The sequence below is a fragment of the Equus caballus genome, chromosome 8 (assembly GCF_041296265.1).
Source record: "Equus caballus isolate H_3958 breed thoroughbred chromosome 8, TB-T2T, whole genome shotgun sequence".
NCBI lineage: Eukaryota > Metazoa > Chordata > Mammalia > Perissodactyla > Equidae > Equus > Equus caballus.
Window position 1 is genome coordinate 40,159,683 of NC_091691.1, and position 223,069 is coordinate 40,382,751.

At 40.7% G+C, this 223,069-nt stretch overlaps 1 protein-coding gene and 1 long non-coding RNA gene across 7 annotated transcripts; one reads left to right on the plus strand and one right to left on the minus strand.

Annotated features, from left to right (window-relative positions):
- Positions 1-17,432: 17,432 nt before the first annotated feature.
- Positions 17,433-27,331, minus strand: LOC138915240 (uncharacterized). The gene is made up of 7 exons (XR_011420917.1): positions 25,854-27,331; positions 24,859-25,030; positions 22,296-22,419; positions 20,361-20,546; positions 19,457-19,595; positions 18,879-18,944; positions 17,433-17,655 (listed from the first exon to the last, which is right to left on the minus strand). It is a non-coding gene; the product is annotated as an uncharacterized lncRNA (long non-coding RNA).
- A 2,661-nt stretch (positions 27,332-29,992) lies between these two features.
- Positions 29,993-218,442, plus strand: ARHGAP28 (Rho GTPase activating protein 28). Of its 6 annotated transcripts, none has more exons than XM_005612712.4 (18): positions 29,993-30,453; positions 131,536-131,738; positions 142,763-142,980; positions 153,041-153,133; positions 159,802-159,891; positions 167,790-167,874; positions 169,897-170,039; positions 174,459-174,624; positions 174,729-174,820; positions 177,159-177,236; positions 183,084-183,246; positions 187,907-187,989; positions 190,873-191,070; positions 191,400-191,513; positions 201,755-201,811; positions 203,901-204,025; positions 212,606-212,670; positions 214,785-218,442. In XM_005612712.4, exons 1-18 carry the CDS (start codon positions 30,281-30,283, stop codon positions 214,877-214,879), a joined length of 2,241 nt encoding a protein of 746 aa, XP_005612769.3. In that variant the 5' UTR covers positions 29,993-30,280; the 3' UTR covers positions 214,880-218,442. The 6 variants fall into 6 exon arrangements, with proteins under 6 accessions (XP_005612769.3, XP_023503190.2, XP_070076661.1 ...); XM_070220559.1 differs by lacking the exon at positions 29,993-30,453 and adding an exon at positions 58,096-58,285; XM_023647422.2 differs by lacking the exon at positions 203,901-204,025 and having other exon boundaries at positions 30,156-30,453.
- The last annotated feature ends 4,627 nt before the right edge of the window (positions 218,443-223,069 follow it).

A 223,069-nucleotide genomic window follows, 5' to 3' on the forward strand; every position in this document is an offset into this window, starting at 1 on the left:
TGCTTTATGTACTTTTGTGCTCCTGTGTTGGGTGCATATATATTTACAAGTGTTATGTCTTCTTGGTGGACTGTCCCTTTTATCATCATATACTACCCCTCTTGTCTCTCTTTACCTGTTTTGTCTTGAAGTCTACTTTGTCTGATATAAGTATGGCAACACCTGCTTTCTTTTGTTTGCTATTAGCTTGGAGTATCTCCCGTCCCTTCTTCCATCCCTTCACTCTGAGAATGGGTTTGTCTTTGGGGCTGAGGTGTGTTTCCTGGAGGCAGCATATTGTTGGGTCTTGTTTTTAATCCATCTCATCACTCTGTGTCCTTTATTGGAGAATTCAACCCATTTACATTTAGAGTGATTATTGAAGTGTGGGGGCCTAATGCTGCCATTTTATTTCTTGTTTCCCGGTTCTCCTGCATTTCCTTTGTTTCTCATCCCATGTATTTTGTACTACCAATACACTTAGGTAGTTTTCTATGCTGGCTTTCTTAGTTTTCTTCTTATTTGTAATTTGTGCCTCTGTTGTAATTATTTTTTAGTGGTTACCATGTGATTTGTATAAAACGTCTCATAGATGAGACAGTCTGTATTCTGATGGCCTCTTATTTCCTTAGACTACGCCGGTTTCATCCCTCTCCTCTTCCCCTTCTAAGTTGTTATTGTCACATCTTTTCTCTTCTTGTGTTGTGAGTTTGTACTCACAACGAGTGTTAAAATGACTCTATTATATTTATTCTTGGTGTTTCCCTTCCCTTTATCTTTGATGTTAAACTTAAGCATTTGCTTACCTGTTCTGATCAAGAGCTGCAATTTTTTGATTTTTTCTTTCTGCTTATCTTCTTGCTCAGGGTTTTGTAACCCCTTTTCTTTTCTTTTTTTTTTTTTTCCAGGTATGAAGGCCTTCTTGATCATATCTTGTAGGGGGATCTTGTGGTGATGAACTCCCTTGACTTTTGTTTACCTAGGAAAGTTTTTATTTCTCCATCACATCTGAAGGATATTTTCACTGGATATAGTATTCTTGGCTGAAAGTTTTTGTCTTTCAGAATTTTAATATATCATTCCACTCTCTCGCATAGCCTGTAAAGTTTCTGCTGAAAAATCTGCTTACAGCCTGATAGGGGTTCCTTTGTAGGTTATTTTCTTCTGCCTTGCTGCCCTTAATGTTTTTTGTTTGTCATTGACTTTTGCCAGCTTTACTACTATATGCCTTGGAGTTAGTCTTTTCACGTTGATAAGCTTTGGAGATCTATTGGCTTCTGTCACATGGATTTCCATCTCTCTCCCCAGGTTTGGAAAGTTCTCAGCTATTATTTCTTTGAACAAGCTCTCTGCTTCTTTCTCCCTCCCTTCTCCCTCTGGAATACCTATTATCGTTTTGTTACGTTTCCTAATTGAGTCGGATATTTCTCAGAGTTTCTTCCTTTCTTTTTAGTCTTAGTTCTCTCTCCTCCTCTATCTGAAGCATTTCTATATTCCTATCCTCCAGACTGCTAATTCTGTCCTCCATGTTCTCAGCCCTACCATTCAGGGAGTCCAGATTTTTCTTAATCTCCTCCATTGTGTTTTTCATCTCCAACATTTCTGATTGGTTCTTCTTTATAGTTTCAAGCTCTTTTGTGATGTAGCTCCTGAACTCCTTGAGTTGTGTATCTGTATTCTCTTTTAACTTGTTGGATTTTTTAATGATAGCTATCTTGAATTATTTGTCATTTAGGTCATAGATTTCTGTGTCTTCAGGATTGTTTTCTGGGTACTTGTCATTTTCCTTCTGTTCTGGAGATTTAATATATTTTTTCATACTGCTTGGTGTGTGTATTTGTGCCTCCACATAGACATAGAGTTTGGTTACTGCTTCCACTTGCTGCTATTGGGGGTAGGGGAGAAGAGCTGTGTAATCTGCACCCACCAGGATCCCCATCAGCTGTTCCTGACCAAGCCTGGGCCACTCCTTGTGATCACAGTGTCCCTGAAGGTTCTCCTATCAACTGTGGGAACAATCACAAGGGGTCTTCATGTTGCTTCCCCCTGCTCCCACAGACCCACCTAGACACACTCCCCCTTTAGGGACTGCAGTGGTGTTATGGGCTTTCAAGGCAGCCAGGAGTTTATTTGCCCAGACTTGCAGCTCTGCCACCATCTGGTCCCACTGGATCTCAGTTGCTCCCTCAGGGCTGCAGCAGAGCTGTGGGTATTTAAGGCAGCTGGCAGTTTGCTCACCCAGCTGCCCCGCATCTGCTTCTAGGTCACACCAGCCCTTGTGCTTGGTGGGCAGAGTGTCTCCCCTATGGCTGACCTGAGACTATCCCTGGGGCCACTGAGGGACTGTGGATTTTCCCACTGGATCGAGGAGTGATCATACTGGGACTCCAGATTGTCACCACCCACTCCCACAGTCCCTCTGGATCTCACTTGCCCCTCAGGGCCACAGCAGAGCTATGTGTGTTTAAGGCAGCCAGTGGTTTGCTCACCCAGCTGTACTGTGTCTGCTTCTAGGTCACACCAGCCTTTGTGCTTGGTGGGCGGGGCCTCCCTACTGAGTCTGAGCCTACGTCACTCCCTGGGGCCACAGTGGGACTGTGGACTTTCCCACTGGCCCAAAGAGCAATTACAGGGGGCTTAGGGCTGTAGTCATGGTTTCCACAGTTGCACCAATGTGCACGCCCACTCTCAGGGCTGCGGTAGTGCTGTGAGCGCTTCAGCTGGGAGAGAGTCGCTTGAGGGCACTGGGCTGTCTAGGGCCCAGAGAGTTCTCACCTATCTCCACCTCCTCTCTGGGGGTAGTCCATCCACCTTCCAAGGTATAGCAGTGTGGGTCTCTCAGGCATCCTGAGCTGCTCTGTGAGTATCCTCCATTGATCAGTGAATGTCCATTTAGTTGTAATTCGAAGCAGGAGAGACAAAGAAAACTGCTCACTCTGCCATGTTGCTGATGTCCCAACTTTCCTCTTTTTTCCCCTCCCCACAGCCCCAGTGCATGGTCGTATATCCTGGGTGTAAGTCCTTCTGGTTCTTCTATGTGAGCTGCCACCACAACATTGCAACTGACAGATGGGTGGTGTAGTTCCGCACCTGGGAGATGAACCCAGGCCACCAAAGCAGTAAGAGAGATGAATTGTAACACTAGGCCATCAGGGCTACCTCTGAATTGCACTTAAAAAGGAACATTCTGTTTGCCACATGGAATTTGATTTAAAGAGGGAAAGAGTGGCAGCACGGAGACTAGTTAGGGAATATGTGAATTTGTCTGCACTTGGTTAGTTGGATTAGGGTGACAGCAATAAAGGGGGAGAGAAGTGGATGATTATAGGATGCATTTTGGAGATAGAAACTTACAAAAATGTTTATATGGAGGTAAAGGGAAGAAAAGAATGAGGGCTGAGTCCCTCATTTACTAACATGGAGAGAGTGAGACGATCAGCAGATTTGAGGGGAGGGGAATTACTGCTATCTCTATGTTAATGTTGTGTTCAAGCGGAGACCAAGAAGGCAGTTATATGTAAGAGTCTGAATCTCAGTGGAACTAGAGGTACATATTTGAGAGTCACAACACAAGTGGGATTAAGGCCATGGGACCTGGTGACATCTCTTAAAGATACAGATACAGAAAAATAAAGGGCCTAGGATCAAACCCTAGGGCTCCATTGTTAAGAAGTCAAGCAAAAGAAGAGAAGGCAGCAAAGAAGACTGAGAAGGTGAGCCAAGACGTGTTTCAAGCTTTTTCAAGAGGGAGAGGGATTTATTAGCAGTTTGAATGCAGTGAGAGATTGAATGAGAAGACAGAGAAGTGCCTGTGGGATTTACAATATGGTGGTTGCTGCTGACCTTAAGAACAGTTTGAGTGGAGTGGTGGAGATGCAAACCTGGCTGAAGAGTGTTAAAAGAGAGAAACAGGTGGGAAAGTTGAGGTGGCTGTTATAGACTATTCTTCCGTGTTCTGGGATGTGCTGTACTCCATCCCAATTTGAGGCCATTGCACACTCTAATTCCTCTGCGTGGCATCTCTTTCCTCTTTACTCTGCCCTCCCACCACACCATTGGTCCTTGTTAACTCATCCACATGCTTTGAATCTCAGCTCTTACGTTGCTTCCTTAGAAAGAGCTTTCCTGATTATCCCAGTCTACCTATATGGAAGAGGTTTTCCTGTCACAATTTTATTTCATAGTATACTTCAGATTTTATAATTATATAGTTATGGGACCCCTCACACACACACATACACACACACACCAGACAGTAAGCTTCATTAAGATGGGATGGTTTCACTTTGAGTCATTACTGTATCCTCAGTATGTAGCCCAATGTCTAGCACATACTAGTTGCTCAACATTCAACTCATTCATTGGATCAGTGAATAAATTAATGCTATCTTTTAATGTCTTGGATGAATGATATGGTCTTGTAGTGTTTTATTTTTTCCATAGTTCATTGTTTACATGCGATGTTTGGCAGCCATTCATGAAATAATACAAAACTCTATCAGGAACACTTTCATTAAGAGCTAATAAACATTTTTGCCTGAAAAACCATTCAGCATCTTTTGCAACAACTTCTTGGTGAAGAAATTCCTAAGTCAATTCAGTTTTGACACTGAGGAGCTACACGCTCTTCCCACGGCCAGCATCCCGAAGGCTAACAGAAAGCTGTGTTAAAGGTCTGCAATACATTCTTTGTGTTTCTCGTGTATTAGCTGGGTCACACTGGAGACTACTCAAACTCTCTGGGCCTCCATGTCTGTATCTGGATGATGGAGGTCATTGCCCTTATTTTGCCCACCAAACCCGGTTGTTATAGTCAAATGAAAAAAATATGTGAGAATGGTTTGAAAATTCTAAAACACTAAGAAAATCTAAAGTATTATTACCGTTATGATTCCTTTTCTATACAACTCCTGTTACCAAAATGGAAGGATGAAAATATCTTCATTTGCTTTTCTCCCCTTTAAACCCGGTATTCTCTTAATGGTGCTCACAGTAAGAGGAGATGGCATTAAACCTTTTATCACCTGTTCAGGAGCCAAGCTTGCTAATGTTTTTATTTGGATTCTATTTGTACTATAATATGTTATCTGTTCCTTTTGTTCGTTTACCTCTCTTGGGAAGAAAACAAGTCATTTGCGGTCTTGGAATCTGTAAGCATGAAATGTGCCCTTCTTGTCTATTCATAAACAGAAAATCTAAAAACATGAAACTTGAGGTGTTTCTTCAAGATGCTGTGGGATTTGAGGTGAAGAATTTGAGAAAGACCAATATTTCACCTAACAAAAATCTGTAAATATGAAAATGGCTTTGACTGTGCTACAAGAAATCCTTCTAATTTATCTGCATAATATTTACAGTGAATATAGAGTGATTTTCACGAACCCTACCGAAGAACGCGTTTCGTTACTTTACAGCTGTCCGTTTGTAAACGTGTATCTACTACGTTAACCCCACACTTAGTGCAGTGATGAGAGCGCAGAGTGTGGAGGTACAAGGACCTTGGTGTGAGTGTCAGCTTTGCTGCCTGCAAACGTGTGGCTATGGGCAAGTTATTACTCTCTCTAAATCTCAATTTCCTCGCCTTTGAATGGGAATTTTCTCATAGGATGGTGTGAGGAATAAGTGAAATAAGATGGGAAAAATAATTTAGTTCATGGTAAGTGGTGAATAAAGATTCATGTTATCATCATACCTATATTATATGTTTAATTATAACATACTTATAATATAGTTAGTATTAATATAATTATATTAGTCATATATAATTATATCAATTAATATAATACATATTGTATTTTAGTGTTAATTAATAGTATAATTAATAGTCACATATTATTATATATTTTTAGTATCTTCCCATTATGGGTTGAATCGTGTTCTCTCTTCCCAGTTCTTAACACTCAGTTGCTCAGGATGTGACATTATTTGGAGATACGGTCTTTACAGAGGCAATCAAGTTAAAAGGAGGTCATTAGGGCTCCAATCCACCATGACTGGTGTCTCTATAAAAAGGAGAAATTTGAAGAATGACATGCACACAGGGAGAAAGCCGTGTGAAGATGAAGGTAGAGATCAGGGTGGTGATTCTGGAAGCCAAGGAATGACAAGATTTCTAGCAAACCACCAGAAACTAGGAGAGGGCATGAACAGATTCTCCCTCACAGCCTTCAGAAGGAACTAGCCCTGCCAGGAGCCTTGGTCTGGGACTTCTGGCCTCCAGAACTGTGAGACAGTAGGTTTCTGTTGTTTAAGCGGCTCAGTGTGTGGCACTGTGTAGGACAGCCCTAGCAAACTACCGCACTTCCCCACTGGACAATGAGGGAGAGGAGTCAGGGAGATTTTAGGGGGCAACACCTAAGCAGAGGCACCGAGAGCGATGTCCTGTACTGTCTCTCGGTGTCCGCTACTGAAATCCTGCTTCTCGTTCCGTTTGCACCACAAAGACTTGCCCAGTTTTGGTCAGAAGCTGTGGCTTCCCCTTTTGTGTTCACACCAGAGAGAGGCAAGCATAATTCCCCAGTTCCTCCTTCCCTCTACAATTCATTCCGCCAGTGAAGCTGGATTATACTTAAGAATCACCTGGTAGCCCAGTTATTTTTCACCCCGGCCCGTACCCATTCCATTCTAAGGGTATTGAGAGCAAGGCATGTCTCACTCATTTGGGGTGTGTCAGTCAATCCCCATCAGTGAGTGCAGAGTACGATGCTTGCCTGGAACACATAGTGGACACTCAGCAAATATTTGAGAGATTGAACTGATTTTCCCATCAGCCTTTCCTCATCTTAACTGCACTGTGAAGGAACCTTTCAGAAAGGGAAGAACTAGAGTTGGTTGGACAACCAAAGGTAAGTACCTAAAATATGGCTTTTGCTGAGGTTTGTGGAAAGGGAACTTGTGGCCGAAAAGCAGCCAGGGCATACTGGGGAGTTCAGGGCACAGAGCCGAGCAAACTGATTTTGTCTAGTTGAGGTAGGGGGTGAGCTTGGCTGTCCAGGCTTGAGAGCAGTTCAGGACTGGAAGTCTGGAGGTCGGGCAGGTGGGAAATCTTGGCTGTCACAGCGAGAAGGAAGGTAAGGTTCCGATGCCCAAACAGGGTAGGGCTGGAGGTTGGTCAGGTGGGGGGGGAGGGTAAGAGGGAAACCAAAGGGTTGTTTCTGCCCAGCTCCTGATCAGGAGGGAGGAGCCGGGACAGTAACAGGGGTGAGACTGGGGCCTGGGTACAAGTAGGTTTGATGGCAACATTTTCCAAACCAAAAATCAGAACATGCGATAAATACAAATGAGTGTATCTGGACAATAATACCAACTATTTGAAATGGGAATGATTCAAGAAAATGTACCATATGTGGTCACTATTGTTACAGAAATGATAGCTGGAGTTGGCCTAAAGTGATAGTCTTTTCTTTCTCTTAGTTTCTGTCATCTTTTCCTCTTGCTTATCCTGAATACTGAATTGCAATACATTTTTATTACGTTTTTTGTCTTTAGAGCAGGTGAATTGATCTTCTTGAAATGCTGATTAAATTATTGGTTGTCAATAGCCCTTGATGGATTTTTTTTTTTACTACTGCTTAAAATTTCCCCCCTTGCTCTAAGATCTCCTTACAAGACAGTTTAAATTCCCTTTTATTATTTCCCAAGATGAAGAGAATTTCTGCTTTGCATGGGGATTCCTCAACGGCTTAAGGAATTTTTCTCACTTCTTCCGTTATTCTTATAACGTCTAAACGAACAGGACTCGCAAAGACGTTGTCTTCATTGAATCCTTCCACCTAGCAGAAGAATACCCATGTTACCAGTCCCTTGAGTTTCCCTGTCCGTTTTTATTTTCAGGGAGTGCTGGCTGTCAGGGGTAGGGCACACAGTTGAGAGGAGGTGGAATGTGGGTCAGCCACAAAGAAGTATACTTACTTTACTATATATCTTATAAGGTACTGTCCCTGTCATTGTGCCGTTTTCTCAAACCTATTGTAAAATGGGCTACCCATAAGTGTGAATTATATAGCAGTATACCATTGTCTCTGACATAATCTGCCTTCAAATGTATAGACAACAGTAGTGTTACATTTTACAAAATTTTTGCTGCGGCGCACTCGCTGGCTTTCACACGTGTCTCCCACGGGCACACGCAGGAAGGGGGCTTCTGCTTCCACTCACGCACTTCCCACATTCTGTGTGCGAGCAGCGCTCTTCCAGGAGCCAGCTTATGTGCTGTCCTGAGGACAGGTCAGCTTCGGGCAAATAAAATGGTACACAGTTACCTTAGTGAAAGAAAAAAGCCAATAAACCTCCAACTTTCTTTTAGCTAATGAGTTTTTACCACTATAATGTGTAATATTTCTCCCTTTTCCCCCTATTTTTTTTAGTAAACAAACAGGGACCCATCTGTGAGCCATTGGAAGGAGCTGTGTATTTAGCTCAATGTGCTTATTATTCTTAATTCCCCTCGGCCATGCTCTGAAGCCTGCCTTCTTTTACGTGAATTTTAAAAACATGTTCAAAGATATTTTAAAAACTGCCATATGCTTATATCGATTGACATGTTTAAAACGTGGCATCTGGCTGTAGAGAACAAGGGAGCTGGCGTCGTGAGCCGTAGCACAGCTGAAGTGGTGGAGGAGTTCCATAGAGACGCGTCAGAGCTTAGTAGTCGAATAGCTGAAGCTTGGGTTCAAATCTCAGCTCTGCCAATTACTGGCTGTGCGACCTTGGGCAAATTATTTAATCTCTCTGTGCCTCAGTTTCTTCTTTAATGAAACTGTGGTAATAGGAGCTACCTTATTGGTTTATGAAGTTAAATTAGTTAATATTTATAAAGTAATGAGAACAGTGCCTAGTTCACAGGAGGTATAAAATAAATGTTAAGTAAAATTCTTCCTATAAGTAGCAATAAAAATATTTTTGGTGGAATTTCAGCTGTGCATTTCTTTGGATAAGTATTAATTAACTACATTATCATGTGGATCCTTATTATGAAAAACTCTGGATCTTATTTTTGGACCTGGTCAATCAGAGTGGTGAAAATAACTAAACCCATTTGGGCAGAAAAGCCCCGCATATTCGCCAGGTCAGGTCTCAGACAGGGCCTGAGTGCTGCAGACCCTCGTTGCCTGAGGTTTCTGAGAGTTCCTGGGAGAACTCTGAATGAGCGGCAGCGGGACGAGAACGTTTCATTTCTGCTTTTGTGACTCAAAGCGAATCGAGGCATCAAGCTGTACTTCCCCGGACGTTACGTGCTGTTGTTGGCACGTGTGTACACGGGGTGGGGAGGTGGATACAAGAAAAACTATTTCTGAAGAATAGCAGAGACGTACCATGTGCGCTTTTCTCAGCTCTGCTGTTTTCAGTTAGCAGTACATGCTGGAGCTCTCTCCATGGTAGCATGTAGAGGTGTTCCTCCTTCCTTCTTGTAGCCACATGGCCCTCCGTTGTGGTCTCAATTGGTCTGCTACTGATGGACACTTGGGCTGTTCCTGTCTGTTGCTATTACAAATAGTGATGTAAATAATAGTCTTCTGCATTTATCTTTTCATTCCTTTGCCAGTGTATCTTTGGTTAGATTGTTAGACGTCAAGTTGCTGGGTTAGAAGATAAATGCATATGTAGTTTTGCTAGAAATTGCCAAACTCTCCTCCATAAGGGTGGTACCATTTTGAATTCTCACCAGCAATATCTGAATGCTTGTTCCCCCAAGGTCTTGTCAACACGTTTCAGGGTTTTTTATTGTTGTCAGCCTATTAGGTGAGAAATATCTGACCACAGTTTAATTTGCATTTCTCTTATTATGAGTGAGGTCGAGCCTCTTTTTATATTGTTAAAAACTATTTGCATTTCTTTCTGTGATTTATCTGTTAATATCTTTAGCTCATTTTTCAATAAGGTGTTGTCTTATTTCTTCTCTGTGTTTAGAAACTCTTTTTATATTTAGAATATTGTCTTTTTTTCTGTGATAGAAATGGCAAATATTTTTCTTTCCATTTGTCATTTGCCCTTTCACTTCACCCATGGTACCTTTCCTGTGTAAAAGTTTTTATTTTTAAGGTTTTTTGTAATCAGATTTATCAATTTTCTTCTCTTATTCTTTCTGAATTTTGAATTCTAATTAGGAAAGTTTTTAACACTACCAAGTTATAAAGAAATTCACCCCTGTTTTTTTCAAGTACTTGTGTGGTTTAATTCTTTACATTTAATCTCTCATCCTTTTGGAATTTATCCTAAACTGTAAGCCAGGCTCTGTGCTTTGGGCTGGCTTTTGGGGAGTGGCAAGGGTGGATTGAGGTGGGGATTTGGGGGCAATGAAATACAAAGTTGTGTAAGATAACATCTCTGCATCAAAGTGCTATTACCAGAAGCAGAATCAAAACAACTCTTAAGAAGCCTTGAATAAATGGATACTGTGAGTCTGTATGGTAAGATAATGAAGAATTCACTTCTCTCCAAATGGATTTATTGATTTCCTTGAGGACACGAAGATATTCTTAAAACAGAATGAGCTAAATTCTGACAAATACATTTGTAGAATAAGATGATGCAAAAGAGTTTTATTTCATGGGATAGTCAAGAAAAGAATCTCCAGTTAAATGACACTAGAGCTGAGTTTTAAAGGATGAGTAAGAATTCAACAGAGTGAAGGTAAAGAAGGAGGGTATTCTTAGCAAAGGGAGCATTTGCATGGCATGGAAACACTTGCCACGTTCTTGAAAAAGTGGAAGAGTTCCCTTGAGTGGGTCACCCACCATCTATGTGTTGTGAGGAAGAAGAGATGGTAGAGAGGGCTCAGTGATCCTGCTAGACCAAAGGTCAGGAAATGTTTTCTTAAAGGGCCAGATTGTAGTACTTTAGGCTTGCAGACCATATGATCTCTGTCACAATTACTCAGTTCTCCTGTTGTAGCATAAAAGCAGCCATAGACAATATGTAAACAAATGAGTGCAGCTGTGTTCCAATAGAATTTTATTAACAAAACCAGGTGGCAGTTTGGATTTAGACCATGTGCCATGGTTTTCCTTTCCCTGGATTAAAAATTTGGGATCAGACGGGGCTGGCCCCGTGGCCGAGTGGTTAAGTTCGCGTGCTCTGCTGCAGGTGGCCCAGTGTTTCGGTGGTTTGGATCCTGGGCATAGACATGGCACTGCTCATCGAACCACCCTGGGGCGGTGTGCCACATGCCACGGCTAGAAGGACCCACAACGAAGAATATACAACTATGTACTGGGGGCTTTGGGGAGAAAAAGGAAAAAAATACAATCTTTAAAAACAAAATTGGGATAACAGAGCAAAAGTGGGGATCTGGGGTGTTGGAAACACAGCAAGGCCTAGGAAGTATAGGAAAGAAAGTCAAAGCAACATCATTGTCTCCTTATTTTAGCATCCTCAAAGAGCTAAGACATAGTGTGGCTGCTATCACTATGTAATTTTACAGAAATGGTATGTAAATTTTAGACTGGAATCCTCTTGACCTTCTGTGGTGAAAAACATGAGTTGTGGGAAGCAGAAAAGAACGATGATCTCATTTTGCCTTGCCCAACTGGGAGCAGTAAAAGCTGTCTTCCAGAAACTTGGGCAATCTTAATCCAGTTACAAGCAAGTACCACCCTGTGCCAGAAGTCTCTCAAAGTGAGGAATTTTGATGTTGGAAATCAGCCTCAGTGTGGTAATTAGCCTGGGGTATCATTTTGATGTTAAACTTACAGAAAGCTTAAAGGCTATTCAACCATTATATAAAAGTGTGATGAATTAGATCTGAGAGTAAAAGGGAAAACCTCTTGCTGAATTGAATGGAATGTCTAAATTGGGTCTGAAGGTGGATTAGATGGGCTCTAAATATTCCTCAGACTGACAGATTCCACAAATATAGGCAGCCTAATAACAGAGCCTATCAGAATGTTTGTTTTTGACCAGCTGTCAAATAATGGAGAAGTTCAATTGTGTAAACACATCTTGATTTTGGTAACAGTACAAATAACGATTCATTGTCTATTTCAAATAATCTATCAGTCTGAGTACAAATCTTATTAAGTCACAGGGTGATGACTATTCAAAAATTCTTATAATCTTAAAGATGAAAAAAATTTGACTGTACACTTCTGAAGGAAAAATCTAAGAATTATTAAAGTGAAAATGGCAACTTTCAACAAGGAGCCAGTGATATTTCCATAATTATTGGTTTACATAAGTGTTTAAGTCAGTCATTATATAATTACTTTCTGATTTTTAGAATTCACTAGAGAGACTGAAGATAGTTATTGAGCAGGATAGTTATTGAGAATGTTAGCTGGAAGCAAATTACCTTTCAACAGAGTTTCATGTTAATATGTAGTGAAATTCTCCAGTGTATCTCCACACATTATGATATGTGCTTTTTCTTTTTTAAAGATTTTATTTTTTCCTTTTTCTCCCCAAAGCCCCCCAGTACATAGTTGTATATTCTTCGTTGTGGGTCCTTCTAGTTGTGGCATGTGGGACGCTGCCTCAGCGTGGTCTGATGAGCAGTGCCATGTCCGCGCCCAGGATTCGAACCACGGAAACACTGGGCCGCCTGCAGCGGAGCGTGCAAACTTAACCACTCGGCCACGGGGCCAGCCCCAGGATATGTGCTTTTTGAAATACAGAGATAAGTAACTTAGTCATTCACATCATTTCTTTTTCCTTGTTTGTTTAATGTGTCAGGAAAGAAGCAGGCATGAAACATGTTTTCCCTTTTTCCCATTTATTGCTTACTTTGCCTCCTGGGCTCTAGTGTCTTTTTCTCTCTTCACTATACTCAACAAATAAGGGTTTTCCGTGAGATAAGATAGATTTAGGCTCCTCAGTGATCAGTGGTCTGTGACCTAGATAAAGGCCTTGACAGTGATCTCTTGCTTCAACGATCTGTTATTTTTGAAAGTCTGGATTTCACTTCCTGGGTTTCCACCTAAAGATTTGTGGTAATGGGAGGTAGGGCTGGTGGAGCTCAGATCCAAGCAAAGGGACAGAAAGCGATTATGAGTTAAACATGGACTACGTCCTTGGCACTATGTTAAACTCTTTTCATGTATGATTTCATTTAAGGAGGTCACAGTCTTGAAGAAATCAGAGGAATCATATTAAGATGTGTCTGATAAAGCCATAAAGATTGTTTTCTCCTCTTGTAAAATGTTGACTCTGTATCTTGTTTCATTCCAAAAAATTACTAAGGAGTTTATAAATATAATAAATGATCATTTCATACCTCTGCGCAGGGCTTCAGCTACATTCTCCTCCTCTCCCGATGCCCCCACCATAAGCTAACAACCTAACAAAATGTGCATACTTAAGAATTTCTTTATATTACTTCAAAAGATAGCATGTGAAAGGAGATGAGATGAGGCAGGACACATAAGCAGTGTCCAAGCCATGTGGGAGGGGAGATGCATGCGCTATGCCAGTGAACTTTAGGACCAATGGAAGGGTCTTTCTCAGGAGAGTGGCATGTTCTGATTTGTCTTTTAGATGTGTGTTATTCTGGGAGCAATGCGGGGCATGGATTTTGGGAGCCAGGGCTGGTGGCCAGGTAAAGTGGTGTGAAGACTCCTGCAATGTCCACATAAGGAATGGTGAGAACTGCACTGGTCGAAAGGATGGAGCCAGAGGGATAGATCTGAGAATGATTCAGCCATTATTGTGTGTGAGGTACAGGAAGAGGGAAGAGCCAAAATATCCCTTAGGTTTCTGGCTTGGATGACTAAGCGGATGATAGTGCCCTTAACTGAAACAAAGAACATTCCTGATTTACGGAACAAAGCAGCATTTTCAGCTTTCAAAGTTGGACATGAAGATTAATCTTATACAGAGCAGCACTGTCCAATATAAACATAATGCAAGTCCCAAATCTGATCCACATATGTAATTTTCAGTTTTCTGGAAACCACATTAAGTAAAAAGAAACAAGTGAAATTAATTTTAATAACATTTTATTTAACCCAATATATTCAAGGTATAATGATTTAAACTTGTAACCAATAAAAATTATTAACGAGCATTTTACATTTTATTTTCATACGAAGTCTTCAAAATCTGGTGTGTGTTTTGTGCTTACAGAACATCCCAGGCTACCCTCGTCACAAGTCACATTCTCAGCAGCCACAGGTAGCTGGTGGCTACCACAGTGGCCAAGGCACCTGTAGAGCATCCTGATATACTTAGATCAAAACGTTCTTTTTGATAAAAGAATTATATAGCTCCTGGAAATTGACTAATCAAATAGTCAAGAGAAATACGCAAGGACGGCTCAGAAAGGAGCCGTTCAGCTTAACAAGAGAATAGCGTATGAGGAGATGTGACTTCTACTTTGGGTTTTAATACTGAAAGTTGTGTGATCTTTGGTAAGGGAATTTTTCTGCACCGGGGTGATCCAAGGTCAGGACTCTTTGTGCACTTTACTTTTACTGTCCGTAAGTCAGTGAACCGACTACTTCGCGCAGCGGCCGCGGTTCTAATAGCAGCAGTGGTAGTGACGACGGCAAACCTGCTGCTGCGTGCCAGGCACCATTTTAAAGGCTTGACACGTATTAGCTAATCTAATTATCACAACAGGCCTGTGCAGTAGATTCTATCATCATATTCATTTCACAGATGGGAAACTGAAGTACAGAGAGGTCATCTAAACAGATAATAAAGCAGATCGCTTGCAGATTTGGGTTTAAAATACAGGTGATCTGGTTCTCAGGACCATGCCTTTAACCACTGCTTTCTTAAAAAGTAGAAAAAAATAAAGCAAAATTAAGGCTGTTAATATCTTTCAAACATCGCAAACTTAAATCTTTTTCAAACTCATAAAAATAATTTCAAAGCCAATTAGCCAAAATAGTGAATACATTTTGAGTCGGCTTCATCAGCACAGATAATGCAGTGTGTCCATACTTGTCCTTGAAAGCCACTTTTAATTGTGAGGAAAACAGAAAGGTAATCACTGCCCTGTCTTTCCTTGTAGCAGCCCCTAAGATAGGCTCCTTTCGACACTATCGAAAACAACAAAGGGCCAATAAGCAGAAAGCTGAAATTGGATATTTCTCACTAAAAAGAGATAACTATCTTCTCTAAGAGTAAAACCAAAACTAACAATGAAATGAAAACTGGAGGGAATCCCCCAGTGCCCTATGTGAGAGTGAGGCTCAAGCAGGCGTGGGCTGACAAATGTTTACAACTGTCTCTCTGGAAACAAATGTCTGTGTTCTCTATATAAGCTTATTATAAATTTTATATATAGGATGTGTACTACACAATTTACAAATAATAATAAATATATCTTTTACTCTCAACTCCGTACAGCAACCTGATTCTCATAAAATACTTTTGGTGGTTTTTTTGCTGAACCCTTGCCTCTGTTGGTTACCTCTGGTGGCAATTGATGAATGAGTGGAGTTCAGACATGAGTGTTGTTGATATTTGTGTGTATGTTAACCAGGGAGACAACAGTGAAACAATCAAGACATGTGTCAGAATGTCTCTCTCTCGCAGCGACATGAGTCACTTCTTTGCTGAATCAGAACATAGTTTTTGAATAATGGAAGAATATTTCCTCATTTATTTGTGTCATTTGCAGTGCAAATGCTACAGACACAACAATACTTTCTCCTTCACTTTTTAAAGTCTAGACAGCCAACAAAACAACCCAGCCCTCATTTGTCGTAGTTTGCTGATCTCCTTGGTGTAAATACTCCCATCAAGGCCAGTTTTAGGCTCCTGACACCATGTCACTGGACGCAGAGTTGGGAAGAGATCCACAACAGTACATTGTTATATTGTATTTTCACTCTACAGGAACAACACATGTAAATAGCCTCAAAGGCATAAAAAATAGTACAATGCAGTAAAATAATTAGAAAGTGTTTCTTACCTTCGTCTTAGATGATTTATTTAATTGTAAGTTTATATAATTTAATTTTAGTAACAGCTGTGTCTAACAACTACCTTACAAAAATTTCTAAAAATTTAATAACTGGCTCTTATGAGCCAGTACAAATCACTCCAGCACGTGACTGGCGAGAGCGGTGACTTACGTGTCATATGTTGACTTAGAAGAAGTGCACAGAGGAAATCACACCCCCCAGCCTAGATACACAGGAGATTCAAAGCCACCATGAGAATGTACGACTTGGAAAGATGATAGGGAACAGGAGCTGCAGAAGCACAAATAAGTATAGCTCATTTAGCATACTTATTAAAAAAAAAGTCTGTGCCACTCTTCACCAGAATCTTGACTTTAATAACCAGTCAGGATCCATGCAGAGGGGGATATTTAACTTAGATTTTTATGGAAACATCAAAAGCATTTGTCGAGAATGACTAAACCCACACTCTGTAATAAGATCTCTATGATTTAGAACTTGTAAAGGTAACTATAGAGGCAGCGGTGTGTTTTTATACAGGTGTCTGGTTCTTCTTGGCTGAGGAATTGATGACAGTGCGCTATCTATTGTGATTGAATGGCCTCACTGGCCCCAGCCACCTCTTCGGCTACATGCCCCAAACTGCTGCTATAAATCAGAATCTCCTCTGTGCTGAGATGTCTGCTTCTGGCTTCAAAGTCTTGGGTACAAAGTCAAGGCACTTCTTAAACATTTACCAAAATCCTCTCTGAGCTGTGAGCCTTGTCTTGTCTGTCTTATGGGTGGACCCACAGGTCTACAAGTCATTGAGCCTTTCCTGAGGGCGCTCTGTGTGAACATCTCTGTGCTGGGGATCTCACTGGGGAGTGAGCATTCTTTGACATCGCATCTGGGTTTGCCCAGTGTCTGGTGTTAAAGTCTTTTGGAGGAAAAAATCCCTTCTTACCTGACGTCTGTTCTAAAGACAGAGCCTCCATCGTTGGGACCTTCCCTGGGCCACCTCCCTGGCACGTAAAATATAAATACCGAGTAGCATGTTAGTTGTGATGTCATGTGCGTTTTTACTGCAGTCAAACAAGTTTGCCACAGTGAATCAGACCTCAGAGTCATCCAACTCATTTTTAATTTTTTTGGAGCGTCACTGGGTGATAGCTTATGATGATTTTACTATTTTTTAAAAAACGGAAAGCCTTCAGTTTGTTCCCTGTCAACATTTGCATTTCTTGACTAGTGTATGATCTTAGTATATCTCTTCAGAAAGCATCTTCCTCACTTGGTGATTATTTAGATTGTCCTTTACTGGGCTTTCATCCAGCTCTATTATGTTTTTCTCAGTTGGCATCATATTTCTGCAGTAGAATATTAGCTCTTCTGGCCCTTGTCTTTATCTAGTCTCACTTTAGCCCCCATAAGCCCAATTTATAAGCATAAAATGTTTCTATTCATAAAACGTCAAGACCAGTCAGCCGCAAAATTATACGGCAGAAAACTCCTGGCTTCAGTGCCTCACCTTATAACACCCTAGATTAGAAACTTCTTCAGGCAGGAATTACATCTTACCCATCTTCACACACTGGGTTTACAACAACAGTCAGAAGTCAGATGTACAAAAAGAGTACCTTTATTCATCTATGCTTGGACTCAAGCTAGCTGTAGTCTGCCACTTCAAAGGCACTCAGAGTCTTCTGATTTCAAGAAGTCTTTTCCAGGAAATCACCAAATTCAGGATTTAAGCTCAGTCACTCAAAGCTCCAACTCCCCATCATTCTTGTTTTCTGTGGTGGGTTTTTATCTTCTGCTTGAAGAAGATAAATATCCTGGTATTTGTCTGGGCACAAGAGACATTATGTAACATTGTGAGGCTGGTGCTGCCCTCCAGACTTTGCTCACCTGCTCTAGTCTTTGGTGCGGGGTGGCTGTCCACGTCGTCCCCACTGCTGGTGGAGCCCCTTATTTACTCTGTCGGCACGGGCGGTGCTCTTCAGGAGCTCCGATTCTTCCCCCTGCTTGTTTGGACGCTACTCAGATCTCACTGGCCCTGAGGACCTCCTATGGCCTGGCTAGACCTACTACTCTTTGACTCCCCAGCTTGGGCTGTCAACTCTGAGCCTCTCCGCCACAAGGTCATTTCATCTCAGCTACAGGGATCCCTCTGAGAGCTTGCCAGTTGGTTCTCTCTGGGAACATGGGAAATTGTTGATCCCGTGCTTGCCTTCCATGAAGGTTTCTGGGAGACGTAGGTCATTTTAGGTTCTCTGCAGGACTGTGTCATCCCAGAGTTTCAGCTGGGAATGCACATAAGCTTCTCTGTCCTCCAGTACTCAAGTCCACCACCCATGCTTCCTTGCATCCCAGAGATTTAACCAGGAGGTGGCAGACTTGATAGCCCCTCTTTCCCTCAGAGAGACCCACTCGAGGATAATTCTCGTCTCCTTTGCTGTCTCTCCCAAGCTCTGAGAGTTTTCAAGTCCCCTCTGTGTAGAAGTAATGCTGCCCTTCTCTTTACTTTACTGTCTGCAGCCTTACTTGTCATAGTTTAAAAATCTCCACACTCAGTCTTCCAAATTTTGGTTTTGATATTAATGGGAAGTTTTTAGAACTGAGGAAACTCAACTGCCAAGCTCTAGTCATGGAAAGCCTAGTTTTCTTAACTAATATATCTGGAATGTCCTTCAAGAGCCAATCTCGAAAGTGAAAATCTGAACTTTAAAGCTTTGGCCGTTTCTCCATTCCAGCTATAACAACATCTGAGTTTTTACATCTGCAAATGTACAATGTGACTACAGGGCTGTTACCATCTGCGACTTCCTCTAAAAAGAGGAAGGACTTGAAAGTCACAGGAGAGGGATGCCAATGGGCCTCGAAACTACAGTATAGGATGCCATGTACATGCTACCCCTGGAGCTGTGTCTGCATGCAGCCCTGTCGGAATGGCTTTGAGGACAGGAGTGTAAGGCGAAATTAAACAATAGCTGTAATAATAAAACTTGTGTTGGAGGGAGAGGACAGTCCTGATCTCTGCTCTGTCACCTGCTGGCCACGAGACCTTACCTCACTTCTGTCTGTTCACGATCCCTTCCTCTGGAGAATCCACACGAAAGCAGCTGTAATATCTGGCTGAATAGGAAGAATATCACAATGAGAAACACAAAAAAGAAAGCATATGAATAAATTTCATAATGTTGTTTCACTACAATTGTATTCTCAGAACCCAGAATGGTGTCTGGCATATGTGCTTTCAAGAAATGTATAACACATTTCTTGTTATCAACATCACAAACTTATGTTTAAAAAGTGAATCAAGGAGCAAATAGATACATGAATGAACAGAACACCTCACCAACCCCTGATACTGTAGTTTATAGTTAGGGAGCTAGTTGGGGTGCTTTTTCCATTTAGCACAGTCAAGCGACTCCCCCAGGGACAGCCTCAGCACTGAGCACGTTCTCGTCCCCAGGGGGACCCGGAGGAGCAAACTAGCCAAAAGGAGGGAAGTGGCTCATTTGTCCTGTGTCTGCAGAGAACAGATCCAAGTAAGAGTGGGGAAGCTGCAGGGGAAAAAATCATAAAAAAAGCAGACTCTAAATGACAGCAGTTCCCCGAAGGTAAATTGCTACTAATCAAATTACCTTTAGAATTATGTTTCATTTCGATCCAATCTGTGATTTGTAGATAACAGGAATTCATCCAATTTAGGAAATGTTCTCCTTTCCCACCATTAGTAGTGGAAATGAACTCAGAACAAAGGGATTCCAAATCCTTTGAAGCCTGTGGTTAAGGGATAATAATTCTTTCTCAAGTATCTCATCATCTTAGGCCTCTTTTCAGTCACTTTGAGACGATTTTTTAAGAACAGCCAAGCCTCAAGTGACCGATTATTCCTACATGTGCTGGCAACAGGGACAGACACAATCAAGTCATCAGGTCTAAACTGGTTCATTCTTTCTCCGGAGAAGGAACAAAACTGTTCCACGTCTTTAGGGAACAGCCATCATGATTCTTAGAACCAGCTTCCATCCCAGATCCTCAAAGCTGTCTGCAAACGTAAACTCGTTTGTCCAGGCACCACGCGCCGCTCCGAACGAGGAAAATGGGATAAAGCTGGGAAATAATTACACACATGGCAATCAGCACCATTCGCTGCGAGCTTACTCTGATGGTGTATATTTACTCCTCACCCTGGAGGTTCAGAGGTGTTGAGTTACTCGCCCAGGTTCACAGTATTAGTCTGGGAGATTAAGAGGCAGCCTGGTGTAGTTGCTAAGATCCTGGACCCTGGTGCCAGATTACCCATGTTAAATCCCACCTACACTCCTTTCTAGGTCTGTGGCCTAGGATGAGTTAACCTCTCTGGCCTCCCATTTCCCCTCTGCAATGTGGAAAGAATGATAATAATGCTACCCACCTCATGGGGTTGTTGTGAGAATTAAGTGAGTCAAGTGCTTAGAACAACATGTGACACCTGGTAAATGCCATGTGATTGCTGGCTATTGTTATTATTCTGCAGTTGCAAATAACAAGAACCCAACTCACACTAGCTGAAGCAGCAAAAGAAGCAGCGGTAGTCCTTGCTTCAGACACGCCTAGAGAGAGATTCAAATGATGCTTTCAGCAGGCTCCCCAGCATCTCAGCTTGCTTCGCTTTGGCTTCAAGATGCATCATGCAAGCTTCATGGTAGCAAGATGGCTGCTTGCAGCTTCAGGGCTCCACTACCCTTACTGAGAAAGACAAGTTTTTGTGATGAAGATATGGCAGAGGTCCCAGTGAAGTGGCCCGGCTTTGGTCAAATACTCATTCCTGCACCCAGACCCGAGTCATGTGACAAGCACTGAGGCAGGAGGCTGGGTGTGGCCAATCCAAACCACATGGCCTAAGGAGGGTTCCTGTGCAAAGGCACTCAGTGGAGGCCCCAGAGGAAGGGAGCAGGAGAAAGTATAAATAAATGTTATATACGTATATAGTCTCATGGCCAGCAGGTGACCTACAGAGATCAGGACTGTCCTCTCCCTCTAGCTCGTCTTATTACTACAGCTATTGTTTAATTTCGCCTTACACTCCCGTCCTCAAAGCCATTCCGACAGGGCTGCATGCACAGCCCCAGGGGCATAATTGACTCAGTGTCCTGTTCTCTAGTTCTGAGGCCCATGGGCATCCCTCTCCCATGACGTTCAAGTCCTCCTACTTTTTTTGAGAAAGCACCCTGTAGTTTCATTTTACACTTGCAGATGTAGAAACTGAGACCTGAGCAGAAGAGGGACTGAGAAGGAGTGGACTCCTTATTCATGAACTCATCGTTTAAGCCTACTTTGTATAGATGCTATGTGAGTGTGCTAACAGTGCCGTGCGTAAGCCTTCCTCCGCAGGGCCTGCCAATATTCCGGCCCGTTGACGCCAAGGCATTCAGGGTTACTGAAACTTTTTTGAGCTGGATAATTATCAGTAATAACTAGACACATCACTGATTAATGTTTCAACTGACAAGCATTGATTTCCTGCTATCTACCTACGCCCGCTCAGTTTCAAAGCGTAGCTCTGTTAACACAATCGTGATCCTTTTTGTAGAAATATTTATAGTCTTTGGAGTGTACTGAAATATCTTTCTTAGCTAACTAATAATGGTTGAGTTTATTGAATTCCCTTGGAACTTCAAATAGGTATTGTTAACAAAGTAGAAGGTAAAATAACGATTTCTTGAACACATAGCATAATAAAAGGAACACATGTTTGTCGAGCGTTCTGTACACAGCGTTTTACAATTATCCTTTTTAAATCCTGGCCAACAACTCTGTATGGTAGATAATATCATCTTACTTTATAGATGAAAAAAATCAGATGCCAGAGAGATGAAGTAAAGGCTCATAGTCCTACGGCACTAAATGGAAGAGACTGACTTTACTCCTGCGTCTGTCCTGCAAACCCTTCCTTCCTCCTACCACACCACTTTAGCCAGCCATTGCATAAACTTGCTTTAAAAGTATGCTTTCAATTATACATCGCCAGCCCCGGCTGACTCAGTTCAGGTCGTGTAAGTCTTATTGAATGGTGAGTCTGAGCATGTTGAAGGGCTGATTAGCTGATATGGATTTGAACCTCCTAGTCTCATCACAAAAGCACAGATCCATTTGATTTGTAAACTTCAGGAAACAAGACCCTCCTTATTCAGGGCACATCCAAAACTACAAGGCGGGCAAGCGTATTCTTTCTCTGGGTATCTGTTCTTCATCTCACTCTCTGAGAGACGCCTGCCCTTCTCAGCTCTTGGATATCTTTGCCACCCTTGACCCCAGTGTGCTTCTTGGTCAGTGCTTTCAGGCCAGCTCTGCCTCCCTGAGCCTTCACCAAATCTTGCTCTAGTGAACACTGATCATTTGTTGCATCTCAGCAACCACTCCTGCTACCTAAAAGCACCCAGATGTTAATTTAGGGACTTTCCCCCTTATGGTGCCTGATTTGGGGGCCAGCCTTACCATTACAGAAGGCAAGGGGTCCCTGAAAGCCATGTCGGCTAGATCATCTCTTTTAACACCCAGGGACTGCCCAGTGGAAAACAAGCATACGTGAATCTGATGCAATCTTCTGGCATTCTGTATCCTAGGAAGAATGAAGCAAGGATGGGAGAAAAGTTAAAATTGGTTAATTTTATAAGAAGCACCCTGGCGAGACTATTCTGGCAAGTTGTGTTCTCATTCCTCCTCTAAGCCTTGTTCCTCAGCTTTGACCTTCCAGCCTCTGATATGCCCACCATCTTTCTGAAACATTCTTCCTTGTTTCAGAATCAGAAATATTTCTGTGGTTTGCAACCGGAGACCCCTCACAATAAATCTTCCCTCCTCGCTGGTAGCCCTGCATGCCACATCTCTCCCCAACGTCTCACTGTTGTGTGTTCCCCTCATCACCTCAGCGGGAACCTACTGTGCTCATTGCCTCACGTTCCAGGTCAGGCGGTCTGGACTGCCCAGGCTGACTGTTAACGATCCAGGTAACTGATCTGTAATAATGAGCTGGTGACAGAGAGAGGGGATTCATGGCGTCCTTTTATCAGCTTCCCCTCAGAGGCACTTAGGTAATTCATTAAGCTAAACTTCTTCTCAACAGCTGTTTAAAATCCATCTCGGGGCTGCCCAGTGGCACAGTGGTTAAGTTCGAGCTTGAGAATTTGACTCCTGGGTGCGGACCTACATACCGCTCACTGGCTGTGGTGGCATCCCACAAACAAAAATAGAGGAAGATTGGCATGGGTGTTAGCTCAGGGACAGTCTTCCTCAAGCAAAAAAAGGAAGATTGGCAACAGATGTTAGCTCAGGGCTACTCTCCCTCAAGCAAAAAGAGGAAGATGGGCAACAGGTGTTAGCTCAGGGCCAATCTTCCTCACCAAAAAAATGTTTTAAAAGTTAAAATCCATCTTGGACTTTGTCTTAGGATTCTATTTGGGGCTTAGCATCTGGCCATTTATAATTGGCTTTCTCCTTTCCTGGACTCCAGTGTCCCCTCCTCTGCAGAGGACGCTGGGGAGCACAGGAGAAGGAGGTGAGCAGAGTTGAGTGAAGACTAGGTTGTGCAGAGCCCGGGGGACCATCTGAAAGCACAGGTAGATTCTGGTGCTTGCCTGTTTGACACCTACAGTGGATTTCCCACCTGAATTAAACTCCTCACCTACCGTTCAGACCCCCCACTGCCTCTGTCTCCAGCTTCACCTCCAGCATTCCCTTCTTTCCACCTTATTCTCCAGCAAAGCTGACGTGAAGCTGCCTCCCTGTACGTGCTGCGTTGTTTCTTTTCTCTAGGCCCTTTTCTGCAGTCTATTATCTCTCTCTGGAATGCCCTTCTTCTCATCCCCCAACCGCTGCCCACCCCCAGGCCCAAGCTGGCCAATCGTTATTCATCTTTTAAGCCCCACCTCTAGCATTCCCTCCTCTGGGACGTGCTCTTCCACGACCTCCTACGCCCACCCCCTACCTCTACCCCTCGCAGAGACTGTGCTTTTAAGCCCTTATTCATTTCTATGTTCCTGGAGCTTAGCGTTGTGGGTACTCATGGCCAGGTTCTGGGGATGGATGGCTGGATGGGTGGATGGAGGAGTAAACAAAGCCTTTGTCTAACTGCAAATCCCGGCACTACAGAAAGTATTCTGAAATGCTGGGCTTCACATCCGTGGCTGGTCTGTCCATTTCCCCACGCGTCTGGAGCCTGTTAGCAGTGATTCATTTCCAGTCAGTAATGATTCAATTTATTTGTAGAAGTCACTCAGCTAAGTCGTTCGAGTGACTCAATTACGTCCATCACATGAATAACATGTCTTGACCTGCCTGACAGGCCCTCGTGGTGACATGGTCTGCTTAACCTGATTACCGAATTGACCACAGCGCACAGAACAGTGACTGGAGACAAACAGGCCCTGGTATCTCTTTAAAAATGGATGCTGAGAAAGAAATAGGAAAATCAGAGTAATCTAAAAATTCTGTGTCATCATGAAAGTGCTCAGAAAATAAATGTATAAAATTTAATTAGTGCCAATAAGTTTTGAAAAATATTCAGGGTAGCAATTCAAGATCTATCAGCTGACCCAATGCTGAAGGATTTATACATTACCTTTTAAAGTACTTGTCTCATTAAAGTATTTCCTCTTTAAGATGCAGTTTTGCACTAATCCCCTCTAATTTTACCCAATCTTTCTAGAGGGTTTTGGGGGAAGTGGTAAATATATGTAAAGAGGAGTTTTGACAGAATTAACATATTCCTCTTGGTAGGTAAGAACCGTGCCTTCATTTCCTGCAAGACAGGGCCAGTGACCATGTAACTTCAAACCCTCTCACTGAGAGAAGAGCGTCAGCGGCTGCAAAGGCTCCTGCAGCTGCAGCTGTCCCCGTTCAGTATTAAACAATTACCCTGGCAGCGGCTCTGCCATATAAGCAGCCAAGGCCACAAGAGGCACTTTGGTCCATGTAGAGGTTTTGCACAAATGCTCTGTTTTCTTGCCTTTGCTGGTGGGGTTGAATACGTTGAACTATCTCCACACTTCCTGATACTTACTGCGGGTCACTTACACTCAGGGGCCAGAGTTTGTGAGACTTTCCCGGGTAAGTTTCATTTTGTGAATTGAGTCTGACTCATCTCTCAGTAAAGGTTATCAAATGCCTTTGGAATTCCTAAGGTCCGGTTGTTTGCTCTTGAAGGTTGAACTCAAATGATGCTTCTAGAGAGGCTGAGGTAGAGGACAGGTGTCAGGGGATAGTAAAAACGAGAGAAGGAAACCAACATCTTTTGAGTGTCTTCAATATGCCTAGCACTGTGATTGGTGTTTTAAGATGCTATCTCATTTTATCTTCCCATCAACTCTTTGAGGAAATTCCCCACTTTTCAAATTAGGAAACTGAAACGGAGAGAGATTAATGTAACACAGAGAGTAAGCAGCACGTTCCTAATTCAAATTCACACTCAGCTCTGCCTGACTGTCTGGCCTCTGGCTCCGCCTCCTCTGTCTGTGGGGTCCTCGTGCACCCATGCTTCACTCACGTCACTGCTTTCTGAGACCTTCTTTACGTGTGGCCGCTGACAACTGTACAAGGCGGAACGAAATACTAATCAACCTTCAACGTGTTCTAAGAGCAATTAATGAACTGCTCTTATATATAATATACATGATCATATATATTATTATATAAATAATAAATATATATATAAATTTTGAACTACCTTAGTATTGTGCACTTAGAATACATGTAACTCCTTCATTTATTACTGTTTTCTTCATCGGTATTATCTGCTAATGATATCTATCTTCCAATAGGCTAAACAGGTTTACAGGAGGCTGCGACAAAGAAACGTAATTCCTACCCATTTCATTACATTGTAAAGGTGGAATATATGTTTAATCTCAGCAAACCTTTTATGAAGGAGAAATATAATATTTATAGGGCCAGGGTTTGAATCCCAGCTTTGCCACACCCTAGCGTGGGTGGCCTTGGGCAAGTTGCTACAGCCAATTTCTCCCACTGTCAGATGAAGATGCTAACAGTAATGCTTACCTCAGAAGGCCACTGTGAGCATTTCATGAGTTGAGGTTCTGACGCCTGGAACAGGACCAGGCACGTGGTAAGTTGTCAACAAATGCAGACTGTCTCAGTTCTTTCACGGGTGAAGAAGCAGGTTTGCAGTGCAGTCACTTGTTTGGCCCCGTGTTCTGTTGGTGGCAGAGTTGGTGCTGACAGCCAGGCCTCCCGTTCTCAGTCCTGTGCTCGGCGCTGCAGTGACATCAGAGCAGTACAGAGCAGGAAACCAGAATTTTCCCTCCACCGTTGCTCCTACTCTAAATAAACTGAAAATGCTATTTCTGTGCCCTGAATATCCACTGTCCACCATAGGGGCAATTTATCAACCCAGTTTCCAGATGGAGGCTCTTTCCCAGGGTCCCCAGTTACTCTGCTGCCCAGCTAGCTGTCACCGTCTTGTGCTGTCACCCCCTGCCTGGTGGTTCCCAGCATGCCAAAAAAGTTAGCAGACTCTATCAGGTCCACAGTCCCATATCTATACTTCCAAAGTCCAAAAAGCTCTCAGAGCTCAAGGACTTTTCAGAACTCATTTGACTGCAAAACTTGTTCAGATCTGAACCTATTTGGTGACAAAACGCCTGAACTGCCACGAAGCCCTTTATTGTGAGCATTCCTCCCTCGTGTTGTGCATGTTTGTACCGTTCACTGAAGTCCACCAGCGTGTTTATTTACAGAACCCTGCCCAGGCCTCAGGGGGGTCCGCCTCAGTCAGGGGCTCGGCAGGAGAGCTGGGCACTCAGCGCAGGTGAACGAGGAGAGTTGACTAAAGGGACCGTCTGCAAGGTGTGGACGGGCTGAGGGGCCGGCAGGCGCGGTGCAGGAGGGCCAAAGAAGGGTTACTTGATGAACAGAAGCTGCCACTACCCCCAGGTCTGAAGGGCCTGGCAGAGGTCGAGATTCTGGAACCCAGAGAGAGCAGCAAGGGAGACGGCTGCAGTCAGGAGCGGTGGCTTTAGGTAGAAGGAACCAGCCAGCAGCAAACAGCAGAGAAGACGCCTGGGAAATAACACCCAACCTGCCCCCCTGCCCTCTGGCTCCTGCTGGCACCTCTCTTTGGTCACCTCTTACCTGAGCCCAGAGACAAGGGAGCTCACAGATGCAGATCAGAAGGTGAGCCACTGGGCACCAAGCAGGGCAGTGGGGGTGACAAGTGGATCTGGAGGGCAAGAGGCAAACACCCTCCCCGCACATCATATTCTATTATATCCAATATATGCACTCTACCATCTTTCTGAAACCTGAAAACTCAAGAATGCTTAAAGAGTTATATTTTGCTAAGTCAACAGCATTAACACACACGTGAAAAATATTAATACATATATGTGAAACATTTTTTGTAGTTTGCAGTGTCACATAGACTCATGAAACATTTATCATAATTCCTTGGCTCCCCGAAAGGTTGGAACTACTGCACTGACAAGTGCTGGCTCACTCATTGATTCATTTGTTCCTTCATTCAACAAATATTCCTTATTGATTGGCTACGTTGCAAAACTCTACAGGCTCTGGGATATGAAGACAAAACCATGACACCAGCCTTTCTAGTAGCTTAAAATTTAGGAGAAGACGCTAACTTGTTGGAAAATAGTAATACAATCCTGGGTTAGGAAATAGTTTTCTCTGAAAGTTATCTTGCTCCTGGGGGTTGTGCTTTGAGAAGGATTTTGTGGCCACATCTGGGCTCAGTGGAAATAACCCCTATGATCTATTCTGTGTGTGACGTGGGCACGGGAGCGGAGTGCGAGCACGGCGCACAGTTCTGGCTGACTGAGCTTTAACTACACAGCCCAATGAGATTGTTTCTATAACACAGGGAAGAGTAATGTCCACAGCAGGGCAGCAGGTGGTGTTACTCTGAATTAGGAACACCTGAGAAGTCTTTGTGGGGTAGGTACAGGGTTTCTAAGGATTTCCGGATGGAAAATGACAGCCAGGAGCAAAGGCAAAGTCCGAGTGGACAGGCTGGTCAGAGCAGCACAGGGTGGGGAGAGAGAAAGTATTCAGTGATCAAGATAGACGAATGAGAAGCTCTTCCAAGGAGTTTGCACATAATTTTCCAGCAAGTGGGTCACAGCGGAGGCCCTGGAGAAGGCGGAGCCCCACGTTCCAGGAAAATCCCGCTACCAGCACTTGGAAGTGGACGAGGGTTTAAGAGGAAGGTGCTTGAAAGTCATCTAAGTCAAGGGAGGAGCGCCATCACCCAGGCCGGAGAAGGTGATGCGGAACAGAGGCAGCAGCAGTGACACGGAAGGGAGACATTTTGAGAAGGAAACGACAGATTTGAGAATCGACTGGAGGCAGGAGTCACCGTGACTCCAGGGTGTCTAAACTGCGAACACACACACACACACACACAAGAGAAAGAGGAGAGCGGCCATGAGGGGCCACTCTGCAGTGCTGGACGTCTGGAGGCCAAAGTACTTTCAAGGACGTACCCTGCAGGTGTTTAAAATTGTGAGTCTGTAGTTGAGAAAAAGAGAAACGCCACGGAACGATTCCAGGCCCAGAAAAAGTTGCGCCACCTCGGTTCCTTATGGTAACCCCCAAATTCAAAACTGCGAAAATGACACACCTTTAAAAAGCTTGCTGCCAAAACTTATTTGGTGACAAACCTGACCTGAATAAATGTGAGGCTATTAATAGACTCTATTTGTCCCATTAGGGTCAGTTCTTTTTGCTGAGTGAATAATACGTGTGATTACAGGGTGCTGTCCCAACCTGCACCGCATGGAGAGTGCTCCATGTGAAATGGTACAGGCTCCAAATCGCCTTTAACACTAAACAATACTTATAAGTTCTGAAATCTATCTAGACCCAAGGTTTTAGATGAGGCATTGTCGACATGTATCATCAACACTTATACTATTTCTTTATTTCACATTTTAAGAAAGTATCTTAGTTTTAATGTATTTGGCATTAAACAGTAGGTAAACAGATGCCTCTTTGTATCTGAAATTTTTGGAGAATGAAACATTCTTTGTATGAATAAATAATATGTTTGAATTCCATACACTGATGTTTGATAAGTTCATTCATAAAATTGGGATAATAATATTGCCTAGCTCATAAGAGTTGTTTAAAGAGCTAATGTACAGGATCCAACACATACTGAGTATTTTAGTAAATGTTAGTCATTATTATCCTACCCCTTTAATCAACAAAAAGTTTTCTAAACAGCATTTTGGACGAAAATATTTTTGTTTTCCCAAACCCTGAAAGTGCAGTGACAGCAAATGTCCCCTTCTTGCCGGAGGTGAGGCAGCAGCAGAGAGAGCCCGCGTTTCTTGAGATCTGGCCTGTACCTGGTGCTTTTGCCCCCAGGAGCAGATACTAGTTTCCCCGTTTCACAGAGGCAGACAAGATTCCCAGATGTTAAGTTAGCAGTGAGGGGTGAACTAACTTTTCTTTCCACCGCACCTACCTCCCAAGGGAGTGTGAGAGACAGCAGGTGAACCAGCTCATCCGGGTGTGGGAGACAGTCATTGGGGGCCTCTGCCTAGCACACTTCCGCTTCCCTGTGTAATCGGTTAAAAGAATGTGCTCTTTCCATTTGTGCTACAGGAAAAGACGGCTTCGGACTCCAAATTTCTGGCCACGCCCCCTTTTATCTGCCTCCCTGACCCACCTCCGCCCACCTCTGGAAGTAACATGCATTCAGCCCATAATAATCGTCGAATTCTCAGACAAGCTGAAAGCGGTATCTGTTAATTTGATCAGGCCTGGGAGGAGGAAAGGGATGTGGGAGTGAGGTCAGAGTCTGGTTGTTGTGGCACTGAGAGCGGGGAGGGAAGTGATCCGCTTGCTGTAAGACGGAATTACCTGCTCGAAAGGAAATCAAGTTTATTGTAATTTGACTAAGTAAACAGCAACGTGATCCGGTCCTTCAATTTTTGATGCGGATGCTCAAGTGGGAGAGTGTCACACCGTCTTCCTCACTTCCCCGGGCCACACGTTTAGACCTGCCCCTCCCCTTCCCGGCCCGGGCTCCCAAGGCAGGGTTTCTCTCTCTCCCTTCTGGCTGCCAGGCAGGAAACGCTCCTGGCTACGGGATAAGCCTCCTGTTTGATGGGGGGTGGGGGTGGGGGTGGGGGTGGGAGGGATAGGGGCGAGAAAAGGAAAAGGAAAAGAAACAAAGCAAGACAAACTTCGCTAGAGCAGCCAGCCCGCGCGCCAGGATCCCGGCCGGTTTCCAGTTTCCTAGAAACAGCGATCCCACCGGACCCGGTCCTCCCCGCCCCCAGCGGGGCCCGTGGGCGTGTTTTTCAATCGATGCTCCTCCGGCTGCCCCGCAGGCGGGCGGGCGGGGCCGGCATCCCCGCGCCCCTGACAGCCGCGGGAGGGGGCCCCCAGGAGCAGGCCGCGCCGCGCCTCGCCGCCGCCGGCCGGTCCCGGGGCGCCGGTCCATGCCGGTCCCCGCCTTTGTTCTTGGGCCGGAGCGGAGACATGCGCCGCTGACGATGGAGGTGGAGGACTCGGGCGGCGTGGTGCTGACCGCCTACCACTCGCACGCGCGCCCCCAGCCGCCCAGCGCCGAGCCGCGCCGCGCGCCCCGGGCCGCCGGCCACCCGGGCAGCAGGTACCCGAGGCGCGCCGGAGGGAGCAGAGGGCTCCGGGGCTTGGGGGTTTCGTCTTGCAGCCGGGGTTTCCGCCAGAGCGGACGACCACCTTCACTTGCTTCTTGTTCGCGTCCGGGGGGACGGGAGGAGAGAGCCTGCTGTCCTTTGCGTTGTCCCGATTGGAAGCGGGAAGCGCGCGGAGGCTCAGCCCGCGGAGGCTGGAGTCCTTGGCTGGCGGCGGTCAGCGGCGGAGTCGTGCTCTTGATACTGCTCGGCGATCACAGGCACATGCCTCACTTCTGCCAAACTCACCTACTGAAGTTTTGGAGAATTTTTAAAAAACATTTAAAATGAAACACAAACAGTAAATGAAAAAAATTAGAATATATTATCCTAAATCCTCCAATACTATCGAGAGCTTCTTTAATAACTGCGTGCCGCCTGAGCTAAGGCACCGGTGGAGAGATTCTCCAAAAAGAGATCTCAGTAGACTTTTAAAAACAATTTTACTTCTGGATTTGAAAAACCTTTCAGTTGTATACATTGGTATCGTTTTATTATTGCTAATGTTGACTCTATGCTGTAAATGCAATTATAATTTATTTGCCTTGGGTCAAAAGAGGTCTATGACCATCTCACTATTTGCATTTTAGATTTAATAAATCAGGGATCAGTGTTCAGTTACTGTCAGTGTTCCTCTGTTTGATGCAAGATCAAGGCCAATGAGACTTCCATACCTAAACCAAAAATGTTAGGCTCTCAGAAAGTTTCCTTAGGTAGACAAAATGACGCTAATAAGTGAGATGTTTGATATCTGACATATTGAGGGGAGGTTTTATTTGTTTAAATGTGGCTGTTTATCTGCTAGGGCTCCATTGAGGAATGGTTTTTCTTTAAAGGGGAGAGTTTGAATGATGTGCTTTTTTACATGTTTATTTTTTCTCATACTTTTATCGTTAGTTTTGTGATAATGATTACTTGTTTCCTAATTTAATTGATTTGCGAGGCTTTCAGCAAATTGTGACGTTAGTTCCAGGAATATCCTTTTGGCTAGTACCCACGAGAAGAACAGACTGCATTGGCGTGACATCTATGTTGGGCTTGGCTAACAAAGAAAATATTGTTTCTTCCCAAAAGAGCAAGTTGAAGGGAATCTACTTCTTTTTGTATAAAAACAATGGGAAAATAACACTATAGGAGCTTTAGCAGCTGTGCACTGTTGTATTTCAAAGGCTACTTGAAGATACAAACTTGCATTTATCTTTAGGGTGTTTTCTGAGCATAATCATTGGCTGTAATTACTCAGATTATAAGTAACTAGATAGATAGAAGTAGTTTGATGAGAAGCAGGGGCCAGGTTTGTGCATTTTTAGCTGATCCTGGTTTAGCTGTCCTGTCTGAAACTCCCAGCAGCTGTCTAGCAGCGATAGCCAGATTGTGCCATTTGGGCTATCCGAAACTACATCCGTTTCCAAAGCAAACTGGAGGAGTTCCATTAACTCAGCATGTGGTCTTGTGGAATGATGATACAAGAGAGCCAAAGAGGTGCGTGTCAGAGCTAGTGTTTTACTGTAGGGTTGCCAATGAGATTGATGTCGCCCCAAGTTTGCATTTCAGTTTGCATTCTGCCCAGCACCCTCTCCATAGAGCCTTTGTGCTGCCCACCCTCTGATGCCGGAGATAGACGACCCCCACCCTCTACAGCTAACTCGGGAGAGAATAGCTTAATTCCTTGGTTCCCAGTAACGGCAATCAAAAAGGTTCCTGTATTTACCAGGAGCTGGAGGACACCATCAATCATGAGTCTGATAACAGAGATAATCAGGCCCGAGTTATTAACCTTTGACTCACTAACTCCTGATCAATACTTCCTTTCAAGCCAAGGAGCAAGATCGTATTGTTCTACTTAGGAGAAAAGCACTCTCTCTTTCAGGAATACCCTTTCCTTTAAATTGCTTGCATATGTGTAACATATTTGTGGAGCAGTGACCAGTATGGCACTAGGAATCATGGGCTATTGCATCTGACTTTTTAAGGAGCTTGCTTCTTTAGCTCTGGGTAGCATAGGTTCAATTCAAAGCAAATCATCTTATTTTCCAAGCCTCCACTCCGTCTGATTTTATGCGCTTTTGTTTGTTTTTTTTTTGGCCTGTTTCTCCCACTAAAATATAAACTCTCTCTCTTCACTCTTCTCTTCGCTGTTGTGTCCCAAGGGCCTAGGGCAGTGTCTGGCACATTGTAGTCGCTCAGTGAATATTTGTTGAATAAATTAATGGATTCCAACCAAGATTAGAAACTGGCCTGATAAAAGGGCAGGGTGGTTCACAGCTGAAGGCAGACTGTTTGCACCTACTGTGTGCCAGCAACCTAGTAGGCATCAGGGACACAAATGGAATGAGATGAGTGACACGGTGTCCCTGCCTTGAGAATAGGGCCCTTTCCTTTTCAGACCAATGGGATTTTTAGAAAAAGCTTGAAATAAGTGGCAGCGTTTCAAAATCAAGAGGCTTCAGATATGAATCTGGACTTCTAGCTTCCCATAAAAAAAAAATCAAAGGCTCCAACAGCTCAGGCTTTCACTGCTGCCTCCCAGGACTGGCTGAAGTGAATACTGGCTACTCTCTCACACGCCTCTCTTTCTGTTCCTCTTCACTGGAGCTGGCTGTCCATCGCAATTTCTTCTGGGGCCTCCCCATTTTATTTTGTTAAAGTAAGTAGCCAGTATAAAGTGTGCTAGCCAGTTACTCAGGCTTGGGGTCAGACTCCAGACTTCACATGTCACCTCCATTTACTACCATGTGGCCTTGGGCATCTTGCGTCAGCTGCTTACGATAGTGTACGACACCAAGGAAGCATTTAATAATTGTAAGCTGTATCATTACTGTTATTACTTTTCATCACAGTTGTTGATGTAAAAAGGAGAGTAAAATGTTTTTGGTATCTATCCCCAAAACTTATTCATGCAGGAAAGAGACTCAAGAGTATAAGTATTTGTTGGGAAGAGGGAACCTGATTCCTTATTTCACAGATATTCTGTTTGCATTCTATTGTGAAGGATACACGAGAATGAAGGATTATCAATTCTCAGTTCTGTTAAAACAAATGGCTGGAATTGTCTTTAGAATCGTGTGATTTTTAGAGAGACTAAGCTTCTAGATGCTTTTTGAGAATCCAGGGTGAAAATGTTGACATACACACAGAATAATTTGACCTGGAAAATGAAAGGTAGCTGAAGATAAAGCTGCTTATCTTGTTTTTCAAAGATTTTGTAAGTGATATACAAGTAATGTATACAACCTTTTTTGGTGAAGATGTGGTATGAAATAGCCATGAATGTTTCTGATGTTTATCTCATTATACCATAAACTTCCTGAGAGAGGACACAAATAGAAGAGGAAAAGAATCAACTTTTCCTCAGAAACAAATATAGAAGCTAACCAAGGTTATGCGAGGAATGCTGATTCTGCAGCAGTGGTCAGGCTTCTGTAAAGGGGATGCTGTTTCCTAATGTCGTAACTCTTCATTATAATGGGGATGATTTGATTAAAATGGAATTGATGATGATTGCAAAGTAAATATTTTATTTGGTGGAAAAGATGAAATTTAGCAACTTTTAGCGACTTTATTGGTAACTCCAGGATTGAAATTAATTAGTTAAAAAGGCACTTATTTCAACGTGCCAATTCTTGTTCAATTAAGCATTGATGTAGGTCTGTGTGAGTTATGGATGTATCCACAGATACCCCAAATTCCGGGGCGTAGTATCGTACTTTTAATAGAGGATTCAGAAGTAGTAATGGAAATAGGATTCTTACAAGAGAATAAGGTATTTATGGGTCCTTCTTTATGTTCTGGTTGAACCCACGTTGGCCTCTGGTTTCCTTTTACAGTAGGGTCCCTGCTGGGTGTAGGTGCCTTCATGTGTGGAGCTGTTGGAAAACATCTGGCACATTTCCTTTGATCGAGTCCTTTGGCTAAACATTTGGCCAGTTGCTGTGTCCATTTATAACTGGCTCACTTCTCCCTGATCATTAATCCTTAATGTATCCACAAAAATGCAAGGAACTCGGAATGGTGTAGAATCACGTTCATGTGAAGATAGCTTTCCCTTAACTTTTTATTTTGATGGAATTTTAGACTTATAGGAAACTTGCAAAAGTAGAACAGTGCGTTCCCGTGTAACCTTCCCCCAGCTTCCCTGATGGTAACATCTTGCATAACCATAGTTCCATTATCAAAACTGAAAAATTAGCACTAGTACAATTCTGTTAACTAAATTATAGACTTTATTCTGATTTCACTAGTTTTCCCACTAGAACTGGGATTTTTCTGTTGTAGAATTGAATCCGGGATCCCACACTGAAGTTAGTCGTGCTTCCCAAATCTCCTCCAATCTGTGGCAGGCTGTCCTTGTCTTCTACGACTGCGGCACTCTCACAGTACCGGTTGCTGGTTTTGTAGGAAGTCCCTCAACCTGATCTGACGTCTTCTCAAGATTAGATTGAAGTTATGCTTTTGGGTGAGGATTCCGCAGAATGATGTCAGCCCCTTCTCAGAGCATGACGTCAGGGGTACACGATGTAGGTATTTCTCATTAAATTGATGTTAGCTTTGATCACCTGATTAAGGTGTTGTCTGCCAAGTTTCCCTACTGTAAAGTTGCTACTTTCCCCTATGTTAGTTAATAGAATTATCATTAATTATAATAAATTTATATATTATTAATTAATATCTTGGGGAGATACTTTGCAACTATGCAAATATCCTGTTTCTCTTCAGACTTTCCCCTACTGGTTGTAGCATCCATCTTTGGATCTTGCTAGGAACATTTATTGCCGTGATGTTCTAGTGGTGATTTTCTGTTTTTCTCTTTCCTTCTACATTTGACTTCTTTTACATACTATAAAATCCACATTCAGTCTTCTCTCTGATTTTATCGTTTTTACCTCTTTCACTTTTAAAAAGTCAACCAAAATATAAATAGACATCAATAGTCATTTCACCTACTGTTCTTTTCACAGTTTTGCCACAAAGTACAGTAAAATGGTTTAATTTTATCTGATCTGAGTTCATGAAACCTATGAAGATAATAAATTCCCTAATTTTCAAAGTTGCATGATTTTTTGGAAGCAAAACTTCATTGTAGGCTTAAGAGAAAAATAATCAGAAAGTTGCTTAATTAAATGTTGCTGTGTTAAGAGAGGATAGTTGTTAAACCCCACTTTGCCTGGAGTGTGGCGCTGAGGCTGTCTTTCTGTCTTCTTAAAACTCCGTATCTAGTGGAAAACCTTTTTCCCTTATCGGTGTCCCTGAGATGTTACTTGAGCATTTGCAAATGTATCATAACTGGAGTAAATATTCTAATTTGCATAAAATAAAAATTTCTTCTCATTCCATCCTTAAACCAAACTATTGCATTTCTGAAGTAATTCCCATTCTCTGTTTTCTCAATCTATGGTCTCTAGATATCAGTTCCAGCAAAGAATAAAAGTAAAATGTTATGTAGCAAAGCAGAGGAAGGGAATAAAATGTTTCTCAGAAGAAAATTTGGGAAATAAAGTTTATCCCTTTAAACAGTAGAGCTTGTTCTGTTTTTTAAACCTCTTTGGATGAAAATATGAAGTCAAGCATACCCCTAAATAGTGCAGAAAAAATCTTTTTCTTAATGACTCTCATCGTTAAGACAGTCTGATTTATAGTGCTGTAAGGCACCTCCTGAGATGCGCAAGTTTGCTCACCTTAATAGTAAATAGCTTCTAGTGGTACATTGTTTTATTTCTTATATAATTTAAATATTACTTATCGTCGTCGTTATTTTCCCCCTTATTTTCAGGCAGCCTTGAAAGCCTTTAGCAGTCTGTTTTTCCTAATATTGTTATCTTTAACATGCTTTGTAATTCATTTTCAATTAGATAATCCAGCTTGTTAGAACTGTGTAAAGAAAATACTGTTCACAGGACTGAAATGTATAATCTAACAAAAGATTTTGATAGCATTTATTTCAGTTTCTTTGAGAGTGTTTTGGCTTGTTTGCTTTCAATTTCTTGCTGTGTTCTGGTTACTTGAGTTAGTCAGTTTTGTATAATATATCATTCTTGATCACATGAAGTTTCATGTGTCCATTTCTTTGTGATTACTAGAGAATGCACATCAGAACAAAGTAATAATGCTGTGTCCAAAAGCCTCCAGTTGCGTCCTTCTCTAAAGTGGGAACAAAAGAAGGCAGGAGATGTTCTACTACGCATTCATCTTCTTAAATATCTGGGGTTTAGGACACATTCTCTGAGTATCAAATGTGTTACGTCACTCTTCAGTAAATGAATGTTATAGATAAAACTATCCATTTGACAGGCATTAGTTGCAAAGTAATTCCAAGGTGGGAGAACACACACCACTGTCACTTACAGAACCAGCTGCTAGGTTTCATGTTACCCTTCAAAGGAATTAACCCTTTGCGTTCCACTTCTCATCCCAGAGATGAATAGAGGAGGGCGGGACGGAGAAACTGGAAACCAGTGACAGAGTAGTATGTAGTATTTTTTAAATTGTCAAACTTTTGATATTTATTGGTACTATTTTGGTAATTCTAAGTTGTGGTGCTGATTATCTTTTATGTATAAGAGATAAATCTTCCAATCTTTATCTCTTGTACATCTGTAATGTGTAGGGAAAAGAATTCCTTTTGAAGTTTCCTGTTCAGTATTCATTTATGAAAATCAATTTAGAAATCAGGGGCCAATGCATAAGCCTTTACACGACGGTCCATCAATGGCTTTATATTTTTAAAGATCTGTAAAGAAGGCTGCCAGGTGCTCAGAAAAAAATGTTAAACATACTAAAATGACATTATAACTAATAATATGATATTTGATCTCTTTCTTCCCTGCTTTTCCCTACCTTCATTACCACAGTGAAAAATTCACACAGTGGCCGAAGTTAACGTGTCGGTGGTGGGACTAAACCCATATTTAAATGGCAGGAGATGAAGAGCAAAACAAAAAAGAATTAACATGGTCAAAGAAATAAGGACTGAACTTCTTTTCTGAAGATTGCCTTGATGATAGCAGCCAGAAGTTTTCACCTGCCATAACAATGACAATCATTGGTAATTAATCACGCACCATCCTGTGATATCAATTCTTCAAAAAAAGTCCTAGTTTTATCGATGGCTTTCTGAGCTTTACATGAGCCTTACATTATCTCATTCAATCCTTACAGCAGTCCTAGGCCCTAGGAAGAAACTGAGGCACAGAGGAGTAGCCCCAGGTCACACAGGGAGGTAAGGATAGCGGCAGGACTCCCACCCAGTCCTTCCCAAACTGGTGCTTTTAAGCTGTTTCTAAAATCTTGAAACATTAATATCTTCTGGCTGTAGTGTTTTTCTGCCTCGGTTAGGTTATAGGTTTACTGAGAGCAGGAACAGTATCATTGCATTGCCCTGTGCAACGAGCAGTAGCAACTTGTAGATGCCGTGAAGACTCAATTTTGATTTAGTCTTTCCTTTTGCAGTCATTTCTATTCTGTTTTAATGGAATAAGCATGGAGTGGGTTAAATATGAATGGATATAAATAGTTTGAGAAATTTTGTTATCACTTGAAGAAAGTGCAATAATAGAATTTTTTTTTTTTTTATTTAAAAGCTATATTCTTGCTCTTCATGCAGCCTTACTTAGGTAACAATATTTTTTATTTTGTTTTTTTAGGTAACAATATTTTTTACTTTATTTTTTTAAGGTAACAATATTTTTAAATAGACAAAATGTGCTAGAGAAGTAATTCAGTTTGACCAAGAAAGTGAGATCCAAGCAATCAGTAACAAGACATCTTCCTGTGGCTTTTTGGGGGCAGAAAGGTGGGGAGGGCAATTTTTAATCCTTTAATCCTTGGGTTCATGTTCTTAGTAACTAGCTCTTAGAATTTTTCATTGTCGTTTTATTTTTATTTTGAGGAAGGTTAGCCCTGAGCTAACTGCTGCCAATCCTCCTCTTTTCACTGAGGAAGCCTGGCCCTGAGCTAACATCCATGCCCATCTTCCTCTACTTTATATGTGGGACACCTACCACAGCATGGCATTTGCCAAGCGGTGCCATGTCTGCACCCGGGATCCGAACTGGCAAACCCCGGGCCACCAAGAATCGGAACATGTGAACTTAACCCCTGCGCCACTGGGCCGGCCCCGATTTCCGTTTTATTAATTGTTTTCTTTAGTAAGATAGACTTCTATAGTGAAAAACATTTTTCACTTCATTCTTTGCAATATGACTTATAAGAATTCTTAATGCGAGTTGAGAAACAATGCTCCCTCTCTTCTCTCCCAATATTCAGTCAGGTTTTCACCTTATCCTGAATGGAAGCTAACCAAGGGACCAAGCTAGGTCCTAATCTATGCCTTTATGAAGGTCAGTTCTGTTCCAAGTCTTGCTCAGAAATTTAGGATAAGATAAGATGGGTGTGGCAGTCCCCACCCCGAGCCATCCCTAGTCTCTCATAAACCTAAGCACAGCCCTCATCCATCACTGACCTTGGAGCCATGGATAATGCTGACCTAAACTGGGCTTCAGGGATTTCCCTTTGGAAAACTAATTGTGGGCCCATCGTAGTCTGGACTTGAACCCTCCGGCGAGGTCAGAATTAGAATGGCCTCCAGGCTCTGGGTGCTTTGCATGGTGTTCATTTTGGTCAACTGTTGGTTCTCAGGACACTGGAGCTGCAGAGATTGGATAGTCGTTTTAGTTGTATGTAAACAGTGTGGCTGGGCTTCTATGCTACCTGCTGTGTCTTTAGAAGACTTCCCTAACTATTCTTACCCAGCCAGGTTGTTCACAGTGTGTGACTAACAGGAACTAAGCCTCATGAAGACCAGTCATGAGTGAGGATGGCAAGGATCAATCTGCGGGACAACTGGGAAGCAAAGTATGGAACAGTGTCTCGCCAAGGGCCTCGTAAGGAGTAACCACCTTGTTGAGCCAGGCTCTGAATCCATTCTGCTGACCCCCGGTCACTCACTCAGGCCCACAACATGGTCCAGTGTGTTCGGGGAAGAGTCAGGCCAACAGCAAGGAAATCCTGGAGGAGGGGAAAAACTCCCTGCCTGGGCAACGTAAGGTATAGAACTAGAGAAAAGGTGGTGACCATTATGAGAATGGCATTTCCTTAGCTTCCTTTCAAACACGCTTACAACTCCCCATGCATGTTATCTCACTAAGTGGAACTTGGAGAGTCTCGAAAACACATTTGCTGCGACTTTTCATTGGCATCTTAAAGAAAAACATTTGCTGACCTCAATAGAGCAAGCAATTAAATGGGAAAAGAGCTGACTGTAAGTTTCCGCAGATTCTGTTTTGAAAAACAGAGGATGCTGGCCTGTGCGAGTTTTACATACCACAACTTGCCTCCTCTCCCTCCTCGTTTGTGAAGCTCGCTGATCACCAGGTCGACTTGGCAGCTGTTTTGGTAAAGTCTGAATTGTGCTTAGTTGCACGAAGCTCCACTCTGGAGGCCGACCCCTACCTCTTTCAGTTGCTGGAAGCATGCAACTGGAAAAAAGCAGGCCGAACTCTGCCTGTTGAGAGCTGTGTCATCCTTTGTGGGGCAATGAGTCAACATCAGCTAAAACAACATTAGTCATTGCTTAGAAGAAGCCCGAGTGAAGCTGATTTCGATTATACCAAGCCTAAACAAACATGATACTCCTCTTATCCAGACTCCAACAGGGTTCCTATTGTGAGAGTTAAAACAGTTAGCACCAATTCTCTTTAGAGTTCATGGAAGTACCTTGCTATTCAGAGGACTTTTGTATGTGTCTCAAGAAGGAGCTCTCTTCACTTAACCAAATTTACCCTGCTGTAGTCTCTCTTCCGTCTGTTTTACTCCCCCTGCCCCGCCCTGCCCATACCCGCTTCAGATCTTTACTATTTTAAATTGGTTTCAGAGCTATTGGATTAAAATCCATAAAATCAAAATTGTAATCTTGTAACTCTTTGTTTATTCTGTTCCAGGATCCCCCAACTGTTCATTTCTCTGCAGTATAAAAGATGGTTTTAAGGAAGACCATGACTGGGGGTAGAGAAGTACTTTAGAAAGCTAATGTTGGTGTTCAAGTCAACAGGACAAGGGCCTAGCTGAGCGTGGCGGGAATGCTGATGAAAGGGAGCGACGGATTCTGTGGGGAAAACAAGCGGTGAAGTCGGTATGATTTGGTGATTAAATGCATCGTGGGGACCAGGCTGTATTTGCCTGGCTGATAGTTGGCCGTACGCGTTGGAAGCGTGGGAGGAAGATCCAGGCTGAAAGTTCTCAGCTGTTCCTTCCTGGGAGTCTTGAGCTTTTGGGACATAGTTAAAACTGGGGCCGATGAGATCTGGCGGGAGAGAATAGCGTGTCGGTGGAGACAGCAGTAGAATAAGCAGGGAGGCCCGAGGAGCAGGGCCAAAGAGGGCAGGGCAGGGCATCGGGGGCCTCTGATGGAGACCAAAGGACAGGAGCCTCTGGCAGCCAAGGCCTTAGATTCAGAATGAGCGGACAGCCATGTCAAAAGCAGCTAAATGACCAGTAAAGTCAAACGGAAAGCTGTCCACTGCATTTGTAGTGTGGATAGCAAGGAAGATCTTTGCTAGAGTGGGTATAATGAATCAGAGAGGTGGAAGCCGGTTTGCTGCAGGTTGGAGAGTGAGTGTGAGGTAAGAAAGCAGAGGCAGCAGGTAGAACTTACTATAAAAGCTTAGCTTATGGGAAGGTGAAGAGAGAGAAAAGGCAGACTGAGGGGGGAGCTTTTAAAACTTACCAAAACGAGCCGAAACTCTGGTAAAAGTCCGGAAAAGAAACCTAGCGATTCTAAAATGCAAGACTTAAACACATTTTGTCTGCTACTTAAAATCCTTTGTTAATAACATTGTTGCATATAGGATGAAACTTTATCCCTAGCCCCACAATAATGTGTGAGTACTGTTAGGACAGGAACATTCTATTTTCTTCATTGCTGAATCTTTAACTACCTTCCCTCCCCTCCCCCTCCAAAGGGCCTGGCCCTCAGCAGAGTCTTAGCAAATGGTCGCTGCGTGAACGCAGCACAGCTGAAATGTGGACATGTGACTTGTCCTTGTGTTGGGAGACCATCAGGAAAGTCTTCCAAACTCTGAGCACTGTATTAAAATTTCTTCCAAACTCTGAGCACTGTATTAAAGATTAAATTTTGCTTAAGGGTCATTTCATTCATTAAAACAAGAAAAATTTAAACCGATTCTCACAAGTGAAATTGAAGAAGCATCTGTTGAGCCTCTGTATGCCACATACTATTCAGGTTCTGGGCTACAAAGGTGGTTAATGGTCAGTGCTTCAGTGAGAAGAGATGGACTCATTAACAGGCAATCTTAGCTGCATCCAAACTGTAGCTCTTTGAGGGCAGAAAGGACCTCTCTCTCTATATCCCTCACTTTAGTCCACTGACCCAGAGTGGACCCTCATATTTGGATGATGGAAAGAATGACTGAGCAAAAAGGCATGAGGTGCTCTGGGAGAGTGGGTGGAACTGACACTCGGGGCTCTTGTTGGTGAGAGTGAGAGAGGACTTAAGGAAATCTTCTTGGAGGAGTTGTAACTAAGTTAAGACTTAAAGAATGTGCATGTGGGGCCAGCCTGATGGCATGGTGGTTAAGTCTGTGCACTCTACTTTGGCGGCCCAGGGTTTGTGGGTTTGGATCCTGGGTGTGGACCTACACACTGCTCATCAAGCCGTGCTGTGGTGGCATCCCACTTAGAAAACAGAGGAAGATTGGCACAGATGTTAGCTCAGGGCCAATCTTCCTCAAGCAAAAAAGCAAAAACAGAAACAAAAAACAAACATGAGTTAGGAGGAGGAATGAAAGTGGAAAGAGTGTTTTTTGGCCGAAGAACCAGGCTGAGGTAAAAGGACAGCAGCATGCAGACACAGTGGCTGGCATCGCCAGCGCTGGGTAACGCGAGGGAGGGTAGAGACCTCTTACTGTGCAGCTGGGTAGGATGGTTAGGGTCCACTGAACGCGGTTGCATGCCTAGTTTCTTCATTTGGATCATGAAGGGGTTCCATTAGTTGACCTCTGGGGTCTCTTCTGACTCTTAAGTTCTACTTTTCTCTATTATTAAGTTGGGCATGAAGCTAATTAGATAATCCTAGATTTTTAACCAAAACATGGTTTCAGACCTGTACTTATTTTATAATAACACCTTTCCCCTTCTCATTTAACTTTGCTTTTTTAATTGATTTCTTGAGTACTTATGTTGTTTAATTTTTAGTACCTTCAATTACTCTAAGTAGAGTTTGTTTTATTTCGACCAAGCTACCCAAGTCAAGATAATATAGCTGTAAGATATTTGTCTTTCAGCTTTTCTTTGAAAAATATAGCTTGTCCAACAAGCAGAAGTGATTTTTGTTTTTCAGATGATTTTAAATTGGTAGCCAAATTAATAGGAATGTTGGATACTGTTTAAGAATGCCATGACTAATTATTTTTTGTGCAGGTTTAAAAGAGAGCATTCATTAATAACTTACTTTTTTTTTTTTTTTAAAGATTTTATTTTTTCCTTTTTTTTCCCAAAGCCCCCTGGTACATAGTTGCATATTTGTAGTTGTGGGTCCGTCTAGTTGTGGCATGTGGGATGCTGCCTCAGCATGGCCTGGTGAGCGGTGCCATGTCCACGCCCAGGATCTGAACAGGCAAAACCCTGGGCTGCCAAAGCAGAGTGCGTGAACCCAACCACTTGGCCGTGGGGCCGGCCCCCATAACTTACTTTTTTGAAAGAAGAATTTTATTAATATCATATGTGCTAATTTAATGCCTCTATTTATATTGATACAAAATTAGAATAAATTTAATACAATTTAAACAAAGCAGAGCCTTCCAGGAAACATGTGAGAATGTTGTTGAATATTTTCTCTGTTTTTTGAGTCCAAGAAAACACATGCACACACACAATTTAAGGGGAAACACCTCTTTCACTTGTTTCCTCGTTTTCTGCTTTTGAGTTTCTTCTGAAAGACTAGGTCCTAAAACAGCTATCTGATGACATAACGCAGGAATGTGCCTGTGAAGGGCAGGGGCTTCGAGGCGTCCCAGGAATTGTCTCTACCAAGAAACCTCCCCTTTCTCCCTCTTCTCCTTTCTCTTTCACCTTACCCTCTCATCATACTATAGAGGGGAAATTATATAATGACCATGATCCTAAGGATCTCCAAGATTTCTGAAGACATATCCCCAAACAAATAAACAAAAATCCTTTAAGATATACTCCATATACATAAAATGCACAGTTAATTATTCAATTAGATGATTTTTTTACCCACGTAACTACCATCCAAAACAAGACATGGAACATTTCCTTTACCCCAGAAATTTCCTTCATGCCCCTTTTTCGTCACTTACCCCTCTCTGCCCATTTCTGACTTCTGTCACCACAGATTACTATTACCTATTCTTGGAAGTCATATAGACAGAATATTCCAGTATATATTATTTTGTGTCTGCCTTCCTTTACTCAAGAGTAATGGCTTTTGAGACTCGAACACGTCATTCATCAGAGCCTGAGCGTGATAAAAATGTATGTAGACCTTTTGATAGTTCTATTTTATTGTCATACCTCATTGCCACCCAGCTGTCCTACAGGTATTGTTTGTTGCGTATACGAGGGGCTAGGCAAGGGTGCAGGGTTAGGTTAAAACCCATCACAGTATCAGAACCTAGAGACTCAATTCTCCGTGGTGGACCCAGGCAAAAGTGGGATGTAAGCAGTTTTATTCTTGGTGGCTGTTCAGTTAGCTTTGGCTTCCTGGAGCCCTTCCATTTTCCTCTTGTCCCAAGGAACACAAGGCGTTTGCCTTCCCAAAGCATATATGCATTTTTAACCTCTAATGGTGAAATTCCAGGTCTCATTCAAGGAACAGAGGAGAGTACTTTTGGCAGGAAGTCACACACCTCAGTGCACATCATTTAGACCTGGGATTGGCAAAGTTTTCTGCAAAAGACCAATATTTTGGGCTTTGTTGGCCATATGGTCTCTGTTGCAACTCTGCTAGCCTTAGCACGAAAGCAGCAGTAGGTAAATCAGTGTCACTGTGTTATAATAAAACTCTATTTACAGAAACAAGCAGTGGGCTGGAAGTGGCCTATGGGCCACAGAACTCAGTCCTCTGGTGTGGACAGCTTCCTGTTCTGCTTATTTGTGAGGTATGTAGAGTAAGCGTATCATAGCAAAATACAGAGAATTTGTTTTCTAGAATACATAAAGCTGAAAGGAACCAGAGGTTGTACTAGGTACGGCTTATTTTTCAACAAGGACACTGAACCTCAGAGTAGTAACTTTTCAAGGCCGCAAAGAGTCAGTGGAGGAAGAGCCCAGATAATTCAGGACTCCCGAGTCTTTAAGTAGTGCTTTTCGCCCTGTTCAGTTTGGGGTGGAGATGAGTCATATTACCTCAAATATGCTATCGGATCAACATTGGGAAAACTACTTTAGTTCATGTATTTTAAAGGAATAAGAGAGAGAGAAAGAAACAGAAATAGGAATTCAGGTGGTAGCATCCTGCAAACTGAACCAAGGGTTGGCCAAAAAAGAATGAGAGTTATACATTTAGCAAACAGATTAATTAATGAAAAGTCCCCCAATATATTGAACACTTTTTCCAAATAATTGTTGTAACATTGTGTGTGAGAGAAATAAATAATTTTGACTGAGAAAATAGAGACCTCTAGATTGTCTGTCATTCAGTTCATTCATCCATTTATTCTTTTTTGAAAATTTTTCTTAGCAAGTATCCACTGTGTGTCTTCTTTTCAAGACATTGTGAAGGGTCACAGCTAAAGAAACGGAGCTCCTGTGGTTGAGGGGCTTGTCAGGGGGCCCAGGACAGCTGGGGGCCGTGTCTTGTCTCGCTTTGAGGCCTCTAGAGGGAACACAGGCTTTGCTTCATAGAGGATGTGGTGTTTTAGTTGGACTTATGGATGTCATGGGTGACGTGGATGTTGGTGTATGGATGGGGGTGGGGCAGAGCGGGTGTAAAGGGGCTAATAGTTCGGCGTGGGCGTGCGGAGGGATCGGATGCATGGAGGGAAGGAGTGGACATTCTATGCATGTATTTGCAGGATGGGCTTGGCTCAGTGAGTGAACTGTCAAAGCAGCCAATGAAAATAAATTAAGAAATGTACCTCACCTTGGAGGGGGTCTTCAACGTTTTGTAGATTTTTTTCAAAATTAATAAAATTAATTTGGAAAGAATCGGACTCAGGCATAAACTTAATTCTTTTAGAATTATTGAAGAGTTTATGCTGCCACAGTCAAATAACAGATACAGACTAGCTTACATGCTGGGAGTAGCTGGTTTGATAGTGATCAAAAACAGATGCTGGAATCTGGTGCAGCCAGAGTCCCAGTCTCCAGAATTCACATTTGGCAGAGACATACATAGCTCTGATCCCCAGTTAGCTTGGCTTGGGGTTGGATGACACAGCTGGGAGTTGCTGATGACAGTTTTCTTAATGTTGTGCACCAGAGGGATACAGGGCAGGCGCGGGGAGAAGACTTCAACTCAACACAAACGGAACCCTGACCCCCAAAGGCATTCTGATAATTCCGTGAGGGCAAAAACATGGCTAGGAACAGAGCAGATTTTGGAGGTCATCTCAAACTTGGTCAGCTGCAGTCGGGCCCAGGATTGTTGGGGATGGAATGCACCTCAGTTTGTTTTGGGAAAGTGGTGAAAGACATTCAGTTACAGATTTTCTGCCTTCCTGGAGTGACGCCACCCCTAGAATGGAATTCTTCACGTACCCAAGCACGACTAGACCTCAAATTCAGCAAGTATTCAATTAAGTGACCCATTTACTGCATTAATACCTATTTTAGGGAGCCATTTTATATCCAGGATATCTTTTTTTTTCCCCTAGTGTTAGGATGAACTTATTTAAAGCCAAATTACAAACTGTATTGTCAAAATTATTTGATGAACTATTGAAACATGGTAAATTTTCACAAACAGAACATGTATGGCAGATACTGTCTTTTAATGTGGAATTTACATTCATTACTCAAAGATATTCAAGTGAAAACAAAAAGTGATGTATTTTATGCTTTCTTATTACTCCTAGCTTGGGGCCCTGAGTTGTATTTTTACATACATAAATAAAAAGAATTCTTTTTTATCATGTAGTTCTTAGCTCTTTCAAGTCATAGAACTCTTTGAGAATCTAATAAAAGTTTTAGGCCCCTGTGAAAAGTACACATATATATACTGTACAAACTTGTGTGCATTTTCAGATGATTCATGGACCATAAGTTAAGAAGATGTTGGTCAAATTAGTATTTAAAATTTCCTCTCTTTTTTTTTAATGGTGAGGAAGATTGGCCCTGAGCTATCACCATGGCCAATCTTCCTCTTTTTGCTTGAAGAAGAGTGGCCCTGAGCTAACATCTGTGCCCATCTTCCTCTACTTTATACGTGGGATGCCTACCACAGCATGGCTTGCCAAGCGGTGCCATGTCCACACCCAGGATCTGAACCGGTGAACCCTGGGCCACTGAAGTGGAACATGCACACTTAACTGCTGAGCCACCAGGCTGGCCCCCTAGCCTCTTCTCAAGGAGGGCATGGGGGAAACAGAAGTCTTTCAGTATTTCACATGAGGGGTGGAAATTATATCTACTGTTGTTTAATGGGAAGACAGGGGAAATTAATCCTTTTTGATCCTCATATCCACAGTCCATGGCTGGTTTTCTGAATGGGATTCTGCTTGGTGTTTCTAGTGCTTTCCTTGGGTCCTATGCAGGTGTGTGATCTGCAGTGAGACCAACAGTCCCTAGTCTTGTGTGCCTAGACAGAGAGAAAAATGTTTGTTTATACAAATGAAGCATTTCTTTTTTTCTTTTTAAAGATTGGCACCTGAGCTAACAACTGTTGCCAATCTTTTTTTTTTCTGCTTTTTCTCCCCAAATCCCCACAGTACATAGTTCTATGTTTTAGTTGTGGGTCCTTCTAGTTGTGGCATGTGGGATGCCGCCTCAGCATGGCCTGATGAGCGGTGCCATGTCCACACCCAGGATCCGAACAGGCGAAACCCTGGGCCGCCACAGCGGAGTGCGTGAGCTCAACCACTCGGCAACGGGGCCGGCCCGAAGCATTTCTGAGATTAGGATTAAAGCTTCTAGCACATCTTTGACCAATAGAAGGCAAAAACGTTTGGGCTACTAGTCAGTCAGAGCAAGGAACTGATGTGAGGTGTTAGCACCTTATCCTTTCAGCAGGCCGGAGTGCACTGAGCCAGAGATTCAGGAAGGGTCAGCTGAAGTCATGAGTGGCAAATTAGTAGCATATCTTTATAGGAAAGTTAGAAATGCAAAAGGCAAACAAATACTACTCTCTTCTGCAACATCCCTAGTGGTGTGTCTGACACCTGTGTGGACTGGACAGAAATTTCCCCTCACCCAGGCGTGTGTGTTCTGCCTGATTCCATACTGCCTACTCATCAGTCAATTCACAGGACAGTCGAGGTCCCAAGGGTCTTTAGGAAACATCCAGCCTGATTTTTCCAACGAGGAAACTAAGACATAAGGCAACTCAAGTCTCCAATGTTCTAACATTTCTGTACCATTTTCTTATGGGAAGGACTCGTCCTCATATTTCCTCAGACTGTCGTCTTGTCATTCCTTCCCATACGGCATGTAGCATCACAATATAACATCCCTCCATCCACAGACCGTCCGGTGGCGTGCGTGTAACAGACCCAGGTTTCATGGGGATGTTTGGCATCCGTGGGTTTAGGACTGCACTCCTTCTCAGGCCTGGTTATGGAAGGCACACTGAGAGCAGTGTGATCAGTCTGCCCTTCAGAAGGCGCATTTCTGCTCTGGAAGACAGGGCCATTTGCACCAACAAGTTGTTCCCAAGTTAAAGTGTAGGTAGCTTTCAGGACGCACCGTCAGTGCACACTTACAGCTCAGTGAGGCCTCAGGAAGGAAAAAGTGGTATCTTCAAATGCCATTTTCTTTTTGTTGAGGAAGATTAGCCCTGAGCCAACATCTGCCGCCAATCCTCCTCTTTTTGCTGAGGAAGACTGGCCCTGAACTAACATCCGTGCCCATCTTCCTTTGCTTTATATGTGAGATGCCTGCCACAGCATGGCCCGACGAGCTGTGCATGGGTCCACACCTGAGATCCCCACTGGCGAGTCCCGGGCCGCTGAAGTGCAGTGGGAGCCGAACTGCTGCGCCACCAGCTGTCCCCTTCAAAATGTCATTTTTGATAACCTTCAGCTCAGTTCTCTCTTCTGGGTTCCTTCTCCTGCCTCCTGGACTTTTCCTTTGGAGAAGGGAACCTACACTCACTCTGCCCTTGGAGGTACACTGCCCTCACTTGTCCCTGGGTCTGTGCACAATAATAACGGCTAACGTTTATCGGGTGCTTCCTCGAAAGCCAGCTCGGCTGAGTGCTTGACGTGGATTACACCCAAGCGTTTACTCCTACAAGGAGGTACTGTTCTGCTTCTCATATTACAGATTTGGAGACTGAGACACAGAGAGAAAGTAATTTGCCCAAGTGAAAAATAGTGGCCTCACTCCAAGATCCATGCTGCTGCTGCTTTTTTTAAGATGTGGTAAAATGTGCATAACCTAACAGAGCCCTTCCTTCTTCACCGCCACGCTGCCCTCTTTGTACACATCCTACTTCCTGTGCCTGAAGAGCCTTCTCCCCAGCCTTCAGCTGGTTGAGTCCTATCTGCTTGGGGATTGGGCCGCTGGTTACATTGTCTGGAAAGCCTGCCCTGATACCCTTTCTCTTCTCTTCCAGTCTGGCTCCCCAGTTTATGTTCTCTGTGCTCCCTGTAAACCCTGGGCCTGTTGCAGCCCTCCGTTTATTCCCCGGGATGGTGACGCTGCTACTCTGTTGCCTCCCCCACCCCACACTGGACTGCAGCCTCCCCAGAGCCCACGGGCGGCTCATCTTCATGCCCTCAGTGCCCAGCACACGCCCTATAAATGTTCATGGGAGGAGGGAAGGCAGCAGTGGGTAAACTTTCTTTTCCAAAACTGGGAAACAAAATAATTGACTCTGGTTAAACCTTATCACACAAGACAGTTTCTTACAATAAGAAATAGAAACGGAAGCATTGAAGAAGCACAGAGAAATGCTAATCAGGGTCAGGTTCTGCCCTGTCAGTTGCTTCTATTTTCACTTTGTCAGATTTTATCTCTTCTAAAGAAAAAATCCCCGAGAGGTGAAAGAGAAAGGAAATACTTTTGTTTTTCAAACTGTAAAGCTAGAGTTTCCATGACCTCATTGTGAGGCAATCCCTCTTCTTGGAGATAGTGTGTCTCCTGTGAAAGTGCAGCTTCTAATTTAGGGCTCAGTAACTCAGGACAATTCAGAGGATATCGGAGAATGTAATTTTAAAGACTGGAAAATGATGGCGATGAGGAATGTACATGGAAGTTGAGGTCATTGGGGCTGGAGCATAGCAAGGCAAACGAGAAGAGATACGCAGCTGGTGGGCACACACACACTCTTCTTGGGTGGCTGGGGTGACTGGAGTATCTACTGGTTCTCTACTGGGGTGTTCCACCCCCAGATGGCACTGCCAGATCCAGTCAGGCCAGCAGCAGCAGCATAGATTACAAAACACTATAGTGCTCTCTCTCTATAATTGCGGGAACCCTAATATTGGTTAATTTTCCTTTCTGATTTTAGTTTGATCTTCTGTCCTTGAAATTCTCTAGGGTTATGAACTTAATTGGCAATTACTAAGATAAGAAACCAATTTTCCTATTATAAGAAATAGCCAAGTCCCTTTCGTTTTGAAGACATACCTACAAAACTTGAAAAAAATTCCAGGCATCTGGGAAATCCAGCTTCATAAAAAAGTGTTTAATTAGAAAGGAAGGAGAGCTCCATTTGTAGAACAGACCAATTTGATTATATTTTAACTATTAAATAGATTAATTCCAGGGTGGTCATTCTTTATTATATGCATTTAATTGACATTAATTATATTAAGAATTTAATTTTAGCTTCCTTCACAAATTGGCCAGTGCCCATTCACCCTTGGTAGACTAATAAGATTTCTACCCAGCCATGCTTTTTATTAATCCTCATTACTACTCTTGGAGGAAAATCATGAGTAGGGCCAGATGGAATTCCTTCCCCTACTGAGTTCAACAACCACAGCTTCTGGAACTGTTTCAAAAGAATATGAGCCTTGTTATGAATTATTGGGTCCTCAGACCCAAATTCAAACAACGGAGCAGACTAGACCTTCCTACCAATTCTGATTGCATCATTGGCATCACAAGGTAATAAAGGACTAGTGCTAAATTTTAAAATTTCCTGATGAGCTTTCTCTTGACCCTCTCTCTCTAACTCGGTCTCCCACAATCTTTTCTGTCTATATTTGAGGCCCTTTGTGTCTTTAGTTAACATAGTCCTCATGCAGTATAACAAAGGTTCCAGGCTCAACAAAACCAATTGCTAAATCCATTCCGGCCGCTGCACAAAGAGGACCATGTCTAAACAGAAAGGGCTGCTGTGCAATGGGCTCTGGAAGCTTCTCATCAGGTGTGAAGTCAATTCTTAGCCTGAGTGGCTGTGTGATGACAGCAGGCTTGGCCTCCTCTTGGCTAGAGCACAGACAGGTAACAGTGAGGTCGCTGGCTCCTCCCAGCACCTCATCGTCTCTGCTCTGTTTCAGGAGCGCAGAGGTTAGGCCCCTAAGGAATGTGGTCAGTAGCATCACACCAAGTTCTGGGTTTGTTGTTTTCCTCTTTATATGCTCGTAATGATTCTGTTTTCTTTTGTCTCTCACCTGCTGATCGATGATGATTTCTCTCTGTTGTTACTACAAACACTATGCGCAGGAGTGGACATAGGAGGTAAAAATAGAGCCCAGGCCTTTCCTGATGAATCAGTAGCTTTTGTGTCTTACAGAAATGTCGCTTAGTCAAGTGACCCTGAGTTGAGGCTATAATTTGGGCGGGGACAGAGAGATTGTAATATCTAGCTGCCCAGTTTGAAGTGGTGCCAGTGAGCTTGTTTTGTAGTTTGTTTTCTTTTAAGGAAAGAGTCCTTGAGAGAGGCTATTAAATATTTCTACTGACTTTCAGTACAATATTGCAATTCGAAAAGCTTAAAGTAAAAAAGTTTATTTGATATGAGAGCCTCTGCTTGTGTCTACTTAAAAATAAATTCCTTTAAAAATGTTTTTTAGACATTCCTATTTTACCTAACGCAAAGTGACAGTAAGAACAAGTATTGTTTTCAGTGAGACCAAACTGAGATCAACTGTATTTTTTCCTTCTTTGTCCTCTGTCTGTATTTGTGACTCATGGGGATAATGCAGTCTTATGATTTACTCTATGGCATACGATAAAGTTTCAGCTTATTCTACAAATGCAGACCACAGCTGGAAAAGCATAATGTATAAAACCTCATGTAGTATGTGGTTTGGCCTAAGACTGCTTTTTAAAAATTATTCTTAATAAAATAGATATTTTCTAAATTAAATGAAAGGCTAGTATTTGGGGAAATGGAATTGAATTAGTCGAGGCGTCTTACTTTTGTTGCTGTTTTTGAGTTCTCGTGGTCTTCCCAGAGGCCTGGCTACTGCATATTTCTGACTCTTGAGTAGAGTTTCATCTTGAAATGTTTTACCCCAAGCATACCGATTTTTGTCTTATGAAATACGGTCTCTGTCCATAAAAGACAGAGAGGATGCTGAAATTCTGACAGAAGCCTAATTGTAAAGCTGACACACAGAGCTACACTCCCTTTTCCTGGTTAAGATTTGGTCCACTTCTGGTCTACATTAGCGAACATGTGCTTGTCTTCAGTATCACATCAATAGCTTTAAAATATATGATACAATCCATTCTCTGCTTGCAATGATTTCATCTTTTTTCTTATCTCAAATAAGACCATTTTCATGAAGGAACAAGGTAACAGGTAATTAGGAAGAAATGACTGTTTAAAACGTCGTTATAGGATGGAATATATAATTTCTTTTTGGCCATGTGACTCTGAAGCTGTAATTACTTTCCTTATTTCTTTAATGAAATCCACTTCTTTCTATTAAACGTGATCTTCAGACTTTATTACGAGTTCTCCCAAAAAGGTGCCATACATCCAAGCAACTTTTATAGAGAACTCTAATGATGTGGAATTATCATAGTGAGATTAAACCTATCTTTGGATAACTGAGGCCATTTAGTGGTGCTAAAATATGGTAGGAGAAGGTATATTATAGGGAAATTAAGGCTGAATACCGTTCTGTATTGGGTATCGTAATCAAGATAAGTTTAAATACTAAGATCTGAAGAACCCATGCTGTCTAGGAAAGAGACAATATTGTCAAAACTTTGAAATCCCTAAGCAGGATACAGTGGACAGTTGTCTCTCTCATGCTAATTCACCACTGTCATGAGCGACTTTCCAGGACTAGCGATCAACTGTCCCCTCCAAGGTCTGTAATTATGTAGACTGAGCTAAGGGTGAAGTAATAAAATCCAATGCTTCAGGGCCGGTGTAAACTAACCTACAGAGAGGGCAAGAATCTCCTCCCTTCCTTCTGTAGGTCTGTTTCCCAGAGATGCTCGTCAGCAATAGGATGAATGAAGCCCAGGGGCTGGGAAGCCTAATGCGCCAGTTGAGGTTCCCAGGTAGACTCTCCTTCTGATTGGACAGATGAATTCGGTCCGAGGGCAGGGAGGGCAGGAGTTTGTGGAAGCGGACCGAAAGAAAGTAATTCTTCAGAGAATTATAAAGGGATACAGAGACAGCATAGGCCTACTAAGGCAATCGCTGAGTCAGAGGCATTTTGGGGAGCATGATCTGAGAGTGAAATTGATAGTGGCTTGTTACCAAAGAGTGACGATGGGATCTTTCAGGATAGAAATGTCATTGGGGTAGCTATTATAGACTAGAAAGTACTGGGAGAGGAGAAGCAGTGATCTGGCAAAAGGACTAGTAGGAAATGAAGTGTTTGAAGGTGGGAAGAGGCAGAAAAAAGAGAAATGGGAAAAGGCATACCTGGGCTCACGATGGTGAAAACAACTGATTTTAGGATGAGGAAATGAAAGAGTCAGAATTATCAAAACCAAATGCAGCATTTGCCAGCTTTTATGCAGATGTTGTTTCTAAGAAGATGAATAAAACATCCTTTAAAGTTCACGTGGTGATGTACCAAGTCCTGGAAAATGTTTGAGAAGACAAGGTCAGAAGAAGGCTCCCTTTTATAAGCATGTGTGATTATAAAATAGCGTTTACAGAGATAACTTTCTGTAGGTTTAGTTGCACAGAAATTTTATTATTATGTATTTTTTGAGGTGGAGGAGGAGGGTGTTTGTTTTATATTGATTGTTGTCTTTTGTAGGTTTTAGAGTTAATTATTAGTCCTAATAAATTTCATAGGTAGAAAAAAGTAAGTGAAAGATTCTTGTTAAGTAGAAAGCTTGAGGATGAGACCATATAACAAGAAAAATATGTACATAAAAATAGCAGAATACATGCTGGACAGCAAACAGCCATTGGTGGTTGTTGACATAGATCATGGCTTCTGGAGTTGCTCTAAAGAATGACCTGAAAAATAATATGATGAAGAGATCAGAGCAGAATTTAATGCAATTTGACTCGTGCATAGTTGTGCATAGGTAGGACAACTATGTACTTTATTTTAAAAAATGGGACACTTTTGAAAGTGAAAGGAAGTGCTATTAACAATCATGCCTGAACAGCAGGTAAAAACAGATTTTTCTGAACAAACCAGGGCATACGGTCATCCTGACCCCAAATCCAAAAACTATAAAATATATTCCATGTTTTCTAAAATGAACATCATCCTGGACAACATTGAGCGATTGCTTTGTATTAGCAATAAATGTCAAAAATATCGGTTAAATTAGTATGTGTCTCAACTGTTACAGTTCATATATTGATCACAAAAGAATTAGGGCATTTTTGTCATAAGTCACTGTGAATTTATTTCACTTTCAGCCTTACCAATATCGAACTAATCAACTCTGTTAACTTTGAAAGAAACAAATCGGTGGTGCAGGGCAGGATTTCTGGCCCAGACTGCCTGGGCTGGAATGCCCGCTCTCCTACCGACTGTGGGACTCTGGGCAGGTAAGTTAGCCTCCCAGCGACTTGATTTCCTCACTGGGAACCGTCATAGTGTATCTCATGCCTTACTGTGAGGCTTAAAGACATCAGGATGAGTAAGGACCTTAGAACAATGACTGCACATAGTGAGCTCTGTGTCGGAATTAACTGTTCTTCCTGTGCATCCTTCAGAAGCACCGTCAGTTTTTGCTCAGTCCTTTGAATCATCATTTCCTGCCCTCCTTGCCTTCCCCGCTCCCTGCTCCACCTCTGCCACCTTAAAGTGGTGAAAAACTAAGATGAGTAATGAAAATAATTCTCACAGAAAGACCTAGCATAATATATCCTTTCTGACTCTTTGCAGAGAGTATGGCCTGTTTAATAGTTATCACAAATGGGAAATAGCAGTACTTTTTGGAGACATGGAAACTGATTAGTAGAATAAGCTATTCTTTTCTTTTTTTTTTTTTTTGAGGAAGATCAGTCCTGAGCTAACTACTGCCAATCCTCCTCTTTTTGCTGAGGAAGACTGGCCCTGAGCTAACATCCACGCCATCTTCCTCTACTTTATACGTGGGATGCTACCACAGCATGGCTTTTTGCCAAGCGGTGCCATGTCCGCACCCGGGATCTGAAACGGCGAACCCTGGACTGCCAAGAAGCGGAATATGTGAACTTAACTGCTGTGCCACAGGGCCAGCCCCTAGAATAAGCTATTCTTGAACGTGGTGAGGTTTAGGAGACAGGAGAAGCCCTATTACGTATTTTGTAGAGATGTGTAGTGGAGAATAGGGGCAGAGCAGGACTGAAAGATAGGAAGGGAAACAGATGAAGTGAAATCTAAGGAGGTAAAATGTCTCTAGAGAGATGCAGAATTAAGCAATGACAAAGGTATATAGAATTTTCCAAAATTTTGTGATCTCTTTCTCTCTTTATGTCCTTCCCTCTATCATTCCAAAGTTAATGAGAACTGTGACACTAGAGACACAGGAACAGACATGATATCCAATGTTTTTGGCAACTTAAGTAAACTCTTTAACAACTGGTGTCAAGGATCTTTCCAGAGTCGAGTAGACTAGAGCGTTGGACGCAGAGCTGTTCACCTACATGAGCAGGACTGGATGTCAGGCTGTCACACTGGACCGCCCCAGTAGAGAACTAATGAGCTCTGCCCCTCAGATTACCTGTCAGGTCAAGAGGCTTTGAGGATGCTTCCCGGGACCCGGCCTCAGCAGGTCAATGAGCGAGCTGTAGATTTTTCACTTTGGGGACCATTTTCCAAGTGTCCTTGAGTCCTCTCTTTGTGCTGTGTTAGAGAGCTGTTTCCCAGGTTAATTACGGAAGGGGTTGAGCAAAAACTGAAGGTAGTGAACTCTTCTTTATACATGTCACTGCATGGAATTGTAGGTTTGCTAGAAATAGTATTTAGAAGATTCAAAGTAAGGACTTCCTGTGGCAAACATACTATAATTACATCAGATGAGAAATGGGGAGAAGCGGCTTAATATCCATAGAGCACAAATAAGATTGCTCTTTTCTTCATTGGTTTAGGGCTTAGATTCTCCTCTAGGGTCTGTTGCTGGCTTGCCTTTTAATATTGCACCAGAAAGCAGGCAGGGAAATGCAAATTACCCAATTTTCCTCCGAGTTGGTTGGTCTGGTTAAAGATTTGTAGGCAGCCAGACCGAAAATGAGATTTTATGGTATTTGTGAATTTTTTTTCACTCCGTATCTGTCCACCTAATATTTTAGATAAATGAGTGTTGTGGTTTTTAATCAGAGAAGATCAAAGGCAAAACAGGAAATAATGATTTATTTATTGTGTGTAAGAGTCAGGCAAAGAGATTTGTTCTAAAATAACAGGGAACTTGTGCTTTACTAAATGGGTTCTTATTAATGAGACTTTTTATCATCCTCATTTCACACAATAAAATACTAGTTAAAGTCAGTTCCGATTTGTTGCTTAGGAAGCATGGAACGGGCTTTTCCTTTCAAATGTGTACTCTTTTCTTCTCATCTTTGCTTCACCACTGGTGCCTGACATATAATTTGGAAGGAGGCAAATTCAGACATGCTGGCAGATGGGGATTTAGTTCTCAGTCTAATCCTTTTAGACATAGTTACTCAAGTATCAGGAAGTTTTATTAAAGTGTTGGTTGGCAAATTTGGAATAAATCAGATTTTTCAAAAAGAAAAGCTTAGAAATGAATAAGAAAATTCTAGTTTGCATTTAGAATATCCTAATAGTGATCAATAAAAGCCCTAGTTTGGGTGTAGTCTTTATTGTTTTATCCCTTTTCTGTACTGTATATAAAGTTGCAGTCAATGATGATCTTCAGGTCTGTGATTCTCTAATTTATTATTGAAATGTTACTAATGTTTATCCAGTTATCCTGCTTAAAGAATGGTTGGTTAATTAAACAATATATACTTAGAACTTGAGCTCTGCACCTAACAAGTTTAAGAGTTCTAAATAAGCCCGAGATGCTTATGGAACTCCAGTCTTAAATGAGTGAAGGGACTGAAATATACACGTCACTTATGACAGGAAATAAATATGGAAATGACTGGAGCAAGAGCAAAGTAAAAAGTAGCTAAAATCTGAGTACTTTTATAGATTCCTATCTGACTTTGAAAAAGAAAATTAAACATATAACAGAGAAACTCAGCTGTCACATCGGCTGCAGAGTTCCCCCGCTGAAAAATAACCTGACTTCACCTCTCCCCCGGGGTTGCTGCTTCCCACCCGCTTAGAGGCATGGCGTCCTGCAGTCAAAATTTTGGTCACAGGTGTTTGATTCTTTTCTCAAAAGTGGATTCTTTAAGATTGTAATCAGAAGCTTGTTTGGTTCAACAAGAAGGCCATTGCTAATTGTTGGCTCTTTTCTAGGAGACAGACATCAAAATATAATGAGGAATGTTAGAGATTTAAGAGGAACTTGTGATCAAAAGATTTGCAGTAGGAGTTTGCACAAAGAATTCACTATGCTGGGGCCAGCCCTGTGGCCGAGTGGTTAAGTTTGCACACTGTACTTTGGTGGCCCAGGGTTCGCCGGTTCAGATCCTGGGTGCAGACCTACATACTGCTCGTCAAGCCCTGCTGTGGTGGCATCCCACAGAGAGGAACTAGAATGACCTACAACTAGGATATACACTATGTACTGGGGCTTTGGGGAGAAAAGAAAAAAGGAGGAAGATTGGCAACAGAAGTTGGCTCAGGGTCAATCTTCCTCACCAAAAACTATTGAAAAAAAAAAAAGAATTCATTATGCTAAAAAAGGATGTGCATCTTCTCTGGAATGGAGTTATATCTTAACTATTCTAAACAAACAAATAGAACTTCCTCTTTTGGAGAACTCCAGTGAATAGATAAGTTGCCCCCCACCCTGGCCCCTTTTCAAGCATTGGGCAACTTTAAAAGTTTGATGACAGTAAATTTGCAAATATGATTGTTTTCATTTTCCAAGTAAAATATTTTTTATCGTTTTTTATGTAGTAGCCCCCCCATCATCCGCAGCTTCACTTTCTGTGCTTTCGGTTACCCGCAGGCAACCCAGGTTTGAAAATATTAAATGGAAAGTTCCAGAAATAACAAGTTTTAAATTGTGCGCCATTCTGAGTGGCATGATGAAATCTCTTGTCGTCCCACTCCATCCTCCTTGCGACACGACTCTTCCTTCTGCCCAGCGGATCCATGCTGTACACACCACCGGCCCGTTAGTCAGATCTGCCTCGGTTATCAGGTTAGTTGTCCAGGTATTGCAGTGCTTGTGTTCAGGTCACCCTTATTTTACTTAATAATGGCCCCAAAGCACCGTTAATCTCTTTCTGTGCCTAATTTATAAATTAAACTTTATCATAGGTATGTATGTATAGGAAAAAAGCATAGTATATAAACAGTGTTTGGTACTCTGCGGTTTCAAGCATCCACTGGGGGTCTGGGAGCGTATGCTGTACTGTGATTGAAAGCAACAGTGGGGTAACTCACAGGGAGACAGCCGTCAGGGCCGAAACCCTCTTATCCTAAAAATAAGACTCATCCCCACCCCACCAAGAAATTCTTAGGTCCAGGTAAGAAAAGAACTCAGAGTTACACGAGTACAAGGTAAAATTATATAGTATAATGAACATGCAGTCAAATATTGGAGTTAAATGCACAACTTCTATAAAATTGTTTTAGAAAAGAGTTTTTAAAACTAGTTAAAAAGCCTATTTCCTACTGACATTTCTATTGTTTTTACAACACATTCAAAACACTTTCTAAAGTCACTTTCAGTTCCCTAGCCCTGTGAAAGATTGCTATCTAGAAAAAGGGATTACTTTGAGAAACGATAATTAGAGTCAACGTCAAATTTATTATTATGCAAAGCTTATCTCAATTTACTTTAAGCTACTGCAATAGAACTTTCGCTTTAAAACCTCTCTCGCCATGCTATTTACATCCTAATCTATAATGCCCATGAGGAGATCTGTTACAGTCAGTCTGGGTGGGTGACTCAGTCTCTTCAAAAGGATGCAACACGAAGGTGAACCTCGTCCTTCCCTGGATGCATTTCACATGGCTGATTTTACCTGGGTGTAAGTCCGAATACAAACATGCAAGTACTATGTATCCATGTTAGGAGTCCTTAGAGTATAGGATAATGAGTTCATGAGATTATATTTATGTCTCTGTCTGCAACAGACTTTTTCCCCCCTAAACTAAATTGCAGACTTTAAAGTGCATGTAGACATACACAAAAGAGTGCATACACTGTATGATTTCATTCATATACGATTTTGATTCCTGTCAAAAATAGGCAAAACTAATCTATGGTATCAGAGGTCAGGATAGTGGTGCCCCTAGGGTTAGGAGTGGGGGCGGTTAGAGTGTGGAAGGGACATGGGGTCACAGCCAAGTTATATTATCTCATTAAGGCTTAGCTTCCACGTCTGTAGAAGGGTGTATGATAACGTCTGTAGAGTTCTCGGCACACTCTGTGATGTATAGTAAGAGTTTCATAGGCAATAAGTACTAGCAGTAACCAAGGTGTACCGGCGGTCCCGCAGGTTCCTCAAATTCAAGAGGTCCATTCTGACTTTGTCATCTTCCCTCACCATTATCTACGCATTTACTGGTAACATGGGAATCCTTTTCCTTCTTGCCCCCATCAGTCGCTTGACCAAGTCCATTGATTAGCTTTCCATTGTGTATTGGTTTCTTGCATCCTCATGGCAGGACTCAAGCCATCAGCCTTTCTCACTTGTCTTACTTCACACACCATCCAAGTGCTCACTCTGCCTCCAAAAATCTCCTTATAATGTGGACAGAGTGAATTTTCTAAAATGGAGTTCAATCTTGCTGCATGTACATCCTGCTTGAAATTCTACAATGGTTTCCCATTCCCTTAGGATAAACTCTAATTGCTTAGTATTTAGACTATCATATAAGGCCTTACCTGGCTTGATTTGCCTCTACTTCCCTCTCTGGTTTCACCTTTTGCTATTCTTCCTTTATAATCTGTACTGCAAAAGGGTTTAGTTTCATGCAATTTCTCTTCAACATGCTACACCATCCTCTTTCAATTCACACATGTTATCTCTTCTGTTAGAAAGAGTCCTCTTCTCTGTGCCCCTCCCTGCCTTCCCTGATGTTTTCGGCTGAACTGTGTCTCCCCAAAATTCGTATGTTGAAGTCCTAACACCCAGTACATCACCACAGGCCTGTGTTTGGAGATAAGGCCTTTACAGAGGTAATTGAGTTAAAATGAGGGTCATTAGGGTAGGCCCTAATCCAGTCTGACTGATCTTAGAAGAAGAAGAAGTTAGGACACAGATACACACAGAGGGAAGACCATGTGAGGACAGTGAGAAGACGGCCATCTTCAAGCCACGGAGAGAGGCCTCAGAATGAAACCAACCCTGCTGACACCTTGATCTTGGACTTCTGGCCTCCAGAACTGTGAGAAAATAAATTTCTGTGTTGAAGCGACCCAGCCTGTGGTCCATTGTTACGACAGCCGGAGCAAACGAAGATGTCCCCAGTGAATTCACTCCCGTTCAGTTGTGCAATTTCTTGTCTGTCACCACAGAGGTGTGCCCCTTCACCTCTTGTCTCCTCCCCTCCCCCCACCCGCCTTCCCCAGGTAACCACTGAACTGTTTTCTTTGTCCATGTGCTTGTTTATATTCCACATACGAGTGAAATCATCTGGTGTTTGTCTTTCTCAATCTGGCTTATTTCACTTAACATAATTCCCTCCAGGTCCTTCCGTGTTATTGCAAATGGGATGATTTTTTCTTTTTTTTATGGCTGAGCAGTATTCCATTGTGTATATATATATACCACATCTTGTTTATCCAGTCATCAGTTGATGGGCACTTGGATAGTTTCCATGTCTTGGCTATTGTGAATAGTGCTGCAATGAACATAGGGGTGCATATGTTACTTTGGATATGGTAGTTCTATTTTTAGCTTTTTGAGGAATCTCCGTACTGTTTTCCATAGTGGCTGCACCAGTTTGCATTCCCACCAGCAGGTATGAGGGTTCCCTTTTCTCCACACTCTCTCCAACATTTATTTTTAGTCTTAGTGATTATAGCCAATTTAACAGGGGTAAGGTGGTATCTTAGTGTGGTTTTGATTTGCATTTCCCTGATGATTAGTGATGTTGAACATCTTTTCATGTGTTTATTGGCCATCTGTATATCTTCTTTGGAAAAATGTCTGTTCATATCCTCTGCCCAGTTTAAAATTTTTTTATTTATTTATTTTTAGGAAGATTAGCCCTGAGCTAACATCTGCTGCCAATCCTCCTCTTTTTGCTGAGGAAAACTGGCCCTGAGCTAACATCCGTGCCCATCTTCCTCTACTTTATATGTGGGACGCCAACCACAGCATGGCTTGCCGAGTGGTGTATAGGTCCCCACCTGGGATCCAGACCCGCAAACCCCAGGCCGCCAAAGCAGAATGTGCAAACTTAAGTGCTGCGCCACCGGGCCAGCCCCTCCTCTGCCCATTTTTGATTGGGCTGTTTGTTTGTTTGTTGTTCAGTTGTGTGAGCTCCTTATATTTTATGGAGATTAATCCCTTATCAGATATATGATTTGCAAATATATTCTCCCAATTGGTGGGTTGTCTTTTTATTTTGATCCTAGTTTCTTTTGCCTTGCAGAAGCTCTTTAGTCTGATGAACTCCCACTTGTTTATTTTTTCTTTTGTTTCCCTGGCCTGAGAAGACATGGTATTTGAAAAGATCCTTTTAAGTTCGATGTCAAAGAGTGTACTACCTATATTATCTTCCAGGAGTTTTATGGTTTCAGGACTTACCTTCAAGTCTTTGATCCATTTTGAGTTTATTTTTGTGTGTGGTATGAGATAATGGTCTACTTTCATTCTTTTGCATGTGGCTGTCCAGTTTTCCCAACACCATTTATTGAAGAGAATTGCCTTTCTCCATTGTATGTTCTTGGCTCCTTTGTTGAAGATTAGCTGTCTGTATATGTGTGGTTTTATTTCTGGGCTTTCAGTTCTGTTCCATCGATCTGTGTGCCTGTTTTTGTACGAGTACCACGCTGTTTTGATCACTATGGCTTTGTAGTACATTTTGAAGCCAGGGATTGTGATGCTTCCAGCTTTGTTCTTTTTTCTCAGGATTGCTTTAGCAATTCGGGGTCTTTGGTTGCCTCATGAATTTTAGGATTCTTTGCTCTATTTCCATGAAGAATGTCGTTGGGATTCTGAGTGGGATGGCACTGAATCTGTAGATTGTTTTGGGTAGTATGGACATTTTAACTATGTTTATTCTTCCTATCCACATACATAGACTCTCTTCCCATCATTATCTATTTCTTTGAATAATGTTTTATAGTTTTCATTGTATAAGTCCTTTACCTCCTTAGTTAATTTATTCCTAAGTACTTTATTCTTTTTGTTGCGATTGTAAATGGAATTGTATTCTTGAGTTCTCTTTCTGTAAGTTCGTTATTAGAGTACAGAAATGTGACTGATTTTTGTAAGTTCATTTTGTACCCTGCAACTTTACTGCAGTTGTTAATTATTTCTAATAGTTTTCCGATGGATTCTTTAGGGTTTTCTATATGTAAGATCATGTCGTCTGCAAACAGTGAGAGTTTCACTTCTTCCCTCCCTATTTGGATTCCTTTGATCCCTTTCTCTTGCCTAATTGCTCTGGCAAAACTTCCAGTACCATGTTGAATAAAAGTGGTGATAGTGGGCATCCTTGTCTTGTTCCTGTTCTTAGAGGGATGGTGTTCAGTTTTTCCCCATTAAGTATATTGTTGGCTGTGGGTTTGTCATATATGGCCTTTATTATGTTGAGGTGATTTCCTTCTATCCCCATTTTGTTAGGAGTTTTTATCATGAATGGCTGTTGGATCTCATCAAATGCTTTCTCTGCATCTATTGAGATGATCGTGTGGTTTTTATTCCTCATTTTGTTGATGTGCTGTACCACATTGATTGATTTGTGGATATTGAACCATCCCTGTGTCCCTGGTATGAATCCCACTTGACTATGATGTATGATCTTTCTGATGTATTGCTGTATTTGGGTTGCCAATATTTTGTTGAGGATTTTTGCATCTATGTTCAACAGCGATATTGGCCTGTAGTTTTCCCTTTTTGTGTTGTGCTTGTCAGACTTTGGTATCAGAGTGATATTGGCCTCATAGAATGTGTTAGAAGTGTTCCATCTTCCCTAAGTTTTTGGAATAGCTCGCGAAGGACAGGTGTTAAATCCTCTCTGAAAGTTTGGTAGAATTCCCCAGGGAAGCCATCTGGTCCTGGGGTTTTATTCTTTGGGATGCTTTTGATTACTGTTTCAATCTCTTTACTTCTGATTGATCTATTCACATTCTCTGTTTCTTCTGGAGTCAGCTTTGGGAGGTTGTAAGAGTCTAAGAATTTATCCATGTCCTCTAGATTGTCCGTTTTGTTGGCATATAGTTTTTTGTAGTATTCTCTTATAATCTGTTGTATTTCTGTGGTGTCCATTGATATTTCTCCTCTTTCATCTCTAATTTTATTTATCTGAGCTTTCTCTCTTTTTTCTTTGTAAGTCTAGGTAGGGGGTTGTCAATTTTATTTATCTTCTCAAAGAACCAGCTCTTCGTTTCATTGATCTTTCCTACTGCCTTTTTTGTTTCAATAGCATTTATTTCTGCTCTGATTTTTATTATTTATGTCCTTCTGCTGACTTTGGGCTTTGTTTGTTCTTCTCTTTCTAATTCAATTAGGTTTAATTTGAGATTGCTTATTGGGGATTTTGCTTGTTTGTTAAGGTGAGCTTGTATTACGATGAATTTCCCTCTTAGTATGGCTTTTGTTGCATCCCTTATGAGTTGGTATGGAGTGTTTTCATTTTCATTTGTTTCCAGATATTTTTTGATTTCTCCTTTAATTTCTTCAATGATCCATTGCTTGTTCAATAGCATGTTGTTTAGTCTCCACATCTTTGTCCCTTTCTCAGCTGTTTTCTTGTAAGTAATTTCTAGCTTTATAGCATTGTGATTGGAAAAGATGCTTGTTATTATTTCAATCTTCTTAAATTTATAGAGGCTTGCTTTGTTTCCCAACATATGGTCTGTCCTTGGGAATGTTTCATGAGCACTTGAGAAGAATATGTAATCTACTATTTTTGGATGGAGTGTTCTATATATGTCTGTTAAGTCCAACTGGTCTAGCTTTTCATTTAATTCCACTGTTTCCTTGTTGATTTTCTGTCTGGATGATCTATCCATTGATTTGAGTGGAGTGTTGAGGTCCCCTACTATTGTTGTGTTGTTATTAATATCTTCTTTAGGTTTGTTAATATTTTCTGTGTACTTTGGTGCCTTTGTGTTGGGTTCATAGATATTTATAAGTGTGATTTCTTCTTGATGGAATGTCCCTTTGATCATTATATGCTTCCCCTCTTTGTCTGTCTTTACCTGTCTTATCTTGAAGCCTACTTTGTCTGATATAAGTCTTGCCACACCTGCTTTCTTTTGTTTGCCAGTAGCTTGGAGTATCGTCTTCCATCCCTTCACTCTGAGCCTGTGCTTGTCATTGGAGCTGAGATGTGTTTCCTGCAGGCAGCCAATTATTGGGTCTTGTTCTTTAATCCATCTTGCCACTCTGTGTCTTTTTATTGGAGAATTCAGTCCATTTGTGTTTTTGGTGATTATCGATATATGAGGGCTTAATGCTCCGTTTTATCACTCGTTTTCCGGTTCTCCTGCATTTCCTTAGTTTCTTGTCCTGTGTATTTTGGTCTACCAGTCAATTAATGTAGTTTTTTATTTTGTGTGTCTTTGTTTTCTCCTTATTTATTCTTTGTGTCTCTGTTCTGCTTCTTTGTTTAGTGTAGAAGATCGTCCCTTTTCTGATGGCCTCTTATTTCCTTAGACTAAACTGATCAGTCCCTTTTCTCTTCAGTCCCTTTTCTCTTCCCCTCCTAAGTTGTTTTTCTCACATCTATTCCACTTTGTTTTATGAGTTTGTGGTTAAAATGACAAGATTATCTTTGTTTTTGGTGTTTTCCTTCCCTTTGTCTTTAATCCTATACTTGAGTATTTGCTGTCCTGTCTTGATTCTGTCTACCTATTTATCTCCTTACTCTGTGCTTTGTAACCCCTTTCTCTTTTCTTTTTTTCAGGTATGAGGGCCTTCTTGAGGGTTTCCTGTAGGGAGGTGTCTCATGGCTATGAACTCCCTTAGCTTATGTTTGTGTGGGAAAGCTTTTATTTCTCCCTCATATCTGAAGGATATGTTTGCTGGATAGGGTATTCTTGGCTGAAAGTTTTTGTTCTTCAAATATTTGAATATGTCATTCCAGTCTCTCATAGCCTGTAAGGTTTCTGCAGAGAAATCTGCTGAAAGCCTGATAGGGGTTCCTTTGTGGGTTATTTTCTTCTGCCTTGCTGCCGTTGGTATTCTTTCTCTGTCATCCACTTTAGCCAGTTTCACTACTATATGCCTTGCAGTGGGTCTTTTTACATTGACAAATCTAGGAGATCTAGAAGCCTCTTGCACACAGATTTCCCTCGGTTTGGGAAGTTCTCTGCTATTCTTTCTTTGAGCATGCTTTCTGCTCCATTCTCCTTCTCTCCTCCTTCTTGAATACCTATAATTCTTATGTTGCATTTCCTCATTGAGTCAGCTATTTCTCAGAGACTTTCCTCATTTATCTTTAGTCTTAGTTCTCTCTCCTCCTCTATCTGGAGCATTTCAATATGTCTGTCTTCGATTATGCTGATACGCTCCTCTATGATGTCAGTACAGGCATTCAGGGAATCCATATTTTGTTTTATTTCTTCCATTGCGTCTTTCATCTCTAAAATTTCTGATTGATTCTTCTTTATAGTTTTAATCTCTTTTGTGAAGTAGCTCCTGAACTCATTTAATTGTTTCTCTACATTCTCTTTGAACTCATTGAGTTTTTTGATGATAGTTATTTTGAATTCTTTGTCATTTAGATTACATATTGTGTGTCCTCAGGGCTGATTTCTGGTTACTTTTCATTTTCTCTCTGATCTGGTGATCTAATATAATGTTTGATATTGCTAATGGGAATGCCTCTGTTTTTTCACATCCAGGTGTTATTTGGTTGCACTTACTGCCTATCGCCACTGGAAGACCCCATGTATTCTGAGCCCTCTGCCTTCAGCTGAGGTCCCAGGCACTGGAGCCATGCTGGGCGGTTGGCAGGAGGGGTGCTTTCTCCTGGGTGCTCTTGGGGTTTTCTTGCTCTGCTCTTGCTATCTGCTCTCCTGTTGGCTTTATAAGGTCACACCCCGCCAAAGCTTTTGCTCCAGTAGAGGGCTTCCCTCTAGATTGCAAGGGCCCTCAGGGATCCTTGATATTCCTGCCGACGAGTGTCCCCTTCCCTGTCTCTTCCCTCTCGGAGGCCACCTGCGGTCCCAGCTCAGTCTTTAGGGGAGGGAGTGAAGTTTTCTCTTACCCCATGCGATCTCCTCTGAGGGGGCCTAGAGCCTCTCCGCTCTCCATTGTATGCCTGCGTGGGTCTCTCTGACGTTTTTTGTGTTGTGTTAGTATGTCCTCTGTTGGATTATGAATGTCCCTTTCATTGTGTGCTGGAGGGGAGAAATGACCGGGAGAACTTACTCTGCCTTGATGCTGATGTCACTCCCTCACAGATGTTTTTTTTTTTTTTTAAAGATTTTATTTTTTACTTTTTCTCCCCAAAGACCCCCGGTACATAGTTGTGTATTCTTCGCTGTGGATTCTTCTAGTTGTGGCATGTGGGACGCTGCCTCAGCGTGGTCTGATGAGCAGTGCCATGTCCGCGCCCAGGATTCGAACTAACGAAGCACTGGGCCGCCTGCAGCGGAGCGCGCGAACTTAACCACTCGGCCACGGGGCCAGCCCCTCCCTCACAGATGTTGTAAGAAGCAACAAGAAAAAAACCTCAGACAATTCTTTTGACGTATTACATAAAACTTTTCTAAGTACAGGATCATCATCAAAAGTTTCTTTCAAAAAGTAGACACAACCATAATCCAAGTACACATGCTTTTTAACTCTGGAGTTCATTTTTCCTTTATACTTGGTGTGATTTCATTTTATTAACTGCATTTGTTTGGAATCTATGTTCAGAAATTCAGTTCAACATTTGCTGAACGTGGGCTTTGTGCCAGCGCTGTCCTAGGCTCTGGGCTGCAGAGGTCAGTGTCTTGCCCTCCAGTTCCTAATCTCACAGGGAGACACATATGCAGATAGGTCCTTTAGAACACAGGTGTTAACTGCCCCAGCAAGAAGAGTAGTGAAGGAAGCTGGTAAGTTTTCTTGGAGCTAGAAATGTTTGGATAGGGTTTTGAAAGCTGGAAAAGATTTGGAGTTTTTAAAAGAACGTGAAATAAAACTGGATGTTAACTTTTAAATGCAATGTGTTTGGAGGATTTTCTACGTATAATATCAAGTATGACTAATAAGTGCATGGACTGACCTACTGTACTTATGTATACTACAACATACCTGCATATTTAGACCCATTTTATGTTTATAAAGAATCTGCAAAAAAGTGTAGTTTATTAATATGGTCTATAACAACTTAATCCTTTTATATCCATATTAATAAAATCACAATCTAGGAAAGAAAAGTAAGATTTTTCCGTTTCCTGAGGGGTGGGAGTGCGTGCCGTCTCTGCTCAAGCGTTCCTGGTGACCGTTGCTGCACTGAGTTTTGGTAGCACCTGGTCAGGACACAGAAAGTTTTGTATTCCTCCTAGTAGGAATTTAGGAGTAGAAAGCCCTGATAGAGTATCATGCTTTTGCTGATTCAAAAACAAACAAGCAGGGGCTGGCCCCGTGGCCGAGTGGTTAAGTTCACGTGCTCCGCTGCAGGTGGCCCAGTGTTTCGTTGGTTCGAATCCTGGGCGCGGACATGGCACTGCTCATCAAACCACGCTGAGGCAGCGTCCCACATGCCACAACTAGAAGGACCCACAACGAAGAATATACAACTATGAACCGGGGGGCTTTGGGGAGAAAAAGGAAAAAATAAAATCTTTAAAAACAAACAAACAAACAAACCAGCAAACAAAAACACATTTAACAGGTGAAATGCAGAGTCAGCCTAAGTTTCAGGCAAACAGAAAGCTTAATAGTATCTACTTACCATGTGTGTTTGTGAAAGACTGGTCTCTTTTCGTTTCCCATTAAAACGGGGCTAACTTCCTCTGCTTTCCACGAACACGATGCAATACAGGAATTGAAATTCCAGTTTAACTTCCATACAAAGTTAGTAGCTTTGTAGAAAAGGAGCATTTATATTTTACAGGAGAACCATATTGTCTCCTCGTGCTCTATTTTTCCTGGTTCAGTTTATTATAACCATAGAGACAAGAAAAATGTCATTCCGGGAAGTAGAAGGCTTGTAAAAATGTAAATTCCTGCAATGTGAAGGCAGAGGTTGTCACTGGCACCCTGGGGAATTACTCTTTTTTTTTAAAGATTGGCTGCTGAGCTAACAACTGTTGCCAATCTTTTTTTTTTTGTTACTGCTTTTTCTCTCTAAAGGCCCCCTGGTACATAGTTGTGTATTTTTAGTTGTGGGTCCTTCTAGTTGTGGCATGTGGGATGCCGCCTCAGCATGGCTTAATGAATGGTGCCATGTCCATGCCCAGGATCCGAACCGGCGAAATCCTGGCCTGCCAAAGCGGAGCGCGCAAACTTAACCACTTGGCCACGGGGCTGGCCCCTTAAAACTTGTTTTTGAAACTTACTTGTGGGGCCGGCCCGGTGGCCCAGCGGTTAAGTTCACACGTTCCACTTCTCTTGGCCCGGGGTTCACCAGTTTGGATCCTGGATGCGGACATGGCACCGCTTGACAAAAGCCATGCTGTGGTAGGCGTCCCACGTATCAAGTAGAGGAACATGGGCATGGATGTTAGCTCAGGGCCAGTCTTCCTCAGCAAAAAGAGGAGGATTGGCAGTAGTTAGCTCAGGGCTAATCTTCCTCAAAAAAAAAAACAAGCTTACTTGTAATTAAGGCTATTAGCTAATACTAATTTTGCCCCAATTATGTAAGTTCCATTACTTTAGTAAAGTGCTCTCCCCCTTCATTTTCTCCTCCTGCTGTTGTCTGTTACTGCGAGATATCTTTTGGGCTTTTTACCTTTTCTGGCATAAGGACTTTTGAAAATAAAAATCTGTCAGCATTTTCTAGCTGAAGGAAACCAAAGATATAACACTGCTGACGCTGGTTTTCTTTTGTCCATGAATAAATTACTGCCACATGGAAAGTACGATAAAATCATCAGTCAGTATTCAAAATGTTGTTGTTAATGGAAGGACCATTACAAGAAGACAGAAAATACAGAAGCAGTAAGTTGAGCAACAGATAATATTTCCTTTGATCTCTTTGTCTCAGACATTAAACTTGAAGTTTATCTAGAAATGGTACTAGAATAATTCTTTTATTTCAGCAGAAACTGTCAAAGTTTTAAAAAGACAACCAAAATCCTCAAATTTCATCTTCCAATTGAGGCCTTAACGACCTTGTTTAATAGGGTCCCTTGCTGGCTCTCTCCCCCGCTCCCCCCGCCATTCTCATACTCCTTAACCCTACTCATCTTTTCTCATTTCCGTGACACTCATCTTCCTTAATACTGAATACCTTGCTTACTTATTATCTGTATTATCTCTTTATCACTAGAATTACACTTCACAAAGGAAAGGTCCTTGACTTTCTCTCTGATGAATCTCAAGTACCTAGAATCGTGTCTGACATACAGTAAAGTACTCAACAAATATTTGTTTGATGAATGAAAATTGTGACTAAGTTTTCTCTTTGCATCAAATCAGGTCATTTTTACTCCACGTTAAAAGGGACCGTATTGTACATATACCACCCTGGAAGACTCCATGGGAACTATTTTCATTAAGATTTCCATGTTTCCTCTTAGTATATTTTGTACAAATATAATTTTGAAGTGACACTAGTAGAATTCTGCTTACAATAACCTTTAATGGCATCCCATTGTTAGCGAGAGGACCAAAGTCTTTCACTCAGCTGCAAGGTCCAGCATCTCCTGGCCACATCCACCTCTCCAGCGCCATCTGTGTTCCTGCCCTTTTGTCAGGCTTCTCAAATGCCCACACCCCTCTTGCCCCAGTTGGCCGGCCTGCAGTATTCTTCTGGCCGCCAGCCTCACCGCCCTCTGCAGCGCGCTGAGTCCTCCTCACCTGTCCAGTCCCGGCTCAAGCAGCTCCTCCTTGGGAGGCTTCACTGGCAGCATCCGGCGCCATCTTCTACTTGGTACTATATGTTTGGTCTCCCTTTAGACAGTAATCTTGACACGGGCAGAGAATGTGTCTGTCTTTGCTCCCTATTGTGCTTCTTGTCTCTGACACCTTGTCTGCCTGGTACCAGGGAGGGTCTCAAAAACATTTGTTGAATGAAGGAATCGTTTCTTATGTGTCAGCACCAGCCTGAGTCCAAACAAAGCTTGCCATATGCTGGCAGGTGCTAGTCATGCATCCTTCTCCCTAGCCTCTCCCTCTGCCCTCTTCTATCCCTACCCCCACCACATAAAGCTTGCTGAAAAATTGCCTTAGTTATCACTTATGAAGCTATTATTACCATTTAATACAAATAAAGCAGAAAATATGGAAATCAAATAATCTGATGTTTCTGAAGAAAGACACAATAAATAAAAGACTCGTGTTTTGTGTTTACCATTTTGAGCCTTGGCCTCATGGGACAAACAAGGACACCTTCCTGATGGTGAGATGAAACCTCCCGATACGGCTGTTACCTACACAGATGAAGGCCCTCGTGGAACTTCGCCGTCCCGGAATTGCTGCTGCTACAGGAAGATCCCTCATTTGCATAAAGACATCCTGCCGATGTATCAAAATAGTTGAAATGGTGATTGGTTTTACCTTAATATTCAACAGGATCAATACATTACGTCATCTCTTTCAGCATTTTTCCTCTTAAAATACCCATTGTGTAGACATCTAAATTGGCATTTATGGACGTAATCCATTTTGGCTTTCCTGTTTGTGGGAAGTTCTATGAAATGAGGTGTTTCTTTCACTCGCAGGGTGTGTGCATCCTGCGCTCTGCGCGGACGGTGTTCAGGAGTTGACGGGGAGTCGCTTAGCTAAGGGTGACTAACTATTGGCCAGGATCTGAATTTCAGCATGTCTTTATACTTTTCTCTCCTTTCTGAGTACACAGAAACTTTCTGCATGTGAGAAGGGTAAAGGTAAAACGGAAGCAAAGTTGTTCTTAGTCGGAAAATATTTTGGATGAATGAAGAACTGTCCAGTCAAATTCCGGTTGGTTTGTATGTACGCGTTGTGAACAGGCCTACTGTGAATTTTTGTTTTTAATGAACAAAGTGATGCTTAATCGTTTCAGTAACTTTTTCATTAAGTGAAAAAAATTGAGTGAAGCTTGAAAAGACAGTTCATTCGTGATATGAGGGTAAGAAGAAGTGTAATTTGTAAGACAGCCGTCAGCCAGTAAAAACGTGTTTATATTGGCAAATTTGGGTATTCAGGTAGATCTCCAGAATATGTCTGAAGAAGAGTCTACTATGTGTACAATCACCCACTGCTTTGTCAACTGGAAAGGAAAGCAAGTAAAGCTAATACTGATTATAATTAGTCATAAAGTGAGTTTGACCCACTGCAATAGCAATGCTTACCACTGTGCTAAGGGAAAATCAAAAATAATGGCAAGACTTCAGCCATATACACAAATATAGTAAAGAAGCGGTAATCTTTGTCTTCAAACTGGTCCTGACCACCACAAGAATAGCTCAGGACAACAAACTGCATGTCGTAAGAGAGGCCTCGAGTGCTGTGAGAGTTCAGAGGGAGAGGTCTGCTCTGCCTGCCGTCGTCGAGGTGGGCCTCAGCCCAGGACTGACATCCTTGCAGCCGCCCGTCTTCAGCAGCTTAGAGGCTTCCCCTTCTGAGGCTGCAGTCTGCTCTCTGAACAGTTGGATATGAGCTATATGCTGGCCCAGGAGACAAGCAGAGACCCTTAGATTTCATTCTAAGCCTGCTTTCGAATTCAGGTCAATCATAACTCCTTATAAGCTCATTCTGCATCTATCTCATCAGTTTTTCTGTGTTATCAACAGGGCTATTTAGAGAATTCCCTTTAATAGGATCTTTATGCTTACCAATTCAAGTCTGCAAACAATTTTTTGACTCACTACATGTTATACTCTGACCTAGGTGCTAAAAAAGTGGTAACATTAGAAATTCTAGGTAGTTGCTGTGTACCAGCCGTTTTATTGCATCACTTTAGATAGTATAACAATGTGCTTAGCCAGGAAAGCTTGTGCTATTGAGTTGAAATCAAATGACCAGTCCTAATTTAAGTCTTCATCTCCAGCGGAGGACTTACGGTGACATAAGGAAAAACAGGACTCAATAGTAAATATTGCTATAGGTTTTAACAGGCTGACACAAGATGTCATCAGTTAGTACTGGATTTGATTTGCTAACATTTTGTTGAGGATTTCTGTGTTTATGTTCATGAACATTGTTGGTCTGTAGGTTTTTGTTCTTGTGATGTCTTTGTATGGTTTTTATATGAGGGTGATTCTAATTTCTTACAATGAAATGGGAGGAGTTCCCTCCACTTCACTCTTCTGTTCAGGTTTGGTGTTTTTTCATCCTTAAATGTTTGATAGCATATCAGTGAGGTCATCTGGGCCTGGAGTTTTCTTTGTGGCAAGGTTTTAAATTATGAATTCAGTTTCTTTAATAGATATGGGTAGATTCTGTTTCTTCTGCTGTCAGTTTTAGTAGTTTATATCTTTCAAGGAATTTGTCAATTTCACGTCAACTGTTCAATTTCTTGACATACGATTGTTTATCATATTCCATTATTATCCATTTGCTATCTGTAGGATTTTTAGGGACAATTTTCTTTTTCCTTCCTGATACTGGTAATTTTTGTCTTCTCTCCTCTTTTCTTGATCAAATAGTTACAAATTTATCAGTTTTATTCATCTTTTCCAAAACCCGTGTTTTAAAAAAGTCATATTCTCTATCTTTCACCTGCTTACTCTTTCTTTCATTAATTTTCATTCTTAATTATTTCTTTGCTTTGATTTATTTTGGGCTTAATCTGTTCTTCTTTTACTAGCTTTCTAAGATGGAAGCTCAGATCACTGATTATTGACCTCTCTTCTGTTGTAATAGAAGCATTTAATGCAATAAATTCCCTCTAAGGATTGCTTGAGCGGCCCCCCACAAATATTGATATGTTGTAGTTTTCTTATTATACAGTTAAAAATATTTTCTAATTTCCCTTAGGATTCCTTCTTTGATCTCTGGGTTCTTTAAAAGTGTGTTGTTTAATTTCCAATATTTGGGGATTTTCTAGATATCTTTCTTTTACTGATTTCTAAATGAGTTCCGTTGTGCTCAAAGAACATACTTTATATGAGTTAAATCCTTTAAAATTTATCGAGATTTGTTCTATGGCCAGGCATATGATTTATCTTGGTGATATTCTCTGTGAACTTAAAAAAAGTGTGTATTTTGCTGTTTTGGGTGGGAGTATTCTATAAAGATCCATTAAGGTAATTTGGTTGATGCTGTTGCGTAAGTTTTCTATATTTTCCCTGATTTTCTGTCTACTTATTCTGGCTGGTACTGAGAGAGGAGTGTTGACATTTCCATCTGTAACTGGGATTTGTTTACTTCTCCTTTCAGTTCTGAGAATTTTATTTCAACCATTTTGAAGCCTTGTTGTTAAATGCATACACATTTAGGGTTGTTAGGTTCTTTTTTATGAAATTAGCCTTTTATCATGAAGAAATATTACTCTTTGTCATTGATCATCTCTCTTGTTCTAAAGTTGTGGAAGCCATAGAGTTGTGCTATTCGACCTCCTTTCCCAAAAGTAGTATGCTTAACCCATACCCTCAGCTGCCACACATTTGGGGTCTGCCACATATTCCTGCTGTGGCTGTGCTCTCCCCAGGATGCTGCCGTCCGGTGACTGAGCACAATGTGCTGCTACAGCTGGGCCATTTCTGCCCAATGCCAGGTCTTCTAATGGAAGAAATCTGCTGGGGACTGCCGGTCAGCCTGGCTGGGACTTTCTCAGACCTGCACTGCAGTCAGAGGCTCTTCTGACCCAAATCTTCTTTCTCCTCTTCTCTTTTCACAGGTGTCAGATCTGCATTCATGTCTGAAGCCCTTGGCCTGCCCAATCCTGCTGCCTCTCACCTTGATCTTTCACAAGTGTTTCCCGCAGTAAATCTCCTGAACCTCTGATTCAGTCTTGACGTCTGCTTCCCTCGGGACCTAAACTGACACAGAAGTGTGCTCTGTCTAAATTAATATGGCCATCCAGGCATTCTTATGATCAGTGTTTGCGTGGCAAACTTAGTCCATCCTTTTTTACTCTGTGTCTTCATAATTAACTTGTGTTTCTTATAGTCAGCATATATGGTTGGGTTGAGTCTGCTGTCTTGCTGTATGTTTCCTATTTATCCCATCTGTTCTGTTCCTCTTTTCTTCCTCTTTCCTGGCCTCCTTCTGGATTACTTTAGTATGTTTTTAGTATTCCGTTTTGTCTCCACTCTTGTTTTATATCTCTTCATTCATTAGTTTTAGTGGTCACTCCAGAGTTTACAATATGCCACTTTATCTTATCACATCCCACCTTCAAATAATATTGTCACTTCATGTAAAATGTAACAATCGTCTGACTGTATGCTTCCAATTTCTCCTTTCTGCCTTTTGTGATACTGTTGTCATACATTTTATTACATATGTCAAAAACCTTATAATATATTATTTTTTGTTTTAAACAGTTTTATTTTAAACAAATAAAAAAATAAGGAAATACTTTCTTTTACAAGTGCCTACATATTTACAAATTCCCACACTTTGTATTCTTTTGTGCAGGTCCAAGTTTCCATCTGGTATTATTTTCTTTCTTCTTGGAAAACTTGCTCTACCATTTCTTGTAATGCAGATCTTCTGGCCATGAATTCTTTGTGCTTTTGTTTGTCTAAGATAGCATTTATTTATTTATTTATTTATTTATTGAGGAAGATTAGCCCTGAGCTAACTGCTGCCGTCAATCCTCCTCTTTTTGCTGAGGAAGACTGGCCTTGAGCTAACATCCATGCCCATCTTCCTCTACTTCATATGTGGGACGCCTACCACGGCATGGCTTGCCAAGCGGTGCCATGTACGCACCCAGGATCCGAACCTGTGAAGCGTGGGCCACTGAAGTAGAATGTGCGAACCTAACTGCTATGCGACCAGGCCAGCCCCTACAATAGCATTTATTTAGTCTTTGTTTTTGAAGGATATTTTCACTAAATATAGAATTCTAGGTTGACTGTTTCTTTTTTTCAGCACTTTAAAGATGTCTTTGTACTACTTTTTGCTTGTGTTGTTTCTAATGAGAAGTTTGCCATCATTCTTATTCTTGTTCTTCTGTACACAATTTGTCTGTTTTTCCACTCTGCTGCTTTTCATATTTTCTCTTCATCTCTGGTTTTCAGCCATTACATCATGATATGCCTAGCTGTGATTTTCTTTGTATTATCTTTGTTGGGGGTTCATCGAGTTTCTTGGACTTCTGGTTTGTAGTTTTCATCAAATTTGGAAAAATTTCTGCCATTATTTCTTTATATCATTTTTATCCACTGACCCCCATCCCAGGACTCTAATAACGCATATGTTAAACCACCTGATATTGTCTCTCAGGTTTTTTCAGGCTTTTTTTCCTCTGTGCGTTTCAGTTTGAATATTTTCTATATTGTCTTTGAGTTTACTGGTTTCTTCTGCAGTTAATCAGTGTCTTGATAATACTGTCTAGTATTTTTTTCATTTCTATAAAGTCTCATTGCTTTTTAATCTTCACTTTGTCTCCTCAAGTATTTTACATTCTTAAGCATATTGAGCATATTTATAATTGGCCTTGTGTGCTAATTCCTCAGCTCTGTCATTTCTGATTCTGTTTCTATGTCTCATTTTCCTGCTTCGTTGCATGTGTAGTAATTTTTATTGAATGCTAGACTTGTGATTTTTACGTTTGTTTCTGTTTCTTCGGTTCCATGCAAAGTTTTGTAGTCTTTCTCTTCAGAGGTCTATTCAGGCAGATCGAGAGTAGTCTTAGGACTGACGTCGCCATCCTACCAGTAAACTACAACAAACTGATGCTTGGAAGTATCGTACTACTAAAGAATCTTCTGGGGTCGTAACCTACACAGGTGCTCAGCAAAGGCTTTCTGTTCTGACTAATAAAAACTCAAGTGTCTCCTGCTCTTCGTGAGATCTGGGAATTGTTTAACTTGCAGATCCTCATTTGCTTTTTGCCCAGCATTATGAAATTGACCCTGCGCATGTGCAACTTAATAATCAGCAACATACTCCAGAAGAGCCCATATGGATGTCTTCAGCTCTTTGTCTGTATAGCTCCTTCCTGTCTGGTACTTTTCCTAGCAAATTCTGTCTGCCTTAGCCTCTGTGAACTCTGTTCTGTGTGCCGTGAACTCAGTGAGACCCCAGCATTCTTGGGTTTCCTCTCCCTGTACCGCCCATTGGCAATGTGCCTCCAGGCCGAGAGCTGGGATAGCTAGGACCCCCTCAGTGGTTCCCCTTCTCTCAGGGGTCACATCTCATGCTTCCTTTTGTCTAATATCTGTAAATAGTTTTTCACATATTTTATCCAGTTTTCCAGTTGTTCATGATGAGAAGGTTAATCCAGTCCCTGTTAATAATCCATCATGTCCAGAAACAGAAGTTTCAATTTTTATGATTATTCTGGATGTTTTCTCCTAGACAGTAAGGTAACCTTTGAGATTGTCTCTGGTGTTGAGAGAGAAGGAATTTGGGGGGATGGAGAGAAGAGGCTCCAAGCCCATTTGCTGTGCCCTATGTTGGTGCAGGCTGAGATTAGACATGGGACCATGGCCGGCCATCCATCTCCCAGAAAAGAAGGGAGTATGGTATCTAGAAGATGACGGATGGCTATGGCCCCTCTTCTTTCCAGATACTCTCTGCCCAGTCTTCTTTCACACTGACTTCAAACTATTGAAGAGAGCTGTTTTCTGGCTGGAAAAATCTGTATCTCTTATTTTACTTATGGATGGAATTTTCTTTCTCCTTTGAACGTCCATGTCAATTTAAGTATTTCTTTTAATTTTTTGTTATGCATCAATGAGGTTTACTGAGGACTTCCAAAAGCCAGGCCCTGTGTTAAGGGATTTGCATTCCTGCGGTCATACCTCTGAGGCAAGTACAGGTATGGTCTCTGTTTCACCTATGAGGAAAGCGACACTTAGAGAGATTAAGAAGTTTACCCAAGATCACACAGTGTGGAAGAGGCAAAGCCCGAATATGAGCCCCTGTCTTTCTCCCTTCATGCCCTGCACTCTTGCTATTAGCCTGTCCTTCTCCTCTGTTGTACACGACCCTTGTACTAGACTTACTCTCTACCCGTCTTACCAGTTCCTGAATTGACTGAGAACAGGAGCCCGTACTTACACATCTCGCGTCTTCAGAGCACCTAGCAGGGCCCGTGCCCACGGCAAGGTGAGAGAAAGAAAAGGAGGGAGAAATATTATCTCCTTTATTTCTCATTTTGGAAAAGAACAGCCCTAACTCTTAGAGTTAACTTATCAAAATACTTCCTTATTGATAAGATTAATCTTTCAATGTAACTTTGTTTTACTTATTTCCCACTAATCATAGTTACTAGAGTCAGCTGACAGGAAATCAGCTGTCCTTCTATAAAACAACAGATGGCATAAAGGAAAAATTCACTATTGTTCTGTTGTGCAGTGTACATACCTAGTAATGATAGACTCTGGGATAATGTGTGCTATGGTATTTGTTCCTTTTAATCATGCCCATAAGTTATCTTCCCTTACAAAATTGATTTTTATGTTCTCTGTAGCATCAGATAACTGTTTATTAAAATAAGATACATATATGTATCAAATAATGATAGAAATAGCACAAAGAGACCCTGTAATCAGTCACTTTAAGTTATCTTTTTTTTTTGCTAACCAAGTACTCAGTGATGTCTGAGATAAAGATATCTCAGTAACCAGGGCGATGAAGCTATTCTTCAGGAAATTGCTGGTGGGTGCATCAGCATCCCCAGTGGAGGATGGCAGAGCTTCTGGGCGGGCGCTTCCAAGAGTTCTCCTTACATCAGTTGGAGAAGCAGCTTGACTATTGGTTGGCAGTTTCCACAATTCATGCCCCTCCTCCAGGGTCAAATGTCCATGTTCCCGGAGGCATTTAAGCCACATCTGATAACCCTCGGAGCTGAGCTCACAAGCTCCTGTAGACTGCTATTTGTCAGGCCAGAGGCTACATGTAAAGTGAGAAAGCTTTGCTGCTGGAAGCTGTTAAAAATCTATTATAAAACTTCTTTAGACTCTGTAATTCCTCAGTTAAAAATGCCTCTAGCACTGGGAAGCTGTGTGAGAGGAGGAGGAGGGGTGTAGCAAACAGCATCCTCACCAGGTCTGAAACTTTGAGCTCAGAAAAACAGAGAATACATACCTGTTTGAGGCAGTACAATTTTTTTATTTGACTACCACTCTGTGTTCTTCAGGGATTCTTCTATGTTGGCCAAAAGCTATAGAACTTTCAGGTTCAATGATTATGAAATGCTTCCTCATATTTCAGAACTAAAATGACTTCGTTCAGAATGAGCAACTTTAAATCTTTATTTTCCATTTTAACATTTGTGAAAAGATCTGTAGTAGGATAGCTGTTATTCTATCCGTAAAGTGGGAGCCAAGAGAGAGGGCAGAGAGGAAAGAAGAAGAGACATGGAGAGTCCTATTTCTCAAGCAAAGCGAGAGACCCTTAGAAGTAAGAGGGAATTATGTCTCACATGATCTTTAAGATTCAGGGTCTTTCCTCTTGGTAATTTTGTAAAATGGACAAATATCCACTAAAGTCACTTTCTTTCTTTACACATAATAGATTAGTAAGCAGCCATCAAAGAAATGATTTTTGGTCTCTTGTGGCCTGAACTGGCCTGAACTGGCCTGAACTGGATTTAGGCAATTTGTGAAGGCTCAGAACTAAATCTCTTGTTTCAGATGCCTGAGACTCGCCTGTCTCCTGGCATGTTGTTATGTTATATTGAACATCAGTAGTTGGATCATAAGAACCACAAGGGACCACGCGTCTTTATCCTTCTTGTCAGAGTAATGCTCTTAAAAAATCGAAGAGTTGTTTCCAAATCCCAGTGCCACCAAACCTGGACTTGAAAGGGCAACGGAGGAAAGAGTTTCTATTTTTAACAGAAATAGGCCTGGGGAAAGATTTTAGGTACCGTCTGCACTAAGGTAAACATTTTTCAGCAAATTAATTCATATTAAATATTGTACCTAATATCCATGCTGTAAGAAGTTTGTACATTAACTATCTTAATAGCATATTTGAACAAGATTGTCACAAAACATATAGTCGTATTTATCTCAGATGTTTTTAAGAGCTCCAACTTGTCTAAATTCTGTTATATAGCATTATTCCTGGGATGTTTCTCTATAGGAAAAAGTTATGGTCCATTTATTAATTGAATAAGTATTTGTTACGGACTTACTCTGTGTAGAGCATTGTGCTCGATTTTGTCTGAAATTATGCATTATTCTCTTCATTTATTTAACAAATATTTATTGCATGTTAACATATGCTAAGAGCTGCTCTTGGTCCTGGGAATATTGTTAAATCACCCTTATCTGTGGGGTCTCCGGCCCTCCTGCAGTCTTGGTGCCAATGGGGAAGTCAGACGACACACAAGCAGACAGATGCATACCTCATATTGTTTCGGAGAGAAGAGATGAGATACGTTAGCTCTTTCCATCCAGCTACTAATGTCCGCAGCCACTGTGTAATGGCAGCTGGGGAACTGGAGAGCACAGTGTAATGACAGCAGGGTCTGACTTTTATATAGGGCAAAGTATGCGGTCTTTATAGTCATCTTATGCAATTCTCACAATAGACAGGAATATACGTGTTATTAGTCCCATTTATTCAGACAAAGAAACCGAGGCCCAGAGAGATTGGGTGAATTTCTTAACCAAGGCCCAGAGAGATTGGGTGAATTTCTTTGCTTAAAGCTAGTAAAATGGCAAAGCGTTTTTTAATCAAACCCTTGCCTTTTGACCATAAGTTGCATGTTTTTTCTCTGCATTATTACTTGATATATATTGGATTAATCATCCACAAATTCTTTTCTTTCCACATTTCAGGTTAAAAATTTTTCAGGAGTAGAAACTTTTACCAAATGAAGTCAGATACCGTTTTTGCTTTTGACTTTGAAAATGCTTTTAACAAAGCATCGTATCTGCTTAGTGGAGACAAGAAGGAGAGGGAAGACCTGTTTCTAAACATTGCCCTTGTGCACGACGTGGGTCCGTGAGTCTCAGCCTTCTTGCTGCTGATGACACTGCAGTCTGTCTTAGGAAGTGGGTGAAAGCTTGAGCTGGGACACAAACAGGAAGGCCTGGAGGCGGCATTTGTCCCACAGGCACCACCTCTTTAAATAGCAGCCTTGTAGTGGGAATGAGCTCTCCACTAAGACAGACACTCGTTCCCCTTTGCTTCTTGGCCCTGCAGCGCTGGAGGCAGTGGGTGCTGTCCTGTCCTGGAGAGGGGGCAGTCCCCAGCGGGTGTGGGCTGGTGGATGTGGGCTGGAGGATGGCCCCCCAGCCTCGGGGCCATGAGGACACGCAGGGATGTTTTGTGCTTCTCCCTTAAAAATATCGTCCGGCAGACTTTTCACCTGCTGAAAGGTGAGGTTCAGAGCCCTTCCTAAATCAATAACTTGGGGTACAGACTTCTTTCTGCAGGCTGCTTCTTTCTTTCATTTAAAAGAGGAAAGAAGAGAGCAAATAAGTTGCTGTAGCTTTTTTTAATCCACTTTTTAGTGGATGTGTAAGTGGGGCTTATAGTTTTATTAGTAGGTTTTAGGGACATATGTTAAGTGATAGTAAACTATCATTTTTTAACCTTTCAAAGCAGAGTTTTGTTATGACGTCAGTGTAAGTTTCTCAAGCTCAGACACAGAAGGGGTGCAGACAGGCCTGGTGCTGATGTGGGAGGACCTGTGACAGTGGGTCCTAATAGATGCGGCACGATGAGCAGCTTGGGGGCTTTGGATTCCGATTCTTGCTTTGGAGCAGGAGGCTTTACACTGTGTTATCCCATCTTTCCAGGCAGTTATCTAACTTTAGGCACCTCTGCTCAGGTCCACTTCCATTGCTCAGGCAAACTCTTCCACGCCTGAAAGGAAGCAATGTCTTTCTTCGGTGCAGCTGCCCAGCCTTTCCTCCTGTTTACAGTGCTGGGACAAAGGGTGCCAGATGGAGCAGCCGTGTTTGTTGCCCAGTCCTGGAGAAGAAAGGGAGTGGGAAGGGCGTTCTCACTGTGTGCCTGCCCTGCAGAAAAGTGTTCCTCTGGGCATTTCTGTGATTCTGCCTGGCCATTTCTTCTGATCTTTTCCCGGCCTCTGCCTCCTCCTCCCTTGCGTACCTTCTTTGAGATGCTGGCACCTGTGTCAGAGTGTCTTGAAGCCAACGATTAGTCTGATTAGTAACAAGCAGAGGGTCTACTTCGAGAAACACAAATGCGTGCTCTTCCAGCACAGTTTCCATGATATCAGTTAACCTGCTTTCGTGTTTAATTTCTGGAGCACTGTTATCATACAGCCGCTTTGTCGCGACTCCTTATTTGTCATTTACTTTCTTTTTATTGCTCTTCTTGTCGTTTGCATTGTCTTTCGGAGGGAAGGGGAAGTTTGAGGAAGGGTGGCTTTTTGTTTATTTGAATTTCATTTCCTTTAAATTACCTTAGAATCATTTGCTTCACAGTGTTCTTGGTTCTTTTTGGTTAAGTAGCATCATCTTTATATTTTGCAAGTGTGTTTATAGTTTCTTTATTGTTTTTAGATTGTTTTACCAGTGTATTTTGTAATATTTTGTAGTGCACTTTGGCCCCATTGAGACTTTTCTTTAGATTACAATGTGGTAAGTGTGGTAAGAAAGCCTGCTTAGGTGAAATGCTGCTTTTTTGTAGAGTGTGGGGGAGGGGTAAGGGATTTTTTTTTTTTTTTTTTAAACTTTTCCTCAGGTTTCAGAGGGTGGTAAGCAAAACCAAGGTCTGTGACAGGGTATAAATTTCTAGCATGATGTCTGTCTAGGATGTGGCAATAGCTTAATGTGGTCATTGGTTTGTGAAAATAATTTCTTTTGTGCTTTGATGGTTATTACTAAATAGGGAGATTTCTTTAAGCCTTGTAAGTGATAAGGAATTTGCATTATGTTTAGAAATTGTCTTTAAGTTTCACATTCCACAGTTTGGCTTTGATAGCCCCGCGGCTCTGCATGTGATCACTGCCGCTGGCCGCCCACTGTCTCTTCTATCCTGTTCAGAGTTTGTAAGGCCCTTGTTAAACTCTAAGTCAAGGGATTAATTGAACAGCAACTGTGCTAATCAAAGGCAAGTTTAACAAGGTAAAACGTGTGTTTAGATTTGAAATTATAAGCAAAGGACTTTATTTTTATGATCCTAAAGCTGAAAAAAAAAATCAGGTGGAAAACAGAACCACTACACTTCGCTTACCTAAGCAAGCCAAACCTTTACAGATAAAGAATTCTGCAGACAATGGGCATAATCTTAACAGGCTCTGTTAGCCAAGGTTCTGGCAGAAATATTGGGAAAAATAACGAAATTGCTTATGAGGTGAGCTAAAGGGAAATCAGTGCCCCTCTGCAATAAGCAGAATGACAACGCGAAGTCACAGATTTACTGGTAGGCTTCCTACTGACTCCAGTCGAGCTGAGTGCAGGAATGTGTTTCAAAGCCTGTTTAAAACTCCAGTGGTGTGTTTTGAATCAGTCTTGCTGACGTAAACGCAGACCCTGCCTGGAGGTTTCCCAAAAGCAGAGGAGAAAGCAGCTCCCCGGAGATGCGCAGTGTCGTCACAGTGAGGCGCGGCGTCCTGGGGCGTGGACGAGCCGCACAGCTCCCTCCGAAGGGCTGGTGCGACCTGGGGATAACCCCGCTCCCGGAGGGGAGGCTGCAGCAGGAACAATCGCCCCAAAGTGCTTATCTCAACAAAGGAAGGAGGGATGGAGAAAAAGGGAATTGTTTCTTAGTGATAGAAAAGCCTGTGGATTATTTAACGGGAGAAAACCCCGATTGAGAGGAGTGTTTGGACAACCTAAGTGCCGATCAGATGGCCATCCATTGCTAGGTGCCTTTAGTGATGAATAAATGATAGGTTCACAAAGCTCAGGTACCACACAAACTCGGGGTTTGGAAGTGAGCAGAGCAAACAGGGCTTGTCTCTGTTAGCTATGAAGATTAGTGTAAGTAATTCTCCATTTGTTAGACGGAGTTAATTAAATGAACATGAAGATTTAAATGTTTTTCCTTCTCTTATGCATATAGTGAAATCGGGGCCAGATATGTAAAAGATATTTCTGCTTAGCTGCGGATCACCCTGGTTTAGACTTTCCAGGAAACCGACCTGGTGCTTCGCAGAAATCACTATTAGCCACGTGAGAGGTCCATTATTTTGCCTTTGCCGGTCGTGCAGGCGGTAACCACACGCAGTCCTGCCTGCTGAAGGCAGGAGTTCACAGGGAAGCCTGAAGGGGGTGCCCAGGTGCCTTCGCCCTGGTGTGCGACAGCCCCAGGACCATATGCATATTCAGGACAGGGGGTTGTGGCAGTCTAATTAAAATGGGGGCCAACAGACGTTCACTCACTTCAGAAGAGTCGTTTTGTATCATAGCATATATATACTAATTGCCTTTCATTTCGTTCTTTGCCAACCTCAAATTATCTGTAGGTATGAATCTTCTAGTACATTTTCATTAAAATAGGATTTATCACTTGATCCCTCCCTGGCTGCTGCTGCTGTGTTCCTCCTCTTTCTTTTTCTAACGCATGAAACACCCCCAAAAATGGTTTCTTTTTGAATTAGGCGTGTGTGTGGCTATCCTTTACCAATAAGAGATTGCAGTCTCTTCAAAACTGCTTTCTAATCTATGAAATAGAGGAAATCACAAATCAATGTTAGATAAACCCATCTTAAATTTTTTCAAGATGTGGTGTGATTTTCATGGTATCAGAAGTGCCCGCCCGATCTTTCGAGATGCCTACCTAGACCCCTGTAGGTTTTGGAGGTAATGGTAGGAGTGGAACTAGAGAATGTGTCAGGCATTTTACAAATACTGTTTCGTTAATCTTCATAAAAACTCCATGCAGAAGTGGTTATCTGCAGTTTACCTCAGGAAACCGAGGCACAGTGAGCCTGAGCATCTTGCCTGGGTTTATGCAGCTGTTAAAAATCAGGGCAAAAATGTGAACCAAAGTCTGACTCTGAGGCCTGGGCGCATCCTCCTACACAATGCTGAGTGGACAGGATCTGTTCGCTGTCTGTGTTTTCAGTCTGGAGGCAGTAGGAGAACTCTTTTTCTTTTTGAGGAAGATTAGCCCTGAGCTAACACCTGCTGCCAATCCTCTTCTTTTTGCTGTGGAAGACTGGCCCTGAGCTAACATCCATGCCCATCTTCCTCTGCTTTATACATGGGACGCCTGCTACAGCATGGCGTGCCAAGCAGTGCCATGTCCGCTTTGCGGTTCTGGTGGAAGTCGCTGCAGGACTTTGAGCAATCCAGGGAGGCTGTTTCTCCTCGTTAACGGGGCTTCCGTGTTCTCTGTCCTCAGACCGTTTTTGCGTTCTTTTCTGGCTTACGCTGTGGAAGGAGAAGATTGAATCTATTCCTTTTCCCCAGTAGTATATAAATCTTGGTGCTTGTGCTTGTGTGTGTGTGTGTGTGTGTGTCTGTGTGTGTGTCGGAGGTACTGTTGTGAGAAAAGGGAATGGAATCACATTACCCCTTACAAACTGGAAAAGTTTGAGAAGGAATATATTGCAGAGAGTTATTATATGTTCTTAAACCCTAAGTGAATTCACTGAGTATTTTCAGTAATCTATTTACAGTTCTGTTTACTGAAGATTTGGCTTTTTTGGCTTTTTTGAACACTTTGGATTTGTAAACCAATTCATCTGTCAAAGTCCAGCTCAAATTCCACACTTCCCCCTTCTTCTTAAAGCATGTCTCCCCACTCCCGTCACACTGACCCCTTCTCCACATTCCTAAAGGCTCGGTTGTTGGCATCTTTCCTTTAATCTGTATATAGTCCCATACTCAGCAAGGTGAGTGTTCTGTTTAAGAGCATTCTCCCGTCTCTCTGGCTGCCTTGTGGGCCCCCGATGGATACTGATAGCTTCCTTCACCTGGGTGGCGTTCCTCTTCCCATAGCTGATGGAGAGCTGTCCTTTAGTGGTCCTTGATTCATTGCTTATGTTATCCTCCCGTTGGTTCTATTTTTGTGTTGTGAGTCTACACAGATTGTTCTTCCCAAGACGGTTCTTGAGATATTTGAGGACAGTCGTCACGCTTCCCTGGAGCCTTCTAAATCTCTCCAGTGCTTTCACATGTGGCGCGGCTTCTTGACAGTCCCTCTTCATCCATCTTGCTCCGAATTTAGTGCTGGTGTCAACATCCTTCCTTAACGTGATGCCCGGAGCTGAATTCCAGGTCTGCTCGTTTAGAATAACCATCTCCCCTTTCTTTCTATATGACGTAATTCTACTGCTATGCCTCTTAAGATCCAGTTAGTTTTCTTGGCGTCCATGTGACGCTGTTGGCTTGTACTGACCTTGCATTTGGCCAAAATCTCTTCATCTTTTTCACATGAACTGTACTCATGCCAGGAAGCAATCATCCTAAACATATCCAGCTGACGTTTCTGAACTTCATGCTCATTCCCATTAAGTTTCATCCTGTTAGGTTCAATCCATTAGTCTTCCCAATGGAGAAGTTCTTGATTTTTGGATTATTATCAAAAATAGTCTATTAAACTAGTAAGAAAAATGATCTTCTGAGAAAAAATATTTTTAAGCTTTTAAAAAATTCTAATAAATCTTCCCAAAGAATCTCTCTCCTCCTGTTACCTTGTTGAGAAAAGTTTAGAGCCTTTTCGTAGCCTGGTGGTTGAAGTCCTGAAATGTCTTCCTGGGGCATCTGAAGAGTCTTTACAGCTGTGCTTTCTCCTGCATCACGAGCCAAACTAGACTCCTTGTCCATCCCACCCTGTTCCCTGCACCTCCCTGGCTGTGTGGCTCTGTTCACCCCAGGCCTAGAAAGCGAGTCGTGCCCGTGCCATCTCTGCCAGTCAGAATCCTGCACATCTTTCTCCCTGAGGTCTTTGCTGAACTTTAATACGGAGTAATTTCTCCTTCCTTGCAGTTCCCAAAGCGTTGTCTAGAACTCTTAGCACTCATTGTATTCTCCTTTATGTGAGCAGTCTGGCGTGGTGGTTGAGAAGAGAGGCTCCGAGAATGGACAACTTGTGTGGAAAGCCAGGTGGTAACCCTTAGTCATGGTATAATCATGGCCACGTCTTGGCACGTCTTGTCACATCTGTAAAATGGAGGTAGTAGCACTTACCTTACAGGGTTATTGTGAGGATTGAACTAGTTAGTAAGTGTAAAGTGCTTAGAATGGTGCCTGGCACATAGTAACTGTTAATAATTGTTAGTATCTATAGGTACTCAATGTGAATTTTACTGAAAAAGCTCAGAATAACTTATGGATGATTTTTGGAATCCTGAAAACACAGCTATCAGACAAAGCATTTATGAATTTATGGAGGCGGAATATTGGAGAGGAACAACATTTTCCCAAGGAGGCTCTGTGAGGTGATCTCCAACTAGAGGCCAGACTCACAGACTTTTTCACTTGCAGTCAAATCTTAGTGAACATTTTTATAAGCACTGTGCATATTTACTGGTGTCAAGTAGTCCAGGTAATGTGGAGAAATGCGGCGTCCATGTTATGAACTGTGCTTAGCAGCATTGTAATTAAAATACTTAATCACTTAAGCCTAATTTTAACTTGTGTGCCCTTGGGCTCTTGCTGATTTGCATTTTGCTTGGTACAGAATAACAAAAGACATTCTAAAACATTTTTCCTCCTTTTATGAAGTATAATCTTTATTCCCTTGAAAAAAATCATGGTTAAGTGACATCAGAAACTCATGCATTTAACTGTTGGCATTTATCATGGGGATTAGCAATCTTTAGCCTGAGAACTCACTCTGACCTCAATATGTATTGAAAGTCTAACAAGAGTCTTGTGTTGGGCTAGGTAGTGTTGAGATGTTAAGAGGTCTAAGATGAAATTTCTATACTCAAGTTTACTTGGAGGTATAACACACAATGAATAAAATAATAATGTGAGGCATATTATATGGAAGTTCTGTCCTCAGTGAATTACTAAGTCAACGGTCTAGAAAAGTGGGTATTGTAAGAGCCTTAACAGGATAGTTCTTAATTGCTAGAAACCTTTGTCTATTTTCTTTCCAAACTATCACTTCAAGAACCTCTAGAGACTAAAGAATACAAGTCTTGAGGTCATCATCAATTAACTATAATATATTTGTACAAAGTGTTTCTTCTTTGAAAATTTGCTCTCCATTAAATAGTAAATATAGGTGTACCTGATGAGGAGGAGGATTCTAAGAGCTAACACATTATCTTAATTAGTTCTGATGATAACCTTACGTTATTATTCCATTTTTTGAAACAAGGAAATCAGGTTTCAGAGTGGACACATAGTTTATTACATCAGTAAGAGGTAAATCTGTGATTCAGTTCAACGTTATTCAGTTCAACATTGATTCAATTCAACTAATTCAACATTAGTCCAACTGAAAAGCCCCTTTTCTTCACCGTTGTAATATCTTGTCCCCATTTCCTCCTATTCAGCAGCCTAATTAAGGGATCCGTGAGTAGATCATTATGGACAAAGTTTGGTGTATATGATAGGAGTGGGGGATAGAGATGAGTTTGAAAGGTAAACTAAGGCAGTTTGTAAAGAAACTTTTATAGAACCTAATGAGTTTGGAACATCCTATCAACAAGTGGGGAAACCTCATCAACAAGAGAATGGCATTATATAATTTTTGTTTTAGCAACATAACTCTTGAAAGTGTTTGTAAAGGGTATTAAAGTAGAAGCAGATAAGATATTGGGAAACAAGTTAGGGGGTGCAATAGCCTAGATATATCATAAATTTGTACTCTGGAAATACAACAAAATCAAGAAAGGTGGATTTGAGAGATGTGTCTGAGGTGGAGTTATCCAGATGTATGGACCTGCCCAATATGGAGGGCAAAGAAAAGGGAGGAGTGAAAATGGCAGGGTGTGGAGTGATGCCATGCCTGAGGTTGGGAAAAAGGAGTGATTACAGTTAGGCAGGCGCTGAGTTTTGGACATGAGTTTCAGGTGAAGGAGAAGATACTGAAGGCAGTTTGACATCCTGAAGAGTCAGAGCTCAAGAGCAATCAGGCCAAAGATTAGTGAATCCTCAGCCTGTAAGTGAAGCCATGGCTTTGGATAAGGTCATGGGGAGAAGCTACAGGTGCCGCAAGTAGAGAGATACTGAAACAGGATGAAGGACAAAACCCAGGAACACTACCCGATATTGCAGGTATGACTGTCCTTAGCAGCGTTCCAATCTGATGTCTGCTCTAAAGACTCTATGATTGCACGTAGGTGTTTCCGAAGCCTCTGTCAACACGATTACAAGCTGTCCTTCAGGGTAGCTCTCTTAGACAGTAGCTAAGCCATTAGCTGTTGTTTTACTAGTATCGCTCTCAAGAGGATTGACTCCAAACTTGGGAAATAGTTTGCACTCTGTAAAGTGACTAAGGATTGGTATAGTCTGGAGTTATGTACGACTCACTCATAAATCGGTTATTAGATGTTCCAGTTTTTCTTTAGGAGTTTTTTTTCCATAAAATTTGCATGTCACATTTCTAGTTTTAAAATAAATTAGTGCAATGTTGGAATCCACATGAAATGATTGGCAATCCCTTAATGAGCTCCAGGTTTCTTGTGAAATGTCTTGGAAATTTTACTGGCAGCTTCCTAGGTCCTAAAAATGGATGAGTGCTTTGATTTTACTGTAGAGTGTTCTGTCAGCAATGAGCTGAAAACTTTCTCAAAATTGGCCCTATTGTCCGTTCATAGACAGCTGTTTAGCAGTGACTTCTGCATGAGAAGTAACAACAGTGCAAGTAGCCTGTGGAAAATTCTCGAGGCGCAGGGCAAAGAGTTCTGGCTGTGAGGTCCTGCTGCCTGGGTTCCAATCCTGGATCTTTGTCCTACCAGCTGTGGGTACTCAGACTGGTGACAAACTCTCTTTAAGCCTTTGTTTCCTTACGTGTAAGAAGAAATTATAAGACTGCCTATAATATTTTGCGCAGAATTGTTGAGGATGTTCAACAGGTATTTTGCCCGGTGTTGGGCACTGGGGTTGTTGTATGTCATTACTGAGTGTTAATGTACATTGACGAAAGTCAGTTTCTCTCTTTTATCTGGAAATGTTTTTATCCACCTTTCCTGAATGTAGTACAGTTCCTAGCTAGATGGTACTGTGAATAATAGGTCCTCTGAGGGATGCTGGGGGATGCTGGACTGTCACAGCAGTTCATTCTAATGGGTGCATCTTTCTAACAAACCTCTGGGAGAGATTCAACAATCCTGCGGCAAAAGTAAATCAAAGAGAATCCAAAATGTGACTGACGCGGAACCCGGGAGCCCCCAGCTTGTATAGAAGAGACCCGTATGAACTGGAATAGTTTGGAAAACTGCGGGGGAAATATGAGGCTGCAGCAAGACCTTGGCGCGGAGAGGCAAGCATAAGGGTCAGGCCCTTCCTGTGAGCAGCGGAGCTGGCAGCCGTGTTGATGGGTGTGAGCAGGGCTAGACTGCGCATTTCACCTCTCAGGTGGGACTAGGACCTGGATAGACGCAGGTGCTTCCAGGCAGGGCTGCTGCTCTGAATCAGAGCTCAGGTAAGATCAGGGTCCAGATGGCTGACCAGCGTTCACTTCTCCATCATTTGCAGAAGTCAGACCACAGGGCTGCTGCTTCTGGATAGAATTCGACTTTAACTGAATATTCACATATAATATTTAAGCAGTGGAGAATGAGAAAAATCAATCAGTCTTGTAATGCACGTGAACTGTAGAGCCACAGAATATAATTTTCTTTATTTCTGGCAACAAGATTTATATTATAACTCTAATCCCCCATTTCTGACAGATAGCAGAAAAATTTATGTAGTTACAGCCACAGCCAGTCTGCTTCATCCAATTTAGCACTAGGTTGCTTATGGTTAAGATTCAGGAATATTCAGGACCCTTCCCTCCCCGTTGTTGCTTTAAGGAGTGCCTCCATGGAGGTGGTCGGGGATCGGTGTTCTAGACTCAGCCTCCCCTCCCATGACTTCTCAGAGCCCCAAGTGACCCTGCTGACCCCAATGGAATTGGATGCAGGGCTCTTGAGATGCAAACATGGATCTGTGGGCACAGGTGTGGCTCCCACCTGGCTTCTTGTTATGAACTACCTACCCACGTGGCAGCCCCTGCCATCAGGACCCTTATCTCTAGCCAGGAGTGTCAGTTAGACTGCGACTCAGTCAGTCTGTGTTGTCTGTCTCTCTCAGTTAAAATCAGCACCCATTAGGCAGTGCAGGGAACCTCTGACCTCGTCTGCCCTAGCCCACCAAGCTCATCTCTGCCCGTTCTTCTTGCCCTTGTGACGTGGCACGTCTCTGCAGCTGCCTCCCTTAAGAATTAAGAGAAGCAGGAAGCAAGCATCCTCCTGGATCCTTCCAAACTTCTTGGGGAAACCTGTCGTGACCCCAACTCCCACCCTGACACATCAGGCCTTTATTCTAGGAGTGGGACACTGAGTGCATACCCTCTAATTGCTTATAGTGTTCTTTTTCCTCTCCAGATTTTTCCCTTCTTCCCAGTTTGGAGTCAAGGGGTAAAAAAACTTGTTCTGTCAGTTTATATCTCTTTTCAAAATTATTTTTGTCTCTCATTTGAACTAGAGCCAAGAATTTGCTGGGGGTTTTTTTCCGTCCTGACAGTCTCCCCTGGGGCAAGTGGTGAACTGGCCACCCCATATCTCCTGGAATAGGGGCTTAGGGAAGGGAGTGAAGATGGTGACGACGGCATGCATCTGTCAACGTTATATCATATCATCCTGGCAAAGGGCACCCAAATCTGACTCATCAGTCAAGATCCAGATTGGGTTCTCACCTCCTCGAGATTCCAGCCATTTGGGCTGCCCTCTACACCTGGGAAGGAGTGCTATGCTTAGAACTGTCCCCACTGTTACTGATGAGGAGCGTGGCATCTTCCTCAAGGGTGTGAGATGACGCTGTTTTTTAGGGTGAAAGACACTGATTTTTAACATGCTGAAAATCCAAATATGAGGATGTTGCTCTTTCCATTTTTTAATGCTTTCCTAAGAGCCGTGATTAGAGCTCCAGTGGGGAATCTCTCTGTATATGTACACAGTCACGTGCTGCATAGTGATGTTTCGGTCAGTGATGGACCGCATAGACAAGAAGATTAATACCATACAGGCTCGGTGTGTGGTAGGCTGTACCATCTAGGTTTGTGTAAGTGCACTCCATGATGTTCACACAACGATGAAATCGCCTAACGAAACATTTCTCACAACATGTCCCCATTGTTAAGCAACGTATGACTGGAGATAGATAGAGATATATATATTTATGTATATATGTGTGTGTGTACAGATATATATGTACATACCCACACATATATAATTAAAATCATATTTCTTTAAAAAACTTCTGGTTGGCTTTTTTAGGGGCTGGCTATTTAGTCATGGTGCTTACTGGTTCTGATTTTCCTTGGGTCTGCTTTCTTCCCCAAATCTTGGAAATCCACCAGTGATATTGCATCTAAATTCTAAAAAGGAGTTGGAGGGTTTTAGACGAAGTGCCTCTGAGACCAACGTGAGGGCTGATCTTCCTTGCCTGTCCCAGCCCCAACCTGCCAGTCCTGTTTCTCCAAAATATCCCTGGGGGCCACTCTATCTTAACTTCTTGACTGGTTTTTAATGGCTTCCCAACACTTCTTTATGCCTTTGCCTCAGTCATTCGGCTTGTTCCTCTTTTATCTTTAAAGCTGCCCCTCCTTACCAAGCCCCTTTGGGTTCGTTTCTTCCTAAAGATGGCCTACAGAAACAGTCTCTTTTTCATGTAGCCCCCTTAGACAAGTCCAGACTCTTTACGCTTGAAGAATATTTACTTTTAAACACAGGAGATAGTAAACTGCTGAACTGGTCACAAGTGCCTGTGTTGGATGGCTCCCTGTGCCCTCCAGTCCACTCTCCCTTCTTCTCGTTCTGTGCTCTGGGCCGCTCTGAGGGCTTCATCTACAAGCCTCCCATCCTTCTAGGTCCCAGTTGAGTCTGGCCAATGGGAGGCACAGGAGGGGATCCAAAGTAGGAAGGGAGTGAGCCTGGGGTCTTTATTGTCACTCCCCCTCCCTGGGAAGTGCCTGTGTTCCTCTACCCAAGAGACCAAGAACACAGCTCTTTTCATGACCCTGTCCTGCTGTTCCTGTTCCAGCCTCAAAGTCCTTTGGTTCTGATAACCTCTCCCTCCCTTTGGCCCTTTTGGCCTGGGTCTGGCGATGGCGCATCCTCCCATTGCTAGCCTTGAGGCCCTTAACTTTTTCACGTGGCATCTCTACTGCTGCTCATATCTTAGTGAAGTCTCCTCAGTTATCCTGTGCAACTTTGCTATCTGCTTCCCACCAAGGACCCCGACTGAATCCAGGCAGTCACATATCCTGACAGCACAGGGCCCGGGGCTGCCTTGCTACTCGAGCTGTCTAAACTGTGGACCAGGGACTGACCCGGTGGTTCAGCGGTTAAATGTACATGTTCCGCTTCTTGGTGGCCCGGAGTTCCGCTGGTTTGGATCCCGGGTGCGGACATGGCACCGCTTGGCATGCCATGCTGTGGCAGGCGTCCCACATATAAAGTGGAGGAAGATGGGCACGGATGTTAGCTCAGGGCCAGTCTTCCTCAGCAAAAAGAGGAGGGTTGGCAGATGTTAGCTCAGGGCTAGTCTTCCTCAAATAAATAAATTAATTAAATAAAATAAAAAAAATAAAAATAAACTGTGGGCCAGCAGTATTTGTAATCCTTCGCAGCTTTGCTAGAAACGCAGACTCAGGTTCTGCCCCGGACTTCCTGCATCAGAAGCTGTGTTGTAACAAGATTCCCAGCTGACTTCTATGCACCTTAAAGATTGAGAAGCCCTGCTCTGGAGGGCAGCTTTTTTTAGAGAGTGCGTGGCTGCAGCCCTGTTGGGTTTCAGCTTGCTACTCCGAATGTAATCCTTTTAGTTTCTGGGGAAAGCCCAACACTCCCCGTGCTTCTCCTGCCCTGCTCCAGCCTCCCCCCCTCCTTCCCCGGGGGCAAAGCTAGCATCCCTCTTACCCTCTCCATTCTAAGCTCCAGGTACTGCCATAGGTGTTAGGGGTACAAGGAAGAATGAGGCAACACATCCTTGCCCTCAGCTGCATTCAGTGAAGGAATGAGGACCCGTTCAGAGAGATGTCAAGACAGCAGGAGGTATATGCTGTAAAAGAGGCAGGAACAAAATGAGGGGGAAACAAGGGCCAAAGTTATCAAAATTAAAGTTATTTTTTTTTAAAGTTATTTTTTTTTGATGAATGTGAGGAAGTCCCTCTGTAAAATCCTGTGAAAAGCATTGTGTTCTCTAATTTTAGTCACATTTGAAAATCTTGAGTAAAGACATCTGATTGTAATTGCCTGTCCTCAGACTTCATCCTAATGTCCCATTGACAAATGGCAGTGTCTCTCCCAGGAACGGTCGTCTGTGGAGTCAGCCTGCAGTGAGGCGGCTGCTGAGAGGCAGAGGCCTGTGGGCTGCCCGAGCCCTGGAGAGATTAAGGAGCTGGTTCTTTCCAAAGGAAATTCATGGAGGGAAAAGCCAGCTGATTACCTCATAAGCTGTCTTTGGAATTAATTCCAGTGCTTGTTAAAGAATCTAAATCCACCTTTCATAAGGGTTTTCATAGGAGTTCCTAATTAGGCTCCATCTTTTGCCACCTATAAGCAACACTCTCATTCAAGTCTCCGCGTAATTTATGTAAATGAAATAACAGATTACAAATTACCCAAGCAAAATGGGGGGACACTTTTTCATACCATTATGAATTTTTTAAAAAGAAGTATTAGCTTGGGGCTATGAATATTGATTTAACCATTCATTCATTCATTCATTCAAGAGGACCAGACATGTAGCTGAAAACATCCTCTTTACCCACAGTTTTGCTCCCTCTTCCGGGCACCAGAACTGAGGGGTAGAGAAAAGGCGTCTTCATCATTGTGGCTTCTTGAGCTTCAACTCGCCCTTCTTTGGTCCAGCTGATACCTTAGATCAGCACATGTCGCTCCCTCCTCTCTACCTCCCCTGCTGGTAAGCAGCGGAACTTGGAGGGACTTCTGTCAATGCTTACAGGAGTCAATGCCCTGATTGTGACACTTATTCTTACGCCCCTGGTGTGTTGGTCCTTACTATATGGGAAATGACTGAACCAACCAGCAGATTCTGAGAATTCCAAAAAGCGGGCGGGGTTGAGAAGCTGGGAAAGGGGCATTACTGTGTCTGTGGTCTACAGGTGAGCTTCCATGTCGATGTGAGCGCTTGACTGAGATGGAAATCTGCAGGCTTTACTTGGTTTTCCAGCTACTGATACTGCCCAGTGGCAGGTTATGGAATCAACTTAGTCAGTCACTCTCAGCTTTTGAAAAAGTGGAATAGAAGAGAAAATACGTCAGAGTACCTCACACGCGATGAGACTTTCATGATATTTGTTGTATATATGATGTATGTGTGCATTGGACAGAGATATAAATTATATTTCTTTTAAAATTTTTTTATTGAGGTATAATTGCCTTATAACATTATGTTAGTTTCAGGTGTACAACATAATGATTTGATATTTGTATATATTGTGAAATGATCACCACAGTAAGTCTAGTTAACATGTCACCACACATAGTTACAAAAAGTTTTTGCCTTATGATGAGGACTTGTAAGATTTTTAGCAACTTTCAAATATATGATACAGTATTATTATAAATTATTAAAAATTGCATTTCTTGATATGGGCTAAAGTTAAAAAGTTTTTGAAAAACACTCCCCTAAGAGATATACAATGTTTGAAATAAGGAGAAGTTTTATTGGTGGGGGGCAGTATTGGGTATTGGTATTGGAAAAGGTCACTTAAACAAGACAGCATTTTGAGATCAAGTGACCAAGATCATGATTTCTAGAGTTGTTAATTTGTGCCAGCTAAACTGCATTATCTATTAGCCACTATTCGTCACAAGCTTAGGTAGTGTAAGTTCCTCATTTTTTTACCACTTCATTTTCTTTCCTCCTCCTGTCTTTAGCTTTTAGGAAACAAGTTTTTGAAAAATTATCCTGTCATATATACTTACAGAAAAATTTAAGAGAATTTTCCTAACTATGCCAGAAAGGGGGAAGGGTAGACCCAAGTCAGAAAAAATTGGCAATAATGAGGGTAAAGAACCCAAAGGAGGAAAGCAGCCTCGGGAGGTTGGAGCCCAGTGTCGCACTGTGGCATTCCCACCACATGCTCCCCAGAATGCCTTTCTGGGGTGACTGACCCCTTAGTTCTCTTCTCTTCGTTCTTCAAAACCGTTATTGCTATTGGTAGGTGAATCCCTGAAAAATGATGTAAGATTGTACCATTTAAAATTTGATTGAAAAGATCAAAACAAATTCTTCCCATAGCAAGGACTGCCATTCAAAGCTATTAGAACTTTGCTATGGGGAAAAAAATCCCTTAAATTGTCTTTTTAGAGCTCAATTTCTTGTCATAAAATTTTGTATTCTCCAAGCTTTTTCCTTTGTCCTAAAAATGCTGAAATGCTTGAATATGATCATTTATTCAGATTTGAATTTTGTATTGAAAATAGGAAAAAAATCACCTACAATGAAAATTAGCATCTTTTGAGTGAAAAAAATTCTTTAAGCTACATCAGTGTTATTTACTTTTCTTTGATACTGAGTGTATCATTTGCTGTCTCTTTTTAAGAATGAGGTTAGCAGGGAAAATAATCATGATGATACGCATTTCCTTCTAGCGATGCTGTCTGCAATTGGGGAAAACTATTGTCATGTAGATTAATGGTTCTCACCAGTGGGAGCTCTTAAAAAATACTGGCATCTGGGCCTTCAGCCCCTGAGATTCTGATTCAGCTGATCTGGAATGTGAACCAGGCTTTAAGATTTTAAAAAGTTGTGATATGTAGTCAAAAAGTGACGGTTCCTTGAATATTAATTTGGTGTCTTGGCTTCTCATGGGTGTTTTTTTTACTCCTCAAAAACACAGTTTTCAGCAAAGTTATGATTCTTTATTAAAAGTGTTAGGCACAACTCTCAAAGAATTCTGTATTTTAAATACACAGGCACAAGAGACTTTTAATGTAAAAGTTTAATTCATCTAACAATCTCCAACAGTCATCAATCACTGTTTAACTGTCATTTCCTCTTTAACTAACTTGAGTCATTCTGCTTCTCTTAACACATTCTGGTTCCTTTTGCCTTTTGTCTAGTCAGAAACTACAGCTCGGGTTTACTTTCTCCAGGCAGCTGCGTATCCGAGGTGCTTGCTGCTTTTCCTCCTACAGCTTTTGGCTACATACACTAATCTGGTGGTTCATCAAACACTTTCCCAGGGCCTGTTGTGTGCCAAACTTTGTATCAGGGTTGGGGTACAAAGATGACTAAGACACAGTATTTTCCCAGGTAGAGGAATTCCCGTGGCCGGTTCTCTCTTATACCAAGAGATGAGAGCAAAATTAGCACAACAGGGTTTGCAAGGAGAAGTAAGTGGCTCCGGACTCTGTCAGCAAGAGCTTCAGAGAGGTAATGACATTTGAATTGAGTCTTAAAGGATAACTATATTACTTGACCTGGCAGCAAAGGGGAAAAAGGACGTTCTTGTCAAAGAAAACAGCCTTGCAAAAAAGCCACAGTCCGTCGCTTGTTCAGGCAAAGGCGGGAAGGTCTGTTTGTTGGTGAGGAATTGCAGGGCGAGGCTGGGAGAACAGACTTGGACAGAGGCTGTCGGACCTTTTTTGACACGCCGACGGGTTTGCTCCTCGCCCTTTGCACCGTAGGGAACTCCATGAACACATCTACACTTGAAAAAGACTCCTCTCATAGCAGCATGGACGAAAGACTGAAGAGAGAAGATACAGGAAGCAAGGAAAGTGCATTAGGAGACTGAAATATGGTACGGGTACTGCTGGCGAGATTTGAAAATGACTTAAAATGGTCACTTACTGGAAAAGCATGAGCATTGTAGAAAATCTGGAAGATAGGAGAAATATTAAGAGGAAAATATAAATAATCTATAATCCTTTCACCAGGGATAACCACCATTTTTCCTGATATTTTATATGGTTAAGATAATTTTGGATTCTGATTTTTCATTTAACACTATGAAAAGCATTTCTTATTATAACGAAGAGACTCCATTAGCATGATTTTAATGGCTAAAAAAATCACTTTTGTATGGATGCACATTAAAAATATCAAACCATTTCATTACAACCTCCCAAAACTGAAGCAGGAAGAAATAGAGAATCTGAATAGACCAATCACAAGTAAAGAAATCGAAACAGTAATCAAAAACCTCCCCAAAAATAAAAGTCCAGAACCAGACGGCTTCTCTGGAGAATTCTACCAAACATTCAAAGAAGATTTAATACCTATCCTTCTCAAACTATTTCAGAAAATTGAGGAAGATGGAGCACTCCCTAACACATTCTATGAGGCTAAATCACCCTGCTCCCCAAACCAGACAAGGACAACACAAAGAAGGAAAACTACAGGCCAATATCACTGATGAACATAGATGCAAAAATTCTCAACAAAATTTTGGCAAACTGAATACAGCAATACATTAAAAAGATTATACACCATGATCAAGTCGGATTTATACCAGGGACACAGGGATGGTTCAACATCCGCAAGTCAATCAACGTGATACACTACATCAACAAAATGAGAAACAAAAACCACATGATCATCTTAAGAGATGCAGAGAAAGCATTCGACAAGATTCAACATCCATTTATGATAAAAACTCTCAAGAAAATGGGTATAGAAGGAAAGTACCTCAACATAATAAAGGCCATGTATGACAAACCCACAGCAAACATCTTACTCAATGGGCAAAAACTGAAAGCCATCCCTCTGAGAACAGGAACAAGACAAGGGTGCCCACCTTCACCACTCTTATTCAACATAGTACTGGAGGTTTGACCAGAGCAATTCGGCAGGAAAAAGAAATAAAAAGAATCCAAATGGGAAATGAAGAAGTGAAACTCTCACTGTTTGCAGACGACATGATCTTATATAGAGAAAACCCCAAAGAATCCATAGGAAAACTATTAGAAACAGTCAACAACTACAGCAAAGTTGCAGGGTATAAAATCAACATACATAAATCAGTAGCATTTCTATACACTAACAATGAACTAACAGAAAAAGAACTCAAGAACTCAATCCCATTCACAATCGCAACGAAAAGAATAAAATACCTTGGGGTAAATTTAACCAAAGAAGTGAAAGACCTATACAACGAAAACTACAAGACTTTCCTGAAAGAAATGGATGACGACATAAAGAGATGGAAAGACATTCCACGCACATGGATTGGAAGAATAAACATAGTTAAAACGTCCATACTACCTGAAGCAATCTACAGATTCAGTGCTATCCCAATCAGAATCCCAATGACATTCTTTACAGAAATTGAACAAAGAATCCTAAAATTTATATGGGGCAACAAAAGACCGCGAATTGCTAAAGCAATCCTGAGAAAAAAGAACAAAGCTGCAGGCATCACAATCCCTGACTTCAAAACATACTACAAAGCCATAGTGACCAAAACAGCATGGTACTGGTACAAAAACAGGTGCACGGATCAATGGAACAGAATTGAAAGCCCAGAAGTAAAACCACACATCTGTGGACAGCTAATCTTTGATGAAGGAGCTGAGGGCCTACAATGGAGAAAAGAAAGTCTCTTCAACAAATGGTGCTGGCAAAACTGGACAGCCACATGTAAAAGAGTGAAAATTGAGCATTCTTTTTAACCATTCACAAAAATAAACTCAAAATGGATCAAAGACCTAAAGATTAGACCTGAAACAATAAGTCTTCTAGAAGAAAATATAGGCAGTACACTCTTTGACATCAGTATCAAAGGGATCTTTTTGGACACCATAACTCCTCAGATGAGGGAAACAATAGAAAAAATAAACAAATGGGACTTCATCAGACTAAAGAGCTTCCTCAAGGCAAGAGAAAACAGGATTGAAACAATAAAACAACCCACTAGTTGGGAAAAAATATTTATAAGTTATTTATCTGAGAAAGGGATAATCCCCATAATATATAAAGAACTCACACAGCTCAACAACAAAAAATCAAATAACCCGATCAAAAAATGGGCAGGGGACATGAACATACATTTCTCCAAAGAAGATATACGGATGGCCAACAGACACATGAAAAGGTCATCATCACTAATCATCAGGGAAATGCAAATCAAAACTACACTAAGATATCACCTCACACCTGTTAGAATGGCAAAAATAACCAAAACAAAAAGTGACAAATGTTGGAGAGGTTGTGAAGAAAAAGGAACCCTCATACACTGTTGGTGGGAATGCAAACTGGTGTAGCCACTATGGAAAACAGTATGGAGATTTCTCAAAAAATTAAAAATAGTAATACCATATGACCCAGCCATCCTACTACTGGGTATCTATCCAAAGAACTTGAAGTCAGCAATTCCAAAAGTCCCATGTACCCCTATGTTCATCGCAGCATTATTTACAATAGCCAAGATGTGGAAGCAACCTAAGTGCCCAGCAACTGATGATTGGATAAAGAAGATATGGTGTATATACATACATATATATATATATATATATATATGTATGTATATACACACACTCACACACACACAATGGAATACTACTCAGCCATAAAAAAGGATACAGTCATCCCATTTACAGCAACATGGATGGACCTTGAGGGTATTATGTTAAGCGAAATAAGCCAGATAGAGAAAGACGAACTCTGTATGACTCCACTCATAGGTGGAAGTTAAACATAGACACAAAGAGAACTGATTGGTGGTTACCAGGGGAAAGGGGGGTAGGGGGAGGGCACAAAGGGTGAAGTGGTGCACCTACAAGAGGACTAACAATAATGTACAACTGAAATTTCATGAGGTTGTAAACTATCATAATCTTAATAAAAAGTTAAAAAAAAATCAAACCATTCTGCTAATTGGTTGTTTCCAAACTTTTATAAATAACCTTATATTTAACATTTTTGTGCATAAAGTTGCCTAAAACTATTACTTTCATAGGCTGTATAACTTAAGTAGAATTAATGAGTTAAACCACGTTTAGCATTAAGACTTTAATGCTTCTGTATTGCATTTCAGAAAAAGTGTAAAAACTTATGCTTTGGATTTTAGAAATATTCAAGATATAGCATAATTTGGGTTGGATTTGGTGAACAATGGCTTTGGGAGAGTCAAAGATGATGAATTGGTCTAAAATGCATTCCAGTTTTCTAATGGCAGACTTGATAAATTATAGCACAAGTAACCAAGAGAAACAGGAGTACCAGACGAGCGGCCTCGGCAGGGACGATGATGAGCTGTGTTTTGGACTTGCTGCTTTTGAGACACTGCACTGGGAGAAAATCCAAGTAGTAGTACACAGTGAACAAGTGAAAATGCGGTATGGACTTCAGCAAAAGATGTGGGAAACTCAAGGGCTAGATTTGAAAGAAATTTGGCAAATAAGTGTTAGTCCAAGTTGTGCAAGTAAGTGGGAGAGAGAAATCAGCAACTATAAAGGGGTAGAGGACGAAACTCTGGCATACGCTGCCACATTTAGGAACTGGATACAAAAAGCCAGTGAAATAGGCTAAGAAAGAGCATTCAGGAAACCAGGAGATAGCGTTGCCATCAAAGCCAGGAGTGCGAGATTTTCTGGAAGGGAAAGAATGGCCTGTAGCCCTGGCTGTCAACCCTATCAGACGCATTGTCTCCTTTACCATCCCCAAATGAAATTTATAGATCATATAATCTACCTATGCATATAATTTAAAAAATCAATATAATGCCCCAACTGTAATATAAAGGAAAAGATAAAAGAGTAGCATACTTTATAGAATAAGTATTTCAATATGTAGACATCGGGACTTGCCTAAAGGAGCTGACTCGAGGAAGGAGTCAGATGGGTGCTCTGATGAGCAGCATTACCATGGGTGGGGGTGCTACAGATGGAGACCGGTCCACACGAGCCGTATTGCTGTACGTGACCTGAGTTTCCAGAATGGCGAATATTGGAACAAAACAAAGTACAGTTTTCCCTCAACTTACACTATAATTGTGTTGCTGGAAAGTTCTGTATGTGAAAAATACTTTGTATTTGTCTAAAACAGAATCAACTTCTCTGTTCAGATGATCATCAACAGGTCTTTCGCCTGTGGTGAATGTCCAGGAGGGTATTTGAAAGTCATGTGTGACACAGGACAGTTCCGCTCGGTGCAGGGGTGTCCACTGCATTGTAGGACTCTTAGCTTTCTTGGCTCTGCTGATTAAGCCGGGAAGGCCCCTGGTCGTTGCAACCATCAGAAAGCTCTCCCACAGCATTCCAGAGCACTCCCTTTGGAGTGACACAGTCCAAGAGAGAAGTATGGGTTTGAAGTGTCAATGCCCTTCCTTAGGTCTTAGTCTTTTAGTGTGCTGGCTAAGCAAGAAATGGAGGGGAAATAGCATAATGGTGTAGTAATCATGACCTTTCTAGAACTCTGCGCTTCTCCCTCCCTCGTCAGATGATAGAATTTTCCCACTGTTTCTACATGGATTGCTCCTATCCTTCCTTCCTCTGTCAACTATAGGTTCTTAGGTTAATTCCTTAGACACACAAATGTTGCCGTTTCCCTTAGCAGTGGCTCTCATCTAGCCAGTTTCTAGCCCACTTACAAACGAAATCTGTTCTCTAAAGCTGCTTCCAGCTTGATACTTACGTTTGCCTGGTTCAAACTTGTATTGTAAACATTAAGCAGAACAAAATAAGGATCTTAAAAGAAATGCTTTAATTATTCTGGGTGATTTGTGTGGTGTTTATACTGATCATATTGAGTGCAAAAGCTTTCTGCATTTCTTCCCAGCAGACCGTTCTACTTTAAGTCATGTGACCTTGGACAAGTCACTTAACACCTGGAGCTTCCATTTCTTCATAATTAAAATACTTATGAGAGGTGATAAAGGTGAAACTCTAAAATGCTGTAGAGTATAACGTCCACAGTTGTTATGGACCACAATTGAATATAGAAGAGCTTGGTATGTAAGAGTAGGTTAAGGTCTTTTCATGCTCAAAATAATGACAAATGAGGAAAGCTGTTCCTCCAGTATTTCTTTGAACTGTTACTTTAAGTATGCAGACCGTGGATGCTCTTCTCACATACGTCTCTGTTTCATTTCAGCTTTAGTTTTTCCTCTTCTGTTTTCCTCTGCCTAAAGGGAATGGGCAGTTCGGGACGGATAGGAACAGTGTGGAAGAAGAGAATTAAATTTAGGGCTCTGAAGGTTGTGTGCTGAGTGGAAGAGAATCAAAGAATTGCATTTGATTTTCAGGGGTCTGTTAAATGTCTTTGCCTGCTCTCCTTTCTTCCCCCGCCTCACTTCCAAGTGAAGCCATGCTGGGAATTGTGAAACACAGTATGTGTTTCTTGGCAGCAACATTTAAAAAAAGGTAGGTCACCTTCGTTGGTAAAAGATGTATATTGGTTTCCAACATGCAGAGGGTTTGATTTAGACTTGCCGTTTGTTCAGAGGGACCCATGAAGTTTAAGGGCAATTCAAGAAGGACAGCAGAAAATATACTTCACGATGTGAGTGGAAAATTTTACGCACAAACTCATTCGTCAATATGAGAGTGTCCTGGGTTACTTGCTTGTCTCTATTAGATCATTCATGCAATGGATATGAAGGGGAAAGAGAGGTTATACTTCGTAAATTCTGTACAGTAATAAAATTAATTATATTACTTCTTTATTCATTTTCAGGCAGAAAAAAGAAAAATATTAGGGGCTGGCCCAGTGGCATAGTGGTTAATTAAGTTGGTGCACTCTGCTTTGGTGGCCCAGGGTTTCCCAGTTCTAATCCTGGGCGTGGACCCACATACCACTCAGCAAGCCATGCTGTGGTGGCGTCCCACATAGAAGAACTAGAAGGACTTACAACCAGGATATACAACTATGTACTGGGGCTTTGAGGAGAAAAAAAAGAGAAAGATTGGCAACAGATATTATCTCAGGGCCAATCTTCCTCACTACCCCTCCCTGCCCCCCAAAGCACATACCTTTAAAAATAAAAATATTAGAAAACAAACAGTGTTAAGCTGTTTTTCCACTTAAAAACCCACAATATTTCTCTAATAGAATGTGTACGGTGTGCAATTCTAGATTTAAGGTGTTGCAAAATAGGGACACAGACATTTGTGCTTAAAGTAGGTGCCCAGTTTGTTGTTTTCTGCAGGGTGTCTCCCTATACCTATGGAATACTCCTTTCCCAGCTCCTTCTGATCCTCCCCACAAATTCAGTTTCATAATAGACTAGCAAGTTCTGTTCAAGTCCATTTTTTCCTTCATAGTGCCATAAGTAAATCACAGTAGCTTTTGCTTATTGTTTTTGCCTGACTTTAAAACCACTAGAGAAATTGTCACTTTTTAAAATTGGCTCATTGACCTTCAGCGTTTAACAGGAAAAAGGCGACAGTCCCATGGTTTGCGGAGGGGTCTGGGAACTGCCCAGTCCTGCCGGGAAGGCTTAGCGCTCCGCTGACTAGTGCCATCGGGTTGCTGTTCTGTCCATCACAGGACGCAGCTGTGCTCCACTAATTTTGTCTTAGAGTGCATTGTCTTCCTTAACTTGCGACATGAGCAACTCACAGTGGTTTTCAGTTTTTCTTGTACATTCTTTAGATTCACTTCAATGTTTTAAAGGCTTTATTCCAGATCTTGCTTTTTGTTCATTTAACAGAACTTGAGCCTCTGAATTCTAAAATCACATAACCAATTTAATTTCTCAATTACGGTTTTTCCTACATGCGTGAAGGAAGATTAAACAGGGTTAAACAGGCTTTCTGGAGAAATCAACTGAAGCATTGAAATTCCATTTTCACAGATTGCCATTAGAGTATTTCCTTGCATATTTGTTTTATTAAAGGCTAATTTTCTACATCCAAGAGTGGAACTTAGAGCGCTCTTCTTTCTAGATGTGTGGCCCTTTATACAAACGTTCAGACTCGGAGTATGAAAAAAGCACAAGCAAGTTTTAACTGAGACTGCCATTCTTCCTGAGACGCAGCCCGGAGAGCCCTGTCTTGGAGTCTCCCAGCACTGCCCCAGGGCACAGCTTGTGCCCCTCGTGGAAAAACGGGGAGGGTGTTCTGTAGCCACAGTAACCTGGGAAACAGTCTGTGCTCTTCATCTGGAGAATGGAGAGGATTTCTCTCAAGGTGTCTCAGGGAGGCACACAACAGTTGCCTGTGCCCCATACCCATTCTTTTGCTCAGAGTTGGGGGGCGGTCAGCAAACTTCCCGCAAAAGGCCAGATGTAAGTATTTTCAGCTTTGTGGTCCACACGCTCTCTCTCGCAACCACTCAGCTCTGCCATGGCAGAAGGTACGCAACCATAGGCATACTTAAACCCAGGGTGCAGCTGGACATCAGGAAATCCAGCTTTTCACAGAGCCAGCAGCAGGCTGAACTTGTCCACATGCAGCTACTGCCCCTGCTCTAGGGCACGTCCTCCCTTCTCACTGGGCCAGCTGGGTGTAGCCCAACCCTTAAGGTGAGAGGAGACATTTGGGGGCCAAGTTCCCTTTCATGTGAAGGGTGACCAGCTATTTAGAGGTTGGGCTTTCCCAAGCGCTTGTGGAATCCAGGCCACCACCTGGGACATCCCAAGGAAAGTTTTAAACACAGCCAAGTGGCAGTGATATGCTTGCAGTTCATGTGTAATGTTGGAGTCTAAACTCAAACTACAGCATGGGGCACAAGTCGGACTGTCAGGTCTAAGGCCTGCAGGCTTTTCCTGCGTTTGGGGACAATCTGGTAAATGGATGGATAGACGTGCTTAACAAAATGTATAGAACATGCAAGGGTAAGGTTCCAAATACTTAATGACTCTTAGAAAGGCCCAGCTACCTACCACTAGCAGCAGGCCCCCGTGGTGGACAGCCAGCAAGGCTCTAGTGGAGGGCTGCCTGGAAGAAGTTCCCGACCAACAGTGGCAGAGTATGCAGGCGTACACACCGAGAGCTGGGTATAGGTAGAAATATACACACATGCCTACATATATACAGACATTTTTTCAGAGAATATTGAGACCACATGGGCTTTCATTTCTCCATGACAAATCTTCCTCTTTCCTCTCTTTCTTCCTGCTTGAGAAACACAGGATTTCAGCTAAGCTTGAACCGATGTGTGCCTGCCCTCTTGGCAGCCTTGCCAGTCCCTATAGGCCCCCTTAGAGATCAGTCTCTCCTTTTCTAAAAGCTTCCTGCCCCCTGCCTCCAGAGATGCTCAGATCTTCCTCATTTTGGAAATCAATAGCCACTTATTTGAATACAACATTTTCTATTTGACGTATTAGTTATTTTCTTCAGAAAAGGTAGGTAGTCACACAGGCTAGGAATTTCAGTGGTAACCAATTCACTGCACACTTTTTAAAGTGAATTTTTCTCTCTCCTTTTTTTCCCTCTGAATTCTAAGTTCAGCTTTGTTGTTGCTTCCAAAATTACATCATTACAACATCCTATATGTCTTGTAAATAATGAGATTGGCAAGTTAGCTTGTTTAACAAAGTCCCATCCAGCAGACCTTTGGTGAGCAAAAGGAGCAAAGTGCCATGCCAGTCTGAACTCCCTGTTTGTGTTTCTTTCTCCTTGTCAGGTATATGCACACACGCACTCTTCCGTGATTTGATGTCATTCAGAATTAATTTAGATTAACAAATGGAAAATGAGAAACGAACGTTAGCTGGATGCTGCTTGGTAGAGAGCTCTGGCAAGTGATGCTGACAATAAAATCAGGTTTCTCTAGGCGGACTTCAAAGCTCACCAGAGGGAAAAAAATTTATATGTCTATGTCTAATAAACACTTGTGGAAAGTGAATAGACCCTGGGGGCCTGCGTGGTCCCTGCGTGTGTGTTTGTTACCATTCAGGCGTTATGTAAGGTTACCTTTCTGTGGTAAGGTGTGTCCACTTTCAAAATCTGTCCTGCTTCTTGGAAGACAGGCTTTTTTTTCCCTTTGGCATCAGCATGCCCTACCTGAAGGAAGACATTAGAAATGGAAAAAACCTAGATCAGTTTGATGCTTTTGGAGTTTGTTCTCTGTCACTTTGAGACTGGAAGAGAAAAGATGGCTGTCAGCTCCCAGATCTCTGCCTTTGGGCGCTCTCGTACCTGAGGCAGCTGCCCTTGCTTCAGAATGTCGTCTGAGCCAGAATCGTCCTGGCACTTGCCTCTGGGACAGTACATATGACTTAAGGACCCTGGATTTCCACAAACGTTTATGTGTATTTATTCTCGCTCCCTCTCTCCAGTTTTGTGTTTCCTTTTCTCCTCCATTGTAGCATAGCTTTGTTATCTTTTTGGAGCTGGCACTGCCTGGAACCGATTTCTAGAATTTAGACGTCTCTGGCGGAAAGGAAAGTAGAGAACGATGATTAACTTCTGATAACGGTTTTTAAAAACAAGTTGTTTTTTTTTAAAATGAAACCTTGAGTTTAAAGGAAAGGTGTTAAATTTAGAAGAAGGAAGGAGACAGATTTTTATTTTGTTTAATAAACTTCAAAGTTTTTTAGAACAAATAAAAAAATTATAAAATGATTAAACCTATAAAATAATTTTATTAAAATGTTTCTTCAATACAACATTCACTTAGAAAGGATTTCCATATCTGTCTGTAATTCATCCATCTTTCTGCATTTAATGTTTAGTCGTGTGAAGCAGGCATCGGGCCAGGACCCGTGATAGACTTAGGGATGTCAAAACAAATCTAATGTAGTTTATAATTTCAAGTTGTTTAAAATCAAATAGTTGAGGTGAGTCATATCTTCAAGTCAGAGTAATACCAGACGGTGAGTGGCATACGTTGGCAGATAATTTTCATCTGGTAAGATCAGGGACAATATCTCAGAGAAGATGGTACTTACTTTAATTCTTGCTTTATATAACATCTCATTTTTCTCTCAACAATGTGTCCAGTTTTCTCCTTTGGTAAAATGTTCTTTAGCCCATTTTTAAAATTCAGTTGTTTGTTTTATTATCATTGAATTCTGAAAGTTCTTTACGTATTCTGGATACAAGTACCTTATCAGCTATGCGGTTTGCAAATGTTTTCTTGTAGTATGTGGTTTGTCTTCTCCTTCTTTTAACGCTGTCTTTGAACAGCAGATTTTAAATCCATTTTATAAATGTTTTAGTTTATGGATGATGCTTTTTGTGTTCTGTCTTTAACATCTTCACCTAACCCAAGGTCACAAAGAATTTCTCCTATGTTTTCTTCTAGAAGTTTTAAAAGGTTTCACGTTTAACGTTTAGGTCTACGATGCCTTTTGAGTTACTCTTTGTAGAAGGGATGGATGGGCGGATGGAAGTGGCTCTTTTTGCATGTGGACCTTCAGGCGCTCCGGCACTGTTTATTGAAGAGGTTGTTCTTTTTCCAGTGAATTGCCTTTGCACCTTTCTTGAAAACCAGTTGTCAACATATGTGTGAGTATATTTTTGAACTCTGTTCTGTGCCATTATCTGTGTGTCTATTTGATGGCAATACTATATTGCTTTCTACTATAGCTTTATAGTAAGTCTTGAATGTAGATAATAAAAGTGTTCTAATTTTCTTTTTTTTTCACAGCTGTTTTGGCTATTCTAAGTTCTTTGTATTTCTGTATGAACTTTAGAAAGCTGGTCAATTTCGACAAAAAAAGCCTGCTTAGGTTTCCATTGGGATTGCATTAACTCTGTAGATCAATTTGGGGAGAACTGTCGTCTTAAATTACTGAATCTTCCAATCCGTATACAAGTTATCCTGCTCCATTTATTTAGGTCCTCTTTAATTTCTCTTGGGAATCTTTGTAGCTTTCGGTGTACGGGTCTTGTGTGTCTTTTGTCAGATTTATTCTCCTAAGTAGTTCACATTTTTAATGCTGTTGTAAATGGTATTATGTTTAAATGCTGATTTCTCGCTATTAGTATATAAAAATACAACTGCTTTTTGTATATTGATCTTTATCTTGTAACCTTGCTCAACTTACTGATGAGTTTTAGTAGCTTTTTTCTGTATTCTAAGGGATTTTCTACATAGATGATTACAGTATCTGTATAGAAAGACAGTGTTCTTCTTTCTTTGCAGTCTAGATGCCTTTTCTGTTTTCCTTACCTGATTGTGCTGGTTAGACTATCTAGTACAGTCTTGAATAAAAGTGCTGAGAGCAATCATCCGGGTCTTGTCCTTGATCCTAGGGGGAAGCATTCAATCTCTCACCATTAAGTATGCTATTAGCTGTGTTTCCTGGATGCCCTTTACAAGTTGAAGTGGTTCTCCTCTATTACTAATTTGCTAAGTTTTTTTACAGGAATGGATGCTGGATTTTGTCAAATAATTTTTTCTACATCTATAACAATGATCATGTGGTTTTTATTTTTTACTCTGTTAATATGATGAATTAAATGATGACTAAATATGATGAATTAAATGAATTAATAATTGTCAAATGTTAAGTTATCCTTGCCGTCCCAGAGCAAACACCACTTGGTCATGATATTATCCTTTTTATACATTCTTGGATTTAATTTGCTAAAATTTTGTTAAGAATGCTTGTATCTCAGCTGGCCCGGTGGCTTCGTGGTTAAGTTTGTGCACTCCACTTTGGCAGCCCAGGGTTTGCAGGTTCGGATCCCGATGTGGACCTGGCAGGGCTCATCAGGCCATGCTGGGGCAGCATCCCACATAAATTAGAGAAAGGTTGACACGGATGTTAGCTCAGAGACAATTTTCCTCAAGCAAAAAGAGGAAGACTGGCATCAGATGTTAGCTCAGGGCCAATGTTCCTCAAACAAGAAAAAGAATGCTTGCATCTATGTACATGGGGGTTATTGGTCTGCGGTTTCCTTTCCTTGTGGTGTCTGTCTCGTTTTGGGATTTGGGTAGTGCTGGCCTCATAGAGCGAGTTAGTAAATGTTCCTTCCTCTTTAATTTTCTGGAAGAGTTTGTGTAGAATTGGTATTATTTCTTCTTTAAATTTTTGGTGGTATTCTCTGGTGATGCCATCTGGGCCTGGAGTTTTCTTTGTGGGAAGATGTTTAACTACAAACTCAATTTCTTTATAGGTATAGGGCAACTCAGGTTATCTGTTTCTTCTTGAGCCAGCTTTGGTAGGTTGTGTCCTAAGAAATTTGTCCTTTACCTCTGTGTTGTTGCTCTTATTAGCATAAAGTTGTTTATAATATTGTTATTTTATCCTTTTACTCTCTGGAATTTGTAGTGATGTGATGTCTTTCATTCCTGATATTGCTCGTTTATGTCTTCTCTCTTTTCTCCCTAACCTGTCTAGATGGAGATTTATTAATTTTATTGATCTTTTAGAGAATAAGCATTTGGTTTCATTGATTTGCTTTATTATTTTTCTGTTTTCTATTTCATTGTTTTTAGTTCTCATATTTGTTATTTGCTGCTTTCTGTTACTTTGGGTTTAATTTGTTCTTTTTCTGGTTTCTCAAGGTGGCAGTTGAAGTCATTGGTTGTATAGCTTTCTTCTTTTCTAATACAGGTGTTTAGTGCTATAAATTTCTCTCTAACCACTGCTTTAGCTGTATCCCACAACTTTTGTAATGCTGTGTTTTTAGTACTTTCTTGCTCTCTAATTTCATCTTGCTTTCTTTTTTGACCCATCTGTTGTCTGGAAGTATGTTACTTAGTTTCAAATTTTTCCAGGATTTTCTACATGTATTTTTATTGTAGATTTCTAATTTAATTCAATTATCATCAAAAAACATGATTCTATGACTTGAATTCTTTTAAATTTATTGACATGCTGTATGGACCTAATATCTATATTGGTAAATGTTCTGTGTACACTTAAAAAGAATATGTATTCTACTATTGGTGAATGGAGTATTCTGTAGATATCAACTAAGTTGTCTTTTATACGCTTACTGATTTATTGTCTACTTGTTTATAAATTGTTGAAAGAAGGGTTTTGAAATTGCTTACTATCATCGTGATTTTTGTCTATTTTTTCTTGGTGTTCTATCAGTTTGTGCGTTAGTGTTTTGAAGCTCTGTTAATTGGGTGCATAAAAGTTTAAGATTGTTATTTCTTCTTGATTGACCTTTTTGTTATTGTAAAATAATTTATTAATCTCTAATAATATTTTTTGCTCCATAATCAACTTTTTCTTATATTAATATAGCCAACCAGCTTTCATTAATTTTGTTAGCATGGTATTTTTTCTTTTACTTTTAACTTATTTGTGTCTTTACATTTAAAGTGGATTTCTTGTCAACAGTGGTTTTTTTTTCTTTTTGGCTTTTTAATATAATCCGACAATCTCTGCCTTTTAATTGGGAGGTTTAGACTATTTACGCTTTAATGTGATATGGTTGGGTGTTAACCTACTATTTTATATTTTTTTGTATTTGTCTTATTAATCCTCTTTTTTCCTCCTTTTTTTGGCTTCTTTTGGATAAATTGAATATTTTTACTTAATAGCTTTGTTGTGTTATTTTTGTGATTACTTTAAGCTATATATTATAATCTTTAACTTATAGACTACTTTCAATTAATATATATTATTACTTGATATTATAGATTAACATTAATATTATTAATATGAAATAATATTGTATTATTTTTGTTTTAAACAATCAATTAGCCTTTAAGGAGATTTAAGTAATAAGGTAAAAAGTTTTATATTTACCCCTGTAGTTATCATTTCTTATGCTCTTCATTCCTTTGTATAGATTCATATTTCCATCTGGTATCATTTCCTTCTGCTTGAAGGGTTTCCTTTAGCATTTCTTGTAGAAAAGTTCTGCTGCTAATGAATCTTTCTAATTTTAAGTCTAAAAAAACCTTCATTTTTTTTTATTTTTGAAAGATATTTTCACTGAGTGTTAATTCTAGGTTGGTAGTTTTTTCGTGAAGTGTTTAAAAGATGTCGCTCGACCATCTTTTGAGGTTCATTGTTTCTGACGTGAACTCTGCTAATATACTTTGCTTTGTTTCTCTGTAAATGTTTTTATGTTTTACTCTGAATGATTTTGCGACTTGTTTTCCTTATCAGTGCTTTAAACAATTTGATTATGATGCCCATGATAGAGTTTTCTATGTGGCTTTTATGCTCAGAGTTTACTGAGTTTCTTGGATCTATGGCTTTAAAGTTTTCATCAAATTTGAACTTTCTACTTGGGTCTTTTCAAAATCTTCCATGTGTTTACTTAAGATGGTACTTTTTCTTCTAGCTTCTTGAACATACGGAATCAAGTTATAAAAACTGCTTTAGTATCCTTGTTTGTTGATTCTATCGTCTGTGTCATTTCTCAGTCTCTGTATTGATTGAGTGTTCTCCTCATCACAGCCTATATTCTTTTACTTCTTTGCTTGCCTGGTAATTTTTTGTTGGAATTAATATTGTGCATTTTATCTTGTTGGATATTTTTATATTGATATAAATATTTTTGAGTGTTTTTCTGGGACTTGAACGTTGTTTTGTCCTGTTGTATCTTGCTTTTAAGATTTGTTGGGTGGGATTAGAGTAGCAGTTAGTCTTACGAAAAATTTTCCCTCCTCTAGAGGTGAAATGCTTCTGAGTACTCTCTTCAAAGTCCTGTAAATCATGAGCTTGTCCATGGTGGAAACACAAATTATCACTGGCCCTCTGTCATTACTGGGGATACTTTTTTCTAATCCTTCCGGTGCTCTCCCCCTGACCCGGGGCAGTTTCCATACATGAGTTTGCTATCAGTACTCGACGAGGATCCTCTGAGGATCTCCAGAGTTTTCTCTTTGGAGATCTCTCCTCTCCAGTACGTTGCTCTGTGAGCTCTCTAACCTCCTTGAGTTACAACTCCATCCCCAAAACACAAAGATACCAGCAGGCGGACCTGGGCTTCCAGTCCCTGCACCATGGCCGAGAAGCTCTCTCTTGGCCTTAAGCTGGGGCCATTGTGGGACTCAGCTTGTTTTTTGTCACTGAAGGATCACTGTTTTTAGATTCCTGACATTCCATATTTTGAGACTTGTTTAATACATTTTCTATGGTTTCTTTATCTCAGGTAGGAGGTAAATCTGGTTCCAGTTACTTCATCTTGGCTGGCAGGTGACACGTTTCTTAGACCCCCTGATGTCCTCCTATTGGTTCACAGGGGCTCTGTTTATTATTATTTTTTACTGTTTTTTCTTTCTGTGCTTTTCTTTGTGTTGTTTCTATAGGTATGTCTTCAAATTCACTGCTTATCTTTTTTTCTCCAGTGTCTAATCTGTTGTTAATTCCATCCAGGGAATGTTTTATTTCACATATTGTATTTTTCTATGTGTGGAAATTTTATTTTTTATATCTTTTATTTCTTTCTCTGTTATGTTCATGTTTTATTTTGGCCTTAAGTATTTTTTTATTATAATTTTTAACATTTTTTTCCTGCTAATTCCATCATCTCTGTTTCTCTCTACTAACTGATTTCTTTTGGTTGTGGCTCACCTTTTCTTCCTTTCTTCATATATCTATTAATTTTCATTGGCTACTTTACTTGTAAATTTTAGGTTGTAGATTGGTAGATTTTCTTGTTGTTATTGTTGTTTTTAACGAGGAAAATCTCAATTCATTTATTTATTTATTTTTATTGAGTTCATAATAGTTTTCATCAATGTGAGATTTCAGTTGTACATTATTTCTTGTCCATCACCACATAAGTGCTCCCCTTCACCCCCTGCACCCACCCCTCACCCCCTTCCCCTGGTGACCACTGAACTGTTCTCTTTGTCCATGTGTTTGTTTATCTTCCACATATGGGTGAAATCATCTGATGTTTGTCTTTCTCAGTCTGGCTTATTTCGCTTAGCATAATTCCCTCCAGGTCCTTCCATCTTATTGCAAATGGGATGAATGTGTCTTTTTGTATGGCTGAGTAGTATTCCATTGTATATACATACCACATCTTCTTTATCCAATCATCAGTCGATGGGCACTTGGATTGTTTCCATGTCTTGCTATTGTGAATAGTGCTGCAGTGAACATAGGGGTGCATATGTTACTTTGGATTGTTGATATCAAATTGTTTGCATAGATACCCAGTAGTGGGATAGCTGGGTCGTATGGTATTTTTATTTTTAGTTTTTTGAGGAATCTCTGTACTGTTTTCCATAGTGGCTGCACCAGTTTGCATTCCTACCAGCAGGTTGAGGGTTCCCTTCTCTTCACACCCTCTCCAACATTTGTGATTTTTAGCCTTAGTGATTATAGCCATTTTAACGGGCATAAGGTATCTTAGTGTAGTTTTGATTTGCATTTCCCTGATAATTAGTGATGTTGAACGTCTTTTCATGTGTTTATTGGCAATCTGTATATCTTCTTTGGAAAAATGTCTGTTCATATCCTCTGCCCATTTTTTGATCAGGTTGTTTGTTTTTTATTGTTCAGTTGTGTGAGTTCCTTATATGTTAATGGAGATTAACCCCTTGTCAGATATATGATTTGCAAATATTTTCTCCCAGTTAATGGGCTGTCTCTTTGTTTTGATCCTAGTTTCTTTTGCCTTGTAGAAGCTCTTTAGTTTGATGACCTCCCACTTGTTTATTTTTTCTTTTGTTTCCCTTGTCTGAGAAGACATGGTATCTGAAAAGATCCTTTTTAGTTCAACGTCAAAGAGTGTACTACCTATATTACCTTCTAGGAGTTTTACAGTTTCAGGACATGTCTTCAAGTCTTTGATCCATTTTGAGTTTATTTTTGTGTATGGTGTGAGATAGTGGTCTACCTTCATTCTTTTGCTTGTAGCTGTCCAGTTTTCCTAATACCATTTATTGAAGAGACTATCTTTTCTCCATTGTATATTCTTGGCACCTTTGTTGAAGATTAGCTGTCCGTCTATGTGTGGTTTTATTTCTGGCCTTTCGGTTCTGCTCCATTGATCTGTGTGTGTGTTTTTGTACCAGTACCATGCTGTATTGATCACTATGGCTTTGTAGTACATTTTGGAGTCAAGGATTGTGATGCTTCCAGCTTTGTTCTTTTTTCTCAGGATTGTCTTAGCAGTCTGGGGTCTTTGGTTGCCCCATATGAATTTTAGGATTCTTTGTTCTATTTCCCTGCTGAATGTCATTCAGATTCTGATTGAGATTGTGTTGAATCTGTAGATTGCTTTGGGTAGCATGGACATTTTAACTATGTTTATTCTTCCAATCCATGAGCATGGAATCTCTTTCCATCTCTTTATGTCATTATCAATTTCTTTCAGTAATGTCTTATAGTTTTTATTGTATAAGTCCTTCACCTCCTTAGTTAAATTTATTCCTAGGTACTTTATTCTTTTTGTTGAGATTGTAAATGGAATTGTATTCTTGAGTTCTCTTTCTGTAAATTTGCTATTGGAGTATAGAAATGCAACTGATTTTTGTAAGTTGATTTTGTACCCTGTAACTTTACTGTAGTTGTTAATTATTTCTAATAGTCTTCCATGGATTCTTTGGGGTTTTCTATATATAACATCGTGTCGTCTGCAAACAGTGAGAGTTTCATTTCTTCACTTCCTGTATGGATTCCGTTTATTCCTTTCTCCTCCCTCTTTGCTGTGGCAAAACCCTCTAGTACTGTGTTGAATAAGAGTGGTGATAGGGGCATCCTTGTCTTGTTCCTGTTCTCAGAGGGATGGTGTTCAGTTTCTGCCCATTGAGTATGATGTTGGCTGTGGGTTTGTCATATGTAGCCTTTATTATGTTGAGGTAATTTCCTTCTATCCCCATTTTATTAAGAGTTTTTGTCCTAACTGGCTGTTGGATCTCATCAAATGCTTTCTCTGCATCTATTGAGATGATTATGTGGTTTTTACTCCTCAATTTGTTGATGTGCTGTATCACGTTGATTGAACCATCCTTGTGTCTCTGGTATGAATTCCACTTGATCATGATGTGTAATCTTTTTGATGTATTGCTGAATTTGGGTTGCCAAAATTTTGTTGAGGATTTTTGCATCTATGTTCATCAGTGATATTGACCTGTAATTTTCCTCTTTTGTGCTCTCTTTGTCAGACTTTGGTATTAGAGTGATGTTCACTTCATAGAATGTGTTAGGAAGTGTTTCATCTTCTCTAATTTTTTTAAATAGCTTGAGAAGGATAGTTATGAAATCCTCTCTGAAGGTTTGGTAGAATTCCCCAGGAAAGCCATCTGGTCCTGGGGTTTTATTCTTTGGGATGCTTTTGATTGCTGTTTCAATCTCTTTCCTTGTGGTTGGTTTATTCAGATTGTCTATTTCTGCTTTATTCAGCTTTGGAAGGTTGTAAGAATCTAAGAATTTATCCATGTCCTCTAGATTGTCCATTTTGTTGGCATATAGTTTTTCGTAGTATTCTCTTATAATCCATTGTATATCTGTGGAATTTGTTGTTATTTCTCCTCTTTCATTTCTGATCTTGTTTATTTGAGCTTTCTCCCTTTTTTTCTTTGTAAGTCTGTTTAGGGGGTTGTCAATTTTATTTATCTTCTCAAGGACCCAGCTCTTTGTTTCATTGATCATTTCTACTACCTTTTTGTTTCAATAGCATTTATTTCTGCTCTGATTTTTATTATTTCTCTCCTGCTAACTTTGGGCTTTGTCTGTTCTTTTTCTAATTCAGTTAGGTGTAGTTTGAGATTGCTATTTAGGATTTTGCTTGTTTGTTAAGGTGTACCTGTATTGCCGTGAATTTCCCCCTTAATACGGCTGTTGCTGCATACATATGAGTTGGAATGGTATGTTATCATTTTCATTTGTCTCCAGATATTTTTTCTCTTCTCCTTTAATTTCTTCAATGATCCATTGCTTGTTCAATAGCATGTTGTTTAGTCTCCACATCTTTGTCCTTTTCTCAGCTTTTTTCTTGTAATTAATTTCTAGCTTTATAGCATTATGATCAGAAAAGATGCTTGTTATCATTTCAATTTTCTTAAATTTATTGAGGCTTGCCTTGTTTCCCAACATATGGTCTATCCTTGAGAATGTTCCACGTGCAGTTGAGAAGACTCTGTAACCTGCTGTTTTTGGATGGAGTGTTCTATATATGTCTATTAAAGTCCAACTGGTCTGGCTTTTCATTTAATTCCACTGTTTCCTTGTTAACTTTCTGTGTCGATGATCTATCCATTGATGTGAGTGGAGTGTTGAGGTCCCCTACTATTATTGTGTTATTATTAATATCTTTTTGTAGGTTTTTTAATAGTTGCTTTATGAACTTTGGTGCTCCCGTATGGGTGCATAGATATTTATATATAAGCATTATTTCTTCTTGATGGAGTATACCTTTGATCATTATATACTGCCCCCTTTGTCTCTCTTTACCTGTCTTATCTTGAAGTCTACTTTGTCTGATGTAAGTATTGCGACACCTGCTTTCTTTTGTTTGCCATTAGTTTGGAATATCTTCTTCTACCCCTTCACTCTGAGCCTGTGTTTGTCATTGGAGCTGAGATGTGTTTCCTGCAGGCAGCCAATTGTTGGGTCTTGTTCTTTAATTCACCTTGCCACTCTGTGTCTTTTTATTGGAGAATTCATTCCACTTATGTTTAGGGTGATTATTGATGTATGAGGGCTTAATGCTGTCATTTTGTCACTCATTTTCCAGTTTTCCTGCATTTCCTTTGATTCTTTTCCTGTGTGTTTTGGTCACCCATTTAATTATGCAGTTTTTTATGATGTGCTTCATATTTTTTTCCTTATTTATTCTTTGTGTCTCTGTTCTGGGTTTTTTTTTTTAGTGATTACCATGAGGTTTGTATTCAGAATCTTGTGTATAAGATGGTCCCTTTTCTAATGGGCTCTTATTTCCTTAGTCTAAACTGATTCAGTCCCTTTCCTCCTCCCTTCTGAAGTTGTTTTTCTCATATCTTATTCCAACTTGTGTTGTGAGTTTGTGGTTAAAATGACAGGCTTATCTTTGTTTTTGGTGTTTTCCTTCACTTTAGCTTAATGCTATAGTTGAATATTTGCTATCCTATTCTGATTCTGTCTACCTGTTTATCTCCTTACTCTGTGTTTTTTGACTCCTTTCTCCCCACACCCCTTTTTTTTTTCAGGTATGTGGTCCTTCTTGAGGATTTCTTGTAGACAAGGGTCACATGCCTACGAAGTCCATTAGCTTTTGTTTGTCTAAGAAAGTTTAAATTTCTCCCTCATATCTAAAGGATATTTTTCCTGGATAGAATATTCTTGGCTGAAGATTTTTGTCTTTTAAAGATTTGAATATGTCATTCCACTCTCTCCTAGCTTGTAAAGTTTCTGTAGAGAAATCCACTGATAGCCTGATAGGGGTTCCTTTGTAGGTTATTTTCTTCTTCCTTGCTGCCCTGAGTGTTCTTTCTTTGTCATTCACTTTTGCCAATTTCACTACTATCTGCCTTGCAGTAGGTCTTTTTACATTGACAAATCTAGGCGATCTGGAAGCCTCTTCCACACGGATTTCCCTCTCTTTCCCTAGGTTTGGGAAGTTCTCTGCTATTATTTCTTTGAGCACGCTTTCTGCTCCATTCTCCTTCTTAAATACCTATAATTCTTATGTTGCATTTCCTCATTGAGTCAGGTATTTCTTGGAGACTTTTTTCATTTCTTTTTAGTCTTAGTTCTCTCTCCTCCTCTGTCTGGAGCATTTTAACATGTTTCTCTTCGGTTATGCTGATATGCTCCTCTATGATATCCACTCCAGCATTCATGGAATCCGTATTTTGTTTTATCTCTTCTATTGCATTTCATCTCTAATAATTCTGATTGATTCTTATTTATAGTTTCAATCTCTTTTGTGAAGTAGCTTCTGAACTCATTGAACGTTTCTCTACGTTGTCTTTTACCTCGTTGAGTTTTTTGATGCTGGCTAATTTGAATTCATTGTCATTTAGATGACATATTTCTGTCTCTTCAGGACTGAATTCTGGGTCTTTGTTGTTTTCTCTCTGGTCTGGAGATTTGATGTCGTGTCTGATATTGCTAGAAGTAGGGTAGGTCTTACACATTCTGATATTATTTGGTGGCAGTTTCTGCCTATTGCCACTGGGTTGGGCTCGAGAGCCTTATATTCTGATCCCTCTGCCTTCCGCTGAGATCCCAGGTGGTGGAGCAGGGCAGGGTGCTTTCTCCTGCATGCTTTGGGGGCCTTCTCACTCTCGCTATTTTGTCTCCTGGGGTGTTGGCTTGATGAGGTCAACGCCCCACCCCTGTGAAAGCTTTTGCCCTATAGGAGGGCTTGCCTCTTGGCTGCAAGGGCCCTAGGGAGTCCTTGTTCCCATGAATGAGCATTCCCCTCACCCTCTCCTTCCCTCAGGGATCCTCCCTCAGTCGCAGTCTTTAGGAGAGGGAGCAAAGATCTTTCTTACCCCATTCCAGCTCCTCCAAGGGGGGTTCCAGCCTCTCCACCCTCTGTCCTGTGGCTGTGTGTCTCTCTAACATTTTTGTGTTATGTTAGGATATCCTCTCCTGGAGTATGGATGCCCCTTTTTGTTGTATATTGGAAGGGAGAGAGTCCTAGGCAAGTTCATTCCACCGTGATGCTGACATTACTCTCCTGTTGTATTTTTTTTAAAGGGTGTCCAGATTTATTTTGGCAGACACTTATTTGTGGATTTTTAGTGGAGTGAGTGCATTCTAGAGTAGCCTCATTTCTCAAATTTCCTCTCAGCTCTACGATTCTGGGATCTCCTGTTTCATTGTAAACGCTATTTATGGCTTTCCAATGCGAAATTATTTATATTGAATTTTGGAAGCAGCCATCTCAAAGTTAGCCAGTGTTGACAAATGAAATCCAAAGTGGTTGTTGCTCAAGCAGACCCTGAACAACTAAGGCCGTCATGGAGAACGTCTGAGCATGGAAACGTATATTGTGAGAGGAGAGAAATCAAGGAATGTTGATAATCCTCAAATGGCCAACTTACTCCTGCCAGAATTTAATAAGTTGGATTTACATTTCACTTGGGATTTTATACTGAAGAGTTTAAAGCTGAGCTGATGCTATTGTCCCGGGAGGAAGAAGGCCAGTGGAAAGCCTTGGCAGGATGGACCACAGAGCTTTTTAAGGCTCATCTATGTGAGAATGACCCTCTTGGACACCAGACAGAGAGACTGCCTGATAATCCCTTTGACCTTTTTGTATTCTGTCCTGCTATTATCGGATTTTTGGAGCCAAAGAGGGGCAACAGACAAAAGAAATTGAAAAACAGTACAAGGATACAATAGAATAGTTTTCATGTTTGTGGCTGAGCATTTAATGACTGTGTAATAACGAAAATAAGTAGAAAATGAGATGTGGAGGAAACAGAAGTGACACGGTTGCTTGCCAGCAAATCCTCACAGCACCCAAGAGGCGATGGGAGCTGGAAAACCGAGGTAGACCCTCAGATGGTGCCAGGATGGGGCCAGTCACGTTGAAAGTCATGCATAGCAGTACCAGCCACAGCAGGGCCCCTCAAAACCATGTGATAAAAATGTACACTGAAATTTGGTGCTAAACAATAGAGAGAATATGTCACTTACTTTTGAAATAAAAGTCAATCTTTTAAAAACTGCTTATCCAGATTACTTGGAGCAGAGTAGTTTCAGAAGCACAAAACATATAGACCACCAAGATTCTTATAATAGTGTATGTTGCTGAATGGGTAAAGGATAGAATTCTATTTAAAAGCAAGAAAAAGCTTTTTTCGCTCACATTCTGTTTTATAGATTCTTTCCTGGGTATCTCCTACTTGAATAAAAATATGAGCCTCTGAGCCATGGTTAGGTGTCACCAAACCAGTTTTCCACTCATAATTTTAGCTTATCTTTGAGGATAATGTGGTAAGAGTCACTTGTGGGATTGACTGAGCTTCACCAGAATCAATATATACATTAAGCTCAAAAACTGCATGTTAGTTTGAAAACAGACAGAACATAAAACATTCACACATGGTGACTTCCTTTGCCTGCAAAGCTGACATGTTAGCCTGTCATTTATTTAGATGATTAATTGAACAGGTAAGACCGTTTCCCACCTGTGACTCCTACCCTTTGCTCAAAGTAGCCAGTAGCCTTTCATAAAAGTATCTTTCCATCTTTCTAAACCCATGGCCCTCTTTGAAAATTTGATTCTTTTTTGCCTTTTCCTAAGTTATTTGAAATCGCAAAGTGCTTTTTTAGAAAAAGATTCTTTTCTTTCCAAACGGTTTTAGGTTCACAGCAAATTGAGAGGAAGGTCCAGAGATTTCCCGTATACCTCCTGCCCCCAGAGACTACCCCATTAGCAACATCTCCCACCGGAGTGGTATATTTGTTACTTTGATGACCCTACACTGTCACATCATAATCATCCGAAGTCTGTAATTTACATTAGAGTCCATTGTTGGTGTGGTACATTCTATGGGTTTGGACAAATGTATAATGACACATATCTATCAGTATGGTATCATACAGAATAGTTGCATTGTCCTAAAAATCCTCTGTGTTCCATGTGTTCATCCCTCCTCCTCCCCTTCCACCTACCCCCCAACCCCGGCAACCACTGATCTTTTCACTGTCTGCATAGTTTTGTCTTTTCCACAGAGTCATATAGTTGGAATCATACAGTACATAGCCTTTCAGATTGGCTTCTTCACTTAGTGATATGTGTTTAAGTCCCTCCATGTCTCTTCATGACTTGGTAGCTCATTTCTTTTAGCTCTGGATAATATTCCATTGTCTGCATGTGCCACAGTTTATCTATCCATCACCTACTGAAGGACTTCTTGGTTACTTCCAAGTTTTGCAATTATGAATAAAGCTGCTATAAATATCGATGTGCAGGTTTTTGTGTGTACGTAAGTTTTCAGCTCCTTTGGGTAAATATCAAGAAGAGTGTTTGCTGGGTTATATGATAAGTATGTTTAGTTTTATAAGAAGTCGCCAAACTGTCTTCCAAAGTGGCTGTACCGTTTTGCATTCCTACCATCAGTGAATGAGAATTCTTCTTGCTCCATATCCTCACCAGCGTTTAGTGTTGTCAAAGTGCTTTTAATTATCAAAATTAAAAAAAAAAATTGAAGGAAGCTAATTTTTTCTCATACAATTGTTTATTGAGATGTAATTCACATAACATAAAATTCACCCTTTTCAAGTGTACATTTCACTAGGTTCTAGTATATTGACAAAGTTGTGATACCATTGCCACTATCTAATTCCAGAACGTTTTCATCATTCCGAAAAGAAAGTCCGTACCCATTAGCAGTCGGTCTCCATTTCCCCCTCCTCTCAGCCAAAGGAGGGGAAATTTAAGAAACATGGTATTTTGATTTTTTCATGTGTATGTCTATATATACCTATATAATTGATGTATTTTAATTAGGTGGCAACTATACAAGCATTGATTCTGTTTAGTGGCCTTTTTTTGGTAATATAGTAGACAGGAGATAGCATTGATTATTTTCAAAGTCAAGTATATGGAGTTGCGTTTCTTTCATAGCAAGAAGTAGAGAAGAATATGCTGTCCTCCCCAACCTCAGAAAAAGACTCTGTCCTTCCCTCTTGCAAGAGAGCTTCTGGCCGCGTTTGAGCCTCCTCCTGTGGAAATCACTGGGATTCTGTGTTTAATGGCTTGAAGTTGCCCATTCCTCACGGCCACGCTTCCCATTCCTAGCACACGGCATGTACTCAGAAGTGATAGATAAGTGCAAAAGAATTTAATTGTCGGTGTGAACTTCAGTTGGTTAAAAAAAAAAAAAATCCAGTTTTCAAATGTTCCCTGCTGAGTGACTAAGATTTGCTTGCTGTTTTAAGACTCCCCCTAATCTACAAACACATTTTTCTGTATCCTTTACTGCCCAAAGAGAGGCTCAGGCAGCCCTGTTTACATTTGACAGAAGGGCTTCATCAGCTTTCTCCTTGTGCCCCTAACAGGGGTGAGGCAGGCCAGGAGCGGAATGGAGAGGACTGGGAAGGCGGGAGGGGGATGAGAGGACGCTGCAATGCTGTGGAAAGAGCCAGGGAGCCTGAGAAGGAGGGCAGGCACCTCCTCTGTGTTCTTACTTCCATTACTCTGAAACTATAGCTTCCTTTTATCACCAGTGCCTTTCAAGTGCTTTTTGCAAGACATCCAAGTTGAGCTTGTTTATAAGTGTGTTTGAATCCAAGGATTACTGAGAAACCAGAGCATAAAAACAAGGGATTTGTCATCTTGCTTTATCAGAACGGCCTCCTGAGGAAGCTAGGAGGGCAGACAGCTGCCTCTCTGGGGCTGTGCCCAGGGTCTGTCGCAGATGGGAGCGACTTCTCTCGCAAGAGCCCTGCTGCAAAGGCCCCCTGCACTCAGCGTCCCAGACCATTTCTCCAGACGGCCACGCTGTGCTGCCACGAGCTTCCCTCCAAGACAGCGCCCTGGGGTTCCACCCTTCTCTCTCAGAAGGAGAGTGGGAGAGCTTTTGTGTTGGTGTCTTCCTCGCAAAGCTCTTGGAATGTGTTGAATTTGAGAGCAATGCGAACGCATTCCCTGTACATTTACAGGGAAACCTTCAGCGGGAATGAAGTTTAACTTTGTAGTGCGCATGCTGATCCAGGCCCGACTGAGACATGGGGCTAGGCTAGTAATCTGGCAACCCTTACAACGGAAAATCATTGCGTTAGACCCCACCTTCCTTTAGGAGGCAGGATGTTGACTATCTCTTCTTACTTGAATATTCCCATTGGTGGGGTGGAGGGGGTGTCACATCTCACCCCACCTCAAGTGGCTTATTAAAGCATTCCTTCCAATTATAAGTTAGAAATAATTTGGATTGCAAGTAACAATAACAACAACAAGAACACAGATTAGAGTAGTTGTTAAAAACAGAAGTGTATTTTTCTCACATTTCTGGAAGCCCAGAGATAGGCAGCGTCTGCTGTTATTTCTGACTCTCAGAAATATCAAGGCTGAGCACTGCAGTTTTCTTGGCTTTTCTCTCATGGTTGCAGGATGGCTGCTGAAGCACCAGTCATCTTGTCTACATTCTGAGAAGAGAGAAGGAGGAAGAGAAAGGGCTAACACAAAAGATTTCACTGAAACCACGGAGAGCAATTTTTCTTATGTGTCGTTGGCCAGGTTGTGTCAGATAGTTACTTCCAGTATAAGGGAGTTAGGAAAACAAGCATCGGGAATGGAGTTGAGTCAGAGAGGAGTTCTGATAAATGCAGTTTTATTTATCTCATTACATTTCTAGTGATATTTTAGTGCCCCTGTCGTATTTTACCACCCATTATTGCCTGACCCTAGATCTAGCTGTGGGCATGCTAACAAGTTAGTTAAATTATAGTAACCGCTTAACACGTGGGCTTACCACGTGCCATGCATTTTACATATATACCTCATTTAATCCTCATAATCGCCCCAGGATGTATATATAATTACTACTCCCATTTTATAGATTAGGAAATGGAGGCACAGAGGTTCAATAGCTTGCTCAAGATCGTAGATCCAGAAAGTGTCAGAGTGCACCTTTAAACCTGGGCTGACTGACTTCAGAGTTTTTCTCTAAATCACTACATTATAGTCTTTCTGTGGTATAAAAATATACATAGCTATACACAGATGCACAAAGGCCTGAGCGGGCCTTTGAAAGTAAGGAAGATTAGTATAGGGAAAGCGTTTGGACAGGATTGAAAAGGTTTGAATTCATAGCCTGGCTCCAGTGTCGCTACTCATTCAGTCATATTTCTGAGTAGATTGGCTGGATACTGTGAAAATAAGACAGCCATGGTTCCTTTATATTCTATTGGGGAAAATCGTCCCCCAAAACTGAAGTAGGCAAATAGATGAAGTGAATATGGTTGATGAATGGGGAGAAGGAGGTGCAGAGAGCTGAGCAGCAGGTAACCGGAGGAGTGCTGCGTTAGGGGGTAGGAAAGAGTCCCTGAGGAGGTGACATTTCCGTCGGGAGCAGCATGATGAGAAGCATCTTGCCGTGGAAATAGCAAGAGAATGTTCCAGGCGGAAAAAACAAAATTTCCTGATGAAGAAAGAGCTTGACTTTTTCGAGAAACTGAGAGAAGATTAGCATGGCTCATGCTAATGCCAGGGAGAGTGATGTGTATAAGATGCAACTGGAGAAGAGGTTTGAGGACAGAATGTCCGCATTCTGGGCCATGACATTATCGAAAAGAATTTGCATCTTATTGTGCTTGCAATGGGAAGTTACAAGTCTCCACTTTCCTCCCAGTAACTGTTTCCTTCATTGTATAATGAGATGTGTAATGCTTGCTTTGGCTACTTCGGGGGGTTAATGTAAGTACCAAATGATGTAATGTGTATGATAGTAAATTGTTGTATGTGAAATTCTTCTTAATATAAGAGACAGTAAAGGCTCAAGAGTATTTCTTAGCAGGAAGAATGTCTTTTTAAAATATGCTATGGAATATACTAGAACAATTGAACTTGTGATTAGACAGAGCAAGCAGTTCATTAGCAAATACAATGTTAAAAAGTGTGATATGTTTACAGTGTTCTGTGGGAGTTCCACTTCTGGTTAGGGCAGAGACTAGGTGGTGGCCAACTGTTTTTCCTACTGTAACAACTAGCGAAAAAAGAATAAATGTAAAAATCATTGTTTTAAAAACGACAGCGGAGTGCTGCGGACACACAGAAATCTAAAGGAACTAAATTTCAGGGAGGGAAGAGCCCTTGCTAGGTGAGCAGAGCTCGGGGGTCATTTCCCTCTCTGGCTGTGGCTCTCTCCCTGAGTCTGTGCACTGCTGAGAAAAAGGGTGCCTGCTGTGCAGAGGGACGCTGCTGGGGCGGGGAGACACCACGGAGCTGTTAGTGGCTGCCTGTACGGGCACAGCAAACCGAAATCAGTTGAAGCCCCAAAAGCAGAGCAGGTTCGCTATACCTGACAGTTCTTTCCTTTGGGATTTCTGTTGAGAGCCCAGCAACACAGGAGGCTGGGGCTAGGCTCCAAGGCAGAGAGCGATTCCTGTGGTCCCATGGTGTTTATCCCAAGCCCTCCTAGAGGGAGGACCTTCAGTACAAAGCAGAGAGCGATTTGTGAGGTCCCATGCGTCTATCCCAAGCCCTCCTAGAGGCAGGACCTTCAGTACAAGGCAGAGAGCGATTTCTGTGGTCCCATGGGTCTATCCCAAGCCCTCCTAGAGGGAGGGACCTTTAATACAAATAGGACAGATCTCTCCCTCACAGCGTTTGAAACCTGCAGTAACCTAAACTTAATTAAAGTTGCTACCCAGCCCAGACCCAGCTTGACTCTTGATTGGCCTGAAGTGATGTGTGTTTCCTCCAACTACCAGAGAAAAAGTCTTGCCCTTCTGGGGGAAATTACTATTTACTCTAGTTTTCTAGAGTTCTTTTAAAAACTTGTATCTGCCACACAACCAAAAGTTATGAGATTTGTAAAAGAAAAGGAAAATGTGACCCATAAAAAATTGACTGTTTTTATCAATATTAGCAGACACACTGACAACACAGATGTTGGCAGTAAGAGACAGGAACTTTCAAATGACAGTGATAAATACGTTCAAGAAACTAGAGGAAAAGATGGACAAAATGGTTAAAGGATGAATAATGTCAACAGAGAAATAGAATCTCTATAAAGAACTAGTTGGACATTCTTGATATGAAAAAACAGTGTGAGAATTAAAGCATTCATTGGATGGACCAACGGCAAACTGGACACGTAGAAGAAAGGAAGAGTGACCCGAAGGCGGAGTGATAGCAGTTCCCTAAACTGAAGCATATAGAGTGAGGGGACAGCAAATGTGAATGACATTTGGGACAGTATGAGATGGTCCAACAGTCACGTTATTGGAGTTTGAGAAGAAGAGTAGAGAGCGAGTGGGACAAAAGGAATATTTGAAGAGAAAATTGATATCCCCAAATTGGTGAAAAAGATCAACCCACAGATTCAAGAAGCTCAGCAAACCTTGAGCAGAATAAATTCAAAGAAAGTCACAGTCCTGGTATTTCCTAAGTAAACTGATAAAAACAAAAGATAAAGAGAAAATCTATTACAAGCAGGTAGAGAAAAAAAGACATTATGTTTACAAGAATGTCAATAAGAATTATACTTGACTTCTCATCAGAATTAAAGAGCCTGGATGACAATGGAACCACATCTTTCAAAGATTTCCAAAACAACAGTAAAAACTGCCGGCCTCGAGCCAGCCCCGGTGCCCTAGTGGTTAGAGTTTCGCGCTCTCACCACTTTGGCGGCCCGGGTTTGTTTCCTGGTCACGGAACCCCCCACCCATCTGTCAGTGTCCATGCTGTGGTGGCGGCTCACGTAGAAGCCTAGAAGGACTTATGGCTGAGATACACAACCACACACTGGGGCTTGGGGAGGAAAAAAGAAGAAGATTGGCAACAGACGTTAGCTCAGGGCACATCTTCCCTGCAAGACAGACAGACAGACAGACAGACCGCTGGCCTGGAGTTCTATGCCCAGTAAACACATTTGTCAACAATGAAAGTGAGTTAAAGACATATTCATTAAAAAACCGTAGGAAATTTGTTGCCAGCAGATCCACAGTACAAGAAGTGCTGAGGAGGGGCCAGCTCAAGGCTGAGTGGTTAAAGTTCCGTGTACTCCACTCCGGTGGCCCAGGTTCTCTGGTTCACAGACATACAAAGAAGAGGAAGACAGGCACAGATGTGAGCTCAGGGCTAATCTTCCTCACATACACACACACGCAAGGAAGTGTTGAGGAAAGAGAGAGGAAACCCTAAAGGAAGTTCTCAAAGCTGGTTGGAGCTGATCTGTGACGGACACAGGGACATACATGAAGGAAAAAAAGTACCATAAAAGATAAATATAAAAGACTACTTATTTAGGGGCTGGCCCCGTGGCCGAGTGGTTAAGTTCACGTGCTCCGCTGCAGGCGGCCCAGTGTTTCATTGGTTCGAATACTGGGCGCGGACATGACACTGCTCATCAAACCACGCTGAGGCGGCGTCCCACATGCCACAACTAGAAGGACCCACAACGAAGAATATACAACTATGTACCAGGGGGGCTTTGGGGAGAAAAAGGAAAAAATAAAATCTTTAAAAAAAAAAAAAGACTATTTAATTTTTTAAAAGATCATTGACTTTTTTTAAAGCAACAACTATAATCACTATTGTGGGCTGTAAACCTGTGAAGAAGCAGCAAATGTGACGATGGGAACAGAAAGAGTGGAGGGCAAATTACACTCCTGAAAGGTGTTTACATTGTCTGAAGTTGTAAAATCGAATTCAAGGTTGACGGTAATAAATTATAGATCTCCAGTAATCACTAAAATAGAATACAAGTTATTTCTAGAAAGATAATAGAGGGAAAAAATGGAATAATAAAATCTTCTTTTAATGCCACTCCAGAATTTATGGTAATTACCATGCACTTAAAATCTAATTTTAAACCTAATGTTGTTTTCCCAACAAAAATTGCTGTGAAATACAATTGCCTTCTGCTTTTCATGTAACATTTTCCTGCTATTGTTTTGGAATAAAAAAATACAAACAGCTGACGAAGCTTAAGCCCTATTTGTCCTAATATGGAAAGGTATGAAGATGCAGGTTAAGGCTCATCGAAGTGTTGGATAAGCCTGAGGATCTCAGTTGTGTGATGCTTCGAGACTGCAAGGTCATGGTCCCTACCCCACCCTGGGTGAAGGGGGACATATTGGATCCCTAACTAAAAAAGTAAGAACTCTGCCAACTGTGCTTGTCCCAAAAATGCTGTCTGACTTCTTTGCCAAAAAACATAGTTGACCACTGCCATGAAAGGATTCTTTGGGCGGATTGTGTCTGACCAGTGTGTTAGTCAGATGCTCATGACATGTATTTCATGTCTGATCCTCCTGCCCCCAGCAGAGTTTTATGATGATCTCTTCTCTGAGATTCCATCACTGTACCCTTTGCATGAGTAAGAAATTGTGTGCTCCTACTGAAATTATCATTATTAGCCCCAAATGTTTCTGCTCCTCGTCTATCTAAGATTCACTTATTATTTCCCAAATTTCTCGCTTCTTCAAACATTTTCAGTGCTTGGGCATATCTGCATGTTTGCTTAATTTCTAAGATCAATTATGCTACTCCATGCAGCCATTGAGATGTTCCCTTTGTATTGGCATGGGAAAGATGTCTATGACATGTTTTTGAGGGGGGAAAACAGAGCAGCTTGTAGAATCATGTTGATGTGATACAGATGGCAGGACCCCTTCAGTTTTTGCTTTATACAATTGCATATTATTTAAACTTTTATACTTAGAATATGCCTGATTATAATTTTTAAAAACTTGCTTCTTGTCTGCTATGGAGACTGTAAATTTTTTACAAGTCAAGCATATTATTTTTTAAAGAAATAAACCTGAAAAAATCCAGAATTAAAGAAGTTTGGGGCATCTCTATAGCTCTTCTGAAAATGGTGCATGGAGGGCAGCAGCTGTGTGAGCAGTGGTGGTTAACCACAATTTTATAAGCAGTAGATGTTTGCGCTAGTATTGTATGAGTTTGTCAGTGGATTTTAGTATAGGTCTTGTTGCTAAAGGGAAAAGGCTTAAAAGCCTAAAACTAATAAAGAGAACAGTAACTGTCTTGATACCTTTGTTGATTTTGTATGTATTCAACCACTAGAATGTGTCTGTCTTCTCAAACTATAAAGAATTCAGTGAAAAACTCTTATCACTCAATTATCAAACAAAGCTGCCTAACATTATTTGTATCATACAGCACAGCATACAAAATAAAAATGGATATTTCATATTTTCCTGAGATTTTCTTTCATTTTTTTTTTTTTTGGCTTGAGGAAGATTGTCCCTGAGCTAATATCTGTGCCAGTCTTCCTCTGCTTTGTATGTGGGATGCCAACACAGCATAGCTTGATGAGTGGGGTGGCCCAGGATCCAAACCAGCAAAACCCCGGGCCACTGAAGTGGAGAGTGTGAACTTAACCACTACGCCACTGAACCAGTCCGCTGAAATGCTTTGAATTTTAAAAATAAATTGGCTAACTCACTGCCAGTTAATGTTCAAAACTAGAACTACGTACAGTCCGGTACCATGAAAGGATCAATGATAAAAATCCAGAAATTTCTACCAAAGGTGATTTAGAAATCTGGGATTCCTAGAGGTGTAGACAATATGAGCACATAGGATTTTTTTTCTTATTGCCCTCTCTTTTTGTACTCTCATGCATGTCGGTGCTTTACATATGCTGTGGACATGGCTCAGTTTGATAGCAGTCCAGTGGTGCACATCAAAATTTAATTGTCCTCACTGAGTCATCATGTCCACTGCTGGATGTTTCTGTGCCATCACTCTGGTTACCTCTTTCTAGCCAGGAGTCCTTGTTTTGGGTGAAACCTCTCAGACCACACATTGGTTAAGAGGTGGTCTCAGTCTTTGGGTCCAGTTCTACCTGAACCCAAAGAGAAGACAAGCGTGGAGGAGTTCTTTGAAAGGAGTTGCGTACCCACACCAAGTTGGAAAATCAAAAAGAAAAACATCATGTTAGGAACAAGAACACAAGATTTTATTACATAAAGTAACTCAGTTATTCTTCTTGATTGGAGACCAAAGTGTTCCAGTTAATCAAATATTCTGTTCCTAGGAAACGTAATATTTGTCGGTCATGTATCATGGAATTCAAATATTTAGAAAAAGTTTTTCCAGTTTTATTGAGATATAATTGACATGTAACACTGTGTAAGTTTAAGGTGTGTGCTATGATTTGATTCACATATATATTGTGAAATGATTGCCACAGTAAGGTTAGTTAACACATCCATCACTTTACATAAAAATATTTTGTTTTAGTTTTACATAAATCACCAAAATCTCAGAATTTCAGCATTTTGGCATCTATCTCTCCTACTGTGTCTGTTGTTTTTTAAACTAACATTTGTTGAATGTTCTTGTGTTCTAAATGCTCTGCATGTGCTAATCCGTTTAGTCCTTGCAGCAGCCCCACGAGGAGTGTGCCCCCTGAAGCTGCTTCATGCCTTACTCAGCTGTCTGTCTCCTAGATGGAGCAGTGATAACAGGAGCCCACACTGCCCTTCTCAACGGCGGGCTCTGTGCTCAAGGTTGATGCCCCACTTCCCCATCCTAATGTAGGGTTTTCTATATAATGTTATAGGTTATTTCTTCTCATTAGCTCAAAAGCCAATTGAAAAATTTTTTTCCGTTTAAAAAATTATGATGAAATACATATAAGATAAAATTTACCATCTTAACCATTTTTAAGTGTACAATACCGTGGTATTAAGTACATCCACGTTCTTGCACAACCATCTCCACCATCCAGCTCCAGAACTCTCTTCATCTTGTAAAACTCAAACTCTGCACCCACTCCCTCCTCCCCAGCCCCTGGCAACCACCATTCTACTGTCTGCCTCTATGAATCTGACTCCTCCAGGTGTTTAGTGTAAGTGAAATCATACAGCATTTGTCTTTTTGTGCCTGGCATTTTTCACTTAGCATAGTGTCTTCAAGGTTCAATCATGTTGGAGCGTGTGTCAGAATTTTCTTCCTTTTTAAGGATGAATAATATTCCGCTGTATGTATACACCATATTTTGTTTCTCATTCATCTGTCAGCAGACATTTGGGTTGTTTCCCTCTTGTGGCTTTTGTGAATAATGCTGCTATGAACATGGATGTGCAACTCTCTTGGCGAACCTGCTTTCAATTCTTTTGACTGTACACCTAGAAGTGAAATTTCTGGATCACATGCTAATTCCGTGTTTAATTTTTTGAGGAACCTCCATGCTATTTTCCACAATAGCTGTACCATTTTGCATTCCCACCAACAGCGTACAAGCATTTCAGTTTCTCCACATCCTCTCCAACACTTGTTTTCTGGGTTTTGATAGTAGCCATCCTGATAGGTGTGAGCAGTCGACTTTTTACGCCCCCCTCTGTCATCATCTTAGATACTTTACAGAGGCAAACTTTTACTCTATGTATTTTGACTAATACAGATAACTTCCCACATTATGAGTGTGTGAAAATTATGAAAAGTATTTTCGTGGTAATTCCTATATGGCCACAGAGTCATTATGAATTATAGAGAATAAAAAAGATGGGCTGCCACTGAATGGAGATTATTTCCTCAAACCCTTCTCTACCACACTAACTCCATTTCTCTGTTGATTTCCAACATAAATTTAATTTTACGATTTATAGCATAAAAGGGACTGATTCTCATTCACAGATATTATTCTTTCCTCAGAAAATCCATTCCTCGCTGCCAGAGAATTAGCAGGATGCTTTCCAGTGAATCCCTACGTTCGCCTGCTGTCAGCCGCTCCAACTCGCAGGCCTCCGTGGACAGTGCCTCGGTGGGAGATTTCTGGCAGGAGACAGACAGTGTCAAAGAGAACAGCATGGGGGGGCGAGAGGAGCAGGTGCCGGTGGAGGTCAAGCCTGTGGACGGTAAGGTGCTGCATTTGCTCTCCTGTGTGCTTTCTTTGTATGCCTGCCCTCTCTTGTTATGTTGGCAGGTAGGAATCATCCTACTAGTAGTTTGACAGATTAATTACTAGAATTCGGCCTATCAGCTACCTGCTCCCACTGACTTATATCTACTAGACTCATTCAGGGTGGTGTCTGTCCAAGGTGACGTGACCTGAAGGAGGGCTGTCAACAAAATCCAAACTGATCCCTCACCTGTCTCTACCTAGGGATGCTGTGCCTTCCTACTGATTTTATTTGCCATCATCTAGCAGACTGCACATTCTAATATTGGTGGCTTTTACATCAGTATACTTGACTATTAATTACCAGAAGAAAAGAGTGAGAGACGGGAAAAAAAACTGCCAGTATAATTTTGGAGAAAAAAAATTTTGACTTTGAAGTATTTACTAGTGTTAATGTATTTAGAGAATGGATTGTTTTGTATTCTACAAAATAAAACCCATAGAAAATATACTAATTTTCAGTGAAACTAAATGGAAAGTTGAGGACCAAAATAAATAAATAAAAGAGTATAATTTTCCTTAGTTTTTTTTTTTTAATATATATATTCTTATCCTGCCCCATTTTTATTTTTTTTTTTTGGTTCTTTTTCCCTTCTTCTCCCCAAAGCACCCCTCCAGTACATAGTTGTGGGTCCTTCTGGTTGTGGTATGAGGGATACCACCTCAGCGTGGCCTGATGAGTGGCACCATGTCTGCGCCCAGGATCCGAACCAGTGAAACCCTGGGCCCCCAAAGTGGAGCGCGTGAACTTAACCACTCAGCCACAGGGCCGGCCCCTGTCCTTAGTTTTAAAAAAACCAAACTTACTCATCTGGGGTTAAAAATATAGGTCATCTCCTCCAGGTCCTGCCTATAAATAAGTAAATACATAAGATATCGAAGAAAGATTGAAGGTAAGTTTAGTAACTATACACCTAAGAATGTTTTCATTAGCCAGTGATTAGCCTCAAGACAACTACCAAAATAAATGAAACCTTAAAAAACCCTTTCATTCTTTATTCCCTTTTCTACCAGTCTGTCTTTCTTAGGACTAAGAAATAATAGTTTAGATGCACCACAATTAGTATAGTTCACATACCATTAGAAAGAAAAAGTCCCAGCACACATTTAATGAGAATCCGTTCAAGGGAACCGTCCGCTGTCAGTGACGTGCATTCTTAGTCCTTTTACTTACTTCCTTACATTTTGCCATTTCAAATCCAGAGAGACGGAAAGACACGAAAAGGAAAATATCTCCTGTTTTCCACCCCTTTTCTTACTAGCTGGCTGGCTTTCCATACTAAAAACCATGAGTTCATACTGAGACCCTCTAACTCCAATCCAACAGCACAGGGTTTGCTGTCATCTCTTTCTGTATTTATAGCTCCCTCCACCCTAGTAAGAAACCCAGCTTCCATAGCCTCAGTATCTTTACTCATTTGCTGAAGCCTGGGGGACACAGACAATATTTTCAGGTTTGCTAACAAACTACTACAAAAAGCAAACCTACTAACTAGAGTTTAATATTTATTTACAGACATTTTCCCTTGGAGTATATGCACAGATCTTAAGTGTACAATTCAATGAGGGTTGACAAATGCGTGCTTTCTTGCAGTTTCACACTAATCAAGAGAGAGAACATTTCAATCGACTCAGAAAAATTTTTCGTGCTTTTCCCCTATCTCGTCACTCCCCTAGATGCGCTGTCCCTGGCCAGAGGCAACCACAGTTCTCACGTTTTTACATCATGAATTAGTTTCAGGTTTGGCTTCTGTCACTGATCATAATGTTTTGGAGATTCATCTGGTGGCCCACAAGTCCCTCCCCATTTATTATCAGGTGGTTTGTCCTGGTTTACTAGGGCTGCTGTACCAAAGCACCACAACACTAGGTGGCACGAAACGACGGGAATCTATTCTCTCACGCTTCTGGAGGCTGGAATCCCAACTCAGGGTGTCGGCAGGGCCGTGCTCTCTCTGGAGGTCCTAGGGGAGTCTGTTCCACGCTTTCTCTTAGCTTCTGGGGTTGCTGGCAATCCTTGGTGTTCCATACCTTGTAGGCGACACGACATGCCATTCTCTGCCTTTGTACTCACACGGCCCACTCCCTGTGTTTGTTTCTGTGTCTCTCTTCCTCTTGTAAAGACAGCGGTCGTCCTGGATTAAGGACCTAGCCTACTCCTTGACCGCATATCAACTTACATCTTAGTGACATCTGCAAAGACACTGTTTCCAAATAAGGTGACATTCACAGGGGCTGGTGGTTAGGGCTTCAGCATATCTTTCTAGGGGACACAATACAACCCCTAACGGCAGTAGTTCGTTTTATGAATATGCCACAATTTGTTTATCCATTGGCTTGTTAACAGACTTATGGGCTGTTTATAGCGTTGGCTGTTATGAATAAGGCTGCTGTGAACAATCTTGTAAAAGTCTTTTTTGTGGAGATATGTTTCTAATTCTCTTGGATACATAGGATTTTTCATAGAATGTGTTTAACTACGTAAGAAACTGCCAGCATTTTTCCAAAGTAGTTGTGCCATTTCATATGCCCTCCAGCAATGTATGACAAAGTGCACTTGCTTCTCATCCATGCGACATTTGGTATTATCAGACTTGTGAATGAACAATTCTACTGGATGTGTGGCAGTATCTCATTGTGGTTGTCATTACATTTCACTGATGACTAAAGATGTTGAACATTTTTTTCTGTGCTTATTGTCCACTCATATATCTTGCTTTGTGAAATCTTTGGGACTTTTTTTGGTGGGGGAAGGGAGGAAGATTTGCTCTGAGCTAACATCTGTTGCCAATCTTCCTCTTTTTTTGCTGGAGGAAGATTAGCCCCAAGCCAACATCTGTGCCAGTCTTCCTCCATTTTATATGTGGGCTGCTGCCACAGCATGGCTGATGAATGGTGTAGGTCTGTGCCTGGGGTCTGAACCTGCAAACCCGCACCACCAAAGTGGAGCGCATTGAATGCAACCACTAGGCCACCAGGCCGGTCCTTGGACTATTTTTAAAAACTGTATTTTTGTTAATGAGTTGTATGAGTTCTTTATATATTTTGGATAAAAGGCTTTTGTCAGATATGTATATTGTGAATATATTCTCACTGTCTGTGGCTTACCTATTCGTATTCTTAATGGGGTCTTTTAGTTGAGTATTTCTCTTTCTCTCTCATTCTTTCTTTCTCTCATTTTTCAATTATTTGCAGCTAGTATATAGAAATACAATTGACTTTTATACCTTGACCTTATATCCCATTACCTCCCTAAATTCCTTTTCTAGGACAGCTTTTCCAGACAGCTTCTAGATTTCTTAGGATGTCCCATGTAAACAAAGAGGTCATTTGTGAATAGAGACAGTTTTACTTTTTCTTGTCTGATTTTTATGCTTTTATTTCTTTATCTTGCCTTATGGTACTGGCTAGGGCCTCCAATATAAGTTGAATAGAAGTGGCAACAGCGCATTTTTTTTGCCATATTCCAATTTTGTAAGGAAAAGGTTCAATATTCCCTATTAAATGTGGTGGTAACTGTAAATTTTTCATAGATGCTCTTTATCAGAGGGCCATGGATTCCTAGTTTTCTGGGAATATTGTGAATAGATGTTGAATTTTGTTACATGCTTTTCTAGAATTTTGGTTCCTTGAAAAGATGAATAAGATCTGTACTTCTTTGTCTACTTTTTTTGTGTTTAATTTTCTTGCTTTTTCTGCTTTCTTAATGTGGAGACCTAAACCATTGATTTTAAATCTTTTATCTGTTCGAATATGAACGGCTCCCTGAAGCACTGCTTTTACTCTGTCCCACAAATCTTGATATATCATATTTTCATTATCATTCAGTTTTAGGTATTTTCTCGTTTTTCTTCTGCATTTTTAAATTTCCAAATATTTGGGGATTTTCTAGACGTCTCATTGTCACTGGTTTCTAAGTTAACTGTGTCATGGTTAGGTAACATAGTCTGTAAGTTTCACTCTCTGGGATTTATTTAGACTTGTTTTATGGCCAGCATATGCTCTGTCTTAGTCAAGGCTCCAGTGCACGTAAAAAGGATGTGTGCTGCCACTGTTGGCTGCTGTGCTACTCTGTAAATTCCCATCAGATTGAGGCAGTTTGTACATTTGATCACATCTATTGTGTCCTTACTAATTTTTGTCTAATTTTTCTATCAATTACTGAGAGAAGGTTGTTAAAATCTCCAAGTATGATTGTGGATTTGTCTCTTTTCCCCTTTGAATCTTTCAGTTTTTGCTTTTTGTATTTTGAAATTCTGTTATTAGGTGCACCTAAATTTATGATTGTTATTCCTCCTTATTGAATTGGCCCATTTTATTGATTTTTGTTGTTAAAAATGATGCTCCTCCATGCTTCTAGTAATACTCCTTGTTTTGAAGTTGGCTTTGTCTAAAGTTAATGTGGTTGCTCTGGCTTTCTGAAGGTTAATCTCTGCAGGGTATTTCTTCTTCCATCTCTTTACTCTCTACCTATCTGTCTCTTTTTTCGTATTTCTTTATAATTTCTCTGTTCACATGTTAGCTATACTACTTTGATTCTTTTCTTTTTAGTGACTGTTTAGGTATTATAATATTCATCCTTTATTTATCACAGTTTACTTAGAGTAACTATTATACTTCATATAAAATGTAAGAATCTTGCAGCAGTATAATTCCATTTCCTTTCCTGTCCAGCACTTTGTACTATCACCATAGGTATAACATCTACATATGTTATACATGCATCAATACAGCATTGTGTGTGTGTACTTCTTATATATTTATTTATTTGTTTTTATTTATTTGCTGAGGAAGATTTGCCCTGAGCTAACAGCTGCTGCCAATCTTTCCTCTTTTTTTGTGCTGTTAAGCCCTTCCAGCAAATTTTCATTTACTATATTTTAATTTCCAGTTCTATAATTTGCATTTTACTTCTTTTAGTTTCTTTTAGTCATACTTTTCATTTGTTTGCTGAGATTCTCTGTTCACTTATCATGAGTATCTGTTCCTGTAAGTCCTTGAGCATAGATATAATAGGTGCTTAAAGACCTTGTCATACATCAGAGTCATCTCAGAGTCATTACTGACTACCTTTTCTCTTGATAAATTAGTCCTTTGTTTGTTTTATTTTTTATTGTAACATTGATATAGTAGTATTGTAGCATTATTGATATATTCAGAGACTCTGTATTCCATTGTCTTCCTCTAAAGGGAGTTAAGTTCCGTTCTAGCAGTGAACTTGGCTGGACTCACACTCCCAACTCTGTCTTCCCTGCTCTCTGCAGCATCTGTAACTTTGGTCACTGCTGTTTTCAATGGGATACTTGGAGTCTCTCATAAAGCTTTTTAGTTCAAAGTTTATGCAAGGGTTTGGTCGGAGTTTATACGCAGCTTTCTCCTGTGTGGCTCCTCCTAACAGGAATGTGTCCCTCACTCTCCAGCTGTTCTGGCAGTCCCATACTCTGTCCTCCGACCCTTCCAATAAGTCAGACCCTGCAGGGCTTTCAGTTTGGGTTCTTGCCACCCTGTACTGTAGGGATTGGACAATGACCTCGGGTGAAAAGTTGTATAAATGTGAATCTCACCTAGTACATTTCCTTTTATCAAAATTAAATTGTTTGTCACTTCCTACCTGCACTTGGTTCCTCTCTGTTACCGTCAAAGTGGTTAGTTTCCGTACTTAGTTCAGAGTCCATAATTGTTGTACGCGGACTGTTATTTCTACACAAGCTACTTTACCTTTACTGGAAGATTTTATTCCCTTTTTGATATGTTTCCCCAACAAACTCACTAAGGTGGTAGATTTTCAGTATGGAATGGTACATATGATAGCTACTCATTTTTAAAAGTTGATGTTTTGTATTCATCATTTTATGACATAGAAATTTCTTAATTATATATTTCAACTGAAATTTAATTAGTTAATAATTAAAAAATATGCATCCCCACTCTGTGAAGGCACTGTGCAAGATGGTGGTGTTAGGGGTATAAGCAAAAACAAAAATGTTTTCTTCTCTAATGGAATTTGTAATCTAGTGGGAGAGAAAGTAATTAATCAAATAATATAACTAGATATATTATTTTGGGAAAAATTATTTGAAGGAAAAAGAAATACAACAGTATTGGGATAAGTAGCAGTAGGACCTGACCTTTCTGCGGGGTTCAGGAAAAGAAGACTTCATTGAGGAAGGAATGTATAAACTGAGAACTGAATGATTCAATGGCTGATAATTAGGGATTCAGATAGAAGGACTGGCATGTCCAAAGGCCTTGTAACAAAATAAAGCAGGAAGCTTATGAGGAACCCAAAGCAGGCTAGTATTGCTACGGAAGAGAGAGTGAAGAGAACGTGCTACAAGTTGTGGCCAGAAGGGTAAGCAGCTTCGTATCTTGTGGGCCATGTAAAGGTTTTATTCTTAATCATAAGAGCAAGGAAAAATTGTTGCATTATTTTAGAAAGGGGTAATGGGTTTATATTGCATTTTGAAAGGACTAATTTATTTACAGTCTGGGAATGGATTGGAAGGCGAGTTGGGGATGGGAAGAACTTCTGGGAGGGAACTGCAGCCGTTCAGGTGAGGGACACTGGGCCAGCGTCGCGGCAGGAGAGAGAAAGGAAGGGGGAAAGTCTTGATTGTTGTTGAAGAAGATTGGCCCTGAGCCAACATCTGTTGCCAATCTTCCTCTTTTTGCTCGAGGAAGACTGTCCCTAAGCTAATATCTGTGCCAAGTCCTCTATTTTGTATGTGGAACGCCACTGAAGCTTGGCTTGATGAGCGGTGCATAGGTCTGAGCCCAGGACCCAAACCCTCGAACCCCGGGCTGCCAAAGTGGAGCATGAACTTCACCACTATGCCACTGGGCTGGCTCCCCCAAAATCCAATTTTTAAAACTTTCATGTTAAACTTTACAGGCACGCCTCATTTTATGGTACTTTGTTTTATTGTGCTTCCAAGATACTGCATTTTTTACAAGACCCTCCCCCAGCCAAAAGATTATGACTCACTGAAGCCTCAGATGATGGTTAGCATATTTTTAGCATCTTTTAATTAAGGTATATACATTGTTATTTTAGATATAATGCGGTTGCACACTTAATATACTACAGTATAGTATAAACATAGCTTTTTTAACGTTTGATTTTACTTTATTTTTTAATGCATTTTATCTTTTTAAAAACATTTTTCATAGGGGTTTTAATTTTTTAATTCACTTTCCAGTTTTTCTTTTAAATTATTTATTACTTTCTATTTCTCATACCTTAAGTAAGTTTGCTTACTTTTTTTTTAGCATTATTTGTTTTTTTTATTGCAGTGACATTGTTTATAACATTATATAAATTTCGGGTGTACATTGTTATATTTTGATTTCTGTGTAGATTACACTAGGAACACCACCCAAAGAGTAATTACAATCCATCCACACACACGTGTGCCCTATCACCCCTTTCGCCCTCCACCTTTCCCCGCTTCCCCTCTGGTAACCACCAATCCAATCTCTGTTGCTTTGTGATTGTTTGTCATTATTTTTATCTTCTACTTATGAGTGAGATCATGTGGTATTTGACTTTCTCCCTCTGACTTATTTCACTCAGCATTATACCCTCAAGGTCCATCCATGTTGTCACAAATGGCCGGATTTCATCATTTCTTATGGCTGAATAGCATTCCATTGTGTATAAATACCACATCTTCTTTATCCATTCGTCCCTTGATGGGCACCTAGGTTGCTTCCAAGTCTTTGCTATCGTGAATAATGCTGCAATGAACATAGGGGTGCATGTATCTTTATGCCTTTGTGTTTTCAAGTTCTTTGGATAAATACCCAGCAGTGGGGTAGCTGGATCGTATGGTAGATCTATTCTTAATTTTCTGAGGATGCTCCATACTGCTTTCCATAGTGGCTGCATCAGTTTACACTCCCACCAGCAGTGTACGAGGGCTCCCTTCTCTCCACATCCTCTCCAACACTTGTTGTTTCCTGTCTTCTTGATTATAGCCATTCTGACCAGAGTGATGTGATAGCTCATTGTAGTTTTGATTTGCATTTCCCTGATAGTGATGTTGAGCATCTTTTCACGTGCCTGTTGGCCATCCGTGTATCTTCTATGGAGAAATCTCTGTTCAGATCTTTTGCCCATGTTTTAATTGGTTTGTTGGGTTTTTTGTTGTTGAGACATATGAGTGCTTTGTGTATTTTGGATTTTAACCCGTTATCGGATATATGGTTTGCAAATATCTTCTCCCAATTGTTAGGTTGTCTTTTCGTTTTGTTGACGGTTTCCTTTGCTGTGCAGAAGCTTTTTAGTTTGATGAAGTCCCATTTGTTTATTTTTTCTTTTGTTTCCCTTGCCTGGTCAGACATGGTACTTGAAAATATGCTGCTAAGACTGATGTCGAAGAGCGTGCTGCCTATGTTTTCTTCTAGAAGTTTCATGGTTTCAGGTCTTACATTCAAGTCTTTAATCCATTTTGAGTTGATTTTTGTGCATGGTGTAAGATAACGGTCTACCTCATTCTTTTGCATGTGGCTGCCCAGTTTTCCCAACACCATTTATTGAAGAGACTTTCCTTTCTCCATTGTACGTTCTTGGCTCCCTCGTTGGAAATTAGCTGTCCATACATATGTGGGTTTATTTCTGGGCTCTCGATTCTGTTCCATTGATCTGTGTGTCTCTTTTTGTGCCAGAACCATGCTGTTTTGGTTACTATAGCTTTGTAGTGTATTTTGAAATCAGGGAGTGTGATACCTCCAACTTTGTTCTTTTTTCTCAGGAATCCTTTGGCTATTTGGGGTCTTTTGTTGTTCCATATAAATTTTAGGATTCTTTGTTCCATTTCTGTGAAAAATGTTGGAACTTTGATAGGGATTGCGTTGAATCTGTAGATTGCTTTAAGAAGTATGGACATTCTGGGGCTGGCCCCGTGGCCGAGTGGTTAAGTTCGCGCGCTCTGCTGCAGGCGGCCCAGTGTTTCGTCGGTTCGAATCCTGGGCGCGGACATGGCACTGCTCGTCAGACCACGCTGAGGCAGCATCCCACATGCCACAACTAGAGGAACCCACAACGAAGAATACACAACTATGTACCGGGGGGCTTTGGGGAGAAAAAGGAAAAAATAAAATCTTTAAAAAAAAAAAAAAAAAGAAGTATGGACATTCTAACGATGTTAATTCTTCCAATCCAAGAGCATGGAATATCTTTCCATTTCTTTGTATCTTCTTCAGTTTCTTTGGACAATGTTTTATAGTTTTCTGTGTACAGATCTTTGACCTTTTGGTTAAGTTTATTCCTAGGTATTTTATTCCTTTTGTTGCAATTGTAAATGGGATCGTATTCTTGATTTCTCTTTCAGCTACTTCATTGTTAGTGTAGAGAAACACAACTGATTTTTGTATGTTGGTTTTGTATCCTGCAACTTGACCGTTTTCATTTATTATTTCTAAAAGTTTTTTAGTGGATTCTTAAGGGTTTTCTATATATAAAATCATAAATGTGGGTTTTGTGTGCACTGGGAACCAAAAAACTCACGTGACTTGCTCTATTGTGCTATTTGCTTTATTATGGTGGTCTGGAACCAAGCCCGCAATATCTTTGAGGTATGTCTGTATTTGTAAATTTTGTCTTCAGGAGTGAAAAATCTTATCTAAGACTTAAGTAAAGGAAGACTTCAAAGTCATAACTTACTAATTTAAAAGGTTTATTATTTTAGATTAGGGCTGCTAAGCTTACTTTTGCGTTTTCTGTTAAAGGGACAACTCCTAAAGCAAATGAATAATGAAAACAGATAGCAAATAAAAGTGTCACGTGGCTAAGACATTGAGCCTGTAAAGCGTCTTAGACGGCTTTGTTCCGGGACCAATGATGCAACAGTGTAGGCAAAGTCGGAGACTCCCACACTGATGTTTGACAGGCTGTTTACAAATGAGTCTAACCCGGTCTTCAAACAAACCTCATTCAGACCATGCCGTTTAGCATAGTTCCCAAGAAATGTATGTGCAGTGGATTTTCTGTTATAAGATGTTGTTATTCTTAATTCTTTGTGATTCTGCACATCTAATTTACGTTAGTGATTGATTTTCATTACAATGAATTATAAGTTTTTTAATTGCCTTCTGAAAACAGGAAAGATTACCTAATCTTCAGAATAAGGAATATCTGTTGAGCACTACTGCTCCAGATTCTTTGCTGTCTGTCACCAATACATTGATACAGCCATGCTCGTGGCCACCTCATACTTTTGTTATTACTAATTCTATTTTGCCAAGAGTACACTGCGGCCTAGAGATATCCTAAAATTTTATAAAGTTCTTCAGCTAGTAAATGGTGGCATTGGGATTTGAACTTGCTTTTGAGGGGTTTAAAAATCCTTTTGTTGTACCATTAAACCACTCTTTTTCTATTATGGTTTTAGTTTACATATTCATATTTTATAATTTTTTGAAATCGGTAGTAAAGATATGGCTTATACTTAACTCTGGCAAGGGAAACTACCTTACCAAATTTGTCAATTAACTTTACTAGAAAATACTTTAAAATTTGACTTATTTAAAAAATATAATATAGACTTTTCATTCATTCTTATAGGCCTTTCCCATAATTACTGTGGGGAAAAGGACAACCTTTTCTTAATTTTTATTGAGATTATAATAGTTTACAACCCTGTGAAATTTCAGTTGTACATTATTGTTTGTCAGTCATGTTGTAGGTGAACCCCTTCACCCTTTGTGCCCACCCCCTACCCCCCCTTTCTTCTGCTAACCACTAATCTGTTCTCTTTGTCTACGTGTTTAACTTCCACATATGAGTGGAGTCATACAGAGATTGTCCTTCTCCATCTGGCTTATTTCACTTAACATAATACCCTCAAGGAAAAAAGAACAATCTTAGTGTATTGTTTACTGATATTTCTTGTTCACTGATACGCACAGACCTACAGATACAGATGTCCCCCATTCCTGTAGAGAATGTTCTAAGCTTTTCTTGGTAATGTTATTTTACAGAAGGAGAACTTGAGGCAGAGTGGTTGCAAGATGTGGGTTTATCAACCCTGATCTCCGGTGATGAAGAGGAGGATGGGAAAGCCTTGCTCTCTACACTGACCCGAACCCAAGCAGCTGCAGTGAAAAAGAGATATAATACTTACACTCAGACCATGAGAAAAAAGAACAAGCAATCTGTCAGGGATGTCAGAGACATCTTTGGAGTCAGCGAATCTCCTGTGAGTAATGAACATGGCTCCCAAGGTTTCATTTGATTGTGGGGGAGGGGGAGGGGATGTGGCAGTAACGTCAGCAAAGGCTGGTTACCCTCTAGGTTTTAGAGAAAACTAAAGCAGACAGCTCAGTGTGCAATTTTACAAATATGACACTTAAGTGATCCTTCCTTATCTCCCATATGGCAATCTCCCTCAACACTAAATTTATTCCCTTCTTTGTTGTAGCTGGAGAATAACATCTTTGGTATTGGAGCAAGTCTTTGTGGATAGGGTCCGCAGAGCCTTTACTTAAGTGTAAGTGCTGAATGGAACTGTGGACAGGCAAAGGAGTCCCGGAGGAGTGGGCCGTAGTATTATAAGCAAGTCCGGATGGTTTGTTCTAAATGTGGTGGAGGGAGAGTGGGTAGGGTAGTCTTTATGTTCAAATAAATTAAAATGGTAAAAAGTGAGAGATCCCAGCATTAATTAAGTGGGCAAGAGAATGACTCAAAAACCATAAGAGAAGGATCACATGTTTTCTGAGAAATGGCTGGTTGAAATTCCAGCTTACCCTTCGCAGCTCCTTGACCACAATTTTGCTTCTGAGGTTATTACTCATGTTCTCCTGTTTCTGTTTGTTTAACTGCTAGCTCTGCCTTACAACTCATTCATTCGTTCATTCATTGCATCATTGCAATAATCGCATCATTGATGCAACAAATGCTTACTGGATGCATTCTCTGTGCAAGGTCCTATATTAGGCTTTACGTGGATAAGCTTCCTGGAACTTTGGGCGTCATTACTATACAGAAAAAAGGAAATGATATTCTGCTGCAGTTACGGATAAAGTTGCCTGGGACAAGTTAGTTAATCACTCTGATTTAGGTTTCTCATCTCTTTAATTGTAATGTCAACAATGACGCAAATGGAAACTTCAAGGATATTAGCTAGCAAGCATGGTTGAAGACAGTCTCCAGTTTGAGTTTCTTTCGGTTGCCTGTAAGTCATATCTTCTCTTAGACATATTAATGACATTGGGGAGTTGCTGGGGCAGCTCACATATACCAAGTTAACTTTTGTGTTTGCGCTAATAACATAAAGGTCGTGGAATAACAGTCCTTTAGAACTTTCTATGATGGTGGAAATGATTATTTCTGTGCTCTCCAATATGGTAGCCCCAGTTACAATATGGTACCCCAGTGCGGTGCTAGCACTTAAAATGTAGGTAGTGTAAGGAACTGAAAGTTAATTTTGTTTAATCTTAATCTATTTAAATCTAAATAGTCACATATGGCTTGGAGCTAATATACTGAACAGCACAGTTCTAGAATCTTCTACAGTATATAATGGTATACCTAAAGTAAGCAGATTTTGAGTTCTGAGTTGTTTGAACTTTTAACCTAGTTGAAACCTGTGTCTTTCTGGAAGGTAAGATTTTCTATAGCTGCAATTGAGTAAAGGCGACGCCCACAGCTTGAGGCAAGGGCTGCAGCCACGTGAATCCTGGCCAAGATGCCTATCAAAGAAAAGGTTTGCCCTGCTGGTTTCAGTTCCTTGGGTCATTTTTCAGTTATCTCCCAGATCATCTTGAGAGAGTCCTCAGAATTTGGCCTGCACGATTTTTCTCTTCCCTAGCAAACTACAAAGCAGGAAAGGTGTGTAGCTTCTCCTGAATCCTCCAGTTGCTCAGGAAAATGCATAACTCGCTTTCTTTAGGTTTCCTAAAACTTGGGACTTCTAGTCACATGGAAACAGAGTTCCTTCCTCTGCTTTCACTTTGACCCTGGTGGCAAACAGAAATTGGGCGCTTGCTCGGTGGGACTTTGCGTAATAAGAAATGAAGAGTCTCGTCCTTCTCCCTAGAACGCAGGCGCAATAAGCTGTCTGGTGTTTAACTCCAGCAAAGGCAGGGCGGGGGCCGTGCTTGTGGTGGGCGGGGGTTGGCTCCGGGGCTCCTCTCCTGTCCGCCTTCTCCTTCTCGCCTCCACTCTTAGAGCTGAAGCGCCAGCTCTAGAGTGAACTGAGAATGGGGGACAAGGAGAGTGGTTGTGTCACAGGTGACAGAAAGCCTGTGTGTTCTGCAGGTAGAGGTCTTGTGCTGTCCTGAGAAATGGGCCATCTGGAAGTCAGTGAGAGCCTGGCCATGTAGACACTGCTTAAAATTTAGATTGTTCTTTGTCAAAAATGTAAAAAACCGTGCAAAGCTAGCCTTGTAAAAAAAATTGTATATTTACTATGTATAAGGCCTAATAAGCATCTTCACAGATTTTTTTTCCCTAAAAAATTAGCATCTACTTCTGCCAAGTAAAGAGACTTGGGAGCTTCTTAGGAATGCACCTAAATTTTCAGTCTCCTATTTGAGTTGGGCAGCATAAAGACCAGTTCCTGCCTCCCTCGTTTTCTTGCTCCGAGTGTCTGTCTGTCCTGGTCTGTCTGTTTGAGTGTGTGTGCCCCCTCCTTCTCTCTCTCTCTGCCTCTCCGTCTCCCTCCTTTATCCTCCCCTACTTTTTATTTCTTTCTGTCATCATTTACCTACATGAATAGAACAGTTACCTGAAGTTTCCATTTCACTTTCTTAATGAAGATTTAAGGTCATTAAGTTTCATAAGATAATGTTGCATTAATCTTAGATATCTGAATCTGACCCAATATCCTTATCTAGTTAAGGTATAAATTCAATAATTTAAAAGATACATATGTAGATTATACTAGTTCTTTTCTTAAGTTTTTGCACATAGAATCCTGCGCTCAAAATCGTTTTTCTTCAGAATTTCGAAGAGATGTGTCCATCATCTTTCCTCAGGCACCGTTGCTGTGGGGAAGCACGGTGTCTAGATCAGTCTCCTTCCTTCATGTACAAATTTGGAAGCTTTTTGAATTTTATTTTTCTTGTTGGAACCTTAAGTTTGACCTTTGAAAACATTTCCTCCTGGTCACTGCTGAGTGAACTCTTGAACGTGAGAGCTGGTTCGTTCTTCAGGTTCTGCATGTTTTCTTCCGACTCTTAAAACAGGTGTTTGCTCCCTCCGGCTCTCGCTGATCTCCTTGTGGGCCTCCTGTAAGGTGACCGCTATGTTGCTGGATTGAAGCGCAGGGTCTCTTAAGTGTTCCCTTGTGTTTTCCAAGTTTTGTTAGTGTGTGCGTTTGTTCTGCGTTCTCGGATATCCCTTCACCTTCATTTTTTATATCAGTAATTTGGCCATAGCTGTATTCATACTTCTGCCTTTCATTAATTTTTAATAATTTAACAGTCACACTGTTGGTTTTTGAAAGCCTCGCCTTTCCTCAGCGCCCCTTTGTTTTGGCGACCCGTGCTGGTTTCTTGGCTGCAGTGGCCTCTCGGCGCTCTGAGGGTGTAAATTAACCCTGAAATCCCAAGGCGCTCTTCTTGGCCTTGGCCTCTCTGCTTCCTTCAGGGTCATCTGTTTATTTTTGCCTTCCTTATTTTTGACATCATTACGTTGCTGTTGTTTAATTGATTTTGATCCTTGGGTGTTGATTCATATTTGTTAATGGAGGACTAGATTGAGTGATTGATTGATTAGTATAGGTAATGGCTATATATTTCCTACGCAGTTATGTACACCTGTTTTCTCCCAAAAACTCTCTTGAATAGGAGTCTGGGCCTGTGTGAGTGGTGAAGTGTGCCAGTGTCAACTGTTACACTTCACTTTGACAAATAATATGGCATCAATGCCAAAGGAACAAGAGTCCTGAAGAATTGTAATTTATTTCCTTTTCAGGCAAATGTAACTTCCCTTTTTATACTCCTGTCCATGCCCTTTTAGAGGCCTCAGTGAAGTACAATTCAACTTTCTTTCTGTCCAGGACCGCCACACCCATCCTAGGACAGCCACTCCCACCCAAGGCAGGTGTTACTCTGCCACCAAGAGGACACTTGGGTTTTATGCTGGAATCACAGTTAGCTGCTGCCTGCTGTTCAGTATTAGAGGGAGGAAAGGTCTCCTGGCCTCTTTGTTCAGAAAAACATTCTTCAATTACTCTGGTCATTGTCTTCTTACTTGGGAGATGTCTTCCTGCTTTTTATTTTCATTCCGGTTGTGTGCTTTTTCTGGATCAGCATTTACCTTCCACACATTTTTCTCTTGTACATTTTTTCATGCTGAGGTTTTCCTCTACCTTTATCAAACCATTCTTGCTTGCTTTTTGTCTTCCAGGGACATCCAACAATTTCTGTTCTGCTAATGGAAATGTCTAGTGGTTTCTAGATCTACTCTATGAAAAAGGTATTTCTGTTGACACTTGTGTGATTTGCAGAGGCAGGAGAAGGCGTTTGTGCACTTTGCTCTCTTGATCCAGTTTCCTTGTGCTAATTGTTCAAGAGCATTTGTTCCTTTCCAAAAAGTGGGGTTTTTTTTCCTTATTATAGTAATGCAGAATGTTTTGGAAACTTAGAAAATATGGACAAGCAAGGTGGAAAATGACTATTTCTATGGGCCCAAATAAAATTTTATGATTTCATTAAATATACCATAAACTTAATTTTCAATGGAGTTCTTACCATAAAGGAATAGAATATTTAACCCTTGTTTTAGTAGAGCCATTATATGACTAAATATCAGAAACAAATCCACCTCTGGATACGTAACAAACTCTACAGTCCTGTTCCTCATGAACGGAATTCCAGTGTTTCAGTAGTCAGGAGATATGAATCAAATATTCCTTTCAGTAACGCATTTAACTGAGCAAAATAGTCAATCTAATTTATTTCCAATTTCATAATTGATAAACACTTAGTTAAAGGTGGGACTGATTTATAATTGACTGTATAAGTATAGTCATACGGTCTGTTTTAAAAAACATGATTATATCGCTTATGTGTACATTTGACTGCATGGAATAGAGAACCCAAGAAATCACGAGTTATACAAATGTAGATTTGTTTTTCTCTCTTTAAGAAGAAGTTGAAGATAGGTATTCCTTTTCCATAGCATAGATCCAGCTTCTATTTTCTCTTTCATAAGTGGCCTTCATTCCTTTGCCCAAGTTTTTTGGGCTATTCTATGCACCATATCCATGTTACTGGCAGTTCTTGAAACTTGTACCCACTGACTCTGTCCCTCTGACCTTACTTTCCTGGAAATGTTACTTGGTAGAATTCCACACTTATTGTCCAGACTGTTATATGATCCTCCTTAGCTGCAAGGAAGCTTGGGAAATTGATATTTATTTTTTTTAAGTTGGGCAAAAAAGTTCTTGAAAAACAAATCAAGATCCTGTTAAGGAAGACAAGCCCCTGAGTTTGAGGTCGGCGGTTGGCAGTGTCTTTCGCAGAGAGCAGTACTCTCATGGCGCCCAGCAAGTATTGGCTGAGAAGTGGCTCAGTGCCACGAGCAGTGCACAGGCAGTCACATCTACATATGTCTCCACAAAGACGTACGAGTGTCCTCATATCATGCACAACACATAACTGAATGCGCAATGACCTTTGGGAGAATATGCCTGAATAAAAATGCACTTTCATTTTTCTCAATAGCCAGATGATTTTTCTCGTACCCCAACTCCTCTTTTGGATGCAACCCTGGATGAAGAAGGGATGTCAGCAGTTCCCTCCAGAAATGGTCAACTGGTGAATAGAGCAAGGGGAATTGAGATTAAAGAAGTTGGAAAAAGAAATTATTTGAAGACAGTCAGGAAAACTTGGAAAAAAATGCCTAGTTACCTTGTAACAGTGAAGAAAAAGGAGACTGCTAACCTCAGGAATGAATAATTAAATAGTTACATTCACAGATAACCACATGGCCTCCCTGGACCCACAATAACAAAAACAACCACAGCTGTAGCTACAGCCCCAGCCAGAAATCAAAATGCGGGGAAGGTTGTCAGTTAAACTTTTGTTCTCTTTGCTGAGCGCGTAATGGAAAACTTTTCGTTACTATCCATGTAGCTTTCAATATTAATTTAATTCTCACCAAGGGAAATATTTTGACATTTCACTTATTTTCTAAATGTAAATATCTTGTGGGGAGAAGTGCCACAGCATCTTCGATTTGTAGCAGTAAGTGGGGGAAAGTGTACTGTCTAGCCCAGGAGGTAAACACATTGCATCAGAGTCCACCTTGCCGTTTTAGTACAGACTTTCAAAGACTGCTAATCTGAGTGCTTAAGTGCCAATGAAGCTATCTCAGTAGAAGGCTTTATTTGTGTGAGATGAACCCACGCCACGATCTGTACCATTTGGCGTGAGCCTGGGTGTGCCCTGAGCAGGAGGCGTGCAGGGTGCCGTGTGCTGACGTCCGCATGCATCCACGTGCACTCCCAGCAGCAGAACGTTCGCCAAGAGGGCTTTCCTGTTTCCCTTCAGTGTGTTTCCTTCTCTTTAGCTCTCCTTTTCCTTCCTAGTAGAGGAAGAGGGATTCTTTCCTGTTCTAAGAACAATCGCTGTGCCGTCCTGGATCTGATGGAGAAGATGATGATGTTTAGTTTCTATACAGTTTATTTTCATCTTACGTATATTTTACCTGGATCTTAGAATTGTCCTAACACAGGCCAGCCCATGATCCCTTCCAAAATTCTGCTTGAGAGTTTGGATGTGGTCAGTTTGTGTTCTGGCTGTGCCTCTGCTGCCTGAGGGTAGGTCAAGGTCTGGAGGTGGAGTGTGGTCTGCTGGGGCTGTGAGCAATGCTGTTTTGCAGATTCTCTCTCTAATTTTTTTTCTAATTTCATTATATTCTTCCTAGGAGCGCTAACTCCGCCTGGTCGGAGGTCTTGCGTTTTCTGTTGAGTTGGCCGCAGGTGTCCTCAGGGTTTAGGTTGTTCTCTCAGGCGGGGCGTCCTATGTACCTTGTGTCCAGCCAAGACGCTGGACCTGAGGGCTTCCTTCCTCACTGCCTGCGGTGTTTCCCTTCACAGCAGCTGCTACGTCGCCCCGCAGCCGGAGAAGGGGCACGTCAGTGTTTTCAAATGATGGATTTTCATGAGCCTTTTACCCCCTGACCCTACCTGACTCACCTTCTCTTCACCCTGTAGGTGAGGGGGGGATTCCCACCCCTGGGCTAAAGGGATGGCTCAGCACACGACCCCTGACACCAGACGGATAAGATTGGCAGTGATTTATTAGTCACGTATTCTCGTGGCCTGGGAGGGAGGACACCACACATCCCACAGAGCCACATCTGGGATGCACTTGGAAACACAGTGAGCAACCAGGGACTGTGGGAGGCAGGCTTTGTAGTATCAAGAGGGTGAGGGGCCAGCCCAGTGGCGCAGCGGTTAAGTTCATTAAGTTCGCACGTTCTGCTTCTCGGCGGCCCGGGGTTCGCCAGTTTGGGTCCCGGGTCGGACATGGCACTGCTTGGCACACCATGCTGTGGTACGCATCCCACATATAAAATAGAGGAAGATGGGCATGGATGTTAGCTCAGGGCCAGGCTTCCTCAGCAAAAAGAGGACGACTGGCAGCAGTTAGCTCAGGGCAAATCTTCCTCAAAAAAGAAAAAAGAGGGTGAGGTGCCCCTTGGTTGCCATGGGAGGATGTGATCGGCTTGTTTAAATAATTCCACAGGCTGGCAGGGAACCCACTACTCAGGGATAAGTGAGGACTGTCTGGTCCCGTAGATGAGGAGCATTGTCTGGCTTTGGGACCTTCACTGAGGGAGCAGAGTGGGAGAGGAACTTGTGGGGAGAGTGCTTATGGCTCTCCCCATTTTACCAGATCTCAGGGCAGCACGATAGTGCGCCTTGTTTTAGGCCTTCTGCCACACTGAGACTCCTACACCTCGCCATGGCCTCTCCTGATTGGTCTAGGCATCTTTTGTTTCTTTTCTCTTTTATCAAGATCCCTTTTATTTCAACTGTTTGAAAGTCTTATCACCTTTTAAAGGTTAATCAAGGGGCAGGTGTGGTCCCAAACCGGAGAGCAAACCTCTTACCGAGATGGAGGAGAACATGTAAGTTTCACTCCAGCCACACCCTCAACTGCTCCACAGTTCATAGAATGAGAGAGCAAGGACTGTTCTCTCACAGGAGGCGGAGGAGGGCCAGCAGAATAGAATGACTGCGGAGAATAGTAAAAGCATTAATTTGCATAATCACATATGTTGCGAAATGTTACACCTTCTTAGCAGACCGCACCCTTTATCCTTTGAGCAATTCTCGCAACAAATAGCTCTGCATACTACATTTTCATATCCAAAAAGCTTAAATCCTAAATTGGTGAGTGTCAAAATGCTAGGCCCTAAATCACTTTCTTTCAGCAATTTGTAAGTATTAATCTATGTGCTTTTTCATATAGCGTTAATTTTGAGAAGTCCGATGCCTCTCTAAATCTTATTCCTTTATTTATATCCTGCTCTCATTTTTATATCTCTGGAAGCTTTTTAGTTTTATCTTTATTGTTGGAGGCCTGAACTGTCATCAGGATATGAAATCTTTTTTTTATCATGAACCGCACTCAGCTTTTTGTTTCTGAAAAGTGTTCCTTTCCTTTCAGTTCTGAACATCGTCTTCCCATTATTTCTTTATTTCATTATCTCCATTTAACTCACATATCTCTTAACTTGTCTCGTATTTTCCATGTCTTTTTTCTGTTTGTTCTGCATGCTAGTAGATTTTTTTACATCATTTTGTAGAGCCTGATTCCAATTTTTGTCGTGAGTAGTTATAATTTAGCCCATATTGATTTTTCAGTTGAGCGGTCCTACTGTTAATTCCTCATAACCCCTGCTCTTCCACTCATCTCCCCTTTATTGTTAGAGTTAGTCTGGATTTGCTGTTGCAAGAGCCTCTCATCGAGCCATGCTATGGTGGCGTCCCGCATACGAAATAGGGGAAGATTAACACAGATGTTAGCTCAGGGCCAGCCTTCCTCTCACACACACACACAAATGCACTTTCTCTAATTCTGAGTGATTGGGAGTGGTGTGTGCTCTCAGTCCTCCATCCTAACCTGTTTTCTTGTACTACCTCTTTAGCATTGTTTCCGCTTCAAAATAGATGTGTGTGTTTTGTATTAATATAATACATACACTTGTAGGAAAAGTGCTAGGAAATATGGAAAAGGGAGATGAAAGATAGTTTCTAAGATCACATGTAAAAGTTTATTTCATTAATATCTCGTATGTTTAATTTTGCAAAAAGTTGCTTCAATCATAAAATAGAATTTTGTATCTTATTTTGGGGAATGCCATTGTATCACAAATGCTGCTAAAAGTCTTCGAACATATGCATGAGGCCTGCAGTGCAGTCCGTCATGATCAGAATAGTCTCCAAATACACTTCCTGCATCGTGAAAATCCAAGCTTTTCCACTGTTCAGTGAATGGGAATGAACTACTTGGTTCAGCCATATATGCTCATGAGATAATCAATCTATTGTATATCCAATGTTATAATTGAAAAAAACTGACTATTCTTGCTATTGATTTATAAATCATTGCAAAATACACTCATAAAGCCTTATTTTAAGTAATGTAGTTTTACCGCTCAACCACATGACTTAGACAATTTGAGCATTATTTTCCTTACAACATAAGGAGTCTGAGGCTGGTATGACTGGCATGCCTCCCATGGCTCTACTAACTTCATGTTTCCCTCCAGCTTCACTCAGCATACAGGCTAATATTTAATGCTTATAGGATGTCTGGGCATCAAAGGCATCATGTTCATATTCTAGAAGAAGTGTCGACCGGCTGATTCCATCCACTTTAACAAGAAAACATTAGCCTGTCTGGATGCTCTGCCAAATAGAATTCCGCTTGTGTCTCCTTGGATGTGACCATTACGCGATCACACTTAGTCTTTTTAGTTAGACACACAGCATATTGGAGCAAAATCATAAGTTTATTCATAAGTTAAAGAGGAAAAGAAAAGTGGGTTTTGGCAGGCATTTAGCAGTGTCTGTTTCTGAGACCAATTTCTATTATAGTGCACGCCATTTATGAGGATCAATAATATAATTGTGGACAAATTGGTGGGTCCTATGACCATTTCACAGGTAGTCATTAACTCTGTATGTCTCCACAGGACTGTACATTTATACAGATTCTAAGTAAGGCATAACTGAATCGACAATCATGCTGGGAAAGATATGCCTCCATAAAGATGACTTTCATTTCTCTCGTTAGCCAGGGGATCCCTGTGACAACTGTTCTTCTCAGTTGGATGGCACTCAGGAGGAAAAAGAGCCACCAGGAGTTACCAAAACAAGTGGTTCCTTGGTAAGTTACGGCAGGAGAACTGGGGAAGGGCTGAAAGAAAGAGCCATTTCTTCAAGACAGTCATGCACAGCATCAAAACAGTGCCACATAATTAAGATGGCTGGACAGCCACAGCTGTCAACAGATATATCTGCCTCTCATTGATTTGTAGGAAAACATTTAGCAGTAAATGAACCCAAGCTTAATAGTTAAATCCACAAATAACTGCGCGCTCTATAAAAACAGATACACACCCACAAAACCAATGATTGTAGGCATAACTTTTTGACAGATTTTAGTTCCTTTACATTTTTTCTTTTATTTAAAAAAATTCTCATAAGAGCGTTAGTTCCACGGAGTCACAGGTCTGTGCGTTGGAGCCGTAGGAGTCCTCAGGTTGTCTACAGTTTCCCCAGTGTAGGTGAACCCTGGGCAGCTTGCCTCTGAGCATCCTTTTAACCCTAGGTGTCCAGTGCCCCGCCCCTCCCATCCCCTGCCTTTCCGCAGAGCCACTGTCCCCACTCACCCAGAGGAGGGCAAAGTCTGGCGAGCCTGAGGACAGAGCTCCCAGCAACTTGCTTTATTTGTGGTTAGCCCAGAGCCTTTCTTCACATTGTTTCTGCTTGTACTCCTGTCTGAAGCCATCTTTTTCTCTCCTTTGGTGGAGCTTAGGTTAATCTATTTTCCCTTTTGTTTTTCTATCCTCATAGTCCCTCTCCTAACTTCTTCCCAGATAGAACAAAGCAAAATGGTACATTCCAATAGGTTCTCTCCCTTTTGCTGAGATGCTGTTGGGGAGAGACTTAGTTTGAAGGGGTACATATTGAACCCAGATGTGGTTACTCACACCTTCAGTCATTTTCCCTGGTACTTTGGAGGAGATAGAAGTAGTTATTTCCAAAATTTTCTCCATTTACTTTCTTCCTTGGTGCTGTTGTAATGGAGAGTGAGGTGGATTTTAGAAAAGAACCCACATTGTTCCTGGAATATCTCTGTCTGTCCACCACTTACGTGAATGCTGCTGGGATTCTTTTTTCCAAAACTTTAGTTATGTTTTGTTGACTCTACTAGGTTTTAGGAGAGAGAGGTTTGATCATGTGACTTAACTCTCCCATTTTATCCAAGAATAGAATCCCTGTTGTTTAAAATATATATATAAGGGCCTGGCTCCATGGAGTAGTGGTTAAGTTCATGCCCTCTGCTTTGTTGGCCTGGGTTCACTGGTCCGGATCCCAGGTGTGGACCTACACCACTCATCAGCCATTCTGTGGTGGCAACCCACATACAAAATAGAGGAAGATTGGCACAGATGTTACCTCAGGGCAAATCTTCCTCAGCAAAAAAATATATAAATATATATATTTATATATAAAGTAAACTCATTTTTTTGATATTAAAAATTATCTACAATATGCTCCCTGCTGGTATTTCCAACCCTTAGTTCCCTTAACTTCACACAAATCCTCTATCTTTGAAAACAAATCAACTTTCTCTTTTAAGATCATACCCTGAGTTTTCCAGTGGTAAAATTTTGTTTGGTCTTTTCTCATCTTTTAAAATGGGCTAAAGACTTGAAAAGACACTTCACCAAAGAAGATTATTGATGGCAAATAATCTCATGAAAGCTGCTCAGTATCATTAACGATCATGGAAAGGCAAATAAAGCCATAATGAGATCTCTTCCTACCCTGTAGAATGACTAAAATTAAAAAGACTGACCATATCAACTGGTGCCACGGATGTGGAGCAACTGGAACTCTCATAGAGTGCTGATGGGAATGTAAAATCATCCATCTACTTTGGAAAATAATTTGGTAGCTTCTTAAAAAGTTAAGCATATACCTACCATAGACCCAGCCATTCTACTCATAGATAATATATATTCACACAAAGACTTATCCATAAGTGTTTATAGCATAATAGCCCCAAACTGGAAGCAACTCAGTTTTATCTACAGGTAAATGGATGAACAAATTGTGGTATATTCCTACAATGAAATATTGCTCAACAATAAAAAGCAATGAATTTTCGCCATACACAACATAGATGGATCTCAGAATAATTGTGTCATGTAAAAGAAGCCAGACAAAGATTCAATTTATATGATATTATAGGAAATGTAAACTAACCTATAGGGGAGAAAAGAAGATTAGGGATTACTTGGGGACCTGGAGGTGGGCAAGGAGGGATGACAAAGTGACATGAGGACACTTTCAGGGGTGCTGGATTTGTTCATTGTCTTGACTGTGGTGATGGTTTCAAAGATCACTATGTTCGTCAAAACTCATCAGATTGTATACTTTATACTTTTTAAGTATGTGCAGTTAATTGTATGTCACTTATACCACAATAAATCTTTAAAAAAGAGTCCATATAATGTTTTATGATTTTATTAATATTCAATGTGTTTATTTTGCAATAAGCTGCTTACAATAAAGGAATAGTCTATTCGTGTATTACATGTGGTTGACCCTTGACTAAATCACTAATGCCACTAAATTCAGGCGTTTACAGAAGGCTTGCAACCCAATGTACAATCATCACAAACCTATTCTACAAATCACATCTTGTGTAGATAAGAGAGGACATTTTCCTTATGTGCGGTCAACATAAATGAATGTCATGTGAGATGTTAGTTTATTCAAGAGACAAAGCAGTTGATCTAGTTTATTTCCAGTGTCTGAAGTGAAAATCAAATAGCTACACTTGCTATTGATTCATAATTCACTGAAAAATACTATCATACCATCTGTTAAAAATTATCAGTTACATCTGTGTTTGCTTCATAGAAAAGAAAATCTAAGGAACCTTGATTTAAACAAGTAGGAGTTTGTTTTCATCACAAAACAAGTAACGAATGGTGGGTAAACGAAGACTGGTGCAGCTGTGATAGAATGCAATGCCAATCTTAGCACGGACTTCTTTCCTTTCGTGCTGCCACCCAGGCATGCAAGTTTAATCCTTATACTTACAGGATGGTTAGCAAACTCCTGATACCGTGTTGATCTTCCTCCTTGTGCCAACCTACTGTCCTTAACAGCACACCTTAGCTTTCCTGGAAAACCTGCACAGTAGAATTTTTCTTCCTATCCACTGACCGAATGTTGCACTCTTTTACGACATTATTTGTTTTTCTTTTCTTATTTTGGTTGCCTGAATCTCATTCCTTTATAAATAATCTTTTTTTGGTTATCTTCTCTGCAACTTTTGTGAATTTTTGAATTTTGAATTTAGTGCTGGAGTTCTGAACTTTCACAAGGATCTGCCCTTTATTTCACTCACCTTTGCCACTGCTTCATTTTCTGGACTTTGTCTTCTGTTGTGTCTTAAATTATTTTTTCTCCCCATCTTCTGTGTCCCCACTCTTCTAGAACATATATAGATGGTGGTTGCTTTGCTTGAACTGAATTTCAATATCCCTCCATTTTCTCTCATATTAGTCTGTTTGCTTTGATTTCTTCAACTTTGTGTCCCAGATTAGTAATCTTTTTCTTGGTCATGATTGCATTGTTTTTTAGCTTATCTCACTCTTTTTGTGAATTTCAGCATTTCCTTATTTCCCAGGAACGTTTTTCTCTCTGATTTACACATTATGTTAGCTGTACGTTCTTGATTCATAGAAGCAATAGCCCCTTAAATCACTCTGAAGATAAGAACTATTTTTAAAGAATCAAATTATTATTTGTTTTTAATGGCGGTTTAATTTAGAAACAATAAAAGTATGTATTTTAGATGTATAATTCAGTTAGTTTTAATGAATGTTTTCAGCCATATAACCATAGTCAGTCAAAATAGAGAACATTTCCATCACCGCGGAAATTTCTCTCCGGCCTTTCCAGTCAGCTGTCCTTGACTCCTGCAGAGCAAGCCTGCTGTGATTTCTCACCACTGCGGGCGGCTTTGCCTTTCCTATGAGTGGAATTACATATATAATATGCACTTTTGTATCCGTTTTTTTTTTCACTCAATAATAATTTTTAGATTCATCCACTTTTCACCAGTGTTAAAAGTTTGGTCCTTCTATTACTAATGATAATCCACTGCATATATACACTACTATTGGTAAATACATTCACCTTAATGGTGGATATTTGGATTGTTTCCAGTTTTGAGCTATTATGAATAATGCAGCCATGAACATTCATATAGTATAAATGATGTGTATGTTCACTTCTCTTGGGTAAAGATGCAACATAATTCAGATTGTTGGCAAAACACAGCCACCCACAACCCCACACTCATAGCTCTTAAACTCAGCTGGAAATAATAGGTAAATAAAAAATAACTAAATTCTATCTTTAAAAAAAAGTTTCTACAGGCAGAAACAACAACAACAAAACTTGGTTTTTTATGTGTAACCTAAGTGGAGGATATTGTAACTAAAGCTTGGTGCGTATGAGTGAGCTCATACAGTAAAATGGCAGACTATCACATAAATATTTTTTTCAATATTTTCAGCATCAACTGAGATATAAATGTTTAGTTTTGTCAGTTATGTTGCATTGCAGTTATACGTAAACATCTTGTGTGGAGAATGTAAGCTTTTGTAGTGTGTAGCAATAAGTGATGCAAACAGTGACGTGTCTGCCCGAGTGTGAGTACCATCGGGTCAGGACGTGCACACCTCCCTTTGGGTGGCAGCAAGTGTCCTTGGGCTGTAGGTTTTGCCTCCAGTGCATGGAGAACTTCTGACCAAGACTATGGATCCTGGGTGTTTTTTCCTGTCCAGCTTCCTAGTCCTCCCCCTACACCCTGTCTGTCAGAATGCTGTCACAGCAGGAGGCTGAGATGACCCACCAAAGAGTCCATCCAAGGTAACGCAGGGTGGAAAATGCTCCGGAAGGCAGAAGATATCAGCACACTTGTAGGTGGAAGTGCAGCTTTCTGGGCCCCTGAAGTTCTCTGCTGAGTCATGGTATAGGACTTTATTAGTACAGGAAATTCTGTATATTTCTTCTGTAATTGAGTAGATCGATTTTCCCCAAAGGCCAAAATTGTTGATTGTGTGTTGTGAGTGAGTGGGGTGTGCTTATCTTAAAGGTGCACAGAGGGGGCAAGTAGACTAGTAAACACTCTCTGCAAATGCAAAACCAACGAAGGAGATGAAGAACTCAAATGTATTACTTCTGGGCAAAGCTGATTTCATTTTTCAGTCTCGTGTCTTTTGTTGTGACCTCCTGAGTTCCCTCTCTCTTAGACTCCTACGTTCACACTAGGAGCCCCCACCCACCCACCCACCAAGGCAGTTAGTTCATTTTATTTAGACTGTATGTCTTGGGTTTTTCCTAGGGTTGTATTTCAGAGCTGTCTACATACGTAAGGGGGGTAGGTCTATTTTGTAAGCATTTCTTAATTATTTGCCTGTAGTTTTTCCTAGTCTTTGTACATTCTATGTTATTTGTTTTTCTATTCCCTCCCTAGACATTTCTTTTAAAATTTTCTTTTAAATTCTGCTTTTAGGTAGAGCTTTTCATTTTACCAAACCGCTTCCTTTTGCTTGTCATCTAAAGATTTCTACCAGTTGATCTGCTACAGAATTCTTCAGTGGTTTCCAATGCTGTTAAAAATCGGTTCCTTTAAAAGATAGATGTTTTCTGCCATTTTTAGTGATTTGGGCTGGGAGAGGAGGTAGGCAATTATCAGTTCACCATCTTCACTTAAATTTCTTGTACTGGTTCTTGTGTTTTATTCGTTTCTTTTAAAAAAAGTTCCTTGTTCATTTTATAAAGTAATGCACACTATCTACAGAAAATTTAGAAAATATGCTCAAGCAAGATGAATGACAGTTTTTTAAAAGATAAAACAGTGTATGTTTTCATAACTATCAACTATATTCAATTTTGTAATAAGGTTCCTTCAGTGACGGAAGGAACATTTGTTACTTAAATTTCAGAGAAACCGTTGTACACTAAAGCAAAAACTCTGAGTTCCAGCTTTATAAAGGCAAAAAGCTTGGTGCTATTGCTACTGAATTCTATTCACTGCAAAAGATAGATAGTTTTAGAGTCTGTTAAAAAAATAAGATTAGACGAGTTAAGTTTGTGTTTCGCTGTGTGAAATGGAAAAGTCGGAGTCGTTCTGCTTCACATGGAGAAGCTTAACAGACATGGGCCAAGTCTGACAGGGCTGCCACGTGATGCCCCTTAGCATGGATCCAGCCACGTTTGATCATCTGTCTCTGCCATGCTTTCCTGTGGCCACGATCATCCTGATTCGTCCGAGATGTCTGGATTGCCTAGAATTGCCAGGCGTCGTCTGTGGTGCTATCATGAGTACATATCAGCTGACCTTGTTCTTTTTGGTCAGGAAAGCCTTTGCTTTTCTGGAAGCACTCTTGATAAAATTGCCCTTACACATCCTTGGCCACACTTGTTGTATGATCACTCTTAGCTGCAAAAACCCTGGAAATCAAGTTCTTTGGTTTAACATCGAACTCCCTGAAACAAAACGAAGATATCGTTAAGGAAAATGGAGTGTGTGGCAGGCAATCGAGGCATCTGTGAGAGGACCTGGCATTTAGGTGGCTCACAGTAATGATCCCTGAGGGGCTGGATGCAATGGTCCATGCCCAGGCAGTCATAACTTTGTAGATCACCACGTGTCTCTAACTATGTACACATAGTAGAATACACCAACACGTTAGAAAGTATTTGCCTGAATAAGAATGGTGCTTTCGTTTCTCCATTTAGCCAGATGATGCTTCTCTCAACAGTACTACCCTGTCAGTTGGGTCCCAGGATGAAGAAGGGAGCTTTGCAGTTCCCAGAAGTGGCTCCATGGTAAGTCATCGCATGCCAAGACAACTGCATGTTAGGGCAAAAGTGCAAGTTGAAGGCAAGAATAAGCAATTTCTTCAAAACAGCTAGGAAAAACTTGAACTAAGATTGCAGGGAAACCACAGCTACCAATAGGCCTCCCAACCTTGTAACAATTAGGAAGAAGGAGAGGAGTGAATAGATCTCAGTTTAAAAGAGGACTCCATAAATTGATACCACTGTGGCCAGAGACCAAAGGTTGTTCTCTACGTGTATCAAGTATGAAGGAATTTGTTAACTTGGGTCCCATTGGCTGAGTTCACACAGATGAGCTGGCCTAACTCTGCTATCTTAACCCAGAGTCCTTTTACCAGCAGGATCCATGAACAACCCCTCATCATGATATTGAAGTCTTTCCACTATTGCCTGTATTTCCAGCCTCAGTTCTCACGACTCAGCCGTATGGCTTTCACTTCATCCAAATTCACTACTTGGCCTTGAGTAACAGAACCTGTACTTTTCTTTGTCAGATACTGTCGTCATTCCCTGTCTCACCGTCTCTGCTTGGAATCCTCATGGGGTGTGTCTGTGCAGGTGCCCTGGCAGGGAGGGTCGTGATGGATCAGAAGAAGCAAGAGACCCTGTTAGATGAAGCAGTGGTTCTCTGATGGCAACTTGGTGGACAGCACAAGATAGCACTTCAGGCAGACGGAGGGGACATATTCAAATGTCATTTTGGCACAGTAGTTTCTTGTCTGTTGTCAATTTTGAGACAAAGGGTAGTCGACATTCACGTGCATAACACATTCCCAGGATATCCCCATTGTTCAGGGAGATAATGCTATTAGCCCCATGTAAATGAGGTTTTCTCTTGTGTTTTTAGATTTTTGTTTATGGGGTTGTCTTGTTTTGTTTCACTGTGATCATATAAGAAACATAAAGTAATGTGAGTGACTTTTGCCAATGAGTCACTTATCAATAGCACTACAGGTTATGGCACAGATAGGCAAAGGGTTACCCACAATGCCTGACCTACTGGCTATAAGCTCAACTGTTACTTTCTCATTGAAGACCATGCATTGGACTGCAAATGAGTGGGAAAGTCTATCTTTTAGAGATTATCTCCTGTCCAACCAACTTATTGATGAAAACAAGTAAGTCATTCACAAACTCTGGTAAGTACTGGAAGTGAGGAGTCACCTGCAAAGGCCCCTCATGGTTGTGCTGTACCCTATGACCGGGGACTCCTGCTCTAAGGCCTTGCATAGGATCCTTTATTTTCCTTCTCAGCTGGTGGTACCCATGTGCCCAAGATGGGTCCCTAAATTTTAATCTTAACTCTATCTACCCTCTTCCCTCTATATGCTCGTCTCTGAGCTCTGTGGACTTTATCTTGTAAATAGTTCTAGACTATTTCTAGTTCCCTCTTTTCCTACAACTACGTCCTTAAAACAGAAACTCGTTGTCATCTTTCTGTATTGCTGAAGGAGCCCCCTAGGTGACCTCCCTAACTTTAGCTTACGCCCCTCAAACTCATCCTCCCCACAGCTGCAAACACTGATTTAGAATGCAAGTCTTGCTTACTGCCCACGGCGGTTCCCCCATACGTTGTAGTTAAGGTGAAAGCTCCTGACATGGCTGACCCCTTGTCTGCCTCTCTAGCTGATTTACCACCTAGGCATATGGTATGAGCCAACGACAAAGGACTGCGTGTGGTTTCATACACACACCAAGAAGAACTTGAAGCAGGATAGTTACACAATTGAGTTGCCAAAGAAGAGGAGGTCAGGTAGGCCTGTTTTCTAGGCTTTTCCATGGCAGTTCCAGGACCACAATTTTACTTCCAATAGACCAATGCTAGTCATGGTTTTCTATTTCTTCATTCTTTGCTGCCAGCCTCTCCACATCATTAGTTCACTGATTTGTTGATTCAGCACATCTTTACTGAGTATGTATTGTCTACAAACACAATTCTTTAAAGTTTAAGAGTGTAAGAGAAAGAAAATGATCTCATGTGGCAGTTATAGATAGAGCTTCCTGGGGTAAGTTGATCACTCCGATTTTGTTTTTGTTTTCTTTTTATTTTTCTGAAAACCGATTGAATGCTGGTAAACAACAGTTTGAGCAGGATTGAGACTAAGAAAAATCTCATTGGCACCAGTCTCCAACATGACTTACTTTGGATTGTTTGTTCCTCAGAATATCTTGACTTAAAAATGTTAAACAAATTAGTTAGTTGCTAGAGTAGCCGAGAGATGCCAACTGAACCCCTCCTGCACCTGTACTGAAATCATTCTAGACCTTCTTACCATGAGGGAGATACGTTTTAACTTCCCTGCTTCTTGGTTATAAGGAACCACAGGCATCCCAATTTGGTTCCCTAGTCTCTTCTAGATGGTGGGACTTCCAGGAATCCAGTGAAGCGGTGACAAGGGCTTCAGGAGTCCTGGCCATGGTGCCTGGAAGGGTAAATCTTGCCTGCCGGGGTACATTCTCAGGGCACTTTATGTGGTCCCTAAGACTTCAGAGGCTCCCAGCAACGTGGCTTATTGGAATTTACATTGTAGAATGGTGTAAACTAGATCATCTAACTTTATGTTTTCCAAAGGGGTAACCTTGGCTTGTCCAATACCGTTTTTTTTTTTTTTCAATCTTTCATCTTTTCTACACATTTGAAATGCACCTTTATGATAAGTGAAATCTTTATATATACGGAGTCTATCTTAATTACTGTGATGACCCTATCATTTGTGTTTTAGAATCTATTAAAGTTCACCCTCATTGTTCTGAATCAAAATTTCCTTTCCTCTTAGAAATTTTTGCATATATGTAAGGAAACTAAGTATTTTTCTTTTTCACAAAACACAGAAGTATGTTTTATACTTTACTTTCTGAAAATTCTTTTTTACTTCTAAGAATTTTTCATTTGATTTTGTATTTTGTGCAGATATCATCTGAAATACTGAAGATTTATTTACCCAATCTTTAAAATAGTTTTCATCTGTTTTTTTTTTGCATGTCGTATTAGACTGACTGCAATCACTTGTAACATTGAATAGTAATTATGAGGATCTTTGGATAAATTCTTGATTTTCTCATGAATTCTTCTAAGCTTCATCATTAAGTGGAATATTTGTTCTAGGTTTCTGAAGCTTATAGTTGCATTTATCTGGAGTGGAAGTTCAAGTATATCAAATGATTGTTCATCATCTATTAAAATGAATATATCGTTTTTCTTCTTTAAGCAATTACTTTAGGAAATTGCATTGACAGGTTTTTCCCATATTGAACTATAATTTCAATGCTTAGATAACCCCTCCTTATGTTATATTATTCTTTTATTACATTATGGAATATGATTTGCTACTATTTTAGCACTTTTAACTACTATTCTAATAACTGATGTTAGCATATATATATAATTTCTTTTTGTTGTTACCAGAGTTATGCTAATCTTGACACAAATTTGTTGAGAACTTTGAATCTTCATTGAATCTTTTTCTTAGTTTGGAGCCATTTATTAAACTTTGATGTAAATATATCTTCTATAAAATCTCATATATAAATTTTTATTGGCATTTGTTTATGAATCCTCCAAGTCCTGGCATCATTGTAGGCATAATGCTTTGGTTAATTTTTCAACGGCTATGGTTTAGGGGTTGTATTCCTTTCAATCCAAACCTGTATGAATTTTGGTAATGTGTATTTGTTCTAGCAAAACATCCGTTTCATGTACACTTTCAATATATGTTGTTATGTGTGTGTGTAGACACACACACATATATACAAATATATACACACAGTTATTTAGGTGTGTAATTTTTAGATTTTCTATGAAGGTAGCTATTATTCCTTTTTCATTCCTAAGATGTATGTTTTTTATCTCAATCAGAACTGTAAATACTTGTCTATATCGGCAGTATTTTTTAAGTCACTACCTTTAATTAATTAAGGCTAATTTTTCTATTGTATTAATTTACTTAATCTTTACTAATTTTTTTATTCATTCTGGATAATTTTTTCTAGTCTCTTAGTTTATAAACATATTTCATTTATTTTTAATCTTAAGAATTAATCTCTGAATAATACTTTGGTTATTGTGGATTTTTGGAATTCAATGCTCTCATTGTCTTTAACATTTAGTTTCTCATTTCAGGTGTGATTTAATTTTTAATCCAAGATGTCATTGGAATGCCTTTACATTCACATTTGGATAGATTTTGTAATTGTTATTATATTTTTTATTTCAAAATTGATTTTGCATTTGTCAGTGAATGTGGCTTATTGAAGTTCATCTCTGGGGAATTTGGCACAGTGATCTCAGGTGTAGAAGAAGAAAATGGGGAACGTCATTGTCTGCATTAGCTCCAGCACAGGCAGCTTTAGTTCAGAGAATTAGAACACATAGACTCACGCCATGAGAAAAGACCAAGCGGCCCGTCAGGAAGATCAGGGGCATCTTCTGAGTCAGTGAAGTTCTCCTGGAAGTAACGAACAGGGAAAAATGTTTGGTGTGGTGTTTCTTTAATGTGAAAGAAATATCAAATAGTCAAAGTCCAGTTTTAAGAGAACTCATACAGATAGTGCTAACCTTCTATAGTTTGGAACTTAAAATAATCATCCCCATCCTCCTCTCCAATCGCAGCGCAGTGTGATTTGGGCTGCAGAGCCAGCTCCTTCCTGTTGGAGCCCCAGGGTGAAGCTCTTGTGCTGCGACACACAGGGAAATGGCGGGATCCACTGCAGGTCCTACCAGTGGGAGTGGCATTATGTTTGAAATATATTAAAATCCTTAGTAAAAATGATGCTAGTGTTAATGTGTTCAATGGGTGAATGGATGTTTTAAAACTATGAATGCCAACACCTAGCCTCTTCACTGAACCGACTTCAAACCCCAAGGTCCATTTATTGGCAGGCTGATCTTCCTTTTTCACTTTTACCGTGTCATTCCTCTGCTTTAACGCATCAATGGTCTTGTTTGTTTTCACCCTTATGAGTCTGAGTCTCAACTCCTCTACCTTGCTTTTGAAACCTTCCGTAATTTGAGCTGACCCTCTTGACTAATGTGTATTTCTCATATTTTTTGAATACCTTGCCTCAACTCCTGGCAAACCAGTCTCTCCATAATCCTTGGGAGCGGAAATGCTTCAGATATTTCCATACCTGAAATTTATACTTCCATTTCTGGCCTGAATGCTTTGGCCCGCCTCCCCTGCCTTCCTAAGTCCTTTTCATCGTTCCTGGAGTTCCAGCGGAGGTTCAACCACCTCTTCAGTGAAACCTTCTGGGCAGCACCTCTTTCCTCTCCGTTACTCTCCAATAAACTCTTAGAATTGTAGAAATTAGCTCTTACCCGTGGATTGCTTGTCTTTTAAGAGTGTTCCATAACTGGTACTCTGTTCTCCTCATTATATATAGCTCCAGAGCAGAGATCACAATTTAAACTTCTGCTTCCTGGAAGAAAGTCCTGGAGTAATTTACATTGCAAAGAGCAGGCACTCATTCAGTACGATAGGCTGGCTGGAGGCCAGTTAAACCAGTGTAGCAGATGGACACTTCTGCACGTACAGATTAAGAAATTGACATGTAGTAGGTTTAAGCATCCCAAACGATCAGCTTGAAGCCGTACATAAATATCTTTCAATTTTCAGGAGGATTCTCTCCCATAAGTGAGTTATTTCAAAGTTTGATAAAGCATTTATTTGTGGGAAACTTAAGGAAACCACTAAAAAGTAGTCCACATCTTTTTAAGTGTATGCGTAATCTTTATTCTATAGCCTTAGTTTTTAGAGCCACCCAAAATCTGACTGGCAGTGAACGATAGGGCCCTAGACTAATTTTGTCTTTTCATTCTTCCACCGATTACATAATTGGGCATCTATGTTTTAATAATTGGCCGTATAGTCACATGTCATTTATACAAGAAGAAGTATGTCATCTCCTTTGAGACAAAATAGGAAGAAAACACGGGCTCAGAATTCGAGACTTCCTTGTGCAATTGATAATGTTACCGCACCAGGTTTGTTTTTGCCTGCTTGCTGGAAAGCCAAACACCAAGACGACGAGACTGCAGCAGAGAGAGTTACACACAGGGCAGCCATGTGAGGAAGCGAAAGCATGAGTCTCAAGTCTGCTTCCCCAAAAATAGGGACTCAGGGATATTTATGGGATGGAGGCAAGGTGGTCTGAAATGTGGAGAGAGGTGATTGGAGGTGAGGAGAGGTGAGGTAATGATGATCTGCGCAAGCGCGGTCAGACTCCACGCCTCCTCATAGGACGCACGTTCACAAAATGGCACATTAGCATGATCTGAGGGGGGAGTTTTTAGCCTCGATGTCAAAAGGTCGCCTATCAGACATCTGCGTGGGCCCGGTTGATGAGCTGGTGGTCTCAACCAGTCCGAAGTGGACAAGGAGTTCTAATTCCTGAAAAACAGCTCACACACCCACTACCGAGGTGACCCAGGCTCCGGGGAGATGTTGTCTATAGGAACCAAGTGGGAGTCAGATAGCATATTACCTACACAGCACAGTTATCGACGGGTGGGTTAAACAGCTGAAACCTATAATCAGTAATTGCAAAAAGGAAAAAACTTCAGTACCTAGATACTTAATCCTCAATGGCTGTTTGCCAGTTTCAATAGCACGTGATAAAGGATGTTCATGAAGCAGGTGTTCAGTGATTGCTAAATAAATATGAGAATAAAAGAAAAAACGTCAAGCTCTGGGGAAAAAAGAACAGACTTTATGTGTGAAGAACATATAAAAGATGAATGATGGAATATCAGGTTTTCACCCTCACACATATTCCCAGATGATAACTCCCACATTAAAATTTATGTTAGAAGAAATGGCATGATTTGTGTGTAAATTTTTCACTAGTACCCATCCAACCTGAAGCAGTAACTTGCTTCACAGGGCTCCACAAAAGTAGATACTCAACTTTTTTTTTTTTTGAGGAAGATTAGCCCTAACCTAACATCCATGCCCATCGTCCTCTACTTTATATGTAGGAGGCTGTCACAGCATGGCCTGATAAGCGGTGTGTAGGTCCATGCCCAGGATCTGATCTGGTGAACCTGGGCCACCAAAGCAGAGCACACAAACTTAACTGCTGCGCCACCAGGCCAGCCCCCTCAGCTTCTGATAATACTACAGGGGATTGCAGTGCTACGGCAGGATCTCAGTGAAGAAAGTAGGGAACTAATTAAGAGAGGAAACTGAACTAGAAAACATAATTTTTCAGTAGTTATTATCACACTGTATTTTGTAGTGAAGGAATTAATATGTTAACATAATAGTAGCTAACTCTTATATAGTTCTCACTGTCTACCAGATATTGTTCCATGTGACTATACGGGGTAAGTCATTTAAAATTCATAATCATTCTTTGAAATATGCTCTATTATCTTCTTCTTTTGACAGATTAGGAGACTAAGCACTAGAGAGTTCTAGTAATTTGCTTAAAGTTGCACAGTAAGTGGTAGAGGCAGGATTCGAATCCAAGCAGTCTGGCTCCAGCGTTCCTGTGTTAACCATCTAGCTATATCATGACTTCGAGTTCATAACCAAAATGTGGGACCAACCGCATCGAGAATGACAGTTACCGTAACTGTCGAACTATGTCTTGTCAAGCATCGTCATTCTACATATTAGGAAAGGGATGAGCAACAAATATTTAAGAGCCAAGAAGACATGGTTATTTTGAACTTGACTTAGTTCTCTTTTGAGAAACCTGTGTGAGTGTACAGGTCTGAACTGAATGAAGAAACAAAGAAATCAGATGCAGGTCCTTTATGACGTCAAGAATTGCTTTTCAGTGAAATGAATTCTTGTGCCCTGCAGAACATAAATCAGCTTCAAATGTCAGGTGGACTGTATTTATAGTAAAATGTTTTGTGTTCATCTTCCTTTGTTTCATAGTCTATCCTTGAGACTATTCCAGATATACGAGCTCATGCCAATGGTTTGGTGGACCCTGGACAGTCCGTTCAGAATGCACTGAGTGGTGAGTGACACAGCCTCCTAGAACTTAAGCTGGGTTGTCTCGCTTTTGTGCTGGCACTAGATACAGTTAGCAGTGAATTTCTAAAAGCAGAGCGTAAGTGTGTTTTTCTCCACATTTGATTCCATCACTCCAGCACTCACTCTGCCCACTCACCTCCAAACACCCCATTCTGTCACACCAGACACAATTAATTGAGCCAAACTGGAAGCAGAATCTTTTCCTCCTTCACCACTGCCATGTCATTTAGAACCTATTCACTTGTCTTTGACGTGGGGCCTCTTTCACAAGTAATCTGGATCTGCTTAAAAGTTGCAGCAGGCCAGGAAGTAGGCCACTTCCTCGAATCTCTAATCGTGCTCAAGTAGATGCAGAAGCAGATGAGATTGTGACATACAAGGTGACAGGGGTGGCTGTTAACTGGACCTCTTCCACTTGAGAAGTTGGCGCTCTACATGGGCTCAGTATGGCGTCTCGAATCCTCCTTGTAGGAAACAGACCTCTTAAGGCCACACTTTTGTGATTCTTCAAAGTTTCCTCTAAATATGTGCACCCTTCTCATATGCAACAGAACCCCATACTTTCAGCCTTAGCTTCAAAATTCAAATAAGTTGGGGTGATGAAAATGTTCTAAAATTGATTAATGGTTTCACAACTCTGGGAACATGCCAAAAACTGTTGACTTGTACACTTTTAAATAGTGAATTGTAGGCATGTGGATTACATCTTAATAAACCAAAAAAAAAAAAAAGAAAGTCAAAGAGAAAGGATTTGCCAGAAGTTATTCCACATCATTCTATTTGCTGCCACACTGTTATTCAGTTCCAATCATGCCCCTAAAAGACTGAAGTCTACTTGGAGTAGTCTGGTGGTTTGGCATCTGCCTATGTAATCACTACTCTCCAAGAATCTGTCCGTAGCCCCTTCAGAAGTTGGAGGATTATTCAACGATTAACCTTCCTCTGCCTCGAGTGCGAGCCTGTGTGTGAGTGAAAGGCATCGCTCTGCCCTCCTATTCTCTCAGTTCTTGCTGTGTCCACTTACGGTGTTTTTGATTAGCATTACTGTTTGGAATTTGAAATTTGTTGCTTTACAGATTTCTCCATTTACCTTTTAAGGTAAGATTAATTAGGTCTCTATTATGTCTGTCTTTTGTTCCTTTTGTTCTATGTGGTTGTTCTTTAGTCACAGTCTACAGAAGAGGTTAAAGAGATGAAGTTGTTTTCTTTGTAATCAAATAGCTCTTTTCACAACATATGCATAATTTTGCCAGGCAATGAAACAAGATGGCAAGCCAAAATCGTAGTGAGAAGTCACATTTTAGGATTACTCAAATGATGTCACTTGTTTTTTGGTCAAAGAATCTGAATTGCCTTAATTTCAAACTATTTGAGGAAAACATTTATGGGAGACGTCCCTTGTCACCTAGTCAGCTCTTTCCTGATGTCTGTCATCCTAGAGCAGTAACAATACCAACTCACAGGAATTTGCATTTATTTGCTCGAACAAACCTAGTGATGAAGTCCAAATTGAATTTGAACAAATCTTAGGAGGTGCAGTTCTGCAGTTTGGGGGAAAAACCAAGAGGAGTGAAAGTCGGCAGGAATCCTAGTGTCGACTCCACCTTTTCTTCCTCTGCTTTAAGCTTCTGCTTCCCAAGGAGCAGCAACAGTGGGTCTAGATGGACTTAATGTTAATATGATAAGAATATATAGAAATATCCCTTTTTTAGACTTTCCTTTAAGAATCCTCAGTGCTGTTCATGAGACATAAAAATCTAAAATTAAAACATCAGTTTAAATAGAAAGTTTGGGTAACGATGGTAGAGATTTGTTCTTAGGCAGTCTGATGATACCACATTATTGTCTAGTTGAAATCATTCTGGGGGGTCTGATGCTTTTCCTTGCACGGAAAAATTCTAATGTGCTTATGGATTAACTGGTAAATATTTTGTACTTATTTTATAGTAAATAGTTTTGACTGATTAAATGGCATATTAAATATTCTATATCCCTTGTTTTTTAGATGATGATTATCTGGAAAAGAGCATTCCACCAGAAGCTGAAGAGCTGTCCTTTGAAGTATCTTATTCAGAAATGGTTACAGAGGCTTCAAAAAGGAATAAACTTAAGAAGTCAGATTTTAAGAAAGAAGACTATGTTTTAACTGTGAGTAAAACCTTTCATGATTATTCTACTGTCTTTCTGTGACTTCTCCATGGGACGAACTAGGATTTAAAAAAAATTTTTTTATGTGTACACAAGGGGATGGGGAGAGGCCAGGCATCAGTGTTGCATAACACTGATGGGGGCACCATTTCGTGTGCCGTGCACGGTCTGCCTGGCTGTACCTGGCAGCCCGTGGTTGAGGAAGAGTTGAGAGGGTGTATGCTTGAATACTGTCTTATAGATGAAATAGGATTTCCACCTGGCTCGTGTGCTGTCATGCACTTTATATCCTTACTTTACTTGGTGCAGACTCTGTCTAACTCCTTGTGCTCTAGAAGCCACATATGAGAATGGGATACCGCAGAAAGTTACAGGCATAACAAGGAGAAGCGAGAGCTTATAAAACAGACACTAAAAATTCATCAGAAACAAATTTAAGAATTTATAATATTATTATGGACTGTGCAAGTAGAGCTCCATACTTGATGACCCTGAAGGCCTCATTATATATATCCAGGATGTTGCACCCTGAAAGCCCACTGCAGCGACTCTGTCACATTGACCTCTTTGCTACTCAATAAACGCCTTTGCGAGGCGTTCATGCTGTGGAGCCCTGAGTATTCTGTGCTGATCAGCGCTGGGGGCTTAGACAGTTTCAGAGCTAAAGGAACAAGTCATTGAGAACCAGACAGAGTCTTTGTCCCAGGTGGCCTGCACTGTTCCCGGGCAAACACCCCATGATGGAGCAGAAGAGGAGGCCAGGGCAAGAACCCCGCCACTCGCTGAGTGTCTTCCAGGGGCCTGACGCTGCACTGGGAGTTCTGGTTCTAATCACCCTAGTGATTGCTCGCATTTCACGGCTGAGAAAACTGAGGCCCAAAGAAGCCAAGTAATGTGTCCACAGCCCCATATCCGAAGCTCCTGCCAGCGAGAGGCAGAAACAGGACTAACCTACGTGTGCGTCAGTCTCCAAACCCCTTCTGGGCCCTGAGCAGCATCTGTGTTGGGGACCACAGTGGCATTCTGGGGCAGAAGAGGGAGTGCAGTGGGCCTCTGGCTTCAGGGGGAGTCCCTCTGGATCTGTAGAGAGAGCTGTCCAAGAGCGGATGCTGCCCCCACCCCCAAGGTTTGGCTCAGCAGGGGTGCAGGTCAGACTCCCATGGAGGATTTTGCGTAGCGTTTAGCACACGGTAAGTGCTCAATAAATGATGGCAGTTTTTGTTTATATTGTTGTTGTTAAGTGTTACTGTTATGTGGGACCTTGGTCTGAGAAAGAAGATAAAATTAATTGTTTAACAGCACAAGGTATGTCCCAAACCACATCCTACATTTTGCTGTTTTACTTTTAAATACTTGGAGTTCCAAGGAACAATTGTTGAATGAATGAATGAATGAATGAATGAGTGAATTGGTGGATGGTTTAAAAACCCCAAGGAAGCTCTAACTTAGGGGACCCCTCTGGAGAATGTGTACTTACAGCTTTGTAATTTAAATAACTATGGGATTTTTCTACTTTAGCCTTTTTTCAGTACTAGATTTTCTTTCTTTTGTTATCAAGGTAACACTGGTTTATATCATTATGTAAATTTGAGCCATACATCATTATATTTTGATTTCTGTGTGGACTACATCATGTTCACCACCCAAAGACTAACTACCATCCATCACCATATACATGTGCCCTATCACCCCTTTCTCCCCCCTCGCTCCCCCCTTCCCCTCTGGTAACCACGAGTCTACTCTCTGTGTGGGTTTGTTTGTTGTTGTTGTTTTTATCTTCTACTTATGAGTGAAATCATATGGTCTTTGACTTTCTCCCTCTGACTTATTTCATTTGGCATAATACCCTAAGGTCCATCCATGTTGTCACAAATGGCTGGATTTCATCGTTTCTTATGGCTGAGTAGTATTCCGTTGTATATCTATCCCACATCTTCTTTACCCATTCGTCCCTTGATGGGCATTTAGGTTGTTTCCAAGTCTTTGTGAATAATGCTGCAGTGAGCACAGGGGTGCATATATCTTCATGCATTTGTGTTTTCGTGTTCTTTGGGTAAATACCCAGCAGTGGAATAGCTGGATCATATGGTAGATCTATTCTTAATTTTTTGAGGACTCTCCATATTATTTCCCATAGTGTCTGCATCAGTTTACATTCCCCCCAGCAGTGTACGAGAGTTCCCGTCTCTCCACATCCTCTCCATCATTTCTTGTTTCTTGTCTCATTAATAATAGCCGTTCCTATGTGCATGAGGTGATATCGCACTGTAGTTTTGATTTGTATTTCCCTGATAATTAGTGATGTTGAACATCTTTTCATGTGCCTGTTGGCCTTCTGTGTATCTTCTTTGGAAAAAATGTTCAGATCTTTTGCCCATTTCTTAATTGGGTTGTTACTTTTTTTGTTAATGAGATGTATGAGTTCTCTGTATATTTTGGATATTAACCTCTTATCTGATATATGGTTTGCAAATATCTTCTCCCAATTGTTAGGTTGTCTTTTTGTTTTGTTGATGGTTTCCTTTGCTGTGCAGAAGCTTTTTAGTTTGATGTAGTCCCACTTGTTCATTTTTTCTTTTGTTTCCCTTGCCCAGTCAGACATGGTACTTGAAAATATGCTGCTAGGACCAATGTCAAAGAGCGTACTGCCTGTGTTTTCTTCTAGAAGTTTCATGGTTTCAGGTCTTATATTCAAGTCTTTAATCCATTTTGAGTTGATTTTTGTGCATGGTGTAAGATAATGGTCTACCTCATTCTTTTGCATGTCGCTGTCCAGTTTTCCCAACACCATTTATTGAAGAGACTCTCCTTTCTCCATCGTATGCTCTTGGCTCCCTTGTCGAATATTAGCTGTCCATAAAGGTGTGGGTTTCTTTCTGGGCTCTCGATTCTGTTCCATTGATCTGTGTGTCTGTTTTTGTGCCAGTACCATGCTGTTTTGGTTACTATGGCTTTGTAGTATATTTTGAAATCAGGGAGTGTGATACTTCCAGCTTTGTTCTTTTTTCTTAGAATTCCTTTGGCTACTTGGAGTCTTTTGTTGTTCTATATAAATTTTAGGACTCTTTGTTCTATTTCTGTGAAAAAGGTCCTTGGGACTTTGGTAGGGATTGCGTTGAATCTGTAGATTGCTTTAGGAAGTATGGATTCTAACTATGTTAATTCTTCCAATCCAAGAGCACGGAATGTCTTTCCATTTCTTTGTTCTTCCTCAATTTCTTTGAACAAAGTCTTCAGTATACAGATCTTTCACCTCTTTGGTTAGATTTATTCTTAGGCATTTTATTCTTTTTGTTGCAATTGTAAATGAGATATATTCTCAATTTCTTTTTCTGCTACTTTGCTGTTAGTGTATAGAAATGCAACTGATTTTTGTATGTTGCTTTTGTATGCTTCAACTTTACTGTTTTCATTTATTATTTCTAATAGATTTTTGATGGATTGTTTAGGGTTTTCTATATATAAAATCATATCGTCTGCAAATGGTGACAGTTTTCCTTTCCAAAATACCAGGTTTTCTGAAAACAAAGTATTTGTTATATACTTTATGTATATATATATTTATATATACTACTTATATTTTTTGTTTTACTTATATGTTAATTATATATTACGCTTGTATAGTACTTATATTCTACTATTATTATATATAGTACTTATATTAATAATTGTGTATTATATAAGAACCAGCTCTTGCTTTTAAAAGGTCTTACTTCTTATAGTCTTCACAATATTTTAGGATTGTTGAGGGTTTTTTGTCGTTTTAGTATATTTTGTTTTCTAGTGTGGAAATGTAGAATAGTAATATCATTGTCTTCAAAATGATAGTAGGGTTTTTTGGCCTGTTCTGTGCATTTTCCTTCTTTAAGAATATTTGGCATCATCTAAATTTGATTTTTAAGGTAGACTGACTGCTGTCTCCGCAAGCATGTGCAATCCATTTCAACTGGACGTTACTTACAGTCTTTTGACGTAGGCAGAAGAGAGTAGATGAGGCCTGGTATAAGGATTGACATCTCCCCCAAAAAAGCTATGTCAGAAGTTCTCCTGGGAGTCCTTGGATGATGTGCCGTGTATGCGTGTCTCATGCATGCCGTGGTATGTCCATTCCGTGTGATGCCTGGGAGGTGTGTTTCTGACAATACAGAGTGTTCCTTGGAAGAAAGCAGTTTTCACAGTTGTGATGGCAATGTCCAGTATGCTTCAGACCACGGTTTGGTTCTAATTCAGATAGTAGTGATCTGCAGATGTTCTAAGAATCGTATTCATAATCTTTCTACGATGAAGCATGTTCCTCAGAGATTTTTTGCAAATAGCATGTCTTGCTGTACAGGTTTAGAATGTCCAGGTGGCATGTGAATGAAGGTATAATAATTTTCCTTTGCCATAACAAATAAATATCCTCAATATGTATTTTAGAAATTTATTGTTCAGAAAACCAGATTTGGCCTAACTGAAGCAGGAGATCTGTCTACTGAAGACATGAAGAAAATCCGCCATCTCTCTCTCATTGAATTGACGGCCTTTTTTGATGCCTTTGGAATTCAACTGAAAAGAAACAAATCAGAGAAAGTAAAAGGGCGAGGTAATTAAGAAGAGTGATTTCCTCTGATTTTAACCCTTTGACATATTGGAATAAGATAGTGCTTTTCTGATTCTTTTTTCTATCTCGACTATTTTCCAATGAAGACAATGGGATTTTTGGAGTTCCACTTACAATCCTACTGGACAATGACCGAAAGAAGGACCCTGGAGTGAAAGTTCCCCTTGTATTACAAAAAGTGAGTAGAATGCAAATGAATGGGGAATTAGCAGAGCCTGCAATTTGCTATTTGTAAACCGGCTGAGGAATTTCCTCTTGATTTAAAGATGCTACAGCCCTGTTAGGACTCAGGCCCTTGGCCATTTTCAGTTTTCCTCCTTGCATCCCTGTAATACCGGACAAGCACATGCACCAGTTGCCTTGCTGTGAACTTTTGGGGCCCGGTGCACTGTCTCACCACAAGCATCCCGTGATGGGGCACCGATGCTCTACTGCATGGCTCCCTTCAGTTAGATTTTCTCCAACTTTTTAAAAATGTTACTTATGTGTATGTCTGTGTTTGTATGTGTTTTTGTTTATTCTATCTGGGGTAAAAGATGACTATTAATTCTCAGCAATCCACTTACTGATCATACAAGTATTTGCTGAGATATATAATAGGTTGGGAGTTTTAAAATGTGTATGTGCAATCATTTAAATGAATTTTCCAAAAACAAGCTTAATAAATTCTAAAACTCAGCTTATTCTGGTGGTTTTTTAGGCATAATTAGGAAGATAGGACACATTCAGACAAAGAAGATTTTTTTGTTTGGGAAGTTTTGACAGTGATATAATCTGAATTATCGTATGCTAATATCTCTGTGACCACCACTAGGGAATGGCTCATTTGCTTTTATGTCACATTTTTATTGCCAACAATTTACACTGGTTTACCTAAATACGCATTTATTCAACAGTGACATCCAGTGGCACAATTAAAATTTCAAGCCCTAACTACAAATCTTGCTGAATTTTAAATGTTACGTAAAAATATTGACTGAGGAAACATGTACTTACTTATTCAAAACATGTACTCACTTATTCACAGTAACAATTCTACCTCTCTTTACTGTCTTCCTAAATTTTGCTACCAGTACCTCAGATTGAGCTCCTCAAATCAGGGATTAGTTTGGCTGCCCATGGGAGCAGGGAGGATGGCCCCAGAGACCCAGAGCATGCCGGCGACGGGCCAGTGTGCACAGGAGGCTTCTGTAGGGCATCTCCCCGCTCAGGGCTGCGCCGGCCAGGGCCAGCCATCTCCTCTCACTTGTAGTCAGCCCTGAGCAGCCCAAGGAGGTCAGTGTTATCATCTCCTGTCCATGGATGAGGCCACTGAGGCGTGGCAGGATGAGATCACTTACCCAAGACATGTAGCCGCAAGAGGTAATGCCAAAAGGAGCAGAGTCGCAATCCAGTGACAACGTTTGTGGTGACTCTTAGGTTCTTCCCTTCCTTCAATTAGAACCAGAATTATGCCCTTTGTCCTGTATGGAAAAGACAGAGTTTGAAGAAAATGCATAAAAATCTAAGACTAAGAAGATGCAACACGTGAATTTATATTATTATATAGATGCAAAAACCTAGCACAGAACTCAGCAAATGGAAGGTGCACAGTAAGTGCTGGTTAAACCGCATCTGGATGTATATATGCAAGCAACTCAGTAAGTGCTGTCCATTGTTACTGCCAACGTGAAGCGTTCCTCGTTTAAGACAGCTTGAAGTATTACTCTCCTCTCCTGTGGGAGAAGCTTTTCTTCCTCCTAAATATCTATTTCTCTTCATACCTACAAGAACTATCTTAGTTCCATCATTTCTTGAAGGGAAAATCATTTCTTGAAGGGAAAATACCAAGAACTCTGGATCCTGCTCTTGCTGTGTGAACTGGGCAAGTCATTTCTCCTTTCCACGCCTTAGTCTCCTTGGCAGTGGAGTGAGGGTACTGAGAGCACCTGCCTCATAGGGTTATTGTGAGGGTTGATTGAGTACATGTATGTGAAGTGCTGAGGCTCAGATCTGAAGCACAATAAGTGCACAATACGTGTTAGTGTTTATTATTATTTTAACACCATTATCACCACCATGAGAGCTCACGAGAGCTAGAAACATTTACAATTTCTAATTCCTTGGTCAGATTTCTAGAATTCCTTTAGTTTCTTAACCAGAGAGGTTGCAACTAATGGTAGTAAATTTAGAATCTTTTCCTACTGGTCGGTCTGCAGAGAGAGACGTAGTAACCCACTCTTAAAACAGTTAAGTGGGGAGTATGGTGTGAGCACAGCTCGGGAGAGTTGGGGCCGTTACTTTTGAGCTTGGTCCTGGGAAAGTGATATAACAGCTCTGAGGCCCCACTTCCTCATTTGCAAACTGGAGGCCAATGCGAACCTCGTCGGGTGGCTGTGAGCCTTTCCCACAGTGTTCCAGTACCAGGCACGTAGACATGCTTGGTAATTTATCAATTGTGGTCATCATCAGTGTTATTTCAGATGTTTGTGATCATAAGGAACTATTTATTTTTGTAATATATCATTGCTTTCTAGTTTTTTGAGAAAGTTGAGGAGTCGGGTCTGGAATCTGAAGGAATTTTTCGACTTTCAGGATGTACTGCCAAAGTCAAGGTACCGAACGCTTCTCTCTTCCTCGTTAGAGTTCTAAGCCAGCTAGACCCAGTCCACGTCAGCCTCGGGTATCGAATCCTTTGTTGTCGTTGTAGGTATTATCACTTGGTCTTGTCAGTATTCCTCAATACCTATGATTAAATGGTGTTCCGTGATCCTGAATCGTGTATCCTTTTAAATTGAAACAACATAAATAAAAAAGACAACAACAAAATAACACATCGATTCACCATCAAAAACTGCTGCTTGGGGCTGGTCCGGTGGGGTAGTGGTTGAGTTTGCAAGCTCTGCTTCAGTGGCCTGGGGTTTGCAGGTTCGGATCCCAGGTGCAGACAGACCTACGCACCACCCGTCCAGCCATGCCATGGCAGTGTCCCATATACCAAAGTGAGGAAGATGGGGACCAATGTAAGCTCCTCACCAAAACAAAAAACAAAAAACCCACAAAACTGCTGCTTGTGGGGGCTGGCTTGGTGGCGTAGTGGTTGGATTTGCACCCTCCGCTTCGGTGGCCTGGGATTCACAGATTCAGATCCTGAGCACAGACCTACACACGACTCACCAGCCATGCTGTGGCAGCATCCCACATACAAAATAGAGGAAGATTGGCACAGATGTTAGCTCAGGGCCAATCTTCCTCACCAAAAGAAACAAACAAACAAAAAACCCTGCTGCTTGTCTTTAGTTTGGAAAAGTTAAAATGTCCCATCATTGTCTTGGGGTTAAACACTTTTGTTTGCTGTGTTCCTCTCAGTCATGGAATTCACTAAGCCAATATTAGCTGAGCCCTTTTTTCCATTATCAGTTGCTTTAAACTTAGAAACATTTTTTGGCCCCACTTTTACTGAAAGGCCTTATGCGGATTTGTAGGAATGGCCGTAACCACTAGAATACTCACTCAGCAGTTCTAAGCAGTTCCATTTAAGGTAACGTTGGTTTCTACGTGTAAAACCACCCGTGCAATGTGATCCTTTTACTTTGCTTTCTTACTTCTATGTGGTGGCAAACTCTACAGCACAGTAAGGAAAGAATCTTTAGAAAGAAAAGCTTTCTCATAAATTTCTCTAAGATACCACTGATGGGTATCCACGATGAAGAGTTCTTCCCTGGCAGACATGAAAACCTGAGCAGTTCTAAATGAGGCATCTTTGAGAAACAAGTCTCAGAGTAAGGGAAAAGTGCACTTGGTTGTATTTAGAATTATTAAAAGGAGATGTGTGGAGGCAGAAAAGCATCTCTTCATTAATTCATTTTGGCACATGTTTTGGGAAATTCTATTTGTATCAGAAGTCTCAGAGTTTTTATATAGCAGTGGGATGGGGTGTTTTTCTAGGTGGAAACAGGATAGATAGGTTGTGTGTATTGGAATCCTCAGAAAGCAGATGCTGGAATGGGGTTAGGAGAAAGGGTCGCTGGGGGATAGGGCTTCTGAAGGATAAAGGAGAGGAAGCAGGACTGGGCAGGCCGAGCCTCAGACCACAGGCAGGACTGCTGGGTAGCCCTGGGCGGGGTGGGCCGGCCCAGGCCTCCACGCGGCACGAGTCATTGCTGGGGCTTCCTGTGAAGAGGTGATGAGGCAGAAGAGAAGGTGCTGACATGCACTCAGCTACCTGGGTTGTCTGCGGATGGACAGCACGCCCTCTTTTGAAGGGAGATCTGAGCAGTGCACCGCCCTGCAGAGGCAGAAGGATTGGGGCACTGAGGGGCTGTGACTTCCCTGGGAGCCGACATCGCTCACGCTGGCATAAGTTCGTTTGGAAGGGAGGAAAACTCTAATGCCTCCTTTAGACTCTTACTTTCTAAAATGAATCTGCTTTTTGTCTCAGGTTCTCGTAGGTATGGTTGCTGTATATACTTCTGAGTAGATGTGGCCTAAATCTGAGGGTGGAAGCTCTCGCTAGTTTTGGTTAAATCTTGGGTTAAATCTGTAGAGTCAGAGAACCAAAATGAAGTCAGAGAAATGAATTTCCTGAGCAGAATTAGACTCCATCCCTCTGAACGTCCTTCCATAGTCGGCAAGCTGTATGTGCATGTATTTTTACTGGCTTCTGTGTGTGTGAAAAGCATAATGAGTATGATGTAAAATTCTCTTTTTCAAAATTATCAAAAGGAGAAAACATCACACGACATATCTTGTTGCATGAAATTTAAAATCATAGCAGAAGTTACTTTTCTTTAGCTAATCTTCGACTGAAAATGCTTATCAAAGGCTAATAACTCCTTCCAAGTGTTCTTCTAGGCACGTGCGCTCCTGCACCACGTATTGGGAAAGGCCCTTTCCTCCCCTATCAGATTTCTATAGTTTCAGCCTATTTATTCCATCTCTTGTTAGTGCAAAAAATGTAATCCAGATGTTTTCATGGTGGGAGCCCCAGCAAGCCAGTGTGAAAGGAATCTGGGCCAGTGAATAGAAACAGGGGATATTGCCGTTAGAAAGATGTTGTAACTTGATATATTAAAGGGGTCTTTATTTTTTCTCCGTTGTTCAAACTTTAAACTTTTTTCGTTTTCTGTAATTTGATCTGTTAGACTATTTTTTCAAGGAATGTGGTTAGGGAAAGAAAGTTAAAAAAAACCCTCCATTATAGTCATCCTCAAACTGTGCCAAGTGGATGACACTGACATTAGTGTCTCGTTGTGCACAGTCCGGCCGGGTCTGTGCTCGGGGCCTGGAAGGACGGCAGGGCAGCAGCCTGAGGGGACGCTGCTGGTTTCGCCAACGGGGCGCACAGCAGCGGAGCCCATTCCTGTGTGCGAGGCCGCAGACCATTTGGAAGCAATTCAGCGCTTTGGTGTTTTCAGTAATTTTCTTTTCCAAAATGACAGAAATTTGAGTCAACACTAGGGAATGTATTTTACGGAGGAAGGCAGACTGTTTGCCGTGCGAGAGTTTCTTTTTTGACTTGTTTCAATTATTCTGAGGCCACGTTAAACATTTTATAATTACGTTACCTGCTCTGCTGGTTTCCCTTCCTGAGCCGGCTTTGGAAGCTGAAGGTGGGTCATTTTTATAAAACTACCTCAGAAATAGAAGCAGGCTGTATATTTGCTCACAGGAGATTTAAGGACATGGCTTCTGACCCTTGCCTAGTGTTCTCATTAATACTGGACAGAAAACGTGACTTCTTTAATCTTTAAATGCTCCCTGTCTTTGGCCAGGTAAAGTCAATGCCTGGTTTATGTGGTTTCACATTTGGGACCATGGAAATGTCAGCTCTGCTCCTACGGTGCACAATCTGCTCTGGTCGAAACCAAGAGAGGACATTCTTTCTCTCAGTCTTGTTTTATACTGGCCATCTAGACAAGATGAAGTGCTATCATTACCCAGATATCCACACCACATACGCATGGGGTTCCCACAGTAATAATACTAAAGGTTCTAAGAGACCAAGAGGAGGGGGGAGTAAAGAGCAGCCGGCATTTACTGAGCGCTTACTGTACGGCAGGTACTGCACCCTAGCGTTAGTTATATTATCCGATTTAATCTCTGTGTGGTCATTTTAATGTCCCTATTACACAGTGAGAAACTAGAGGTACAGACCATTCAACTAGTCAGTTGTGGAATTGGGATAAAAACTCAGAGCCCCTCGTTATGGAGCCTACTCCTGTCACTGGAGCCATGTTGCCTCTTGAGTGACAGGGAACCTCTGACAGTTCAAATGATGGTCACGTTAGTGTTTCAGATAGCTTCTTCTGGCAGAGGGATGTGGGAAATGAGCTGGGATTATTCTGCTCTCGCTGGTGCTTCCTGCCCACTTGAAAAACAACTTTCCTTTGCTTCCCCGCGGTGGTTCCAGGCAGTGGCTGGAAAGCATTTGCTCCTCCTCCTGTCTCCTATCACAACCCCTCCGTCTGCCCGTGACCACAGCCAGCAATCTGAGAAGCATCTTGGACTGTTATTTCTCCCTCTAAGTCTCAAATTCAATCCATCACTGATTCTTGAGAATTTTCCATCATGGGCATTTCTTAAATGCCACCTCTCTTTTGTATCTTACAACTGTTTATCCAGGTTAGTCCTCGATTGTCTGTCACCAGAAATGGTGCCTTGGCCTGATAACTGGTTTCCTTGCCTCCAGCCTGCTCCCCAACCAGCGTCGAGCTCCATACTCCTCCAAATCACTTTTCCATTTGCCTGTCAGAAAAGATAAATCCCACCTTCTTATTCTTTTGCTTAGAAATGTTCCATGTTACCTCATTGCTTTCAGAATGAAGTCCAGTCCCCTTAGGATGTGCTCTGGTCCGCTCCCCCGTCTCTCTCTCTCCCCTCTCCTCCATGTACACGACGCTCCAGCAACACGAGCTAACTGGAGTTCCCAGACCCACTGGGTCTCCTTGCGTTTGTGTCACTGCTTGAGCACTTTCTTCTATCCAGAGTATCCTTCTATTTCCTCTTGCCCTGGCAAGCTCCTCACCAGTTTTCAGCACTTGGCCCCAGCAGAGTTCAGTTCTCCTCTTTCATGACTGCATAACACCCAATCGGTGACCTTTCTTATAGCATTTGACACCCTGAATTAGCATTATGAGTTCATGAAATAGTTGCATCCACTGGACTACAAGATGCCTAAAGGCAAAGAATGGATCTCATGCATCCTTCTCTTCCCAGAGCCGGGCCTATGCTCTCTCTCTTTTATTCTAGGAGGGGCTTTATATATATGCTTCAATGCATTACAAAGTGTACTTATCAGCAAAGGGTTGCTTGATTAGCTGCATTAGTGCTGTTAGATTGAGAGCTTCTCAAGGGCAAGAAGAAAATCCCCTTTCATTATCATCAGTAGGGGCTAGAGGGTGGCTCAGAATCATGTCCGTTTTTCAGTAAGAGATACATCCTGCCAGGGAGCCCACTGTTTGGCAGGCTCTGGGAGCCATGAGAACATTTGTGTCTGGGCTGGTGGATGGGCCACTCCTTGGAAGGAAAAGGTCAGAGGTGCGAATTGACTGTGGCTGTGCATGTTCAAGGCTGGAAGAATTAGGGTTCTCGTGAGAATCAAGTAGAGGCCTGAAGGAAACTGAGGGTTTCACAGTTCTCTTTTTAAGTATCCTTTTTGGAGCAGTTAGTGTCAGTCGGGAGTCAAACTGACTATGACTGCCTGGTGTTAAAGGTAAACTCTGTCAATCAAGGGAGTGGTAGAAAAGGAGTTTGACTTTGAAAAAGAGAGATGGAGAACGGGTGGACTGATAATCAGATGAATTGACAATGTAAAATGTATAACTCAAGTACTACTTATGGAGGCCTAGAGAATTTTTTGAAGTGTTCACACAGTATTCCAAACCTTATGAAGGATTAGGCAAGCGTGCAAACGTGGGAAACGCGTACGTCTTGGCATCCAGCTTTGCTGCACCTGCTCTTGGGGGGTGTCATCGGTCCGCGTGTTGCAGTGAGGTCAGAGTTCTCTTACTGGGATGGTTCTCATTCTGTGTGTGCACGAGCTGAGAGGCATGCATTCGTGGTCTAATTTAGAAATAGCTGACGGGATGGCAGATGGAAAGGATCAGGAAAGAAGGGAAATGGCTTTGTCAGAATCCAGCAGTGCATTCATCACGTGGGGATAGGTTATATTCTGCCAAACCACATTAGTGAAACTATGATCTGAGTAAAGAACTTTTATATTTGAGTTGAATTAGCAAGTTATTTCAAGATTAACATTATTCTAAAAGGATTTTAGAAGACAGTTTTTAAAAATTCAATCAGAATGAGCTATTTTAATTCTTGTGCTGAAAAAAGTTAGTTAGATATTGGCTTTTCAATCTATTTACAAAAATAGTTTATGTAATTCAGTTTTCAAAGGGGAAAAGGGGGGTCTGGTACTAAAAATTCATTGAACATTGACTGTTTTCCTTGATTTTCAGCAATACCGTGAAGAACTGGATGCCAAGTTTAATGCTGATAAATTTAAATGGGACAAAATGTGCCATAGAGAAGCTGCAGTAATGTTGAAAGCGTTTTTCAGAGAACTACCCACCTCTCTCTTCCCTGTGGAATATATACCTGCCTTCATCACTCTAATGGAAAGTAGGTGGAAGAAATGTGAATGGACTAAGATAAAAGGTCAACACAGTGACACAGAGCAGAAGAAAGACTCATAATCCAATGTGATCATAGAGGCATAGATTTGCTATTTCCTGGCAGCGCTCGGTGAAATATTGAGTGCGATGGTAAACAGTCATCTCTCTACCGTATTCATATATCTAAGTCTGGTAGAGATGAGTTAGAGGGTTTTATAATCCTTAAAAGGTAGAGAGGTTTGCAGAAAGACCAGGCTCTTGAGGTTTGAATTTCTGCTCAATCATCTGTTAACCATGCAGTCAACCTTTCTGAGCTTCATTGCTGCACCTGTAAATTACAAATAATAACTACTTCTCAGGGTTGTGCATATTGAATGAAGACATCTAGAATGTGCCTGATGTGTAACAGTCCTTCAAGAAATAAAGTATATCTCTCTTTTTCAAATCTAAGGTCCTGAGTCTGATGGTATAGCACACAATAAATGCTGCAAGAAGGTGTTTTGTCTCTGAAAATTACAATATCAAAGTGTTTCTGAAAATTACAAAGTCATATAGATTAGGCCTTAAGTGAAGTACTTGTATAATATCATAGAGACTGGAATGTGTGTATTGTGTTTGGCAGTAGGGGAATAATTGGGCATGGCTTCAGCCTAACTGTTGAGTATTATGGAGGGTGCGACAAGAAAGAAATTTAGAAAAGTAGAATGAGCTAGATAGTGGGGGCTTTGACTACTAACTTGAGTAGTCAAACCAAAATATGTACAAGCATGTTAAGTAAATGGTGATTCTACATTGGCAGAAAAGGGCTGTGGCCAGATTGAGAGAATACACCCCATAAAAAATGGGTTGACCACTGCTCAGCTTTTGAAAATGTTAGCTACAAATGCAAATTTTAAACACTATGTGAACCTAACAAGTGCAACTGCACCTGCCTGTGTACAGCCAGAACTGTGAAGTCCTCACACCACAGTGAGACAAAAGGAGAATCAGATCCTGAGTTGTATGACAAAATTTGTCCTAAAAATTAGTAGGTTCCAAATCGTTAAAATTTTTAACTAATCCAGATTCATAAAATAATCCTTTGTGTCTTCAGAGAATAGAATGCAAGAAGCGAGGCAGTTCTTTTCTAGGCTTTGTCTGTGACCAATATCTCTTTTCTTTGTAAGATGTAGCATTTTTGTTTTATGAGAGAAACTTTCAGAGAAAGAGAGAGGAGCTAGTTCCCTTCATTTTTTTTTTAATTCAGATACTGTATTTTTTTAGTTCTACAATTTTCTGTTGGTGCTTTTTAAGGATTTTCTATTTATCTGCTGAGATGGCCTATCTTTTCATTCATTATAAGCATATTTGTCTTCACATTATTGAACATAGTTATGATAGCTGCTTCAAAATCTTTGTCTACTGGTTCTCACATCTGAGTCGTCTCAGGGTTTGTCTCTGTTGATTGTCTTATCCCTTGAGAATGGGTCACTCTTATATGTCAAGTAAGTTTCAATTACATTCTGACCATTGTGAACACTGTGTTTTGGAGACTCTGCATTCTGTAATATTTCACCACAGAGTGAGGGTTTTGTGTTGTTTTTGTTCTTGCTTGTTTATCTTTAAGCAGACAGTTTGCATGGCTGAACTCAAATGAACAACGGTCTTTTGCACGGCAGCTCAATTCACTCCCATTTCAGTTATACAGTTCTTACTTGTGCTACTCCACACATGCATGGTTCATGGGTCAGCTAAGATTTCGGTGAATTTTGTGCAGAATCAGGATCTTCCATCTCTTGACCTCTCCTTCCTGGGCTTCTCCCATAACTTCCCAGTGGCTGTTGTTGCTCTGACCTCTGTCGTCTAGTTGTTCAGGCCAGAAAGACTGGGGTTTCCTTGGGAGCTTTAGCCACCTCATGCAGCATTGACCTCAAACTAAAAGCTAGAAAAATGGGACATTCTCCCTGTGCCATTCCCTAATTTGAAACGTCCAGTCCTCTCCTAGGTCTGCCTGCTTTTGTCCATCCTTCACTGCCTCAGGTAGTTGTTTTTTGTACTTTGTCCAGTTTGTTGTCTTCGGGAGTTTGATCGTGGAGGAGCTTACTCAGTTGTGCCAGAAACAGAATTGCCTCCTTTATTTGTAAGTCTGAAAGACACAGGGTTTTCTGTAAAGAAAGGTTTTTGCTGCCCTGGAGAATGGGCTCCCGGGTTACTAGCTTTGCCTTGGCCTCTGGTTTATATACTAAACAATTCATCAGTACGAACCGCCACAGAGGATTGTTTTTGTTTGGTGTTGTGAAATCATGCAAGGAGGAGTCAAACCTCTAATGCCAGACCTGTTCAGAGAATCATATTTAAGAAAAGTGTGCAAAGAAATTAGTTCCCCTTAACATCATTGTTCCCTATCTGACTGCATTCCCTTGAAGGGAGAGGCTCTGGAAGATAGTCTGAAAAGGTTCACAGAGCAGTCCACATTTCTTTGTATGATTTTGAAAGTGGAAACTACTATATTGCAATGATTGATGTGATAGCACCAAGCCTGCAGGAAGCCCAGAGTTCTGGGCTGCTCCCAGCAGGGAAATGGCCTTTTTGCCGCCTAGAGTAAGCGCTAGTTGTAAGGAGATTTTCTGAAAGGAGAACTGTGGACGTGTGTGTGTGTGTGTGTGTGTGTGTGTGTGTGTGTTTAAGCTGCCCTTCTTTGTACTCCAAAATGGAATTCGGAGAATGTAGAGTCATTTCCACTCGTGTAATTACTTTCTCTTTCTTCTTTTTAAACGTGGCCCAAAAACTGCCCATAAAATTAAAGGACAGTTCATCAATCATATCTTAAGATACTTTCATGAAAGTTTAGTAGCTCTCTGGAAAAATACAGTCATGTGCCGTATAACAACATTTTGGTCAATGACATTTATGGTGGTCCCATAAAATTAGTACCATGCGGCCTAGGCATGTAGTAGGCTCTACCCTCTAGGTTTGTGTAAGTACACCCTATGATGTTCACACAGTGACAAAATCTACTAACGACACATTTCTCAGAATGTGTCCCCATCGGTAAGCAACGCCTGACTATAATATAATATAATATAATGACCTCAGGAAAATAAACACTCTTAACTAGGATGCAGTAAATGAATTAACTACCAACTATTAACCAGAAAACAAGGGAGAGCCAGGTTTCCTAAGGAAAATGAAAATGGATTATTTGCTAGTTTAGATTTTTTAATCTTAAAGAGAACTTCATAATTCCTCTGAAACTGGTGGAAAGACAGAGCCTGCATCTGCATCTGTGGTCCACCCCCAACAGAGGTTTTTTTTGGGTTGCATTGGAAGATTATAGATAGCCCTTCGCCGGCACTTTATATTTTAAAATAATGCCTTATTTGTCCCTAAATGCTTTGTACCGAGATGTTCTCCTGATAACTCCTGTTATTCGGGCAAATTTATGTCAATGTGCATTAGCTATTTTCAAGAACATCCTGGACCTGTGTCGTTTTTGTTTACAAAGTTGACATAAATTTCTAAAAATCCACATAGGGATTGTACTGAGGCAATATGATACGATTCTATAAATACTCCTTCCAACTGTTTCTTCATTTCTTGGCCATATACATCAGTCAAGTACTGCTAACTCAGGTGCACACAGCCTCGTGTAACCTAGTAGCCTGTCACGAGAGTGTTTCCACTACCGTAAAGCTAAGTAACTTTACAGGCAGCTGCCTGCCTTTTATCCTTTGAATTTAAGTAGATAGAGCTTTGTCAACTGGAGAACTCCCCCGGGATTGGAACATACTGCTTCCGCCCGGAACTCCCCACTGGGAGGCCATTGTGAGGAGAGTACAGACAGAGCCAGGCCTGGATGCCCTGCTATACTCACGTTTTCAGCACAGCTAGTTGTGGATTATCCATTTGTGGCTGGAATCCCTAAAATCCTTTCCTTAAACTGGGAAAAGAGCCAGCATTGAGAACACAAGTATAAACCCACCCAATGGCGCCATCTTCCGTCATTGTCAGGAATAAAATACTCAAGAATCCCCGAAGATCAAACTACAGTCACCTTCCCCAAATGTCCATCTCAGATCTAGACAGATCTTCCTTCAACATCTGTGCAGGTACTGATGAGAACACTCCACACAGGCTAACTCATTTAATCTGCATAACAGCCCCAGGAGGTGGGTGTGGTGACTACTCCCATTTTACAGGTGATAAAATGGAAGCGATGAGGTGTTACGTAAATAGTCTGCCCATGTCACTCAGTGACTCAGTAGTAGATGCAAGATTTGAGCCTGATTCTGGCATCTGTGCTCCTGATAATTATACTTTGCTCCTCATTATGTGAAAGCAAGATTTCTTTTCTCTTGAATTCAGCATCAGGCCTTCTGTGTATAGCATAAAAGTAAAGCAAGGTCTGTAACAGTACTTTGAAAAGGGAAATGTTGGACAAATCTGGAGTTATTTAGAAGGTCTCGTTGGCTACCTGCCTCTACAATGGCATCGTGGGTTGTAAAAGAGGAGTTGATAGACTGAGACTGCTGTGCAACCAACAAATTTACGTTGTCGGGCACAAAACCTGAGTCTTTACCACGGAAAGCTGTCAGGAGCCCTCCTATGCTGCCAGCTGTTAGCAAGAAACGCTGTCAGAATGCGTCAGTGTTGTTCCAAATGAGTGGTTATTTCTGTTTTCTTGTTAGGAGAGCCTCCCATCAAAGTGCAGTTCCAAGCCGTACACCTCATGGTCATGGCGCTGCCTGATGCCAACAGGGACACAGCCCAGGTACGTTGATCAACCTCATGCTCTGTCATTGGCTCTTACTGATCAGAGGAGATGGCTCGGATGGAAAAATGAGAACCGAGATGACAATTTACTAAGCCAGCTTAGCATGCTGCAAACCTTTTGCCTTTCCGTGTTCCCACTGCTGTTCTCCTGAGGAAGACAGGAAAGAATCTAAATCCTAGAATCTTCTTTGAACACTTTCGCTTCATTCATTCAATCTATTAGGAGATATTGAGTGTCTCTGACATCCCAGGCACCGGGCTGGGGTTAGGAGCAGGAGAAGTACAAATGGAAGACTTGAATTGAATGATGTCAGAAATCAATGAGACCGTTATGTCAGTTGTAGAGTTAAAGCTCTGTCGTCGTTGGTCCTCAGCTGCTCACTTGGGTCTGGTGGCTGAGATCCGAGCAGTATCTTTGGCGAGGAAATTTGAAATCACTGATTTAAATGAATTTCTAAAATGTTCGTGCCTTACAATTTATGAAGATAATTCAATTTAAAGAATTCTAGAATCTCAGAATTTTAGAGGTCACCTAATAGGATCTTGTCATTTTGTGGATTAGGAAAATTACACTCAGAAAAGTGACTTCTCCATTAACATAAAATAGAACATTTGATAGAATCATATTCCGTAGTTCTTCATCCCAAATATCTCTCCCTTTATTTCAAATTCATTTCTTTGCCATATGTTGATAAAAATCAGTTTCTCTTGCTATTTTGATATTGACTCTGTGTATATGGGAAATTTGCATAAGTACAACAGGTGTTTGGAATCTTTGAAATGAAATTGAGGTAAGGATGAATTGAAAAGAGCCTGTCATTTTGAGGCCAGTAAACATAATGCTGAAAACAAATATGATTCTTAGTGCTTCCTCTTATCAGACATTCAATTTGGTGAGGACCTTTCCTCCTACATAGAGAAAACGTCTATGTCAATTATAGTGTACCCTCAGCCCAAGGATGGGGATTGCCTATGGCATAAGAATGTCCATTTTTAATACAATTTGGTAACTTTTCAAAAGCTGGAAACTTATTTGCTTGGTTTTTGGCTTTGTCAGAACAGTGTTCTTTTATAAAAAAAAGACTAAAACAAAAGACTGTCTGGATCAGATATGTGGATCAAAATGTCATCTACCCTTTCGTATAACTGAGCATGCAGCAATTATCAAATTCGATACATTTCTGATAGAAGATCCTCAAGAAACGACACGGGACTGGTGAAGATGATACACACACACGCTCTCTCGCTCTCTCTCTTCCATTCTAAATTGTGGCTGGAAGGAAGATTGAAGCTAGCATGGTGTACAGATGAAGAGCTCTGGCTCAGGAATCAGGTTTCCTTGGGTCAAAGCCTGGCTCTCCCACTTAATTAACTGATGCTGGGCAAAGTGCTCAGTCCCTTGCCACCTTACTTTCCTCAGTGACATTAATAAAACCATACTAATAATAATTAAGAAACTCAACATTTGAGCCCCTGTGAAATACCTCACAGGGTCTAGAATGATGACAAAATGAATGGATTTATATAAAGTACTAAGGATAATGCCCAGCTTAAAATAAACCCTGGAATAAATGTTACCTATTATTACTATTATGTGCTGTCCATATTCTCATTACAAATACTGTAGCAGAATTCAATCTTGGAAAACCGAACAGCATTTCCTTTCCTTTTAGGATTTCAGTCCTCTTGGTGAATTTCAAAACGTTCTGATAAGCATCTATATTTTGGTGGCTCAGCCAAACTTTGATCAAGCTCTCTCAAATGTTTTTTGTTTTTGTTTTTTTAAGGCTGAGAACAGCTGCATGTGAGCGTTTTCCTTTGGTCTGTTGAAGATTCCAAAATTGAAAAGCAATAGAAAGATGATATCCTAAAAATAAAATTTTTAAAAATTCTCATTTGAGTTTACCTTTGGGCTAAGGAATGAGATACTCAGGTTTTTTAAAAAGAGTTTTCCTTTCCCAAGGAAATAGTAAATAGTTCTCAACAGTTGTGCTTTAAATTAAGGGTGTTTTTAGAGTTACTTTTCTTCCTTCACAACAACACTGCATTTCATATTTATTGGAGCTGCAGGGTTTTCTCTTCCGAGTTTATTATTTAATTTTAATATTTATCACATTTATTCAGGATAAAGGAGAATAAAGAAATGCAGACTCTTCTTTCTTTTTTTTTTTTCTTATTTTATTTTTTTCCTTTTTCTCCCCAAAGCCCCCCAGTACATACTTGTATATTCTTCATTGTGGGTCCTTCTAGTTGTGGCATGTGGGACGCTGCCTCAGCAAGGTTTGACGAGCAGTGCCATGTCCGCTCCCAGGATGCAAACCACCGAAACACTGGGCCGCCTGCAGCAGAGCGCGAGAACTTAACCACTCAGCCACGGGGCCAGCCCCTTTTTTTTTTTTTAAGATTTTATTTTTTTTCCTTTTTCTTCCCAAAGCCCCCCGGTACAGAGCTGTATATTCTTAGTTGTGGGTCCTTCTAGTTGTGGCATGTGGGACGCCACCTCAGCATGGGTCGATGAGCAGTGCCATGTCCGCATCCAGGATTCAAACCAACGAAACTCTGGCCCGCCTGCAGTGGAGCACGCGAACTTAACCACTCGGCCACGGGGCCAGCCCCGAGAAATGCAGACTCTTATTTATAGAGACTCCAGTATAATGAACTCCATAAAAATGGAGCTACTTCTGTGCAGACAATTGGAGAAGCTGTTCACATTTCTTACTAGCGTTTTTGAGCAATGAAAGGGAAACGTGACACATTTAACCGTTCTATACTTCTGACAGTTTTCCAGAGGTGCCGTCAATGGGTGTAGAAATGAATGACAGCAACCAGTGGTGCCTTTTGATAATTTACAATAGTGTGACACAGTGCTGTTTCTTGTTAGGCCCTTATGACATTCTTCAATAAAGTGATTGCCAACGAATCAAAAAACCGAATGAGTATATGGAACATTTCTACTGTAATGGCGCCAAACCTTTTCTTCAGTAGAAGCAAACATTCTGATTATGAAGAATTACTGTTAGCAAACACTGCAGCCCACATCATCCGCCTGACGCTTAAGTACCAGAAAATTTTGTGGAAGGTGAGTAACAATGCGATGCCTGTGATGTTCTCCTCTCCTCAGAAGTCCACCAGCACCCAGGAAATGTCAGGGCTCCTTGAGCAAGCAGTGCCTGCAGTCACAGGGAGGAAATATGACAAGATAATCCCAGGTTGCTTGTGGCATCTTTATCCACTCTTTAGGGCTGCTCCTGAACACATTCTCCCTTTTAAGCAGGAATCCTAGTAGATTTTTCTAATCTTTATTAGGACAGATGCCGTGGTTCCTGGTTACCATTACTGAAGACCGAATCTATTAGGGGGATTGAATTCAAGTGTTTTCCTTCTAGTCAAGCTGTGCTTTCTCTCCAGGTTCCATCTTTCTTGATCACTCAAGTCAGAAGAATGAATGAAGCCACCATGCTGTTCAAGAGGCAGCTCCCAAGTGTCAAAAAGCTGCTCAGGAGGAAGACCATAGAACGAGAGGTAACGGCAGTGAATGGACGTGCAAATGTTGGTACCACCCTGGCTTTTATTTCTCAAAGTGAGGCACAAAATAGCGTGCAATTTAGAACCAAACATTTTGTATTCTCACAAAGTATCAAACAGTCCTGTGACTGTAAACATTCTGGAAATTGTGTCCATGACAGAGTACTGTGACCTTTCCATTTTGTTGAATTATGTGCTTTTTGATTGAAGTCCTTTAAATATCTCTTATCGTAAAGATTGTTTAACATTCTGTTAGGTATTTAAGGCTAAAATGGTTCTCACAAAAGCTGGAATTCGATGTTTTAGTCCCTGTGAACTAGATTTAAGGGCAATCCAGTATATCTAATAAATAGAGAAAGAGATTTCTTTAGCGATTGGATTCTAAAAGAATATCTAATCCTCAAGCTGTTTTGTGTAAATTCGTTGCATTCCAAAGAACTTTTGCCTTAGCAAGGTTGTTTTGGGAGGTGCATAACGGAAACAGCTTTTAGAATTATCTTTATTTTTTAATTTAATCTGAGGATGATCATGATAGATAGATGCAGAAATACATAAAATTCACTTTGCCCTGAAAGGAACTTATACCTAATGTGGGAGAGAAATGTAGACAAGAGCCATGAATATGCGTTAAATGCCAGACCAGTTGTGCAATGTGCCAGGACCATGCAAAAGAGAAAGAACTGTGCTCCAACATGGGAAACTGGATGACTTCACGGAGGAAATGGCATTTGAGCTGCATCTTGAAGGATGGATAGCATTTTGAAGAAAACGGGAATGTTCGACCGGGAAAGGAACAGGAAATGCCAAGGCAGTGAGGTGGAAGTGTTGTGACTGTCACAGTCACGGTGAATGGCTGCACTCCCTTACTGATGACGGGCAAAGGCACTTCAGATCAATAGAACCAGCACTCTAAATCTGGGAAAAGAAATGCTTTTAGTTTGTTTTAATTGAGAAAAAAATCACACAACATAAAATTCACCATTTTTAATTTAGTTATTATTTTTAGTTATTATTTTTTATTCTAACTATTTCAAAATTCACTGGCTTTAGTATATTCACAATGTTGTACAGCCATCACCACTATCTAGTTTCAGAATATTTTCACCATCCCCAAAAGAAACCTCATACCAATTAAGAACTCACACCCTATTTCCCCCTCCCCATAGCCCCTGATAAATGCTAATCTACTTTCTGTCTTTATGAAATTACCTATTCTGGACATTTCATATAAATGGAATTGCACGTGATGTGTGGTCTTTTGTGTCTGACATCTTCCACTTAGCATAATGTTTTCAAGGTTCATCCATGTTGTAGCATGGATCAGCACTGCATTTCTTTTTTTCATTTGTTTTTGCATCTCTTTGTTTTTTTAAGATTGGCACCTGAGCTAACAACTGTTGCCAATCTTTTTTTTTTTTTTCCCTTTCTGCTTTATCTCCCCAAATCCCCCCGGTACATAGTTGTATATCTTAGTTGCAGGTCCTTGTAGTTGTGGCATGTGGCACGCCACCTCAACGTGGCCTGATGAGCCATGCCATGTCCACGCCCAGGATCTGAACCAGCGAAACCCTGGGCTGCCACAGCCGGAGCGTGTGAACTTAACCACTCGGCCACGGGGCCAGCCCTTCCTCTCTTTTTTTAACAACCTTATTGAGATATAATCCACATATCATACAGTTCATCTATTTAAAGTGTATGATGCAGTGTTTTTTAGTATATTCACAGATATTTGCAACCATTAATGCAATCAAGTTTAGAACATTTTCATCACTTCAAAAAACCCCATACCCTTTGGCTATCATCCTCCTAAACTGCCCCCTCCCACCTCATTTCCTCCCACCGGCCCCAAGCAACAGCTGATCTACTTTCTGTCTCTATGGAGTTCCCTATTCTGGACTTTTAAAGAATGAAATCATGTAATGTGTGGTCTTTTGTGACTGGCTTATTTCACTTACATTATATTTTCATGATTCATCCAGGTTGTAGTATGTATCAGTACTTCCTTCTTTCTTATGGCTGAATAATATTTCATTATATGGATATACCACATGTTGTTTAACCATTCATCCATTGATGGACATTTGGGTTGATTCCTCCTTTGGTTGTTATGAATAATGCTGCCATAAACATCCACATACAAGTTTCTGTGTGGACATATATTTCATTTCTCTTGGATGTATGTTGGATCCTATGGCAACTCTGTGTTGAATCATTGAGGAACTGCCAAGCTGTCTTCCATAGCAGCTGCACCATGTTGTATTTCCACCAGTAATGTACTGTGAGGACTCAGAATTCTCTGTGTCCTCACCAACACTTGCTATTATCAGAATTTTTCATTCTAGCCATCCTAGCGGGTATGAAGTGGTATCTCCTTGTGGTTTTGATTTGCGTTTCTCTGATGACTGATGTTGTCAAGCATCTTCTCATCATCTTATTGGCCATTTGCATACCTTCTTTGGAGAAATGTCTGTTCACCTCTTTTGCCCAATTTTTGGTTGGGTTGTTTTTTATTATTAAGTTGTAAGAATTCTTCATATATCCTAGATACAATTATCAGATATCAGATGTATGATTTGAAAATATTTTTTTCCCATTCTATGTATTGTGTTTTCAGTTTCTTGATTATGTCCTTTGATGCACAAAGGTTTTTAATTAGGATGAAGTATAATTTATCTACTATTTCTTTTGTTGATCATGTTTTTATTTTCATATCTGAGAATCCTTTGTCAAATCCAAGATCGTAAAGATTTAATCCCACACTTTTTCGCATGTGGTTATCCAGTTGTCCCAGCACCATTTGTTGAAAAGACCTCTTTCCTCAATTAATGGTCCTGGCACTCTTGTCAAAAGTTAATTGACCATAGATGTATGAGTTATTTCTAGACTCTTAATTCTATTCCATTGGTCTATATGTCTGTCCTCATGCCAGTACAACACTGTTTTGATTACTGTAGCTTTGTTGTAAGTTTTGAAATTGAAAATCTGAGTCTTCCAACTTTTTTTTCCCCAAATAACTTTGGTTATTTTGGGTCTTATGCATTTCCATATGAATTTTAGAATCAACTTTTCCATTTCTGCAAAAAGGTAGTTGGAATTTTGATAGAAATTGCATTGAATATGTAGATTGATTTGGGAAATATTGCCTTCCTAATAATACTAAGTTTTCTAGTCCATGCAAGTATATCTTTCCATTTATTTAGGTTTTCTGTAATTTCTTTCAGCAATGTTGTATAGTTTTCAATGGACAAGTCTTGTACTTCCTTGATTACGTTTATTCCTAAGAATCTTATTCTTTTTATTTTTTAAAAGATTGGCACCTGAGCTAACATCTGTTGCCAATCATTGTTTTCTTCTTCTTCTCCCCAAAGCCCCCCAGTACATAGTTGTATATTCTACTTGTAGCTCCTTCTGGTTGTGCTATGTGGGACGCCACCTCAGCCTGGCCTGATGAGCGGTACCACGTCCACACCCAGGATCCAAACCAGTGAAACCTTGGGCTGCTGAAGTGGAGCATGCGAACTTAACCACTTGGCCACAGGGCCGGCCTCTGTTCTTTTTAATACTATCATAAATGGAATTGTTTTCTTAATTTCTTTTTCTCGGATGGTTAGCTGTTGGTGTATGGAAATACAGCTGATTTTTTGTCTATTGATCTTACATCCTGAAATTTTACTGAAATCATTTATTAGCACTAAACGTTTGGTTTTGTGTGTGTAAATTCTTGAGGATTTTCTCTATATAAGGTCATGTTATCTGTGCATAGAGTTAGTTTTCCGTCTTCCTTTCCAGTCTGGATGCCTTTTATTTCTTTTTCTAGCTTAACTGCCCTGGCTAGAACTCCAGTAGAATATCAGATAAGAAGGTAAGCACAGAGATGCTTATCTTATTCCTGATTTTAAGGGGGAAGCTTTCAGTCTTTCACCATTAAGTATGATGTTATATGTGGGTTTTTCATAGATTTCCTTTATCAGATTGAGAAAGCTCCCTTCTGTTCTTAGTTTGTTGGGTGTTTTTACCATGAAAGGGTGTTGAACTTCATCAAATACTTTTTCTCCACCTATTGAGATGACCATAGGGGTTTTTTCCTTCATTCTATCATTATGATGTATTACCTTGATGGGTTTTCATATGTTGAACTAACCCTGCATTCTTAGGATAAATTCTATTTGGCCAAGGTGTATAATCTTTTTAATATGCTGCTGGAGAGGTTGCTAGTATTTTGTTGAAGATTTTTGCATCAACATTCATAAGGGGTATTGGTCTATGGTTTTCATTTCTTGTCATGTCTGTGACTTTGGTATCAGGGCAATACTGGCCTTATAGTATGAGTTAGGAAGTGTTCCCTTCTCTTCACTTTTTGCAACAGTTTGTGAAAGATTAACGTTAATTCTTCTTTAAACATGTGGTAGAATTCACCAATGAAACCATCTGGTCCTGGACTTCTCTTTGCAGCAAATTTTTTTTTGATTACTGACTCAATCTCTTTACTTGTTATAGCTCTATTCACATTTTCTATTTCTTCTTGAGTCAATATTGATAGTTTGTATGTTTCTAAGATTTTGTCTATTCCATTTAGGTTATCTAATTTGTTGGCATATCAATTGGTCATAGTACAGATGGTCCCCAACTTAGAATGGTTTGACTTACAATTTTTCAGCTTTATGATAGTGAGAAAACAATACACATTCAGTAGAAACCATGCTTCGAAATTCGAATTTTGATCTTTTCCTGGGCCAAGAATATGCAACCCGATCCTCTCTCATGATGCTGGGCAGCGGCAGCCAGCCCCAGCTCTCAGTCAGCCGTGTGATCCTGAGGGTAAACAACCGAAGCTCTACAGTGCACTGTGTTGCCAGTGGTTTTTGGATGAGTACCCATACAACCATCCTGTTTTTCACTGTCAGCACAGTATTCAATAAATTACATGAGATATTCAATACTTTATTATAAAATAGGCTTTGCATTAGATGATTTTGCCCAGTTGTAGGCTAAAGTAAGTGTTCTGAGCACGTTTAAGGTAGGCTAGGCTAAGCTCTGATGTTCAGTAGGTTAGGTGTATTAAGTGCATTTTCAACTTGTGATATGTTTGATTTATGATGGATTTAATGGGATGTAACCTCATTGTAAGTCAAGGAGCATCTATATTCTCTTATAATTCTTTTTATTTCTGTAAGGTTGGTGGTAATGTCCCCATTTATATTCCTGATTAATAATTTGAATCTTCTCTCTTTTTTCTTGATCAGTCTAACTAAAGTTTTGTCTATTTTGTCGATCTTTTTGAACAGCCAATTTTTCTTTCATTGATTTTCTCTTTTGTTTTTTACTCTCTGGTCCTTATTAAGACTCGAATCTTTATTATTTCCTTCCTTATGCTTGTTTTGAGTTTAGCTGACCATTTTTAGTTTCTTAGGGTGGAAGTTTAGGTTATTAATTTGAGAGATGTCTTTTTTTAATGTAGGCATTTACGTCTATAAACTTTCCTCTGAGCACTACTTCTGCTCCATCCCATAAGTTTTGGTATGCTGTGGTCCATTTCAAAGTATTTTCTAATTTCCCTTTGACCCATTGGTTATTTAGGAGTATGCTATTCAATTTCCACATATTTGTGAATTTTCCAAATTTCCTTCTGTTCCTGATGTCTCATTTCATTCCGTTGTGTTTGGAGAACATACTTTGTATTATTTCGATATTTTAAAATTCACTGAGACTTGTTTTGAGGTCTAACATATTATCTATCCTGAATAACCGTCTATGTGTACTTAAGAAGAGTGGACTGTGGTGTTGTTGGGTGGAATGTTCCAGAGATGTCTGTTAGGCCTAGTTGGTTTACTATGTTGTTTAAGTCTTCTGTGTCCTTTCTGATCTTCTGTCTGCTTCTTCTCTCCATTGTTGAAAGTGAGATATTGAAGTCTCCAACTATTGTAGAACTGTTTCTCCCTTCAATTCTTTCTTTCTTTTTTTTTTTTTTTTTTGGCTATCTGTCTTAGTTCCTCAATTCCTCCATTAATGCCTTCATTTACATAAAATAAGTATTTTCTAATGTACCACTTTAATTATTTTTGAATTATCTCCTTAGTGGTTGCTTTGGGGATTATAAGTAACATCTTAATTTATAACAATCTAGTTCATTTTAATACCACCTTGAATTCAAAAGTATATAAAAATGTTCTGCCTGTATACATCTGCCCCCCCCACTTTATTCTGTTATTGCCACAAATTATGGCTTTATAAATTGTGTGCCCATCCTCATAGATTTATAATTATTGCTTTATGCACTTGTGTTTTAAGTAAGATAGGGAAAAAGTGGAGTTATAAACAAAAAATACATTAATACTGTCTTTTATATTTATCTATATAGTAACCTGTACTGGTATTCTTTATTTCTTCATGTGGATTTCACCTACTGTCTGTTATCCTTTCATTTCAGCCTAGAGGACTCTCTTTAGTATTTCTCATAGGGTAGGTTTGCTAGAAATGAACCGTGTCAGCTTTTGTTTATCTGGGAATGTCTTAATTTCACCTTCATTTTTTAAAGACTATTTTGCCAGATCAAATTTTGGTTGTCACTTTTTCCCTTTCAGCACTTTGAATATGTCATCTGTCTTCCTGCTTCTATATGCTGGAAAATCAACTGTTAATCTTACTGAGGGTCTCTCGTGCCTGATGAGTTGCTTTCTCTTTTGCCGTTTTCAAGACTATCTCTTTGTATCTGTCTTTAGACAGTTTGATTATGAAGATTCTTGGTCTGGATCTCTTTGAGTTTATCCTATTTGGAGTTTGTTGAGCTTTTTGGATAGGTAGATCAATGTCTTTCAGCAAATTTTGGGAGTTTCAGCTATTGCTACTTCAGATATTCTTCCTGTCCCTTTTTCTCCTCTCCTTCTGGAACCCTCGTTATGTGTATGTTGGTGCACTTGATGTTGCTCCACAGTTCTCCTTAGGGTCTATTCACTTTTTTCCATTCTTTTTTCTTCCTGTTCCTCACACTGGAAGTTTCGATTGACCTGTCTTCAAATTGCTGATTTTTTCTCCTGCCTCCTTGAGTCTGCTGTTGAGCCTCGTTTTTATTTCAATTTGACTTTTCAGCTCCAGAATTTCTATTTGGTTCCTTTTTATAATTTATACCTCTTTATTGATATTTTCTATTTGATGAGATATCAGTCTCATGGTGTTGTTTAGTTCTTTAGACGTGTTTTCCATTAGTTCTTAGAATGTATTTAAAATAGCTGATTTGAAGGCTTTTTCTAGTAAGTCCAATGTCTATGCTTCTGTCCATGAAAATAATCCATAACCAATCTATAAATGACAATTTGGGTGAGTTTATTCTGAGCTGAAATCTGAGGACCATGGCCTGGGGCCTTTCTTCCCGAAGGAAAAAAGGGCACCAAAGAAGTGGGGTGCACAGAGCGGTTATATACCCCCAGAGAGGATGTTTCACATAGGATTGAAATGTCCCTTTTACAATAGTCGCGAGACTGCTCTGTCGGCACTGCGATTGATGGAAACAGCAGGGAGGTCTTCTGTCTCAGTGAACACAGCAGGGTGGCAGTCTGTTGTCTTGAGCTGGGTGGTCACAGGTGAGCTGGGTGGTCAAAGGTGAGTGCAGCAATCAGTTCCTAGCCTAAGGAAAGATGCTTATCCCTAAGGAAATGCCAATGTTGGGGGAAGTTGCACGTTTATCTCAAGGGCCTTTGTTCTGGCCATAGGAAATGTCTAAGCAGATATACAATGCGTGCTCAACAGCCACAGTCAGGCCCTTTTGGGAAAAAACAAAGTCAGGCCGAATTAGATTTATACCAAATGGCTTCCTCATATACTCCAATATATCCTATTGCTTGCCATTTTTATTTGTCACTTCCTTAAAGAGTTTCTTTTGAAACTACTTTTTTCCCTGTATATGGGACATATTTTCTTCCATTTTTGCCTGCCTCATAATTGTTTCTTGAAGGATAGCCATTTTGAATGTTATAATGTGACAGCTTTGGAAATAAGATTTTCCCCTTCCCCAGGGATGGTTGTTGCTGCTTGATGTAGCTGTTGTTCATTTTTTTAGTGATTTTTCTGCTGAACTAATTTTTTTTAAAGATTGGCACCTGCACTGACATCTGTGGCCAGTCTTTTATTTCTTCTCCTTCTCCCCAAAGCCCCCAGTACATAGTTGTATGTTCTAGTTGTGAGTGCCTCTGGTTGTGTTATATGGGACACCGCCTCAACATGACCTGATGAGCGGTGCCATGTCCGCGCCCAGGATCCGAACCAGTGAAACCCTGGGCCACCAAAGTGGAGCGTGTGAACTTAACCACTCGGCCACAGGGCTGGCCCCATCTGCTGAACTAATTTTGTAAAGTTTGCATTCTTTGTTTTGTGTGGCTACTGAAGTCTCTGTTCCATTAGTTTAGTGGTTAGCTAATGTTTTCAGAGATTTTTTCTTAAATACCTGGAACCAAAAAAAGTCTCCCAGTCTTTGCAGATGAGCTCCGTGTGTTTGCTGGGACACACCTTCACCATTCAGCCAGGCAGTTTACAGCTCTATCTGAGCCTTCACTTCCTGCTTGAACAGAGCCTGAAGGTCAGCCAGAGGTGAGAGCTTAAGTTCTTTTCAGGTCTTTCCTGAATATGTGCGTGGTCCTGGGCATGCACATGGCCTTCTGGATTCTCTGGAATACGTTGGAGCTTTTCAAAGACTTTATTACCCAAAGCATCTCAAGCTCTAGGCTTACCTCCCAAGCTTTTTAGTTAATATGTGATTTCCCCCAACCCTTGTCCACTGCACCAGGCAGCAGTGGCTAAAACACTTGCCTGTAAATGTTTTCAACGTTATGCCACTTTCGCACTGGTCAAGTTCCAAGTTAGTCAAGATAAAGGTGAGCCTTTTGAGCCAGGCTTCCAGGGAACCACCAGATAGGTCAGAGCAGATACATAGAATTCTTTGAAATGTGGTCTATTCTGCTCACTCCAGTACCTATGCTAGGAATACAGGCTGTTATTTTCAAGCCCATCTCTGAGCAAGAAAACTGAGATGGGAAACTGTACGTTAAAATGCCACAAAGTTCACTGTTCTTATCAAGATTCAACAGCTTTTCTTAAGCACTCCCGTGGTTGCAACTTTTGAGTTAGGGTCCAGGTTCTGAAAAAGTTGATACTGCCCGTTTTTGCCAGTTTTTTCGTTGGTTTGATGGAGGGACAGACTGCTGGAGTCCTCATTCTGCCATTTTCATTCTGGAAAATGTTAATGGTGTAAGTTTGCTATCTGTGGAGCTGGAGTTGAGGTCTAGTCACTTTGCCAACTGCTACTATATATGCCTGGGTGAATTAAAGTCTTTCTCTGAGCCTCAGTTTCCTTATATTATAAATTGGAGGGAAAAGTAATGATATCCTTTTCACAGTTGTCATGAGCATCAACTCACAGAATGTGAGTGGAAAGCACTGTGTAAACTATATGATGCCATAGGAATTTCAGTTATTTGCATGGTTTAATTGTAAACCAAACCAAGTAGAACTTAAAGGTTATAAGTACCATGGAAGCAAGCTCTTAAAGATGAAGACATAGTCTTTCTTCAGTCCTGTTGTACTCTGCCGTGTTTTTATTTAATTTTGATTGGAATAGACAGTTCATTAACAGGTTACAAAATTCAAAACATTGAAAAGGGAAAAACTATAGAATAAAAATTGGCCACCTCTGACTTCCCCTCCTGGAGGCAAATAATGTCACCATGACAGGGTGTGTGCTGGCAGGAACGTGCAGGTGCGTATACTTCCAGAGAGGCACTGTGCACATACCAGCAAATACGAAGGTATGTTCTTCCTCCTTTTCGACAGGAATGATAACGTGCATGAAGCTGGTCCGCGCAGTGCTGTGTTGACTTATGAAATCACGGGGATTATTCCCCAGCGGTCCAGAAAGCCTTCTTCTTTGCTTCTTTTGCCTGATATTCTATAGACACACCATAACTTATTTAAGCGTTTCCATATTACTGAACAGTTAGATTGTGTCCAACATTTTGCTATTAAAATTTATTCATCAGTGAATAAACTTGTATATATGCCGTTTCTCACAGATAAAGTAATTTGTAGGATAAATTTATAGGTGTGGAATTGTTGGGTCAAAGTGCATGTAAATTTTATAATTTGATAAATATCACCAAAATGTTTTCCATAAAGCCTGTACCAGTTTTAACACTTTTAACTGCAGCATATGCTTGTTTTCCCATCCTAAAGACTAAATGTGTTTTGTTTAGGTTACAAGCCCCAAGACTTCGAAGGTACTACAAAAATCATCCTCTTCAAGAAGAATGGTAAGAAAACAACTAATCTCCATTCCTCCCTAATTATTCACCCCTACACAGTGTTCTCTGGCTACATCTGCCCTATCTGGGTATGATTTGGGTCATGCTATATCCTTCAAACTTGACATTTTCAGTGTGGCATATGAAGGATTCATCTAGGGACTCAACTAGCTGATGAGTCAAAATGTGTGGTTAGGCATCCTGTGCCCAGGCGTGAATACTAGAGGAAGCTATAAGGAAAATGTGATGGTCATGATCACAGGTTCAGTGAAGTCAGGAGTGAGGAATTTATCTTACAGAGGCTTCTGGGAGGACGTGGAGGGACATGAGATGACCCAAGAGTGTTTTAGGAGCATAATCTTGGCTGCAGTGAACCTGGGGCATTCTACCCCCTCCCCACTCCAAATCCCTCACAGCCATCCCCTGTCGTGCTCTTGCTGGTCATAGTGGAAACATGCTATAGGAGCTGACCATTTAAAACAATATTTGCTGTTAGTTTCCTAGTCCTGGTATAACAAAGTGCCACAAACTGTGTAGCTTAAAACAATAGAAATTTACTCTCTCAGAGTTGTGGAGGCTAAAAGTCTGAAATCAAGGTGTTAGTTTGGTTGGTTGCTTCTGAAGGCTGTGAGGGAGGGATTTGTTCCTGACCTCACTCCTAGGTTTGGCGATGCCAGCGATCTGTGGCATTCCCTGGCTTGTAGATGCATGAGTCCACCCTCTGCCTCCTTGTCTATGTGGCATTCACCCTGTGTGTGTGTCTGTGTTTCTTCTCCTCGTATAAGGACACCAGTCACATTGGATTAAGGGCCCACCCTACTCCAGTATGACCTTCTCTTAGCTAATTACATCTGCAAGGACCCTGTTTTCAAATAAGGTCATATTTTGAGGTGCTAGGCTTAGAACTTCAACGTATTTTGGAGTGGAACACAATTCGACCTATTATATATTTCTCCTAGGGGATATGTCGAGTCAATTCACATAAACCTTCTACATTAACAGCACCATCCTTCAAGAATGTACAGATTTAAAATGATTGCCTGAGGAGTAACCAGATCCTTAAATGGAAATTTATTTCTGTTTACCTCTAGATAGAGACTTAATTTTTAAAACATTCAAAATTTTGAAACAAAGGGATTTTCCCTTCAGTCCTGACAAAGCAGAAATTTCTGTTAATTCGACAGTGCCATTCTTTGATGGTTTCATTTAGGCAAGCGCTCAGTCCCGACTGGTGGTGTCTCATCAGAGCAGAGGGACCCTTCCCCAGCAGCACCCGCTGCTCTTCACAGTGCTGCCAGGACACTCAGAGGCTCAGGTTTCAGGTGCCCATCTGGAATTCAACTTGGGCTGGCCATTCAAGTCCACTGATGAAAGAAAAAGGATTTTTCAAAAGCCATGTTTTCTAATTGATCCTTACAGTTTTCAGAAGGTTGATCTTCCTGAAATAAGTTGAAATACCAAATTCTGCTTAAAGTAGGCTTATTTAAGACATTGGTCAAGGAAACGACCTGATAGAAACATTAGATTTTTGTCATAACCCAGTTTTACTCCTCTCATGATTTTAAGGCATTATAAGTAAGACCCAAGCGTGTAGCAAAAGTGAAATCTCAGCTAAAGTTTAGTCATTCGTGAATCTCCTGTTAAAAAGAACACAATGGGGCCAGCCCCGTGGCCGAGTGGTTAAGTTCGTGCGCTCCACCTCGGTGGCCCAGGGTTTCATGGGTTCAGATCCTGGGCGCGGACATGGCACTGCTCATCAGGCCTTGCTGAGGCGGTGTCCCACATAGCACAACCAGAGGCACTCACAACTAGAATATACAGCTATGTCCCGGGGGGCTTTGGGGAGAAGAAGAAGAAGAAGAAGAAGAAGAAGAAGAAGAAGAAGAAGAAGAAGAAGAAGAAAGATTGGCAACAGATGTTAGCCCAGGTGCCAATCTTGAAAAAAAAGAAAGCAGTGTTTCATTCAGGTTAAATACTGGTCCTGTTTACATGTTTTTCTCATTCAGAGTGCTACTGATTTTCATCTCTCTTAAGTGCAGTCATTGAGCTGGTAGTCATCCTAGTTTGACAGAATGTACTGAATTTTCTTCGTTGGCAGTCTGACGTGCCGGAAGGAGTCATAAGGGTCCACGCGCCACTTCTCTCGAAGGTGTCAATGGCCATTCAACTCAGTAGTCAAACCAAAGCCAAAGACATACTCGCAAAATTCCAGTGTGAGAACAGGTGAGTGCAAGTGAATGCAGTTCTCTGTAGAGGAAGGGGACCTTTATCTGATGAGTAACTTTCCAGGCATTTACAGATTGGGCCTTTTTGAAAAATTAGAACCTGTTACTTAGGGACCTTCCCAGTGAATGAAGAATAAAAGTAGAGAAAGAAGTTAAGTAAACAAAAGCATTGTCAATAACAGAAGTGGGTTTTTTTTAAGGAATTTCTACAGTTGGGATTTTTAATAGGTATCTTCTGTCTTGGTGGCTTCATTTACTCAATGAGTTTTACTTCTTGTTAGGAAAATATATAGCAAGTTAATTGTGTAGATATCTTGATAGATTTCCAGGAGTATCATTCTTCCAGGCTTGCTTGGGCTTGAACATGCCTATATCAGGTAGAGTTTAGGTAATTAAGTGAACATCATAGCAGTTGCTTTCCTTAAAATGTACCAGCAACAAACCTTAGGATCAGAATGATATTTACAAAAAAGCTTTTTGATATCTGCCGTAAGTCACCTTAAAGAGATTAATCATGGTACCTTTTGTCTAGCATGCTTATTCAGGGATAAACATTTACCCTGAGCTTTTCAAAAGATGAGATGCACTGGTTTACATCTACTCATTAGCGAGCAGGCACCGTTTAATGGTCTCTAGTAAACTGAGGATATCCTTTAAAAGAAACGTTTCAATCATATCAAAAAGGAGTAGCTATGTTGAGCGAAGAAAAACCGATTGCAAAAGATTACACACTGCAATATTCCATTTATACAACATTTTTGAAATGATAAAATTTTAGAAACAGAGGATAGATTACTGATTGCCAGAGGTTGAGGAGGGGTGATCATGGGGGAGGAGATGGGTGTTGTTATAAGAGGGTGACATGAAGGACCCTTGTGGTATTGGTCAGTATCTTGACTGTGGTGGTGAATAAATGAGCCTCTATGAAACTTTATTGAACTCAATACTTTATTGAATTTTATTGAACTTTATTTATTGTGTATTGAACATACACAAATTAGTGCAAGTGAAATGGGATATCTGAGTAAGATGCGTGGATTGTATCAATGTTAGTATTTGGATTGTGACATCAAAGTCTAGATTTGCAAAATGTCACCCTGTTTCCATTGGGAGATCTGGGCGGAGAGCCTCTCTGTATCATGTCTCACAAATACATGTGAGTGTACAATTATCTCAAGAAAAAATTCAGTTAAAAGAAAAACAGGAGTAGCCAGTAAAAGTAACCCATGGTGTTAGGAGTCAGGATGGTGGAGTTCTGTGAGAGTGGAAGGGATGGTGTCTAAGAAGGCATGACGGTGGCTTCTAAGCTCCTTTTTTAGATCTGGGCCTGGTTACATGGTGTGTTCACTTGTGAAAATTCTTCAAGTCATACATTTTTGACGTGTACTTTATGTATGATATATACATATATATGTAAACATATACACTAACATAAGAAAGAGAAGAAAAGTAGTCAGAGGCCAACGGGAGAGCCCTGAGCATTTACTCCTCTCTGCTACTGGCCCAACACCTAAGAAGCTGTGAAGAGTTACCACTCGGCAGTAATGGAGAGACTCGAAATCCCACTGGAGGGATCTGAGCATCCAGTAGATTCCTACTTATATGTGTACAAAGCTGCCTCTGTAGTCTCATGCAGACCTTTCATGGAAAGAGAATGTTTCTGATAAAAATAAGGTGGACTCGATGGCTGCGGATAGACTCAAATCTTTTGTACCGGCTTCTTCTCTGAAGATCTTGTCCTATCCATTCTCTCCACGGTTAGAACTGTGGCCTATTTTAGTTGAAAAGTTGTACTCAGGCCCATTTTTGCATATTCACCAGAAGTTTATTTTCTGACTGACTACTCAGCACCTCTTGTGTTTAAGTAAAAAAGAGGAGAAGAGTCCTATTCCTCCCAGATCCTTCCTCTCGCAACTCAGAAGCCCTGGACACGAGACAACAGCAAGCATAGGAAGGCTGTGAGAGGGAAGGAAGGGGGCTCGCTGCCGGGGACACGGGGCCTTGTGCAACGACACGGGTGGTGAGTTCCTGGGCTTCCTTATCTCCTCGCGTGCACCCCAGGCAGGGTGCTGCGGAAACCTCCACCCTGGCACAGGCACAGACAGAAAAAGCTCCAGGAAAAGCTGTTCCCATAGCCAAAGATTGAGGAGAGAGTGGCCAGAAATCCATCTTGGCAATAACATCTGGCCTACTCCCACCAAACATGAACAAACAGAGTGCCCCGCGGCCTGGGGCGAGCGGGCAGCCGTCTGCAGTACCCCGCCCCACAAGCCGAGGCGTCCAGTTCCCACCCGGGGTGTGTCAGCAGGGTCCTGCCAGAGCTGAGCCCCCACCTCCCCGCAGCAGCAGCGAGACCTCACGAGGCGGGCAGGCCACTGAGCACCAGGCCTCTCCTCACCCTCAGTGTCCGAAAGGCCCCGAGGGGAGCTGACCGTCCCCCTCACCGAGCAGCGACACAGCAGTGTGTGTCAGCCCTCCGTTTCCCCACTGCCGGTGGCGGCAGAGCCCAGCAGGGAGCTGATCTTGCACTCCTGATTGAAGGCAATGAGGCAGTGCCGGTTGGTGTCCCACTTTCACTGAGCAGGCGTCAGTGGGGCCCAGCAAAAAGCTGAACATACACACCCAGCCAGACCTTGTGCTAAACCTCAACAGGAGGATTGCCTGCCAAAAATTGAAGGTAAATTAGATCCAGAGTCTCATAATGTAATATCAAAATGGCCACTGTATGATACAAAACTCATTATACCTAAAACCAGGAAGATCACAACCGAAATGAGAAAAGACAACAGATGCCAGCACTTAACTGAATCAGATGTTAGAATTATCTGACAAGGATTTTAGAGCAGCCATCATAAAAAATGCTTCGAAAAACAATTACGAGTTCTCTTGAAACAAACAGAAAATCTCAGCAAAGAAATGGAAGTTATAAAAAAGCACCAAGTAGAAATTATAGAACAAAAGATAAAAAACTGAAATAAAAAAACTTCCTGGATGGGCTCACTAGTAGAGTGGAGATGACAGAAGATAATAATCAGTAAATGTGAGGACATATCAATAGCATTATTTATTTTGAACAACAAATAGAAAATAGACCAAAAAGTAAAAATAAATACATCCCCAGGGATTCATGGGACGGTAATGAGAGCTAACATTTGTATCGCTGGAGTGCCAAAAGGAGACAAAACAGTGGGACTGAAAAAGTATTTGAATAAATAAGGACTGAAAACTTCCCAAATTAGCAAAAGGCGTAAACCTACATATTCAAGAAGCTAAATGAACCCAAATAGGACAACCCAAAAAAACCCATGCCGAAACGTCATAATTCAATTTGTGAAAGTTAAAGACAAGAAACCTTGGAAGCATCCAGAGAGAAGAAATGCATTTCTTATAGGGAACACTGATTCGAATTACAGTGGATTTCTCATCTGAAACCAGGGGAGGCCAGATGGAAGTGGGTAACATTTTTCAAGTACGGAAAGAAAAGAACTGTCAACTACAAACCCTGTATCTAGCAGAAATATCCTTCTAGAGGAGAGAGGAAATAAAGACATTCTTGAACGAAGGAATACTAAGAGATTTTTTGGCTAGCAAACCTGCCCATAAAGAATGGCTAAAGGAAGTTCTCTAAACAGAAAGGAAATGAGAACAGAAGGTTTGGAGCATCAGAAAGGAAAGGAAAACATCAGAATAGGTACAAATAGGAGTAAATATAATAGATTGGCCTGCTCCTCATGCATTTCTTAAATCACATTTGATGGTTGAAGCACCATCTCGTGTGGTGCTCAACGTATGTAGAGGACATGCTTAAGGCAATTATATTTAAAAAGGGTGGAAGGTCACCACTCCTTAAATGTGGTCTATGCATAGTGACTTCCTTCCAAAGCGTACAGTATGTAAAGAGGGAAAAAGAATATCAAGAAGTTTGACCTCAGTCAGGTGGTTAAGGTGATGTCACGTTGATAGTATGTACCCTTGATAAGATATGGTGAAAATGGCAATTTACCTCTGTCGCTTTCATCCAAGAACGTGTTAACTCCAGACTAGAAAAACGTAAATGAGTCCCAAATGGGAAACATTGTGCAAAATACCTGTCCAGTCCTCAAAACTGTCCAGGTCATCAAAAACCAAGCAAGTGTGAGAAATAGAGACTGCAGATAGAGACAATGTTCTTTCTTTCTTTCCAATCTGTATGCCTTTGCTTTCTTTTCCTTGCTTTACCGCAGTGCTTTGATCTTCCCGCACTATGTCGAATGGGACATCCTTACTTTTGATCTTGGAGGGAAAGTATTCAGTCTTTCATCATTAAATATGATGTTAGCTGTAGGTTTTTATAGATGATCTTTATCAAGTTGAGGAAGTTCTCTTTTCCTGGTTTGCTAAGAGTTTTTATCGTGAATGGGTGTTAGATTTTGTCAGATGCTTTTTCTGGAGCACTTGACATGATCGTATGATTTTTCTTGTGTTGATATGGTGGATTACATTGATTTTTGAATGGTGAACTAACCATGCATACCTGAAATAAATTCCACTTGGTAAAGTGTATAATTCTTTTAATATATATTGGATTAGATTTGCTAATATGTTGTTGAGGATTTTTTTGTCTAAGTTCATAAGAGATATTAGTCTGTGGTTCTTGTTTTTTCTATTGGCTTTGTCTGGTTTTGGTATCAGGACGATCCTGGTTTCATAAAATGAGTTGACAGTGTCCCTGTTCTATTTTCTGGAAAAGATTGTGTTAATTCTTTAAAAGTTTCCTAGAATTCTCCAGTGAAACCATCTGGGCTTAGAGACTCCTTTTCTGGGGGAAACTTTTTTTTTTTGAGGAAGACTAGCCCTGAGCTAACATCTGTGCCCATCTTCCTCTACTTTATATGTGGGACGCCTACCACAGCATGGCGTGCCACACGGTGCCATGTCTGCACCCGGGATCCAAACCGGGCAACTCCAGGCTGCCGAGAAGTGGAACGTGCACACTTAACCGATGCGCCACCAGGCCTGCCCCTGGGGAAACTTTTAAAGCACTGATTCAATTTCTTTAATGGCTATGACTATTTCATCTTGGTTGTGTTTTGGCAATTTGTGGTTTTGAGGAATTGGTTCATTTCTTCTAAGATTTTGATTTTGAGCATAAAGTTGTTCATAGTATCTCCTTATTATCCTTTTGAGGGAAACATTATATACAGTGATATCCTCTTTCATTATTAGTATTGATGATTTGTACCCTCTTTCTTCTCATCTTTGTCAGTCTTTCTAGAAGTTTATCAATTTTATTGTTTTTTAAAAACAACCAGCTTCTCTATCATCTTCCTGTTTTCAATTTTGTTAATTTCTACTCTTGTCTTGATCTTTTCCTTCTTTCTGCTTGCTTTGTGTTTATTTTACTATTATTTTTCTATTTCTGGAGATAGCAACTTAAATAATTGGTTTAAGATATTTTCCTCTTTCCTAATGTGAATGTTTACTGCTATAAATTTTTCCCTAAGCACTGCTTTAGCTGCATCCCACCAAATTTGATGTTTTAGTTTTATTTTCATTCTATTTATTTTCCAAACTTTCTTTATGGACTTCCTCTTTGACCATGGATTATTTAGAAGTGTGTGGTTTAATTTTCAAGTATTTGGAGATTTTCAGTTTGTCTTTCTGTTACTGACATCTAGTTTGATTCCTTTATGGTCAGAAAAGATACTCTGTATGATTTCAATTATTTTAAATTTTTTGAGGTTTGTTTTGTGGCCCAGGATATGTTCTATCCTTTAGGATTCTATCTTGATTTATTTATAGTGTTTTTAGTATATTGCTTTGATCTATAGGTTTAATGCAACTCATATCAAAATCCCAGCAAGATATTTTGTAAATGTGCACAAGCTTATTTTAAAAATTTGTATGGGGGCCAGCCTGGTGGCGTACTGGTTAGGTTTGCGTGCTCCGCTTTGGCAGCATGGGGTTTGAAGGTTCAGATCCCGGGTGTGGACCTATGCACCACTCATCAAGCCATGCTGTGGTGGTGTCCCACATACAAAATAGAGGAAGATTGGCACAGGTGTTAGCTCAGAGCCAATCTTCCTCACCAAAAAAATTAAAAAAATAAAAATTTGTATGGAAAGGCATGGGCCCTAGAATAGCTAAAACAGTCTTGAGAAAAAGAATAAAGTAGGAGAATCACTTTACTAGATGTTAAAGCCAACTGTAGAGCTACAGTAATGAAGACAGTGTGGCATTGGTGGAGGGATAGACATTTAGGTCAATGGAACAGAATAGAGGATCCAGAAACAGAACCACAGCATATGCCCAACTGAGTTTGAAAAAATTTTTATTGTAAACTATACATAACATAAAATTTACCATTTTAACTATTTTAAGTGCATGGTTCAGTGGCATTAAGTACATTCACACTGTTATGCAGTCATCACCACCATGCATCTCCAGAAGGTTTTTATGCCCCCATTCTGAAACCTTATCACCATTACACAATACTCCCCCTCCCCAGCCAGAGTGGTCACTCTTGTGCCCTCTGTCTCTGTGAGTTTGACTGTGCTAGGAACTGACTTTTGATAAAGGTACAAAAGCAGTTCAATGAGGAAAGATAGCCTTTTCAACAAATAGTGCTGTAGCAATTGGGCATTCATCAGCAAAGAATGAGAAACGAAGCTAGATCGATACCTCACATCTTATACAAAAATTAACCCAAAATAGATCACAGACTTAAATGTAAATGTGAAACTAAGACTTTTAGAAAATAGCATAGGAGGAACCTTTGTGATGTAGGGCCGATGAAGAGTTCTTAGACTTGAGATCAAATCATGATCCATAAGAGAGAAAAACTGATAAATCTGACTTCATCAAAATTGAAAACGTATACATTGAAAGACCGTATGAAAAGGATGAAAAGACAAGTTGGAGACTCAGAGAAAATATTTACAAGCCACATATCAAACAAAGGACTAGTATCTAGAATATATAAAGAACACTCAAAACTCAGCAATAAAAAGAACAAACAATCCAATTTGAAAATGGGCAAAAGACATGAACAGATATTTCTAGAAGAGGATCTGCAGATGACAAACACGCACAGGAAAACCTGTTCAATATCTTTAACCATTAGGGAAATGCAAAACCACAGTGACATATCATTAAACACCTATGGGAACGGTTAATATGAAAAATAGTGACAATACCACATACTAGCAAACAGACAGAGAAACTGTACCACACATACATTGCTGGTATGAATGTAAAATGGTACAGTCACTCTGTAAAACCGTTCAACAGTTTGTTATAAAACTAAATATGCAGGTACCATGTGACCCAGACTTCACACTCCTTGGCATTTATCAAAAGAAATGAAGATCATGTTCCCACAAAAACCTGCACACAAAGGCTTATAGCAGCTTTATCTATAATAGTCAAAATCTGGAAAAAACCCCAGATGTTCTTCAACAGGTAAATGACTAAACGAACTGTGGTACATCCATACCATGGATGGTATGGTAATGAGCAGTAAAAATGCAACAACTTGGGTGAATCTCCATGGATTTATGCTAATTAAAAAAAAGCCAGTATCAAAAAAGTTCTATACTATATTTTTCCACTTACGTAGCATTTTTAACATGACAAACTCATGAAAATGTAGAATGGAGGATGGGGGTAGGGGTAGAGACATAGATGAGGCTGTAACAGGAAAACAAGAGGGACCTTGTGCTGATGGAAATGTTCTGTATCTTGGCCAAATCAATGCCAACATTGTGGTTTTGACATTGCACTAGAGTTTTGCAAGATTTTACTATTGGGGGACACTGGGTACACAGGATCTGCCTGTATAGTTTCTTACAACTACATGCAAATCTACACTTACCTCAAATAAAAAGTTTAATTAACCAAAAAAGAAAGAAAAGAGGGCACGCATCCTTCTTCCTCACAATAGAGAGCTGAGCGCAATCTTTTTGAAGTAACGAAGCTGAAAGTCATTCCTGAGTGGGATGGAGATCAACAATGGTCTTTCCAGACTCTTCCACCCCAGCATTCTGATCTGGGGTTGAAAAATGAAATTGGGCAATTGTTTTCTTTGACTTGCTTTTATTATAGAGCAGAGACACGCAATGAAGCCAATGTTAGTTTGCAGAGCGTTGGGCAAGCTTAGAAATGTGACATGGGTTGAAGAGAGAATTCTGTTTAACTTTTGGCAAATACAGAAATGAAACCTGACTTCTTTTGAACTGATAATGTGACAATGACAGAGCAATGTTAAACATCCAGCTGCTCCTTGGATGGCTTGATGTGTCAGTGACAGTTTTCTCTCTAAAATGGAGCCAACAGTTGTGGCTAGAATGAGCTCTGGCTTGCTGTCGAGTGTGGCAGCATCCATCTTGGTTCAGAATAGCCCCATCCGCTCTGTGCCTGAGATGCTTGCCTGAGTAAAACAGGGAAAAACTTTTAGCATAACTTTGGTCATAACAATGATTTGTGGGGTGTATTTCATACAAGGCAAAATGAATTCTTTGTTGCCATGGTTATTTAATCTATAGATTTACCTCAGATTGTGAAAGAGGGTTAAAATTACATTGCATTCTCCTTTTCACAGTCATGGTTCGTCAGAATGCATTAAGATTCAGAACCAAAGATTATATGAAATTGGAGGAAATATAGGTAAGCATTCTTTAACAATTTTTACTCCTAAATTTTCTGATTACTCTAAAAGAAGTATAACGCTATTATTGTAAAAGTATATTTTACAAGTTTCTTAGATATAAATTCAAAGTCAGTAAGTTGTTGACTTTTTAAATTTCGTGTGAGAACAGTATGACTTTCCTAAAATATTTTCAAAATTTAAATGTGAATATTTTAGTTGACATGAACTCCACTTTTGGGTCTTTTAAATGTGACTCAAAGTTGGAAAATCTCTTTCTGGAATTGATGCAAAACAAAGCAAAGAGCCTCGTGGAACTTTCGGAACTGTGACACCCTTTGTGTTTAACGTCCCTATTTTCACTCTCAGCGCAAGTTCAGTCTCCGTATTTCTCTGAGGTGGGAAAAAAGGAATCAAAAGAAAATTCCCTCTGCTTGCGTCTGTGTCCATATCTTCTGCTTGCCCTCCTCACAGTCCAGATGAAGTACCCATGCTCCTGTTTAAGGCCAGCTCCTCTGCTCACGGCTCACTTTGTGTCCCCTACCACCCAGTAAGGGCATTGATCCAGTCATTTCTCCATTCTCTGCTTCATGGTCAGCTTTTCCCTCCCAACTATGTCATTTCTACATGGATAAAAATTTTGGTAATTTCTCTCATCTTTACAAAACTCTCTCTTGACCCCGTTCAAGTGTCCTCCATTTCTCTGTACCGCTTTACAGTAAAAACTCCTTGCGTCAGTTGTGTATACTCCACTTTCTTCCTCTTGTTCTCTCTTGAAACAACTTCAGTTAAGCTTTATCCCCAACACTTCACCAAAATTGCTCCCTTGTTGAGGTCACCAGAGAACTCTTATGTTGTCAAATCCAATATTCATCCTGTCTTGATAACTGCCTGAGTTGATCTTTCCCTTCTTTGAAAAAGCACTTTCTTCACCTGGTTTCAAGGACACCCTGAGCTTCTGGCTTTCCTGCCACTTCCCTGGCTGTTCCTTCTGAGTCCTTTTTGCCTGTGACCTCTTATCCTCTCAACCTCTTAACACTGGAGAGCTGGAGGGCTCGGTCCTTGGAGCTCCCCTCTACACGTAACTTCCTTGGTGAGCTCAACCCATCTCATTGCTTTAACTAGACCTGTATGTTGATGTCTCTTGAACTTATATCCAGACTTCGCCTCGAACACCAACTTTGCATATCCAGTCCCCAGGCACATTTTGCCTTGGGGCCTTTGCATGTGCTCGTACTTCTGCCCAGAATGCTCTCCTTCGCATTGCTCATTTCTCACTCCCTCGCCTCTTTCAGGTGTTTGCCGCTATATCACCTTCTCAATGAGACCTTCCTGGATCATACTCTCTCTCTGTGCCTTCTCTGCTTTGCTGTTCTCTAATGTTCTTATCACCATTAGACTTACTTTATATTATACTTGCTTATTTGTTAGTTGCCTTTTACCGCTTTTAGAATGTAAGCGCCCTGAGGGCAAGTATTTTTGACTGTCTGATGCATTGCTATAGCCCTGGCCCCTAGAATAATGCCTGGCACATAATAACTCTCAAGAAATATTTGATAAGTGAATGAGTCAAGTAAGCAATCAAATCCTGGTAGTTTTGCTGAGATTTTAGTATACATTTCAAACATACTGTACATAAACATTTTTAAATGTATTTGCCCCGCAGAATGATCTTTTGGTTGTTATCCTTTCCAGATCTCTTGCCTATGGGCATTTGCATCCATAGGCAAGAAATGAAATGACCATTCCTAAAATGATCTTGGCTTAATCTTTGTAGTCCTGGTCAAGTTACTATCTGTAAAACCATTAGAGGACACATGTTGTCATGCAAGTGATCGGTTTACACCTGAAATCAGTTCCTGCCGTGTTCTCCTAATGGACGTGGTACGTCGAGAGAGCAGTCTGCCTGTGGATGGCGTGTCTGTTTTTTCTACATGGGATTTGTTTGAAGTACTTCACAGTCAGAAAGGAAGGAAGGCAGCCTTTGCTAAGAAACTAAAATGTGTCTACTTTCTTTTGACTGAGAGAACTATATTGGCCTTGTTCGAACCTTACACACACACATACAAATGCACACACACCACACTGAAGTGTGCACTCTTGAAAACATTCTCTGATTTTCTCTTTCCTTTAGGACAGCATTGCTTGGATCCAGATGCTTATATGTTGGATGTATATCATGTAAATCCTCAAGCAGAATGGGTTATTAAACCCCAACCAAGTTTTTGAAATACCCCCCAAGATGGCAGCTATCATGTATTATATGTCAAGAAGATCCTACATTTGGTAGGGGAAAAAACAAGACTGCTTTTAACATGTCTGTTCCTATAACCCTCTTGGTTGGTGTTTCCCAGCATTGTCAATATGAATTATGGAAGAGGAGCTGGTTGATCATTTGAGCTGAGGGTTTCTCCTGACGGTTCCCTGCTGAGAGTGAAGACAAGAGGATGTGAACTTTAATCATTTCTACTTTGACTTCACAGCAGAAATGAACTTGTCCCATACCTGGGGATAAGAAATACTTCTTTATGTAGCAAATGCTACCAAACACAAGAGATGGAAGACTCTTTTTTTATACTTATATACATATATCGATACCTTTTTGAGCAAGAATACCAGAAATATCAATAATTTCTGCTCTGCAAAATAATTCAGCTCTACTTTGCAAAGGGAGTCAGTTTCCAAAGTTACACATACAATATTTATGCTCTGATTTCCTCCTGAATTGGAGAAGGAGGAACTTCCATTTAAAGAACACTGTGTTGTTATGTATGTCATACTGTATCAGCACTCTGGTGCAAATGAACACTTCTCTATCATGGACTATTGAAAACTGATATTTTTTAAAGCTTATTCTCTTGTGATTACAGGTCCCCATGGCAAAGGTTAGTTTGACAAAGGGTGTTCTTATGCTTTCCTCACCTTCTGTGTCGTTAATAGTCACAGAGCCTCTATTTTCTCATCGTGATTATGGTGCTCACTGTATAGCTGTCCATGTGCCAGGCACAGATTTCCTTCCCTGACCAGACATATCACTTTTTATATTTCACATCTGTAGATAGTTACTTCTGCAGCCCCAACATAAAAATACAGGACTGCCTTTATCCAATTGCTCTTTATCCAAGAGTGCTGAAAAATACTGTTATATCCAGATTTTACATGCCGTAAAAGCAGATTTTGTTTCTGTTCATCAATCATAGATGTGGCCAGCCACTGTGGATTAGCATCAGGCTTTAAAATCTGATGCATATTTGCTAAGCGGAAAGCTCTCTCTCTGTCAAGACCCTGCAGACCGTTTTCCAGACTTGCAATTGGCCAGACACGCACTTCTCCACGATTCTAACGGAAAGCAAATCTAAAATGCGCTGAGCGGTCAGACAGCTCTGCCTTCCACCTTGAGACTGCAGACCTAGTCCTTCTAGGGTGAGCTAGAAATAAGGACAGAGGTCTCATTTACCCCACATGTGTGCTTTGGATAGAATCCACAGATTGAGATTTTGATGAATTTATGTCGGTTTTAATGAGATTTAACGCCCAAATGACTCTCTTTTGCAGTTCAGACAATTCACACGATAGATGAAGTTGCTCACAAATGCAGAAAACATAATGAGATAATAATTTAAGCCCATATGTGGAAGAAATATTTTGCATTCTGCAGTATGCCTTGATGCCTATAAAAACACTACGTAAATTCAACATATAGATAATTGTGTTTCTGGCCATTAGGATTTTGTTATATTTTTATAGAAAACTCAAATATCCATTCATTTTATTTGTTTATTTGAGAATTTTCATTTCCTTTGCCTGAAAACCCATTAGAAGATAAATATGTGCTCTATAGGTATATATTTATTCCTACATTTCATCAGTTTTCAATGTATGGTTAACTGATGGCACATGAGTTTACATAATGAATTTCAGGAGTCTGAAAAATTGCTTTTATCATTTTTGCAATTCAAAGAATAGGAGTAAACGTTTTATGTTATGTAGTTTCTAAGTTCCAAGACATATGATGGCAATGATTTATGCCTACACACGTGGAAGAAATTCTTCAAATTAGCTACCTTACACGTCTATGCATGTATAAAAACAATGGCTGATTTTTGTCACTGTATTTCATATCATTTAGAATAGTTAAATTCTATTGTGTTTATACAGAAAATTGACACATCTATTCATTTGATTTTTTATTTGGGAATTTTCATTTCTTACATATAGAACCTATACATAAGTTCTAAAGGTTTTAAGATTTACTCCACTTGTCGTTAGTGTTAAATAAATGCCTAACAGATGACAGGTAAAAAATAATAAGTTCCTGAATTTCTTATCCACTTCTGTGTGGTTTCAGATGTCAAAAATTTAGCTGAGTCAATAACTTTAATCACTTCAGTGTATTCAAGGATGTGTGACAACTGTCCAATAACTATACAATGTGGAAGGCCATGTCACTACCAATATATTGGATATAACTTTTATTCTTAGTCACAGTTAACCAATTGATTAGAGAAGAATTTTCAGTAGACACACAGACTAATTTTTGTGTGGTTAAAGAGATTCTTGTTAATAATTTTATTGGTAAAGAAAAAAAAACTCCTACAATTAAAATTCACAAATACCTGTCAACTAAGTATTGAAAAAACTATCTTTGCCTTATCACGAGTTGTTTTAAAATAGTTACAGTAATCAGTGAAAATGAATAGTACGTTTGCAAAAAAAAAAAAGAGTCAGATAGATACTGGGCTTCTGAATTCTCTTCTTGATAGCTCCCTCCTCACCTCGTCCAAGTGCTCTTGCTGCAGTTAGGAAAATAACACCCAGGAACGGATTGAGAAAGTTCACATTTTAGGAACACTTATTCAGGAAAAAAACCCTAGAACAAGCTCATTTTTTTCTCCATTTTGCAAAAGAGAATCCCTTTGTTAAGCAGCTCACTTGGGGATGTGATTTTTGGAGTCAATGGTCTTCGAAACTGGAATATTAATTTCTTTGCAATGTATATACAGTATAAACTACCTCACTTGCCTGTCTTGGGAAAAAAATTAAGGACTTTAACAATTGTTGTTACAACCTGTCCCTGAGTCTTATTATTTAAGTCACTTCAGTTAGCCTTCAGTGTACATTTAATAATATACATTTAAGGATGTAAAATATTTTTAGCTAAAGCTTTAAAGCCAAACTGCTCGGTATCTGTTAGCTGTGGTGCGCCCTGAGAGAGTTCGTGTCCCTCAGTCGTTGTCTTGTGTGTTTAACCACGTGGAGATGCATGTTTTCGAGAGGAGGAATTACTGTTCATCTCTTCTCTGAGGCGCTTTGCACCTGCTTTCCCCGTATTGCACTTGACTAGAAAGTAACATGAGATTAAAATGTCCCTTCTTTCTATCAAGGGCATTTCAACTGTTCTTCACAAATGTATTACATGCCTGAAAAGAATACATATTATGGAATTGAATAGTTCCTAGTTTCTGACAGGCATGTTCAACTCTTTTCCATAAATATGTCACTTAATAAAAAATAATATGACATGAATTAAAATGTTTCAAGCATTTCCAACAGTTTTACACACACACCCCTGAATTTGAAAATAACATCTTATCTTTTGGGCATTTTCCAACTATTTTCTAAAACTAAGTGATTTGATTGAAAAATCATAAATGTCACGAGAAATGTCATCTTTTATGTTATCTCCCATCTCAAAAGTTAATATTGATTCTTTTGTCCCATCCGCTTTCATTGTTAAGTATAATATGTATGTTGCATTTTACCCACAAAAATAAAGAGAAAAAAACTAAAAAGCATTGTCACAGGAATTGTTGTGTTGACCTAGTCCGAGAGCACCCCAGTGCTGGTGAAAGAAAAGGAGCTTTAAAGTCAGCGGGTTTCTGTCTGAGCTCAGTCTCGGTCACTTACTAGCCAGGTGGTGGCCTGTGCAAAAGCCACATGGCACTGTGGTAATGATGGATGGTTGTTGGTAAGGGGTAGATTGAATGAGCACAAACTATTTCCTACATCTGTTTGAGTTGATGCTTTGTCTGGACAGGTTTTTAATATGTACTTAAAAAAAAACTTTCTGGGGCGGGCCCGTGGCCGAGTGGTTAAGTTTGCGCGCTCTGCTTCTGCGGCCTGGGGTTTTGCTGGTTCGGATCCTGGGCTTGGACATGGCACCACTCATCAGGCCATGTGGAGGTGGCGTCCCACATGCCACAACCAGAAGGACCTGCAACTAGAATATACAACTCTGCCCTGGGGGGCTTTGGGGAGAAGAAGAAGAAGAAAAAAAATTGGCAACAGATGTTAGCTCAGGGCCAATCTTAAAAAAAACAACTTTTCAGTAGATACAGAAAAGACATTCGACAAAATTCAATTCCCATTCATGATTTTAAAAAAATGCAAGATTTTTTAATGTCATAATATGTATGTATAATAGATACATATAGTATATCTTGTACAAAAGGCTAGAAAAATAAAAAGCCTAAAAGTTAGAAGAGAAGTAAAATGGTCTCTATTTGCAAATGCTACGATTATTTATTTAGAAAAGCCTAACGTATCTTCAACTATTAGAACTAATAAGATAATTTAGCAAGGTCCCAGCATACAAGATTATTATATAAAAATCACTTGTATTTTTTATATTAACAGCAAACAATTGGAAAAGAAATTTTTTAACTTCCATTTACTACAGCATCAAAATACACAAAGTACTTATGAAAACACTTAACGAAATATATGCCAGGCCAGCCCCAGTTACCTAGTGATTAAGTTCAGCGCGCTCCACTTCTGGCCCAGGTTCCGTTCCCAGGTGCAGACCTACACTGCTCTGTTAGCAGCCATGCTGTGCTAACTAAAACATAGAGGAAGATTGCCACAGATGTTAGCCCAGGCCAAATTTTCCTCAGCCAAAAAAAACCAAAAAAACATAGATATATATATGTGCAGCACATGTATGCTAAAAACTACAAAATATTTTTGGTAGAAATTAAAGAATAGCTAAATAAATGTATAGATATACCATCTTTCTGGATGGGAAGAGATGGATGAAGAAAATTGGCAAGATGTCAGTTCTGCACAAAGAGATCAATAGATTCAACACAACCCCAATCAGAAGACCAATAGGCTTTTTAGGTAGAAATTGACAAAATATAAAATTCATATGCAAGTGCAAAGAGTCTAGAATATCTAAAGCAATTTTACCAAAAAGAGACTGAAGTTGGATTCACAAGTGATTTCAAGACTTACTATAAAGCTACAGCTATTAAGACAATATGATTCAGAATAAAGATCAATGCCTACATCAACGCAGCAAAATAGAGCACAGAAATAGGTGCCCGCTTGTGTGGTCATTTGATTTTCAGCACAGGTGCCAAAGGAACCCTGTGGAGAAAGGGAGCTTTCAACAGATGGTACTGCAACAACTGGATGTCCATATGGAAAATGAAAGGTGACCCCTGGTATGCAAAAATTCATCCAAAACAGATCACAGAGTTAATTATAAAACCTGAAACAGTGAGGCCTTCAGAAGAAAACAAAGGAGAATAGCTTGGTGACCTGGGAATAGGCAAAGATTTCCTTCAGTGTCAGGTACACAACACAGTGATTCAACATCTATACAGACTACAAAGTGATCACCACGATGAGTCTAGCAACTGCCTGTCACCATACACACTTACCACAGTATTATTGACTGCATTCCCTATGCTGTATATTACATCCCCGTGACTCATTATAACTGGAAATTTGTACCAGTTATAAAATATAAATATATATTCATATGTAAAATATATTATATATATTTAATATAAATATATGTAATGTGAAATGTACCAGTTTTATAAATAACCAGTTCTATATATGTTATTTTATAACTGGATGTTTTTATTTTCTTCAGATAAATACCCAGAAGTGGAATAGCTGGATCATACAGTAGTTCTATTCTTAACTTTTTGAGGAAGCTCCATAACGTTTTCTGTAGTGGCTGCACCAATTTTACATTCTCACCAACAGTTCCCTTTTCTCCACATTCTCGCCAACACTTTGTTGTCTTTTTGATCATAGCCATTCTGACAGGTGTGAGATGATATCTCATTGCGGTTTTGATTTGCGTTTCCCTGATGCTTAGTGACGTGGAGCATCTTTTCATGTGTCTGTTGGCCATCTGTATGTCTTCTCTGGAAAAATGACTATTCAGGTCTTCTTCTCACTTTTTAGTCAGATTGTATTTTTTGATATTCAGTTGTATGAGTTCTTCATATAGTTTGGATATTAACCCTTTATTGGCTGTATCGTTTGCAAATATCTTCTACCATTCAGTTGATTGCCTTTTCATTTTGTTGTTGGTTCCCTTCTCTGTGCGAAAGCTTTTTAGTTTGATGTAGACACATTTGCTTATTTTTGCTTTTGTTGCCCTTTCCTGAGGAGATAGATCCAAAAATATATTGCTAAGACCAATGTCAGAGAGTTTTTTGCATATGTCTTCTTCTAGGAGTTTTATGGGTTGAGGTCTTACATTTAAGTCTTTAATACATTTTGAGTTTATTTTTGTACATGGTGTGAGAAAGCAGTCCAGTTTCACTCTTTTGCATGTGGCGGTCCAGTTTTCCCAGCACCGTTTGTTGAAGGAACTGTTCTTCTCCAGTGGATATTCTTGCCTCCTTTCTTGTAGATTAATTGACCACATAAGCGTGGGTTTATTTCTGGGCTCTCTATTCTATTCCATTGATCTACATATCTGTTTTTGTGATACTACCATACTGTTTTGATTAGTGTAGCTTTGTAGCATAGTTTGAAATCAGGGAGCATGATACTTCTAGCTTTGTTCTTCTTTCTCAAGATTGCATTGACTATTTGGGGTCTTTTGTGGTTCCATACAAATTTTAAGATTCTTTGTTCTAGTTCTGTGAAAAATGCCATTGGTATTTTGATAGGGATTGCATTAAGTCTGTAGATTGCTTTGGGTAATATGGAAATTTTAACAATGTTAATTCTTCCAATTCATGAGCATGGTATATCTTCCATTTATTTGTGTCATCTTCAATTGCTTTCATCAATGTCCTATAGTTTTCAGAGTATAGGTGTTTTACTTCCTTGATTAGGTTTATTCTTTTTGACAAAATAAATAAAATAAATTTATTTATTTTTAAACAAAATAAATAAAATTTTGTATTTTATTCTTTTTGATGGAATTGTTTTCTTAATTTCTTTAATAGTTCATTCTTAGTGCATAGTAATGCAACAGATTTCTTTATATTGATTTGATATCCTGCAACTTTACTGAATTCATTTATTCTAATATTTTCTTGGTAAAGTCTTTAGGGTTTTCTATACATAGTATCATGTCATCTGCAAACAGTGACAGTTTTACTTCTTTCTTTCCAATCTGGATGCCTTTTATTTCTTTTTCTTGTCTGATTGCTGTGTCTAGGACTTGCAATACCAAGTTAAATAAAAGTGGCAAGAGTGGACATCCTCGTCTTGTTCCTGATCTTAGAGGAAAAGCTTTCAGCTTTTCACCATTGAGTATGATGTTAGCTGTGGGTTTGTCATATGTGGCCTTTATTACACTGAAATACATTCCCTCCATACCCACTTTGTTGAGAGTTTTTATCATAAATGGATGTTGAATTTTCTGAAATGCTTTTTCTGCATCTATTGAGATGATCATATGATTTTTATCATTCATTTTGTTCATGTGGTGTATCATGCTGATTGATTTGTGCATATTGAACCATCCTAGCATCCCTGGAATAAATCCCATTTGATCGTGGTATATGATCCTTTTAATATATTGTTGAATTCCATTTGCTAATATTTCATTAAGGATTTTTGCATCTATGTTCATCAGGGATGTTGGCCTGTAATTTTTTTTTAAAAGAATGGCCCTGAGCTAAGATCTGTTACCAATCTTCTTTTTTCTCCAAAGCCCCCCAGTACATATTTTTATATTCTAGTTGTAGGTCCTTCTCGCTCTGCTATGTGGGATGCCACCTCAGCATGGCTTGGTGAGTGGTGCTAGGTCCACACCCAGGATCTGAACTAGTGAAATCCTGGGCCACCAAAGCAGAGCACGTGAATTTAACCACTTGGCCATAGGGCTGGCCCCATGTAATTTTGGGGGTTTTTTGGTAGTGCGTTTGTCTGGTTTTGGTATCAGAGTGATGGTGGCCTCATAGAATGAGTTTGAAAGTGTTCCTTCCTCTTCAGTTTTTTGGGATAGCTTGAGAAGAATAGGTATTAACTCTTCTTTAAATGTTTGAGAGAATTCAACTTTGAAGCCATCTGGTCTTGGACTTTGTTTTTTGGGGAGTTTTGATTACTGGTAAAATTTCATTACTGGTAATCAGTCTATTCAGATTTTCTATTTCTTCCTGATTCAGTCTTGAGTGATTATATGTTTCTAGGAATTTATCCATTTCTTCTAGGTTGTCC

Bases quoted from the DNA above. Each gene is read 5' to 3' on its own strand.
- ARHGAP28 (XM_005612712.4), top strand. From the start codon at position 30,281: ATGCCGGTCCCCGCCTTTGTTCTTGGGCCGGAGCGGAGACATGCGCCG. The intron at 131,739-142,762 runs GTAAGGTGCTGC...GTTATTTTACAG, and splicing joins GGAGGTCAAGCCTGTGGACG to AAGGAGAACTTGAGGCAGAG. The intron at 183,247-187,906 runs GTAGGTGGAAGA...TTTTCTTGTTAG, and splicing joins CTTCATCACTCTAATGGAAA to GAGAGCCTCCCATCAAAGTG.